Source organism: Canis lupus, chromosome 5, assembly GCF_048164855.1.
Source record: "Canis lupus baileyi chromosome 5, mCanLup2.hap1, whole genome shotgun sequence".
NCBI lineage: Eukaryota > Metazoa > Chordata > Mammalia > Carnivora > Canidae > Canis > Canis lupus.
The window spans coordinates 73,504,374-73,752,103 of NC_132842.1; the positions used below are offsets into that span (position 1 = coordinate 73,504,374).

The 247,730-nt window shown below is 46.1% G+C and overlaps 7 protein-coding genes and 1 long non-coding RNA gene across 22 annotated transcripts; 3 read left to right on the forward strand and 5 right to left on the reverse strand.

The window, feature by feature from the left end:
* The first annotated feature begins 1,749 nt into the window (after positions 1–1,749).
* Positions 1,750–74,623, forward strand: WASF2 (WASP family member 2). Of its 4 annotated transcripts, XM_072827591.1 has the most exons (10): positions 1,786–1,972; positions 30,146–30,293; positions 51,971–52,143; positions 59,392–59,526; positions 60,046–60,199; positions 62,328–62,445; positions 63,453–63,583; positions 65,888–66,043; positions 68,777–69,291; positions 70,577–74,623. In XM_072827591.1, the coding sequence occupies exons 3-10, from the start codon at positions 52,014–52,016 to the stop codon at positions 70,732–70,734; spliced, it is 1,497 nt and encodes a 498-aa protein (XP_072683692.1). In that variant the 5' UTR covers positions 1,786–1,972; positions 30,146–30,293; positions 51,971–52,013; the 3' UTR covers positions 70,735–74,623. The 4 variants fall into 4 exon arrangements, with proteins under 4 accessions (XP_072683694.1, XP_072683692.1, XP_072683691.1 ...); XM_072827593.1 differs by lacking the exon at positions 30,146–30,293 and having other exon boundaries at positions 1,750–1,831; XM_072827590.1 differs by lacking the exon at positions 30,146–30,293.
* An 8,253-nt stretch (positions 74,624–82,876) lies between these two features.
* On the reverse strand, positions 82,877–86,109 carry GPR3 (G protein-coupled receptor 3). Its single transcript, XM_072827594.1, has 2 exons — positions 85,998–86,109; positions 82,877–84,930 (listed from the first exon to the last, which is right to left on the reverse strand). Exon 2 carries the CDS (start codon positions 84,920–84,922, stop codon positions 83,933–83,935), a length of 990 nt encoding a protein of 329 aa, XP_072683695.1. The 5' UTR covers positions 84,923–84,930; positions 85,998–86,109; the 3' UTR covers positions 82,877–83,932.
* Positions 86,110–86,284: 175 nt separating this feature from the next.
* Positions 86,285–92,948, reverse strand: LOC140634101 (uncharacterized). Its single transcript, XR_012031644.1, has 3 exons — positions 92,846–92,948; positions 91,131–91,209; positions 86,285–87,715 (listed from the first exon to the last, which is right to left on the reverse strand). It is a non-coding gene; the product is annotated as an uncharacterized lncRNA (long non-coding RNA).
* Positions 91,962–97,076, forward strand: CD164L2 (CD164 molecule like 2). 7 transcript variants are annotated; one of them, XM_072827597.1, is made up of 7 exons: positions 91,962–91,993; positions 92,096–92,206; positions 93,687–93,854; positions 93,955–94,026; positions 94,577–94,621; positions 96,105–96,249; positions 96,529–96,750. In XM_072827597.1, the coding sequence occupies exons 3-7, from the start codon at positions 93,728–93,730 to the stop codon at positions 96,728–96,730; spliced, it is 591 nt and encodes a 196-aa protein (XP_072683698.1). In that variant the 5' UTR covers positions 91,962–91,993; positions 92,096–92,206; positions 93,687–93,727; the 3' UTR covers positions 96,731–96,750. The 7 variants fall into 7 exon arrangements, with proteins under 7 accessions (XP_072683698.1, XP_072683696.1, XP_072683697.1 ...); XM_072827595.1 differs by lacking the exons at positions 91,962–91,993; positions 92,096–92,206 and adding an exon at positions 93,050–93,233; XM_072827596.1 differs by lacking the exons at positions 91,962–91,993; positions 92,096–92,206 and adding an exon at positions 93,051–93,218.
* An 8,289-nt stretch (positions 97,077–105,365) lies between these two features.
* MAP3K6 (mitogen-activated protein kinase kinase kinase 6) lies at positions 105,366–117,034 on the forward strand. The gene is made up of 31 exons (XM_072828450.1): positions 105,366–105,427; positions 105,507–105,537; positions 105,936–106,341; positions 107,597–107,736; positions 107,815–107,838; positions 108,062–108,252; positions 108,368–108,536; positions 108,877–108,983; positions 109,403–109,573; positions 109,660–109,772; positions 110,390–110,549; positions 110,749–110,911; positions 110,992–111,099; positions 111,213–111,262; positions 111,356–111,451; positions 111,607–111,694; positions 111,768–111,901; positions 112,168–112,295; positions 112,548–112,684; positions 113,013–113,118; positions 113,612–113,769; positions 113,868–114,060; positions 114,157–114,295; positions 114,572–114,731; positions 114,841–115,017; positions 115,290–115,395; positions 115,607–115,778; positions 115,875–115,987; positions 116,083–116,156; positions 116,441–116,517; positions 116,721–117,034. The coding sequence occupies exons 1-31, from the start codon at positions 105,366–105,368 to the stop codon at positions 116,809–116,811; spliced, it is 4,044 nt and encodes a 1,347-aa protein (XP_072684551.1). The 3' UTR covers positions 116,812–117,034.
* Positions 117,035–117,199: 165 nt separating this feature from the next.
* Positions 117,200–126,098, reverse strand: SYTL1 (synaptotagmin like 1). The gene is made up of 15 exons (XM_072827603.1): positions 125,870–126,098; positions 123,541–123,769; positions 122,016–122,164; positions 121,745–121,823; positions 121,611–121,656; positions 121,102–121,174; positions 120,699–120,796; positions 120,454–120,567; positions 120,085–120,251; positions 119,745–119,841; positions 119,252–119,410; positions 118,920–118,998; positions 118,636–118,735; positions 117,635–117,840; positions 117,200–117,430 (listed from the first exon to the last, which is right to left on the reverse strand). The coding sequence occupies exons 2-15, from the start codon at positions 123,729–123,731 to the stop codon at positions 117,291–117,293; spliced, it is 1,698 nt and encodes a 565-aa protein (XP_072683704.1). The 5' UTR covers positions 123,732–123,769; positions 125,870–126,098; the 3' UTR covers positions 117,200–117,290.
* A 2,612-nt stretch (positions 126,099–128,710) lies between these two features.
* On the reverse strand, positions 128,711–140,456 carry TMEM222 (transmembrane protein 222). Of its 2 annotated transcripts, XM_072827609.1 has the most exons (7): positions 140,202–140,456; positions 134,884–134,985; positions 134,079–134,163; positions 132,828–132,859; positions 131,161–131,257; positions 130,946–131,076; positions 128,711–129,812 (listed from the first exon to the last, which is right to left on the reverse strand). In XM_072827609.1, exons 1-7 carry the CDS (start codon positions 140,393–140,395, stop codon positions 129,725–129,727), a joined length of 729 nt encoding a protein of 242 aa, XP_072683710.1. In that variant the 5' UTR covers positions 140,396–140,456; the 3' UTR covers positions 128,711–129,724. The 2 variants fall into 2 exon arrangements, with proteins under 2 accessions (XP_072683710.1, XP_072683711.1); XM_072827610.1 differs by lacking the exon at positions 134,884–134,985 and having other exon boundaries at positions 140,202–140,449.
* Positions 140,457–150,071: 9,615 nt separating this feature from the next.
* On the reverse strand, positions 150,072–213,029 carry WDTC1 (WD and tetratricopeptide repeats 1). 5 transcript variants are annotated; one of them, XM_072827608.1, is made up of 16 exons: positions 212,714–213,029; positions 195,448–195,595; positions 193,409–193,492; positions 171,033–171,079; positions 170,521–170,632; positions 167,654–167,841; positions 164,431–164,613; positions 163,591–163,685; positions 163,030–163,145; positions 161,433–161,508; positions 160,733–160,838; positions 159,631–159,804; positions 156,287–156,522; positions 154,598–154,778; positions 153,467–153,601; positions 150,072–152,070 (listed from the first exon to the last, which is right to left on the reverse strand). In XM_072827608.1, exons 2-16 carry the CDS (start codon positions 195,493–195,495, stop codon positions 152,001–152,003), a joined length of 1,851 nt encoding a protein of 616 aa, XP_072683709.1. In that variant the 5' UTR covers positions 195,496–195,595; positions 212,714–213,029; the 3' UTR covers positions 150,072–152,000. The 5 variants fall into 5 exon arrangements, with proteins under 5 accessions (XP_072683709.1, XP_072683706.1, XP_072683708.1 ...); XM_072827605.1 differs by having other exon boundaries at positions 153,467–153,659; XM_072827607.1 differs by having other exon boundaries at positions 160,733–160,841.
* Between the last annotated feature and the right edge of the window lie 34,701 nt (positions 213,030–247,730).

Sequence of the window (247,730 nt, forward strand, 5' to 3'; positions counted from 1 at the left end):
AGAGAGAGAGAGAAAGAGAGAACTCATGAGTGGGAGGAGGGGCAGAGGGAGAGGGAGAAGCAGACTCATCATGACTGAGCAGGGAGCCTAGCCTGTCTTGGGGCTCAATCCCAGGACCTGGAGATCATGACCTGAGCCGACTGGGCCACCCAGGTGCCCTGTTGTCCCCATTTTAGAGAATACATAGGTGAGGCTCAGAGAGCTAGAAAATGGTGGAGCTTGGATTCAATTTCAGGTCAGGCTGACCCAAAGCCACTGACTTCTGCACAGCACCTGCTGCCTCTCAGCACTCAATGGCCACAGTCACGATTTAAATAGTCATTGGTTGTCAGACCACATGTCCCAATTTGAGCCTGGAGGTCACTGACTCAGCCAGCACTGAGGCTCTTTCAGCACCACACACTTGGTGGTCTCTGCCCTTCTAAAGTCTTAGGCTGCTCCCCTCCCACTCCCATCTTGGCTTCCTTCCTTTCCAGAGAGGGAAAAGGAATAGGAATTACAGCCAAGGCAGCCCTTCTGGGAAAAACAATCCTGCAATGAAAAGAGCCCTGTTCTGAGAGCAGAGAGACCTGGATTTAAGTCTTGGCATGGAGGCTGCCCTGCTGAGGGCCCTCAATGTGTCACTGCCTCTCTGTGTCCTTGTTTGGGATTCTGTCTGGGTTGCTGACCCACCTGTCATCCCCTACTCACGTCCTGATTCTTAGGACCCTGGAAACAGCTGCGGCCTATGGTGACCAAAGAAATGGGGACTGGCCTGGCCCCTGAAATGCTAAAGGGTTGGTGTTGGAAAGTCTTTCTCAGGGGACACCAAGCCTGGGGGGTGGGGAGTGGGGAGAAATACAGAAATGGAAGACAAAAGATACAGGCTTGACTCCTAGGGTTGTTTCAAATTCCCTGGGTGACTTAGGTTAAGTCGTGGAGTTTTCAATTTTCTCTCCTGCAAAAGGAGGGAAGTCTCCGCCTTACAAAGTAGCTGTAGAGAACTAAATGAGAGATTATCGCTAACTTGTGAGTTTGTCACATTGATATCCAGCCGCAGCCTTTTAGAATTAAAAAAAAACAACAACAACAACAAAAAAACCCCAAAAACCGAACATGCACCCAACTCAGGCACGTGGCCTCAACAAATATGCCAGGACAGGAGGCAGACATGACTGCTCCTATTTTGCGGAAGGACAAACTGAGACCCAGGTAAGTCCAGGAAGTTGTTTGAGGTCGCAGAATGAGGTGGCGCCCGAACCAGGGTCCTGCTCACCTCACGCTGGCCTTTCAGAACCAGCTCCCGGTCCCAAACCCCAGACCTCGCCCCGGAAGAACCGTTTAGCGGCGGGCAGGAGCCTCTGACTCACGCTCCCCACCCTCCTTTCAGTCGGGCCTGAGACCGGGGGAGAAGGGACAAAACTACCTGCAACTTGAGGGGTGTCCACAGAAAGTTCAGAGGTTTAGCCCTCTTTTTTACACCAAAAATCCTGGTTCTTTGAACTCTTCCGAGAAGAACCCATCTTTCAATACACTTTGTACGAGTTTTCCCACTTTCTTCGGTGGGATTTTCCTATCCTGAATTTAGGAGTTGATCCCGCTTCATCTCCACCCCCACTTCACTTGGTTTGCCCCCCCGCTGTTTACTCCGATTGCGGAAGTAGCTCGGGTGGAGCTCCCCAGGCGCTGCCCGGGAGTACGTCTTTTGCGTAGCTATTTAACTGGCACTCGACTCAGGCCAATGGAATGCCCGAAAGCCCCAGGAGGGTGGGGCAGGGAGCCAATCAGGGCCTTTGGCGGGGTGTGGCTGCGTCCCAGGGCGGGGAATCGCGTAATGGCGGACGCGGGCCGGGTGAGCGCGGCTGGGGGCGTAGCGCGCTGAGGGGGGTCTGGCTGTGCGGCGTCCCGGGAGGCGGCCCGCGGGAACAGACCCCGTGCGGAGAAGGGCGGCTGGTCGGCCCCTCTATCTCTGAGGGCGGCCGCGCGCGACCAGGTGAGCAACAAGTCCCCGCGGGCGGGCCCCGCCGTGAGGCGCCGGGCCCGGCCGCGCCGCCACCGCCTACCCCCTGCCCGGAGCCTCGCGGGGTCCCCGGGGAGTCGGTGGCGCGCCTCCCGCCGCTGACGGGCAGTGGCCGGGCGAGCGGTCAGCGCGGGGTGGCCTCTTACTGTACACTCCCCTCCGCAGGGGTGAGGTGTCCTGGAGATCCCCTCGGAGACTTGGAGGGGGCCCGCAAATCTGCTAGGCTTGGAAAGTGCCCTCAACCTGACCTGGCGTTGCCACTAACTCGCTGTGTGACCTTGGGCAAGTCACTTCCCTCTCTGGGCCTCAGTTTCCCTATTTGTAGAACGAAGGCTTTGCAGGCAGTTGTACATGAGTTGGATCTCTGATGTTCTCCGAGATCTCGGGCAAGTTCTTCCCCAGTTTCCATCTCTGGGCCGTGAAGGAATTGAAGTGCTCTTTGAGACCTCTGGCCTGCTAGGTCAGGAGGAGTGGTGGAGAGGACTGTGTGTACGTGTGTGCGCGTATATATGTGTACTGGATGGTTCTGCAGGGTCAGGAGGAGAGTTGGCCAGAGGGGCTCTTCCGTGAAAGCTCTGGATGGACCCCAGACTGTGATGAGGTGGACTCCCGATTGTCTTGATCCTCTAGGATCCTAGACCCTCTGAGATGGCAAAGTTTTATACACTAGTGCATCAGAAGAGAGGATAGCATCCTTGGGGCTTCTTGGGACAATGATTGAAATTTAGGCCCAAAAGAATTCTTGGTGGGTTAGGAATAGGAGGGGGAGCGTTTATGCTGCTCCTACTATGTGCCAGTGCTTATTTGGGCTTATGTTCTTACTGAATTTTTACAGCGGCTGTTGAGAACTTACACATAAGGAAACTGAGTTTCAGGGGAGTTAAGTAACTTGTCCAGGGTCACATGGTGAGGTACAGAGCTTACCAACCATAAGGTGATTTCCTTTGAGAATCACCAGACAAGGGGGAAGTCATTGTCCACTTAAAAGAAGTTTGCTTTGTCACAACTGGGGGGAGGGGTCTGGTCCCAGACACTTGAGTTGACTTATGGCATGGAGACAGGCTGGACCTTGATCTCCGGATTGCTAATTATAAGTGCATTCCTTTTCTTCGGTTTGTAAGTTAGAAAGGACCATTTCTAAATTGTAGAAGTTACTGTGAAGTGTAAAAGGTCAAAACCTCAAAGAACTCATTTTGGATGCTGACCCAAGTGACCTGTAGAAGTTCACCAACTGTTGGTGTTTAGACTTGACTCTTGGTTCAGAGTGGTGCCAGCCCAGTCAGTAGCTTTTCCTCCTCCCTAAGAAAGCTAAATTTTCTTGTGATGAGAGAAATTTTCCATTTGTTCAAATTTCTTCCGATTCTTGGAACGAAAGTTTCAGTACCCTGCCTCTGATGAAGAATAATATTCCTTCCTTTCTTTGTGTTCCTTGTTATCTGACTTCTAGATGAGTGAAGATTTTGGACCTGGAGTCAAAGACTAGTAGCTGGATACTATAAATTGTAGCCCTTAATTTTTTCAAGCCTCAGCTTTTGGTTAATCAAAATGGTAGGACGGGCAGAGTGTATTGTTCTCATGTGTCAATGATAGGGGAAGAAAATTGGAAGAGGAAGTTGCTGAGAAAGAGGGCGTTTCTTAGCAGTGGAGCCAATATGTATTTCTTTGTTTGAAATTCTAAAACCAGAAAAGCAGCAACTGAAGGAGGAAGGAAGGAAAGAACTTTGAAACTCTTCTTGCAGTTCAAATATCTTAGGAGCAATCCCTGTTGCTGTCCGTGTCTGAGGCCCCGCTTTCACAGGAAAAGTCCATTGTAATTTGTTCAAAGTTGAGGAATTGTATTCTAGAATGCAAAAATTTTAGGTATGAAACCTGAGATAAATTTCTTAAAATCAGAACATTTTACTGAGTTTGTTGTTCACCAGTGGATGATTCTTCTTTTTTTTTTAAGATTATTTATTTATTCATGAGAGACACAGAGAAAGAGAGAGAGAGACTTAGAGACACAGGCAGAGAGAGAAGCAGGCTCCATGCAGGAAGCCCGAAGTGGGACTCGATCCCGCGACTCTGGGATCACGCCCTGAGCCAAAGGCCGACGCTCAGCCTCTGAGCTACCCAGGCGTCCCTTGATTCTTTTCCTCAGTAACCAATTGCAGTCTTTTGGTCTGTCTTAACTATGATTTAAATTAGTGAATTTCAACCTAAGAAGAATTGATTTAGATACTGGGTGATGTATATCACCGTCACTTGAAAAAACGTAATGGTGCTTGAGTTTTGACATTTGTTAAAAATCTTTTTGATGCTTCATTTTACAGGATTGTGTATGTGAATAGTTGTTAAGGCATTGAATTTATTGTATGTGAAGATCTATTTTCATTTGCTTTATTAGTTATAAGACTAATAAGACTTAGTATAAGCCTGTTTAAGACTTAATCTTAGCATACCATATCAAAATACCTTGGGGCCAAAAAAAACCCCAAAAAACGAAACAGTTCTTGGGACTAGATATTTTTTGCATATAGAATTTTTGGGATTTTATTTTTTTTAATTTTTAAAAAAATTTTTGGGATTTTAGAAAAGGGATATAGTACATGTACTTTATGTTATATAACATCCCAGAGAGGTCAGGGTCAGCACCTTGTAATCAAACACATTCCCATGTGTAGTAAAATGTCAGAATGTTCACACCAACTGGTATAAATAATTACTATCATATCATTTCTTGTCAGGTTTTGCTACCAAATAAATATTTAAAAACTTGTTTTTATAGCCTTTTAGATTTTGGAATTGAAGGGTTTGTGGATAAATGGATAAAACCTACATGGATAAATAAGTGGATAAAACTTATGTGATGACAAGGACAATTACAAGGGAAAATATTGTAAACCAAACTAATTTCAAAGGCATGAGTCCTAAAAACAGTAGTACATAGAAGACACTTTTTGTGTCTTCTTTCGTGTAATTATCATATTCTAATTAATATATACCAATGTACGTTTTTCCTTAAATACCAAAATTTCCTTTTAATATCCTCATTGTTCCCTGTTACAGATCTTTGAATGACATTCTACCCCTCTTTTAAATTTTGTTTTTATTTTTTCCTATACCTCTTTTTATTTTTTTATTTTTTATTTCAAAGATTTTTTTTTTTTTTGAGATTTATTTATTCATGAGAGACAGAGAGAGAGGCAGAGACATAGGCAGAGGGAGAAGCAGGCTCCATGCAGGGAGCCCGAGGGGACTCCAGGATTACACCCCGGAGCGGAAGGCAGGTGCTTAACCGCTGAGCCACCCAGCCGTCCCTATTTCCAATATTTTATTTATTTGAGACAGAGAAAGCCAAAGACAGAGGATGGGTGGAGAAGGAGGGACAGACAGGGAGGAGAAGCAGACTCCCTGCTGAGCAGGAGCCTGACTCAGTTTGGGTCCCAGTACCCTGGGATCTGGGATTATTATCTGAGCCAAAGGCAGATTTTTTTTAACTGACTGAGCCACCCAGGTGCCCCTGTTTTCTCCTTTGTTAAAACATTTATCAGATTGTCAAATCTGATATTAGATGAATTACAAAACTCTTCTCCCTGCTTGACCATGAGCTTCTTAAGAGCAGGACTGGGTTGTTCATTTTTGCTGTGACTGGTGCTCAACATTCAATAAAGGCTTATAGATGCTGATACTGCTTAAATCATGGCCTCTGTCTTCTTCATTCTTGTAGGTTTTGCTTTTCTTCTAATTCATGGTCTTTTCAGTTCAGATCAGCAAATATTTATTGTCTTCTGAGAGGTAGGTCTTTGTTAGGCCTTGGGGTAGGGTTTCTCAACCTTGACACTATTGACATTTTGGGTGGGATAATCTGTCATTGTGGAGGGCTGTCTTGTGTATTGTGGGATGTTTAGCAGCATCCCTGGTCTTTACTCACTACCCATTAGTACCCTCTTCTCACTAGTTCTGACAGCCAAAAATGTCTCTAGGTATTGTGAAATGTCTCCCAAGGGGCACAATTGTCCCCTGTATATAGAACTACTATATCAAGGGTAGAGGTGGTGGGATCATAGAGGGAAGTAAATATAGACATTCTTAGGTATACAGTCTCCTTTTATTCCTTCTTTCTAGTTATACAATCTCTTGTTTATGACTTTCAGATAAGAAAGAAAAACGAAAAAAAAAAAAAAAAAAAGAAAGAAAAACGAGGGAAACCAGGAGGTGACCAACCTTAAAATAGCCCCATTATTTTCTTTTTCTGTTCAAATTTTATTTTATTTGGTTTAAATATATTAGAGCAGTACAAATAGATAGCTGAATTATTTGTGCAGATCTATGTAAATTTAGTTTCTACCACTGATTAATGGTGTAAAGAACTACTAGACTACTACTACCTTGCATAAAAGATTTTCTTGGAAGAGCTCATAGATGAAAAGAACACCTAAAGAAAAGTCAGCATTGGTTTTGTAGAAAACTTGCCATGACTTGTCAGGATTCTTCTTTGATAATTTTTGAGTTTTATGGCTAAGTTACATCTTTTGATGTTCCTGCATAGATACTTTATAACTCTAAAAAAATTATGTTTAGCTAATGGGCATGTTTTTCTAAGCTCAGTATGTTTTATGATGGGTAGATTGGTCAAGGCAATGGTTCTTGGTCCCTTGGGGCATTCATAAAGTGATTACAAGTTAGTAGTAACATTTGGGGCCTTCATTCTCCTTTGACCAATCCTCCACAATATAACATTATAATCATTCATGTTTTAGTCACCACTAAAGTGATGTTGAATGAATTTTTTCCTGTTCCATTTGAAGTTATGAATGGTACTCTGGAGAATTCAAATGTATAGTTATGAATGGTATCTCAGAATAGTTACCATTTATGCAAATGAAACACACTTCTTAACTTAGAAACCAAACAGAATTGAATTAGAAAAGAGAAGAATAGAAACAAGAATTGTTGAATGCTTGCAGAGGAAATAATGTTCAGATATAGAAATATCAGAAAAATTTGCTCTTCATGATTTCTACACACTAATAAAGAAAAATAGTTTGAGATTGATGGGAGAGGCTATTAAACTTTGCCTATAATATTTTTCAAGCTGTTTTTCTTTTCTGGTAAAATATGGGAGTCTGAGGCATACTCTCTTAGTTGTAAGATTAATTCCAGTTGAACAGAAGTAAGTTTCTTATTTTTAGACTGTAGAAGCCCTTTTAAAAAGAAGCAGTGGTTCAGCTTAGTTCCAATTTCAATGACTATGTGTATATATGCACACATACATATATACATACACGTGGGGTCATATATATACACAAATACATGATGTGGCTTATGGTATATTTAAACTTTGTGATATTTAAACTTTGTAATTGACATAGTAATATAATAAAAACAATTCTTTTACTCTCAAGTATTCAAAAGTGAGCCTTTTTCCCCCTGATTATGCCATTGTTGTAGCAAGTACTAACAAGCAATCTAAAAAGCTTTCTCTTAAAAAAAAAAATAAAAAGCTTTCTCTTTTTAAAAAAGACTTTATTGGGCGGCCCAGGTGGCTCAGCGGTTTAGCGCCGCCTTTGACCCAGGGCGTAGTCCTGGAGACCCAGGGTTGAGTCCCACTTCGGGCTCCCTGCGTGGAGCCTGCTTCTCCCTCTGCCTGTGTCTCTGCCTCTCTCTCTCTCTCTCTCATGAATAAATAAATAAAATCTTAAAAAAAATAAGGACTTTATTTATTTATTCATGAGACACAGAGAGAGGCAGAGACATAGGCAGAGGGAGAAGCAGGCTCCATGCAGGGAGCCCCATGTGGGACTCAGTCCCGGAACTCCAGGATCACACCCTGAGCGGAAGGCAGACGCTCAACCACTGAGCCACCCAGGCGTCCCTGAAAGCTTTCTCTTAAATCATATCTTGTGAAATTGTTGTTTAACTGTGTAGAAGGAGGTCTTAGGTCATGCCCATTGATGTTCCTTTCCGTTCACAATTGAGAACTCTAATTTCCCTTTGTAGAATATTGATAGTCTTTAAAGAATAGTATTCCTGGGGATCCTTGGGTGGCTCAGCGGTTTAAAGCCTGCATTTGGCCCGGGGCGTGATCTTCTTTCGTCATAACAGGGCTATTGCAATACTGTTGACTATATTCCCAATGTTGTACCTTTCATCCCTGTGACTTATTCATTCCGTAACTACAAGCCTTTACCTCTCACTCCCCTTCAACCATTTTGCCCATCCTCCCAGCCTCTGACCTTTATTTTTTTTTTTTTAATTTTATTTATTTATTCATGAGAGACAGAGAGAGAGAGAGGCAGAGACACAGACAGAGGGAGAAGCAGGCTCCACGCAGGGAGCCCAATATGATCCTCATCTGTGATCCCCATCCACGAGTCAGGGATCACACCCTGAGCCGAAGACAGACGCTCAACCGCTGAGCTACCCAGGTGTTTTTTTTGTTTTGTTTTGTTTTAAGGATTTTATTTATTTATTCATGAGAGTCACAGAGAGAGAGAGGCAGAGACACAGGCCCAGGGAGAAGCAGGCTCCCTACAGGGAGCCCAACGTGGGACTCTATTCTGGGTCCCCAGGATCACGGCCTGGGCTGAAGGCAGCACTAAATTGCTGAGCTATCCAGGCGTCCCCTTATTTTTAATTTTTTAAAAAAGATTTTATTTGGGGCGCCTGGGAGCCTCAGTGGTTGAGTGTCTGCCTTCAGACTCAGGTCATGATCCTGAGGTCCTGGGATCTAGTCCCACATGGGGCTCCTTGTAGGGAGTCTGCTTCGCCCTCTGCCTGTGTTTCTTTCTTTCTGGGTCTCTCATGAATAAATAAATAAGATCTTTTTAAATTTTTTTTTTTAGATTTTATTTATTTTAGAGAGTGAGTATGGGGAGGAGCAGAGGGAGAGGGATAAGTGGACTCTGCACTGAGCATAGAACCCAAGGAGGAGCTTGATCACAGGATGCTGAGATCATGACCTGGGTTGGAGTCCAGTCAGACTGGCTGGGATTCCTGGGTGGCTCAGCCGTTTAGTGCCTGCCTTCAGCCCAGGGCATGATCTTGGAGACCCAGATCAAGTCCCACATCAGGCTCCCTGCATGGAGCCTGCTTCTCCTTCTGCCTATGTCTCTGACTCCCTCTCTGTCTCTCATGAATCAATCAGTCTTAAAAGAAAAAAAAAAAAAAAAAAAAGGATCCCTGGGTGGCGCAGCGGTTTAGCGCCTGTCTTTGGCCCAGGGTGCGATCCTAGAGACCCGGGATCGAATCCCATGTCGGGCTCCCGGTGCATGGAGCCTGCTTCTCCCTCTGCCTGTGTCTCTGCCTCTCTCTCTCTCTCTGTGACTATCATAAATAAATTAAAAAAAAAAAAAAAAAAAAAGAGAGAGAGGGACTGGTAACCGACTAAGCCACCCAGGGGTCCCTACCCTTTATTTATTTGTTTATTTGCTTATTTATTTATTTAAATATTTCATTTATTAGAGACACAGGCAGAGGGAGAAGCAGGCTTCATGCAGGGAGCCCTATGCCATACTGGATCCTGGGTCTCTAGAATCATGCCCTGGGCTGAAGGTGGCGCTAAACCGCTGAGCCACCCAGGCTGCCCTATTTTATTATTTTATTTTATTTTATTATTATTTTATTTTATTTTATTTTATTTTTAATTTAAAATTTAATTATTTTATTTTATTTATTTTATTATTTTATTTTCCTATTTATTATTTTACCTCCTTCATTTTTTTTAATGAGTTTTCTTTCTTTTTGTCTTTCTTCTTTCTTTGTTTGAATTTAATGAGATTTTTTCTATTTTTTTTAAAATTTTTATTTATTTATGATAGTCACACAGAGAGAGAGAGAGAGGCAGAGACATAGGCAGAGGGAGAAGCAGGCTCCATGCCCCGGGAGCCTGGCCTGGGATTCGATCCTGGGTCTCCAGGATCGTGCCCTGGGCCAAAGGCAGGCGCCAAACCGCTGTGCCACCCAGGGATCCCTTAATGAGATTTTTTAATGGCACAGTTTACATACTGTGAAATGGGCAGAAAGAAATATATAATTAGGTGAATTTTGACAAATGTAAACACACGTGTAGCCAGCACTCCAGTCAGGATATAGAACATTTTTATAACCTTCCAGTCTTCCCTCACACACCCTTCCACCCTTCCAATTAGTCCCTACTATCTTAGAGGCAACCACTGTTCTGATTTCTGTCCTTACAAATTAATTTTGCCTGTTCTTGACTCACACCATATATACTTTTTTGTGCCTGGATTCTCCTGTTCAATATAAAATTTTTGAGATTCATCCAAATTCATGGGATATCATTATGAACCCAGATCTTTTTTTTTTTTTCTTTTAAATATTTTATTTATTTATTCATGAGAGACACACAGAGAGAGGCAGAGACACAGGCAGAGGGAGAAGCAGGCTCCATGCAGGGAGCCCGACATGGGACTGGATCCTGGGTCTTGAGGATCACGCCCTGGGCTGAAGGCGGCGCTAAACTGTTGGGCTACCAGGGCTGCCCAGTTAGCATGTTTTAAAAAAAGATTTATTCATTTATTTTACAGAGAGAGACACAGTGTGCATGCACTTGCACAGCAGAGGGTGGGTAGGAGGGAAGGGAGAGAGAAACAGACTCTCTCTCCTACTGAGTGATCCCAAGAACCTGCTATCCTGACCTGAGCAGAAACCAAGAATTCAAGAGTCGGATGTTTAACTGACCGACCCACCCAGATGTCCCACTACCATTTAGCATTTTGACATATTTTCCTCTTTCTCTGCATTTTGCTTACCACAGCTGAGACTATAGTTTAGGGATTTTTATTAATTTTTTTATTTTTTATTTTTTTAAGATTTTATTTATTTATTCATGAGAGACACACAGAGAGGCAGAGACACAGGCAGAGGGAGAAATAGGCTCCTTGCAGGGAGCAGGATGTCAGACTGTATGTGGGACTCAATCCCTGGCCCGGGAGGATCCCTGGGGGGCTCAGCGGGTTTAGCGCCTGCCTTTGGCCCAGGGCGTGCCTCTGGATCCCCCACATGTACTCTTTGGTCATTCACTTCATTCTTGAATATCCAGCACCCAACATTTCTTGCATAGTGTGAGACAGTATAGTTCTGTGGTTATGAGTATAGATTTGGAGTCAATCCATCTGAATTCAAATGTAGGCTTCTTCAGTACTAGTTTTTTTTTTTTTTTTTTCTTTTTTAAAAGATTTTATTTATTTATTCATGAGAGACAGAGAGAGAGGCAGAGAGAGAGGCAGAGTCACCGGGTCTCCAGGACCACGCCCTGGGCTGAAGGCAGTAAACTATTGAGCCACCAGGGCTACCCTCACTACTAGTTTTGTATGTAATTTTGGGCAGTGATTCAGCCTCAGTTCTCTTATTTGTAAAACGGAGACCTATGTAATTTTTCTGTAAAATACAGAGCATATCTCCAAGGGTATTAGAAGAATTAAATGACATCATTATTTAATCCATTGCTCAGTAAATGTTGACAGTTGTTGTTAAACATTAGGAAATGACATATTTGGTTGGATACATTACCTGTCTAGTCCTGAATTCTGCTTTTGGGAAAGGGATTAAGATTTCAGTTTCAAAATTTAAGACTACATTGCCCATAGTTCATAATTTCTCTTTGGAATTTCTCATGGAAATGTAACCTATGCTTTTTACCTAGACTATGTAAATTATTTTTTCTTACATTTTGTACACCTCATCTGAGTAATGAGTTTTACTACTTTATATGCTGGATTGGGTAGTAAGCTATTACTTTTTATTGGTCCTAATAAAAGCAGTAGCTGCTGAGTAGTAAGTGTATACTATGTGCCAGGCAGTGTGCACATTCCTTCTCATAGCAGTCCTTCAAATTAGTTTTTTACAGATGGGAAAAGTGAGGCTGAAAGAAATTGAGTAACATGCCCTTGGTCACAGAGTTAATCATGCTGCTACTAGAATTCAAAGCCTTCCTCCCTCCCTTCCTTATTTCCTTTTCTCACTCCACCCCTTTTTCCCCCCACATAAAACTCCTATCTGAGGGGCTCCCTGGGTGGCTCAGCGGTTTAGTGCCTGCCTTTGGCCCAGGGTGTGATCCTGGAGTTCCAGGATCAAGTCCCACATGGGGCTCCCTACATGGAGCCTGCTTCTCCCTCCCTCTGCCTGTGTCTCTGCCTCTCTCTCTCTCTCTCTCTCTGTTTCTCATGAATAAAAAAAAAAAAAAAAAAAAACTATCTGATCCTAAAATCTGGGCTTAAAAAATAATTTAATATACTTTATTGTTTCTTTAGACTTCTAACTGCTTTATAATGTCTAAGATTTGTTGCAGAATGTTTACCATTTCACACCCTCTTTGTTTTATATTAAAGTCATATATATATGAGTGTGTGTATGTGTGTATATATATATATATATATGAGTGTGTGTGTGTGTGTATATATATATAATTTTTAAAAAAATCTGTAAACATATAGAAGTATAGAAGCTCCTCTGGTCTTTTTGGATACCTTTATAGGCCTGCTCTATTTTACCTTTTTGTGCAATGATGACCACAACTGCACATTCTCTTCTAGGTACAGATACACTTTGGTTTGTACAAGGGCAGGATAATGTGTTCTGTGTTTCCAGAGCTTTCATAATAACAGCCAGCATTTTGTTGCGTTTTGTAGCTGTATTTGGGGTAAGCCTAGGGACTCTGAAACCCTTTTCTTATAGTGTAACAGGTAGCTTTAGAGCTCATCATCTGATAATTATAGTTTAGACTATTTTTCCATTACTGCATTACCTTATTTTTGTCTACATGGAAGCTATTTTCCACATTTTTCAACACACAACTTTATATCCTCCTAGTTCTAGCTACTTCTGTAGAGTCATCTGCCAAAAGAGAAGATTTCACTAGATAGTTTTTTCTGGATGATTTCTAAAAATGTTACTTGGGTTAGGTTTCAACATCATTCCCTGGGGGGATCCCTTTGTTTATACATCTTTATCTAAGAGGGGACTATATCAGAACTCTCTCATTCCTGTTTCTAAATGAATTCTCGGGGTGGGGGGAGGAATTTGTTTTTGTCATTGTTGTTTTTAATTTCATTAGGTAATCTCTACGCAAAACCTGGGGCTTGAACACACAACCTTAAGATAAAGAATTGCATGCTCTACTGTCTGAGCCAGCTGCTAGAGCGTGGTACTCTTGTTTTGTTTTGTTTTTGTCTTGGATATTCTATTCTTGATCTTGGGGTCTTGAGTTTGAGCTTCATGTTTGGGAGTGGAGTTTACTTAAAAAAAAAAAAAAAAAAGGTAAGGGCACCTGGGTGGCTCAGTTGGTTAAGTGTCTGCCTTTGGATCAGATCATAATCTCAGGGTCTTGGGATCAAGCCCTCCATTTGGCTTCCTGCCCAGCAGGGAGTCTGCTTCTCCCTCTACTCCTCCCTCTTCACATGCGCAGTCTCTTTCTCTTTCTCTCTCTCTCTCTCTAATAAATAAATAAAATCTTAAAAAAAATTTTTTTAAAGATAAAAAATAAAATTATTGGAGCTCCTGGCTGGCTCAGTTGGTAGAGCATGTGACTCTTGATCCTGGGGCCATGAGTTCAAGCCTCAGGTTGGGCACAGAGATTACTTAAAAGTAAAATAAATCTTTAAAAAAATAATTATTGTCTGGCTTATAGAACCCTAGCAGTTTAAATACTTGAATTAATAGTGCTTTTATTTTTATAATACCTTTATTGAAATATTATTAAGGGGCACCTGGCTGGCTCAAGTCAGTAGAGCATGTGACTTAATCCGGGTGGTGAATTCAAGCTTCACATTGGGTGTGGAACCTACTTAAAAATTAAAAAAATATATATTGTTGACATAAAATAAACCACATCTATTTTTTTTTATTTTTTATTTTTTAAAAATATTTTATTTATTTATTTATGAGAGACACAGAGACAGAGAGAGAGAGAGAGAGAGAGGGGCAGAGACACAGGCAGAGGGAGAAGCAGGCTCCACGCAGGGAGCCTGATGTGGGACTCGATCCAGGGACTCCAGGATCACATCCTGGGCCAAAGGCAGGCACTAAACCGCTGCGCCACCCAGGGATCCCAGACCACATCTACTTAAAATGTAAAATTTAGTAGATTTTGACTTATGTATGTACCAGTGAAACCACCACCATAGTTAAGAAAATTTACATAGTGGGATGCCTGGGTGGCTTAGTCCCAGGACCCTGGAATCCAGCCCTGTGTCAGGCTCTTTGCTCAGCAGGGAGTCTGCTTCTCCCTCTCTCTCTCTGTCCCGCTCCCCCTACTGGTATTCTTAGTTACTTGCTCTGCTTTGTCTCTCTCTGTTTAATAAAGAAATGAATCTTAAGAAAAAGAAAACCATAATGAACATATCCATCACCCCTAAATGTTTCCTCTTGCACGTTTGTAGTCACTATCTCCTGCCCCACTGCCTTTCTCCCCCGCCCCCCCAACTGGATACTCACATGCAAAAGAATAAAGTTAGAACCCTACCTAACCCTAAGCCTACCTAAACCTACCTTTATGTTAATACATTAAAAAAAAAACTCAAAATGGATTAAAGGCCTAAATATAAGATCTAAATATATAAAAATCTTAGAAGAAAACATAGGTGTAAATCTTTATAATCTTAGATTAGGCAGTAGTTTCTTACATATGACATCTAAAAGCACAAACCAAGAAAAAATAGGTAAATTGTACTTCATCAAAATAAAAAACTCTTGTACTTTACGGGGCATGATGAGAGCACCTGGGTGGCTCAGTTGGTTAAATGTTCAACTCTTGATTTCAGCTCAGGTCGTGATCTCAGGGTCATGAATTCGAACCTAGCATTGGGCTACTTAAAAAAAAGGAGATTTTACTAACAGACTTACTTATTTTAGAGAGAGGAAGTAAGTGCAAGGTGGGGAGAGGGAGAGAGAATTATAAGCAGGTTCCATGATCAGAGTATAGCCTGATGCAAGGCTCCATCCCAGGACCCCAAGATTGTGACCTGAGCTGAAACCAAGAGTCATCCGCTCAACCAACTGAGCCACCTAGGCACCCCAGTATTTTATTCTTTTTGATGCTATTGTAAATGAAATTGTTTTCTTAATTTCCTTTTTGGATTGCTTATTGCTAATGCATAGAAATACAATTGAAAAAAAAAAAAGAAATACAGTTGATTTTGTAGATTGATCTCATATTCTGCTAACCTTGGTTCTAGAGGGTTTGGGGGGTTTGAGGATTCCATAGCATTTTTTATTTATTTTTATTTTTATTTTTTAAATTTTTATTTATTTATGATAGTCACAGAGAGAGAGAGAGAGAGAGAGGCAGAGACATAGGCAGAGGGAGAAGCAGGCTCCATGCACCGGGAGCCCGACGTGGGATTCGATCCTGGGTCTCCAGGATCACGCCCTGGGCCAAAGGCAGGCGCCAAGCTGCTGCGCCACCCAGGGATCCCTATTTTTTATTTTTATTTATTTATATTTTTTTAAGATTTTATTTATTTATTCATGATAGTCACAGAGAGAGAGAGAGAGAGAGAGAGAGGCAGAGACACAGGCAGAGGGAGAAGCAGGCTCCATGCAGGGAGCCCGACGTGGGATTCGATCCCGGGTCTCCAGGATCGCGCCCTGGGCCAAAGGCAGGCACTAAACCGCTGCACCACCCAGGGATCCCTCCATAGCATTTTTTATTTTTTATTTATTTTTTATTTTTTATTTTTTTAATTTTTATTTATTTATGATAGTCACACGGAGAGAGAGAGAGAGGCAGAGACACAGGCAGAGGGAGAAGCAGGCTCCATGCACCAGAAGCCCGACGTGGGATTCGATCCCGGGTCTCCAGGATCGCGCCCTGGGCCAAAGGCAGGCGCTAAACCTCTGCGCCACCCAGGGATCCCTCCATAGCATTTTTTAAAAAAGATTTTATGTTTTAATAATCTCTGCACCTAATGTGGGGCTTGAACTCAAAACCCTGAGATCAAGAGTCACATGCTCCCCTGACTGAGCTAGCCAGGTACCCCTCCTTAGCGTTTTCTATATACAAGATCATGTCATCTCAAATAGTGTTTTATATGCTTCTCTAAGAAAGGTATTTAGCACACCTGTGTAGCATTTTCGTTCAGGACCTTGACTTCTTTATAGGTTAAAATGAGAAGTCTAAGCTTTTCTTCTGCTCGTTCCTTTTTTTTTTTTTTTTTTTTAAGATTGTATTTATTTGTTCACAGATAGAGACACACAGAGAGAGGCAGAGATGTAAGTAGAAGGAGAAGCAGGCTCCCTACTGGGAGCCAGATGTGTGACTCGACCCCAGGATCACGGCCTGAGCCAAAGGTAGACGCTCAACCACTGAGCCATACAGGCGTCCCACATTTTCTTATTTTTTAAAAAAGATCTTATTTGTTACTAATGAGAGAACGAGGTAGAGGGAGCACCACAGGGAGAGGGACAAGCAGACTTCACACTGAGCACAGAGCCCAACACCTGGCTCAATTCCACAAGCCTGAGATCACCACTCAAGCTGAAACCAAGAGTTGGATGCTCAACCATCTGAGCCACCCAGGTGCCCTTCAGCACATTTTAGGGCGGGGTTATAGGTCTGCCAACAAGCCAAGCTTTGGCTCCCCTAATTTCCCAGTTCATCCAGATGTAAGGCTTTAGTTGCTACTGGCTTCCCTGAATTCCCTATCTCTTTTCATGACAAGGCTCTTAGGTCCCTTCATGTCTTTTTCTCCCACTAATCAAGTTCAGTGCCTTTGTTACCTTTGCCATGACTCTTGTCTCTAATTCTGCTCTCCCTTTCCAGCTCTATTCTCTTCTACTGTGTTTAAGTGTGAGATGTGTGACATCTTCCTAAATATTCTGTAATCTGTAACTCGAGTTGTGTGACTCTCATCACTTACTGACTAAAGTATAAATTCAACCTGTTTAAGATTCTGTGATCTGGCCCTACCTGTCTTTCCAGCCTTGCTTCCCACTACTTTTGCAATAATGTACTCATCTTCATTCCCCAGAGATGTCTCATTATTTTCTGCTTATGTGCTTCTCACATTGTTTGTCTGCCTCAGATATAATACTCCTTGTTTCTGTATATCCAAATCTTGCTTATTTTTAATGTCCAGTTATATTTCTCTGTGATGCTTCTGTGATTTATGTAACCAGAGGTAAACCATAACTTCATCAGTTTTTATTTTGTTTTATATTTGTAGACTTTTCTCATTTCTCCTATAAGACTGAACTCCTTAAATAGAAGCTATTTCTTGTATCTCTGAACATCTACAATGCTGGGGCCTTTGCACTTAGTAGTAACTCAATAAATATGTGTTAAGTGAGGTAACATTGAAGATAATGTTCCTAGAGGCAGAAACCTAAATTTAATGGCCTCTTGAGCTGCTAGCCAACCTTGTGATTTATTTTCATAGATTTCGTAGGTTGAAAACTTATTTTAAAATTTTTTTGAGTTTTTTTAAAGACTTACCTATTTATTTTTATTTTTTTAAATAACTTTTTAAAAATCTTTTTTAAGATTTATTTATTTATTTATTCATGATAGACAGAGAGAGAGAGAGAGAGAGGCAGAGACACAGGCAGAGGGAGAAGCAGGCTCCATGCTGGGAGCCCCATGTGGGACTCAATCCCAGGACTCCAGGATCAGGCCCTGGGCCGAAGGCAGGTGTTAAACTGTTGAGCCACCCAGGAATTCCCCAAGACTTATCTATTTATTTTAAGAGAGAGAATACTACAAGGGAGAGAGGAGGAGGGAGGGAAGTCCTCAAGAAGACTCCCTACTGAATATGGAGCCTGCTGCAAGGGCTTGATCCCAGGATCCTGAGATCATGACCAGAGCTGAAATCGAGAGTTGGGTGCTTAACCGACTGAGCCACCTAGGCACCCTTGTAGACTGAAAAACTTGTATATAAACTTTTCTCTCAGGGATGCTTGGGTGGCTCAGTGGTTGAGTGTCTGCCTTTGGTTCAGGTCATGATTCTGGGGTCTTGGGGTCAAGTCCTGCATCATGCTCCCCACAGGGAACTTGCTTCTCCCTCTGCCTATGTCTCTGCCTCTCTCATAAATAAATAAATACAGTCTTAAAAAAAAAAAACTTTTCTCTAGTAAATTTTTTGAAAAATTTCAAACATATATAAACAAAAATTTTGAAAAATTTCAAACATGGGGCAGCCCGGGTGGCTCAGGGATTTAGTGCCGCCTTCAGCCCAGGCCCTGATCCTGGAGACCTGGGATTGTGTCCCATGTCAGGCTCCCTGCATGGAGCCTGCTTCTCCCTCTGCCTCTGTCTCTGCCTCTTGCGCTCTCTCTCTCTGTGTCTTTCATGAGTAAATAAATAAAATCTTTAAAAAAGAAAGAAAGAAAGAAAAATTTCAAACATATATAAACATATATGTAAACAAATAAATTTCAAACATATATATCCTGTATGATGTAATGAACCTCTATATGTTTATTGCTCAGCTTCAACAGTGATCAACCCATGGTCAATCTTGTTTCATCTGTACCACTTCTACTGCTTATTCCCTCACCCTCATTGATTCTTTTTGTTTTATTTTATTTATTTATTTGAGAGAGAGAGAACTAATAGTGGGAGATGGGGCAGAGGGAGAGGGAAAAGCAGGCTCCCCACTGAGCAGGGAGCCCAGAGGAGAGGCTCGCCTGGGATCATGACCTGAGCTTCATGAAGGCAGATTCTTAACTAACTGAGGCACCCCTCATTGGATTCTTTAAAACAAATCCCAGACATTATGTCCATTCATTTCTCTATGTAGCTCTAAGACATAAAGGATAAGTATTCTTTAAAAAAAGGGGGGGGTAGATCATCAAATACTCTATTAATTTCAAATTTCTACAATTGCTTTCTCTTTCTTTGTTTCTCTCTTCTTCCCTGCCCCCCATTTCTCTTTAAACATTTGGTGTATTCAAAAGTCCGTTTCCAAAAAAGGTCCATATATTGATTTGGTTTAATGACTCTTAAATCTCTTTTATTCTATAGGTCCTCTTGCCTCCTTTTTTCCCCTGTATCTTTTTGTTGTGAAGAAAGCAAGTTCTGTAGTTTTTCCTACTCTGGATTTTGCTAATTGAATTTCTACAATTCATTTATGTTCTTTATCTCTTGTATTCCCTGTAAACTGGTTGTTAGATCTAGAGCATCATTATCTAATAGAGATATTCAGGCCTCAAATTTAAATGTTCTAATAGTCACATTAAAAAGGTAAGAAGAAGGGATCCCTGGGTGGCGCAGCGGTTTGGCGCCTGCCTTTGGCCCAGGGCGCGAGGGATCCTGGAGACCCGGGATCGAATCCCACGTCGGGCTCCCGGTGCATGGAGCCTGCTTCTCTCTCTGCCTCTCTCTCTCTCTCTGTGTGATTATCATAAATAAATAAAAAATATATATATATTAAAAAAAAAGGTAAGAAAAAAAAGGTAACAAGAAACAAGTGAAATTTGTTTATTTTTATTTTGTATTTTTTAAAGATTTATTTACTCATTTAAGAGAGAGAACGTGCTCATGAGCAGTGGGGAGGGGCAGAGGGAGAAGCAGACTCACCGCTGAGCATGAAACTCAATGTGGGTCTCAATCCCAGGACCCTGGGATCATGACCACCTGATGAGCAGAAGGCAGATCTTTACCGACTGAGCCACCCAGGTGCCCCAAGTGAAATTCATTTTAATAATATTTTTTATTAACACAGTAGTTGTAAATTATTATCATTTCAAGATGTGATTTTTTTTTTAAAGATTGTATTTATTCATGAGAGATACAGAAAGAGACAGGCAGAGACATAGGCAGAGAGAAGCAGGCTCCATGCAGGGAGCCTGTTGTGGGACTCGATCCCGGCACTCCAGGATCATGCCCTGGGCTGAAGGCAGGCGCTCAACCTCTGAGCCACCCAGGCGTCCCTCAACGTGTAATTAACATAAGGATTATTAATGAGAAATTTTACATTTTTAAATTTTATTTTATTATTTTTTAAAGATTTTATTTATTTATTCATGAGAGACACAGAGGGAGAGGCAGAGACACAGGCAGAGGGAGAAGCAGGCTCCATGCAAGAAGCCCACCATGGGACTTGATCCCAGGTCTCCAGGATCACACCCTGGGCCTGAAGGCGGCGCTAAACCGCTGATCCACCCAGGCTGCCCTTTACATTTCTTTAAATACTAAATCTTTGTGATTTGGTGTGTGTTTTATAGCTATGGCACATATTAGTTCAGATGAGCCACATTCAGGTACTCAATAACTACATGTGTGTAGTGGCTACCTGTCGGACAGCACAATTCTAGAGGCTTGGCCTGAATCCGGTTTCCTGTTTTGGCAGTAATGCTTCATGAGTGGTGTAGTAGTCTTCCAAAAGGAGGTTTTATAATGTTCAGATGTCTCTTTCTATGTTGTAAGTGGTCATGGATGACGATTACTTAGCTCTTTTATTTCATTAGATGTTTGCAAGGTGATGATATTTTATATTCTTTATTTATTAACTGGAATACTTCAAAAAAGAAAAACTTTCATTTATCAACTCTTTGGTTACCCTGAGGTTTGATTTGTACAGGAAAGGCAGGATAAATGCTTGATTCTTTCTCTACTTCTTTTTTTTTTTTTTCTTTCTCTACTTCTTTACAAGTTTTCAAAATAATGGGTTGGTTCCCTGACATACTCCAAAGGGGATCAGTGAGTTGTTTTTTTTAAAGGATTATTATGAATTTATGAGTTTTAACATATTTGATACGTTTTAATCCATTGTAGTTACTCTTATTGATGTTCAGTTTGTTCCATCTTGGATCTTTGGGGGCCTTTTCACATTGGCTTCTGATTTCTTTTTTTGGTAGAGAGTGCGAGAGAGCGAGCATGTGCTTGCTTGCATGGGCACATGCACACACCTGTGCAAGCTGGGGTGGGGGAAAGGTGTGGGGGGCGGAAGAGGGAGAGGGAATCTCAAGCAGGCTCCACACTCAGCACAGAGTCCAACCTCGATCCCACTACCCTGAGATCATGACTTGAGCCAAAATCAAGAGTTGGATGTTAAACCAACTGAGCCACCTAGGTACCCCAGCTCCTGCCACCCAGGTACCCCAGCTCCTGATTTCTTCTGACATAACTGCAGTAGTCTTTGATTAGTGTTTCTTGCTTTCTAGTATAAGATTTTATAGACTTTCTTGTACATTTCCTATTCTTTAGCCAAAGAGCTCTGGATCCTTTTAGTGCCCACATTATTGGCTCCTTCATTTGGTAAATGAGGAAACTGAAGGCTAGACAAGTACAGTGAACCAGGGTCACAGATTCAGCAGCATAATCTGGCCTAGTACACTAGCCTTCTGGCTCTTAACTCTATACCATGGCTATTTTGTTTTGTTTCCTCTACCTAGTTTTAGGACTGATGGTTTAACTGCATTTGAGTTTCTACTCTAGTTTGTCAGGGGAAGATAGGTTTTGTGGGTCATCATTGGAGGTACAATCAAACCTCATTAATTTGGGCTAATTGGGGTAAATCCTAGTGAGAGTGTTGTGTGTTGTTTTTCTTTAGGTGCAGCTGTTACTTTGAGTCATACGGTAGCTGAAACTAGGCTAATAGTGTTACCAGGTTATTTTGTTAGGTAGAGGTCCTTGTACCTGCTTTAATGAATAGCTGAGAGTGATGTGCAATTTAACTTTAATTGTATGTAAATTAGACTCCTAAAATGCTTAAAAACAGCTCATTAAACATTTCTCCCCGTAATCTTATTTATACTCTTTTCTTAGCCAGTCTTTTCTTTATTTCAGGTCTGAATTTATCTCAAGTTGCAAATGTGTGGAGCCTATACTAATATAGGGTTGCCATAAAGTTCAGAAATTTTTAGAAAGGATATTGAGAAAGTGCAGAGGAAGAACATCTGGCAGTTTCAGCCAACCAGAACGTAACTCCTTGCATATAAAAGTAAGCTAGAAGTGCTTTTGAGTGGCAGAGAGCTATCAGAAAGCTTTTTCATTTTACATCAAAAGTAGCATCATTTTAGGGCCTCACTCAGAGATAACTGTATGTTGAGGGACTGAGGATCCAGTTGTGTGAGGGTTGGCTGTGTTGCCTGTTGGCTTTGTGGCCCAAAGTAAGTCAGTTGACCTCTCTGAGCCTTAATTTATTCATTTATAATGAGGTAATTAAAATTGGGAGTGGTAATATATGTTCTTTTTGCATCACAGACTTCTTGTGAGATTCAAATCAGTTAATTAAATGACATAGTAGATATTCATTGAATTAATGAGAGATGATATGAAAGTGCTTTTTTAATCAGAAATTTTGTATGACCATAAGCATTATTAGAATAATACAGATTAGGGGCACCTGGGTGGCTCAGTCGGTTAAACGTTTGACTTGCTCTTGATTTCAGCTTAGGTCATGGTCTCAGGGTCATAGGATCAAGCCCGGAGTTGGGCTCCGTGCTGGGTATAGAGCCTGATTAAGATTCTTTCCTTCTCCCTCTGCCCTTCCCCCTGCTCTCTCTCTCTTAAAAAAAAATAGGAATAAATAAAATCTTAAAAAATAATATAGATTAGAGGCATTAATACATACTAGTGATCAGAAGCATGGCAGCAGAAGGAGGAGATTCAAGATGTCTGTCCAGAACTTTATGGTCATTTTACAACAGAAGCATATAGCCCACACACCTCAGGATCCTCTGACGGCATCATGGTTTCATAGCATAATACCATTGCTGATGTGAAGGCCCTGAGTTACTAAGAAAATGTTAAATTATGTTTAGTATATTCTGTTTAGGAAATAATGGATATGCACAGTATATTTTACAGAGATTTTCATTAAAATGGCTTCAGAAAGTATAAGTGTCTAAGGAGTTATTTCCATTATCTGACATAATTCTACCTTATGTAGAGTCTTTTTCATTTCCTGAAAGCAGCTAACACCTGTATTGAATGCCAACAACTGTTCTAAAGTTTTTGTATATATTTACCTCTTTATTTTTCCCAATACTCCCATGAGGTAGATAATGTTATCTACCACTTTGCAGATGGGAAAACTGACATACAAAGAGATTAAGAAACCTGCCCTCGATTCTGGGTAGAGGTCCTGGATTGAGGGAAAAGTTTCTATGAAGAGCTTATTGGGATGACATTATCTAAAATTTAGTTATGGGCGGGGGGGGGGGGGGGGGACCTGGCTGGCTTAGTCAGTAGAACATGTGATTCTTGATCTTGGGGTTGTGAGTTCAAGCCCCACATTGGGTGTAGAGATTACATAAAAATAGAAGAATGTTTAAAAAATTGAATTTAGATATGGACTTTGTGATAATAATATTGCATCATTGTTAAATTTCCTTCTCTCTTTTTTTTTTTAAAGATTGTATTATTTGAGAGAGATCACAGAGGGGGAAAGGCAGAGGGAGAGGCAGACTCCCCACTGAGCAGGGAGCCCAAAGCAAGACTCGATCCCAGGACCCTGGGATCATATACTGAGCCGAAGGTAGATGTTTAACTGACTGAGCCACCCAGGCACCCTCATCATTAAATTTCCTAATGTGATATTTGTACTATATTTTGTTCTCAGGAGATAACTCCCTGAAGTATTTAGACACGGGGGGCGGGGGGAACCATGTCTGCATCCTGTTGTCAGATGATTTTTTAAAAATTAGTAATATAGAAAAAGTGGGGGTAGGGAATAAATGTGGTAAAATGTTAATAATTGGTGAACTTAGATGGAGGATATAAGGGAGTCTTTCGTAATACTCTTGCAACTTTTCTCTAAGATTGAAATTATTTCAAAATAGGAGTAAAATGACAAAATTTCCTTAGGTCACACAGTTAAAGGGCCGAGATTTGAACTCCAGCCATTTGGTTCCAGTTCACTGTGTTTTTATTTTATTAAAAATTTTTTTTAATTAAAAAAAATTTTTTTAAAGACTTTATTTATTCATAGAGACAGAGAGAGAGTGAGGCAGAGACACAGGCAGAAGGAGAAGCAGGCACCATGCAGGGAGCCCGACTTGGGACTCCATCCAGGGTCTCCGGGATCACGCCCTGGGCTGCAGGCGGCGCTAAACCGCTGTGCCACCGGGGCTGCCCTTTTAAAAAAATGTTTAAATATTTTATTTATTCATGAGAAACACGGAGAGGCAGAGACATAGGCAGAGAGAGAAGCAGGCTCCATGCAGGGAGCCTGATGCGGGACTCCATCTGGGGTCCCCAGGATTATTCCCTGGGCTGAAGGCAGACACCAAACCACTGAGCCACCCAGGGGATCCCCAGTTCACTGTGTTTTTATTTTATTTTATTTTTTTAAAAGATTTTACTTATTTATTCATGGGAGACGGGGGCGGGCGGGCGGGCAGAGACACAGGCAGAGGGAGAAGCAGGCTCCATGCAGGGAGCCCAATGTGGGACTCGATCCTGGGTCTCCAGGATCACGCCCTGGGCTTGAAGGCGGCGCTAAACCCCTGAACCACCTGGGCTGCCCTCACTGTGTTTTTAATCATAATGCTAGTTGGCTATTCTGTTCATGGTGCTACCTATGAGAAGTAAATCTGTACTGAATTTTAGTTGGGACTATGATTGGACCCTGAACTTTAAGCTGTTTTAGCAGCCCTGCCTCCTGGTTCTTCAATGATAGAGTAATATAATTTATTGTATAAACCAGTTCACTTTTAAGAGTAAGAGAGAAAAAAAAAAGAGAAAAAAAAAGAGTAAGAGAGAATACTATTAATAATTACTGTGGGACAATTGATGCAAACCAAGAAGAATGGACACCCTAAAAGGATACTGCTGCTTGGAAGATTCCAGTTTTAACAAATGTGACAAGACATGATAATTGCTTCATTATAATTGCATCTTGTTTACCATGGATTCTAGTTTACACAATACAGACACTTTTTTTCTCCTGCCAACAAACCTCAGGTCTTCACCTGATACATTTTCATATTTTCTCCTCTCAATTTTGCTAATTCTTTTGCTTCCTTCCAGACCACTTGGGAAATAGTTTTTGTCAAACCCAGTTTCCTCTAAGACTGAAAAATACCAACAAGAATTTCTATAACACTTGTCCACTTTTTTAAAATACTGGCATTTAAAACCATAAATCTCCAAACATCTTTATTAATGTGATTTCTACAAGGAAAGGGGCTGGTAAAATGCATCTATATTACTAGATTGGCAGAGAAGTATTACTGTTGTCAACTTCTCATAGATATTTGGAAAAACCTTATTGTATGGTGCTGGAGGCTACGTTAATGTTAGTTAAAAAGGATTATACCAATGTAGAATCAAAGGCAGATGTGCTGTCTCATTGATCTGTTTCCCAGGTAATGTCCATTCCCATTTTTTTTTTTTAAAGATTTAATTTATTTATTCATGAAAGACAGAGAGAGAGAGGCAGAGACATAGGCAGCGAGAGAAGCAGGCTCCATGCAGGGAGCCCGATAGGGACTCGATCCCAGGACTCTAGGATCATGCCTTGGGCTGAAGGCAGGCACTCAAGTGCTGAGCCACCCAGGCATCCCCATTCCTATTTTTCTAATCATTTCCAATTTCATTGCCCTGGAGCTCTGTCCAATTAAAGATGTTGACCTTCACTAATAGAGGACTAGTATTTTTTGGTCAGTCTCTAAACCGGCTTTCAAAACTATTCTAGTACAATCTGCTCTGCATTTTTTTGTTTTTTTTTAAGATTTCATTTATTTATTCATGAGAGACACACACACAGAGAGAGAGAGAGAGAGAGAATGGCAGAGACACAGGCAGAGGGAGAAGTAGGCTCCATGCAGGGAGCCTGACGCGGGACTTGGTCCCGGGACTCCAGGATCACACCCTCGACTGAAGGCAGACGCCAAATTGCTGAGCCACCCAGGGATCCCTCTGCTCTGCTCTGCTCTGCTCTGCTCTGCTCTGCTCTGCTATTTATTTATTTATTTATTTATTTATTTATTTACTCACTCACTCACTCACTCTGCATTTTAAAGATCAGACTATCTCTTTGCTTCTTCTTCCTCAAATAGAATGTATTTAAACAAGTATACTTCCACTAGAGCAGGAAAGGATGAGACAGAGCAAGGACACTGAAATTTAACTCAGGTAGTTTTCCTTCTAGTTAGCTACTGCAGCATAAAGTTTAGGAAAGGAGTAGATTAAACAAATGACTAGCATGATTTTTTAAAGCCACTTAAATGACTTTTTTTCTTCTATAACGAAATGTGCTTTTATAGTAACAGTAGTCTTAATTACATTCTTTTTTTCTTAATTACATTCTTATTTTAAAAAATAATATGTATTGTATAGTTCAGAGCTATTAATTTTTTTTTAAGATTTTATTTATTTATTCATGAGAGACACAGTGAGAGGCAGAGACATAGGGAGAGGGAGGAGAGGCAGGCTCCATGCAAGAAGCCTGATGTGGGACTTAATCCCGAGACTCAGGATCACTCTCTGAGCTGAAGGTAGATGCTCAACCACTGAGCCCAGGTGCTCCAAGAGCTGTTAAATTTCTGATATTTTTTTCTTTAAATTCAGTGAATTGCTATATTTAAAGGGATAGTTTTTTTTTTTTTTTAAGATTTTATTTATTTATTTATGAGAGACACAGAGAGAGGCAGAGACACAGGCAGAGGGAGAAGCAGGCTCCATCCAGGGAGCCTGTTGCAGGACTCAATCCCAGGTCTCCAGGATCATGGCCTGGGTTGAAGGCAGATGCTTAACCTCTGTGCCACCCAGGCATCCCAAGGGATAGATTTTTTTTTTACATCTAATTTAATGAATGAATGGCCTATGAAACCAGTTTTTACTTTATTAAAAATAACCTTTGTTTTATTTTATTTATTCATTTTTAAAAAGATTTTATTTATTCATGAGAGACGCACAGAGAGGCAGAGACACAGGCAGAGGGAGAAGCAGGCTCCTCCGAAGGAGCTGGATGTGGGACTCAATCCTGGGATTGGGATCACGGCCTGAGCCAAAGGCAGATGCTCAACCGCTGAGCCACTCAGACGTCCCAAGATCATTTATTATAAAGACAACTGCAAGTGTCACGCTGGTTAACCATGCATTAATCAAAATCAGCTTATTAAAATAATATTGACTTGAATTATCAATTTTGTATTTTTCATTTGATATAGGAAATCAACAAATACTTTTGAGAATATATTGTATATGAAAGGGTGATGATTGGCATGATCCCGTGTCCAAAAAAGCCTATATTCTGGGAACACAGAGATACATGAACATGTTGCAAATTTGTGGAATCTCAAATCTTTATGTCTTGGATCCTTATCTCTGCCACTATTCCATTCTTAAAGCTATTTTACACTTCTAACAATAATTTTTGCCATTCGATTTAGGGAATAGTATGAATACTATCATGGTTTATTTTGAAATTTAGATAAAATGGACAAACTCCTAGCAAAAGATAACTTACAAGATGTCTCAAGTAAAAATTGAAAACCTTTAACTACTAAATAAATTGAAGTAGTTCTCTTCCAGAAAATACCATGCACAGATGAATTTCAAGATATAGCCCAAGATTTTATTTATTTTTCTCTTTTTTTTTCAAATTTTTATTTAAATTCCAGTTAGTGTACATACAGTATATTAGTTTCAGGTGTAGAATTTAGTGATTCATCACTTATTAAAACACCCAGTGCTAGGGGCACCTGGGTGGCTCAGTGGTTGAGCATCTGCCTTTGGATCGGGCGTGATCCCTGGGTTATGGGATCAAGTTCTGCATCAGGTTCCCCGCAGGGACCCTGCTTCTCCCTTTCCCTCTGCCTATGTCTCTGCCTCTCTCTCTGTGTCTCTCATGAATAAATAAATAAAATCTTAAAAAATAAAAACAACACCCAGTGCTCCTCACTACAAGTACCCTCCTTAACACATCATCCACTTAACCCACCTTCTCTTCCCTCCAGCAAGCCTCAGTGCATTCTCTATAGTTAAGAGTGTTTCCAGGGTCACCTGGGTGGTGGCTCAGTGGTAGAGCAACTGCCTTCGGCTCAGGTCATGATCCCAAGGTCCTAGGATTGAGTCCTGCATCAGGTTTCCCACAGGGAGCCTACTTCTCCCTCTGCCTATGTTTCTGCCTCTCTCCTTGTGTCTCTTGTGGATAAATTTATAAAATCTTAAAAAGAGTGTTTCCAGCCTAAGGTTTTAAAATTAGTTATAAATTCCATTTTTTCCATGCTTTTGGAACCCCCAATTAAGAAGGTGGCTGTGCATGATTTACATTTTCATTTCTCAGCCTTCCTGACATGGCTCTTTATTAAGGGGACCTCGTGGGACACCTAGGTGGCTCAGCGGTTGAGTGTCTGCCTTTGGTTCAGGGTGTGATCCTGGGATCTAGGATCGAGTCCCATATTGGGCTCCTTGCATGGAGCCTGCTTCTCCCTCTGTCTAGGTCTCTGCCTCCCTCACTCTCTTTTAAAAAAAGCAGGGGGAGGGACCTAGTTTTGTCCCAATTTGTTCTTTTTGTTGTTGTTGTTAAAGCTTCTATTTATTGGGCAGCCCCGGTGGCACAGCGGTTTAGCGCCGCCTGCAGCCCAGGGCGTGATCCTGGAGACCCTGGATCGAGCCCCACGTCGAGCCCCACGTCGGGCTCTCTGCATGGGGCCTGCTTCTCCCTCTGCCTGTGTCTCTGCCTCTCTCTCTCTGCCACTCTCTTTCTGTGTCTCTATGAATAAATAAATAAAAATCTTTAAAAAAAATTCTCTTTAAAAAAAAAAGATTTTATGTATTCATGAGACACGCAGAGAGAGATGCAGAGACATGGGCAGAGGGAGAAGAGGGAGAAGTCCATGTAGGAAGCCTGATGTGGGACTCGATCCCCGGACTCCAGGATCACGCCCTGAGCCAAAGGCAGATGCTCAACTGCTGAACCACCCATACATCCCCCAATTTGTTCTTCATTAGCTCCCACTCCTTTTCTCCTCTTACCTTTTCTCTTCTTTCTTTCTTTCTTTCTTTCTTTCTTTCTTTCTTTCTTTCTTTCTTTCTTTCTTTCTTTCTTTCTTTCTTTTTCTTTCTTTCTTTCTTTCTTTCTTTCTTTCTTTCCTCTCCTCTTCTCTTCTCTTCTCTTCTCTTCTCTTCTCTTCTCTTCTCTTCTCTTCTTTTCTTTTCTTTCTTCTTTCTTTCTTTCCCTTCTTTCAATATTTTATTTACTCATGAGAGACACAGGGAGAGATGTAGAGACATAAGCAGAGGGAGAAGCAGGCTCCCTGCAGGGGGCCGCATGGGGGACTCAATCCCAGGACCTCTGGGATCACGACCTGAGCCCAAGGCAGACGGTCAACCACTGAGCCACTCAGGCATCCTTCTCATTTCTTCTTTGTAGTCAGCAAGAGTCGGAGAGGATCTTTCCATTGTTTAGAGACTTTATTTTCTCAGCAGATTGTGCTCCTGTTTCTATCCAGTATTTTATGAGGGATTGATGGGTGACAGAAGTGCTGCTCAGCACCTTACCTTTTTACCACCTTAAAAGATGGTACCTTCCCTCAAAGAGCTCACAGTCTATCCCTGTTAAAACTGTAATGTGGGATGGATGCAGTAACAGAATAATAGAGTGCCATCAACACAGAGGAGGACTTGATTAATTCTTTCTAGGGAACAGGGTCACGATGGCTTTGTGGAAGCAGTTCATTTGAACTGGGCAGGGAAGGATTAATAAAATTTCAAGAAGCAGAAGGGAGGGGGGAAAACCCATAAAAGGTGGGTATTCCATGAAGCAGGAGATATCTTGAATGATCACAGAAGCAGGAGAGTACAGGACAACCTCTGATGAGCAGTGGCTGAGGTGTAAGTGCACTGGAAAGCTATGGCCAGAAAGGAGGCTAAAAAAAGTATGTTGATGTCAGTTACTGAGGGTTTTTTTTTTTTAAGATTTTATTTATTTATTCATGAGAGACACAGAGAGAGAGATGCAGAGACACAGGCAGAGGGAGAAGCAGGCTCCATGCAGGGAGCCCGATATGGGACTCGGTCCCCAGTCTCCAGGATCATGCCCTGGGGTGAAGGCGGCCCTAAACCGCTGAGCCACCCGGGCTGCCCACTGAGGGGTTGGTTTTAAATATCACGTAATTGCCCTGATCATTCCCACTCAGATTTTTCTCTGTCTCAGAGTCGTCGTCGTCGTCGTCCTCCTCCTCCTCCTCCTTCTCCTCCTCCTTCTTCTTCTTCTTTTTTTTTTTTTTAAAGATTTTATTTATTTATTTCAGAGAGAAAGTGGGAGAGAGCAGGGGCAGAGGGAGAAGAGGGAGAAGCAGACTCCTGGCTGAGCAGAGAACCCAATCGGATGCTCCATCCCAGGATCCTGGGCTCATGATCTGAGCTGAAGGCAGCCTCTTAACTACCTGAGCCATCCAGGTGCCCCATCAGTCTCAGTCCTTCTAAAATCCCTAACTCACCTTCAGTTCTCAGATGAAAAATTTCAGGTTTTCTGTGACAGGTGTCAGTCAATATGGCTGATTTTTGGTTATAGAGTTTTACCTTAGTGCTGAAGGAGACCAATCTTTATCTGGTTAATTGCTGGGAGGCAGGCATCCAGAATGACCTGAAAGCATTATAGGCTTTCAGAGAAGGTATTTGATCTTGGTGTTTTGGAGAAATGCAGCTCCTTCCTACCAAAAGGTCAGGAATGCTCAGCTTCATTAGCAGTTGTCAGGGAAATGCAAATTAAAACTACATGATACAATCTTTTATGTCCATGAGATTGGCAAAAATTAAAGTCCAACAAAAGATGTTGGCAAGGATATGAAGCAACCAGAACCCGGCAAGCAGAAGTGTAAACCATTTCAGAAAACAATTTGGCATTATGTCATAATTGAATATTTACATAGCCCATAACCCAGCAATTCCACTCCTAGGTATCTACCCTTACCTTATCCATGTACCAGGAGACATGGAAAAAAATGTCCATAGCCACACTGTCGGTGATAGCAAAATTTCCAAACTGGGAGAAATCCAGTGTCTATCATCTTTAGATTGGATAAATAAATCATGGTATAGTCATAAAATAGAAGACCATGTAACAGTGGAAATGATTAAACTGTGGCTATAGCAACATGAATGAATTTCAACAAATTGTAGAGTGAAAGGTTGTGGAAGAATGTACATTAGATTCATGTAAAGATCAGAAACATGGGAAACTAAACTATGTTAAGAGTTACAGATATGATAAAACTATAAAGAAAAATAAGGGAATGGTAAACACATTTCTGGATAGTAGAGAAGGAAACAGGTTTGGGGAGAGTCATGCAGGTGACTTTAAAGCTAATGGTGATATTCTTAAACTAAAACTAGGCTATATCACAATTTTTTTAAAAGTTTGTTTAAGTAATCTGTGTACTCAGTGTGGGGCTTGAACTCAGCGGCCCTGAGATCAAGTCACATGCTCTTCAGACTGAGCCAGTGAGGCATCCCTATCATGGTTCTTTATACCTTACATGTATATATATTTTTCAAGATTTTATTTATTTATTCATGAGAGACACAGAGAGAGGCAGAGACATAGGCAGGGGGATGAAGCAGGCTCCCTATGGGGAGCTTGATGTGGGACTTGATCCCAGAACCCTGGGATCACGACCTGAGCTAAAGGCAGACGCTCCACCACTGAGCCACCCAGGTACCCCTACCTTACATGTATTTTTTAAAATGCCTGTATATATAAATTTTAAAACATTAAGGTAAGTTTGATGATATTGGATCTAGTCTAGTGTTCTTCTAGTAATACTTTCACAAACAAATTTTTCAGAATGTAAAAATTGAGGCCCAGAGAGATTAAGTAATTTAATTGTTCAGGAGGAAAAGCTTATCAGTGACAGCCTGGCCTCAAACTGTACAGAGCACTTTCTATCATTTTATGTTGCATTATGTAGATTCTATCGATCAATTAGAAGTGCTTCCGCTTGGATTACTGCTTCAGTCTCTCACCCCTTCGTGTAGTACGTTCTCCACACTGCTGCCAGAGAGAGCTTTCTAAATGCAAATCCAATCATGTCACTCTCTGGCCTCAATCTTAAATAGTTCCCAGTAGCCTTCCGCACATTCCAAGTGCAAAAGTGCAGTACGAAAGTGCAGTATGCAAGGCTCTCTGTGCTTTGGCTACTGTCTGCCTTATTAGCTTCATCACTCATGCCTTCTTGTACTTCAGTCACACCAAGCTATTTGCTGTTCTTGGAACATTATTTGCCTCTGCACACACTGCTGCCTTCATCTGCAACTTCTTTTAACTAAATTTTTTGTCCTTTAGGACACCCATCTGTTTCTTTTTTTAATAAAGATATACCTCCCCTTTTTTATTTTTTTTATTTATTTTTATTTATTTTTTTAAAGAAATTATTTTTATTTTTATTTTTTATTCATGAGAGATACAGAAAGAGGCAGAGATACAGGCAGAGAGAGAGGCAGGGAGCCTGATGTGGGACTCGATTCTGGGACTCCAGGATCACACCCTGGGCCAAAGGCAGACGCTCAACCACTGAGCCACCTAGGCATCCCTACCTCCCCCTTTTTTAAAGATACTTTTTAATTTTTTTTAATTTTATTTTTATTAAAGATTTTATTTATTCATGAGAGACCCACAGAGAGAGAGAGGCAGAGACACAGGCAGAGGGAGAAGCAGGCTCCATGCAGGGAGCCGGACATGGGACTCGACCCTGAGTCTCTAGGATCACACCCTGGGCTGAAGGCGGTGCTAAACTGCTGAGCCACCTGGGCTGCCCTCAAGATACTTAAAAAAAAAAAAAAAAAGTTTATTTATTCAGAGAGCCAGAGAGAGAGAGAGAGGCAGAGACACAGGCAGAGGGAGAAGCAGGCTCCATGCAAGGAGCCCGACGTGGGACTCGATCCCAGGGCTCCAGGATCACGCCCTGGGCCGAAGGCAGGCACTCAACCGCTGAGCCACCTAGGCGTCCCAAGATACCCTTTCTTAATGACTCTCTGCTCCCAGTCTGAGCTGGATGCCTCCATTAAAACCTCGAACTTAATGTTTGTAGTCACACTTATCACAGAGTATTTTTGTCCCCTTCAGTAGTTTTCAAGCTTCATGAGGGCAAGGACATTATTGAATTTATCCCCAGAGTGTGGCATAGTATCTGGTATATAAGATTCAAGGAAGGAAGGAAGGAAGGAAGGAAGGGAGGGAGGGAGGGAGGGAGGGAGGGGTGGATATCACCTTATACAGATCTCACATATAGTTAGAATTGTCATTTGTTTGCCAGATTCTCACCAGCTCTATTTATATTTATAAAGGCAGGCAGGAAGGAAAGGAAAAAGTCAGGCAGGCTGGTGGGTGGGTAAGTTGGTGGGGACAGAGTATTGGGAGCAAGAAGCTGATTTAGTGGGGAAAGGGTGGGTTCAGAGGCTTATTAATGTTTTAGCCTGAGAACGATGCAGGCTGTATCCTGGGATTTTCAAGTCATGACCTGAGTCATGAGCTGAAGGTAGACACTCAACCAATTGAGCCACCCAAGTGCCCTGATTTTTAATTTTTAATGTCTCACTGTGTTCTGTACCAGATTAGACCCCTGGTCATTTCCTACAAGAGTATATGTAGATTCTGTTTTGTGATCTGGTGAGCTACCAGGAATCTTAATTCTAAAACAGAGGTTGAACTTGGGCTATTCAGACTGAGTTCTCTTCCCTCAGAAAGCAGTACTATAAGACTGGAGGTCCAGATACCTTCCCTATCCTTACCTTCATGAGTGCCAGAGCACAGGAGTTGCTAACTGTGGCTTCATTGATTTGGTTAATATTTATTGAGCATTCTCTTTGTGCTTAGCATGGTGGTGGGCACTAAAAATAGAGACAATTGATCACTGGCCTTAAAGAGTCCAGAGTCTAGTAGGAGAGCAAGTAAGAAAATCAGTCATTTTAATGTAGTGTGAAGGGATAGGCATGGACGAGGTGTTATTGAAGTTTAGAAAGTGCATGGGGAGGGGCATCAATCTTCTTTGGGGCAAGGCATGTCAAGAGACATTTCACTTGAGCTCAATCTTGGAAGACCTTAGAAGTTGTTGGGGGCATGGTGGGTGGTCAGACTTGAGCAAAAGTGTGGAGGCAAAGGAGAGAACATGATGTGATGGGGAACCATGGGAAGAGTCTTTGGGACTTCAGGGGAAGGGTATGTATATATGAAGATGTCATAAGAGAGGAGACTGGAACCATATAAAGGAACCATATTGTGAATCACCTTTTCTACTTTCCTAAATAAAAGGAATTATCAGTACAAGTGTTTTCATTCATCCAGTGTTAAATGTTTAGTGTTTCTCTTACTGTTGTCTCTTGAGCAACTGAGTTTTATTGTGTTTTATTTCTTTGATTTGTCCTTTTTATGATACCTGCATTTGGAGACCTCTTTCTTTTTATGCTTTAGATGAGTTCGCTTTGGGTATCATCTAGTCAAACCCCACACTCGGGCATTGTGGAATGGATGACGCATTCCTTTTAAGGCAGCTTGGAAGTAGGAGGATTTAAATGACCTTCAAAGACTAATGTCAGGCCCCCATGTCAATGTCACTGCAATTCATGCATGCATGGAGAGTGGGAAAGAGAACTTAATTATGGAGGAGGGGAATCGTAACCCTGCTTGAATGGGTAGTTGAAAGTCCTGGGCCCGCCCCTTAGCCTCAAAAAAGGACTTTCTTACATTTGCTGCCAAAGAGGTCATAGGGAGAGCCCAGATAAATACCATCCTCCCTCTGGGGTGTGTGAGCCAGTCTTATTCTTTTACTTCCACAGGTGCAGAATAGGTTCACCAAGTAGTATTCTGATCTCCATTGAACAGAATTTGGCATCTTATTGTCCTTCTTCAGAAAATCAATCCCTTTAAAGCATGGAACATGGCAATTTTAGGTCAGCAGGCATTTAAAGACACCTTTTTAACTTTCAAGTGCTGGCCTAATAAGATATATTTTGTACAAAAATACTAGTGTTATCAAGATGAAACTTGAATCATTTAAATCCTAAAAGGGGCTAAGTTTTAGCTGTTAGTACACCTTTTGCCTGTGAAATTACTTGTTGTCTTTTAATGGTGCTGTCCTGGAGGACTGTGATCATCATCAGATATCAGGCTCCATTCCTTCTGCTAACCTTTAGTAACTGTTCAGAGTCCATTATAGTGTTTGGAGATGAAGGAACCCACAGTGACCCATGTTACTGTCCTTTCAGACCATAAAATAACTTTCCTGGAATGTTAGCCTGGATGACAGCAGAAGCCAGCCTTATGTAGTCAGGAATTGCTCCAACGTGGCTACAGACCGAATGACCAAAGGAGTTAGTCATAGTCGCCCTCCTCCATTTCCTTTTTTTTTTTATTTTTTAAGATTTTATTTATTTATTCATGAGAGACACAGAGAGCGGGGAGAGGCAGAGACATAGGCAGAGGGAGAAGCAGGCTCCATGCAGGGAGCCCCATGCGGGACTCGATCGTTGGACCCCAGGATCAGGCCCTGGGCTGAAGGCAGGCGCTAAACCACTGAGCCACCCAGGGATCCCGCTTTTTAGTACTTTAAATAAAACTTTTTGGGGATCCCTGGGTGGCGCAGCGGTTTGGCGCCTGCCTTTGGCCCAGGGCACGATCCTGGAGACCCGGGATCGAATCCCACGTCGGGCTCCCGGTGCATGGAGCCTGCTTCTCCCTCTGCCTGTGTCTCTGCCTCTCTCTCTCTCTGTGACTATCATAAATAAATTAAAAAAAAAAAATTTAAAAAAAATAAAAAATAAAAAAATAAAAAAAAATAAAATAAAAAAACTTTTCTTTTGGAGGGAAAGTGCCATACAAACATGGTCCTGGTTGTTAACCTGTACAACATAAATTTTTTTTTTTAAAGATTTATTTATTCATTCAGAGAGAGTGAGAGAGAGGCAGAGGCACAGGCAGAGGGAGAAGCAGGCTCCTCCATGCAGGGAGCCCGATGCAGGACTTGATCCTGAGTCTCCAGGATCACACCCCAGGCTGCAGGTGGCACTAAACCGCTGCACCACCAGGGCTGCCCCATAAATTTTCATATAGTTCTTGCTGTTTTCTAAAGTTTAGACAGTTCTGTGTTAATCTAAATAAAGTTGTTTTTTTTTTTTTTTTAAGATTTTATTTATCCATTCATGAGAGACACAGAGAGGGAGAGACATAGGCAGAGGGAGAAGCAGGCTCCCTTTAGGGAGCCCAATGTAGAACTCAATCCGAGGACCCCGGGATCACGCCCAGAGCCAAATGCAGATGCTCAACTACTGAGCCACTCAGGCGTCCCAATTTAAATAAAGTTTTATTTTTATTTATTTGTTTGTTTTTTAAGAGAGCATGCTCGTGGGGTGGTGGGGGAGAGGGAGAGAGAATCCCAAGCAGGTTCCACGCCCAGCATGGAGCCCAACACGGGGCTGGATCTCATGACCCTGAGATCATGACCTGAGCTACAATCAAGAGTCGATTGCCTAACGACTGAGCCACTCAGGTGACCGTAAATATATATTCATATTTTATTTTATTTTATTTATTTATTTATTTTTATATTCATATTTTAAAACAACACTTACTGAGGGGCGCCTGGGTGGCTCAGTTGGTTAGGCCATCGATTTGATTGTAGCTCAGGTCATAGTCTCAGGTTTATGAGATTGAGCCAGTATTGGGTTCTGTGTTGGGCATGGAGCCTGCTTGGGATTCTCTCTCCCTCGCCCTTTTCCCCTATCACCCCACATGTACACTATTTCTTTAAAAAAAATTTTTTTCATTGACTTTGGTAGGATGTAGAAAAACAAAGTACAGTCTTCTTAATTCCTCATCTGTGTTGTAAGCCTTTTCCCTCCATTTTAATAGAAATTTTTAAGTGCACAGACCATGGCAGAGCCCATTTTCAAAGCAGTTCATAGAGATTTAGCTTTGCAATTTATTTACCTTTGGTCACCAAAAAAGAGTAAAAAACAAAGAACCACATGGCTGTTGAGGGAAAATGTAAGAGCAAACTTGAGGAGCTAAAGATCAAAGAGCAAGGAGAATGCTTGTGATGGTCTTAGGGAGTTAAGATGGTAGTAACAATGTAAATTAAATTAGGTAATGGAAAATTTAGGCTACTATACGCAAAGACATGCTTCTAACAAATTTTGGCTTGGAATTGTCTAAGTAAGGTTTCTGTGATTATTGGAATGCCACAGAATTCATCTCTTGGCTTTTTGTCCCAGAAGGCACTAGAAACACCCTTTAACATGATTTATGGCAGACAAGAAATACCAGTTCAGTTAGGGCAGGTGGTATTTAATTACCCCTCTCTGTGGGAATGGGGCTGTTCTCACTAAAATTGTTTGTAGGTGAAATCACAATAAAGATCAATAAAGTATGGCTTTATTATATATATACATTTTTAAAAAGAGACATCCATTTCTTGCATTTTTCTAATGTCAAAGGTTAATTTAAAATATTAATGCTGAAAAGATTAATTTAAGATATTAAATCTACTAGGCAAGAATACATGTACATATTGTAATTACTTCCTTTTTACAATTAAAGTAATTGGATTATATTTAATGAGCTATTTACATTTAATAATTAAAAAAGACTTATCTTCAGTATTCCCCATATGCAGAAAGAGGTGGGGGAAAACTCACTTCTGATATAATTATCTTTACTTGGGCTAAAAAGGGAAAACAACTGTGCTTTTTTGGAAAAAGAAGAATTTTATTTTAAAGCATACATACACAGTTTAGGAATTACCCATAGGAATGTGTTTTGGTTCATTGTAAAAGAAGATAAAGGATTAGGTGCTTAAAAAAAAAAAGTCCCTGATGACAAGATTTGATGAGCCAAACAGTGCACAGAGAATGAAACTTAAAGTGATTTTCAGGGACCCTGTAGATAAAAGTAACTCATCAGAAGTGATGGAACCCCAAATGCCTGGCTGTTTGAAAACAGGAGTTTGTTTGAAAAGCAGTAGCATCTGAGCATGTTATCTGAGGCTGGCACTTTAAATGAGCCAGTGTTTATGTTGTTTAAAGTGAAAGATGTGAAGCCCCTGAGCAGCTGGCTAAAATTGGGTGTAGAGAGGGAGAAAGCAGTGTGTTATCCTCATTAACACCATTTCAGTTCTAGGGTAAATATGTCAGGAAGGCTTTCTTGTGTTAGCACGCAGTCTTTTTTTCAAGGGAGAAGAAACTAGTCTGGGGTTTGGTGGCACTTGTGTATGAAAATGAGAAATATGAGCATATTTGTTCAACTTCTTGGTTTGAGTGTTTTGTGAAGAGTTAGTTTGGTGTCATGGTAAACGCATAAACTATTGACATGGGGCAGCCCAGGGGTTTGGCAGTTTGGCGCCTCCTTCAGCCCAGGGTGTGATTCTGGAGACCCTGAATGGAGTCCCACATCAGGCTCCCCACATGGAGCCTGCTTCTCCTTCTGCCTGTGTCTGTGCCTCTCTCTCTGTGTGTGTCTCTCATGAATAAATAAATAAAATATTTTTTAAAATAAATAAATAAAAAATAAACTATTGACACAGATGGACCTGGGTTTAAAAGCTGACTGTGTGACTTTAATAAAGAACTGCTCTCAGTTTTAGTTCTCATCTATAAAATCAGAATGCTAATACTTACCTTACAGAACTGTTCTGAGAATTAAAGATATATAAGAAAATGTGAAGGGGATCCCTGGGTGGCTCAGTAGTTTAGCGCCTGTCTTCAGCCCAGGACCTGATCCTGGAGTCCTGGGATCGAGTCCCATGTCAGGCTCCTTGCATGGGGCCTGCTTCTCCCTCTGCCTGTGCCTCTGGCTCTCTCTCTGTCTATCATGAGTAAATAAATAAAATCTTTAAAAAAAAAAAAAGAAAATGTGAAAAAATACTGGGCATGTTTTAGGAATTCAACAAACATTTAATGAGCAGACACTATATAACATACAAAGGAATTTTAAGAATCCCACATTAGCTGCTGTTACTACTTCTGTTTGGTTTAAAGATATTTTGTTTCTCCATTCCTGTACTCAGTTGTGCGCTTCAAAAATCTGTACTACAAAATAGAATGTAGTGACTGCCATGAAAGAGGTTCAACATAACTCTTTGGCGTTTTGGAAAGGGAAAGAAATGACTTCAGACTAGAAGAGTCAAGGAAGGCTTCTTAGAAGTGGTGACATTTGCCTTGGGCCTTTAAGATGAAAGGAATTTTTTAAAGAAATGCCACAATCCAGATAATAGTCCCTTTAAGACACTTTTTCTTTCGAAGTACGTAAAGTGAAAATACTAGATTGATTGTTGACTGTGATTTGGAAGACTGATACCCTTTATCTTAATCTTTAAAATCGGTATAATATAAGCAGAGGCCATCATTTCTTTCCCAGCATTTGTTTCCACACTCCTAGAGAGCCGTCTTAGAAGGTAAGAGACCCACCTACTACTTGGCCTTCCCTGACACTGAAGAAAAGGGGACCAATTAGGAGAGATCTTTGTGTAGTGTTCAATGCTGTTTAATTTGACCTGCTGTCCTTAAATTATTTCATTACCACTAGGAAGTGAGTCCAAACAAACTCAGCATTCCTTTGAATTAATGGTAGTAATGAGAGCTATCAGTTACTGAGTACTTACTGAGTGTTAGACATCACTCTAGAAGGCTCGCATACGTTATTTTATTTTATCCTTAGAACTGTTGTATGAAATAGGCTTTATTTTGCCCATTGTACAGATGAGGCTCAGAGGGATTAACCAGACGCAAAGTCATATAACTAGTGGCTCAGGAAATCCTTGAATCCCTTGCCTGAACATGCCTCTGGGTTCACCAAGCTATATTGATTTTTGAGGGTAGGTAGGTACTCATATTAATAATGAGTATTAGCTTTAAGAAAAGAACTTTCTGTCATTGTTCTTAATTCTGATTCAAAAAGTTAAATACTATCCAAATGTATTATATGCTTATAATGATAGTATCCTACTTATTTGCAATGCTTTCTTGTTTGTTTGATTTTAAGACACCTACTTTTTCCTGTTGTTCCAAAAGTACCCCATATTATACACTTGAAGATAAATCGAAACTAATCTGACTTTAAGAATTTTTTAATACCTCTTTATTATTGAGGGCCTTGCAAAAGTAGAGTGGAAATCAACCCTGACCTAAACAAGAAGCACAGGGCTGTGATCACTGTGAGAAGGAAAATAAAGGAGGCGAGCCCTGTGATTACTCCGGCTTTCTGCCTAGATATCTCTCTTAACCATGGAGCAGGGCACAGATTCCAAGCAGAGCACACTGGTCTTGCTGAACTGAAGAGATAGATTATAGTTCAAGGGAAGCTGAGGCAACTGAAAGCTGTGAGGGTGAGTTCTAGAAGAGGGAAGCTATGAAGAAGAACTGCCTAGAAATTTCCTCAGGGTTCCCTTGAATCTTTGCTGACTATATACATATGATTGGGAGGGGGGGTCCACACTGAGGGAGATTGGGGAAAGAGTGACCAGGAAGTTGTGAGCTAACTGGTTCCCGGAGCAGGGAGGTGTTTGAGTTCCTACCAGCCGGAGTAGAGAGCCCAGGGTGCTCACAGGGAGCTTCCAGCACTGATCACAGAGGGGCCACATCTTTGCTTGGGGCTAAAATATCCAAAGAGTATAGGTTCCTCTAGAGCTTCTAACAAAGCTTAAAAATAAGCCTCACAGGTATTAAACTGAGCCAAAAGTTAAGTGCCTACCAGAATAAAGTCCAACACTTTTTTTTTTTTTTAAGATTTTATTTATTCATGAGAGAGACGGGGGTGGGGGGGCAGAGATATAGGCAGAGGGAGAAGCAGGCTTCATGCAGGAAGCCCAATGTGGGACTCGATCCTGGGATTCCAGGATCACGCCCTGAGCCAAAGGCAGATGCCCAACTGCTGAGGGCAGCCATCCCAGAGTCCAACATTTTTGAAACCAAGGCAACAGCGCTAGATATTCAGCATTTTAAAATGATAATGTCTAACATCCAATCAGAAGATACCATATTTACCAGGAAATGTGGTCCATTACTAGGAGAAAAATCAGGCAGTAGAAACAGAAATGACAGAGATGATGGAATTAGCAAACAAAGATATTAAAACGACGATAATTATGTTCAAGTATATAACCTACTGATTAGGAGGTAAATATTGTGGCCTTGCAAATAGTGGAGTAGAGTTCCAGTCTCTCATTTTATCTTTGTTCTTCCTGTGGTATTGATGGTTTGGTGAAATTTGAATATTCTCTTATAAGTCTAAGTTCAAGAAATCATACATGGCATATAGGTCATCTTGTCTACTCTCATAGGAAAAAGTGTATTTCATTGTTTCTGAGAGGTATATTTTCCCCACATTTCTAACATGTCTTCAATCATAATACATCTCATAATCATTGGCATCTTAGATTTGACGAAATGTGGTAAAAAGCCCGTTACAATTGTGACCTTTCCATAAATTCTTAATGGTAGACTTAAGTTTGAGACTTCTGCTTATATTACTCCCACCTGGAAAACCTTCTGTCCTTTTTTTTTTTTTTTTTTTAAGATTTTATTTATTTATTCATGAGAGACACAGAGAGAGAGAGAGAGAGAGAGAGAGAGAGGCAGAGACACAGGCAGAGGGAGAAGCAGGCTCCATGCAGGGAGCCTGATGTGGGACTCGATCCCGTGTCTCCAGGATTACGCCCTGGGCCAAAGGCAGGCACTAAACCACTGAGCCACCCAGGGATCCCAAAACCTTCTGTCTTTATTACTATCTTTTCTAATGTTTTAGATATACTTTTTTGAAAAAGATTTTATTTATTTATTTGACAGAGTAGGAGAACACAAGCAAGGGGAGCACAAGCAGAGAGAGAGGGAGAAGCAGATGCCCACTGAGAAGGGAGCCCGGGGGACCTTGGGATCATGACCTGAGCCAAAGGCAGATAGATGCTCAACTGACTGAACCACCCAGGCATCCCTAGATGTATTGTTTTAAGATTTTATTTTTCAGTAATTTCTACCCCCAATGTGGGGCTTGAACTTACAACCCCAAGGTCAAGAGTCTCATGCTCTACCAACTGAGCCAGCCAGATGCCCCTAGATGTATTTTTTTTTAAGTGAAGTTTTAAATTTTAATTCTAGTAGAGTTAACATACAGTGTTGCATTAGTTTCAGGTGTACAATATACAGTTTAACAATTCTATACATTACTCAGCATTCATCATGATAAGTGTACCCCTCTTTGTTATATCCAGATCCTACCCAGATCTTTATTCCAGGAAGTCTGTTCAATCCCTTCAGTTCACAGTGATGGTTTTCATCCTTTCTATTGTCATCATTGACTATATTGTTCATTTGATAACCAAACTTCTATTTATTTGCTGTATTGTTACTTAACTGTGGTTTTATCTGTCTCTTCAATTAAATTATATAAACTCTTAGTCAAGGGACAGATTTTTACTTCTTTGTGTCTCTTAGTGTCTACTTGATAAATACTCATTGATTAATAAGGGTACTATAATTAACTTTTAATATGACCTGAAACTTACTAATAGTTTTAATGGTTGAGAGAACCACATATAAAATATTTAGAACAGTGCCTTGCACATACTTAAATGCTAGATATGTATAGAACTAGTACTTCCACCACCACCACCACCACCACCACTACTACTGTTACTACTACAATCACTACAGCTGTTTTTTGTTGTTGTTGTTGTTTGTTTGTTTTTAAAGTAAACTGTCCAGTATGGGGTATTTTCGAGTAAGCTATATGCCCAAGATCAAGAGCACATGCTCTACTGACTGAGTTAGCCAGGCACCCATCGCTACAACTATTATAATTATTTTGTGCCATGCTCTGTGTTAAGCATTTTATACATACATTATTTCATTTTTCTTCACAACAGCCTTACAGACTAGGAATCATTACACTATTTTAACAGATTAGAAAACAGATTTCACTGCTTGCCAAGGTCCCAAAGCTCAAATTTGGCAGTAGTGAGTTGAAACCCATATCTCTGTCTCTTACTGTCCATGTTCTTACTCTTCTACAGCACTGCTGATTAGATTTTGAGGGTTTTGGTAACTGCCTAGTAAACTGAGGGTAGAAAGAAAAGAATAGGTACTTACTTCCCCTCTGCTCAAGGACTTTTCCTTATAAATCCCATATTTTGATTGGTGAATAGACCTTGTGAGAGGAAGTAGATGTACAGCTGCCCTTTGCTGCTGACTCTTAGTCAGTTGCTGGCAGCTTGGCCGTTAGTGACAGATGAGTGTGTGACACTTTTTCAGGAATGAATTCTTGTTACAGCTGGCAGAATAGAACAGTTGATACAGAATTGCATGGCAGTTTGCTCCATAATTCCACTCCCTGGTGTTCAGATGCAGTTGTGATTGCTAGGTCTCTCTCCTTACTTACATTGGTATATTAACAGTCACATCCAGGACTGCTGCTCCTGCCTGCTCCATGACCACACGGTGTGTTTGTATGTTGCCCTGAGCTGTCAGCAAAACATTTTGCTGAATCTCCTTTTTTGTTGTTGCTCTGCAACCTTTTTTCCCCCGGCCTTTCGCAGTTGTGTAAAGTCAGTTTCTTTTTTGGCCTTTCTATCCCAGAGAGGGAGCAGTTACCCCAGAGAGAAGCTTGAAATATGAAGTGAGGCATCATAGAGATTAAAATGAATAGTTAGAGGTGCCTGGCTGACTCAGAAGAAGAGCTTGCAACTCTTGATCTTGGAGTTGTGATTTTGAGCCCCATATTGGGTGTGGAGGTTACTTAAAAATAAAATAAAATAAAAAAATAAAAATAGGGACGCCCAGGTGACTCAGCAGTTAAGTGCATCTGCCTTGAGCTCAGGGCCTGATCCTAGAGTACCAGGATCGAGTCCCGCATTGGGGTCCCTGCATGGAGCCTGCTTCTCCCTCTGTCTATGTCTCTGCCTCTCTCTCTCTTTCTTTCTGTGTCTCTCATGAATAAATAAATAAAATCTTAAAAAAATAAAAATGAATCAAATGAATGGTTAGACAGTTGGCAGGATGAGACTTAGTGCCTGATATGTGATTCAGCTCTGAATATCTCCTTCCCTTCTTTTCTGATGTGCCTCTGTATCTAATCCACCAGTGGTTGTTCCAGTGACTTGTCTGTAGGGATCTTAACCTAGTATAATACTCACTGCTACTTGTAAGAACCAGGAAAGAAAGGTTACACTTAGGTTACACCTCCTCTCTACCTTTGAGTAAGGTAATAAAATGGGATTAGATATTCTAACACAAAAACCAACAGTGTGTTCCCATATGTAGCACAAGCGCAGGTATATATATATTTTAGGAATAGTTTTTTAAGGTCTTATTTATTTGTTTTAGATCACGTGCACAGCAGGGAGAGAGGCAGAGAGGGAGAGAGAATCTCAAGTAGATGCTGCGCTGAGCCCTGTGTGGAACTCCATCTCATGACCCTGAGATCATGACCTGAGCTGAAATCAAGAGTTGGTCACTTCTTTTTAAAAAAAAAGATTTATTTATTTATTTATTTATTTATTTATTTATTTATTTATTTATTTATTTATGATAGAGAGAGAGAGAGAGAGAGGCAGAGACACAGGCAGAGGAAGAAGCTGGCTCCATGCAGGGAGCCCGACGTGGGACTCAATCCCAGGACTCCAGGATCGCGCCCTGGGCCCAAGGCAGGCGCCAAACTGCTGAGCCACCCAGGGATCCCAAGAGTTGGTCACTTAACTGACTGAGCCACCCAAGTGCCCCAAGAGGAATGCAATTTGTATCTATCCTCTTTCCTCAGATATATAGGCACCACTAACTGGAGATCACTCTTTCTGTCATTGGTAATAAATAAAAAAGGAAGGTCTTATAAATGAAAGATATTTATTGGGGCTTGTGTGAATTATTGGCATAGTTCTGTAATCTTAACTCTAAATGAATTGGTTTGTTGAGATTTGATACTTTGTTTTGTGCTTTGTGTTGGTATTTGTTTTTCAGAACAGCTTAGTTGTTTTTCATGTTAAACTCCTATGGGAATTTTTTTTCTTTTCAATTTTTTAATTTAAATGCTAGTTAGTTAAACTCCTGTGTGAATTTAATGCTGAATTAAGAACTATAGCTGAAAGAAATCTGGTATTTGAGTACCCACAAATAGCAGGGGTAAGATTTCTCCATTTCTGAGTAAAATCATTCAAAATTTATATGTATTCAATCAGTAAAAGTAAGCCCATTTAGATAGATAGAGTATTTCAAATGATTGCATTTTGATGAATTGGGTATTGCTAGAAATTGGCATTAGATTTGTAATGTGGAATGAACTTTGTAACTGAAAGTCATCAGTGATAACAATGTAGACCCTATGTATTATAACTCGATACATAACAGGAAACTTGGGCCTGGATAGAGATACAAGAAAGATTTTATGTGAATAAATCTTTTCTTTGGAGATCAGAATACTTTGCAAACAAAATCTCAGTTTAGTATACATCTTTTGAGCATTTTTTTAGTATAGCCCAAAGCTGAACTAGAAGGATGAATTGAAATTTTTCCACATTTGCCAGTCATCATTAGATTAAGAACTAGAATCCAGGTTTCTAGCTCTACTGTTTAAATATATTTTCTTTAGACAACCAACTGAAAACGCCTCATTTTGGCCACTTAAGAGACAGACAGTCTTCTATGGAATAGTTGATACTAGGGGGAAAAAAATCATTCATTCATTCATTCATTCATTCATTCATTTAGATTTATTTATTCACGAGAGACACACACAGGTAGGCAGAGACACAGGCCGAGAGAGAAATGCAGGACTCTCTGGCAGGACTTGATGCAGGACTCAATCCTGGACCAAGGATCACACCCTGAACCAAAGCCAGGCGCTCAACCACTGAGCCACCCAGGCATCCCAAGAAAAAAAACAATTTTAGAGGCAAAAGTGATCCCCCAGTTTTAACTTTAAGAGCAAAGCTATGATTAGGGTCTAAAGAGTAATAAAAGTAAAAATAAAAGGTATTGCCCCCAAAAGGTAATAGAAAGTTATGGAATTACCAGATGTGAATGGTTCTTGATAGATGTACAGTGTGCTCAAGGAGTAAGATACTGGAATGAATTAATGAATGAATTTATTTAAAGAGTTTATTTATTCATGAGGGACAGAGAGAGAGAGAGAGAGAGGCAGACACACAGACAGAGGGAGAAGCAGGCTCCACGCAGGGAGCTTGATGTGGGACTTGATCCCAGGACTCCGGAATCTCACCCTGAGCCGAAGGCAGACGCTCAACTGCTGAGCCACCCAGGTGTCCCCACATATAAGCTTTTTTTGGTTCTCCCAGTCAGATACTTTCTCTGTCCACTCTAGGAGTTCCATTTCTGTCTTACTGTCTCCTTTGGACATAACTCTAGTGACCTAAACTGATTTGTCAGTAATTCCTTGTGTTTGGAGGGAGTCTAGTTATATTTGTAGGTTCAGCCTCACCCTGCATTTCAACAGGAAGTGGGTAGGTGCTTAAGTCTATAATGAGGCATTCTTCTTTGTGGTTGTTGCATGGTAGTGAGGGCCGCTGTATGCAACAGTAAATTCATACCTTTTAAAACATTTTAGTAGACAGATTTAGATTACAGTAACCCTGTATGTTGTCTGTCATTTTGAAATAAAAGTTATTTGACTTTTCAATTGAAATTTTTGAACCCCTGTGGAATGCATATTTAACATGAAGAAATTTGTCTCTTGAAAGAGGAAATTGGTCTACAAAGTAAAGCTCTTCTCATATGTCCCCATCCAAAGTGCTGTTAACTATAGAACAGTGGGAAATGCTGAAGTGAAAGCAGAAGTCCTAATTGCCACACATATAACATCCCCACATGTTCTCATCCCCTGCTACTGCTGATCAGCATTTTAGGGGTGTGTTTCAAAGAGGAACTGCCTTGAGAAGCATTTCTGTTGTTATGGTTATTGCTATAGCTCAGATATACTTGCTTTTGGATGCAACCATAGAAATCTGCAGGTGTTATCAGTGCCCTTGACTCTAAATGAAGTATTGTATATTTATTTATAATAAACAGCTAGTAATAAATATTACTGCCAGAATGAGCAGTCATCTCTTCTTTCCTGGTAATGACAAGAATTCAGAGTGGGATATAGATGAATGTGTTCTCCCTCACATGTAGCCTTCCTTTATTATCTTCTACCCTCCCGGTCTTTCTCACCTCACCCCACTTTTGCCTCAGGATGTTGGCATCAGAGTTGTGAGAATGCAGGGCAGATCTCAAAGTCTCCTTTTGACTTTACACTGACCACGTATGATATATAAATATTTCGTGATAACTTCTAATTTACAGAACTTGTAGAATCTTACTGTTTGAAGGGACCTGAGAGAACACCTCATCCAATTTCCAGTTCATAGCATGAATCTTACCATGGTACTGAGAGTCTAGACTGGTCTGTGTATTGCCAGGCCATGACTAGGGAGGGATGCCTTAAAGCCTTTTACTTACTTGTTCTCAGACTCATTCTCAAGTCCCTTAGGCTGAAAATAGCCAGGAGTAAAGATGGGGTTGTTGCTGAGTCTGGCTGCATGTCTGGAACTGTTCCAAAGCCAGTTTTTCCTTTGGATTTAGTTGGGTAGCCAGCTCCCAGATCAGTCTGGGAGCCTCCTGGGGTGTAAATAACTTTCCCTCAGGACTCTGTCTGGAACATCCTTCGTACCATTCTGTGTCCTACAGGTCCTAGTAACTAGATGGACCTAGATCTGGAGAACATTTTGATCCATAGCCATAATCCATCCCTCTCTGTATTTCTTAGACCTGCCTCTGGCCTTGTGTTCAGAATGCAATGGATGTTAGATATTGGATGTTGGCCAGTGAGGAGGTTATGGCAACTGAGGTAGAAGCAAATCTAGAAGGATCCCTGGGTGGCGCAGCAGTTTAGCGCCTGCCTTTGGCCCAGGGCACGATCCTGGAGACCCGGGATCGAGTCCCACGTCGGTCTCCCGGTGCATGGAGCCTGCTTCCCCCTCTGCCTATGTCTCTGCCTCTCTCTCTCTCTCTCTCTCTCTCTCTGTGTGTGTGACTATCATAAATAAATAAAAATTAAAAAAAAAAAAGAAGCAAATCTAGGAATTTTGGAACTTCTTAAAATCATCTGGCTTAGTCCCTTTATTTTGCAGATGAGGAAACTGAAGCCCTGAGTGAGAATTATATCGTCTTTGATTTAGAAGGCATTATAGAAGTCACCCAGTCTGACTTCTCAACATCAGCATCTTAGAGTCTGATAATGTCTCCTCCAGCATTCCTGATAGCTGGTCATCCAGAGGATTGTACTGGGAGCCTCTAAAGAGGACCCATTCTAATATAGGACAGCTCTAATTAAAAGGAGCTAACTACATTGAAATCTATTTCCCCGTAACTTTTATCTTCTCAGTAGTCCTAATTCCTTTCCTGTGTAACATCTCCCAAGGTGTAAGACCTCAAATCCCCAAATCAGCAAATATCACTATAGCATCTAGTTTCCCTCCTCAAAGTAAAACATAACTGAAAAAGAACTTGATTGATTCTGTGAAGATAGGTCATTCACTCTTTATGGATCCAAAGCTGCTTTTTACAGCTAAGAACCACTGTTTTCTTAGATTTCTTCACTTTCTCTTCTTTTCTGTCACTGGCACTAGCATTTACCTCTTTATTACTGGTATTTACCTCTTTAATAAAGAAACATCTGTTTGATCACTTTGTATAACTGTACTCTGGAGTATCAGGAAGGAGTAGCAAATAGGACTGAAGGGTCAGACTCACCCTTAGAACCTGTCTGGCTTCTCCATTCATATTTGCTATCTGTAGTGGGCCTCTCCATTTCTATTGTCTTTTTCTTAGCCTGGGAGGAGTCCCAACTGTTTACCTCCAGCCTTCTCCTGCCCAAATATAACTTCTTTGCTTCTGCTAGAATGATTTGCCTAAAATGCAAATTTGACCATGTCACTTCCTTAATTCAGTGGTTTCTAAATACTCAGTACTCTACATATTTTCCACTAAATGACTACTGATGATAGAGGAGCCTTTCTCAACTGGATTTCCATGAGAGAATTAAACCCTGATGCCATTAGGCATCCATTGTATGTAATGTATTAACTTTTTCTCCAATGCATCTGGAATGGTGCTAGTTATGTACAGTCTTGAGAAGAATTGAGAAAATAGTCACTCTAATCATTTTCTTTGTTCAGTAGATCAGATGAGGAACTCAGTGTGAAAGAGTGGAGAGAACGTATGTTCTTTAGGAGGTCCAGAAGCCTGGCTAGGAGGAACCTCCAGAAAAAAAAGCCCCACTAAATGGCTTATCAGTCTAGGGTTGTGGACTAGTGCATTCTACCACATGATATGTCCATAGTTAAAAGTGTCTTAAAAATATTTATCAGTGAATAGAAATTGGTTTTTATTGGAAGATTTTTCCTGGGGTCCATGGAACTATACTTTTTTCTCTTAGCCCCTATAGACATTTTATATATGTTACATTATTTAATGTTTCTAGGAAAATTGCCCAAGATCACACAGCTAGTAAGGTGTCAGAGTCAGAGTACCAACCCAAGTATGTTTCAACTCCACAACTTGAAGCTGAGTTTATTTCTAAGTTTATCTTCACTGGAATGTAGGCTTTTTTTTTTTTTTTTTTTTCTGGTCAAGTTACTGTTGTGTTTCAGATCATTCATGCATATTTCTTTTGCTGAATATAACTTAACTGATTATCCAGAAGGAAAATGAATAGTGAATCAGGTAATTCCATAAAACAGGCAGTCTTATCAATCTTTGGTGGTTCTGAAACATACTAAATGGCTTTTTTTAGTGGCAGATTTACTTTTCTAATTGTTTTGTCTTGATACTGACATATTGTCATTTCTTGAATACTCTAGCTGGTTGTGGCAACTAGCTTTTTTGGTAAGAGGAAACCATCTTGCTATCGAAAACTTGATTCTCCCCATGGGACATAGAGTTGACTCCATTTGTACCTGCTTACTCAAGGCCCTTGGGAAAGTGTAAACGCTAAAATACAAAGGTGTTAGAAGTGCCCTCTCCCTGGCCCCCAGTTCTCCATGTACCTAGCCATCTGGAATTCCATTTCCGTTAGGTGTCCAAAGAGAATGTCTGCAATGTCTTTTCAGTAGCCACATTCAACACAGAATTTCAAGGGCATCTGGCTTCTTTAGCTTCTCTGAGGAGCTGGAACAAATACTGAAATGATTGTTAATAGAGGGAGCTACAGTGGCTGTTTTCAATCATCTCTGGCCGCACCATTGAATTTCTGGTTCTTCTAGAAAGGTTGACATTTGAGAGTCTAAGAGCATCCAGAGGATGGTGTACAGAGCCCTGTGAGGTTCTTTAATTTGTAACCTCCTGCCTCCTTTCTTGTTAGAAATTCTTCACCAGTGAGTTATTAACGAATTAACGATTGCATCTTAGTACCTGATAACCCTCTACATCATGTAAAAGAAGAGGAGTTAGGCTGAAAGGGAAAGTCCAGAATTTGGATTAGAAAACCTGTTGAGTCAAAGGGGAACTTAGCAGAGGAACGGCATGAAAATTATTTCCTTAGATAGTAGACAAATATTCAGGAAACACCTCTGCACCCCCAAAGATAGGCACAGCTGCCACACAGTGACTATTAAAGGGAGGTTCAAAGTTATGAGCAAACAGCTGATTCTCTTGGTTCTTGGGCTGTTGCTGTTGGTGACAGGAAATCTTGTTCCCCAAGCTGCTGGCTTCCTGTTTTATTTTTACTCTTAGTAGATCAGAATGTCCATAACAAGGAGCAGTCTGTTCCAAAGGGTTCTACTCCCCCTTTGAGCCTGAAGGGCTTTTTTTTTTTTCTTTTGGTCAGACAATATGTTGGTTTACATTTAAGATCTATAATACTTAGTTTGGTTTAAACATTTTGTATTCCCAGTCAACTTTTTTTGGTGATGAGCTGGTGTTTTAAGATTTGATGTAAGTAAACCTCTGCTTGCTTCTTTTATATATGTGTATATAAAAGAGGAGTTTGCAATATTGGGGATGTGGGTATGTTACCTTTATGCTTTACCTTTTTCATTTGAAGAGAATATGCTTTTTCCCTAGCATGAAAACCATTAGGCTGTTTTAAATTTCTTTGGTTTTCACGAGATAGGACCAGCTCAGTGTGCCTTTGGCTGTAGTCATACCCATTTTGTGGAGACTAAAAACCTCCTCCTATCCTTGTAAAGCTAGGAATTTGGTAATCTAATTCTGAAACAATAGCTCAGCGTGAACCTGAAGTGGTGGGGGATTTCCTAGGGAAAGGGGCTCAGCTGACAGGATAAGAAACGGTAACTGGAAGGTTTCCGGATCTGCTCCAGACACTTCCTGCTGTCTCAAGAGCCTTTTGGCCCAGGTGTGTTGAACCGGATGCAAGAGAGAAAGGGAGCTGTTGGGTAGAAGAGAAAGGACTAGGAAATCTTACAGCACGGTTTGCTTAGCATCGTGTTTGACATATTGAACATGTAAAATTTTCCTTCATATTCTTTAATTCTGTCAATTTACAGACGAAACTTTAGTAGTGTTAATAGACACTGGCAGCTAGTGTTTTGTTGTATATTAGGGAGGAACTAATCCATCAGGGAGGAACTGGAGAAGTTATGCCCTGATGTAGATCAGTGGAATCACTGTTGGCAACTTAATTTCATTGTGGAGATTATCAGGTGACAGTAGCTCTTTTTTGATCCTTATAATTGATCATTTAGAATCTGATCTTTCCTGATTATGGACATACCAAGGATAGGATCCATCTGTGTACCATCCCGAGCCTGCTGAATGGACTGTTTGCTGACCATGCTTCCTTGCCTCTGGAGACTCTTGTTGGTTGGAGCACGGTTGTTATTTTAAGGTTTTTAGGTTTTTATGCTGCCTGTGTAACTCAGCCAGCAGTCACCAGTTCAGAATTTCTAAACTTACCAGCAAGCTTTCTAATGGCAAACCTTAAAGATTGTGGGGAGGGAGGGGCTTAAAAGAGAAAAAATGATGGGGGAGAAATTTTTTAAAAGCTGTTTTAGATCAGAGCAAGACAAAAGGAAAAAAAAGACGCACAGCCCTAGTGTGCCTGGAATTTGTGGTTGAGTAATACTTTCCTGTTATTTCTTTTTTAGGTTGTTTTTCATCATTCAGAACATTGCCTGAAGCAGGTCCACCATGCCGTTAGTAACGAGGAACATCGAGCCAAGGCACCTGTGCCGTCAGACGTTGCCTAGCGTTAGAAGCGAGCTGGAATGCGTGACCAACATCACCCTGGCAAATGTCATCCGACAGCTGGGCAGCCTGAGTGAGTGCCGCAGAGAGCCTGTGCTTTGCCCTCAGGGGTCGTTGGTGCTCTTTATTTAGTTTCCTTCTCCTCCCGTGTTCCTATTTCTCCCCCATCTGCCTTCCCTAGGTAATGCGAAAATGTATTCCCTCCCCCCCTCCCGAGAGAGAGGTTCCTTTTTGGTACAGATTCTTCCCCTCAACCCTTTCTTCATCTACCACCACCCTCTAGGTTCCCTCCACCTCCCCCTCCACCTGCTTCAAAAGAAATCTGTGGGAAGGGTAGCAGGAAGGGCTGCAGCAGAAACTGCAGATGGAATGACAGAGCAGAATTCTCTGTGTGTAAAGTGGGAGGTTCACAGAGCAGTATCTTGGGTTGGGGAATGTGCCTGTAATTGCATGAGCTGTTCGATGTAGCTGACTTTGTTGAAGCCTCAAATGTGCCAATAGTCTTTATCTACCCGACACCCCCTCCCCCCAACTTTTCTTCCCAAAGAGGAGTAAAGCAAACATGCATTCAGAGAGATTCTAGCTGACTTGTCTACCCTGGTACACATTTAATTGTGCTGCAGGCCCCCAGGTCCAAGTTCAGGGTACAAATTACTTTTGCAGTCTCTAGGGTATTGGGAGTTTTGCAAGCTACGTTTACACACAATGACACAAAGTATAGCTGGAGCCATTCTTCTCTAGGAGGAAGATAGGGGTTAGCCTGGTCTGTTTTGGAGCTGAGGGAAAGCGTGCTCTACGTGTGTGTGTGTGTGTGTGTGTGTGTGTGTGTGTGTTTTAGTTGGCAAAAATGAATGAGACTGCCTTGGGTGGGGTACATGGATGGGTTTGGATTTCACTCTGAATCAAGCTCACTTTGTTTGAAGCTGAGGTATGGGAAGGGCAAATACTTGGATAAGCTTTGCATTTGTCTAGTACCACTCCAGCTCCCATAAGAATGTCCGTCAAATTGCCATTTTAGTGATATTCCTTAGCAAAGGCATCTTGGTGTGAATTATTTTGAGACACTTAACTGCTCCTATCACGTCACTGCCCTTAGTGAAGGCAGTGGGATATTCAGGAAAGCCTGCCTTCCCCCAGGTAGTAATAGGCCCTACCTTTAAAAACAGGGGTCTGAGGGGACCGAACTCTGTGACCATATGATATATGGGGTCTGAAATTCCTAAGCCTTTACCTAGCTCAGTTGATCTAGGGCTTAGGGAAACCTGGATAGGATGTCAGGAAGAAATGAAACCCTGCTAGTGCCTGTCTTACACAAAGGAACACTGACAGCAGTGCAACAGCAGTGCAGCTGACAAGGAGGCACATGAAGGCAGTAGAGAGCCTCACTGCTTCTTAAAAGCATCATTTCTGCTTCTGTCACCCTGAGAAGGCCAAATGGGTGAAAGTCAATCACACACTGGTTCCTTCTCCATAGGACAAAGGACATCTAGCTAATGATGCTTCTTACTCTCACTCAGCAGGAGTTATGCTCTCTCTCAGGTGTTTTTCCAGGGTAGTGTTGATGGATGTCATTGCTCACTCTCACTAGTGATCAGACCACTCCTGTCTTGAGGAAGCCAGTCTGAGAACCAGTGTTAGTTTGTGCCTATGGAAACAAGATTTCTTCACATTGTGAAGCTAACTGACCCTTTATTCGTCCAAAAACATGTATTGAACATATTTTATGTGCCAGATGCTGAAGAAATACAGCAATAATAAGAAATGGTCTCCACCTTCCAGGAGCTTATAATCTACCAGAGGAGACAGAGATAAATAATTCTTAAGGGGAGAGAATGAGAGGGGAACTCATATTTGTTGATTGTTTACTTTATGCCAGGTTTTAATAGGATCTTGACATAGATAATCTCTTTTAATCCCTTTGATGATCCTATGAGGGTAGGTAGTGGTATTCTCGTTTTTCAAGTGAAAAAATGAAGGCTTAGGAAAGTAAGGTAACTTTCTAGAGAGACGACAGCCAATAAGAAGTAAAGTCAGACTTCCAGAGAATTTCTCAGCTCTGTCCTCTATTCTCTGTCTCTACCAACACTGCCCTAGTTCAGACCTTCGTTGACCTTCACCTAAATGATTGCCTTATCCTCCCTCTGGCCTCCCTTTCTCTGGTCAACCCTCTTAAATCTATAAATCTGAAAATCTTAAAAATTTTAAATCTGTATCGTTGCCATAATGGTCTGCTCAAAACAAATCTCACTTTTTACTTTTATAATTCTGAATTGTTTGACTTTTTGAAAGTTAAATCTGTGTTTTGCAATCTAAAGTATTTTGAGGGACACCTGGGTGGCTCAGCAGTTGAGCAGCTGCCCTTGGCTCAAGAGTGTGATCCCGGAATCCTGCAGTCCCAGATGAGTCCCGGCATTGGGCTCCCTGCAGGAAGCCTACCTCTCCCTCTGCCTATGTCTCTGCCTCTCTCTGTGTGTCTTTTGTGAATAAATAAAATCTTTAATAAATAAGTAAGTAAGTAAGTAAGTAAATAAATAAATAAATAAATAAATAAATAAATAAATAAAATATTTAAAAGGTGTTTTGAGGGGCACCTAGGGGAGGCATCAGTTGGTTAGTTGGTTAGGCATCAGCCTTCAGCTCAGGTCATGATCTCTGGGTGCTGGGATCGAGCCCCATGTGGGGCTCATTAGGGAGTCTGGTTCTCCCTCTTCTCCCTGCTTGTGCTCTCTCTCGCTATCTCTGTCTCTCTCAAATAAATAAATAAAATCTTTAAAATAAAATAAAATGTGAGACGCCTGGGTGGTCAGCGGTTGAGCGTCTGCTTTCAGCCCAGGACGTGATCCTGGAGTCCCGGGATCGAGTTGCACATCGGGCTCCCTGCATGGAGCCTTCTTCTCTCTCTGTCTGTGGCTCTGCCTCTCTCACTCTGTGTGTCTGTCATGAATAAATAAATAAAATCTTAAAAAATAAAAATAAAAAATAAAATGTGTTTTGAAATAGGAGTACAAAGGTTAAAAATCTTCCCTGTTCTCACTGTGAGACTATTTAAATTTCTTGGCTTGGCATTCAAGACTTTTCAAACCTGCCTTCCTTTCCAGTCTCATTTTTTGCAATCCTTCTTTTCCCATTTTACACTCTTCTTAAAACATTTTTTTAATGAAAAAGGAAGAAAAGGGGGAAGAAAGAAATAATGAATTATCATCTACTTGTAGTACTTCTGAGATAGACCATACCCTCTCATACTTGAATGCAGTACCCTTGCTGTTCCTTCTGCCTAGAAAACCCTTACCATCCTTGTAGCTGATCTTCAAGGCCTAGCTCAAGGATTTCCTGCGCCAGGTTGCACTAAGTGCTCCTTGGAGCTCCAATTATGTGCCTGTGTTATTACCTACCACACTATATTGCAAATTATCTGTATTTCTTATACTAAATTAAAAGTTCTCAAAAAAAAAAAAAAGTTCTCTGAAGGCAGAAATCACGTGTTGTTTGGTCTTGAACCCCAGTGTTTATCTTGTGTAGTATCTGGCATCCAGTAGAAGCTCAGTAAATGTTTGTCAAATGATTCATACCTATATTCTCTCCACCATTCCATGATGTTCGTGCATAGAGAATACAGGGAAGGAAGTAATACTTTCTATGGGGAGTCAGTCCATGATGTGGGAGCATAAGGAGAGTTAGGGAATGCTTCATAGAAGAGGTTAGATTTGAACCAGGCCTTGAAAGATGACTAGTATTTCATCCAGCAGATAGCAAGATAGGAACAGTCTCATATGTGCTTCACATTCATGACCTTGGCCTCATGTACTCTAGCCAGAAGTGCTTGGTCTAGTAGGCAAAATCTGATTATGGAATGGATAAAACACAAAACTAAAAATTCCAGAGCTTTGGATTACTCCATGATAGCATATCCAGAATTTTTATTTTCCCTCAGTGCAGAGATTGGCATTTCACATATTTGGTTGCCGTATCTTAGGATATATAGGCACAGCCAGCCTGCACTTTTGAATCAGTATCCTGACCACCCGGTAGAATGGAACCCTCACTTGGGTAATTAGGAAATCATGCTATGATATAGGGTTTTCTGAGTGTAGTGGGGCCATACCACTGGGGGGCTCCAAGACTTTCATTTAGACTTGAAGCAAGAGCAGTGTCACATTTCTAAAAATCAGTTTTACCTGTTCACTTCCACATAAGATTTCATTTAACGGTTCTGTTAAGGAAAAGAAAAGTGAAGAGTGCTTTTGGAATCTCTTGCAAAATGTGGTTGATAACTATTACGAATGTCCTGGTGGGATCGTGGGTCTGTCTTGGTAATCTGAATGAATGAAATTTAACTCTGAACAAGGCACTCTGGTTTTCTCCTATATAAGTATAACACTTCTGTTTTCAGATTGGAGTAATACTTAGTACTTGGAGAATTGGGACTATCATATTACTGACTGGAATTATATCTTAAATTTCCTGTAAGTGGGGGCGCATGGGTGGTTCAGTCAGTTAAGTGTCTGCCTTCAGCTCAGGTCATTCCCAGAGTCCTGGGATCAAGCCCCATGTCAGGCTCCCTGCTCAGTGGGGAGTCTGCTTCTCTTTCTCCTTCTCCCTGCTCTCACTCTTTCTCAAATAAATCAATTAATTTAATTTAATTTAATAAATTCCTGTAAGTGTAAAACAGGATATGTAGATACAGTCTTGAAAGTCATCTAAATGTGGTTGACCATTCATTATAAGAAAGAATTTCATTGTAACAACCTAGCATTTTTTTTTAAGATTTTATTTATTTATTCATAGAGACAGAGAGAGAGAGAGAGGCAGAGACACAGGCAGAGGGAGAAGGAGGCATCATACAGAGAGCCTGACGTGGGACTCGATCCAGGGTCTCCAGGATCAAGCCCTGGGCCAAAGGCGGCGCTAAACCGCTGCACCACTGGGGCTGCCCAACAACCTAGCATTTTTAATTCATTTAATCCTATGACAATTTTGTGAGGTTGATATAGTTACCCCCATTTTACAGATGAGGAAACAGACATTGTGACTTGCTGCAGAGTATGCACGTATAAATAGAAAGAATTGAGATTAAATCCAGATCTTTTTTTTTTTTTTTTTTTTTAGATTTTATTTATTTATTCATGAGAGACCCAGAGAGAGAGAGGCAGAGTCACAGGCAGAGGGAGGAGCAGGCTCCATGCAGGGAGCCTGAAGCGGGACTCGATCCCCGGTCTCCAGGACTAGGCCCTGGACTGAAGATGGCGCTAAACTGCTGAGCCACCTGGGCTGCCCCGAAATCCAGATTTTTCTGATTGAAGTCCTCTGCTTCTTCTATGTATCATCTTGTAGTTATAAGTAGGCCCAGGGCCTGATGTGATGAAATGACAGTAGGAAAAACCTTCATACCACTTCACTTCCTCTTCAAATAGCATTCTCGGGACACCTGGGTGGCTCAGTGGTTGAGTGTCTGCCTTTGGCTCAGGGCAAGATCCTGGAGTCCCGGGATAGAGTCCCACATCAGGCTCCCTGTGAGGAGCCTGCTTTCTCTCTGCCTCTCTCTCTCTCTCTCTCTCTCTCTCTCTCTCATTAATAAATAAAATCTTAAAAAAAAAAAAATCTGTAACACCTCTCAAATACTATTCTCAGTGTTTGCCTGTTTGTGTTAGGGATAAGATTTTTATCTTGAAAATCACTGTGCCACATTTAGCCATACTACTCACACTACTACTACTCCCTTCACTGAGGAGCAGGACATCCTAGGTACTGTCTTGGTGACTTAAGGGTGGGTTGGTTTGGGGTTTTCTTTTCTTCCAGAATACTTGGTCCATTAACAGATTTTTTTTTTTTTTTTTTTTTTTTTTTTTTTTTTTTAAGTAATTGGCTACATTCAATGTGGGCTTGAACTCACAATCCCAAGATCAAAAGTCAGTGCCCTGGTTAACAGATATTTTTGAGCACATAATGTTGCATGTTTATCTGCTTTAGCTTTCCAGTTTTCCATTACCTGGAGGATCATTGATGCAGTATGGTTTTTATAGGAACTTGGCTGCAGTATGGACAGAGTTCAGATACAATTCTTACCCTGCAGAACAGAAATGCAGCTTCGTTAGCCAATTTGTGTTCTTTGAGCCCAGGAGCTTCCCATGGTTGTTTAAATCACAAAATCGTTCAGTATGCAAAGACTTGTTCCTTCCTGGATTAGAAACTCTTATTGACTAAATTTACCAGCAATTCAAAAATATGCTGTTGATTGGTCTTATCCTTACTCTCTAGGTTACGCTGGGAAGGTGAACTGGGGTTCACCGTGAAGGTGCAGTTTTGGCCTTTTGACTAATATTTTCCCCCTCAAGTGTGGACTAAGCATAAATATAGTTTAGAAGCTAAAAATCAGAGCCTACTTAAAATAGTTCTCAGTTTTTGTGGTTGGGCACAAAAACTGTGCCTACCTTTACCTTGCAAGTAAGAAACTCAGATGGTATATTTATTCATGTGTGCCGCTCTTCATTCCTAGCAAGAATGTGCTTTGTGGCTTGGAATGACAATATGGAGGTAGTGTCAAATTGCTGTTAGGTTTCTTTGGCTGCAAATTCTCCTTGCATTCCAGGGTTGAAAGTATGAAACTCTTTTCTTTTTCTAAAAAATAAGATATTGTAGAAAGAGACCACTGGTATGTTGGTTTTGAGGGAGGCCTTGAAAATATCAGCCTTTCCCTTGTTCCCTGAGATGTAGATTTGAAGGATTATAACCTAAAGCAAAGTTGTAGATTATGAAACATAAGATAACCTTTTCACCCCATAGAAGAAGTTATAGGTCTCTGCTGTGAGTTGTTGATAAGTTCAAGGCCTCTCGAAGATACCACAACTCATCATAGTTGTTGAATGTATTTTGGAGGTTCCGCTGAGGATGTAATTTCTTATTTTTCAGGTTAATTGTAGACACCTACAAAGTGCCCGTAACTCCCAATCTGTTTTCCAGAACCATTTGACAAGTTGCTTTTTACAGAGCAGCAAGGGGCTAAGGGCTATAGGCAAATGTGTAGACATATTGTTACTCTTCCAGGATTAATTTTGTGTATTGCACCTCTTGATATTATTCAGCCTGCATTGAGTTCGTGACTATTCCGAGTTTGCCAAGAAGACTATTAGAGAAAAAAATGCATACTGTTCAAGCTATGGAGGGCACGTCTCTATCTCCAAGAGCAAGCATCTGCATGTAACCCAAACCATCTTAGGGGGTGGGTGTGTGGGTTGGGGAAGTGGGGAATAAGATCTTTAGTAGCGTTTTTCTAACCGTTTATGTCATTTTTATGCACTAGTGACTTGGTTTCTTTGCTCTTCAGGTAAATATGCAGAGGACATTGTTGGAGAGCTCTTTACTCAGGCAAATACCTTTGCCTCTCGGGTAAGCTCCCTTGCTGAGAGGGTCGACCGCCTACAAGTTAAAGTCACTCAGCTGGATCCCAAGGAAGAAGAAGGTAAGGAAGCTGAGCTCAGCATTTGCAGGCTTTGCTGAGCAGTTTCTTAGAATTTTTTTCTCCTGATTTATAAAAAAATGAGGGGGAAAAAAATCACAGAGACCTATGGAGTTCTGCTTTGAAATGACACAAGCCTGGATGGTGTAAAGAAACCTTTTTAGCTCTACCACACCCCCACATGCTGCCTTTCTCCCATTCCCCCAATTCTTGCTCAAATTCCCCCTCCCCCCAATCGTATTTTGTTACCATAAAAGTACTTGGAAGATTCATTCCTCCTAAGGAGAGGCCTGCTAGATCTGGCCACATAGTAAACCTTTGTGTTGCCTCATTTTGTTCAGTCGTGAAATGGCTGGGCTGCTGACAGCCTTGTGGGGCTTCCCCAGAGGGGGAGAAAAAAAACCTGGCTGCAGACAGCCGCAGCCAAGAAACGCAGCAGCTGAGGCCTCTCAGACTGGTGTGACTCAGTGTTTGCTCAAATAGCCTGTCGTCCATTTTCTGCTGCCTTCCATCTTCTCTCAGTGTCACTGCAAGGAATCAACACCCGGAAGGCCTTCAGAAGCTCTACCATTCAAGACCAGAAGCTTTTTGACAGAAACTCTCTCCCAGTACCTGTCTTGGAAACCTATAACACCTGTGATACTCCTCCACCTCTCAACAATCTTACCCCTTACAGGTAACCTGGCTAGTTCCTCCCTTTGTCAACCTGTGGCTAACAGCACTAGATTGTCTTTTTATTTAAAGATGTTTACATCCGAGGATTGTATTCAAAAGCTTACTACTACCCCAGTGTTGTTTGTGGCGGCAGCAGCAGCAGCTAATGTTTACCATATAAACACTTCTCACTTATTATTGTTTGGTTTCTGAAATTCATAGTAAATATAATATGTATTGAAAGTTTGCTATAGCATTGCATGCTGCAGAGTTTAATTTGGTATAAGCCAGGTCCATCTTGGATTCCATCCAAGGAATTTAGTTATTATAGAACCAAAAGGACTTTGTTACAAGGCAGTCCTGGAGCATACATCCCAGGGGCAACATTCTAGCAAGGCTCCCACTTACTCGGAAACCACTAGATTACCAGATGTTTGGGTGTGTTAGTGGGGCTAGCTTTGTGAACTGGCTGCTCTGGGCCCTGAGGGTCCTTCCAAAGCTTAAGGAATAATTGGCATTCTTCCAGATGAGTGTCATTCACTTTGTTTAGAACATCCTTTCGACATTCCCCTCTGCTAGGACCTACACTGTTGCAGCTAAACTTGAGGAAAGAAGGTAGCCTTATAGACAACTTAAAGCCCCTCCCCCTCCGGTGGTCCGTAATGGGATCATCCTGCAAAATACCACTGAGCAGGGGCAGAAAGCGAATATTTATCTTGCTTGTATCCATAAATATTTTTGGAACAGGTAAAAAGTAATTACAGATAGCTGGAGGCAGATGTCTTCTGTGAGACATGGGGATACTGCAAAGTAGAATGTGTGTGTGTGAAACTCAAGGACACCTACCTGCTCCCGGGAGCCTGGAAATAGGAGCATGGTAGCTCTTCACACAGATAAAAGTACATAGCATCTATCCTATGTTATTACTGTGTAAAATTACGTTTGTACCTTGGCTTTCAAAGGGGCTAGCTAACAGCAGGACAGAGATTTGACTCTGTAGCTTCCATCATTTATTGAGTTGGATTTGGGCAGGGGGTTTCAGGGCAAGACGAGAGTGTGTACCCGATACTGAAGGGAGTGTGATGTACGGCCTAGGGCTTGTGTGGTAGAATAGGGTAAACAAATGATATTGAGACAAGTTTATTTTTCAGTTAATGGTATTTTCCTTTTTATCATTTTCCTCTCAATTATCTGGATTTGGCCTAACAGAAATGAGCAGTGGTGTAGCTAACTCGGAACAAGATTTAATATAGAAATCATTAGTGTTTGATTTGGAAATGCTTTCTGTGTGTCGTGACACGCCAGGGAGTAGAATTGCCTTTCTAATTCTTTCTAGTTTAGTGTTAAAATAAATGTCCACCCCAGCACATACTTTCTAGAAAGAGAGAGAGACTCAGTCATGCCAAAGTGCAGGATTCCAACCAGGATCAAGTCTGGCAGGTATCCCTTACTTGGACACTCAGTAGCTCCCTCTGTACTTATGTCACAGCCCCTAAAAGATGGTAATTAAATCTCATAAAACAGCTGGCCATCTTTCTCACTGGGGCCCCCTTGTGGTTGATGTGTGGGGTAGGGGGTGCTGAGCTAATCTAGAAGGGAGCAAGAAGGTGGATTGCCGTGGTTACCTGTTTTTACAGAGGAATAACAACTACACATATATATTCTTTCATGTGTATATATGGATACATAATGTACACATGTGAACCTGCATATATTTGTACAGGTTTCAGATGGGTGGGGAGCCACTAATGCTTCATAGAGAGTCCTGGGGAAGTGGTGGAGGATTGGGAACCAGTGACAGAAATCCCCTCTGATGTGCCAGGATATCAGGATATCCCCAGGGAAATGTCTGTAGTCATGCAGATCATTAGAAATAATCAGGATCCCTGCTGCTTTAACCTATTCTTGCCCTGACCATGCAAATTCCTCTACCAAGAATTAAAAGTAAGGCTAAGTTTCTTAAAAAGCCAGGTAAGTAAAGAGATACCATTCAAGGGGCATTGGAATGCTGATGTGGAAGAGGAAGTATGCAGTTGATTTGAATGACTTCTTGATTCCTCAGTGTAAAGACTGCTAACTGGTAGGTATTTGGAATACTGGATTTGGTTGGGAGCTCATCTGACAGCTACTTGTCTTCATTTCCATCCCAGGGACGATGGGAAAGAGGCACTCAAATTCTACACAGACCCTTCGTACTTCTTTGATCTTTGGAAGGAGAAGATGCTGCAGGACACCAAGGATATCATGAAAGAGAAGAGAAGGCATAGGGTGAGGGGAAAGGGGCCTCTGTTCTACACATCAGTAGGCACGATTGTGGAGGGGGGATAAAAAGGAAGCCAGTCTTATATGAAGTAATCATTCCGAGTGGCTGCTTGCTTGGATGCCAGGTGAAACTCTTTAAAAAATGTGTCCACTCCAAGCACAACCAAGATGAAAGTATAAATCACACCAAAAATGTGTTTGTTCCCCCTAGCGCTATTAACAATTGAGTATATTCAGGCTGAGTTTTAGAAATTGACTTTTCTATTCACCATTTATTTCTCTTGCAATTTGCACCTGACTCTGCTGGACACTCAAGCTAGGCTAGTCCCTTCCCCGCCAGTTTTGCAGCTCATTTCTCAGAGACCAGCACAGAGGGCTCTACAGTGTTTGATTTACAAACAGGAACGGTTTAACACCTTCACTACTGGTTGGATGGGGCGGGGTGAGGGTATAGGCCTGGTTTTGGGAGCTGCTCTTCTCCTCTTAGACCTCCAGTGATGTGTATAAGCATATGACCTACCAGTTGCAACCTCATAATCCCATTAGCATGGCTACCGGGAGGCCCAAGAGAGTGCCAGGGGCTAGTGTAGCTGCACAGGCTGAGGAACTCCTCATTGGTGGTTTGATTTTGTTTCGTTAACTATTTCTTTATATTTGTCCCAGATACACTGACTGACTTTAGTGTCAGAGCAAGTAACAAATAGCTTTTTACTAACTTCCTAACAATTAGAGCTGTTGAGAACATGAATGAGTTACCCAAAGAGGTAATGAGTTTCCCATCTGTGGAGGTGTCTAAGTCTTGGAGTGAGTGAATGTGTTTGACCTTGGGAGGTGATTTGGACTAGATGACCTCTAGGTCATTCCAAAACCAGTAAGTCTCTAAATTCTCTAGTTACTATATGTTGTCTAAGCAAATCATTTCTTGGGTGTGCATCCAGGAAGGTGGATGGAATTTTAATGAAGGACTTTGGAAAAATATCTTACAAAGGCTTTTCTGTTTCTTTCCATTATAGAGAGAAAAGAAAGATAATCCAAATCGAGGGAATGTAAATCCACGTAAAATCAAAACACGGAAGGAAGAGTGGGAGAAGATGAAGATGGGACAAGAGTTTGTGGAATCCAAAGAAAAGCTGGGGCCTTCTGGGTAGGTGATGCTTTCATATAATTGGTAACATTCTTTGAAGGGCCTGGGTTTTGGGGGGCAACAGCTTGACAGCTCTGGTGTGCCACATTTCACACTTCCCTGAAGTGTGTCTATGTGGCTAAGATCAATACCACTATTAATCAGCTACCTTCACGTGCATCCATCTGGTGATTAAAATTTGCAAATAAATCAAGAGACTCAGCAGTTTAAATGAGGTGACTGTAGTAGTCTGGAAAAGAAAGCCTATGGCTTCTAGTGCCCTTGCTCTGCCAGACACAGTATGTTTGTGGGCCTGAAAGGAAAGACTGGAAAGAGAAAAAGAGTGGTCTTGAGCCCTTTGCCTCCAGAGCATTGATCTGAAGGTCATGCCTAAGAGCTGGGCATTTCACAGGAGTGGAGAGGGCCTGGTAGAGAATCTGTGCACATCACCAAAACAACTTCTCAGTCAGCCTTTGTCTGTCTAGGGAGAGAAGCCGGCCAGGGGCCTGAAAACAGACCTCAGACACAGTGTGGGAAAGGTCGTTCGGCCAGTACTGAGGCTATATATCTCCGGGGGGAAACAGTAGATGTCAGTCTGACCCATTTCCCAATACCAAATCACACTGGAGGTTTTTAAAAGGGAAAAAAATGGTTTTAGAGTTTGGTTTGATGCTTATCCTGGTGTCTGACCTGTGTGACATTCAAAGCCAAGTCACCACGACTGCTTGGCATGAATGTTGCCCTGGTTTTTTCTCTAAATACTTTGCATCCTGGCTGTCAGAGAACCATGCCAGCCCATGCTGGGTGTCTAGGAATGATAAAAGGAAAGAGTTGAGTTGTTCTTGCTTTTAGGAATAACTCTACCATGAAAATCTTGACTTTAAAAAATCTTGACACTTCTGACACTTGTTCTTCTTGGATTAAGAGATTTGTTTTAAAGAGTGATGAAGATGGTAAGAGAAAAAAATGAACCTTTCTCTCTGTCAAGAAATCAGCCCTGAGGGTACCTTCATTACCTTTACCTCCCAGTAAAAGGGGCCATTTGGTTCCATGGTCCCATCCTGTTCAGACAGGCCTTGTCCTAGGTTCCGTGACTCTAAGGCCAGAACCTCGCGCATTCAGATTGCCAATTATTACGTGTTTGGTTTGTGTGTGTGTGGAATGGGGCCGGTGAAAACGAAGACTTTGCTTGCCATTTTTCTCTTGTCCAAGAAGTTTGGGATTGGGCTACATGGCTGGTCTACCTGGGTATGCTTGTTGGTAAACCTACAAAGAGATGTACCAAGCCTATTCCAGGCCTTGGGGATTTTCTGCATCAGAGCATCATTTGATTTTTAGTTCTCTCCAACTCTCTTCCCTCCAGGGTCTGTTTGAAAGGAGTTCTTTAGAACCCAGCAGTGGTGGAGAGAAGGGGGAGGTAGAACAGAAGCAACCATATTTGCTAGTTGCTATTTGTGTACATGTGTTATTTGGAAATTTGTTGTTCACCCAAGGCCCAGTGCTCTGAGGGACAGGCTTTTATGAGGCACAGGCCCTAAGCACCCTACTTAAATTGGCAGCTCGTAGTGTTGGATAAGAGACCTGGCAGGGAGACCGAGTCTAGCTACCACACAGCAACTTGCATTTGTCCTCAGCTTGGTTTTGCAATCAAATGCCTCCTTGGCCTTTGAGTACTCCAGAGGCTTGCTGACCTCCAAACCAGGCTGTGTGCCAGTCACGTGTTTGCAGCTCACTAGCCTTGGGGCTTGGCTTTGCCCTTTGCCTCAAGACTGACTTTGGGAGTTGGGAGCAGTTAGGCTGCTCTTAACATTTGGGAGGGAATTTAAAAGAACTGCTGGGTTTGACAAGGCCAACCTGCACTGGGAAAGGAACAGCATGGTTTTTGATTGGCTGGGTTGAATCCCATTTCTCTGAATCCAGCAGGAATATCTGGGAGATACTTAATACAACAGAATTCAGTCCTAAAATTTCTTTTTAAAGATTTTATTTATTCATGAGACAGAGAGAGGCAGAAACATAGGCAGAGGGAGAAGCAGGCTCCTCTCAGGGAGACAGATGTGGGACTCGATCCCAGGACCCAGGGATCATGCCCTGAGCTGAAGGCAGACGCTCAACTGCTGAGCCACCCAGGCATCCCTAGTCCTAAATTTTAATCCTGAATTTAATCCTAAAGTAAAATTTCCGAACAGCAGAAAACATGTGGGGAATATTTCTTTCTTCCTAAACGCTTTTGTACCAAATGCATTTTTGTAGGGTCTCTTAAAAAAACTTGAGAAGTGCCAGTCACACTTGAAATGACAGTTTTGACATTGGGTTCATTGTCAGGTACCCACCCACCTTGGTGTACCAGAATGGCAGTATTGGCTCTGTTGAAAATGTGGACAGAAGCAGCTACCCACCGCCACCGCTGTCAGACTCCACCTCTCCGCCTTCTCCTTCCTTCTCTGAGGACAGCTTGCCTCCCCCACCAGCAGAATTCAGGTAAATGGTGCAATCTCTCCTGTCTACTCTGGGTGGTTACACACTCAAAAACAAAATAAGTGTACCTCAGGGTCCCTGGCTGGTTCAGTCAGTGGAGGGTGAGACTCTTGTCTCAGGGTTATGAAAATCAAGCACTTGTGTTAGGTGTAGAGATTATTATTTATTTTTATTTTTATTATTATTGTTATTTTTAAGATTTTATTTATTTATTAATGAGAGACACACACAGAGAAAGAGAGGCAGAGACACAGGCAGAGGGAGAAGCAGGCTCCTTGCAGGGAACCTGACATGGGACTCAATCCCGGGTCTCCAGGATCATCCCTGGGCTGAAGGCGGCACTAAAGTGCTGAGCCACCTGGGGTGCCCTAGAGGTTACTTTAAAAAATAAAATCTTAAGGAAAAAAAAATAAGTGTTCCAAATCCAGGGCAGGACCAATAAAATAACTTGAGTCAAGTCTGTGTAGATAATAAAAATAATTAACATTTTATTAAGTGTCTGTGAGGTGCCAGGCATTATGCCAAACACTGTATATGATGCTTCATCTTCACAATAGTTCTCCTGAAGTAGGTACCCATTTTACAGATGAGTAAGTGGTGAGGCACACAGAGGTCAATGAACTTACCTAAGGTCACACAGCCAGTCATAAGCAGAGCCATGATTGGAAAGCAGGTCATTCAGTCTGCAGAGCCCATATTCTTTTTTTTTTTTAAGATTATTTATTTATTTATTTATTCATTCATTCATTCATTCATGAGAGACACACAGAGAGAGAGAGAGAGAGAGAGAGAGAGAGAGAGGCAGAGACACAGGTAGAGCGAGAAGCAGGCTCCATGCAGGGAGCCTGATGTGGGAATCGATCCTGGGACTCCAGAATCAGGCCCTGGGCCGAAGGCAGGCGCTCAACCACTGAGCCACCCAGGGATCCCAGAGCCCATATTTTTAACTGTTAGTTATACTGGAACAGATGGAGATCACCATCATATCTCTTGTTTTTACCTAGCTTTAACTGAGCATGGCATGATGAAGCGGTATAATCTGCCATCCTTACAGTATTTAGCAGACACTGTGCCCTGTTATCTAGGAACCTAGCAGTTACCTTCCTCCCCTGTTCTGGTTCATTTCACTGCTGGATAGATCTCCAGAAAGAATGAAACAAAGGGAAAAGGGAGATCAAATGTAGACTCTGTTGGTACTGGTGTTTGGCAGAGGTATACAGGGGAAGAGTTAGAAAGTAATGACTGGGGACGCCTGGGTGGCTCAGCGGTTTGGTGCCTGCCTTCAGCCTGGGGTGTGATCCTGGAGACCTGGGATTGAGTCCCACATCAGGCTCCCATGCATGGAGCCTGCTTCTCTCTCTGCCTATGTCTCTGCCTCTCTCTCTGTGTCTCTCATGAATAAATAAATAAAATCTTTCAAAAAAAAAAAAAGGAAAGAAAAAAAAAGAAAGTAACGACTGAATGGAGATCTGAAGAGTATTCAGATTTCAGTGTTTGCTCCGTTACTTTGCCCTTTCTGATGCCTGACAAATGAGAGCTTTGAAAGGTACAGTTTTCTCCTCGGACTCTGTTGAATCAGAGGTTGGATATGTTGAGGACCCCTCAGATGGACACCTAAAGCAGTGCTATAACCCCTTCCCCTCACGCGGATCCACTCTTCTTGGCTCTTGAAACCACTCATCCCAGATCTCTTCCCGCTGATTGCCCCATCACATGCAGCCAAGGCTGGAAGGTCTATGGAAAATCCCAAGATGGATGCTTTATTCTAAGAAGTAACTATTAGTGGAGGGCAGGTACCAAGGTGGAAAAAAATCCTTCAGCCTCACACATGGCCTGAGACCTTGCAGCCACAGCCAAGCACATGTGACCTGGGAAAGGTACAACTCAGTCGTCTCTCAACCCAGTTAAAGTCTGGTGGCACATTCATTTCCCATCTCTGCTGACCCTCAGATCGTCATCCCTTTTCAGGTTTTTCCACGTGAGCACTGAAGGTGCATTTACCTAAATCTGTACTCTGCTCAGCTTTGGTTAGCTTGGCTTGGGTTTCCTGCCCTCACAAGATTTGGTAAATGATAATAGCCTGAGTAATAGAGCCCAGTGGGTGGGTAATGTTTAGATTTTTATTCCAATTCTTCTTGCATGCCTTCTTGCTCCTGGTTTCAGGATAAAACTGACTATCCCTCTTAATGGAGGGTTCAGGAGGGTGCCTTCCTTTGGAGAGCTGGAAAGTTTGAGGGGGGACCTAGAAAATGACTTCAGCCAACCCTTACCTGATAGAGGAACCCAGTGTAAACTTCTTTCAAATAGCTTTTCTCGGGATCCCTGGGTGGCGCAGCGGTTTGGCGCCTGCCTTTGGCCCAGGGCGTGATCCTGGAGACCCGGGATCGAGTCCCACGTCGGGCTCCCGGTGCATGGAGCCTGCTTCTCCCTCTGCCTGTGTCTCTGCCTCGATCTCTCTCTCTGTGTGACTATCATAAATAAATAAAAATTAAAAAAAAAAAAAAAACAAATAGCTTTTCTCAGTTACTGGTTATATCCCTCTGCTGATGAGAAGCTTCATTGCATTACAAGGCTTCCTATTGCATTGTTGGTCTGTTCTGATCATTTTTTCTATTTGAGCTAAAATGAAATGATAGTAGACAACCAAAATAAACCTAGGCTCATAGATAAGCTTTATTAGAGGTGGATGTTTGCGTGCTGAGACTGATGGTGGGTTTTTTTTCTTTGTCCTTTTAGCTGCCCAACAGACAGCAACCAAAGAGGGCCTGGCTTAGCTGGACCCAAAAGATCCAGTGTGGTCAGCCCAAGCCATCCACCACCAGCTCCTCCTCTGGGCTCTCCACCAGGCTCCAAACCCGGGTTTGCTCCACCACCTGCCCCTCCACCTCCACCTCCAATGATGAGCGTTCCACCCCCTCCACCGCCTGGAGGATTTGGGCCTCCAGGGACCCCACCACCACCTTCACCCCCATCTTTCCCACCTCACCCCGATTTTGCTGCCCCTCCACCTCCTCCCCCACCGCCTGCAGCTGACTACCCGACTCTGCCACCACCTCCCTTGTCCCAACCAATAGGAAGTGCACCTCCGCCTCCCCCTCCTCCCCCTCCCCCGGGGCCCCCTCCTCTCCTTTTCAGTGGTCCCAATGTCCAGCCTGTCACACCACCACCACTTTCTGATGCCACCAAGCCTAAGTCCTCCTTGCCTCCTGTGAGTGATGCCCGCAGCGACTTACTTTCAGCCATACGTCAAGGTAATTCCCAGTGCTGGGTCCAGGACCACTTGTCAATTTCTACAGCCGAGATGACTGGTTAGAGGGTGGCCTAGGGGTTCCATGCCCTTCCCAGGGGATAGCTTTCATTGGGTGGGGAGAGATTGGGAGGGACCTCAGGCCTCAGATCAGCCTAAAGAAAGGCTTCACTCTGAAAATACAGAGATTTAGATTTCTTTCCATCTTAGTTTAAAGTAAAGGATTCTTGGGGCACCTGAGCCAAAGCATCTGCCCTCGGCTCAGGTCATGATCCCAGGGTCCTGGGATTGAGCCCCAAGTCAGGCTCCCTGCTCAGTGGAGAGTCTACTTCTCCCCCTCCCTCTGCCTGCTCTTCCCCCTGCTTGTGCTCTCTTTTTCAAATAAATATATAAAAGCTTTAAAAAATAAAAAAAACAAAATAGATAAAATAAGGATTCTTGGGGCCTTGGATGGCTCAGTCAGAAGAGCAGGTGACTCTTGATCTCAGGGTTGTGAGTTTAAGCCCCACCTTGGGTGTAGAGATTACCTTAAATAAGTAAAGTAAGAGATTCTTAACTTGGGGTCTTTGAACTCCTTGACAAGACATGGCTTTGCCTCTGTTTGCCTTCATTTTGTGCCCCAGAGAAAACCAAGTATCACTGCCCTAGAAGATACTTCTCTGGCCAGTCATGCCCTGTCCTCTTACCCTTCCTCCCTTCTCTCTTTCCCCTTTCTCACCCCGTCCTTCTCCCCCTTTTCTCCTATTCCCTCTTTGTCTCCTTCCCTCCCTTTTCCCCACCTTCCTGCCCTCCCTTATCATCTCACCCTTGTGGAGTATTTATTCTCTTTCTTTCAGAGGTCAGGTCTAATTCCAGTGGTTTAAAGTCGTTTCTTCGGTTTGCGAGACTCCTAGAACTAGGGGTTGTCTGAGGGAGACCAGTTGGGGCAGCTGGGCTCAGTGGTAATCAGTGAACCAGAGAGACTGAGTGCCTAGTGGGTACAGTTCGGTGGCTACTCCCCACTCAGAGCCTCCTGAGAAGTGCCATCCTCACCAGCCTGTGGAAATGGAAAGAATGGCAGGCTTCCTTTCCAACATGCCTATGGCACTGGGGCCTGGCTTGGATAAACCCTCATCTTTACTTCTTTTCTTGCTTTCTCTTTTCCCTTTTTACTTTTTCAGAGGATCCCCACACCTTCCCAGACTCTGCCCACCCCTGGCCACGCCCCCTTCCTCAGTCCTGTGTGGATCCCCAGACCTTTGGAGACCCACTCACCTTCTGAACCCTTCTCTCTGTCTCTATCTCATCAGGCTTTCAGCTGCGCAAGGTTGAGGAGCAGCAGGAACAAGAGAAACGAGATGTCGTGGGCAACGATGTAGCCACCATCTTGTCACGTCGAATTGCCGTGGAGTACAGCGACTCAGAAGATGACTCCTCTGAGTTTGATGAGGACGACTGGTCGGATTAACTCTTTCTGCCTGCTGCCCTCCTCCTTTTTCTTTCCTCCTGCTGCCTTCTTTGATGCATATCCCAACAGTCTGATGCGGGGGGGGAAAGAGGAAAAAAGAATTTCAAGGGGCCAAAGTCTTCCCTGAAGCAACCAAAGATATATCCAAGTGCTTCCTCCAAATCAACATACATTTTCCCATCTCCCCATGGACAGGCCCCATGGGGGCTCCTGAGATTCAGTAGCTGAGATGTTCCCTCTTCCCTTCAAGTGACTGTTGCATATTGAAGAGAAGGCAGAACTCCAAAGCAGATCCCTTTGATTGGGTTTAGATTGGAGTTGGTATCTTCCTCTGGGAGCCATTTTCATCTGTAGTCTCCTTCCAAAATCCTTACCCTTCAAATAGTGCCAGCCATCTTCTGGTCCTAAAGCCTGCATGGGCACGGCTGGCCCCTTTCCCATGCGCTGAGAGGGCAGAGCAGGCCACATGCCCTAGCAGCCAGACTGCCACACCTTTGTGCCGTGGTCAGCAGGGTGAGCTAGCTACCTTTTGCTAAGCCATCTCTGTCTCGGTGCGCTTTATTCTAGGAGCCATCAGGCCCTAAAGAGTGTCTCCCTCTCTACCCAGAAATGGTGCCTTTCTGAAGGCTGAAGTTGTTGCCTCCCCTCAGGCTCTCTGCAGAGTGTGGTGTTCAAGTGTCCTTTAAATACCCCTCCCTCACTACCAGGTGCTTTAGGCACCAGAGCCCAGTTCAAACCTCCAGTACCCATGACCAAACTAGCCTTGACAGGGATCTGGACCTCTGTTGGCCATCAGGGGCCAAGCTTAGAGACTCGGAACTGCAGAACTGGAAGAATGATGGAACTCCTTGGATCCTACCCTCTTAATGATGCTGGGAAATGATTTGCTTCAGGTCTTGAGGTCACACAGTTGGATGGTGACAGAACTCTAGAGCCCAGAATTCCTGGTTCCAAGTCACCTGTGCCTTCTGCGACCAAATAGTGGGCACTTGGAGGAGTCCAGGTAGAGCAGTCTTGGCTCTTTACTACTCCAGACCTCACCATAGGTGGGAGTCCCAGGAGGAGGACTCAGAGCCAGTGCCGGGCCTCTCAGTGCTGCTCAGACCCTTATAGCCTGTCTTACAATTCTTTGCTCCCCCTTTACTATCGCCATTGAACCACATGGCCTTGGGAGCTGCCCTTCTGGGGGACCAAAGGTAGTGAGAGAAGGAAGGGGGTACGCAGCTTTGACAGGTGCTGCTTTCAATTCCTCTGCAACTCGTCCCCCTTTTATTTCCCCAATTTAAGCATAGGTTCTGCCAACTATAGAAACTTCAGTCCCTCAGGCTGGTGGCTGCCGCAGGTAGCTGCCTAGGGGGGCCTGGCAGCTGTGAGGAGGGCTGAAAGGCTGAGGGGCTCTGGGTCTTGTTTCCAGCTCCCTCCTCACTGTGTGCCGTGATGTTCCCTCCCTCACTCCCCCTTTTCCCAGAGCTAATACACAGGTGCTATTATTCAGAAAAAAACTGGTCAGCTTTGGCCAACAGTGAGGTTTCTTCTCTTCTGCCCTAACTATTGTGTAGCCTCTTATGCTGAAACCGGCTTCTCCTGGCTTCTCCGGCTTTCAGAGCCCTGAAACAAAGAGAAACAGGATCTGTCTCTACCCAGCACAGCAAATGGTTGTAGTAATTGCCAAAGCCCTCATAAACCCCTCCGGCTTGAGGGGAGTGTGTAATCATGGGTACTACCGCTGTGCCCTGGCTGGATGCTCCCCCTCTGCCTTCTTTCCTTGAACTCTATCCTGGGGACTGAGCCTGTAGGGGCCAGCATGCCCTCCTGCTGGGGCTACTGCAGACTGGACCCCCGCCCTCCCCAGATCAGATGTCTGCCATGGGGCGGGCACCGTGCTCCGTGCTGGCCATACCAGACTGTGTGTGCCCCCCACCTTGCTTCCCACCTTGTACTTAGGAAGCTGAAGGTGCTTTCTTCAGAACCCTAAAATGGCTGTTGAAGGTGTCCCTGGCTGCAGCCCAGCAGTGGCTCGGAGAGGCAGGTGGAGGGCAGTGGTTCTCCCAAATAGGAGTCCTGGGGCCTGGCCAGGCCAGGGTTCGGGCCTAATGGCTTTGACTAAATTACCCCCATCCCCCTCCTTTCCGGAAAAGGGGGAGCCAGCGCCACTTGCTATCATTCTGCTCTGACCTTGAAGGGGGCGGTGTTGGCCTGGCTTCTGGAATGGACACAGTCTGCCCTGGAAAGGGCTGGGGGCAGAAGGGGGGGCACTGCCTGCGGAAGGTAGGATTAGATCATTAGCTCAGTGACCTCCTAGGGTTTCGATGTGCTGTGTTCTCATCCTACAGCTGGTTTGGTAATGATCTGCAAGTCCCGGAGAGCAACAGCACAGCTCTGCCTGACGCTCTCATTAAAATCTATGCAGCCAAGCTCTGTGCTTTGTAGCAGCCGGCCTTGCGAAGCCTCCTCAGCTCGGGGGGCTGGGGACCCAGTCAGCTGAGAGGCCCTCTGGGCTCTATTTATGCATATGTGCACCAAAACAAAATAAAACAAAAAACCCACAATGCTTCTTTAAACCCGGAGCCCTTTAAGATGATAAAGGACCCTATGCAGGTAATTGTGCGTCTTTGGAATCCTGTAATTGTAGAATGCAAAGTTTAGTGATTATTTAAACTGGGCTGAGGCTGGCAAGAGTGTGGAGCAGTAGTTCATAAGGACTCTAAAGCGCTGAAGCTAAGGAGCCACCTCCCTTCCCTAGTTTGCCCAGCCCAGGGGACCTGCCCCCATTCCTGTGGCCCAGGGACCCAGCTTCCAGTCGGCAGTGTCAGAAGTGACTTGTGGCTTTGCCACGGTTGTGAGATGACTACATTCCAAAGGAGCAGCCACAGGGAGGGGGCAGGCTCTGCGATCCCTTGGAGGCTCAGAGCAGCTGGCCCAAGCTCCAGCTCGCCTCCAACGGAAGCTCAAGCGCCCTCAGAAACGACCCTGGCCAATGTCACCGCAGAGCCGAGGCAGTGTTGTCAGGGCTAATGTGAAATCTCTTCCCGTGGCGCCGATCCTCCGGCTCTGCAGCGCCAGCTTGGACAGATTGAGGTCTCTGTGGCTTTGGTGACCCTGCTTAAGCATTCCCACCGTGTCCCAGCTTCGCTCTCAGCCTGCCTCCCTCCGCAGCCCCCCTCACCTGACCTCAGGGCCTGGGGAGGGGGCCAGTGCCCCAGGGCAAGGGGCTGTTGCTCAGGAGAGATGTCAGGCTTCCTGGCGTCATCAGGCTTTGAGCTCTACTGGGGTCCAGCAGACCTGGGACCAGGTGTCACTAGGAGATATGCCTCATGCTGTGCCTCCATGAGGGCTAGGGAACAATTCTGTTATTGTATTAACTTGACTCAGTTAACTCACTTGAGAAACTAACCAATTTTTACTTTCTGTCTAGAATGATGTACATGTAGGAGAGTGAGCTATAATGCTCCCAAAGTGCCTTGTTTTCTCTGATATAAATATATTTATAAGGACCTATTCCAGTGGATTCTTGGGTGTGTTTGCCACATCGATTTTAGGGAGTGGGCGTATATGTAGTAGGGATACAGTCTGGAAATGGGTCCCTTTCCCCTCAGGGTGGGAGAGGAGAGGTGGGGGTTAGAGACCTGTGAGGGTGGGGTTAAATCAAACCCCCGAGGTGACTCTTTCCTCTTCGCCCTACTCCTCTTAGGCTTAGAAGGACGTCCAGTTTTTTTAAAGCCCTGTGGCTCCAAGCCTGGTCTCATTTGTTTCCCTGGCTGGCTCACGTGTGGACCACGTTAGCACCCCATGGCCTGAGGATTCCACGTAACGATTTTATGTTATACGTGCAAATATGTAAATGCCAACATTTTAAATAATTTGATAAATCTTTGTAGCTGCTCAGCCACCTTTGGTGTCTGTGTGTGTCTGTGCGTCTGTGCCTGTCTCTGTCTCTAATGGGAAAGTGGTTGGAAGGGGCCGACACTGATAGCCACAGGTGGTGGCCGAGCCCTGGAGGGAGGTCTTGTGTGAGTGGCTTCGAGGAGCAGGAGGCCTGCGGGTCTGGATGGCGTAGGCTTTGTGGGAGGGGGAGGGGGAGGCCAGAAACCATTTTGATTTAGGAGACCCAAGCTGGGGGACCCGGAAGCCCGGATGTCCAGCCGTCCTCAGCTGGGGAGACGAGCAGTTGGCCGCTTGCATCAGGGGGAAGAGAGGCGCTGGCAGATGCCGATGTTGCCTCCCAGCATCTGGCCGGCATCTCGTCTGCCTCTCCCACCCTGGCAACGTACCTTAAATATAGAAGGACTTTCAGTGGAATCCGATAAAAAGTTGAGGCTGCTGTGTGTACCCCCTCCTGCCTGGGAAGGCGAAGGGGCTGGGTTTATATTCTGACCCCCAAAAATGACCTACCCAGGAAGCAACGGTTGTTGGCAGCACAGCTGCTGCGGGTGGCCGTCCCTGGGGGCACTTGATGGGCAGACACCCAGCTCCAGTTGCCCCGGGAGAGGGCGGGGAGCCAGGTTGGTGACCCCAGCGGCCACGCCTGCCGTTCAGGGAAGGAGAGTCCCCCACCGGCGTCCCAGGAGGGGGGGGCAGAAGTTTTGAATTGTCAGCAAGTGCCGCGCCAGCCGCTCTGAGCTCATCGCCGGGGGTGGGGGTGCAGGGGAGGGGGCGCGGGAGCCAGCTCGCCCCGCCGGAGCCCCTCGCCCCACCCTCCCGCTCAGGCCTGTGTTTAGTCAGCACTTGGCTTCCTCGGGCCGGTGACTGACAGGCAGCCAGACGCCCGCCCTGGGAGAAGACAAAATGGTGGTGTCGGGAGCCGCCCTTGCTGGGGAACTGGAGGGGAGGAGAGTGGTTCTGGGAAGCGGGCGGCGCCTCCCCTGGGGGCCGTGACCCCCGGCTTCCCCTCCTGGGCCAGTCCCGAGGGGGATGCGCGTCTGCTGAGCCTGCTACCTGCCCAAGCCCGCCTCGCGAGGGAAGGGTCAGGGGTCGGGTTGCCTAAGGTCCGGGCCGGCCCGGAGCAGCCACAGCTCACACGTGGTCTCCGCAGAGGTCGCGGCTGCCCGCCCTGCCGCCTAAACGCCTCGGGCCCTCTGCCGTCTAGAATCGCAGTCTTGTTCAGGTTTTCCCTCCGGCCTGCCCCTCCCTCTGGCGCCCTTTTACAGGTGATCCTTGTTCTTGCCCCGGCTCTGAAATCAGGCGGGCAGGCCCGAGGGCCGGACGCGCAGACCGTGAGAGTTGGAAGCCCTTGCACCCTGAGCCGCCGGGGGACAAAGTGGGCCCCTGGGTGTGGGCTGGGGCTTCCCACAGGCGCACCCTGCTCCGTACACGCGTGCACACCTGTGAAGATGCACACACTCAGACACGAAGACAGGTACGCACACGCAAGGCGACACCTACACACGTGAGTGGGCACACTTGAGAACCCAGGCCCAAGGACACGTGCACACACCGTACGCAGAGCCCTGCCCTTGTGCAAACAAGGACACAGATCGGCACACAGTTACAGGAACACATAATCGCAGGCAAACCTCACAGAGTCCTCAGGAGCCACCCCTCCCTTCGCGCTGCCTCCGCCAGTTCCTCACTGCCCCCTCCTGGCCGCCCGGTGGCCAGGGCAACCTGGCACCATTTCCTGTGAGTTCTGTTCTAGGGTGGTTGTCAGCTAGTTCCCTTCTGGATAATGAGGCTGGGAGCAGGTTCAGGAGCTCCTCATAGACAGTCCCTCAGCCCCAGGAGATGAGGGTGTCTAGAGGGAGGTCTGACGCTGGAGGACAGGAAAAAAAAAAAAAAAAAAAGCTTTCACACCCAAAGGAATTTCTCTCTCATGGTAGAATTTTCGGGTATGGTGGTGGCAGGAGTCCTGCATAGACCCCCTCCCACCTCAGCAGGCAGCCGGCCCGCCCTCACCTCGGGAACTGTACACACCTCCTCGCACTGTGTACATATTTAAAGAGAAGCCGACTTCCTGGCTGAGAAGTCAAAGGTCAGATCTAGCTCCCACGTTGCTGCCCCCTCACATTGACCATGATGCATGTGACCCCTCCCTCCACCCTGGAGTCTCACCATCTTGGGAAATCCACCTCTCCCAAATGTAATGTGCCTGAATAAAGCGCATCCATAAACATGACCCCATGGACTGACTTCAGGCCAGTCCTGGGAGGATTACCAACGCAAAGCTTTTTAGTGGTATTTTACAGTTGAGGAAACAGGCCCAGAGAGGCACAGCAACTTACCCAAAGTCACACAGCAAGTTGGCCCGCATGGAAATAGAAATCCTTTTCTTCTGGGCCCCAAGCTGCCTACAAGAAAGCAGAACTCTCCCCATGGGCTCAAGCCCAGAACCAAGGAGACAGGAACAACAGAGACTAAAGCCAGAAGCTCTGCCCCTCCTTTTTTTTTTTTTTTTTTTAAGGTTTTTTTGTTTTGTTTTGCAATCTCTATACCCAGCAGGAGGCTTGAACTCACCACCCTTGAGATCAAGAGTCACAGGCTCCACTGATTGAGCCAGCCAGGTGCTCCAAAAGCTCTGCCCTTCTGTCTGGAAACCGAAGGCTGAGGGGAACCCAGTGGAAGTCCCAGGTTTAGGTATTGAGATGGAGGCTGGGTAATAGCAACTTGCACCCTGGGTGGGTTCCACCGCTACCTCTCCCCACCCCCACCAGTGGACTGCACAAACCTGGAGCTTCCTCTGCAGAGCCAGAGGCAGGCTAGAGAGGGTTCTCCTTACTCAGTGGCCACCCGGTAACCTGTTCATCAAGGTATGTACACACACGTGAGTGACCTGTGAATGCATGCCTGGGCTCCATGGGTGTGCACTCACATGTAGATGTATGTCTACAAGTACACTTAGGAGTCCACTCATAGGTATGTGTAACATGTAAGTGTACATGTTTGCAAGCCTACATACATATGACTGAGCTTGTATGTTTTGGTGAGATGTGTTTGGATGCACATGTATATATGGTTTCTACATCTGGCAGGTAATTTTATGCACATGTAAGATGTTGCTTGTACATGTAGAGTTCATGAATGTACTTGGGTATCTGCAAATGTTCACGTGCATTTGTGTAAAAATATAGAGTGAATCATGTCCATGCACATGACTGGTGAGTGTGTGTAAATGTGTGTGCAGGGAAGGCTTCATGTGACTGTGTACACATGAATCATAGGGGTGCCCTCCCAAGAGAATATGATGGCAGTGTTTCCTGAAGCTCTGGTATCAGGAGTGCACTGCCTGGCTCCCGCCAGCCACTGGGCTCACAGCACCCGCACCCCACCCCCGCACTCTATTCCCCAGACCCATTCTGCTTGGCCAATTTGCAGCCTCTCGCTCCCAGCTCCTGAGAAGGCCTGCAGCAAAGTCAAGGGGCTGGTGGCCAATTAGCGAGGGGGTTAATCAGGGATCTGGGGACCCCCGGGGGGCGGGAAGCCGAAGGCAGGCATGGGGGTTGGCAGGAGCACTCGCTGCCTGTCACAGGGGTGGGGGAGGGGACAGACAAGGAGGGGAGGCTGAGCCAGCCCGGTGCCTGGAAACCAAGGGTCTGCCTGTGAATTCGTGACTGCTGAGCACTGACAGCAGGGAGCCCGTGTGGCTCTATGTGCAAAGGGGCATATACACATGCACTCAAGTCCTTGAATGTGGGCCTATGTGCAAATGTGTGTACCTGCCTGGATAGCGTCTGTAGATACATGTGCGGTGTTGTGTCTGTCTATAGGTGGGTGTGCAATGGTGTGTAAATGGATCTGTACTGCAAGCATGTCTGGCCCCGTGTGTTCATGTGTATACAGGGATAAGTATGTGTGTGTATATACTCCTGTGTGCGAGGCCACGTATGTACACTGATGAATGTGCTCCTGCATGCAAACGTGTGCATAAGTTGATGTGGTCTATTAATGTGTGTGCAATGATATATCCACATGTATGTGTATACCAGTGTGCAGGTACACCGGGGTATACGTGCATGCTGGATGTATGTGCGTGTGTGTGTGTGTGTTAGCTGAACGGCCAGGAGCCTGGAGCCCCGCAAAGGCGCCTGTGTGTGCTCATGTGTGTGTACGCATAGGTCTCCATGCATGCAAGTCTCAGCGTGTAAGGAGCTGGGGAATGTGGGGCTTTCGGGCTCCAGGCTCCAGGCTCCAGGAGAGAATCTGACAGACGACCAGCCTTGCCGCAGCCCCCAGCCCCGGGAGCCTGTTTTCCAGCCTGCGGAAGCTGTGAGCCCGTGAACTCATCTTATATTAATAGCTGCTGTCTCCTCACTTATTGCAGGGAGAGGCGGTCATGGCCCCAGCGGGGGCTCAGCACGCGGGGCTCCTCCCCTCCCCCACCCAGGACCTGGGAAGAAGGAGAGGAGAGATGGGCCCAAGGGCCTACCTAGGCAGGAAGGCAGGGAGGGCTCTAGGCCCCAGCCCTTGCCCCCACCCCCCCAATCCACTACCCAGCTCACCTCCCAAGCTTCTGTAGCTGGTGGGATGAGGCATGGGGTTGGAAAGCTGTCAGAGGGGCAGCCCGGGTGGCTCAGCAGTTTAGCGCCGCCTTCAGCCCAGGGCCCGATCCTGGGGACCCGGGATGGAGTCCCACATCGGGCTCCCTGCATGGAGGCTGCTTCTCCCTCTGCCTGTGTCTCTGCCTCTCTCTGTGTCTCTCATGAATAAATAAATAAAATCTTAAAAAATGAAAAAGGAAAGGTGTCAGGGGCCTGGACAACCCCACCCCCACCCCCACCCCTAAAAACACACATGCACACACATATGCACCAGGCATGCAAAGCTGAGTAGCTCCAGGCTAGTGCCAGATGAATCTGAGGCTGAAAGAGACACAGAAGACTTCAGTTTGAGAGCACAGGCATGTTCCTTCTCTCAGGGACCCTCAGTTGGAGGGGGACACACAGCCCTGCCTCCTGGGTCCCTATGCGGACGAAGAGGGCAAGACTTCTCTCTAATATTTACTCCAGAAGTATCGCAAGGCATGTTGTATAAACCACATCTTCATGGCCCCAGGAGGACTTAGCCAAGGAGGCTTCCTGGAGGAAGCACAGGGTAGGAGTACAGGGAAGGAAGACCCGAGCTGTATCTACAGAATCCCAGCAGGAAGGAAAAGCCAGCCAGCTCCACCACTCACAGGCTCCGACCCGAGGAGCTGAGGCAGGTGTCCCTCAGGGTGGGCCCAGAGCCCAAGGCAGAGAGACCCCAGATACAGGCTTCCAGAAATGCCTCAGATCCACCATACAACCACATCTGGACAACAGAGGAGAACCCACAGTGTGGGAGCCTACCACAGGCCCTCCCAGCCGAGAAGCATTAGGCTCTGCTGAGCTCTGGAGCCAGAAACTTGCCTTGAATAGTCCAGGCACCTGCACCCTTTCCTTCTGGTCTCCCCTGTGGGGTCTTCTTGGGAACACGGGTGAGGCAGCAAGGAGGCACTTCTTCACACCACCCCTCCCAAAGGTCTGTGGGTTAGCCTGGAGACCTCTAGCTTCTCCCCAACCTGGGGACAGGGCTCTCAACCCAGGTTTCCTTGCTTAGCCTCTTTCTGAGTTGCTCTTGAAATTCACTCCCTGGGGCACCCTGGTTAAGAGTCCTGAGATGGAGCCCCACATCAGGCTCCCAGCTCAGCAGGGAATCGGTTTCTCCCTTTGCCCTGCTCATGCTCTCTCTCTCTCAAATAAATAAGCAAAATCTTAAAAAGAAAAAAAAGGAAGGGCACCTGGGAGGCTCAGTGGTTGGGCATCTGTCTTTGGCTCAGGTCCTGGGATCCTGGGGTCCTGGGATCGAGTCCACATCAGGCTCCCTGCGAGAAGCCTGCTTCTCCCTTTGCCTGTGACTCTGCCTCTGCCTCTCTATATGTGTCTGTCATGAATAAATAAATAAAATCTTAAAAACAAAAGAAAGAAAGAGAAGAAAGAAAGAAAGAAAGAAAGAAAGAAAGAAAGAAGAAAGAAAGAAAGAAAGAAAGAAAGAAAGAAAGAAAGAAAGAAAGAAAGAAGAAAGAAAGAAAGAAAGAAGAAGAAAGGAAGGAAGGAAGGAAGGAAGGAAGGAAGGAAGGAAGGAAGGAAGGAAGGAAGGAAGGAAGAAAAAGTAAAGATGGACTCCCTTACTCAGGATAGGAACAGATTTGGAGTCAAATGGACCTAGGTTCAAATCCCAGTTCAAACCTTTACTATGTGACTTTAGGCAGGACAATTGTCACCTTCAGTGAGACCTTTCTTGGGAGCCCTCATTTAAAGATTATATGTACTGTGTCCCTTCCCTACTTTATTTCTCTCTGAGGACTCTGCAGTCTCTGACATTACCAAATCTTAAACTTGTCTCTTGATTACTGTCTCCTCTATGAAATGTAAGTTGTCTTCAAGGATGGCAGTGAACTGGGGCGGCCCCGGGTGGTTCAGCAGTTTAGCGCCGCCTTCAGCCCAGTGCCTGATCCTGGAGACCCAGGATCGAGTCCCACGTCAGGCTCCCTGCATGGAGCCTGCTTCTCCCTCTGCCTGTGTCTGTCTCTCTCTGTGTGTGTCTCTCACGAATAAATAAATAAAATTTAAAAAAATAAAATTAAAAAAAAAAGGATGGCAATGAACGAAAGAGGGCCTCTATTCTCAGAGCCTCCACATCTGTAAGATGAAGAGAACAATAATACCGTGCAAAGGGCCATGGCGATGTATGAAATATTTGGACCAAAACTTGGTGCGGGGGAGGTTGCTTGCTGAGTTGGGGGTCTTTTCCCAGGGACCTTCCAGGAAGGAAGTCCTAGAAGGTCACCATCTGACCTGGTGGGGCTCCCCTGCTTTGTATTTGGACTGGAATTGGGTGTAGCTTGGCCCAGTTTGCCCTCCACCACCTCTACCCCAGCCCCTGTTGGCATGTCCACTCCCCTTGGAATCCCGTGGCCTCTGCTGGGGAGGAGCCTTGACACTAGGAGGTTCACACCAGGTGAAAGAGCTCTGGCCATGGAAATGGAGGAAGACCTGAGTCCTAGCCTGGCACAGCTATGCGAGTTTGAGCAAGTGACTGTTCCTCAGGTCTCAGACCCCCCTCCATCTGTACAATGGAGGGGTGCTCTGAGGGTCCTATCTCCAGGCTTTGCCTACCCTGGGAGGCTGGGAGCCTTTGCTAGTCAAGAAAGAGCTTCCTCTTTAGCCACACTTCTAAACCTGCTCCTGCCCTTGCCTGGTCAACATACTCTCTGGTTCCAAAACACCCACACTCAGGGACCTACACACTTGTGTCCTCAAGTGTACACACTTACCATCATCATTCCAGCTCCAGAATGACCACACTGTATCCAGCCTCCTCCCAAATATGTCCTCTGACTCTGAGGATGGACCCCACCAGTCAAGATCCAGAACGTTCTAATGGGGAGGACGGAGATGAGAGGAGGAGGAGGGAGATGAGAGGCCTGGGAGGAGGGAGATGAGAGGCCATGGGCTAACAGAACACAGGTTGTGAAAATGGATATTCCCTGGGGCCAGTCACTAATCCTCATTCAGTCTCAGTTTTCTCATCTGTAAAATGGAGAAGATACCACCTGTGCCGTGAGCTGCTTGTTCAGCATAGGAGGTAACATACGTGTACACCAGGCGTAGTGCCTGGCACATGGTAAACACCCACAATTTGAAGGAACTATTATCAAGGAAATGGATATGCTTTGAGCATATACTTCATGCCAAAGCTCCAAACAAAAGCTAACGTGGGCATTCGCAGTCCGAGAAGGCTCTAGCACCCTGGTTTCTGTCCTCAGGATAAGGTGGGGTCATTGCCTGGCAGTGCCCTGGTCTGAGCAGAAGGGCCCATTAGGTCAACATCTAAAGGGATGGGGGGGATATTTGGATGGCTCAGCGGTTTGGCACCTGCCTTCAGCCCAGGGCATGATCCTAAAGACTTGGGATCAACTCCCACATGGGGTTTCCTGCAGGGAGCCTGCTTCTCCCTCTGCCTGTGTCTCTGCCTCTCTCTCTGTATCCCTCATGAATAAATAAATAAAATCTTAAAAAATAAAATAAAAGGGTGGAGGTGTCACCTGCCAGCCATCCTCCACCCTGGTTCTCTAGCTTCCCCAAATCCCTCAACAGGCTCCCAGGCCTGACCTAGTTCCCCGCCATTCCAGGCTCCCCCTACCCCAGGCCCACCCCACCCTCCTCCACACACAGAGACAGAAACATACTTATCACAAAATCATTTTTTATTGAGTGATGGGTCAGGGACAGGAATAGGGAAGCACTGGAGGCCATACCCCGGTTGGCAAAGGGGTCAGGTGTTGGCTCACACACCCTGCCTCTTCTAGGGCACCGCAGGGTGGGGCCTGGCCCCCAGGTCCTGGCTGTGGCGCTGGATGCCAGGCTGGAGTGGAGTTGGGGTTCTGCGTGGTCTGGTCCCGGCTGCCTGGCCGGGCTGCAGTTTCCCCCAAACGGCCACCAGAGGGCAGCCGGCCCCCAGCGCAGAGGAATTCTTGGTTGCTCAGGTGATGGCTTCTTAAAAAAATAAAAAACCAGAGGCTGGTGTGTTCCCCCAGCAAACCCGAGAGGGGCGGGCCTGGGGAGAAGGCTCTGGTTTCTATGATCTCTTCGATAAAAAATAAGCAAAAATAATAACAAAATACGTGGTTTCTCTTTCTCCCTTTTTCCCCCTCTAGGAACTGAGGTCAGCAATGGGGGTGTGGGAACTGGGGGTACCCTGGTATGGCCTGGATTTCAAGGTGTGGGTCTCTTTTTTCCCCTTATCACCCATAAATAAGTAAATAAATAAGTAAATAAATAAATTATAAATAGGTACTCTTTTTGTATGTGCACATATATATAGATACATTTTTCTCTCTTTCTCTTATCTAGGCAACTGAGTGACTAACCTCTCTGACTCTTTAGTTCAGAAACTCAAAAGTAAAGTGACATGATTAAGGTCAAGGGAGGGGAAGATCAGGGACTTGGAATGGCACTGTAAAACACCCACCAGCATTCTGGAATTCCAAGCCAGCTGGGCTGTGGGACATTTCTGAGTGGAACCCTGGCCACCAGAACGTTCTAGAACCATGGAGCCAGCTGGGCCCTGTAGGGATCTGGACAGAATCCTATGAAACACCCAATTTCCTAGAACTCCAGAACCAGCTGGGTCTTGGGGGTGTGGAGCTGGGAGAGTGGGGTGGGGGGGGTTGGAACAAAGCCCTGGAGAACCTAACATTCTGGAATTCTGTAGTGATCAGGGCTGAAGGGTCACCAGGATATGACTAGACATCACTGGGGGAACGAGACCGGAAGGGGATCTTGGAAGAGGAACAACAGCAGCAGATGGCCCACAGCACTTTCTGCACATCCTGGTTGCGGAAGGCGTAGATGATGGGGTTGATCATGGAGTTATAGGTCGCAGGGAGCAGAGTGAGATAGGTGTAGAGAGATGGAGAGTGGGCATCTCCCAGCAGGCAGTAGACAGTGAAGGGCAGCCAACAGGCGGCAAAGGCGCCAAGCACCACGGCCAGCGTGGCGATGCCCTTTCGGGTGGCCACATAGTGGGAGGCGGGCAGCAGATGCCGCTGGAGGGCAATCTGCTGGGCATGGCGGCAGACGATGCGGCAGATCTGGGCATAGAGCTGCAACATGATGCCAAACACCATGAAGAAGGCAATGGCCAGGACCACCAGATGGTTCTTGGAGAGTGGATACACCACGCCACATGTGGCCCTCGCATCCAGACAGTTCCAGGCCAGAACGGGCAGCAGCCCCAGGCCCAGTGCGCCACCCCACACGAGGGCCAGCATCACATAGGTCCGAGTCACCGTTGTCTCTGAATAGTAGGTGAGGGCATTGTACAAAGAAAGGTAGCGATCGACGGTGATGGCCAGTAGGCTGCCCACGCTGGCAGTAAAGGCCATCGCCAGCACGCCAACCAGCACCAGGCTCATCTCCGCCGAGCCAATGCAGAACACAGCAGCAAAGTGCAGAACCAGGCCCAGGCCGGCCAGCAGGTCGGCCACAGCCAGGCTGCCCACCAGCAGGAACATGGGGGCACGGAAGGTGGGAGTGCCCACAATGATGGCCACCACGAGCGCATTCTCACAGGACACCAGGGTGCCCGAGATGCACAGCACCACATCCCAGGCTCTGGGTGAGGGCAGCGGTGCGCCTGGGCCTGTGGGCCCCTCTGCTGAGCCCACGCTGCTCACATTCACGTTGCCTGAGCCAGCGGAGAGCCAAGCCAGGGGGCTGCCTGCACCCCACATGGTGGTACCTGTAGGAGAAAGGCCCTGTGAGAAGCTGGCAGGGCTCAGTGCTACAAAGGGGTCTGTAGGGGACAAGGTGCCACTCAGGATACATTGTGAGAGTGTCTCCTCCGGATACCCAGCTGAGTCCCAAGGCCTTGTACCCCCCAGCCACACCCCAGGGCTGCTTCTGGGACATACCTGTCTCCCCCTGCCCCCACCCCCAGCCCCCAGTCCAGCAGGGGCCTATTTTCCTATCACTGTCCTGGGTCTCTTCAGTCTCTCTCCAACTCCCTGGGTCCTCCAGGCCTCTTTCTCCCACGTGCCTGGCCAGCTGAGAACCAGATGAAGGACTCCCGTAAGTGGATGAGGGCCCACGGGATCCAGGAGACGCCAGGTAGGCCCGGGACTGGGGAAGGGAAACGCATCTCTAGACTGAGCTCTGTTCCCTCCCCATCAGGGAGGATGACGCTCAGTTTCTGAGGCTTTCCAGACCCCTCACGATTCTCCGTTCCGCCCGCGAGGCTCCGCCCCCAGGGAAGGCGCGTGAAGGTCCCGCCAGCCCCCACCCTGCACTCCCAGGGTAACACCACCTAGGAACTCGGCCCCACCCCCAACTCACACCGGCCCAGACTTCTGTCCCCGCCAGACCCCTCTTCCTGCCTCAACCTCTGGGTCTTTGGAACAGACACCCTCTGCTGGAGGCCCGGATCCCTGAGTCAGACCCCTCCTGCCCCGACACCTGGATCCTGGGCCTGACTCGGCCTCCTGCCCGTATGTCTGGATCCCTAAGTCAGACACCTGCTCGGACGCCTGGGTCCCTGACTCACATGCCTCCTGCCAGCCCAATCGCAGAGGACCATCATTCCCTCCAGGGCCTTGGGCCTTGGAGGAGTGCGCACCCCAAGAGGGGTCACCCAGCTGACGGCTCTCAGCACCCGGACACTGGGTCCCCGCCTGCTAGCCCAGATTCTGGGTTCCCAGCCTCGACCTCCGACCTCTGCCAGCCGCTGGGAGCCTGTCCGCTGGCCCAGCACCCCAGCATCCTACGTGCCCTTCCAGATGCCTGGTGGCTGCGGCGGGGCCCGCTACTCACCTCTCAGGACCTGGTGCGGCCGGGCCGCGGGGAGATTCTGCTCGGGTCCCGGCGGCGCAGGGTTTGCGCGGACCCGGAGAAGCCCCCGCGGCCGCGGGAGAAGCGGCGTGAGTCACCCCGCCCCGCCCCGCCCCCGGCCATCGGACCGGTGACGTCAGCGGCCCGGCCGGCCAATGGGTGCGTCGCGCCGGGGCGCAGCGCGCGTTGCGCGGCATAGTAATGAGGCCTCGCACCGCCCGCTCCCCCATTCATAAAAAGCGATCGTGGCCGCGGCCCCGCCCCTCCCCACTCGGCCCGCGCTGTCCTTGACGCGGCGCCCTCTGCGGGCCGGGATTTCGGGGGGCGCAGGTGGGAGAGCCTTGGAAAAGTCCCGGGGAGGTTGTAGGGAATATGCAAGGGGAAGCAGATAGGGGACCCCGAAAGGCTGTGGGGTGATGGGGCCCTCAGATGGCAGGGACGGACGGAATTCGGGTGACGGAGACCGAGTGATGAGGCTGAATGAGCGTCCTCAGTGAGGATGACGGGGGTTGCCAAGATGATGGGGCCCTGAGGTGGTGGTGACAGCAGCACGAGGGAGCAGGGAAGTGGGTGGCAGTGACAGTATGAGCATGGTGACAGGATCTTGGGGGATGGTGGCCAAGGGACGCTGCCATGCATAGAAAAGGAAGCCCCCAGGGCAACTATAGCAGTGTCAGGGTGACTGTGACATGATGGGGCTCAGGGATCCCATGGGGCAGAGACACTGCCGAGGGAAAGGGAAGGTGGAGTGTCCAGATGATAGGACCTCAGGTCACCCTGACCCTGTCACTGAGGTACTGAGGTGACAAAACAAAGTGTAAAGGATTGTAAGGTCCTAGAATGAAGATACTGGGTGACTGTTTTGAATGAGCCCCAGGGTGAGAGGGACAGGGTAGAGGGTCTGGACTGACAGTGGCCAGACAGGTGAGCTGCTGCCAGGGCAGGTCCTCGTGATGCTGGGGCTGGGGTAAGGAGCTGGGTGACGTCACTCATGTCCGCCCAATAGCGCCCTCTCAGCACGGGAGGGGTGGGCCTGGCAAGATTTCAAAACCTGAATTATTTATTCAAAGATCTGGAAAGCCAGCAGGATAGTGGTGGTGGTGGTGGTGGAGGGGGCACTTCCCCGAAGCAGCAGGGGAGGGGGAGCCGGGAAGAACTTGGAAGCAGAAAACCTGGCAGCGCAGTCCCCAGGGCAGGCCCCTCTCAACCTCCCATCTTAGGCATCTGACAGGGTGGGGCAAGGAGAAGGAGCTCCATCTTCCCCAGCCCTGCCTGTCCTATGTAGCAGGGACATACACCACCCCAGCTGACTTTTCCAGAGGTGACAGATATGCCCAGGGGGACAGGAACTGGCTGCTTCTCTTTCCTCTGTCTCTAGCTTTGATCCTCAAAGGAATCATCCAGGTCTCTGGGATGGGGGGTGGAGGGCAGGGACCAGGTTAGGGATTAAGGAAACCAGAGGGGCTCAGATCCCAGGCCGCACTGACTTCTCCCCCCAGCACAGCACCACTGTGGTCCCCTCAGTAGGTGTGGGGAGGGGGAAGGAGGTGACAGGCCAGTGGCAGGGTACAAGGGAGGAAGAGGAGAGGGTAGGGGCTGGGGAAAATGATGTGTTTCAGGATGGAGGTGATGAAACCCTCCATTTCCTCACTGTGTGACTTCGGGTGAATTTCTTCAGCTCTTTGTGCCTGTTTTCTCATCTGTAAGATAGGGATAATGTTAGTGTCTGCCTCAGGATTGTTGGTAGGGCCTGGCACGTTATCAGCACTGGCTGTGTCTATCTGGCAGGAGGATGACACCAGGGAGGCATAGGTGTGCAGGTAGTAATTGAGTTTCTAGGGGTAGATGATATTACTCGGGAGGGAGCAGAGCATGGGAAGAAAAGCCCCAGGGAACACTGTCATCGAAGGCAGGGACTGTGGGTGAGTGTGTCCTTGCAAAGGGTCCTGGGCTTCCCTCTGCCTGGAACCCATTTCCCTTCATTCAGGCCTTTGTCCTTTTTTTTTTTTTTTAATAATTTATCTTCTTTTTTATTTTATTTTTTTTATGATAGTCACACAGAGAGAGAGAGAGAGAGAGAGAGAGAGAGGCACAGACACAGGCAGAGGGAGAAGCAGGCTCCATGCACCGGGAGCCCGACATGGGACTCGATCCCGGGTCTCCAGGATCGCGCCCTGGGCCAAAGGCAAGCGCCAAACCGCTGCGCCACCCAGGGATCCCAAGGCCTTTGTCTTCATCACTTCCACAGTAGGCTACCCTTCCTCTATCCTAGTGACCCCGCCCCTCCATCCCTCTCTCCCCCCCTTTCCTCCATGTATTATTTTTCAGAGCGCTTAGCACTCCTCCAATTATATGTTTCTTCATGTATTTTCTTTTTTTACTATGGATCAGCCCCACCGGAATATAAGCTCTGAGAGGGTTGAGACTTTGTTCCATTCTGTGCTACTACAGCACCTGGCGTCGTACAAATACTCGTCAACTGGATGCCTAAAGTCAAAAGCAGCATCTAGAGAAAGAGAAGAATAGGGATATGCACAGTGTCAAGAAAGGTGGGGGTACCAAAGAGAGAGAATACAGGGGCATCAGGCCCCCCAGAACTCAGGTATCTGCTCTCTTCTCCATCAGAGTTGGATCCCAACAACCGCTCAGCGGGTCTCTGGGATGAGCAAAGGTGGCTGGGAGGTTGGCAGGAGAGAGTTGTATGAGAGACTGTCTTCTGCTATTCTGAGTGACAGTAATAGCTCTTTATCTTAAAAAAAATTAAAAGATTTTATTTATTTGACAGAGAGAGAGAGAGAGAGAGAGAGAGAGAGAGAACAAGCAGGAGGAGGGTTAAAGGGAGAAGGAGAAGCAGACTCCCCTACCAAGCAGGGAGCCTGACTCGTGGCTCCATCCCAGGACCTTGGGATCATGACCCAACCTACAGGCAGACGCTTAATCAACTGAGCCATCCAGGTGCCCCAGTTCCTTATTTTTTTTTTTTTTTGTATATGTTCATAGTTCATTAATCCTCTCATGCACAATCACCACAGATAAAGTCACTCCAGAATCTTTACTCATTTTGCCTGCACCAGCATTGGTCTGTGCAGTGCCCTGACTTTCTTCGTTCTGTTCTCATGTCCCATTTGCTGTTTTCTTGAGGTCTTTTTCTTCTCATGCAGACCATGTCTTGCAAGGCTGTCTTTGGGTTCATTTTTCTTTCATAATCCAAGGAATTATAAATCATGCCCAAGCCAGTTGTCATGCCACCACCACAACGGTTCTGACTCCAAATATAAAGATGACATCTGGTGTGGTCTTGTACATTTTGGCTGATTTTCCCCAAAGTTCTGTCTTAGGTACTGTTGCCTTCTCAGTGTGAAGAACATCAGTGACCATGTTTCCACTGAATTGGTTGGTTGGCTAAAACTTCCTGATCCAGAAAGTCACAGTGTCTTTCAAGATGGTAGTGGATCCTCAGGAAGCCCGGGAGGAAAGGAGTGCAGTGATATTTCTAGCCATGAGAAACCCCAGAGATGCAAGAGACTCAAGTGAAGCATGGATTTTCTTTCTTTCTTTCTTTCTTTCTTTCTTTCTTTCTTTCTTTCTTTCTTTCTTTCTTTCTTTCTTTCTTTCTTTCTTCTTTCTTTTTTAAAGATTTTATTCATTTATTCATGAGAGATACACAGAGAGAGGCAGAGACACAGGCAGAGGGAAAAGCAGGCTCCATGCAGGGAACTGGACATGGGACTCGATCCTGGAACTCCAGGATCACGCCCTGGGCCGCAGGCGGCGCCAAACCGCTGCGCCATCAGGGCTGCCCAAGCTATGGATTTTCACATGGGCACTCTCTCCATGCTGTTTAAAACTGCCCTATGCGAATGGGACAATGGAGGCCATCACTGCCAACTGGGTCTCTCTTCCCCAAAGATCTGCTACCTAGAGAAAGAGCTGCCCTTTCCTCTTCTCTCCCCCTCATGCCCTCTGCCGTACCTCCTTGCTTCCTCCCCACCACTAATACCCAGTCCAGTCCTTCCCACCTACCAGGTGCCAGACCCGATCCCAGGGCTTACAATAACCCTGCCTTCCCATTTCATAGGTGAAGCCTAGAGAAGCTGAAGGACTTGCCCAAATCACACAGCAAATGGCAGAGCTGGGATCTGAAGCTGGCAACCAAATCCAAGGAATGCCTTCCATTCTATCCTAAACATCACCATCTCCCCAAAAGAGGCTGGGAGGGAAGTTTGACAGGGGCTGACAATACTTGCAGTTCCCCAGGTGACCACCAGATGGCTGTGAGCACTCGCTTCCAGGTAGGACTTCCTCCCCATTCTCTCTTTAGTCTGGGGAATCCCATGGACCCAGGCTCTCTTGGGAGGGGTGTGTGTCTGAGGCACAGTTATCGTTTTTTAAATATTTTATTTATTTATTCATGAGAGACACACACAGAGAGAGGCAGAGACACAGGCAGAGGGAGAAGCAGGCTCCATGCAGGGAGCCTGATGTGGGACTTGATCCCTGGTCTCCAGGATCACACCCTGGGCTGAAGGCGGCGCTAAACCGCTGAGCCACCGTGAGGCACAGTCCCCAAAAATCTGAGCCCCAAAAATCTGAGCATCGCCAGCGCACACATTCTTAGCACAGACCCACTTGGTCATTCAGCCAGTATTCACGGACAATTCCTTGGGCTTTGAGTGGGTGCTGTGGATGGAAAGGTGATCTGGCCACATCCCTGCATTTTCTTTTCTTTTTCCTTTTAAAAAAAATCTTTCTTTTTAAAAGTAAACTCCATGCCACGTACGGAGCTCAAATTCATGACCCCAACATCAAGAGTCGCATGCCTTACAAACTGAGCCAGCGTGGCGCCCCCACATCCCTGCATTTTCAATGTTCAGTAGATATTTATTGAGCATGTGCTATCTTCCAGGCATGGTTCTAGGCACAGTGGAGAAAGCAATGAACGAAAATACTGGGTTTCTCCACAGAGCTTCCATTCTGATGGGGAAACAGGGACAATCTACAAATAAACATTTCATATGATATTAAGTAGGGGGCCCTGAGGGTCTCACAGACCAGAAGGACAAACATGTACACAGTCACAACATGATACAATATGGTTATTTAATAAATACTTACTTAGTTAGTCCTTAAGTGTAGAGGGAGTTAACTACAGAAAAAGATAAACATGGTTTCCTGCCTTCACAGAAATTACAGCCTAGGATACAAAAGAGTAATTAATTATACATTTGATACATGTTCTGAAGGAAAAAGGAAGTATCATGAGTGGGGAAGAGAGACGGGGACAGTTTTAGGAGCCTGAGAAACACTCAGGTGGAGGTGCCCAGGAAGCAGATGGGCCCACTGGATCCTGGGTTCACATCCTGGCCCCCCTCATTGTAACTATGTGCCCTCGAGCAAGTGATTTTACTTTTTTTTTTTAAGTTTGTTTATTTATTTTAGTAATCTCTACACCGAACATGGGGCTTGAGACCAACCCCAAGATCAAAAGCCATATGCTCTTCTGACTGAGTCTGCCAGGCACCCAATTTTAATTTGTTTTTTTACGATCTTATTTATTTGAGGGATGCCTGGGTGGCTCAGCGGTTGAGCATCTGCCTTTGGCTCAAGGTGTGATCCCAGAGTCCCGGAATCGAGTCCCACATCGGACTCCCTGTATAGAGCCTGCTTCTCCCTCTGTCTGTGTCTCTGCCTCTCTGTCTCTGTGTCTCTCATGAATAAATAAATACAATCCTTAAAAAAAAAAAAAGATCTTATTTATTTGAGAGACAGAGTATAAGCAGGGGAAGGGTCAAAGGAAGAGGGAGAAGTAGACTCCTCACTGAGCAGGGAGCCCAATACAAAGGGGTACTCAATCCCAGGACTCTGATGTCATAATCCAAGCCGAAGACAGCCACTTAACCAACTGAGCCATCCAGGTGCCCCCTGATTTTTACTTCTGAAGCCTACAAACTGGGAATAACAAAAGCCACGCCTAGAAGGTAGTTGTGGACATTAGATGAGAAGCTGCAAGTAAAAACTCTTAGTGGAATATATATTCTGCAGAGAGTAAGTGGTCAATAGTGTGAACCATATGTTATTAGTTACAGGTTGCGGCTGGGAAGGGAGCCACTGGGCTGGAGATGGAGATGAGACCTGATGGCTTTCAGATGGGAACCGATGGCAGCGGAATGGCCAGAAGGATTCCAGAAGAGGTAGATCTGAGGAAGGAATCAGGCCACCAGGGAAGAAGAGGGGAATGGAAGAAAAGGAGGGGCAACAGAGAAGAGAAAGGAGAATGGAGGTGAAAGAGGAGGGGGGAGAGAGAAAGAGGAGGTGCTCTCAGGAACCTGAGAAGAAGCGCCAGAAAAGAACCAGAGGAGGCCGTGCCAGGGTAGGACTTGAGACAGGAGGGAAGGCTGCGGAAAGCCCCAGTCGTCCTACTAATAATGAGACCAACCTGCTCAGCGGCTTAGCGCCGCCTTCAACCTAGGGTGTGATCCTGGAGACCCTGGATCGAGTCCCGTGTTGGGGTCCCTGCATGGAGCCTGCTTCTCCCTCTGCCTGGGTCTCTACCTCTCTGTGTCTCTCATAAATAAAATCTTTATTTTATTATTATTATTCTTTAATAAATAAAATCTTAAAAAAATAGTGAGAGTGTGGTGGGAGGCTGAGGGGCAGAGGAGGGTGGGGTGCAAGGGGTGAAGCGAAGTGGACAGGGTCTAGGGGCCAGCTGAACCCAGTCCCCCAGTCGCCGGGCCTGGTTGCGTTCACGCGACAAGGCTCAGCCTGCGGGAAAGTGACCTCGCTTCGAATCCAGGCTTTGCCACTGTGACCTCTGCCTACGCACTCACCTTTTCTGAGCCTTAGTTTCCTCACCTCTAGGGAAAACCAGCGGTTTCCGGGAGGCCGCAGGTGCGGGCTCCCAGGACCAGGTGAACCGCCAGCCCTTGATCCCGCCCCCTCTCGTCCGAGCCCCGCCCCGCCCCGGCCCCGCCCCAGGGCAGGCCCCGCCCACCGCGCCCCGCCCAGGCCCCGCCCAGGTTGCCCGGGGCTCGCTCCCCAGAGCCCGGCGGAGACGAGTCGGGGAGGGACGCCGCGCACCAGCTCTCCGCCGACTCCCGGCCCCCGCCCTGCCCATGGCCGCGCCGGGACCCCGCGCCTTACGGGTCGCGCTCTGTGGCGGCTGCTGCTGCCTCCTCCTGTGCGCCCAGCTCGTTGCGGCTGGTAACGCGGACCAGGGTCTGGTTGGAGGCCCACCCCGGGCAGGGGCAGGCGGAGCGTACCCTCACCCAGCCCGTCCGTGCTGGAGCCCTTGGGCTGGGGGTGGGAGGTGGGGGCAGGAGGGGACTGTCCAGAGAGTTCAGGGCTCCAGCGTTGGGTGAAGGGGGCTCTAGCCCTGTGTGGAGCCTCGGTATGTAATAGGCTCCAGATGTGGGGGATTAGAGGCTTCAGGTGTGTCTGGGGGTGACAGCGCCACACGTATCAGGGAACCCAGGTGTATGCAAAGGGAGGGGACTCTGGGTGAATGTGGGGGAGGTTGTGGGTGTGTGTAACTATGCGTTTATGGAAATTCCAGATGTGTAAGTGGGGCTTAGGGGCTCCAGGTGAGAGTATGTGTGCAAAGGGGTGAGAGCCACAGTAGTGGGGAAGGGGGGCTGCAGCTCAGTTTCAAGGAGTTGCTCCCACTCTCAGGCAAAGGAGCTCGAGGCTTTGGGCGGGGAGCCCTGCTCCGCATGAACATCTGGCCAGCTGTTCGAGGGGCCTGCAAACAGTTCAAGCTCTGTGAGCACTGTGTGGAGGGACACAAAGCACACAACCTCTCTGGCTGCGTGTGGGAGCAGTGCCGGCCAGAGGAGCCAGGTATGGAGCTGCGCCCTCCCCAAATTAAGTGCCCCCACTTCTGAACCCCAGGGCCTTGGGACCTCTCTCCAAACCTCTCCCCTATACCTTCTCCCACCAGGACATTGTGTGGCCCAAGCTGAGGCGGTCAAGGAAGGTTGCTCCATCTATAACCGCTCAGAGTTGTGTCCAGGTAAGGGGACTTCTGCTGGCCTAAGCCAAGTTGGAGAGGGGGAGTTAAGGTGTCCCCAGACAGAGCCTGCCCTCCAGGAAGGAATCAGCCTCTCTCAGGGAGCAGACTGTCCTCATGAACACCTGGGTCCAGTTTCAGGTCTGCTTTTAGCTCATTGAGAAGTCCCCTTCCCCTCTCTGGCCTGTTTTCCCCATTTAAAAATTGGCACAGCCAGAGAATCCAGGACAGATGTGCAGAGGGGATGGAGGAGTTAGCTTGCCTAATGTAAAACACAGTGAGGACTTCAGAATCAGAAGTCCAGAAGAGAATGTGGGGGAGGGCTTCCTGGAGGAGGTGTCATCAGAGATGACTCTGAAAGGTAGAGGTGGAGGGAGGGCACATCTGGTGGAAGGAACTGTGTGAACTAAGACTTAAAAGTATGTCAGCTGGACCTGGACCTGGAACAGGGGGCCTGATATGAGTCAGAAGACCAGCTGTTGGCTGGGGCTGGGGTCTTGATGGGAGTCAGGGAGTGGGAGGGCTGATTTAGTATGGATTCCCTGTCTTCCAGCTGCCCACCACCACCCCACCTATGAACCAAAGACAGTCACAACAGGTAAGTGCTACCTGGGAGAATGGTAGTGGTGGGAGAACTAGAGGTGCCAGCAAAGACAGCTGGGCTCAGGCACTGACATGCTGTATGACCTCAGCCCTGTGACTCTTCTGCTGAGCCTGTTCCCACATCTGTAAAATGGGTTGGGTAATACCTCACGGAGTTGCTGTGAGAATTTTATGAGCAGGTGTATAGCACCTAGCCCAGTGTCTGACGCATGGAAAGCAGTCAGCAAACGAGGATTCCCATCCCTTCTGCCCAGTACCAGCTCTGGGAGCTCAGGCTGACCCTCTCGGGACCTGCCCTTGGTGCTGAAGGGTGTCCGGCTCAGGTCGCCAATGAGGTGTAGCTCAGTCACTACCTACCGCAACCACCAGGTCCAGAGAGGGTCACAAAGCAGACTCCTGGCAGAGCAGGAGCAAGAGCTCTGCCCCTTGATTCCCACTGTCCCTCAGGGTCTGGAGGTCACTGGGCTTGGTAGGGATGGCTGCAGAGGCTTTGGTTAATTAAAGCCAGAAACTTGATCTTGGAGGCTGAATTATTGATGGCTCAGCTCCCTCTGGCTGAGCCCCAGCTCGGTCTTGGGCAGCTCATTTCTTCCCTCTCCTCCTTTTCCCCCAGTGTCCTTTTCTGGGGCCCCCTCAGTTGTAGCCGGGACCACCCTTTACCCTTCATATTCTCAGACACCCTGATACAAGCTACAGCCTCTGAGAGGTGGACCTAGCTCCCAGCTAGGCCCCTCTCCACTGCCCCAGAATGATCCACTGCCAGCAGCCCTGCCCTGGCACCTGGCCTAGGGCCTGAAATCAAATCCCTAGTGGGAGTGGATGGCTAACGTGGCACAGCTGGGAGCCACTCAGACAGCCTGACAACCATGGGCCCTAAGATGGCAGGTGGTGGGGGGGGAGGTTTCGAAACATCAGGGGACACTGTGTGACTTGCCCCTTAACCGTGAGGTGACTTTGGACAAGTCTGGTCCTCAGAAGCCAGCTTTGCCCTCTAAGATACATCACCTAGTCTCCATTTATCCACTTGGTAGGGTGTGGCCTCCACTTCTTCCTTCTTTAAGGGCTCTGACATTGGGTGACTCCAGGGTCTCAGGACTTAGGAGTCCTGAAAAAGGTCGATATCATCTGTAGCTAGGCTTTGAACCCTGAGACCCAAGGCCACCCTACTGGGCCAGTGTGGGTAGGGAGGCTAGAAGGGAGCCCATTGCTATCGGGACCATGCAATCCTGAGGCCCAAAGAGGATGTGAAAGACATCAAGCCATAGAGCAAACTGGGAGCAGAGCCAGGGCTGGAGCCCAGGCCCCACCCTCCCCTGCCAGGCACTTCCCAACTGCCCACTGGATCTGGGCTGAACTTCTGAGCCTGCTGCTCAAGGCTCCCATTGTGAGGACTGGGTCCCCCAGGTGACCTGTGCTGGTTACTGGGGTGGGGTTGGGATCCTGGGCCCCGGCGATCTGCTATGACCTGGACTCTGCAGGGAGCCCCCTAGTTCCTGAGCCCCACAGCTCTGGCTTTGATGGAGCCAGCTTCATTGGGGGTGTCGTGCTGGTGCTGAGCCTGCAGGCAGCGGCCTTCTTCATCTTACGCTTCCTCAAGGCCAAGGACAGCACCTACCAGACACTGTGAGTACCTGGCCCACCAGCACTTCCCCCACTCCCCACTGCACTCTCTTCTCAATGGGGCAGCCCTAAGGGCCTTGTCTTCCTCCTGACGTCACCCACGTGAGTCACACTTCTCCCTTCTCAACTTGTGGGGTTTTCTCTGCCCCTGTTGGCTGGGGCCAGGACTCAGCCTGGACCCGTGTCTGAGAGCCCAGCTGAGCCCACCTGTCTTTGTCCTTCATGCTGCCAGCAGGGAGGAGAACCAGTAGGTGGTAGCCCAGGCAAGCCTTCGTTTTGCAGCTCCGTGGCCGCAGGCAGGAGCATGGGACATGTGTGCGGTTTGGTTTTCCTCGAGGAAGGGGAGCTGCCCCGAGGCCCCCGTGTGCCGTGTGTGCGGTGGGGCGGGTTGCTGCAGCCTCCATTAAAGTGTGTTCTTCCAGCCACTGCCTGCTGTCTGGGGGTGGGGGCCCTCAGCCCAGCTGAGGCAGGGCCACTGCCCTGAGTGCCCTCTCTGTCTGGCCTCTGCAGAATCTGACCCCCTTCAGGCCTGGATTCCACAGGGGAAGGAGGACGAAGAGGCCCCTCTTGGCCCCCTTGTAGGCACTGGGGGTGGGAAAAACTTTGGCCACCAATTTCTGGCCCCTGTGGGCCATCAAGCAGACTCAGTGCCTGCTATGTGACATCCCCTCCTGGCCTGGGCCTGGTACCTGCGGCTGAGAGCATTCTTCAATCACCTCCTGTCTTATCCATCATGCCTGTGGGCCCCCTGCCTGACACGAGGTCTGTGCCTGCCTCTTCCCACCCCCCCGGCCTGGCACTGCCCCCAAATAAAACAACTCTTTCTGGCACTTTGCTTCATGTCCTGTGTCTTGGGCTGTGTGTGGATTTGTAGGGGTTGGGGTATAGCCATTGTCTCCCTAATGGGAATTCAGCCTTGGATTGCTACTACTGCCTTTTCTTTCTTTCTTTTTTTTTTTTTTTTAAGATTTTATTTATTTATTTGACAGAGAGCACGCAAGCAGGGAGAGTGACAGAGGGAGAGAGAAAAGTAGGTTCCCTGCTCAGCAGGGAGCCTGATGCGGGGTTCAATCCCAGGACCCCGGGATCATGACCTGAGCAGAAGGCAGACGCTTAACTGACTGAGCCAATCAGGCGCCCCATCACCTTTTAAAATATTTTCGTTTGTTATACATGTTCACCCTCTCCCTGTCTTACCCCCTGCCCCCAGCCCTTTTTAGATAAGTCCTTGGAGATTCAGAAAGGTAAGTATACTTGCTCAAGATCACACGGTGGGATGGGGCAGGACTGGGATTTGAATCCAGACTTTCCTTTCCTTTCCTTTTCTTTTTTTTTTTTTTTAAAGATTTTATTCATGTATTTGGGGGAGGGGTGTCGTGCACATGAGCAGGGGTGAGAGGGAGAAGCAGGCTCTCTGCTGATGTAGTGGCTCAATCCCAGGACCCTGGGACCATGACCTGAGCTGAAGGCAGACCTCTAACTGACTGAACCACTCAGGTGCCCCGAAGCAAGGTTTTTCTGACTCAGAATAAGCAGAAGTTCAGAATTTCCCTGCAGAGGCATCTCTAGGCTCTCTTGGCTCCTAAAGTTAGGTCTCCGCCCCAGTGCCATGGTGGAGATGCCCCTAGGACTCAACAGCCATTTCTGCACTTCCGGCCTTCCTCACTCAGGCCCTTCTGGAAAGCCTGTGCCCTCCCATGCCAGTTCTTCCCCCTTCCCCCCTCATCCCCACCCCCCCACCCCCGCCCAGAAGTCTTCCTTGACTGATAACATCTCCTGCTGCTGGGCATTTGCTGGAAACAGGACATGTGGCTAAGAGTCTGGCAGTGTTATCTGATTTCATCCCATGATTGTCCGAGGAAGCAGAGAGGCCATAGCAGGTAATGGTGGCAGTGGCGTGGCCGGCCTGTGGAGCCCGACCGCTCTGCTCTGTGAACTGGAGGAAGTTATTTCCCAGCTCTGGTCCTGCTTCCCCATCTGTGAAGGGGGGTAACAGCAGTGTCCATCTCAATGGGATGTGGGGCAGATTCAGAGCCGGTGCACGTGCCCCACCTACATTGCAGGGCACCCATCACCCTCCAGCTGTGCAGCCCGCACAGCCTTAGTGTTTCTGCCCCCCCCCAGGCCCAGCCTCCCTGCCCTCCAGCTGGACAGGCTCTGAGGGACACTTGGGCCCACGAGCAGTTCTGGTTACTGCTTGGCCTCATGGCTCACCTGCCCACACGTCATGCCACCATCCACATGCCATACAGTCCACCTCCTCACCCCTCCACTCTCTTCCATCAAAGCCCCCATCCCAGACATCAGCCTCCCCTGCAAGCACCCCTCTCTCCATACTTGAATCTCCCTCTTGTTACCCAGCCTGTCTTGCTTTCTCTCTTCTCCAAGCCTTTGTACATGCAGTTTCTCCTGCCTGGATCACCCTCCCCTGGCTTCTCCTCCCAGAACTTAAGTGCTGGCAGGGATAATACCCAGTCTTTCCAGGGAAAGAGGGAGAAAATACCCCCACCTCCCTCGATTTTCCACTCACTTATGGAAATTTCTTTATCGGATGTTTGTTTTTTTCCAAAGTAGTAAATGCCTGTAGGGAACAAAAGGACTATAAGGAAATGTATATGAAGAGTGAGAAACACTTTCCCCTGGTCCCACTCCCCAGAAATAATTGTGCTTAACAGTACATTTCAGGCCTTTTTTTGTAAATTTACAACATACGTACACACATTCAGCATTTTAAAAAAATGTTTAAAAGATTTTATTTAGTTGAGAGAAAGTGAGAGAGAGAGAGAGAGAGAGAGAGAGCACGAGAGGGGGAAGGGTCAGAGAAGCAGAGTCCCCGCTAAGCAGGGAGCCAAATGTGGGGCTTGATCCTGGGACTCCAGGATCATGACCTGAGCCGAAGGCAGACACTCAACCAACTGAGCCACCCAGGCACCCCCACATTCAGCATTTTAAAAATACAAAGTGGGGTCCTGCTATACATGTTGTTCTGAAACTTTGCCCCTTTCATTAGAGATCTGATTTGCCCTATGACTTGTCCAGATGGTGATATTTTATTTGCCTGTATCCTATCCGTGTTCAGTTGGCTCACTTCCATGTTGATTTTTTTTTTTTTAAAGATTTGATTAGCATGAGCAGGAGAAAGACAAGCAGACTCCTCACTGAGCAGGGATTTCCCCACATGGGGCTTGATCCCAGCACTCCAAAATCATGGCCTGAGCTGAAGTCAGACCCTTAACTGACTGAGCCACACAGGTGCCCCCATGTTGATTATAAACAGCACATGATAATTTTTTTTTTAATTTAAGTAATCTCTATGCCTAATGTGGGGCTTGAACTCATGAGGCCGAGATCAAGAGTAGCATGCTCTACCAACTGAGCCAGCCAGGTACCCATTTAAAAAAAAATTTTTTTTTAAGGGCATCTGACTCTCAGTTTCCACTCAGGTCATGATTTCAGGTTCCTGAGATTTAGTCCCATATTGTGCTCTGGGCTCAGCATGGAGTCTGCTTGAGATTCCCTCTCCCTCTCCCTCTGCCTCTCTTGCTCATGCTCTCTCTCTCAAATAAATAAATGAATCTTTTATTTATTTTTTAAAAGATTTTAAAAAATTTATCTATTCATGAGAGACACAGAGAGAGAGAGAGAGAGAGGCAGAGACACAGGCAGAGGGAGAAGCAGGCTCCATGCAGGAAGCCTGATGCAGGACTCGATCCCGGGACTGCAGGATCACTCCCTGGGCCAAAGGCAGGCCCTAAACCGCTGAGCCACCCAGGGATCCCCCAATAAATGAATCTTTGAAAAAAAAATTTCACATGATAACTGGGCTTGTCTGCAGATCTTGGCACACTTGTGGGAGAGTTTGGAGAGGAGAGATCCCTGAAATTAGAATTTCATGATCCCAGAGAGTCCTCATGGTTCCATCCCATGTGGTGAACTTGGCCTCCACCTTCCCTGACACCCCCTGGTACCTCAGCCCTCCCCGCCCCCACAAGCACTGGGCCTGGCATAGAGAAGACCTTCAAGGAAGGCTTGATGAATGAACGAATGAGTGAATGGATGAGTAAGCAAACAAGTGAATGAGCCATCCCTCTCCTCTCCTATCACCTGAGGTCCCTCCCCAGCTCAGACCTCAACCCCCACATCTGCACTGTGGCTATTGCCCACTCACTGGCCTCCTAGCCTCCCGGCCTGCCCTGCACGGTCTGCCCAACTCAATGGCCTGCCTGTATTAGCAACTATTTCCTAGGTGCTGCCGGGGGCTCCCCAGCAGACCTGCGAGTGGGCATGAGGTCACTTTGCCGAGAATGTCTCCTCCTGGTGGGAGGCTTGAACAGAATCTCTGTGGCCCTGGGCATGTACAGGCAGTGAACAAGCCATGCCCTGTCTCTGGGCCTCAGTTTCTCCTTGTTTATTCATTCATTTCACCAATATTTATTGAGTGCCTGCTTTGTGCCAGGCCTATAGCCCAGGGCCAATAATGACTAGGAGCCGGGTTGTGTCAGGACCAGAGCCAACACACAAGCATCCCCGGCAGGACCCGGGGAGTACAGTAGGTGTAGTGGTCACAACACTTGACAAGGACCAGGGAAGGACCCCTGGAGGAGATGGCCGTAGGGCCGGACCTTCAGACAGGTGGTGCTTCGCAGGTAGAGATGGAAAGGAGGGCATTCCAGATGGAAGGCCCAGAACAAGCAAAGGTGCAAAGGCAATTCACCCTGTGCAAATCCAAAGGTCTGGAGGCCAGGATCAGAAGTTGGACTCCGTTCTGGCCACAGGGGCTGAGGGAGGAAATGCCTCTACCCCCTGCTGGTTCTAGCCTGGGTGGGGTGCCCCTTCTGAGGGACAAGGGGCAGAAGTCTTGCTTCATGTCCCCCCACCAGCCTGGCCCCTTTATAGGCATCCTCCCTCAGGGGCACCAGTAAGATGGGCCTACTGTGGACCCTATTCTCCCTTTTGCTCCTCTTGCTGGGGAAGCCAGGCCGCCAAAGGACCCAGCTCCCCCAGCTGCCCAGGTAGCAGCCGAGGGTGCCCTCCGTACCAACCCTCACTCCTTCCCTGGTGTCTATCTCCCATCCAGGCACATTAGCCTCAAGGAGCAGGATAGGAAGGTGAGAATCTGGGCTCTGCGTTGTAAATTTATGCAAAAATAGATGCAAATGGTGCAAACCCTCTACCCTTGGCAGCTCTGGAGGCAAGAGTCCTGATAGCTGGACTCTGGAGATGGAAAGAGAACCGCAGAGGGGTCTGAAAGAGATATGCCCACTCCCCCAGGTCAGCCCTGTGGCCACTCAGCCCAAGGGTGAGTCTGGGAATGTGTGGGACTACAGGCCGCCTCTGCTTCCTTTGCTTCTGTCCCCAGGACTACAGAGGGGTGTCTCTGCTTGGCTGCTGTTGTGCAATCCACTATGATTGCCCTCCAGGGGGATGGAAGGCTGGGAGAAGCAGGAAGGATTAGGACAGGGGTCTGGGCACCCTCCCCTCTGGTTTGTGGGCTTTGGAAGTTCTCAGACCTCAGAGCCAACACTCTGTCTTTTCCTAGGGCAGGAGATCCAGAGACCCTGCTGTGTTCCAGGAGGCAGCCTTCACAGGAGCCAGGAACTTGGCATCACGGGGTGCTGGGGTGTCGGCCAGCTGCCAGACATGGCTCAGCCCTCCATAGAGCCCTCTTCAGGGGCCCGACCTAGCCGAGCCGAGAGGGCTCCTGGGATCCCACTGTTGGCCTGTTCCATTGCCTGCAGGGTGAGGGTTGGCGACGCCCTCTTGGCGACTCCCCTCAGCCCATCTCCCCTTCCCCAGGCCCAGAAGCTGCTAGGGGCTGCTGAGCCGGCATGGCACGTTGAGTGGCTGGTGCAATCTGTGCCTACTGGAGGGCAGAGCCCTCCTAGATTTTTTTGTGACACGGACACCAAAGCGGGTGAGTGTCAGAGAGGCTCAAAGGGCTCAGAGGCCAGGCCCAATGGGCACTTCTCCTCTTGGCCTCTAGGGGGAGCCAGAGCCCACTGGAGCAAGGCCTGCCTCCTAGTCCCCCACTGACCAGGGCTTCCTGAGCTCCCAGAGGGGCTGAAGAAGTCTCAGAAGGCCTCACAGGGGAGATGCCATTTGAAAGGGCCTTGAAGGCTGTGTAGAAGTTCTCCAGCTAGATGGGGAGCTGAGGACGTTCCAGGTAGAGGGATAGACAAACACACAGGGAGGCAGAGAGTACAAGAGGGTTTGAGGAAATCGTGTGAATGAGCTGAGGGCAGTAAGAGGTCAGGCATGTAGGTGATGTACTGGTGTAGGTCAAGCATGAAGCTTCTAGGGCTTCTAGAAAGGCCAGTTCATGGAGGGCTCTGAAGGGCTGACCAAGAAGCACAGGAGGCAATGGGGAGCCATGGAAGCATTGTAAGCAGAGAAGGGACCCAGTCAGATTTTTGTTTTAGGGAAAGCACTCAGGCTGCACCATGGAGGGCGCACTGCGGTGGGGGCGGAATGTCAGGGGAACGAGTTCATCACTGTTCACGAGCAAAGATCACTCGGACTCACACGTTATCAACAAGCCCCCAATCCAAAGAGGAGCCCCCTCACAGTGTGCTTACCCTCTGCCGCCACCACCCCCTGCTTCTCCTCATCTCTTGTCCAGCCGGGAGCAATGGCTGCTGTGCTGGCCTTCTCTGTCTCCCTAAGTGTTCCAAAAGCGACAGGGTGTTTCTGTGGATTTCTTCTGCTCTTGGTTCTCCTATAAAGTAGGTTTGGGGAGCCAAGAATCTGAATTCTGGCTGGGGCATGAGAATTTGCACCAGCTCACTCTTCAGGGTAAGTTGCCAGCAGGGCCCAGGGAGCCTGGGGGGCATTTCTTTGGCACTCTGAATCCCCACCCTGGGATCTGGGGACCCCTCCATCCCTGCCTCCTCCTTACCCCCAGGTACCTGGGAGCTGCAGGGGGAGCTGGAAGACTTTATTGGCGAACACACCTTTGCCCCCATGAGGCCTTCCACCTCCTTGGGGAGGCAGATGGCTACCAGCTGGTGTTGGACAAGTTCTCAGAGGGCAGTGCAGGCGAGTGAGCCTGAGGTGGGCCTGGAGTTGGAGAAGAAGGTGAGGGAGGCTGGATCCTTTCCCAGCGCTACCATGACCTTCGTAAATGATCCAGGGCAATCCCTTCCCCTCTGTGGGCCTCCGTCTGCTCATTTGAGAAATGGCAATCATGAGACAGAGTGGTGCAGGAGTGAAGATCTTGGGCTCTGGAGGCAAAGAGTCCTGAGTTCAAATCTAGATCTTTCATTTACTAATCATGTGACCTTGGGTAAGTCACCTCCGTGTCAGTTTCCTCCCCAGTAAAACGGGCAAGGAGGCAGGGAGGGAGGCTGCGGGAGCCATCTGAGGTCCTGCTGCATGCCTGTGTTATCTGCTTCAGAAGAGGAAGCAGGGAAGGGTTTTTGTTTTTTTATGTTTTTTGTTTTTTTCAGAGTAACAGTGACTGTTGTGAGACTTCCAAGAGGGAAGTGGTTATGAGGAGGTGCCCCAGGATCCTCGTTGCAGGCCCAGGCATTGGGAAAGCCCTTCCAGTCCCCCCTCCCCTCAGGCTGAGTTGTTCAGGCTGTTAGTGGGAACTGGGGATTCTGGGAGGGGGCAAGGCATGGGGAGGAGCTAGTAGCTTTAGAGCCACAGTACTGAGTTCAAGTCCCAGTACCCCTGTGACGGGCCCAGTGACCTTGGGAAAAGACTCTGGCTCCTTGGTGCTGCTGTTTTCTCCTGGGACCTGATGACGTCCGCCCCACAGTTGCTCTGAGGCTCCTGTAAGATTGTCTCTTCAAGGATTCCAGGCACGGTGTCCCGCCCCAGGGTGCCTCCATCGCCTCCCTGCCGGGGGACTCCCCGAGCTGCCACAACCAGAAGCCCTTTACCACCTACGATGCTGACCATGATGTAAGCATGTGCTGTGATCATCCACGGTGCCAGGTGGTACACATCACACTGCCAGTCCAATTTCAGTGGATGCTACCCAATGTCAGAGGCCACTGCTCACAAGTATGGCATCAATGGGCCTCAGGCCAGGGCATGGGCCACCCTTACTGCAAGGTTCACATGATGCTTACTAGGATACCCTGTCAGCCAGTCCCCTTATCTCTCCCGTGCAGCTTCCGGACCTTCAGCTACCCTCCCTGTGGCTAACTGCCTCTGCTCTCCTGCCCACATTTAAAAATTAAAACATGTTAACCCTTTCCTGACTTGTAGGACTCTTCCAGTTACTGGGAAAAACTCAAGAGGGCAGAGCAGAGACACAGAGTTCAGTTTCATTCAAGGAAGACTTTCCTTCCAGTCAGGAAGATGGAAGGGTTGGCCTCGTAAGGTAGTGAGGCTTCCATCTCTGGAGATGTGCAAGCCGAGGCCAGAGGAGCATGTAGTGGAGGACTTGGAAGGATTCAAGCATCCACAGATAGCACTCTGGTGCCCTCCAGGTCCTATAAGTGGATGCTTTTGTGGGCCGACCTGTGTAGCGTCTCACCCAGTTGGCACATACCTGTGCTTCTAGGCCATCTGTGCCCCCTTCCCCCTCACTGCCACCTCTCTTGTAAGCCAAGTTCTCATTCTCTACTATTTCTTGCCTGTCCCATTCTGGGCTAGTTTGAACTCAGAGTCAAGCCAGGGAAGGTATGTTTGTCTTCCACAGGGTAGCAGTTCTCAAGCACATTCTAGAAAGTGGCAGAGCAACACACAGTTGAGACTATGATAACTGCAGTCCGGCAGGGAGTCCTGGGCTTGCATGCTGCCCTGTCACCGAGCTGAGTTATCTTGCAGCTGAGTCTCCAGTTCCTGATTTCAGAACCCACCGAGGTTTACACCGAGGTTTACACCAGGCTGCTGCCTCCTTAGCTCACACTGAAGGCCAGGGGGTTTTGGAGCTGTGCAGGTGTGGTAGCTCAAGGGTTTCTGGTTTCTGGTTCTTCTTCAGGTGGCAGAGAAATGTGGGGACTCAGGTCCCCTAGTCATGTTTGGGTGGAGGTCAAAGGTCAGATGGGATTCTGGGGGAAAGCAGCCCCCTGGCAAAAGGGCAGAGGCCGGGGCTCAGATGCCAAGCACCAGGTTCCTGGCGGGCCCCACTCTAGTCCCTCCCTGCCTGCACAGCTGGAGGCGGGGGGATGTCGGCTCCTCGCTGTGTTCCGCACACCCTGCTGTCTCTGGAGATCCACTCATTCAACAGGTCCCTGCAGGGCAGGTCCCGCGGTTCACACGTCCCCCTAGCCCTGGCCTGTGCGGCCCACACCGGTTGCCCTGCACAGGGGCACAGGCGGTTCCGGAAGCCGCCAGGAGGTTCTGCCGGGAGAGAAGGGAGGGGAGAGGCCAAGCCAAGTCCCGGGCCGCTAGGGAGGGGCGCTGCCCCAGGGCCGAGGGTGGAGCTTTCCCAGTGGGCCGGGAAAGGGCTGGGCCCGGCCTACATGTGAGGGCAGGGGAGAGGCAGGCAGACTCTTTCCTGCGGTGTCCGGGTGCTGGACGCGGCTGGACCGATTCCCGGGATCCCCTACGTGACTCAGCCGCGGGTCACTGGATGCCCCAGATTCCCGGGACCCAGTCCCCGACTTGGGATCCTCAGGACCTTGCAAGTCGGACCTCGGATCTCGCCCTGGGTTCCAGATTCCCGGAACAGGACCTCTGGCCGAGTCTGGGTTTCCAGATCCCGTACCAGATTGCTGAGCTCCCTGGATCCGTAGCCGCTGGCTCCTGTCCCGGCCCGGGTGCCCGGAGCCGGCCGCCCGACGCCCGAGCGCCCTAGCACGGCAGGGCGGTGCGTGCGGTCCGGAGCCCTGGAGCGCGCCGGCAGCTGCTGGCAGGACCCGCTGGCCGAGGCGCTGAGCCGAGGCCGGCCCCCCGCCGCGTCCCCGGGCCGGGGCTGCGCGCGAAGCCGGCCGCTCCGCGTGGTCTACGTGCTGACCCGGGAGCCGCAGCCCGGCGTGGAGCCCGAGGCGGGAGCCGAGGCCGAGCCGCTGCCCCTGCGCTGCTTGCGCGAGGCCTGCGCGCAGCTCCCCGGGCCGCGAGCGCGACCCGAGCTCTGCAGCCTGCCCTTCGGGACGCTGGCGCTGGGCGACACCGCGGCGCTGGATTCTTTCTACAACGCGGGTGAGCGCGCGCCGGGGGCGGGGCCGGGCCGGGGCGGGGCTTGGGGGCCCGGAGAGGGCCGAGCGGGGCGGGGCTCGGCGATCCGGGGAGACCCCGGGATGGGTGTAGGGTCTGGGGGACACAAGGTGACTAGGCTGAGGGGTTCGAGGCAGAGTCACCATAAGAGTGGAATTTGGGATCTGGGGCGCAGCCGGGCGTGGGCTGGGACTTACTGGCTGCGGGCCCGGAGCCCCCGGGGTCCAGGGTTGGGGCTAAAGCCCTCTGGGGTTGGCCCGGTGCCTGGGGAGCGGGGTGGGGAGTTCGGCGAGGCTGGGAGCGGGGCGGAGCGTGGGACCTCAAGAGTGGGGCCGAAGGCGATCTGGCGTGGAGCTCGTGAGAGCGGATCCTGGGAGGGAACTTGGACTAGGGACAGGGGCCGTGCTTGGGGGCTGGAGTTCAGGGCCGGTAGCTGCTTCCGAGGATCGGGCTAGAGAGGGGGAAAGAGACACGAAGGGGCCCACAGGTGCGGGATTCTAGGCGGGGGCGCTTGGGTTCTGAGGTCCCAGAAGTGGCGAGGTAGTGGGCGGGGTCGCCAGGGGGCGGGGCTAGAAAGGTGGCCGTTCCCGCGCCCGTCACCCCTCCCTTCCGCCGCCCCGGACGCCTCGCCCTTGACACTTATTTGTTCCTCCAAGAGTCTGGCAACCGACCTTGCCTGATGGCCCTAAAATCGCAGCCTAAAAATGAAGGCTGACTTGACGTCGAGGACGCAAAGACACACACGGCCTTAGACTCGCAAATCGCACATGTGTTGACTCATACAGGCCCTCGCAGACACTGTCACACACAGAAATAGAAACAGCCCCCCACACAGGCGCAGCACTGTCTACACACTGCTGGTGCCGGCCCCTCTTTCAAGAGACTGCGCTGAGTTCGCAGGGTAGGGGACGTCTGTGTCTGGGCAACACCTGCCTCTCACATGGCCTAGAACAGGCTGGTGGCTGGTGCCCGCCTCCTCTTCTCGGTGCTGAGTGCCCACAGGTTCTGGAACAGTGGGATGAGGGTCCCAGCCCACTGAGCCCAATCCTCTCCCGCAACACCACAGATATCATCAGTTCTGTATGAGAGCCAGAGGGATCTAGAAAGGGGAAACAGACCAGAGCAAAACTGGACCCTGCTGGGGTCACGTGGGAAGGCCACCTGAGCCAGGAGGGGTCCCCAGACTCCTCCCCCACCCGCTAGGCTGCGGGGCTCAGGGCGTGCACCTGTGTGCCCGCAGACGTGGTAGTACTGGAGGTGAGCAGCTCCCTGGCGCAGCCCTCCCTCTTTTACCACCTTGGTGTGCGTGAGAGCTTCAGCATGACCAACAACGTGCTCCTCTGCTCCCAGGCTGACCTCCCTGACCTGCAGGCCCTTCGGGTAGGTGGCCAGGTGGCTGGTGGGGGGCAGGCTGGGTTGGGGCCTATCTACGATACCAATCTGACTGTCCCCCTGCAGGAAGACGTTTTCCAGAAGAATTCGGTGAGCAGAATCCACCCTTTACTCCAATTTACCCTTTGACCTCCACTCTCCACTACCATTCCTGGCCTCCTCAGTCACCTCTGACCTCTCTGATTCTCTTGACATCCGGGTGGCCTCTGTTCCCTATTGCCAGCCTTCGTGAAGTATGCCCCTTCTCAGCTGTTCTAATCCCTGCCTGGTGCTGACCTCTGACCCGCACTGACTCCTGCCTCCCTCTCACCAGGACTGTGTTGGCAGCTACACACTGATCCCCTATGTGGTGACAGCCAGTGGCCGGGTGCTGTGCGGTGATGCGGGCCTCCTGAGAGGCCTGGCTGATGGGCTAGTCCAGGCAGGGGTGGGCAGCGAGGCCCTGCTAACGCCCCTGGTGGGCCGGCTCGCCCGCCTGCTGGAGACCACACCCACGGACTCTTGGTAATGGGGTGCAGGGAGGGTGCACCGGGACAAGGCTGGTGAGGGCACAGCAGGCTGGGGCTGAGGGACAGGCCCCATCACGCTCTCCCCCTCCCTCCTCTGCTGGGGGCCTTAGTGGCTACTTCCGAGAGACCATTCGGCAGGACATCCGGCGGGCCCGGGAGCGGTTCTCCGGGCAGCAGCTGCGGCAGGAGCTGGCTCGCCTGCAGCGGAGGCTGGACAGCGTGGAGCTGCTGAGCCCCGACATCATCATGAACCTGCTGCTCTCCTACCGCGACGTGCAGGTGTGTGGTGCTCAGAGAGGCAGGCAGGGCAGCGGCATTCGGTGTCAGGAAAACCCGAGTCCATCTCCTGGCTGTCTGATGTGTCTGAGCCTCAGTTTCCTAATCCGTAGTAGAGAATGATCATGTCACTGTCTCCCCGGGCAGTAGGGAAGGTGGGGCACACAGCAGGTTCTGTGTAAGGTGTGGTGTCTACACTACCTCCTGGGCCTCAGGTATGGTGGGTGGGTAGATGGAGTGTCAGGGATGGGAGGGGATCTCAACTCAAGGTCTTCCTCTGGGTCCAGGGGCGATGGGACCCACTAGAGGCCACCGTGCCAGTGTGCGCCATTCCCTCCCGCAGGACTACTCAGCCATCATTGAGCTGGTGGAGACACTGCAGGCCTTGCCCACCTGTGACGTGGCCGAGCAGCACAACATCTGCTTCCACTACACGTTTGCCCTCAACCGGTGAGTGACAGAGCACGGTTCAGGTCATAGCCCCCTTGGGGACGTGGGTCTTGCTATGTGAGGTCATTGCAGTCTGAGATCAGGGCTGTTCAGGGAATTGACTGACCAGGGTCACACTGATGTCAGATGGTCCCTGTTGTTCTATTACTGCTGCCTGGGGTGTGGTGGGATGGTGCCGCTGTCCTTGGAGTGGTCACAGCTTCCACAGTCACTGTCCCTCAGAGTCAGAGCTGCTAGGAATCACCTCTATCTGGGATTATTACTTCTAGAAAGGTCAATGCTGACCAGAGTCACAGTTATTCTGGGCTCATTATGGTCAGGCCTTTGGAAGGGTCCCTGCTTTCAGGGTCTTGGGGTTCCTGGACAGAGTTGGGGCAGGGCCATCCGTAAGTTCCCATTCTATCTCCCCCTTTCCCTAGGAGGAACAGGCCTGGGGACCGGGAGAAGGCACTGGCTGTGCTGCTGCCACTGGTGCAGGGGGAGGGGTCTGTGGCCCCTGACCTATACTGCATGTGTGGCCGTGTCTACAAGGACATGTTCTTTAGCTCTGGCTTCCAGGATGCTGGGCATCGGGAGCAGGCGTATCACTGGTAAGCGGCAGCAGTGAGTGGGCAGTGGGCTGAAGGACGGGGTTGTGGGCATCAGTCTGGCCCTGAGTCTCTACCCCCTACCCCAGGTATCGCAAGGCTTTTGACGTAGAGCCCAGCCTCCACTCGGGGATCAACGCAGCTGTGCTGCTCATTGCTGCTGGGCAGCGCTTTGAAGACTCTGAGGAGCTCCGGCTAATAGGTGAGTCCCTGTCCTGCACCCCTTCTCCCACCAGCAGGCCTCAGAGGGGCCAGGACAGAGCCCAGGCAGAGAGGACACTGGGCTGGAGCTGGGACTGGCCTTGCCCCCCTTTGGACCTATTCTTCCTGAATCCCCATCTGGACCCTCATACCCATCCTGGGTCCTCATGAGCCCTTGAGGCCACAGTGTTCCCGAGCCCACACCTGCACTCCCTACACATTGAATTCAACATACACTTGTTCCCCAAACCTTCCTTGTGCCTGAGCTCCTACTCCCACCTGAGAGTCATACCTAAGTTTTCACCTATTCCTATCTTTTATTTTTTTAAAGATTTATTTATTTATTTTTGAGAGAGTGGGAGGGAGAGTAGGGAAAGGGGCAGAAGGAGAGAGAGAAAGAGAATCTCCAGCAGACTCCGCACGGAGCCTGAAGCCTGATGTGGGGCTTGATCTCACAACCCTGAGATCATGATCTGAGCTGGACACTTAGCTGACTGAGCCACCCAGGCACCCCTCACCTGTTTCTATGGTCCTGCCCACTTGGATGTTGTGGCCCACACTTATGCTTTGCTCAAACCTGCAACCACACTCCCTAGGGCCCATACTCCTCTCTCCCAGGCATGAAGCTGGGCTGCCTGCTGGCCCGAAAAGGCTGCGTGGAGAAGATGCAGTATTACTGGGACGTAGGCTTCTACCTGGGAGCTCAGATCCTCGCCAATGACCTCGCCCAGGTGGCTCTGGCTGCAGAGCAGCTGTACAAGCTCAATGCTCCCATATGGTAGGTGGGCCCCTCTCTAGTCTCGGCCGGGCCCAGGCTGCGTGTCCGCTGGCATTCTAGCCAATGACCTGGCCTCTTCCAGACCACTGCTTGGTGCACCCAGCGCCCATGTTCAGGCTACAGCCAAGCCAGTCTGCTCCCCCTGGCAGTGCTAACTGGGGCTGGGGCTGAGTTGAGCACAGGGTACCTGTGCCTGCAGGTACCTGGTGTCCATGATGGAAACCTTCCTGCTGTACCAGCACTTCAGACCGATGCTAGAGCTTCCGGAAGGACCCCCACACCGTGCCCACTTTTGGCTCCACTTCTTGCTGCAGTCCTGTCAGCCATTCAAGACGGCCTGTCCCCAGGGGGACCAGTGCTTGGTGAGGCTGCCCAGTGGGGGTGTGGGGCCTAGGAGAGGAGCGGGCCCCTTCTCACCTGCCCCCTTCCTCGTCATCTGCAGGTGCTGGTCCTGGAGATGAACAAGGTGCTGCTGCCTGGGAGGCTTGAGATTCAGGGTACTGATCCCGTTAGCGCGGTGACCCTGAGTCTGCTGGAGCCAGAAACCCAGGTGAAGTCGCTGAGGCCCCCCACTCACCGCTGTGCACCCCTTCTCTGGAACCTTTCTCCCATCCCCAAACCCAGTCCCCCGACTCTCCCCTCAGACCCAGCTTCTTCTCCTAGGACGTTCCCTCCAGCTGGACCTTCCCGGTGGCCTCCATCTGCGGGGTCAGGTGCGAGGGGAGACCTGGGGCGTTGGGGTGGAGTGCGGTGTGGGGGTGCTACGGGCCGGAGGACACTCACTGTGGCTCCTCATCCCTTCCCAGTTCCTCCAAGAGGGACGAGCGCTGCTGCTTCCTCTACGCGCTTCCCCCGGCTCAGGACGTCCAGCTGTGCTTCCCCAGCGCCGGGCACTGCCGGTGGTGCGCGGCTTCTCGGGGTGCCGGGGTGCGGGGTGGGGGGTGGTAGTGATGGTGAGGGGGGAAACCAAGGGCCGTGTTCCCTGGGTGCTCCTGGCCTGGGAGGGGAGAGATCCCACCCAAGGAGCCCCTCCCGCCGGCCTGACCTCCACCCACAGGTTCTGCGGCCTGATCCAAGCCTTGGTGACGAATCCGGATTCCACGGCGCCCTCGGAGGAGGCGGAGGGCGTGAGGGAGGTGCTGGAGGTGAGGAAGGGGCCTGGGAGCGCGAGGAGGGGCAAGGCCAACGGGCTGAACCCCGTCTCCGCCCCCCCTGCAGTTTGATTATGAGTACACGGAGACGGGCCAGCGGCTGGTGCTGGGCAAGGGCACGTACGGGGTGGTGTACGCGGGCCGCGAGCGGCACACTCGGGTGCGCATCGCCATTAAGGAGATCCCCGAGCGTGACAGCAGGTGTGGAGCGTGGGCGCGGGCGGGGCCACGAGGCCAGGGGGTCGGAGGCAGAGGGGCCCAGGCGGGGGTGGGGTGTGTGTGTGGGGGCAGAATGGCAGGGAACCCCCGCGGCCCCAGGGTCTGGAGGGGCGGTGGGCTGGGTGATCAGGTGGAGGTCAGAGAGGGCTTGGGGCTGGGCTGGGTCCTGGTGGGTGGCCTGCCTCTTGCTGGACTTGGGTGGGCGCCTCTGTCCCAAAGCGGCCTATTCCTCTCCCTTCCTGCCCCAGGTTCTCGCAGCCCCTGCACGAAGAGATTGCTCTGCACAAACGCCTTCGCCACAAGAACATCGTGCGCTACCTGGGCTCGACCAGCCAGGGCGGCTACCTCAAGATCTTCATGGAGGAAGTGCCCGGAGGTACGTGCCCTGTGTGGGATGGCAGTGGAACTGGAAGTGTGGGCCATAGGGATGGAGCCACGTAGGGGTGGAGAACCCTAGGGGACAATGAATCCTACCATGTGGGTGTGGTGTAGCCCATAATTAGCTGACACAGTGCAGCTGGGCGGTGATGGGGTCTGGGGGGTGGCATGGGTGTGCCTGGCCTTGAGCAGAGAGCTGAGGGCTGGAGTAAATGGGTGCCAGTGCTGATGTTGGACTGTGTCTGCCTAGGCAGCCTGTCCTCCTTGCTGCGCTCCGTGTGGGGACCCCTGCAGGACAACGAGAGCACCATCAGTTTCTACACCCGCCAGATCCTGCAGGGACTCAGCTACCTGCACGACAACCGCATAGTGCATCGAGACATCAAGGCAAGTCCTGTAGCTGCCCACCCTGGCTTGCTGGAGGAGGGGGAGAGGACATTTGGCTCTAGACAGAGGCCGGCAGTTTATATTAAGAATGCAGACCCCTTTGCAAAGGATGGGGAATCCAGCAAGGAGACTTCCTAGGGAAGGAGAGAACTTCAGACCTGAACCCAAACCAGGTGCCAGCTCCCAGGGGCTCATAAGTGGGATGGCAGAGGGAGGAGGTCGATAGAGGCAGAGTCAGGCTGTGATTGTAGGAGATGGGATCCCAGGAGAGGATCCAGTTCCGCCACCAGGAGCCCAGCCTGATGTCCACTGTGTCTGCTCTACTCAGGGGGACAATGTACTGATCAACACCTTCAGTGGGCTGCTCAAGATTTCTGACTTTGGCACCTCCAAGAGGCTGGCAGGCATCACACCCTGCACTGAGACCTTCACAGGTAGTGGGGTGTGGGGTGGTGAGTGGGGATGCTGCGCTGGGACAGAAGGACCCTTAGGGCCTTCCAGGGAATGGTGTTTCTCCTGGCCATGGAGTTAGAACCCTAATGGGGCACAGAACCGCCAGTGATTGAGGCGGGCTGAGGTGACAGGATCTAGAACTGGAGCTTGAGTAGCTGCTGTGGTGAATTTAGTAACTAAAACAGAGCCCAGAAGAGTCGATATGGGCAAAAGTGTGTGATGGGATTCAGAGTGGGTGATGCTGTCCAGGATGTGTGATGGAACCTACTGTGGGTGAAGGAGTTGGAATGTGATGGAACCTAAGATGAGGGAGGAAAACTCAGGATAGATGTCACCTACCAGCAGGGTAGGTGACAGGAATTGTTTGGATGACAGACTTCAGGGTTGGTGCAGGTGGCTAGAAGATGAGAGCGACCCCCCCCCCCACATCATTTAGAGCCTAGGTGAGCATTACTGCTACTGCTCCTGCCCTAGGGACCCTACAGTATATGGCACCAGAAATCATTGACCAGGGCCCACGAGGGTATGGGAAGGCAGCTGACATCTGGTCACTGGGCTGCACTGTCATCGAGATGGCCACAGGTCGCCCACCCTTCCATGAGCTAGGGAGCCCACAGGCTGCCATGTTTCAGGTGAGACTTCTCACAGCCTGGCTCATGAGGTGGGATGGGGACAGACGGAGCCCCAAACTCCTCTGACCTTGACCTTTGTCCTCCCTGACCCTTCCCAGGTGGGCATGTACAAGGTGCATCCGCCAATGCCCCCTTCTCTGTCAGCGGAGGCGCAAGCCTTTCTTCTCCGAACTTTTGAGCCAGACCCCCGTCTCCGAGCCAGTGCTCAAGCATTGCTGGGGGACCCCTTCCTGCAGCCCGGGAAGAGGAGCCGCAGCCCTGGCTCCCCCCGCCATGCACTGCGGCCCTCAGGTACTCTGCGGGTGGAGGGAGTGGGCCCACTGGGGCGAGGGGAGAGGGCTGACGGCGGGGGCGGGGGGCAGGCTGACAGCCTTGTCCCTCCCTCAGATGCCCCTTCAGCCAGCCCCACTCCTTCAGCTGACCTGACCACCCAGTCCCAGACATTCCCACGCCCTCAGGCACCCTTTCAGCACCCATCCAGTCCCCCGAAGCGCTGCCTCAGTTATGGAGACACCAGCCAGCTCCGGTGAGAGCACAGGGTCTTGGAGTGGCCTTGCCTCATCTGGGTTTGCCCTTATACTCCCTCCAAAAGAAGCCCCCTCCCCTTGGGGGCCTGGGCACCTCCCACCACATTCAAGGATGGCATTTGGTGCCTCCCTTCCAGATGCTCCAACCTGTATTTATGGTGCCCCTGTGAGGTTGGCATAAAAGTAAAAGGCAGAGCCAGGATTCGAACCCTGGGGTGGAGGTGGCTGGATGGTGTTGCTACCCGCCTTCCATCCGCAGCTCCCTGTTGCACTAGGGTGCCCGAGGAACCGGGAGCCGAGGAGCCCACGTCCCCTGAGGAGAGTTCTGGGCTGAGCCTGCTGCATCAAGAGAGCAAGCGCCGGGCCATGCTGGCGGCTGTACTGGAGCAGGAGCTGCCCACGCTGGCGGACAGTCTGTGCCTGAAGCAGGAACAGGTGGGCGTGCCCGCCCCAGCGCTCCGGGGGTGGCTCCCCCTCACCTCCACCCCCAGAGCACCTCTGCCGACTCAGGCGGACGCCCTCTGACGACCCTCTGCCTTCTCAGGGTCCCGGGGCCGGCAGGAATCACGTGGAACAGCTCCTGCGCTGCCTGGGGGCGCACATCCACACTCCCAACCGCCGCCAGCTGGCCCAGGAGCTTCGGGCGCTGCAGGCGCAGCTGCGGGCCCAAGGCCTCGGGCCTGCGCTTCTGCACGGACCGCTCTTCGCCTTCCCGGATGCGGTGAGGGTGCTTGCTCGCGGCTCAGGCTGCCCAATAAGAGGTAGTGAGCTCCCTGTGCCTGGGAATGTGCAAGGACTTGATGTTGCAAGGTTGCAGGTCTTCCCCGTGAAGATGGAGCCATCAGGAAAGGGACATCTGCCCAATCCTAGTTTCTCAGCACCTCTCTCTGCCCCCAGCCCGCCTACACGACTTGCCTCTGGCGCAAGACTTTCTAGGCCTTTCTAGCGAATGCCCCACTTCTGAGACTCGCCGCGCCCTTTCTCGCTCTGCAGGTGAAGCAGATCCTCCGCAGGCGCCACATCCGCCCACACTGGATGTTCGTGCTGGACTCGCTGCTCAGCCGAGCCGTCCGGGTAGCCCTGGCTGTGTTGGGCCCAGGTAAACCTGGCGAGGAGCTATCCCGCCCGAGGGGGGGCGTGACGGGCACGGATGGGGCCGGTAGGGGGCGTGGCCAGCGGGGGTTAGGCTCCGGCCGGCTGGAAGGAACCCCGGGGTAGCCAGAGCCTTGCGCCCTCCGCCGGCCGTTTGGGGGTCCCAAATGGGCGTTTCTCTCCCTGCCCGAGCTCACCCCAGTCCCTTGGATTGGCAGAAGTGGAGACGGAGGCCATCCCACCGAGGTCAGAGGAGTCGAGTAAAGAAGAGGAACCCCAGCCCAAGCGGCAGGAGACCTTGGTCCAGCTCAGCCAGCTCCCCGAGGAAGCAGAGAAGGCACCCCCGCCCCGGATGGTGCAGCTGGACCTCTTGCGAGCCGAGACTGACAGGTGAAGCCCCTGGGACTTGCCCATGGCCTCTGGGCCATCTTCCCTCTCACTCGCTACTCCATTCTTTCTACTCACGCGGCCTGTGCACTCCCCCAGGCTTCGGGATGTCCTGGCTGAGAAAGAACGGGAGTGCCAGGCCCTGGTGCAACAAGCTCTACAGCGGGTGAATGGGGAGGCCCGGATCTGCGCCCTGGCCTCCGAGCCCCCAGGTGAGCGGCACCTGGCTGGAGAACATAATAGCAAGTGTGAGGCTGCCTCTGCCAGGAAGTACCCCTGGATTTACCACCTGACTTCTCCTCGACAGCTGTTCCCACCTGGGACCAGGGCCTGGTAGAGTGGCTACAGGAACTGAACGTGGATCCAGGCACCATCCAGATGGTGAGGGGGAGAGGGCTGGCCACCCTTGACCCCCACTGACCAAAGACTCCATCTCTGTCCATCTTTCAGCTCTTCTCACTCTTTTCCTCATGTAGAGAATCTCAGTACTGGAAGAGCACTTAGTATACTCCCCATTGTACAGATGAGAAGGGGGGCTCAGGAAGGGGTGTTATCTGCCCTGGCATATTGGTAGCAGAACAGAGCTAGTGCCTGGGTCTCTGGACACATCTTCCTCTGATTTTCTTTTCCACTGTTTCTACATCCGGGTCTTTGACCACAACCAGCTGCTGAACCACAGCTTCACCCTCCGTACCCTACTGACCTGTGCCACTCGAGATGACCTCATCTACACCCGCATCAGGTATGTCCTCAGCCCTTCAGGGATGACTCATGTATATGGCTTCGTGCTGGCCAGATCCTGACCCTCAGCTGCATGCCTGCCTAGGTTCCTCCCTGGAAACCAGTGTCCTCCGGGGACAGAGGGGGCATCAGGCAGAGAGTGGGGTAACAGAGAGAGCCCAGGGCCTTATTCTGGCTGAACCACATGGAGCCTGCTGTCCCCAGGGGAGGGATGGTATGCCGCATCTGGAGAGCCATCCTGGCACAGCGAGCAGGATCCACACCAGTTACCCCTGGCCGACAGGAGGCCGAATGAGAGCCGAGACAAGAGGCTAGACCCAAGGACAGATGAATGAAGACACAAGCAGCTTCTGATACACCTACCCCAGGACTCAGGGGCCAACTGGAGGAGGCCAGGTTGAGGGTAGCGGGCAGGGTAGGGCCCAGGCCTAGCCCCATGGGGGGAGTCAACCATAGAGATGCCCCAAGCATATCAAGTACCACCAGGCAAAGACTATTAAACAGAACACCTTTGTACACTTGGGCCTTGGCAACTTCTGAGGTGGGGGGGGGGGGGGGAGTCCTGGCACCAGCTCCCTGAGGTCTGTGTCTGAGTTTAAAGTTCCTTCACCTGTTCCCCTTCACTAACCTTACCCTTTCCTGCCATCAGTCTTGCTGCCCAAAAACAGACATCAGCCCCTCGCTGCCCTTTGAATAGACTTTATTGGTTTTAGCCAAGGGCAGGCCCTGAGATGGGGGGGTCTGGAGAGGAGTCTGGTGGGGCTTGCAGGGCAGCTATGTCCTGGGGACCAGGTTGGTTCTGAGGGGCAGAAGGCCATCCACCCACTCACACGGTCGTTCCAGGAGCGTCTGCCACAGCTGCCTCTCCTCTGATGTGGAGTCCATCCAGGGCACCTGGAGGCCATAGCTGCTGCCTGGATATGTGCCGACAGGGGTAAAGGGCATGGTTGCGTTGGACATTCTAGGTCCCAAGGAACACCTGCCTGGTCCCAGATTCTGAACTGCAGGCAGTTCTCAGTGGACACCAGTGCTCGGCAAAGGGCAGAGAAATGCCCAGGGCCACACACTGAGCCCCTGTCTCTTGGTGTCAGATCTTCCCAGGGCCCAGCCCTACTCACCGGTGCCCAGGCTGAGGCGTGTGCCCCCCAGCTGGCGGCTGGCCAGGGCCCCCTGGTCCCAGAGGGACAACTCGGCACAGGCCTGGCGCAGGTCAGCAGGCCCGAAGCCATCGTAAACCATGGTGTGGTTGAACACAGGGCTGAGGCTGCGCCGTACCACCCTTGTCCTTTGGCGGCTGGCCCGGCTGTCATCAGGCAGCACTGAACTGTGCGGGAGGGAGCAGTCAGGTGGCTATCCCCTCCCACTCCCCAGGACCAGCCAGTCACCAGATCTTCCCCATTCTCCCTCACAATGTCTGTGTCCTCTGGCTCCTGCCTGGGACCCAGCCTCAGACCTTCACTACTTGTGGACCTTTGGGCAGCCCCCTCTCAGGCCTCTTGTCTTTAAAAGTGACAGCTGTTATTCACAGGACCCCACAGAATACAGAAATACAGTTCTGCTACTTCCCTGTACAATTCCCTTCATTGGCTTCCTGTTGCCCCCAGTAGTTTTCAAACTTTTTAAAGCCTCCCAACCCTTTCTGCAAGACAAAATATTGCTCAGAAGTAAAAGCACAACGTCTGTGGTGGAATCAGGGCTAGGAACTTAGAACCTGATCCACCTAACTCAGCATTTCACTCTCTAAGTGTGGGGTAGCACCTGGAGGCACCCCTAGAGGTCCCCCAGAGCTTACTTTGAAAACTATTGAACTTTAAGTTCAGGGCCAAACCCCAAGGCCTGGCCTTCCAAGTCTTTTCATGGAAGAGTCCCTGTGACCTCCCAGATCCCAGCCTCAGTTCTCCGAGTCCTATGGGTGTCAGTCACTCTGAAATGCAACTCCTCAAGGATGTGTTTGACTTTCCTGATTCCAGGCTTTTGCTCAAGTTGTCCCGTTCACTGTGGTGGGGGAGCAGGGTATCACCGGTGGTTGATTAGGAGGGGTTTGTCAGAGGTGGGGAGCTCCAGAGCACATGGGGGGCCGGTGGAGGAAGGGAAGTGGGGAGGTCTCCATGCCCCTCACCACTGTACGTAGGTATCCAGGGTTCCTGAGCGCAGAGGCACGAGGTCCTGAGCTTCCTTCACCCAGAAATGCAGCTCCCCACTGGGGGGCAGTCCCGGGCCTGCGGAGAGGCTCAGCTCAGGCCAGGCTGCCCCACGCTGCCCCCGCCCCCGCCACCGGAGAGGCTCAGCTCAGGCCCCGCTGCCCCACGCTGCCCCCGCCCCCGCCACCGCCACCGTAGCAGGACCGGAGGCCCCCTCCTCCCAGGGTCCGTCCGTGTGGCCCCTCTCGGGGCGGTCACTCACCCTCGGAGCTGGCGGGGACGTACTTGAGGGACAGGGAGAGCAGCCCGCGGCTGGGGAGGTCGTCGGGAGAGGGCGGGCCCTGCGAGAGGTTTTCGGGTCAGGGCGGGAGCCCGCCCCAGGGAAAGGGGCTGTGAAGGGGCGGGGTCTCCGGACACCGAGGGGGGGTAGTCAGGCGGGGGGGGGGGCGGAGGGGACCGAACAGGCCGTCCTGGGGGAGGTGAGGCCGAGGGGGAGGTGAAGGGTCAGGCGGTGTCTGAGGGGGCTGGAGGAAGCGCGGCGGGGTGCAGGAGACCTAGGCGGCAGGGCCACCCTCCGCGGCCTGGCTGCCTCACCCGGGACTGCAGGGGGAGCCAGGTGGGCTCAGAGTCCCAGTCCCACGTGTCGAGAGGCACTTCGACTTCGCCCAGAAAGATGTTGCGACCCAGGCTTTCGCGGTGCCACACGGACAGGCTCAGCACGCGGCCCCGGAGCTCGGCCTGCGGGATGGAGTACTGGGGACAGGGGGTGCGCTGTAAGGGACCGTCGCGCCTGGCCCCCGCCTCAGCGCTCCGTGTGGACGGGGGCTTGTCCTACAGCGCTCCCTGCACGAGGGAATCCAGGGGAGCCGCGAGGGGCCTTAGTGGGGGTCTAGACTAGCGCCATGCCCACCCCGAGACGGGCCCACTGGAGAACGCGTGGACGGAGGGCCTCCCTGCCGTTCCTCCCGCAGAACGGAGGATCGGAGCGACGGGGAACGACCATACTACGGCTGCCCCTGCCACCCGGCCCCCGGGGAAAGGGGCGTCCGGTTCATTAATGGGGGGCCGCCCGGTCTCGCAGCCTCACCCGCAGGATCTCGTTGAAGACCGGGTTCAGATTCCGTTTCTTCACTGTGGTCTTGCGCTTGCTCTGCTTATCCGGGAGGAGGTAGCTTTTGACGTAGCTGGGGCGGGGCAGGGGTGAGGAGGACCCGGGCTTAGTGGGGGGCCCCCCCAGCTCCTACCCCCACCCGGGGGGCCTCCCCGGCCCCAGCCCGGAGCACAGCTTCCCGAGCAGGGCTGTCCAGGAGTTCGCTCACTCAACCCCCACGCCTCCCAAGGACGTTGATAGTCCCATTTTGAAGACAAGGAAACTGAGGCCAAGGAGAGCGGTGGGGCGGGGCGGTGAGAGCGGGTCCGGCACTCACGGGTCCGAGCGGCGGCGGCGCGCGGCCGCCAGGCCCTGGCACTGGATCACGTGCACGCGCAGCTCGGCGGGGCCCGGCTCGTAGCGCAGCGCGAAGTGCACGGAGCCGCGCACCTGCACCGCGCCCGCCTCGGCCTCCCCGGACAGGCTCAGCTGGCTGCCGCTCAGCTGCGGGAGGGGGTGGAAGTCAGGGCTGGGGGGCCGGGAGGGCGTGGGCGTGGCGGTCGGGGCGCTCCGGTCGGGGGCGAGGGAGAGTTCAGGCCGGGGCGACGCGCGGGATCTGCAGGGAAGGCGTCGCCCACCCGTCTCCTCTGCCCCCCGGCCCTAGCCCTCACCCCTCACCCCTCACCCCTCACCCCTCACCCCTCACCGTGGAGGAGTTGAGGCTGGACACGGAGGAGCTGCTGCTGAGCATGCGGTCGACTGAGGAGCCGGGCCCCGGAGCCTCTTCCCCGTTCTCCAGGATCTCGGGCGCCGCCTGGGTCTGGGGGTGGGGAGTGACTGGGCGCCCTCTCTCTCCCAGCCCCTCCCCCGACGGCTCTCAGCCTGGGGCGGGGCACTCCCCGCCCAGAATCCGCTCCGGGTCTTGGGAGCAGCCGCGGGCCCCCCGCCTACCTGGGCTGGGGGTGGCGGCGGCTCCTCTCCGCGCGACCGCGGCTCCGGCTCCGGGTCCGCCTCCTCCGCCGAGACCTGCGGGTCCCCGGGGCCCGGGGCTGGGGTGGGGCATAAGCTCCTGAGCCTGGCCCTCTCCTGCCCGCCCTAAGCAGATTGGGAGGGACTGGTTTGCAATCCCTGTGACCTGCAGATTCAGGTCCGGTGCTGCGGGAAACCCCTGGAGACCACACACCCACACCCACACCCACGCACGCACACACACGCGCGCGCACACACACGCATGGGCAGGAACCAAGGAGAGAATTGGAAGGTGAAGGAAGGGGAACACAGTTTGGGGTCACTTAGAGCCGCCTCCGATCCCTGAAACCTCTCTGTACTCCCCAACACTCACCCTCCTACTCACCTTCCTGGGCTTGGGGCTCTTCCTCCTGATCTGAAGCCTTTAGGGGGACATATGGTGAGGGAAAATCAGGTTCCTGAAAGAAGCAAAGGGTGTGTGTGTGGGGAAACTAGTGATGAAGCGGTCAAAGGTCACAATGGGGTCAGCCGCCAGAGGCTCCAGCTGGTTACCCCAGATTTATTGGGCACAGTGCTCAGGGCAGGGCTGGCAACCAGCTGCAGGACCAGTTGGGCCTGTCCTTCACACCTCCTCATGCTCAGGCGCTGCTCCGCCTGACTCCCAGGGTCCCATGGGTGGCAGACAGTACCTGAGACCTGAAACTCACCCAGCACAGTCCCCCACCACCCCTAATAGCCAGCTTCTGAGATTCCCTTAGAGGCCAGGTCCATAACCCCATTTGACAGAGGACGATGACAGTGCCCAGACGAGGGTTTCCTGAGTCTCACATCCCACTTCCACCTGAGCAGCATTGGAGGCCCACTGCTTAGCTCATTCTGTTACTCATTACTCACCTTAGCCTTGCTGAGCATCTCTTGGGGTGCCTTGTCCATGGGGAGCCTAGGAGAAGGGAGAAGTGGTTGTCAGGGGAGAGGCCCCAGGGGACTAGTAGACACCCTTCTCTCCTCTCCCTGCCAGGCTGCCTCACCTGGACTCCACCTCCTCTTCAGCATCTTTCTCAGCAGCTTCAGCCTCCCCATCGCTGCCTGGAGCCTGATCTCCTGTGCCTGGGTGAGAAGTTCTGTGAACCCTTGGTCTCAGGGAGTCTGGCCTTTGGAACTGTTCACTCACTGCCCGGAGCTCATTGAGGGGTGGTGCCCACCCAGAGACACATTACCAGGGGCCCTCTCTTCCTGTCCGTGTACACCCAGTGCCCTGGCCTGTATGACGCCAGCCCCATCCCGGGGATCTCCTCTCACCCATGGAGCTCTTCTTTCTGCGGATAGAGGCTCGGACAAGATCAGAGCCAAAGTGGGCATGGTGGTGCCGTTGTGAGCGTGCTTCCTGGAACCAGTCTCCTGTCAGGATCTTCAGCTGCCCAGGGTCTGCCACCGAGGCCCGGAGCTTGCTAGAGGATGAGGGAGGGCATGACTGTCACCCAACCAACATTTCTGCCACCCACTCTGTGCCAGGCCCTGTACCTGGGGCCAGGGACACAACAGCAAATCAGACTCAATGCTTACTCTGGATCAAGGAGCTCAGGTTGATGGGGAGACTGGTTCCAGAATAGACAAGTACACTATAATGAGGTGGGTGCCATGATGGATATGACAAAGGCCAGCTTTGCCTGTGGGAATCCAAGAGGGCTTCCCAGAGGAGGTGACGTTTGAATTGCTTCTTGAAGGACAAATTGGAGTTCTCCAGGCAGAGAAGGAGAGTAATTATTCATTAAACGACTACTGTGGGGGCACCTGGGTGGCTCAGTCAGTTAAGTGTCTGCCTTCAGGTCATGATCCCAGGGTCCTGGGATTGAGCCCCGCATCGGGCTCCCTGCTGTATGGGGAGCCTGACACTCCCCCTGCTTGTGTTCACACACACACACACACTCTGTCAAAATAAATAAATGACTACTGTGCATAATCTCTCCTTCTAATTCTATGAGATAGTGCTCCTTAGTCCCATTTTACAGATGAGGAGAGTGGTGCTGGGGAGGTCAGCTGAGTTGCCCAAGGTTACATAGCCAAGAGGTGTCTGTCTGTCTCCAAATACTCCTGGTAAGCCCCATGTTCCTCTGCCACTGTGTTCTTCCAGGAAGAAGGAACAGTATAGAAGTGAATGTGTTCAGGGACTCTGAAGCACCTGAGTGGCTCTAGTGGATACTCTGTGTATGTCTGTCAGGGGTGGGGGTTACTGGTGGAGGATGAGATGGGGGAGGCTGGCAGGGAACTCATCAGGGAGGCTTTGTGGAACACGCTTAGGAACTTGCCCCTGAAGCAAGGTGCTGAGGAACCATGGGCGGTTTCAACAGGGGATTATTTTTTTTAATATTTTTATTTATCCATCCATGAGAGACACAGAGAGAGAGGGAGAGAGAGAGGGAGAGGCACAGGCAGAGGGATAAGCAGGCTCCCTGTGGGGAGCCCTCTGTGGGACTTGATCCGGGGACTCGGGGATCATGCCCTGAGCCAAAGGCAGGCACTCAATGTCTGAGCCACCCAGGCGTCCCTCAGCAGGGCATATTACGGACATATCTGGGAGCTCGGGCTGCAGTATGACCAGTGGTCAGAGAGGACAAGCCTGCGGGCAGGAAGGCTGGTAAGGGAGCTGGTGCAGCCACCTTGGGAGAGGTAGAGAGCTGCATGGGTTAAGGGCGGAGGTGACCAGTGGGCAAAAACAGGAACCACCCAGATATCTGACAGGCCACATACTGGGAGAGGGCAGGGGTGCACTTGAGCTCCCAGTGCCCGAGGCCCTGTCCTCCCCAGCTCCTCTGCCCTGCCTCACCTGACCCGGCCCTCCTCCAACTGGCGAAGGTGGGCATCTCGCTTCAGGACATCGGCAATGGCCTCCTGCTCCTCCTCCGTCAGGAAGCTGAGGTCCAACAGGCCATCAGCCTCAGGCTCTGGCTCATGCGCCATGGGGAGGCTGGGCAGGGCCCACAGCCCCTCTTGAGATGGGTGGCCCCTCTGGGGCATCAGCTGGGGCAGTGCCCCAGCAGGGCACGCGTGGTTCCCTGGGAGCAGATCAAGGGGCAAGTCAAATACAGGGCACATCCTGGAGCTGACTGCTCTTTTCTGCCCAAATACATGCCCAGGTGGTGGGCATGGTACAACTCCAGGAAGGCTGAGATCAAGGTGCCATCAGATACACCCATGGACCTGTGCATACGCTGGCTCATGAACACACGGACACACTTGAAGATGGTTAAGGGAGCTGGTGTGTGCAGAGTCATAGATGCACACACGCTGGTACATGTAGACACATCCACCCACAGCGAGATGCACACTCGGTCACATGCGCACACGGATAGCCGCATAGACAGGCACGTGCATGCCCATTCCCCCGCTCAGGACCCAATGCAGTCTTAGTGCTAGGCCCATGCCCACACCAAGAGATGTACACTCTTAAACCTGCATACAAGGCTCCACAGAATATAGAACTTGGGGACAAAAACACAACCCGAGATACGCACGGGTCACACAGACTTCTGCATACATATCGCCCCTCCACCAACTGGATCATGAGCTCCTTGAAGACAGGGACAGGGCCTCACCTCAGAAGCCCATACGTTGCACACAATAGACGGTTGGTAAAAGTTTGATTAACCGAATGCAGAAATACACTTATGTGCATGCACATACACACACACACACAGGTGCACACACATATCTGCTCCCCCCTCCATAGCCCCCCACCCTGGGAAGCTCCCAATATGGGTTCCCTCCTTCCACCCTTCACCTCCACCCTGCCCTGTCCCATTTGGCCTTCCTGTCTGAGGCAACCTCCTCCCCAGCCTACACCTCCACTTCCTCCCCCCTGAGGTAACCACTGTACCCACTCCCACTGAGGCCTCCAGCCAGGGATGTCCCCATTGCCAGCCCTACCCTCTTGCCTGGATCCTGGGGCCCCTCTGCTCTGGCCACATTGGTTCTCCCCCTTCCCCCAACCCAGGACCTGGCTGGGGTCCCAGGGGTGGAGGCCAAGTGCTGCAAAGCAGCTCAGGCTGCCCAGGTACCATGGTGACTCCGGAAGGAAAACATTCGCCCAGCTCTGAGGGGCATGTGGACGTGGCAAGGGGCCCATGACTGAGCCACTGGCGGAATGGAGGCATGGCCCGAGCCCACCGGGCAGTCTCCTCCCCTGCTGCCCCTCCCACCCCCTCCCATGCCAGGTCCAGGGACAGGCAGGACTGAGATGGAAGAGGGATCTCTACAGGCAAGTCCTGGCTTGTGCCCGCTGCTGCCTGAGCTGTGCCCTCCCAGCTGAGTCAGTGTCTGAGCCCGAGAGAGCGCTCTCCCTCTGCTGCCTCACCCTCACCAGGGAGCTTAGGGTTCCTGTCTAGGGGTAGAACTGTGTCTAACCCTGTGTGAATGCCTGGCTGCCCCATATTAACAACACTTCCTGAACATCTGCGTGCTCAAAGTGCTGGGTGCTGCAAATGCGCGGCTGGGGGCTCTTCTGTGGCGTGGTGCACAAGCCTGTGCTGAGGTCTCTGTGTTATGTTGTGCCCTTGTGAGAGTCTGAGTATGGCACACGTGTCTGCATACCGTGGGGTCTTTGAGGCTGTTTGTTCTGTGGATGTGAATATTGTGTCACCGCATGTGTGTCAATGCATCATGTCACAATGCAATGCCGCGTGGGTGACTGTTGTCTGCGTTCAGTAACTTTCTGGGTGACAGCACTGTGTGGTTCGTGCATTGTAGATTTCTCCCTATGCTGGCTGTGTGACGGGCTGTGTGGTGGTGTGTGCTCTGGTGCCCCAGGGACCACCGGCGGGCGGAGTGTGTGTTTGCAGGTGGAGGTGGGGGACGTCCTGCAGACCGGACCCTGCCCTTGCTCAGCAGGCCTGCCTGGGCTCAGCTGTGGGCATCTGAGCCGAGGGTCCCCAGCAGTAAGCCCTCCCTGAAGTTCCTTCTCCTAGAGGCGGAATTCAGTGTCCCGTCCTCCCACTCTATTTCAACACTATAGGACATTCCCATTGGTCAATATGTTCCAGTCCCAGACCTGCTCCCACCTCCCTGGACCCCCAAGGCCCCAAAAGGTACCCAGGATACCAGGTGGGAGCATCTGCCCCTTGGGACGCTGGCAGGGAACTGGCCTTGAGGTGTGTTACCTGTAGGGGTCCAGTATGGATCAGACACCTCCGCAGGGTGACCCACGCTCTCCTGCACTCCTGGCAGCCGAGTTTCAGGGCAGAACTTCTGGAGAAGAGCAGAGAGGGACTAAGGCTGACTCAACCAGCCACCAGTGAGCAGCTGCCCGGGGAGGAGGAGGAGGAGGAGGAAACACCTTCTTAGCAGGGCCTGATGCAAAACCGGGCCTGGACTCCTGGCACCCTTGGGGTGTACGCCAGCCTTGGCTTTCAGAGAACCCAGAGCTGATCTGGTGGGTGAGAGACACCTGAGGCTTGGCCCCAGCCCTGCTGCAGACTGATTCTGTAACTCCTGGGAGCAGGGCAGGCACCAACCCCTCAGAGCCTTGGTTGCCTCATCTGTGGAATGGGTGGCCGCCCCACCCTGACTGCTGAGTTGCTGATAGGAACTTGCTTTGAAAGCAAGGTTAGAAACCTTTCTAAGAAGCAGAGTCAAGGAACGATTGCTGACTGCAGGCAGACAACCCTGAGTAGATTTCGACCCTGAGTAGATTTCCTTCTCTGCCACTGTGTGACCTTAAGTAGGTGTCTCAACCACGCTGAGCTGCGATTTCCTCCTATGCAAACTATGGGCAGTGGTGTGAAGAGCCTATTCCAGGGGGCAAGAAATTGCCCAGCCAGCGCATAGGAGGTGCCAGGTGTCCCCTCTCAGACACGGTACATTTTGGCAATCGCTGTCCCTCCCTATATCCATATGCAACTCCCAGGAAGTGCTGGCCACAGCCCAGCCGCGCTGCCCCCTAACTCTGTATCCTCCACCCCCAACCAAATTTTATTTCCAAGTTCCCATTGCTCTGAACAGCCCCCGGCCTCCTGCTGCTTGCTGCCAGTGCCCAGACTGCCTGCCCCCTGCCCCCCATCCCCATCTGTCCCCCATCACTTTTGCTCTCCTACTGCCCAAGTGTCAGTCAGTACCGGCCCAGCCTCTTCTGGAGTCCTCCTCTTCCCTATCTCCTGGCCTCCATTCAGCCCCTCTGGTCCTGCCTGCACAAGGCTGTTGGAGGCCCTTTCTGAGCCCTACTTTTATCTGTGATTCCTCAGCTTTGGAAGGTGCTGACAGACAAGCAGGGTGACCCTCTGGTTCCAAAGTCCTCCCAAAAAGCCTGGCCTCCCTGAGGCCCTTTGACTAACTCTTTGGCTGCCCCACTCCTAGGCCTGACTCTCATAGCTGCAAGGTAAGGGTAGCTCTGGTGTCCTTGCCACCCACATCCTTAGGGGCCTACCCAAAGGCTCCACTTCCCTTGATGCTCCCTTGTCCCTCCCCACTTGCCACTGCCCCTCCCACCCCACCCCTCCCTGGGCTCCCCTGCCTCCACACTATGCAAGGAGCTTAGGTGAGGGGGGAGGGGGCCTGGAGGCCAACAGGTCTGGCTTAAACTTCTGGCTCTGCCATGTGGTCCCCAGTGGACTTGGATCAGTGACAATCTGTAGGCCTCACTGTCTGCCTTTATAAAACCAGGGCAGTGACAACAGACATCTCCTGGGACTGCTCTAAGGAGTGTCCCTTGGCTTGCCTCCAGCATCCATTCTCCCTTCTCTTAGGTCATAGCACCCAGTCCTTTGGAGAAGAGCCCCTCCCCACCTTACCCCCTGTGCTTTGCCCACATGGTGGTTCTGAGTGGGGCCTCTGGAACTAGGCTACTGGGCTTGAACATGGTTCCAGTCTTCCTGCTTCTGTGTCCTTGAGCAAAGCACTTTACCTCTCTGCGCTCACTTCATCTGTAAAATGGGGACAATAGCCCCAAACTCATGGGGCTGTGGTGAGGGTAAAGGACTTTCTGATGAGGCCTAGCACACACTGAGCACTCAGTAACCTGGTGATTTTTATGGCACCTCTCTGTATCCTGTTTCCCCCAGGCTAATTTTAAAGTTCTGCTGGGCGGGGGCAGGCCTTATTGCTTTCTCTATCCATTTTGCTGTGGTTGTCCTCTATCCTGGAACTCTTCCTCCCCACAACCAACTCTCAGCTGGACCCCAATATACATGCAGAACAGATTTTTGAAAATGGAATCGTTATGGAGAAGGGAGGGGGCACATCTCTCTTGCTCTGGAGAAACCCCAGCACTGCAGGGTCTGGGATAAGCTGATAGACCCTTCCAGAGCAGCTAGGGCTGTCCTCAAGGCCACCCTCAGGAGGAACACAAAAGGCCCTCAGGATTCAGAGACCAAATTCTTTGCTAGTTCAACTAAAATGACACATGACACATGGCAAGGTTAGGAGAGACGTCACCAAGGAAGTGGCTTTTACACCAAGCCTTGGAAAGGAGGGCCACAATTTCAACAGGTGGGAGGCAAAGGACCAGAAATGAGCAGTCTCTGCTGTCTTGTTGGAGGGCAGGGCAGTGACCTGATCACTGGGGGTGGGCATGAGGAACTTGGCAATATGACCGATGGACATGGAGAGGCCAGAGGCCGGGGTGATCACCTTGGCTTATCCCCAGCTGTGCACCCGACAGGTCCAGGGCGCTGGTCTGCACAGCCCCACCTCCCAATGCTACTGCCAGTTCTTCCCAACAGGAAATACAGGAGGGTTTCAATACTCACCTGCCTGGAGGAGAAAGCTCTGGAATGGTGCATGTGGAAAGGTGGGGGCTCCCACAGCCTGGACCCAGGGCAGGAGGGACCTGAGGGAGGCGGACCTCTCTGTAAGCTCTGCCTGACGTAGGCACTGGATGAGGACTCAACCATGGCCCTGGCAACCAGAGCCCTCGCCAGGGGGCAGAGGTACTCAAGGACATCAAGAAGAAACGAGCTCGAGGGGCCAGGGGCCACTGGAGGGAGAAACAAGGACAAGACACAGTCTGGAGTCAAACTCTTTATTGCCCTGCCCAGGGAGCCCCGCAAGGAATCCACAGAGCAGAAGTGAGGGGCAGCACACGCCCTTTCCACAACTTGAAGACAGGGGGCGCCAGTGGCAGGTGGGAGGAAACAGCTCCCCTCCAGCTACCTGGGCACTGGCTGCTCTGATGCCCCCCACCACATCCTGGACCTATGGGGCACCATCACCAGTGCCCCCAGGTGAGGCCTGTACCTGGGGTGGGACCCAAGCTTTGTTTCCACTGCTCTGGTCTATGGGTGGTCACCCTGGACTTGTCAGCCATCACTCATCTCTCCAGGCTGGCTGGGGGAGCCCAGGCCCCCAACTGCAGGGGAAGATGGGCTCAAGTGCTGGGAAGCCCAGGGTGAGTGGGAAGCAGGGGCTACATGGGCTGGAGGGTGCCAGGAGATGGGGCACACTGCCCCTAGTGCAGCTTCTGGCAGACATCTGATCGGGGGCCCATCCAGCCCTACTAGATCATTCTAGAGTCTAGTGGTGAAAGTCCTAGGGCAGATTAGCTTGTGGAGACTTCTTAGTATACTCCACCTGCCCTGGGACCAGAGCCCTGGCAGGCAGATGTTCTCCAATTCCAGCTCTGGCCCCCTGTGCTGCCTTGTCCGGTGGTCCAAATGTGCTCCCTTTCCCCATCAGGCACTGGGCTGAGGCAGAGGAAGCCCAGCAGGCAGTGGCAGGAGCAGCTCTACAGAGGGAAGCTAAGGCCTTTCCAACAGATGAACAAAGAGGGTGCCTCAAGGGCAGGGCTCACAAGCCTGGGGAGGAGGGGACAGGGAGCTTCTTAGTGACCAGTGAGAAGCGCTAAGCAAACACCCCCACCCCCCTTGTCTTCAGTCCCTATTCAATCCCGTCTAGCCCAGACCCCTGGGTCTAACCAGCAAACCCATCCCTGCCTTTTGGGGCAAGAAGAAAGAATCTGGAACCAAAAGGGGTGGCAACTGTCTGTTCAGGAATCTGGTGGGCTCAGGGCCATGACGCAGCCATCACCGAAGGTTGAAGACGAGACTGACAGTTAGGATGATGCCCAGGAGGAGGACGAAGGGCAGCCAGGTCTTCACGAAAGCCCCGACACTGACAGAGAAGAGAGAGAGGAGTCTGAATAGGAAGACCCGATGAGTGGGGTATGTTTCACAGAGTCCTGTTTGCCCACTGACCCAGATGGGGCTGCTGCTCCTGAGGAAGCTCCTGGAACCACTCCTCCACCCCCACATTTGGTCAGTCAAGGGAATGGGCCCAGCCTGGCTCAGCTGTAGGGCTGTAGGGCTGCCAATTACAGTCCCGGGCAAGGGCTGTTCCAGGTTCCTGGTAGCATCTGACATCTCACTGAGCAAGTACAAGAGATGTGTCCACCCTCTCTGGGCTTCACTGCTCTATCCACAATCACCCCTCTCTGGGGAACTCTTCACTCTTGGTGTGGAAGCCAAGGGCTGCCCTCTCAAGAGGTCCACTGGGAGGGGAGGGATCAGCAAGTTAGCGCATGATGGTGTGGCCAGAGCTGAGGGGCTGGGAGTCAGGGCTCTGCCTCAGTCTGTGTGTGACCATGGTTACGGTCTTCTCTGGGGACTTCTAAAAGACTTTGGGACTTAAAAAAAAAAAGACCCCTAAGAGTCTCCGTTTCAGAAGCTCTTAATGATGCATACAGCTAGCGAGAAGCTTAGAGAGGCTTCGAGGTGAGACCAGGCATGTGCTGGCTCCCAGGTGGGTGAATCACTCAACCTCTCTGAGCTCCCTCAACCTAAGAATTGAGGTCAAAATGCCTTTGATCTTACAGGTTGAGCCTGTGGCTTCAAAGGTCCTCCCAGGCCACCACTAAGGCCCACCTGCCCAGAACCCTGCCTCTGATGAGGAAGGGTGGGAAGGGATCCTGTAGGGCAGTTACCACCCCCTCCTTGAAGGGTCTCCATGTTCACCTGACCTGAGCACAGGGCTCTGTGGGCTCTCAGCCCCTCCAAGGAGCCAGAATCATTACCTCCATTTGACCAGGGGCAGTTGCAGCTTAGAGAGGCCAAGGCAGGTGGCTGAGATTGCACAGACTTCAGCATGGTCACCTTCCTTTCCACCAGGATCTCAGCTAGTTACTCTAGAACCCTCATGGTTCCAAACAGCAATTGCTTTGTCCCTGTTCGCTGCAGGACTCCACAAATGGCCCTGATGGGATCCTTGGGAGAGCAGCCCCAGAAGTGAGTTACGGGTGGATAGCTCACCTGACGTACTTCCCATACAGCAGGCAGAAGAAGCAGAGCGTCACCATGTTCCAGTTGGTGCTGTTGTTATAGCGCATCAAGTTCAAGGCCAACGCCACATGTGAGTGACAGTTGTCACAGCAGAGACTGTGCTAGAGATGCAGGAAGGGTTGCTTTAGGCTGGGCTGTGGGGGAACTCCCACCCCAGTTCCTGTGATCAGGAACAGCCCACCTACCATGCGGTGCTTGTACTCCTCAGAGGCGTCGTGCACAGCTGTGTCCCACGCATTGGGCCCGCTAGCGTACACCTGAGCAGGGTCCAACTTCCAGTACCTGGGAGGAGAGAGGGGGTTCTGAGCATTGGCTCACCTCTCTTACAGATAGCCTCACAAATGTTCTGGACACCTGCTCTGTGCAGGGCCCTGAGTGTGTGCTGAGGCTGCAGGGGTGAGGCAAGTCCAGGAAAAGAGCCACAAAGTGGACAACATGGTGTGACGTGCCTGATGCCATGTGAATCCTGGAGATGATATGGGGGAGTATGAGAGGCTTCGGGGGTGACATCTGAATCTAGTTTGAAGGAAGAGGGGTTGGCCATGTACAGAAGAGGGAATGGGCATTCTAGGCAGAGGGCACAGTGTGAATGGAGGGAGAGGCACAAAATTGTGCAGCATGTACCAGGAGTTAAGTGACTGGGCACGGCTGGAGGGGTCAGAGATAGGAACAGAGTGACAGAACACTGGAAGGGGAATCAGGAGATGCAGGTGAGGCCACATGGTGGGGGACCTGAATGTCACTTTGAGTTTATTCACAGGCAGCATGCTCTCTGCCCCTCCCTTCCCCACACAAGACTAGGGTGAATGGGAGAAGAGCCCGTGGAGCTAGAAGCTCACAGACCTCGAGTTGGGTGAGAGTGCCTATGCCAAGGGGCAGAGGGCCCAGAGGGTCTCCAGATGGGAAGTGCTGGGAGGGCAGGGCGCCCTCTGGCTGCTGTGTGGGGAACAGCTTGGTGGAGGAGCCTAGAGGCTGTGCCTGTCCTGTGGCTGGCTGCGCAGGGGCTCCTGTCTGGAAACAGGTGCCTTTAAAAAAACAGCCTGGCAGCAGATATCCAGCCCAGAGGTCCCTGGCCAACATTTCCACCTGCCTGTAGAAGTCAGCAAGTGTTGGGGAACCAGTTCCAGACTGCCTCTGCTGTGCGGGATACCAACTCCTCCCTGGGGCCTGACTCACCAGGGGCAGCCCCAGACCACAGGGGCTGTTCTAAGCATACTGATGACAGAGACATTGTCACCAGGCCCACAGCTGAGTGGGCCCCCAAGACAGAAAAAAATTAAGGGGTGACGAGTTGGCTCAGTTGGTGAAGCATGTAACTCTTGATCTTGGGGGTTTTGAGTTTAAACCTCATGCTGGGTGTAGAGATCACTTAAAAAAAAAAAAAAAAAAAGAGAAAAAAACGAAGACCAATAATTCCAAACACCCAGACATACCAATAGCTCCCAGAGGGCCTGACTACTTTTATTCTAACCAGAAATTTCCAGCTGAGTTCCAAGCAGTGCCTCCTTTATACCTTAAATGGCTTGTTTATTTCTGAGGAGAAGAATCTAGATTTTGGAATGAGATACCTGGGTATGAGTCTCAGCTCTGCCACTTCCCGTATGATTGTGACCCTTTTCTTTCCTCATCCTTCCAACGGACCTGAATACAACCTTGTAGAACTGAGGCAAACTCTAGATGGTCTGTGGGTGAAGACCCAGCCAGGGACTGGTGCACGAGATGCTTGGCACACGCTGTTTGCTCTAGGAGAGCCTGGCTATCCTTCCCCTCATCCCATTCTCGGGGTGCTGACTCTCACTGTGTCCCAGAAGGCCTGGCCCTAAGGCTAGTCACATGGGTGCTCATCACTTACTTGGCGGGCTTCCCAAAGGCCATGTTGTCTTCCTGTTGAGGGACAAGAGCAGAAGTCAGTGGAGGACCTGCATCTAGCCTGGCAGACAGGACTGGCCAGCAGTGGAAGTGCAGTGATTAAGAAGGGGGTATGTCAGGAGGGCAGAAGTGGCATCTGGGCCCTGCTCTGGGGCTGGCACAGCATTTAAAGTGCCAGCAGCAGCTTTTCTGTGAGAAGGCAGCATTTCAGCAGGACTGCACAGAGCTCTGCACTCGGGAACCAAACACTTGGAGGGCCAGTCACGACTGCCCTTCTGTGTGGCTCCCAGGTATAATTCTCTCACTCTCTCTAGCCCTCATTTGCTCCAAGTTCTCTGATCAATCTCACATTGCTCACGGGGAGGCAGTTTCCTCTGTGGTATAAATGACAACACTCTCTGACCTGACCCGACAACAGTGGCCCACAGAGGCTCTTCTCTGTCTGGTAACCTGACTGAATCATTCAGAGCAAGTCTAGGGGTTGGGGAATACTTCCTATGAGGGATGTTTCATCCAAGCTCCAGACCTGCCATACAAGGGCTGGGGCAGATTTTGGGTTCAGAATCAAGAAGACCCAGCTGACAGAGCTGGTCAAAGATGAATTATGATAAGAATATATAAGAGCAAAACACCTTTGTCATGTTAAGATGGTCATGACAACTATTAATACAAACAGACTGGTACCATCACATCCCTTCATTCCAGCCTCTGATGGAGATAAAGCTATGCCCTGGCAACAGGCAGGATGCTGCTGCTCATCTGGAACAGGCCCACTGTACCCATCTTGAGCACATCCCCTAAGAACACAGCTGCTCCATTCTATAAGCCCCACCCCCTCTTCTCCATGGTCACACCCAGAGAACCACATCAGCCTCCCGTGTCCCCACCTTGTGACTCCCACCTTCTGAAGGTCCAGAGATGTGGTTCCTGGATGGTCTGACTCTCCACTCTTGCCTCTAACCCCCCCATGTCTTGGTACCCCAGGGATGGGCAAAGGACTGGGTCAGTTACTTAAGAATCCTTCTGGCCACACTGCCCTCCTGGCCTGTCCTGGAGGCAAGAGAAGGGGGAGAGGGGTCAAACACTGGTGAAGAGCAGAGGGCCAGTGCCAGGACTGTCTGGTACCTACATTCTCCTGGGCCTTGGGCAGACTGGAAAGCCGCCTCAGGTAGGACAGGCCAGTCTTCCACGTAAGCCTTGGAACTCACTGGAGGGAGGCCAGACGGGAACTCACCGAGACAAAGTAGGGGCCAGCAAAATCCCGAATGACTCCTGTGGATGTGCAGATGCCCATGTGGCCGATGATGGGGAAAAACCACCTGCGAAAAAAGACAGGGAAGGGACAGAGCTTAGGGTGTCTTTCAGCTGGTCAGAAAGACACTGGGGACACTCCATCCAGTGTGAGAGTATGTGAATATTGTGCAATGAGTGCCAGTTAGCGAGGCTGGGAGGCTGGGGAAGGACAGAAGAGGGGTGAGTGCAAACGAACACCACAGTGGAATACCACTGCACCCTAAGAATGGCTAAACCATAGGGATGGTAACATGGAGTATGGGGAGGCTGGGGGGCAACTGGAAATGTTTCTACTGCCTTCAAAAACCAGCAGTTACTCTATGCCTCAGCAATCCCATTTAAGAGTGGACACTCAGGTGAAACAAATGTCCACCGATGCCAGGTACAAGAATACTCATAGCATCTTCATTCAGCATAGCTCAAAATAACATTGTCAGAACTCACTGAACTGCACATTTAAAATGTATGTACTTTATTGTATATAAATTATATCCCAATAAAGTTGATGTCTTCCCCCCAAGTTTTTATTTAAATTCCAGCTAGTTAATGTACAGTGCAATATTAGTTTCAAGTGTAGGATTTAGTGATTCATCACTTACATACAACAGCTGGTGCTCATTGAAACAGGTGCCCAGCTTAATACCTGTCACTTGTTTAACCCATCCTCCTCTCCACCTCTCCCAATAAAGTTGCTTTTAAAAATAACTAGAAGGGATCCCTGGGTGGCTCAGCGGTTTGGTGCCTGCCTTTGGCCCAGGGCACGATCCTGGAGTCCTGGGATCGAGTCCCGCGTCGGGCTCCCGGCATGGAGCCTGCTTCTCCCTCTGCCTGTGTCTCTGCCTCTCTCTCTATCATGAATAAATAAAAAAAATAAATAAAATCTTTTAAAAAAATAACTAGAAATAATCCATATGTTCAACAATAGCAAAATGAGTAAGTAAATTAGGGTATAGTCATGAAATTAAATGTATGTAACAATAAAAAAAGAGGGGCAGCCCCGGTGGCACAGCGGTTTAGCGCCGCCTGCAGCCCGGGGCATGATCCTGGAGACCCTGGATCGAGTCCCACGTCAGGCTCTCTGTATGGTGCCTGCTTCTCCCTCTGCCTGTGTCTCTGCCTCTCTCTCTCTCCCTCTCTGTCTCTATGAATAAATAAATAAAATATTAAAAAAAAAGAATATACTTCTGCTACACACAACACATCTTCTCACAGGCATTAGGCAGTGAAAGAAACCTTTCACGAAAGTCCATGAATAATACTCTGCTTATATGGGGACGCCTGGGTGGCTCAGTGGTTGGGCATCAGCCTTTGGCTCCGGGCATGATCCTGGAGTTCCAAGGTCGAGCTCCCTGCAGGGAGCCTACTTCTCCCTCTGCCTATGTCTTTGCCTTGCTCTTTCTGTGTCTCTCATGAATAAATAAAATCTTAAAAAAAATACTCTGCTTATATAAACTATAAGAGGCAAAACTAACCTATGGTGCTAGAGGGGAAAAGAGGGGTGATTTCTGTGACAGAATTAACTGGCACAAGGGAGTCCTTTGGTACTGGAAATGCTCTCTATCTTCACCTGGGTGACATGAGTATATACATATACAATAATTCACTGAACCACATACTTAAGATTTGTCCACTTTACAGTGTTTGTTATTTTTTTAAGATTTATTTATTTATTCATGATAGACATAGAGAGAGAGAAAGGCAGAAGACACAGGCAGAGGGAGAAGCAGGCCCCATGCCGGGAGCCCGACGTGGGACTCGATCCCGGGACTCCAGGATCGCGCCCTGGGCCAAAGGCAGGCGCCAAACCGCTGCGCCACCCAGGGATCCCCTTTTTGTAACTTTTTTATTGAGACATAACAAACACTGTAGGGATCCCTGGGTGGCTCAGCTGCTTGGCGCCTGCCTTTGGCCCAGGGCGCGATCCTGGAGTCCCGGGATCGAGTCCCACGTCGGGCTCCCGGCATGGGGCCTGCTTCTCCCTCTGCCTGTGTCTTCTGCCTTTCTCTCTCTCTATGTCTATCATGAATAAATAAATAAATCTTAAAAAAAAAAGTTACAAAAAGTGTGAGAGGGAGACACTGAAACCAATCTGTTGGTGGGGGAAGGGTTTCAGGGATGGCTGCTCTTAAGAGATGATGAAGTAACAATAGGTGGAAGGATAATGAAGACAAAAGCACGGTGTATTCCAGGAACTTAAAGCCCAAATTTTTAAAAAACCAAATCTCAGTTGGACCCCAATATGCAAAACATATAGGAACCCCTGATCTGTCTAGGGCATGAGAACCATGGTACTACAAGGGTGTAGGTGCTGAACAGACTGATCCAGTTTGAGGACTCGTGGGGAGGGGGTGGGGAGAGAACTCATTACAAGGCCAGTGGCCGAGTGCTGGTTTGAAAGCTGCATCCTGCTAGGGAGAGGTAAAACCTCTCAAGGTTTGGCTCAAGGAAGCAATCATTAGGGGATGGAGCAGTCAGCAAAAGCTTTGCAGAGGAGGTGACTTTCAACCCTGACCCGTGAAAGGACAGGATGTCTGTCATCAGGCAGAAAGCAAAACTCCAAAGCATCAAAGTGCTGCATGTGTCTGGAGGACGTGAGGGGACCAAGAGTGGAGGGAAGAAAGGCAGCCAGTTCAGAGACTGTTTTGGAATACTGGCAAGAGATGATGGTGATCCTGACTAGAGTATTGGTGGGTGGTAAGGTGGCTGAGACGCAGATGGATTCAAAAGATCCTTAAAAAGAACGCTGGGCAGTTTTATGACCAATGGGACAAAGGCCTTCCTAGGTCTGCTTCCCGGGCATCTGAAAGGATGATGTGGCCAGAGCCGTGTCTTGGGAACATAATCCAGGTTCCACTGTTCCCTTGCTTAACACTCATTAATGGCTTCCTGTTATACTTAAAATATACTTAAAATTCCTTCCAACAGTTTGGGTTTGCTTATTCCTTGATATCACCTCACCCCTCTTTCTAGCTACATTGCCTGCTTCAGGTTCCTCAAACACACCAAATCTTCCCACTTCAATGCTTTTTGCATTTGCCTCTGTCTGAAACACTCTTCCTCCAGAGCTTCACACAGCTGGCTGCTTCTCATTATTTAGGCCTCAGCTTGACTGTTCAATTGGGAGGTTTTCCCTGACCATGGTTTTTAGAGCAGCCACATACCACCCCAGGAATCCCAGATCTCATCACTCTGCTTTAATTTCTTCATAGTATCTACTACTATCTGAAATTAATCTTGTTTACTCACAGGGATACTGTCTTTCCCCACTAGTAGATAAACTCCAAGAAAGCAGGGATTTCCTTATTTGTTACAGTCCCCAGAACAGTGCCTGGCATGCAGCTGGAGCTAAGAATTCATTGACTGATAAATGATGAATGACGGAATGTCCTGAATTTTTTAGTGAAGTCAGGCTCTGAATTCAGAGCTGGGTTGAATCTTGACTTTGTTTTGGGCAAGTTACTCATTCCCAACTTTGTCAGTGAGAGGTGGATAGTAATAAATACCTCAATGTGGGGCTACTCTGAGGATTAACAGGCTATGTTTGCGAAGTGCTTAACACACTTCCTTGCATTTGTAGTTGCTCAATGTCGTTACCATGAAGTGCTCGATAAGTACTTGCTATCTAATTGGCTGGACTGGCATAGAATAAGTTGCTAAAGAGCTATGGTGGCTATAGGCTAGACACTCAGAATTATGGGAAAGTAACTCCTCTGGCTTTTCTCAGACCCTGATTTCAGAAACCACCCTCCACCCCCATCTCAGTTCCTTTCATCTGGATGGGGAGAAGGTCTGGGTTTGACCAGTAACCCACATACCACAGCTGTGCCGGAAATCAGAGTAAAGGCTGGAGACAACAGCAGAGCCCTCAGCCTAGGGAAGCCTCAGAGAAGAAACTCTCTAAGTATTTGTCAGTCTGGAAGCACCATGAAGGCAAACTCCAAAGCTGCTTTGTGGACTACTGTCTACTCAGACCCAGTACATAATAGATCCTCAATAATTACTCATTGAAGGAAGGGAGGAAGGAAGGAAAGAAGTTAGGAAGTTCCTAACCTTGGAGAGCTCCACCTGGTAGACTATCTCAGTGGAAAGAGCCTCACGCTGGCTTCTAAGCCTTTATTTCCTCATCTACAAAATGGGGATGACAGTATCTATTTTCATTAGGTTGACATAAGGACTGAGATAATGAATATAAAATGCTTAGAATAGAGTCCAGAACAGAGCATGTATTCAATCTTAGCTGCTTTTATTAGTAGCAGTAGCTATTATCTGGCTTTTCATGCAGAATTATCAACATCTTTGAGGGGTGGACAGATCCTTGGATTCATTTGCCTCCTCTTTGATCCCCTTTCCAAAGACAGATGACAGACAGTTCCTTGTGCCACATCTATTCCTAGTTCTGCACTCTAGGTCAGCTATCATCACGATGCACTGCGATGGTTAGTTCCTCTCTGTCTCCCCCTTCTGCTGGAGGTTTGACGGGGGAACTCTGGCTTATTTATTTTATGAACACATGCACATAGGTGAGAACAGAAATGGGGTGTGAGCTGTTCCTGCCCAGCTGACTGGGGATCATGATGCCTCCACCTGATGTTGTTACCAGGTCTCTGGAAAAGAGGGATTCTATGAATGTGTTTCTGAGAACAGGGAAAAACCAAAGAGGTCTTAAGAAAAAAAAGACAGGTTTTCAATAAAACCGATATATTCCTTGAATACCCCTTCCAGTTATTCTCATGTTAACATTTTATTTTCTTCATAGCACTAGTCACTATCAGAAGCACTTTATTAGCTTACTTGTTTACTATCTCCTTTCACCATGATTTAAACTCTGTGACAGCAAGGATCCTATCTGCTTCATTTGTCACTTTATGTTTTTATCACTTTGAACTACTCTAGGCACAAAGGAGTCAACTTAGCAAATGTATTACAAGAACACTGAATGAATGAATGAATGAATGAACACACTTTCTTAACATTTTTATTTTTAAAGGATTCAGACTTGAAAACTTTTAAACCAAATGCATAAACATTTGAAAACACAAGCAAGTGAAGTATTTTAACATAATACAAAAAGTCATTTTTGGATCATCAACATATAAGGCCAGAAAAATGATCCCTTCTCCACACCACTTGGCTGTTTATGATACAGGGAACAAATTTATCTCATCAGGTGAGGGGAGGCAATCAAAAGAGAGCATGTTATGGAGTCAGAAAGTCGACTGAGTTTGGGATGCCCTTGCTCACTGGCATGTGAACCTGACCAAGACCTTTAATGGTAAAGCGGAAGCTCAGTGTCATCATCTGTGAAATTACTACCTTAGAAAATGACCGTGACATTCAGAGGAAATAGGTGTGAAAGAACTTGAGCAATGGTCCAGCACTGTGAGGTGTGGTTTTTAGCAGTTGACAAGGCTGAGGGAGGAGAGCAAACCAGCTCCCCCAACCCAGGAGCACCTGCTCTCTCTCCTGACAAAGAAGGAGGTCAAGGAAGGCGCGCTGCCTTGGGAGGCAGACATCCTGGGACCTAACCTCGCTTTGCAACTGAAATTGCGTGTGATCTCCAGCCTCATCACCTGGGAGACAAAGCGCTGGACTCCCAGATCTCTGGGGGCCCTCGTCACTGTTGACATCTCAGGAGGCAGTGTGGTCCCAGCCACACTCCCGGCTCTCGCCTCTGGACTGTCTTGCGTATAAAGAAGTGATCAGCAAGCATTTGCTCAATGAACGAATAAAGCAGTGAATGAGTGAAGGTGTCTCCTCAGCCCCGGTGAGGGGCCCCTCTTCCGTACGCCCACAGGTCCTGCGCTTCCCAGACACACAGGACCTTTTCCGCCGCTCTACAACCGTCCTTCTCCCTGACTACACCAGGTGTCATGAGGGCGAGGAGCGAGTCCCATCTGTCATCAGAAACTGGCACGGCGCAGGTGACGGGGTTCTGTGACTGGGCGAGGGGTGCGGGCCGGACCCGAGGGAAGGACTTGCAGCACGTCGGAGCCGCAGGCTTGGCCCGGCCCTCCCCGCCCCCCCGACTCTCCCCGTCCCTCGGCGGACGCCGGGCGAGACTCACGTGAGCACCGGGATGGGCGTCCACACCACGCAGTAGGGGAAGCGGCTCCGGTCCACGTCCATGGCGCTGCTGCCCGAGCCGCTGAATTGCTTCTTGTCCGTCTCGGCCGCCGTCGGTGCCTCCACTTCCGCCATCCCGGGTGGGGGCGGCGGCGGCGGCAACAGGAGCGGCGAACTCCCTTCCGCTTCCGCCATGCTGCGCGCCCCCCGCTCCGGCGGGCCCCGGGCTCCGGCGCCGCTCGCCCCGTGGCGTCACTTCCTGGAGGTGGGGTCCGCCGGCTTTGCCTTCCCCCTGGGAATCGGGGCCGCAAGCCTCTGGGCCGGGCCTGCGGGGCCCCGTGCCTCGGCGCCGGCCAGCCTCGCGGGTTTGCGGCCGCACGACCGCGCGGAGGGAGAGATGCCCTCAGGCAGCGCGCAGTCTGGCGCGGGAGCCAGACCGAGAGCTCCGTGCTTCAGAACGTGAGGCCTCCCAGGAGGCGCGATGCCGTCGCTATTTATTGAGCGCTTCCTGAGGGGCCAAGCACTGGACATACATTGCTTTTAACCCCCATAAACTGGTTTGACAAGCGAGTTTAGGTGTTTCCCCCAGGTTGCAAGTGAGAAACTGAGGCTCAAGAGGTGCGGTGAGTGGCCACGCTCGAACCCGAGTCTGTGTCCCTTGCCCTTTTCATTCTGTGGTCTCTCACGAGGTGGTGGCGCAGAGGAAGGCCAGACTAAGATGCCGTGTGGTGTGCTAGGAGCAGGGGAGACTTGCCGGGAGCTGTCTGGGCCGTCTTGGTGTTGGCCAGGTGGCACAGAGGTTGGGGGTGCGGGGATGCGTGCAGCCGTGCAAAGAAAGAAAAGGCTTTGCAGAGCGCAGGGTACAGGACTGTGAATATCACCTTGGTTGCAATCACAAACCTTAGATGTGATCCGAACCCTTCGTGGCGCAAATGGAAAAACTGAGGCTCAAGAAGTTCATTAATTGAGATCACACACAACCAGTATAAGGCAGGCAGGCTTAAATCTTGGGTTTTGGGGGCTTTCTAAAGGATGCCAAGATAGCCAAAGAAAATGGAATCCGCTGGGATGGGAAGGGGAAATGTGGGATGAGAAGGAAGACAGCAGCTAAAAATCAGGCTAGGAGGAGGTAGGGACAAAATCAGAAAAACGGGAGCTATGCCTTCTTGGGAACGTCTTTTTCTTCCACTGAATTACCCTCTCAATGCTGACCTATAGAAAGCCTGCTGTCCTGTTACATATCTGTTATGGAACTCTAAACTCCTCGATTTCAGTACTTAGCCTAGCTCCTAGTACAGAGCAGATGCCCACTAGATGTGTTTTAATGACTGAATGGATGTTTTATAAAGGCCTTACAGATATCACAGCTGAAAATGATTCTAATGTTCTCAAAAATTTTTGAGTAGGTTTGTGCCCCTCCTGTGACCCATGTGTAGTGTGGAATCCTTGAAGACCAACAACCAGCATCTAGCACAGAGTTTGGAATTTATTAGGTGTGCAGTATATGTTTGTTGATGAATAAATTACATTACTTCTTGATTCAATCAAGATAGGTAATCTCTTCTGGATCACAGGCTCTGAGGAAGGTCTTTGCCTTAGATATTCTTCCGTCATCACAGTCAATCCATAATTCTGGCTGGTGGGCGCCCGTTAGTCACATATTGTGTATATGGGTGAATAAATAACCAAAGTAAGTTTTTCTTAGGGTCTGCCACAAATGTGGTAGTACTAACACAAGTACCACCTTTACTCTTGACAGCCTTTAGTGGCTTCTCATTGTACTTAGGACAAAACACAAATATCTTACCATGGCTTGCAAGGCCCTGCATCATCAGACCTTTTTTTTGTTGTTGTTCACTACACTATAGCCACCCTGGCTTCTTTTTCAGTTCCTCTCGTGTACCACACTCTTTCATGCCCCCAGGGACTTGGCACACACTCCTCTGCTGAATGTTCCCACCCCCCTCTTAAGCTGGCTAACTTTTTTTTTTTTAAGATTTTATTTATTTATTCATGAGAGACCCACACATACAGAGGCAGAGATACAAGGCAGAGGGAGAAGCAGGCTCCCTGCAGGGAGCCTGACGTGGGACTAGATCCCTGGTCTCCAGAATCCCGCCCTGGGCCGAAGGCGGTGGTAAACCTGGTAAACCACTAAGCCACCGGGGCTGCCCACGCTGGCTAACTTCTATTTATCCTTCAAGTCTTAGATTAAATGTGGCTTTCTCAGAGAGTCCTTCCCAAGATAAATCAGAAGGCCCCTGTTAATCTCCCTTGGGACATCCTGTTCTTTTCCTTCAAAGCACATTTTTAACTGTATTTTTGGAATCCCACACTAGGCTGGAAACTCCTTGAGGGCAGATAATACATTTGTTTACTTCTGTAAACCTAGTGCCTAGTAGTCTCTAGCAGAATAGCATCTGCATCTGCTTAATAAATATTTGCAAAAATGAATGAAATGGCACACACTTATAAACTTGGTATCATATGCTGGCTACAGACTGTCCTAGGACAGGGGCCTGTCTTTATCATCTGCTACCTCTTGGTGTCCTAAGCTTTTTTAAGGGGCCCATGGAGGTTGCTGGGCACAGTGCTTGGGAGTAGCGTCTAGTCAAAGATCCTTAGCTCCTTGGCCTAGGCAGCTGCAGAAGCGTAGGCATAAAGATGGCCAGGTACCTGGAGAAAGAAACCAGCTCCTCTGACTTCTCTGGGGCTCTCTCCCAGGCTTCTCCCCTCGCCACCTCTCAGTCTCTCCACAGGCCCCATCTCACATGCACACATCACCTGGGTTTCCCACCCAACGTAAAAGCCTCCCTAGCCTGTGCCTTGCCTCCTCTGCTGCTGCCACCTCTATCACCCACAGACAGATGGGAAATCTCCATCAGACTAACACTTCCTTCCAGGCTCAGAGGATCACAGCAGGGTCCTGGAAGAAGCTCCACTAACAGGCAGCTCAGGAAAGGATTGATAGGATTCATAGCTACCCCTCCCCTCAACACACACACCGACCTAAAATAGGAATGACCATCTGGATCCACTTATAGGGCTGGCTGGGGGAGGGAAGGATAGTAGAGCCGGAACTGTCAAGCTGGGAAATCTTCGAGGGCAAGATGCTGCTTGTTTGATGGGTGAACTCAGGGCACGTTCTCTCGTTCTCTCGGTGGGAGTCAGGGCACCCCCTCACTTGGCTCCATTTATGAGTCCCCGGGGCTCACACGCCACCTGCCTTCCACTATCTAACTCCTCATCCTGGCATTCAAGGCCCCCATGGTCTGGCTTTGAACCTCAACCTACTTTTCAAGCCTCATCTCTCACTATTGCCCTCGGGACTTGCTTGGAGTTAACCTCACTGAGCTGTTTGCCCTTCAGAGAATGAGACCTGCACTTCATACCTCATGTCTTTGCTTACACTATTCCTTCAGTGGAATGCCCTTCCCCTACTCTCTCATACTACTTTCAAGGTTTCTGGCAAATGTTCCCTCTTTGCTCCCAGAGCACGAAGGCTGTGTTTCTACCTATTGAATATTCATGTGTACTTGCATTAGCATTAGCTGTTTACGTGTATGTCTCTGCTGAGGGACTGTGAACTCCTTGAGAAGGGGTCTGACTGGATCTATTGGTCCCTGTAGCCAAGCACAGCACCTGCAGATAGGAAGTGCTCAGGGAATGCCACCATTGCTATTTATTGATCATAGGTGGTCTCCTTCAGGCTCTGGGGAAGAATTACCTCGATCAATAACCCCAGGGAAGCAGGGCCAAGCCAGTGGGCGGTCAGGGGCAGGCTGGAGTTGCTGCTGGGCATCATGCAGTGTGTCTGGCCTATGGGAGGGTGGAGTCCTCTCTTCTTCAGCCTTTCTGTTCCTGCCTCATTCATTATCTCCTCTGGCTCCTGGACATTGGGATTCTCCCCCATTAAACCCTGAACTGTCTTCCAGGATGGCTCCAAACCTCTCCATGGTGGGGAGAATAGACAATCTGACTCTTCGGACATTAGAATTTACAAAACGACTTCCTTCTCTGTTCTGTTTTATAGATGGCAAACTTGCCTGAGATTATTGAAAGCACAGCTAGGACCAGATTCTACATCTCCTACACCCTGGTGGACAGTAAAGTATGACGGTTAAACATGTGAACTCTGGAGTCAGCCAGCAAGCCCAGTGTTTCAACCTAAGCTTTGTCAGTGGTTGTCATATCTTAGGAAAGTAACTGAGACTCTTGGCATCGGTTTCCTCACATCTAATATGGGAAACGGTAATTCACATATAGAGTTCTTATAAGGTTTATTTGACAGGCTATACCTGAACAGCTCCTGGCCCCAAATAAACTCAATTTTAGCTATTATAGCAGTGAAAGCCACACATCACAATTGTAGAACTCTTACTTAAAAAGTACTTTGATGCATATAATCTATGATTAGGGACCTTCTTACAATGTAGTGAAGTAACTGGAGCAGGTATTAATATACCCATTTTACTGATGAGAAAAATGAGCCCAGAGAGGTTCAAGAACTTTTCTGAAATCTAAGCACATATTAGATAAGAGTTGGGGTTTTTGAGCCTCAACCCTGGCTGTCTCTGCTGGTGACCCCTCTTAGGTCTACTGAAGAGTCATGAGGCTGAGACCAGCTTGAGATTCCGTAAATCACCACAAAATAGGTGCAAAGTATAGCTCATTAGGACCAGGCTATTTTATATATATAAAAAAGAAACCAGTCAAGAGCAGGAGGCAGAACAAGACTGAACAATAGAGTACCCCATGCCTGCCATCATGTCCATCAGAATGCTTTCCTCCTTTACCACCCATACCAGACACAGAGCCTGGCAAACCAGTGGGGAGAATGTACTGGGGAGGACTCCTGATTCCCACTGAAATCCAATGTTCAGGGACGATGCACAGTCTGCATTTCTATTCCACATCTTCCAAATAATGTGGAGGTACCAGGAGGGCAGGGATTAGTCTGTTGTATGCACTTTCATTAAGCCAGTGCTGGGCACAGAGGAGGAGTTAAAAAAGTTTCATGATATTTAAATGATTTTTAAAGACTTGGACTAGGTGGGATCCCTGGGTGGCTCAGCAGTTGAGCCTTGGTTCAGGGTGTGATCCTGGAGTCCTGGAATCGAGTCCCACGTCAGGCTCCCTGCATGGATCCTGCTTCTTCTCTCTCTGCTTGTGTCTCTGCCTCTCTCTGTATGTCTCTCATGAATAAATAAAATCTTAAAAAAAAAAAAAGACTTGGACTAGGAATAAGAGTTTAGGGATCTAGTCCTGGTTTTGGTGCCTTTTTTTTTTTTTTTTTTAAGATTTATTCATGAGAGAGAGAGAGAGAGGCAGAGGCAGGCAGAGGAAGAAGCAGGCTTCCTGTGGGGAGCTTGATGCAGGACTCGATCCCAGGACCCCGGAATCACCCTGAGCCAAAGGCAGACACTCAACGACTGAGACACTTAGGTGCCCCCTGCCTTATAAAATTAAATATGCACCCTCCCCACCCCACCCTGGTTTTGCTTGTAACTCACTGGAGTCCTTGGACAGCTCATACCTTTTTCCTGCCCCTCTTTGGAACTCTGTCTCTTCAGAAAATGTAGACTTTAGGGTTAGATCAGTGATCCTCAGCTCTAGCCATACTTAGAATGAATCTGGGATGCTTAAAACTAATGGATGGATTCCTGAGTCCCACCTCGGATCAATTAAAACAATCTCTGGGGTGGGACATTGTTTAAAGTATCCTGGGTGAGGGGCCCCTGGGTGGCTCAGTCTGACTCTTGATTTTGGGTCAGGTCATGATCTCCGGGCCATGAGATCAAGCTCCAGGTCAGGCTCCATGTTGAGGGCAGATGGAGGCTGCTTAAGATTCTTCTTGCCTCTGACCATCCCCCCAAAAAATATTCTGGGTGATTCTGATGGTATAGCCAGAGTGGAGAACCTCTGAGCTAGATGATCTCTCATTGCTCTTTACATTTTGCAGCCACATTTCAGCATGTGCTGAAGCATGGAGATGGGGAGCAGACCTCTAAGGGCTACAACTGCTCACCACAAACAGGGGACCCAATTTTATTTTTTAAGTAGGCTCCATTGGTGTGAAACCCAATGTGGTGGCAGGGACTTGAATTCATGACCCTGAAATCAGGACCTGAGCTGCGATAGAAACTTGGACGCTCAATAACTGAACCACCCAGGTGCCCCACAGGGGGCCCAATTCTAATGTCTGTTTTGCTTGCCAGGGCACCTGGTTGGTTCAGTTGGTGGCACATGTGACTCTTAATCCCGAGGTTGTGAGCCTCACATTGGGTGTAGAGATTACTTAAAAATAAAACAAAAATTTTAAAAAGGATTGTTTGGCTGTGCATTCACTGAGAGGGCTTATCCGACCCCCGCCTCTCTTACCAGTACGGCTGGTAAGAGCTTTGGGTGAGTCATATATGCGGAAGCACATTAAAAATGGAGCACAAGGGAACTTTTTTCTCTCTAGTTTTGTCTTTTCTAGAATGTCATATAGTTGGAATCATACAGTGTGGCCTTCAGACTGGCTTTTTTCATTAAACAATATGCATTTACGCTTCCTCCATGTTTTTGTGGCTTGATAGCTCATTTCTTTCTATCACTGAATAATACATTATGTGGCTATATCACAATTTACTGATTCACCTTTTACAGGACTTCCTGGTTGCTTCCAACTTGGACATAAGTTTCAACTAATTTGGGTAAATACTAAGGAGAGCGATTGCTGGATCTTATGGAAAGACTATATATTTAGCTTTGTAAGAAACTGCCAAACTATCTTCTCAAGAGGCCGTACTATTTTGCATTCACACCAGTAATGAGAATTCCTGGTCCTCCACATCCTTGTCAGGATTTGGTATTGTCAGTTTTTGGATTCTAGGCATCCTAATGGGTGATGATATTTCATTGTTGACTTAATTTGCAATTCCCTAATGACACAATGCTGAGCATTTTTTTTTTTTTTTTGTATGCTCATTAGTCCCCTGTAATCCTCTTTGGTGAGGTGTCTATTCAGATCTTTTGCCCATTTTTAAAATAGGTTGTTTTCATATTGTTGAATTTTAAGAGTTCTTTGTAGATCTTTGTATATTTGGGGGTACAATGCCTTTATCTGACATGTTTTGCAAACATTTTCTCTCAGTCCTGGCTTGTCTTTTTCATTTTGGTAACAATGACTTCGTAGAGCAGAAGTTTTTAATGAAACCCAATTTAGGGATCCCTGGGTGGCGCAGCGGTTTGGCGCCTGCCTTTGGCCCAGGGCGTGATCCTGGAGACCCCGGTTCGAATCCCACGTCAGGCTCCCGGTGCATGGAGCCTGCTTCTCCCTCCGCCTGTGTCTCTGCCTCTCTCTCTCTCTGTGACTATCATAAATAAATAAAAAATTAAAAAAAAAAAAAAAGAAACCCAATTTATTTATTCTTTCATGGATTGTGCTTTTGATGTTGTTTCTAAAAACTCATCACCAAACCCAAGGTCACCCAGGTTTTCTCCTGTTTATCTTCTAGAAATTTTATTGTTTTGTGTTTTACATTTGGATCCATGATCCGTTTTGAGTTAACATTTGTGAATGGTGTATAGTGTTTAAATCCAGCACTATCTATTGAAAAGACTATCCTTTCTCCATTGAATTGACTTTGCTCCTTTGGCAAAGATCAGCTGACTATATTTATGTGGATCTACTTCAGGGTTCTCTACTCATTCCAATGATCTATTTGTCTAGTCCTTTGCCAATACCACACTGTCTTATTATTGTAACTTTATGATAAATCTTGAAGTTGAGTAGTGCCAATCTTCCTTTGTTCTTTGACTTTACTATCTGCTCAGTTGCATGTAGGCCTGGGGCACCTGGGTGGCTCAGTCAGTTAAGTGTCTGCCTTCAGGGGGATCCCTGGGTAGCTCAGCGGTTTAGCGCCTGCCTTCTGCCCAGGGCATGATCCTGGAGTCCTGGGATCGGGTCCCACATCAGGCTCCCTTCATGGAGCCTGCTTCTCCTTCTGCCTGTGTCTCTGCCCCTCTCTCTTTCTCTGTCTCTCATGAATAAATAAATAAAATCTTTAAGAAGAAAAAAAAAAGTGTCTGCCTTCAGCTCAGCTCAGGTCATGACACCAGGACCCATCGGGCTCTCTGCTCAGGGGAGAGTCTGCTTCTCTGTCTGCCCTCCCAACCTCCCCCCACCCCCCCGGCTCATGGGCGCGTGTGTGCACACATGCAAAAATAAATAAAAATGAATAAGTCTAAAACTGCTCTAAAAAAACAAAGTATTTTAAAGAGGGGGGGAGGGTGAATACCAACTCCAAATGAAAGGGAACGCCTGGTGAATGAAGTCTTCTAGTGGCTCCTCCTTGCTGACAGGCCTATAGCCTCTTACCAAGCACAGAGTCCTCTATAACTGGACTGCCCCTTCAGCCCATGAGCCACCCCAACATCTACAGTGCAGCTGAACTGAATCACTCAGGCTCCAGGAGGCAATCTGGGACTTTACAATACTCTCTTGATCTGTAACACTGTCCCTCCCTTGCCTGGTCTGCAAATGTCTTGAAGTTTCTGCAGACTTCAACTTGGGCACGAAGAAGTGATACTAGTCCAAAGCACCTGCTTCATAACACCACAATAGGTGTTTCTGTCTGGAGCACCTGTTTCTGTCAGGATCTCCTTCCAGTCTCCTGCACTAAACTGAGCATACCCTAACATACCCTGCTGCCTCCTCATCACCCCCTGTTCTTTCCAAATGTACAAACAGAAGAATCACGTTTCAGGAATGAAGCTATTATTCCCACAATATTGAACTACAGTCCTGAAACTATGCATCAACAACCTTGAGGTGCCATAACAAATTTTAGGCGGTATGGTAGGATTTTAAATTTGGGAGATACTCGACATCTATTGGCTACAAAGAGATCTACTAGTTCAACGTAGTTAGTTCATAGTTTCATCATTAGGTTGTGATACATTCTTATGGTTATGTCATCTTTGAGGAGCTGGGTTTTTAGTGGTTGCTGTGATAAAAAGCAACTGAAAGTTGATGCAGAACAGGAAATAAAGGCAGTAGTGTCTAATCTGATTAGAAAATGTGACAAGTTTTATAGTGCCCAACAAGCACACTGATCCCATTACTTACTGTATTTAAGAATGAAATAAAAGTATTGTTTCCCTTTAGTTCATATGTACTATTTTTTTTTTAAATGACTTAGTAGGACATAATTCTCGTTATGTGATTTGAGCATAAATACTTGATAAATAGAACTGTTAGGCATTTCTTATGGTTTAAAGGCTCCATGAGAAAATGACTGAGCCACTAGTGCTGAGGTGAGTGCTGTGAGCTGAGAAAGTTTGGGAACCTCTGGTCTAATAAATCCTCTAATTCAGGGCACATTAAAAAACTGTAGGTTTGTGAAGTCCATTTAGTGGGTTGTGGCCAGCATTTTTTTTCTCCTTAATAAAATAGATTGGTAAATAGAACACATTGCATGTAGCAAAGGTAAATATTATTGCATGAAACTTATGTTCATTATGTATACATACAAATAAGTATGGGTATCTTGGGTCACAATGTAAAATGTGTATTTCTTGTTTGGGATGATTTTAGAAGCTGAAAAGCTACTAAGACTTCAACCTCCTTATTTTAGAGATGAGAAAACAGCCAGGAGAGTGAAAGCTGATTACTGCAATTCATAGCCACCAGTGGCAGGCTCTGTTGCACTCAGCCTTACTATGCTGGGTGGCCACTGCTCACAGGGATCCTCCAAGACAGGCCTCATTCTACCCTGTAGAGGTATGGTCACTCAAAGTCACATAGCTACAGAAGTGAAGGATCAGTTACCCTCATTTTGGTTCCAAGACCCATTTACACCCCACAAATGCCAGCAGCCACACCTAGAACAAAATGGTTTTAATCAATTGCGTCACCCTCACTCTCCTGGGAGCGAAGCAACAAAAAGGCTCGGCTCCTGCCCCCAGAGGACAGTAAGGCTTATGTGTCTCTCCACACTGCAGGGCCCAGGCTGGGCAGGCAGGGGGCAGAAGGCAGGGAGGGAGGGAGGGTGGGAGGGAGGCAGGGAGAGAGGAAATGGCAGGTGTCTCGAACACAGGAAAGCAAAGGGGCCCCTGCTGGTCCTTGGGCCCCAGGGCCCAGCCCCAGTACTCCTGCTTTCCCCTCCCTGGCTCGAGAAAGGTCATGGAGAAGAGACAGGGGAGCAAGTCCCAGCAGCAGGAAAAGCAGCAGCAGCTGTTTCCTTCACCAATAAATATACTTCATTACCAAGCTAGAAGAGAGGGGTGGGAGAGGGACTGGGTGGGGAGGAAGGGGGGAGAAGCTGCCACCTGTGTTGCTGGGATTAAAGCAATGACGAGATGGTGCCAGACCCCCCACCACTAACCTCACCGCCCCCCAACCTTCTTCTTAAAACTGTGAAAAAGCTTTTAACATGGCCCTCCTGTCTCCAGGGCTGCTCTAAAGCCTGACTGAGAGGAGGCACCTGGCAGAGACCAGGCAGAGGGAGGGAAGGAGGGAGGCTGCTGCTCCCCAGAGGCTGCAGCTGGAGGGCTGGAGCCAAGTAAGCACTAAGGGGAGAGGGAGAGAGAAGGAGAGGGAGGGAGAGGGGAGGAAGGCTGAGCCACTCTCAGGAGCAGCTCCCAGCTGAGACCAGGGGGCAGAGAGAGGCTTGGTGGGTGGTGGGTGACCGCTGTCCAGTGTTAAGCTTGGGGCTGCTGAGGAGGGAGGGGGCCGAGTTAGGGATTTTCCCATCTGAGTGGCTCCGGAGACCCCCCCTCCCCCCAGAGCAGCAGGGGACAGAGAAAAGCCATCACTTCTTTGGTCTTTGTGGCGGCTCAGCAAGTGGGGTGGAAGGGAGGGCAGAATGGGCCCTTAGCGGGGAGCGCCACCTCAGCAGAGTAGGACTGGCTGGGAGCTCTGGCAGAAAGGTCACAGTGAGGCCAAGGAGCCCCCAGAAAGAGGAGTGGGAGTAGTCGTAGTGCAGTGCAGAAAGGTACGGGCATGGTGCCCTACCCTCTGCCAGGGCCCTTGGGAAAGGCTAAGCCCCCAGGGGTGGCCAACGAGAGCAGGCGCAGGGTCCAGAGCCAGCACTGGGAGAAGGGCGAGGTCGCTCTACTGCCCAGGCAGGGGGCTGGTCTTGCCTACTGCAGAACTCCCACTTTCCTTCTGCTTCCACCCCGACATGGTAGCTCTGGAGGGAGGGTGGGACCCCATCCTTTTTCAGAACCTTCCCTGAAGCCACAGAGGAGCTAGCCTTGCCCATAGGAGCAAGAGTGGCAACAGGACAAGGCTAGCCCTTACGGACTGGAATTCCACTCCCCTTCCTGCCGCCAACTGAAGTATAGGGCAGTCCTTGAAGACAGCTTCAGCCCTTGCCTCCCAACCTGAGGCAGGCCAGAGCCCTCCAGGGACATGGAAGCGGGAGGTGGGGGGGCATTAAGAGGGGCTTCCCCTCCTGCTCTTCTGCTCAGGGCTGGGACCAGTCAAGGGGCAATCTGCCCAAAAGTCTGAAAGCCAGCAAGTTGTAGCAACCCCCCACCCCCAATGCCAAACTAACAAACAAAACAGGAAAATGAAAAAATGGGGAGGGGGGGAAGACAAACCAAAACAGAACCCCCTGACCTCCTGCCCATGGCGGAGGGTCCAGCCAGTAGCAGAGGCTGGGGACCAGAGCTAGGAGGGTCTAGCTGGGCCGGCACTGAACCTGGCCCTCGGAGCTGTCCTCGTCGTCAGAAGCCCCAGCACCCCCACTGCTCAGGCCTGTGATCCGGTAGCCCATGTTGAGCAGCATCACCTCCAGTGGGTCGGCATTCATGCGCCGCTGGTTGGCCTGGGAAGCACCCTCCATGTCCTCCACAACTCGGCCTGTGAGGTCTTCACTCTGTGGGGGAAGGCACACACACCACTGGGATATATGTGTATGCAGGGGCAAACACACACACAGGGAGCAATAAATTTGGAGGGGACATCCATACCAGGAGATGTACATGAGGTTTGTACATAAACTCATGTGTGTATATTGGGTGCAGGGGAATACACATACTGGGACATGTACGGGGACATGCTCACCAGGATACTTCTGTGAGGACATGACATACCACATGGGGGGCCCATTTGGTAATATACATTGGGAGAGAACAACACAATACACTGAGATATATATATATATATATATACACACACACACACACACACACACACACACACACACACCTATCAGGATACATGTCGGTGGGGCCCCATACCAGAAATGATGGGGACATACCACATGGGGGGCCTGTACGTGGACACATACAAAAGAGGACTCACACAGGGTCTGTTGGGCACACCTGCTAGATACCCAGGATGGGGAGCACAGACAACACCCCCATCCTATTCCCTTCTGTCATCACTCCCAACAATGCTTCCTTTATCCTTCTCTTCTCCCCTCATGGGAGAGGCCTGTAGGGTTCTCTTTAAAATTCACAGTAAATTGCCTCTGTAATTAGATACACCACTTGATTTCTGCTTTGCTGGCTAGAAAGGGGAGGGAAGTGGGTCAGAGGGCAGGGGAGGCCTCAGGCCAGCCTGCCTGGCTACGCACTCTGGGAGTAGAAGGGACCATAACACCCTAAGTGTCGCTATGGACTGGACACTTCATAGGAATCACTTCTTTAAAACAGCCTTCTGAGGTGGTATTGTCATTTCCATTCCAATGTACGGATGATAAAAACCTGGGCCAAAGATGGTTAAATCCCTCAGGCAGTGAGTGAAGGGACTAGGATTCAAACATAGGTTCACCAGACTCCAAAGCCTGCATACTTCCCATGTAACCAAGGGATTGGTTTTTGTCCAGCTTCTGGGGGATACAACACAGTGGTCTATGAGGGGCAGGGTACTTAGGTACCTAGGGGGCGTCTGAGGTACTGGTCTCACGAGGTGGTGCTGGAGTTGCTTTGGTTCCCTCCCTCCCTGTCTCCTGCACCCCTGTCCTTGGTTACTATTTCCTGTATATGAGTCTCATCTCCACTTGCTCAGGGATATGCCCCTAGAAGGCAGGTGCCAACTCTTGCCCCGGAACTGCCCACTCACTACATTTGGCACTTCCAGAATTTGATGGCTCCCACCTTGACACAGTGTTGGGCCCTTGGGTAAGAGCTCATTCATCCTAGCAGCTTTTAGCCTTTGGGTGACTCATTTCCCCTCCCAACCCTTCCTGAGTCAGCCAGAGGCCTTGCACAGTGTCCAGCCCAACCTTCCTCCCTGTCTAGTTTTGCCCATCTTCTCTATACCCTTACCTCTGGCCGTGGGTTCCAGAGCCGCACAACAGGGTCGATGCCGCTGGTGGCCAGGAAGCAGTAGCTGGGGTGTGGCTGCAGGCAGTTGACGATGGACTCATCCCCTTGGAGCACGCGGACCAGGTTGGTGGTCTCCTTTTCCCAGATGAAGAAGGAGCCATCGTCAGAGCCACTGACGATGTACTGAGCGTTGCTGGCAGAGGGGCAAAGGGCAGGGAGGTCAGGTGGGGTACTGCCCTACAGCCTCAAGTAGAGGCTGTGTGGCTTAGGGCGAGGGGGAACACGGACATCTGGAGCTGCTCAGCCCCCCGAACTCTGGGATCTTCACTTGACTCAGAACTCCCACACGTGGTAATCCTCTCTCCAAACTGCTGAGCCCTAGTCACTGTCCAGCTATTATTAAGCTCAGGATTAGGGACTGTTTCGGTCCCTTTAAGATACTCTCCCTCAAAGCATATTATAAGCTCCCTGGGTGCTGGATCAGATCTTGCATCTCTTGGGTCTCTGGGAACACTCTTGTCTAAGCCTTCCCTCAGCAGCTCTAGCCTTCCCGGGTCCAGACCCTACAGTACATCTGCCCCTCACACATGACTTACACTTAGAGGGGATCTTGATGGAGAGATTCTCGAATTCAAGTGTTTCACCTACCCAAAGAAAGTTACACCATCTACAAAGGAGGGTTAGGGGTGATGGAATCTGAGACATGGGCTATGTCCCTCAGTAACTGGGCACAGTTCTGAGCACATGATGTGCCAAGACCGCCAGCTTCTGAGGGCTCTTGCCTCATACCTCCAGCAGAGGAAAGCTCCAAGTATCAATATCAAAAAACCAAGCTCTGGCACATGGAGACTGAGGGAGAGGAGGTAGGGGATAAAGGCAGAGTCCAGGCCCTGTGCTAGATGCTTTATGGTTGTCCTCATTAATCCTCATTATGGACGACCTGTGAGTGGGGATGGCTGGTCTCATTTTATAGATGAAGAGACTGAGGCCCACAGAGGTGAAGCCATTTGGTCAAGGATACAGAGGCAGAGTTGGGATTTGAGACTTCTCTAAAAGCATTATGCCCCCACCCCCACCCCGACCTCCTGCTGCCAACTAGCCTGTGCCCTCCTCCTCTTCAGGACCTCGGACCTGCCAAAGAAATTGGCCTCCTTGATATCCGTAGTGGTGTTGCAGTGGCCACAGTAGCGGAATTGGTAGTCGTAGCTTCGCTCCCGCAGCACCATCTCATCCTCCGAGATGGAGTCCTTGCGGCTTGTGCTGCGGAGGCGGACAGGGCCGCCACCGCCACCACCAGCTCCCTTCTTCTCCTCTGGGGGCAGAGAGCATGGAAAGGTGAGGCCTGTCCCTCTTCCCCTGCCCTCCCCTGTCTCCACCCCTTGCCCTGTTTTCAGCCCTACCCCTACCCTGGAAAGCTGAGAATGACTGTGAGGAAGAAGCATCTTTGGACAGAGCCCTTGAGGATGTTCAAGAGGGGACCTCAGATGCTAGGAGGGCCTTGGCTCAGGTCCCTGAAAAATGTCTGAAAGCCCCAAGGATGCAGAGGCCCGCAGTCTGTTTCTGTGGAGGTGAGAGGCAGGGAGGAGAAGGTGAAGCACTACCGAGAGCCTTGAAGGGGAGATTTTTCTAAATAGATCCATGGCTCTGAAGGCAGTAAGGTCCAAGCCCTTCCTCGTTGGAAGACAAGTTACAGATCCTAACTGAGGCACTGACTGGTTAAGAGCCTTGGGTAAAATCACAACAGTTTTCTCAGTGCCTTAAAAGTGCCTTGGTTCTGCCTGCCTCCAGGCCTTTGCATGTGCTGGTCCCGAGACCAGGAAGTCTTCACCTCCCACAGCTACTTTTAATCTAGTTACCTCTTCTCCCTCATCCTCGAGATCTCAGGTTAAATGTCTCCTCCTCTAGAACCCCAGCCTGATACCAAGCCCTGCCCCATGCACCCATACCATATCGGGTCCCCATGGCACTCATCACACTCTGTTTCTCCTCCATCGCTTGGTTCCTTCACTAGAGCTGTAAACTCCATGAATACAGAAATCTCATCTGACTTGTTCACAGCTGTACTCCCAGGACCCAGCACAGTGCCTAGCACATGGTAGATGCTTGATAACTACTCAAACAAATGAATCAATCGCACGGTTAGTAAACTGCATAGGAGAGATGAGGATCCATGTCTGCCTCCAGTGAGTTCACATTTCACCACAAATACCCAGCTCACTCTCCAATGCTACTGAGGTGAGCTAGACAGGGCTTTTGAATGCTCTCTGTGCAGGTAAGGCAGTGGGTTCAGGGAGGCTGCGCTTCACCCAAGATCACATAATTACCACACGGCAGAGCCGAAGTTGGAACCCAAGGTTTTACACCACATGCATGAGGTATTTCTACTGCGCTATGCTGCTGCCTCTGTTGCAAGTGTGCAAACTGGAATGAGTGCAACCCCCAGCTGCTGCCTCTTACTCAGATGTCCAATGGAACGGCCAAGGCCCTATCTGTGAGCAGGTTGAGCAGGCCCAGCTGGAGCTACATAGATGGCCTGAGCTGAGCTTTTCCCTGTCCTGAGTTCCAGGCATTATACCAGGTGCTTTAAGCACGCTATTGCTAATCCTCCACAGAAACTCTGAATGGGAGGTACTATCACTCCCCCTTTACAGATGAGGAAACTGAGTCTCAGAGAGACCAAGTGACTGTTCCAAAGCCACATGATTTCTGAATCAACACCTGAATCCAGGCGTTACTGATCTCAGAACTATGTCCTCTCTAGCATGTCACATAGGACCTCAAATAGAAAGTGACAGTAACCCCTCCTCAGTGCCCACTCACCACCATCATTTTTGGAGAAGAGGGCTGCCGTGATGTCTCGGCCCAATGCGTCACAAGCGCTGCTGTGGGCCTGTTCCGGGAACTTCCCTTTGAAGTCATCCAGGCACTCCAGGGCCTCAGCCACATACTTGAGCTCAAAGAGGCAGCGGGCCAGGCGAAAGTGTGCCTTCAGGTGGCATGGGTTTAGGGAGATGGCCTTGAGGCAGTCCCTCAGGGCATCGTAGTGGTCACCATCCCTGGGAAGGCAGGGGAGTGTGGCTTGGAGGTGGGGCCACATAGCAAGCAAGGAATCCACTCAGTTTCTTCTGCTTCCTGTGGCCACCTCCACCCACCTCTGATGGATCTCAGGGAGAAGGTAGTTGGGGATGGAAAGAACTCTAGCTCAGCCCAGGCCTTGATCCCCAGGAGACAGAGTATGTTAAGGAGATAAGTCAGGAACCCTGAAGTCATGGTGGGGATGGCGGATGGGGGTAGGGGTGGGGTGGGTGGTGGGTGGTGGTGGTGGTTTGTGTGTACTCTTGGGGGGGAAAGCAGTGTCAGGCTGCCCTCTGCTGGGCACAGAGTGCAACTGTGCACTGGCTCATCCCAGGCACCCGCAGCTCTCTGCAGCAGAAGGCCTGGCATCTTGCCCATCTCAGGCTCCCCAAGCCCTCCTTTTCTTTTCCTCCAACTACCTCCTCAAATCCCCCCGGCTGGTCTTCAAAGCCATGGCCAAGGCAGGGGGCCCTCAAGGACAGTTCTGTGGTCTGGGGAAGCCAGAAGTGCCAGGCTGGGGACTCAGGGTCTGATCAGCAGGCAGCAAGCCCTCAGCCAGACCCCCCTCTGTCCTGGCTGACTGATCCACAGCAGCTGTGGCCTCTACCTCCCGGGGCTGAAGGATGGGGACTGACAGACTGGCAGAGTCAGCTCTCTGAAAGCTGATGGCAAAGGGGGGTGGGCACGCCAGGAGCTCCAAATCATCCCCACTCACTTCTTCAACCTCCCATAGCATGGTCGAAGGGAAGTGGGGATGGTTTTGTGGGGAGAGTGAGTGGGGAGGGGCCAAAGGAAAGTCTCTTGCTCTCCCACCCTATGCCAGAATATAGAATACACTCCCCAGCACCTCTCATCTGTTCCCACCTGTCATTTGGAGAGCCAGAGAGGTCATAAGAACCACTTCTCCTTCGGTAACTGTTTTGGTTTTTTTTTTTCCTTTCCCTGCTGAGCTGAGATGGGCCTAGGACCCAACTGTGCCAAGCAGCACTCTCCAGGGTTGATGTTCCTTCCACCAACATAGAGCTCACAACCCTCCTGCATAGGGCCAAAGCAGGCCCGACAGGGAAAATGCCCTCCTGACCCTCCTCTCCTACAGCACTCAGAGGGAGCATTCAGCCCTTGCAGCAGCCATGCCCACTTAGACAACAAGCAGCTCACCAGTGTGGGAGCAGGCAGGGGACAGAGTGCTTTGAAGGCATGGCCTGCGTCAGAACGACTGGCTGTGATGAAGGAGCAGGCACTGTTTAGAAACCCAATTACCACCTGCAAAGTGCCCCTCAGAGCTCCTGGAGAGAGCCAGACAGAGACCAACCAGGAGCCAGGGGGTGACAGCTCCCACTGCATCCAGGAGCAGATGGCAGCCCTGGAGAGACAGGCCTGGGACAGAATGTGACATTCTAGGGGTCACTGGCAGGCATGTGGGGATGGGGAGAACAGGCTGGCCCCAGGGCTCACCCATCCAGACTCACTGCCAGATCAATCTCCCTGAAAGGACAGCCCTCAGCACATCCCTCTCCTGCTCAAAACTCCTCAGTAGCTGCCCATCATCCCACTGAATCCAGGCCAAAACGCCACCGCTCTGCATTCCAAGTCCTTCCCAGGCCGGCCCCAGGCTACCTCACAGACTCATCTCCTGCCAGTCCCTTCCAGAACCCTCTGCTCCAGCCAAATGGATTTGTTGTTCTGCAAACAAGCTCTTCAGTCAGTCCCCCACCCCCACGCCTTTGTTCACACCATTCATCTTCCTGGGAATGTCCTTCCCTGTAATCCCCTCCTCCTTTTCATTTCCTTGCCTAAGCCTGCCCACACTTAAAGCCCAGACACCTCATCTTCCTGACATTTCCCTGACCCCAGCTAAAGTGACCTAACTTTTCTTGATGCCCACAGCGCTTCACCTGATCACTCAAAGACATTGCTTCCTGCCTCTTTGATGACGAACCATGATGTCTTTGTCCTCCGTCCAAAGGCTGGGCACTCTGGAACACAGGAACTCAAAGTGAAGAACTTTGTGTCCCTGGTCTCTAGTGCATAGTAGGAATTCAGAGAACATGTCAAGGGCACCCATGGATTGGGAAATCATTAGCCACTCTTAGCAAGAATGTAGGAGTGAAACAGCTCTCAGTCTAAAGCCTGGATGAGGACACTGTATTCTACCCAACTCCTGGGACAGAGAGGCAAAACACATCAGGATGGCCCCCAAACCATCACCTCCTGGGTTGGGTTGCCATCTGAGCCTTTGGCAAACTCTTGATGCCTAAGCTAAGGCCTATGGGGGTAGCATCTTCCCAAACCCCCATCTACCATCCTGCTGACTTGGGTGGGTTTCTTAAGCTTCCCTCTCTGGCCTGCCTTGTTGCAGCCAGACGATGGCACACCAGCTGGCCTGTCTGTCTGGGCAGAGCCGACGGATGCCAGACGGAGCAGAAATGGCTGTGGGCCCAGCTCTATCCATCTCCAGTCCTGGCCTCGGCTGGGGGATGGGGTCTGCCCGCCTGCTTGCCTGCTGGTGCTGCAGGCAGAAGGGCTGAGAGACCTGATGGTCTCCAAAGATAGCGGGTTCTTCAGGATATGGACCCACCCTTTTACCACCAGCCATTATGACCCAGCATGACCCACAGCCAGCTTTAGATCCCTGGTATCTTGTTTGTGCTTGGTCCAGTGGTCTAAGAGCATAGGGAAGCAGGCCCCAAGGTCAAGGAGCTGCAGAATCAGATAGATACCACCTCAATTCACCAAATGCCTCTTTTCTATCTAACAAGAATTCCACTGCTCCTTCATAGTCCAATTCAAGGCACAATTATGCAGCAATTGGGATTAATCATTCTCTTCAAATCCTACTTGCCCAGTGACCACATCATTTTATAACAAAATACTGTGTTGAAGCTACTTTTGAACATGTCCTACTTCATTATGAGCTTCCTTGGTGCTTGAGACTTCCTGACTTCCAGTCTGGAGGTGGGGAGGAGAAGCCTGAGGCTAAGGAGCCCTAAGAGGCAGTGGCATGCCACTGCCACCTTCCCTGGAGGCCTCGGCAACTTGGCTCCACCAGGCCCCGTCTTCATCCCTCATCCTGGCCAGAGTCCACTCACCACTTGCGCTTCATGTAGGCAGCAGCTCGGTTCCCATAGAGCATGGCATTATGAGGGGCCCTCTGCACGGCCTTGCTGTAAAGCTGAATGGCCTGGGTCCACTGCTGGCAGGCAAAGGCCTCGTTGGCTTGCTGTTTCACACGCTCCAAGTATGGGGGCAGCTCTACCTGGGGGCTATGGGGAAGGAGAGCCAAGTCAGGCCAGCCAAAGAAGGTCAGAGAAGTCTGCAGCCTTGCCTGAAGGGCACCCATATTTTCTTGGTCTGTGAGATCTCCATCATCATTTAGAAGAGGGGACCACTCCTATCCTTGGCCTGGATTACTGTAATAGGTAGTGGGCACAGTCCAGATACACTGAACCAGTGAAAAAAAATCAGAGAAACAGAAATGAAGCTATCACAGACAGGTTAAAGGCAATTTTGTGTAAACTCTACAATTGTAAACTCTACAACCAACATGGGGCTCAAACTCATGACCCCAAGATCAAGCGCTGCATGCTCCACTAACTGAGCTATCCAGGTACCCCAAGAGCGATTCTACTCTATTTCCCAAAGGCAATTCTTAATCAAATTCCTGGGCATGACAGTAGCTAGCCACCTGCCTCCACACTGAGATGAACCTTATGACCACCCAAGTTCCTCCCATGGATCTATAGAGACATCTGTTTCTCTCAAAGCTCAGAGGATTTGAGCACCTCTGTATCTACAGTCCAGCATTGGGCCTGGCAGTGAACAGAAACCAAAAGATGGTATGGGACAAAGAAAAATATAATAGGGGAGGTCCATCTGTGTGGAACACCTTTAAGAGAGAGCTCAGTACTAAGAGGCAGCTGGCCCCCGGTTCCTGACCTAGCTACTGATACCAAGGGACTGAAGCTTCAGTTTGAGCATGACTGGAATCCTACCAGGGAGGAACAGTATTGGAAACACTAGCCATATCCAGAAATACTCCATTACTCCATTATAACCCTTGCCCCAGCCCCTCAAACTCTGAGGTGTGTGCCTGGATGCTTTACAGGACATGCTCTTTTCTCCAATTCTATGGTAAGGTACCATAAGGTGTAATTGGGACTGAGAGGGCTGGACAAGTCAGTCTGGCCTCACCTGACATGTCCCCTATTCTCTGGCAGCCGGAAGCCGTTGCTGTGAAGGTGCAGGCCATTGGACACACCGTTGGATACACCATTGGTGGACATCTTGCCATTCTGAACTTCTGGCAGGGGTGGGGAGAAAGGAACAGCAACAACTTAAGAGAAAGTCCTCATTTCTCCTCAGCAGCGTTCCAGCTTCCATCACAGGACCTGATGGTTCCACTGTGGGCCATTCTCCCGGGGTTAGATCCATTCCCAGAAAGCAAGTTCTGACACGCAGGCAAATGCATAAAGAAAAGCCTGTGCGCCCTCTGCTGGTTGGAGAGGGACACAGCTTCAACATGACATTACACTTAGCTGGGGGTTGGGGAGGGAGAAGTAGAGGTGCCTAAATCAACAGTAAGGCTCAGAGAGGAGTCAGTGAGGAGACTGATCCAGGATGAGAAAGGAAGGGCAACTACTTCAGGTCCTCAAGAGACAAATAAACTGCTTTTTGAGAAGGAAGTGAAAAGGACCATGATGCCAACCTCTTTGATGGATCTCTCTGGCCTACTGTTATCTTCCTTCTTACTGTACAGAAGAATGTTCTTTCAGGGAATCTACTCCTTTTGGTGGATCACAGCCACAGTACAAGAGAAGAGGCAGCTTTCTCAGCAGAGGTGACACACATTCAAGCTCCCAGCAGAGATACCCTATCCCAAGAAATAACTTACCCCCTGAGGAGTGGCATTTTCGAGGCAGGAGGAAGGTATATGGCCGCTGCTTATAAGTCAGGTCAAACAAATAGACCTAGAGAGGAAGGGTCAAGAAAAGAGACAGAGACCATGAGGTAAGAATGTGGCTAGCTATGAGCAAGGCCTTGGTGGCTTGATGGCTCTCAGGAACACAGTGGGTGTTGAGGAGGGAGCCATCAAGCAAGGCCAGGAGAGGTTCCTATGGAGCAAACCTCAGATAGGAAAATATTCCCAGTTCCTGGCCCTTAGGGTAGACTGCTTAAAACACTGCCATTAATTAGAATCACATGTTTAAGTTGGAAAGGTCCTCAGAGGTCACAAAGCCAAATGTCTCACTTTACAGATGGGAAAACTGAAGCCTCAGAGAAGGGAAGCAATTTGCCCAAATTAACACTGCTACTTACTTATCTCAGCAAACATTATCTATTATATTATTATCTGTTATACTATTAGTATAATATATCTATTATAGCATCTATAGTATCTATTATAGTATATCTATTATACTAATAATAATATATCTATTATACTATTATCTATTATAACATTTATTGAATTCTTACTTTGCTTTAGAAACTTTGCAAACTGTTTTATATGATTTATCTCATTTCATCCTAGAAACCACCCCATAGAGAGGTACTACTATTTTTTTATTTTATTGTTTTTAATAATCTCTACACCCAACATGGGATCCAAACTCACAACCCCAGGGACCAAGAATTGCATGCTCTTCTGACTGAGACAACCAGGTGCCCTAAGAATTGCTATTATTATCACCTCCTTTATAGAGGAAGAAATACAGGCTCAGACTTTACTTACCCAGGGCCATAAAAACAACATGTAGCACAGCGAGGACCCAAAACCAAGTCTGTCTGGCTCCAAACCACTCTGCTAGACTGCCTCTCTACTCATCCTTAGGTTACCTTTAGGCCAGGTGATGGCTCAGCAATCTGAAGTCAGAACTATATTCTGAACTCAGGTGCTCGCCTGTTCTCTATCCCAGTTCTTTGGTACATAACCCATCTTGCCTTGTAATGTCATCAACTGGTTCGCTTGTCATGTTTCCCCTGTCAACCTGGGCTGGATCATAGTTCACATTTGTTTCCTTCATGTTTATAATAATGCTAGTCCCACAGTAAGTACTCAGTGAATGTATGCAGAATAAATGGATTTGAGCAAGGCTTACTAAATATCCTGAGAATATGCAAACAGTAACCTGCCATAATCAAGGAACACTCCTACAGCTGGCCCTAACCCACAGCCTGGCTCTGAGCCCCAGGATTTTCTCCTAGGAAAAAAGATGAGGAAATTGAGGCTCAGAAGAATGAAGACACTTGTTCAAATTCACAGTACAGAGAAGATAGATCCTGTCAGTTCTAAAGCTTAAGAAAAAGCCAAGGCCAGGGCACTTCTCTAGGAATTCCAATGATGCCTTATTGCTCCTACATTTCACCATAAAGTCATTTACAATAAGGCTGTTGCTTCTTGTCTGCCTCATGGTAGTGGAAGTGAGAAATAAGACCTGGCTACTGAATATGGGTGGTGGAGCAAAGCCACCCTGGGCAGCCATACATACCTGCTCCCCTCCCATGTTGACCAGCAGCTCTGTGCCATTGGGGCTGAAGGTCACATAGGTGGCAACCAGCACTCGCAGACGGTTGTTGTAATCAGGCAGCTTCACTGGCAGGTGACCTGTGGGGAACAGCTTAGTTATCCTAATTGAGCTTCTCCATCTCCCCCCAGAGGGGCAGGGGATTGTATGAAGCCAACCATATCAATAATGGTAGCAATTATATTCATCATAAAAGCAGCTTCAAGTGTTGAACACTTACTAGATGCACTAGGCTAATTGCTTTTTATTTTTATTTTTTTATTTTTTTGCTAATTGCTTTTTAAATACTCTATCTCATTTAATCATTATGATGCCATTTTATGGAAAAGAAATTAAGATTTATAAAGGGTAATGGTTTGCCAAAGGTCACAGTATGGCTGGTCAATGACAGTCAGGATTAAAGCCCACATCTGCCTTACTCTAAAACCCTTGCTCTTGACCACCATGCCATGCGTCTCCTGTACCACCCCAGAGAGAGTCAGCACCCAGCCAAGAATTTGGGGCCAGAGCTGTACTCAGTCCTACCTGCCACGTAATACTGGGCTGCACCATCCGGAAGGGGCTTCTGCCGGTCACAGAAGGTGTGGACACCTGCTGAAGGGCTCTGCTTCATGCTCTTCCTGGTGGGAAGGCAAAGCATATAGATTATAACCCCTAGCACTACCCCTGGCTGGATCAGACCACAATCCCTAAAAGAAAACCTAAATGAGTATCTCTGAAAGGAGGTAACTTTCTTCCTTACCTCAGCAACCCCAAAGGTTCACCAACTAGATAGCCATGGCCACATACATTACAGTGCTTTACAAGTAGGTCCTGTCCATTGTCTTGGTCTTCATGACCACCCTATCATCCCCATTTTACAGATGATGAAGGTAGGGGTCAAGGTCCACTCCAGGTCATCTAGTGTGTGAGGAGCAGCAGTGGTTGCCCAAACCCACAAATGAAAGTAAAGCAGGCCAGACATCCCTGTGTCTGTCCCAGGAGTCAAGTGAAAACCCAAGCTAGCAGAGCAGGTCTGGGACTTATGTGGAGGTTCTGAGTATATTCTACGTTTGTTTTAAAAAAAAAAAAAAAGAATAAAAAAATTAAATTTTCTAAAAAAGAATTACAAGATTATAACTCTGTACAAATAGAGTAAAAGAACAAGCAGAAAATATTATACACAGTGATTTCTTTCAGGTGGTGGACTACGGGTAGTTTCTTTATTATACTTCCCATATTTTCCAAAACAAGTATGGATTACATTTTTTTTTTTTAAATCACAAAATTTAAAAAACCTACCTCAAAAAGAAGAGGGCATGGCAACGAGGGAAAGGGGCAGCAGGTTCCCAGGGACTTGCCCAGGGGAGGCCGAACTATTCATACCTGTGGTTATGGATCATGCGAATGTCATAGAGCCTCACAAAGGGCCCACTGGCCCCTACTGCCAGGCAGTTGTTGTCCTGGGGGTTGACAGTGAGGCACTTGGCCTCCACCAGCTGGCCACAGTACTCTGTCAGGTCAATCAGCACTTCTGAGTGTTTGCTGTTCTCCCGAAGGTCATACTGGCTGTGAGAGAGGACAGTGTTAGGGGGTGGGGGTTGGGTCCTCCTGTGAGGCAAGGTAGAAGCTAATGCCTTGTTATATAAAGCAACTGAGAGTGGCTTTGACCTGTTCCTTAATAATAAGAATGGCAAAAACCATTCCTATTTCTTTTTCTTTTTAAAATATTTTATTTTTAAGTAATATCTACACCCAGTGTGGGGCTTGAACGCATTACCCTGATACCAAAGTTGCAAACTCCTCCAACTGAGCCAGCCAGATGCCCTGAAAAACCACTCCCACTTCTTGAGTGCTCACTGTAGGCCAGGCACCTGAAATAGGCTTCTCACACAATCTGTCTTATTCTTCATATAACTACTGAAGGTAAATATTACTGTACTGTTTTTTTTAACAGGTATCAGTGATATCGCTATTAAATACTATTACTCTTGATTAATAAGAGTGAGAAATTGCTTTGTGTCCAGTACTGTCCCTAAGTGTTGTGCATGGCTTATCTAATTAAATCCTTCCACCATCCCCAGGTACCATTAGAACACTGAGGCTGAAGGCAGGTAAAGAGCCTATCTGGGATGACACTGCCAATAAGTGTGAAGCTGTGATAGTGCAGAGCTGGCGAGACAGCCTTTAACCACTTGGCTCTTCTCCTTAACTCTACTTTTAATCTAATTTCTTACAAGAAACAGAAGAAGTATAGAGGTGACAGAAAAAAGAATCTAGAGGTCACCTAAGAGTTATCTAGAAACAGTGCGCCAAGACAACTCTGAATCCCACTCAGGCGGTAAAGGTCATGCCAGACATCCCGGGCAGTAACACGCCCCTCAGTGCAGTTTGGGGGACTGTTGTGCTGTCAACAATGGCACAGAGAAAGAGGGGGGATGTCCCCTGTATGCTCACTCACCTCCTGCCTAGACATTGGCAATAATCTCTACCCTGTCCACCTTACCTTTCTAAGCTAATCTCACTAGATTACTTTTCCTAAAATACTGGTTTTGTTATATCACTCTCCTGCTCAAAAAACTGCAGATTCCCCAATACTTCTAGGATGAGTTTATTGTTAGTTTATTTTTACCAAACTCCTCAGTCTGTTTTCCAAGACCTGATTTCATACCAGTCTTATTCCTCAGTTTTCTGTGTCAATTACAACTATCCCCTATGTGGCCTATCTACCCCTGCCTTTATAAACTCTGCTTAAGTTGGGGAGGCCACTCTGCTTTTCCTTGCCCATGCAAATCCTGTCTATTCTGGAAGGCCCAGTGTATGCTCACATTCTACTAGGACACCTTCCCTGATTGTGCCTTTGCTTAAGTGCTTAGGCTCCAACTCAAATGCTTAGCTTCTACCTGCATCCCTGGCACACAGTAATTAGTCAAGGTCAACAAGAGTAACATGGAGTTGCATCTGTCATCACCAAGCGCTTTCTTTCTTCCAAGTACTATCCTAAGGTTTTCACAGGCATTATCTCTATTTTATTCTATTTTATTTTATTAATAAATTTATTTTTTATTGGTGTTCAATTTACCAACATACAGAATAACACCCAGTGCTCATCTGTCAAGTGCCCCCCCCAGTGCCCGTCACCCATTCACCCCCACCTCCTGCCTTCCTCCCCTTCCATCACCCCTAGTTCGCTTCCCAGAGTTAGGAGTCTTTATGTTCTGTCTCCCTTTCTGATATTTCCCACACATTTCTTCTCCCTTCCCTTATATTCCCTTTCGTTATTATTTATATTCCCCAAATGAATGAGAACATATAATGTTTGTCCTTCTCTGATTGACTTACTTCACTCAGCCATTATCTCAATTTTAATACTCAGGCCAGCAAGGGGGAGAATATAATTCCCATTATACATGAATAAACTAAGATTCAGGGGGTAAAGTGACTTGCCCCAAACACTGAGTGACAGAGGTAGGACTTGATCCCAGGTCTGTCTGACATCAGTGCCCTGCTTCTAACTGCTGTTTATGAATGATTTACATATCTCTCCACCATTGTAACAGGGAAGAGGGCATAAAGTCCTATAAGATCTAAAGGGAAGGGATCCCTGAGTGGCGCAGCGGTTTGGCGCCTGCCTTTGGCCCAGGGCGTGATCCTGGAGACCCGGGATCGAATCCCACATCAGGCTCCCGGTGCATGGAGCCTGCTTTTCCCTCTGCCTGTGTCTCTGCCTCTCTCTCTCTCTGTGACTATCATAAATAAATAAAAATTAAAAAAATTAAAAAAAAGATCTAAAGGGAAGCGTTAAAGCAGGTTGGGGAGATAAAAGTTCTAAGGTCACCTCTGAAGAAAGGAGTTAAAGGGCATTGAGACCATTTTAGGATGAAGGGAAGTAGAGGCAAAGGTGTGACAATCCAGGCCACTGCAAAGGGAGAAAGCCCACTTTACCATTTCTGGCTGGCTATCTCTCCCTTCTCACACATACGCTCACTGATCAACTATTCGAGAGAAGTGTCAAGCATCTTTATGTGGCAGGCACTGTGCTGGGTTCTAAGGACACAACCAGGGACAAGAGACAGGTGGAGTGCTCTGACAGTTCACTGTTTGGTGAGTGATACAGACAAGAAGAAAACCAACAAGTAAATAAAATAAGAGAACTACGGATGGTAATTAGAGTGATAGAGGATATAATTAGGGTGCTGAGACAGAATAATGGAAGGGGGTCCTACTTCAGACAGGATAGTCAGAGAAGGTGCTTCTGAGGTGGTGATTCTTAAGGTGATCTCAGGGTGAGAAAATCAAACACTGAAAAAACTGAGGACAGAGGAAACCACATGGAGGGAAAGCAAGTGTGAAAGCCCGGAGGAAGCAGACTCTGTGCTGGTGAGAGCAGGCCGGCAGGCCTGGATATAGTGTAGGAGAGGGGAAGATGAGAGCAGGACAAGCAAATGTTCACAGACAAGTGCCCTGGGCAGACAAGTGAGGCTGGAACTCTGCTGAAGGGAAGGAACGAGGCCTGTAGAAGGAAGCAGCAGGGACAGATGGGATAGGGGAGCCAACATGCAGTGGAACCAGGAAGGCACAGGCCCCGCTTCATCCCTCAGGCCCTTACCGGATAAGCCCATCCTCAGCAGCACTCCAGAATGTGTTGGGCCACATGGGCGCTGTGGCAATGCGTTTCACCCGGTTTGTGTGGTCTCCAAACATGTGGATTGTTTCCTTTACTGTCAGGTCGTGGACATGCACTTTGGAGTCGGCTGCCCCCGTGATCAAGATTCGGTCCCCAGCATGAGGCAGGAACTGCTCCAGAAAGATTGAAGAAGAGATTGGCAGGTAGTGGGGGTAGGGCTGGCCAGGAAAGAAGACTAGCCTGGATGTTAGCACTCTCTTTTCTTCATATCAGGTAAGAAAATGAGCCCATCTAAGACAGTCCACTAAGAAAACTGGATCTCAAGAATCAGCCCATAGGCCTACAGGTCAAAATTGGGGCATACACCTTTACTTTGCTGGAGTAGTCCTGATATGCTAAACTGACTACCTAAGGAATCCCTTTCCTTTGATTCTTCCCCAGGTAAGAGCTGAGTGGATGCTAATCATGGCTGTTACCATTTACTAAGCATTTACCATGTGCTAGACACCTGGGCAGGTACCATATCTTATTCATATTTAAAATAACCCCTTAAAATTGAGGTTCAGCACTAACACTGGGTTAACTCAAGTCTGTCTGATTCCCATATGCACACTACCTTATGAGGACTTTTTGATAAACTGAGGATTCTGTAATAAATTATCTTTAAAATGAAAAGGACTTCCAGTGTTTTAAGAAGGAAGTAGTATTTTAAGTTGGCTTCAAATATTTCTGGAGAATAATCTGGCAATAGGTAATAAAATAAAAACTGTTTCTATTTTTCGACCCCAAAGTTCCACTCCCAAGAAATAATTCTATTAGAAAAAAGGGACCTGTGCAGAAATGCTCAGTGGCCCTCCTCATAATAACAAATACTGGAAATGGCTCAAATGTTGGACTCTAGGGAAAGATTGAGCATCAGGAGACAACATCTCCATGTAGCTATTATAAAGAATGAGAACCCCGCCATTCAGATGAAGTTGAGAACAAAATATTCCAGATGACATGTGATAAGAACAAAACAGCCATAAGCATAGCTTTGAACAGTAATTTTACAAAAGTGTGCAGTTCTGTCACCTAGCTTTGAGAAGAAAAAATTTAGGTGTGGTGTTAGTTAACTTTTTCCTCTTTTTCTTGAGTTCAAAAAATTTAATTATCTTCTTTCTTAATTGAAAAGTTTCTTCCTACCCAAAATAAGGCTGAATGGGTGCTGGGGGTAGGGCATTATTCTGCACTTAAGGAGCTCAAGTCCTACTTAACTGTTCACAAAAGAACAACAATACACTCTTTCCACATACCATTCTCTAATGGATCACCAGGGCAAGGGATAGATGAAATAGATGGAATTTAATCATTTTCAGGGGCAACTAGTAGTCTTTAATCCTGTCTGGAGACAGCATATACCTCATGCACAACAGAAATGAACAGGTGAGCTCTTGAGGGCTAGAGCCACACTCATCACACACTGTAGTTGCCACCAGGGGGAGCTTGTGGGTTAAATAAAATTGTGTGTAGTGCTACTTACTATCTAGAGAGAAGAATCCTTTTCTACACTTGAATGGAAGAGGAGGCTGAGGGTCTGTGAATATAAGTGCCTTGCCCTAACTATTAGCGAGTATCAAGACCACTGTCAAATTCTGGTTTCCGAACTCAACATTTTGTGCTGTATGATGCCAAACTGATGGCACAGGTCCCTTTCCCAGATCCCACCCCCTGGATTCAAATTGAATCTAACACTTTTCAGGAGGCAGAAAACAGTCCCTGCTTGCCATGCAAGAGGTGAGTCAGCATTGTTCTGTCTCTAAAATTGCAGAAAATCATCTAGGATTGGTCCCTGGAACAGGAGGTGAAAATCAGAGCTTAGGAAGGAGGCAGGGTTTAGGGAGATACGTAGGTTCTCCGCTCTCAAATCTACCTTCTTCATGTATCTTGTAATTCTTCTTGATATTAATTAGGAAAATATTTCTTAGATTAGTGAGGCTTTCCAAAAGACAGCCTCATTCTCACATACATCCATTATAGAATTTCAGAGCTGGAAAGGTCCTTAAAGGTCGTTTCCTCCAACCTTATACCTGGCAGATAAAGTTCCCAGTGTGGAGAGTACCTCAGTGCTTGGACATTTCCTGCATTCTCAAAGGGTCCATTCTACCTTTTCCAAATTGCTCTAGCATTAGACAGTTCTCTCCTTCATCTGGTCCACATTTGCTCCTGTGGACTTGAGTCACTAATCTCACATCTGTTCTCTGGGACCAAAAGGCAGAAGTTTCATGTCACTTCCACTTACAAGGCTTCAGAGGTCTGAAGACACTTCTAAGTCCTATTCCCAATTCTCCTTCGCTCAACTTCCACCAACGAGTCAGTAGCCCAAATGTAGAATAGCTAAAAGCACCTGTGCCAGGTGCCTTTTTACAATCATCTCCTTGAACTATAATATTAAGCCTATGGATTGCTGCTTCCCTTTTAAAATTAAATGATTTATTTACTCATTTATTCATGAATCTTGGGGTTTTTCCTAAGTTAACTTCCTATTTACAGATGAGTAAAGGGGCTTGCCTAGGTCACACAGCTTCTAAGAGGCAGAGAAGTCTTTCTGCTATCTAAGTTCATGCTTGGAACCATACCACATACCATCACCACTCAAATAAATGTAAATTCACCTAGAGCTGGCCTTGTGGCTCTATGTAAGGAAGCAGAACATGTAAAAGAGATGGGGTTCCAGGAATCATAGTCAGATGCTCAGATCACAAAGGTGTCTGTGACCCCAGGGGGAACATGGGACACCAATGGGCAAATACAACCATGTGCACAGCCTAGTCACACCTTGTACTTGCTCTGTGCCTTATCCTGCTCACCTTGACAGAGAAGATATTTGCTGTGTGTCCCGTGTGCATGGAGAGCAGCTTCTTGTGGTGCAGAGGGTCCCACACAATCGTGTGCTGGTCATCGGAACCAGAGGCAAGCAAACTGCAAGCATAATGAGGGGTTCTGACCTCTCAAGTTCCAAGGCTCCATTCCTTTACCCCACATTCCCTATTCATAGGGAATGAAGCCACATAGAGCACGACAAACAGGAGATATCACAGAATTCAAGGTTATCTTGTAAACATTACTTGAGTTTCTTCTATTTTGTCCTAAGGGTTTCTCATTATTCCTTAAGTGCCCTAGGTTATCAGAAAAGCAGGGTTTGGGCAGTTATCCAATTCATCATTCAACTCTGTGTTGATAATGATGGACTAAACTGAAGTATACAGAAAAGTGCATCAGTCTCTCTTCCTTAGTTCTACTGAGGAGGAGGAAAGTTTCCCCTCTCAGCCTCCTCACTCCCATCTCCAGAACCTTCTGAGGTGCACTAGTTCATACTCACTCTCCTTTTTCATTCCATTCCAGACAGTTGACACATCCTGAGTGACCCTGGGGGAATAAACGGAAAGGAACAAGAAGAGAGCCAGTTAGAGGTTCTTCTGGGGGAACACAACACCGAAAAGAACTAAACAGGCAAGCTGGCCTTTCCATCATCCATGTTTTCCTGGTGCATGTGAGTGACTAGATTTGAATTAAATTGCCTGGAATCTTACAATATATAACCTACTTTCATAATCACAATCTCACTTAATACTGAACCCCTGATGGGCAGCCCTGGTGGCTCAGCGGTTTAGCGCTACCTATAGCCTAGGAGTCCCACGTCAGGCTCCCTGTGTAGAGCCTGCTTCTCCCTCTGCCTGGGTCTCTGACTCTCTATCTCTCTGTGTCTCTCATGAATAAATAAATAAAATCTTAAAAAAAATACTGAACCCCTGAGCCTTTTATTTAATATTTAAATTTATTTTTTATTTTTTTTTAGATTTTATTTAAATATTTCTTTATTTTTTTAAAAATTTATTTATTTATTTATGATAGACATAGAGAGAGGCAGAGACACAGGAGGAGGGAGAAGCAGGCTCCATGCCGGGAGCCCGATGCGGAACTCGATCCCGGGACTCCAGGATCGCGCCCTGGGCCAAAGGCAGGCGCCAAACCACTGAGCCACCCAGGGATCCCCGGATTTTATTTAAATTTTAAAAAAGATTTTACTTGTGGGCAGCCCCAGTGGCTCAGCGGTTTAGCGCCACCTTTGGCCCGGGGTGTGATCCTGGAGACCTGGGACCGAGTCCCACATCAGGCTATCTGCATGGAGCCTGTTTCTCCCTCTGCCTGTGTCTCTGCCCCGCCCCCCTCTCTCTGAGTCTGTCATGAATAAATAAAATCTTTAAAAAAAAAAGATTTTACTTGTTTATTTGAGAGAGAAAGAGAGAGAGCTAGAGAGAGAGCACAAAGCAGGGGAGTGGCAGAGGAAGAAGGAGAAGCAGCCTCCCCACTGAGCAGGGAGCCCTTTTCAAGGCTCCATTCCAGGACCCTGAGATCATGACCTGAGCCGAAGGCTGACGCTTAGCCTACTGAGCCACCCAGGTGCCTTTTATTATTATTATTATTTTTATTTTTCCAGGTGCCTTTTAAAGGACAGGTTTTATCGATCCTATTTTGCAGAAATGTAAACTGAAGTTCAGATTAAAGTAAGCAGTGGGAATGAGATCCAAACAAATTTTGGCTCTACCACTAAAAGTGACATGTCCCCTTCCAGGGACATCCCCTCAGCCACAGAAAATTTGCCCAGAGGAGTATGTGACCCAAAGGCAGTCAATTAACTAGGAGGCTGATTGATCTTTCATCCATTTGCCATATGTTTAATTTGTCAAGCACCCACTGCATATCAGGTACTGTTTAGACACTGGGGATACAGCACTATACAAAACAAAGTCCCTGATCTTCTGGAGCTTACTACAAGTAGGTGAAACCTGATATAGAAAGATTAATTGGGACAGTCTTGAGATTAGAGGTCTGAATTGAGAAACATGGAGAGAGTGAGGCAGTTACCAATACACTGAAGGTGAGAGCATGCATGGAGAGAAATCATGGCAAAGCTAGAGCAATGAGGAAACAGAACCCATGAAAAGCAGAAGGTATAAATTGGCAGAAATGAGTCTTACATGGGAGAAGGAAGGAGCAAGTCACTAGGCATTCCTACATACTATTTTCTGTTCTCTCACTCTCCTTTACTCTTAAATGGTACCTAGATGTTCATTTATTTATCTCCCTGTTTCAAATTAGACCATGGGTTTTAGCAAGTGTAAATCCACTCTCCTTGTCATACTGATAGGTTTAGGAACTTAGGTCTTAGTCAAATTGGACATGGCATTCACTTGGGCACAGGGATTGGCTCAGAAGTAACCCTGTGACCCCAATCAGATGCCAGGGCCACAGCGGCTGGGATGCTTCTGGAAAAGGAATTTCCTCATTCTTAGAAGACAGTCTATGAAAGAGATGCCTTTCTTCTTTTGAATGCTGAGTGTATTGATGTGACATCTGGAATTGCCACCACAAGGGAAGCCAGCCTGAGAGTGAAGTCAACACACAGAGGATAATCCAGCCAAAGGGAATCATACAAATATGGAGCAAGAGTGACCAGAGTAACCAATACTGATGCCTACTCTACTTCTGGACTTCTAGTTAAGTGAGGCAGTCAATTCATTATTGTTTGAGGTCATTTGATTCAGGCTGCGACTTGTGGCCCAAAGTGTGCTGATAGCTCCAACTCACTCTTCAGGTCTCAGTTTATGGGTACTTCCTTTAAGATGCCTTTCCTGTCCCGTAAATTTGGGAGGGAGGAACACCCTTCCTTGTGGACTCCTATTGTCACACTGTATTATGGCTCTGTGTTGACATGGTTGTTTGCTTCACCAGACTGAGCCCAGAGAAAGCAAACTTTGTGTCTTATATTCATTGCATCCCCAAGGCCAGATACAGAGCCTGGCACATATCCATTGCCTGAATGAACAAACAAGACCAATGGGATTAGTGGGAAGGATTGAGCAATATGAACAAATCTAATTCCCCAACTATCTGGTTAGAAATGCTTTTCTTCTGCCTTCTCCTTCCCTTTTACCCTTTGTTCTATAAAGATTCTCATTGGGGTTGAACCACATTTCTTTCCAGGTTCTGCACTTATGTGCATTCACTCTGTTCAGACTTATCAGATCACTTGGTGACCTGAGCCTCTCTCACATTCTCATCATACTTGGTTGAAACCTCCATGCATGGCTCTGGTCACTCTTTTTAGGTCAGAATCATTTCTGTCCTCAGCCATTTCATTTTCCCACTAGGATGTAAATGATGTGCCGGGGGTGGGGGGCGGGGTGTCACATCTATAGCTTGCAATGTTCTGGAGTACTAAAAGCCTTGAGTGATTGCCATCCACTTAGGGTTTCCACAGGGCTAAGTACTTGTGGTAGGCAGAAAAATGGCCCCCAGGTGTCTATGTTCTGATTCTCTGGAACCTATGAATATGTTATGTTTGGTGGCAAAGGGGACTTTGCAGATGTGATTAAGGTTAAGGTCTCTGAAATGGGGAGAGCATTCTAGATTATTCAGGTGGTCCCAATATGATCATGAGTCCTTAAAATCAGAGAACGCTTCCTAGCTGCAGAGAACTAGAGATATGTAGTTATAAAAAAGGACTTGTCCTGTTATTCTAGCTTTGAAGATAGAAGAAGGGGCTTATGGGCCAAAAAATGCAACAGCTTCTAGAAGTTGGGAATTGCAAAGGAACAGATTCTACCCTATAGCCTCCAGGAGGAACACAGCCCTGTCAAGACCTTGCTCTTAGCCTTGTGAGACCTGGAGCAGACTTCTGATCTATAGAACTGTGAGATAATAAATTTGTATTGTTTCAAGCCACTAAGTTTGTGGTAACTTGTTATGACAGCAACAGGACACTAATATAGCACTCTACATCTATTATCCTATTTAAGAAACAGGTTATCACTACTCATTTCACAGGTAAGAAAAACTGCTCAGAGAGGATAGCTAACCTACTGTGATACTGTAATTTATAATAAGAAATACATATTTGGTCTTGTTCCCCATTTCTGAATCCCTAAAGCCCTTAAAATTTCCTTAAGTGTTAACAGTGAAAAAGATGTCTTGATATTCATAACAAGTCCCTCCCAAATACATCTAAGTTGTGTTAATGAAGTGATTTTTGGAAAGTACCTAAGGATGGGGTCTGGCTGCCAGAGGAACCAGTTAGAATTTGCCAGAGGCGAGTTAGAATTTTCAGGCCCACTCTGCAGAGAGGCAACTGGAGGCTGAACAGATCACCAACGGTCAATGATTTAATCAATCATGCCCACGTAATGAAGCCTTCACAAAAACTCAAAAGAACAGGGTTCAGGGGATTCCTGGATGGCTCAGCGGTTTAGCGCCTGCCTTCGGCCCAGGGCATGATCCTAGAGTCCCGGGATCAAGTCCCATGTTGGGCTCTCTGCATGGAGCCTGCTTCTCCCTCTGCCTGTGTCTCTGCTTCTCTCTGTCTCTGTCTCAAATAAATAAATAAATAAATAAATAAATAAATAAATAAATAAATATCTTAAAAAAAAAAAACAGGGTTCAGAGAGTTTATGGGTTAATAAACATGTGGAGGTTTGGGGGAGAGTGGCACATTCCAAGAGGGCATGGAAGCTCTGCGCCCCTTCCTACATATCTTCTCCCAGGCATCTCTTCTATCTGGCTGTTTCTGAGTTGTATCTGTTTAGAATAAATGGGTAATATAGAAGTAAAATGTTTCTGAGTTCTGTGAGCCACTCTAGCAAATTAATCAAATTCAAGGAGGAGGTTATTGGAACCTCCAGTCTATAGACAGTTTGTCAGAAGCACATGTGATAACCTGAACTTGGATTGGCATCTGAGGGGGGGTGGTGCAGGGGGCAGCAGGGCAGTCTTATTGGACTAAGCCCTTAACCAGTGCAATCTCACTTACCTTCCAAATTATGATCTCTTAGTTCCTGTTTAACTTTGTTAAATATTGATTGTAATTACTATTTATTATAAGTTTCTATAATTTGCTAGGTAGTGTGGTCTATGGGAGGAGGATGAGGCAAGAAGTGTTTTATCCTGACACTGCTCAGAATTTTAGGTACATAATGATGATTAAAAAGCAAAAGGTTTAGTGGGTTTTCTTACTGCTTTCAAATTCTTTACACACTATGTACCCCTTTAGCCTGCACTACAGCCCCCACCTTGGTATGCCACTAATAGAAAGAATGCTAGATATTAATATACATGATTTAATTATCACTCCCTTTTTTTTTTTTTTTTTTTTTTTTTTATGATAGTCACAGAGAGAGAGAGAGGCAGAGACACAGGCAGAGGGAGAAGCAGGCTCCATGCACTGGGAGCCCGACGTGGGATTCAATCCCGGGTCTCCAGGATCACGCCCTGGGCCAAAGGCAGGCGCCAAACCGCTGCGCCACCCAGGCATCCCTATCACTCCCTTTTCACAGGTAAGACCAAGTCTTAGAGATATGAAATAATTTACCCAGGGTCGCACAAATTATTACTACTACACAAATTATTATTATTACTCTTGCACAAATTCTTTCCAGGTTACCCTATAGGCTACCCTATAGCCTCCAGGAGGAACACAGCCCTGTCAAGACCTTGCTCTTAGCCTTGTGAGACCTGGAGCAGACTTCTTTTTTTTTTTTTTTTTTTTTATTTATTTATGATAGGCACACAGTGAGAGAGAGAGAGGCAGAGACACAGGCAGAGGGAGAAGCAGGCTCCATGCACCGGGAGCCCGATGTGGGATTTGATCCCGGGTCTCCAGGATCGCGCCCTGGGCCAAAGGCAGGCGCCAAACCGCTGTGCCACCCAGGGATCCCTTTTTTTTTTTTTTTTTAATTTTTTGGAGCAGACTTCTGATCTATAGAACTGTGAGATAATAAATTCGTATTGTTTGATATCAGAGCCCAGATGGGAACTCAGGTCAGAATAACACCAAAGTATTTCTCTGATTATGCTGGACTATCTCAGCTGCCATGCTTATTACTGTCTGTATTAAAAAGAGATCTCATTGCTACCATCACCTTAAAGACTGTTTGGTAGTGTCAAGTAAAGTTAAACTTATATCTACCCTATGACCCAGAAATTCTATTCCTAGGTAATTACTTGAAAGAAATTAAAACATTTTCCCACACAAAGATAGACATCTATGGAATATCTGTAGATGCTTTATTTCTGAAAGCTCCAGTAGCACCTGGCTGGCTCAGCTGGAGGAGCATGTGATTCTTGATCTCGGAGTTGTGAGGTAGAGCCCCATGCTGGGTATAGAGATTATTTAAAATCTTTAAAAAATGAAAAATAAATAAAAGCTCCAAACTGGAAAGAAACCAAATAGTAATCAACAGGAAAAAGAATAAATAAAATATAGTCTATCCACATGGTAGAATACTACTCAGCAATGAAAAGGAGGAACAGACTATAGATATATGCAACAACATGGATGAAACTCAAAAAACACTATGCTAAGCAAGAGAAGCCACGCACACACAAAAATGTACCATTTAATTCTATTTACATTAGATAAAGAACAGGCAAAACTACTCTTTAGAGACAAAAGCTAGAAAGTGGCTGCTCTGAGGTAGGAGGGTTGACTGGAAAGGGCACCATGAGAACTTTCTATGGTGATGGAAGTACTTTCTAATTTATTGCAGATGGCAGTTATACAAGTGTCAAAACTCATCTAACTCAATACTTGAGACCTATGCACTTTATTTTGTGTAAATTATACCTCAATAAAGAGAGAAAAAGGTAATAATAGCAATAGTGATAACATATCAGCTGAAATATACTATTTCACCATGTACCAGGGACAGTACTATGCCCTTCAAATATACTTTTATTTTTATTTTTTAAAGATTTTATTTATTTGAGAGGGAGAGTGCAAGAGGGAGTACAAGCAGAAGGGGAGGGGCAAAGAGAGAGGGAGAGGGATGAGCAGGCTCTCCGCTGAGCAAGGAGCCTGACATGGGGATCCATCCCAGGACCCTGATATCATGACCTGAGCCAAAGGCAGAAGTTTAACCAACTGAGCCACCTTGGTGCCCCACATATAAGCTTTTAGTTAATCTTTATAACTGTCTTATGATGGAAACAGTACTATTTTCATTTTTCAGGTGAGGAAAAAGTTAATACCATATATTAAATTTTTAAATTCTGAGCTGTCTCTCCTAAAAACTTAAATGTTTGCTATGCGCCCACCAGTATTGGATGGGCTCAGAGAGACATGACTGAGTCAGACACATCTTCTATCCTCATAGAGCTGATGAGGTTTTCTCTTCCTCTTCTCCAAACATGTAACATTAGCCTTTGCCCATGTTGTTATAATCTCCTCAAAAGCATCACTTCAAATGGCTACAGAATATTCCTCCAGGGCAGCCCTGATGGCCCAGCGGTTTGGCGCTGCCTTCAGCCCGGGGTATGATCCTGGAGACCCAGGATCGAGTCCCAGGTCAGTCTTCCTGCATGGAGGCTGCTTCTCCTTCTGCCTGTGACTCTGCCTCTCTCTCTCTCTCTGTCTGACATGAATAAATAAAATCTTTAAAAAAAAAGAATATTCCTCCAAAGGTTAAACCATATCCACCTCTACCTTAGTGTTATACACATAAGTTAGTTGCAAATTTGGCGAGATGATTTATTTTAAAATTCTAGTGGGAAAAGAACATTTACAGGTGACTGGCCAGTTCTGACTAAGTATAATGTCATGTTTTGGGGGGCTTTTTGCTCTTTTTATTTTATGGCACTTGACCAGAAACATATAAAATCTGTGTTTTTTAAAAAAGATTTATTTATTGAGAGAGGCGGGGAAGGGGGAGGGGCAGAGGGAAAGGAAAAGAGAGAGAACCTCTGGAAGACTCCCTGATGAGCACGGAGCCAGACACAGGGCTCAATATCACAACCCTGAGATCCTGACCTGAGCCGAAACCAAGAGTCAGATGTTCAACTGATTAAGCCACCCAGGGACCCCTAGAAATCTGTGTTGCAATGCTAGATATCACCTGTGCTATTTAGGAGCATGATGAGCAGTCATGGTGTGGAAAACTGTATTAAAATGGGAAACATTGTTAATAAATACAAGTTAGTGAGGGTGCCTAACCTGATTTCAGCTCAGGTCATGATTTCAAGATCATGATATCAAGCCCCACATGGGGCTCCACATTCAGTGTGCAGTCTGCTTCTCCCTTTCCCTCTGCTCCTCCCCCCACTTATATGTATGCATTCTCTCTCTTCTCTCAAATAAATAAATAAGCAAAATCTTTGAAAATAAATAAGTACAAGTTAGTAGACAGCAATCTATCAAAATGTGGGAATCCAAAGGGAGAAAAGAAAAGTCACTCTAGTCATTCACTTCTAGAGGAAAAAAAAAATGGGACCCATTGTATAAGGGAATAATAATAATAAAAAAAAGAGAAGCAAAGAGCTAATAAGTCTACAAATCAGTGTGTATCCTGGTATAACCAAAAGGATTAGAGAGCCTTTTGTCCAGACTTATTTTGTTTATTTATTTTTAAAAAGATTTTATTTATTTATTTATGAGAGACACAGAAAGAGACAGGCAGAGACATAGGGAGAGGGAGAAGCAGGATCCATGCAGGGAGCCCAATGCGGGACTCGATCCCGGGACTCTAGGATCATGCCCTGAACCCAAAGGCAGATGCTCAATCGCTGAGCCACCTAGGCGTCCCAAGTTTATTTATTTATTTTTTAAATAAGCTGAGGCTAGTTAGTGAGAATCAGAATTGTAAAGTGAAAGTCGTCTGGGTTCAACTTTGGCTTGGCCTCTTCCAAGCTGTATGGGTGGTCACTTAAGATTCCCAGAATCTCAGATTTTTCATTTAGAAATGGGGGTGATGATAATGTAAACCTGACAAGATCACCGTGAAGAGCAGATGATGTAATATATGCAAGCACATTTTGGTAAACACTGGTCCCCACCCCTGGAACTAGTCCTCAGGTATAATCTCTCATATACTTGGTATAGTCACATAGCTAGGATACTCACAAAAGATACAGATCTTGAACAACTGGATTCCTTATTTACTTACTTTTCCAAAAGAGTTATTTTCTACAGCTATTAAATTGCTATCCTAAGCTACGATCAAACAGAAAATTCATTTATTCAGTACCCATTATGTATAAAGTACTGGGAGAAAAGGGAATAAATACTGGATAAACAAAAAACAGGCCCATGTCCATGGCAACATGAGAAAAGCTCTACCATAATAAAGGAGAGAGATACCCAAAAAACCTAGAAAAAGATAGGAACATTTGGCTTTAGGAACAAGCTTAAAGGATCTTTGAGGACACTGGCTTGCATATTCACATGCAAAAGAATGATGTTGGGCCCCTATATCACATCATATACAAAATTAACTCAAAGTGGATCAAGGACCTACACATAAGATCTGAAAAAGTATTGAAACCTCGTGCCTTGGGTGGCTCAGTTGGTTAAGCAGCTACCTTCAGTTCAGGTCCTGATCCCTGGCTCTAGGATCAAGCCCAATGGGAGGGGCTCCCTGCTCAGCAGTGGGTCTGCTTCTCACTCTCCCTCTGCTTCTGCCTCTCCCCTTACCGGTGCTCTCTGTCAAATAAATAAATAAAATCTTTTTTTAAAGATTTTATTTATTTATTCATGACACAGAGAGAGAGAGAGAGAGAGAGAGGCAGAGACACAGGCAGAGAGAGAAGCAGGCTCCCTGCGGGGAGCCCAATGTGAGACTCGATCCCAGGACTCCAGGATCACACCCTAAGCCGAAGGCAGATGCTCAGCCACTGAGCCACCCAGGCATCCCTAATAAATAAAATCTTAAAAAAAAAAAAAAGTATGAAACTCTCAGAAGGAAACATGGATATAAATCTTTGTGACCTTGGATTAGGTAATGGTTTCTTTTTTCCCCCTTTTTTGGTGGTAGGGCTATAATTGATGACTAGTGATTTCTTAAACATGATACCAAAAACACAAGTGATAAAAGTAAAAAAACAATTTGGGCTTCATTAAAATTAAAAACTTTTGTGTGTCAAAGGTGATATCAAAAAAGTGAAAAGACAACCCCAAAAATGGCAGAAAACCATTTAAAATCACATATACAATGAGGGTCTAGTACCCAGGATATATAAAGAATTTTTACAGCTCAACAATAAAAAGACAAAAAACTCAATTAAAAAATGGGCAAAAGGGGCAGCCCCGGTGGCGCAGCGGTTTAGCGCCACCTGCAGCCCAGGGCGTGATCCTGGAGACCTGGAATCGAGTCCCACGTTGGGCTCCCTGCATGGAGCCTGCTTCTACCTCTGCCTGTGTCTCTGCCTCCCTCTCTCGCTCTGTATCTCTCATGGGTAAATAAAATATAATCTTTAAAAAAAATAAAATAAAATAAAAAATGGGCAAAGGAAGAGTGCCTGGGTGGCTCAGTTGGTTAAGTGTCTGCCTCTTGGTTCAGCTCAGGTCTTGATCTCAGGGTTGAGTTCAGGCCCTGTGTTGGCTCCATGCTGATGTAATGCCTACTTAAAAAATAATGGGGCAAAGGATTTAACTAGACATTTCTCCATATAAAATATACAAATGGCCAATAAGCACAAAAATCATTAATCAGGGAAATGCAAACCAAAACAATAATAAAATACCACATTACAACCACTAGGATGGTTATTATAAAAAAGACAAGCAATACACTTTGGTGAGGATATGGAGAAATCAGAACTCTCATTTCTCCTGGGAATGTAAAATGGTGCTGTCACCTGGAAAAACAGTTTGGCAGTTCCTCAAAAAATTAAACATAAAAACAAACAAAAACCATATGATTCAGCAATTTCACTCTTAGGTATAAACCTGAAGGAATGAAAATGTACAATCGACACAAAAGCTTGTCACAAATGTTCATAGCAGTATTCATAATGGCTGAAAAGTGGAAACAACCAAAATGTCTACCAACTATGAATGGATAAACAAAATGCAGTATATCCAAAATGGAACATTATTTGGCTGTAAAAAAGAATGAAGTACTGACTTATGCTACAACATGGATGAATCGTAAAAACATCATGCTAAGTAAAATAAGCCAGAGACAGAAAAGCCATGTATTGTATGAGTCCATTTTTATGAGAGGTCCAGAATAGGAAAATCCAGAGATAGCCAGTAGACTAGGGGCTGGCAGGGAGAGGGAATAACTAATATGGGTAAAGGGTTTCTTTGGGGGTGATAAATATGTCTAGAATTAGATACTGGTGATAGTTATGCAACTTTGTGAATACACTAAAAAACACACTGAATCGTACACTTCAATAAAATAAAAAAGGAACTAAAAACAAGCCAACAAATTGGTGGCAGACTGGATTTGGCCCTGATATGCTGACCCCTGATCTAAAGGACATTCCTTGAAATTTCTCACAAAGTCAGGTCTCACTTCCATCTTTTTCTTTGTGGGTGACTATTTAATAAACTTGGTATATAATTTACTTCTCTATAAGGATATCATAAAAAGAATTCTGACAAGTCTTTGTTAGAATAAGGAAGAATAAAACTTCCCTGGTCTACTACTATGTTCAAAAAGAAAACCAATCTAGTTTGATACGACTTGTTTCTAGTGAATTTATGCTCAAATTATATAAGAAACAAAAAAACCCAAAAAAGTAAATCAAGCCATATTGTGAAGTGAGATATGTAATGTTTGCAACTTATTTAAGAAAAATATTAAGAAAACTAATAAGGCAGGTGGCTCAGTCGGTTATGCAGCTGCCTTTGGCTCAGGGTCCTGGGATCAAGCCTCAAGTTGTACTTCCTGCTCAGTGGAGAGTATGCTTCTCCCTCTGCCCCTCCCCCTGCTTGTATGCTCTCTGTCTCTCAAATTAATTAAATAAAATCTTTAAAAAAAAAAACTAATAAGGCAAGAGAATAAATCCGCTAAGCCAAGAACTATTTGTTAAACCAACTGATTAATTAATTAATTAATTAATTAATTAATTAATTAATTAATTAAAGTAAGCTCTACACCCAATGTGGGGCTTGACCTCATGACCCAGAGATCAAGAATTGCCTGTCCTACAGATTTAGCCAGCCAGATACTGCTCAACCCTTTCTAAAAAAGTAGACACATGGTTGAGGTAGGAAGGATTATGAACTGTGTGGCCAGACAAGCCTGATACAATGTTATTAATCATGTTTCTACCACTTATGTGACCTTGGAAATGCTAGATTTTACTTTTCTTATTTGTAAAGGAAGATCCTTTCCTCTCCCTCTCTCTACAGGTGTGGAACATTGTGCCAAGAAATCCCACAAGTGAAAGAAATAGAATGGATCAAAGTATGGTCAAAACTTTAAAGTGGAACTTGGGAGATCCTGATGATGCACCAAAAATGAAAGTGTCCTGCAAAAAAATTTCAGGACCCTGTAGATTTCAGGATCCCTGCCCTGCAGGCTATAAACTGGAATCCCAGGATATTTGGCTCCTGTCCAGTTATGACATTAAAACTCACCAAGACAAGATGAGCTAGCACATGTAACTAAAGTGGGACGTGGAATGCTCAGCAAAGATGTCCAAGGAAAATACATACTAGAACATCTTAGAATTAATACTAATTAATACTAAACTTAAATCCTCTAATCTCAACTTCTTTTCTGGCTCTTACTCAGTTGCTGCCAACATACCAGTTCTTTTTATTTTCTCTTTTTAAAGATTTTATTTATTTTAGAGAGAGGCAGACAGCACAAGATCAGGGGCAGAGAGTGAGAGAATCTCATGCAGACTACACACTGAATGCAGAGCCCAACGTGGGATTCAATCCCAGGACCCTGAGATCATGACCTGGGCTGAAGCCAAGAGTTGGATGCTTAACTGACTACACCACCCCTTGTATTTTCTTAATGAACATTTTAAACTTTTAAAAGTTTTATTTATTTCTTTTTATTTATTTATTTTTTGTCTTTTTATTTTATTTTTATTTTTAATATTTTTAAATTTAAAATAAATTTAGTTGACACATAGTGTATTATTAGTTTCAGAGGAAGAATTTAGTGATTCATCAGTTGCATATAACACCTAGTGCTCATTACATCCTGTGCCCTTGTTACCCTAACCCCCACTCCCCTTCCCTCCAGCAACCCTCAGTTTGTTTCCCTATAGCTAAGAGTCTCATAGTTCACTTCCTTCTCTGTTTTTATTTTTCCTTCCCTTCCCCTATGTTTTGTTTAATTTCCACATGAGTGAAATCATATGGTATTTGTTTTTCCCTGACTTACTGCACTTAGAGTATATAACACCCTCTAGTTCCATCCACATCACTGCAACTGGCAAGATTCATTCTTTTTGATGACTAAGTAATATTTCATTGTGTGTATACATATGTGTGTGTGTATCTCACATCTTCTTTTATTCATTAAACTGTTAATGGACATCTGAGCTCTTTCCACATTTTGGCCATTGTGGACGTTGCTGCTATAAACATTAGGATGTATGTACTCCCTGTGAATCACTGTTTTTATATCCTTTGGATAAATACCTAGAAGTGCAATTGCTGGGTTGTAGGGTAGTTCTATTTTTAACTTTTTTGAGGAACCTCCATACTGTTTGAGTGGCTGCACCAGTTTCTTTTTAAGTAATCTCTATACCCAATGTGGGGCTTAAACTCACAACCCCTATATCAAAGTCATATACTCTTCTAACTGAACCAGCCAGGCACCCCGTAACTTTCTATTTTGAAACAATTTCAAACATATAAAAAAGGTACAAGAATAATACAAAAGCACCCATATATACCTTTCCCCTAATTCATTAATTGTTAACACTGCCACATTTGCTTACTCCCTCTCCCTTTCTCTACACACATATCCATTTTTTTCCTGAACCATTTGAGAATAAGTTGTAGATTTCAGGACCCCTTACACAGGCAACTACTTCAGCATATATTTCTAAGAATAAGATCATTCATTTTTTTTCTTTGTTTTGAGAGAGAGAGTGTGTGTGTATGAGAGCTGGGAAAGGGGCAGAGGGAGAGTGAAAGAGAGAATCCCAAGCAGGCTCCACACATAGCACGGAGTCCAACATAATGCTCTATCTCACAATCCTGAGGTCATGACCTGAGCCAAAATCAAGAGCCGGAGGCTTCACCAACTGAGCCACCCAGGCATCCCACGATCATTCTTTTATTTAACCAGAGCACAATTATCAAAATTGAGAAATATGACACTGATATCATTGCATCACTATCATTTAATATGTAGTCCATATTATTATTTATTTTTATTTTTATTTATTTATGATAGTCACACAGAGAGAGAGAGAGAGGCAGAGACATAGGCAGAGGGAGAAGCAGGCTCCATGCACCGGGAGCCCGACGTGGGATTCGATCCCGGGTCTCCAGGATCTCGCCCTGGGCCAAAGGCAGGCGCTAAACCGCTGTGCCACCCAAGGATCCCCTGTAGTCCATATTAAAATTTCACCAACTGTCCAATAATGCTCTTTTGATTTTTCCTGATCTAGGATCCAATCTAGGATCCCAAACTGGGATGACAATGAGGTCAGCTTCTCTTTAGTCTCCCTTAACCTGGAACAACAGTTCCTCAGCCCATCTTGTTTTCTATGGCATTGACATTTCTGAAGAATATAGAGCTATCCTGGAGAAATGTTTCTTAATTTGGATTTGTCTGATTATTTTCTCATGATTAGATTTAAGTAATGAATTTTGACAGAAATACTCCCTAAGCAATTTTGTGTCTTTGTCAGTGTACATAATTTGGTGGTGTATGTGTACTATTTGTCTTGCATAAGGTGGTATCTCTCAAGTTTCTCCCCTATAATTTTACTATTTTCCTTTTGTTATCTGTGAGGAAATACTTTTTTTTTGTGAGGAAATACTTTTATGTTGTGCAAATAAAGGTCCTAATGTCTATAACACTTCCACTCAAAGGTTTCACTATTTGATTATTCTTGTCTGAATCAATTACTAGGATAATGTGGTATGATGTTTATAAAATGGTGATTTTTCAAACTCTATCATTTCTTCATTCAGGAGTTGGCAATCAACTGGAATAAAGGGCTTTTCTCTGTCTTTCTTCCCCTCCCATTCTTCTCTCCCTCCCTCTCTCTTACCAGTGTAACTCAGATATTTTTTATTTTTTATTTAATTCATTACTGTCACTATTCATCCTGATGTTCAAATAGTTGGGGATCCCTGGGTGGCTCAGCAGTTTAGCGCCTGCCTTTGGCCCAGGGTGTGATCCTGGAGTCCTGGGATCGAGTCCCGCATCAGGCTCCCTGCATAGAGCCTGCTTCTTCCTTTGCCTGTGTCTCTGCCTCTCTATGTGTTTCTCATGAATGAATAAATAAATAAATAATTAATTAATTAATTTAAAAAAAGATTGTCAAAGATTTGGCCAGTAGCATGCCTTTTGAGCTAGCCCCTGTGTCCTTTTTTTTTTTTTTAGCCCCTGTGTCCTAATGATATCTCTCTTCTTTCATTTTTCATCTATTTCTTTGTTTTTTATCTTCTGCTAGAATATGTTGTACACTCCTTGTCTGAGACCTAGAATCTGTTATTTTTCTAAGACCTCTGTTTCTTTTTAGTGGGGAATACTATTTATACAGCTTATAGTTATTGAGGTATTATTACTTCTGGACTCTATCAAAACATAGAGCTGGAAGTAATATGCAAGTATATATTAATATATACATATTTGTTAAACTATGAGTGCATATTTTTAAAAAGATTTTATTAATCTATTTGAGAGAGAGAGAGAGAAAGACAGCAAGAGACGGTGGGCACATATGAGCAAGGGGAAGGACAGAGGAAGAAGGAGAAGCAGACTCCCTTCCCCCCTGAGCAGGGAGCCCGAAGAGGGGCTTGATCCCAGGACTCTGCAGACTGAGCCACCCAGGTGCTCCAAACTATGAGTTCATATTGATACTAACTCCAATCCATTACCTCAGAGTTATTCTTTTCCTTTCCTTATTCCATATCTAAATTTCCTTTCTCCCATAGTGAGAACAACATTGATATATTATATATGAAGAAATGTGTGGGAAATATCAGAAAGGGAGACAGAACATAAAGACTCCTAACTCTGGGAAACGAACTAGGTGTGGTGGAAGGGGAGGAGGGCGGGAGGTGGGGGTGAATGGGTGATGGGCACTGAGGGGGGCACTTGACGGGATGAGCACTGGGTGTTACTCTGTATGTTGGTAAATTGAACACCAATAAAAAATGAATTTATTTAAAAAAATAAAAAATAAAAGTAAAAACTCTACCAAAATGTCCAGAAAAAAGTTACCTCCCTTTTCTCAACCTCTCTACCCTTTATCTTCCATCCACTAGGGGTGACCAATTTCACTAGTTTCTGCTTATCTATTCTATGCTTGTGTTGGCAAAAATATGTAGGTACCTCTATAAATTCTTATTCCCCTTCTTTTGTTACACTAAAATTGGCAAAAATTATATTAAAATAGTCCTTAAACATATGGAAAAGATATCCAATTTGACTCATAAGAGAAATATAACTTAAAAATATACTGAGATACCATTTTTCATCTGTTAGAATGGTAAAAAAAAAATTCCAAAGCCTAACATCCCAGTCTGTTGCTGAGTTGTGGAGAAGCAGACACTCTCATACATTACTACAGGGAAGGCAAAATGGTGCAACTCTCATGGAGGAAAATTTGGTAATGTCTAACAAAACCATATATGTGTTTACCCTCTGGCTAGCACTATTACTTCTAGGTTTTTACCCTAAAGATACATCTCCAGCCAAACTAAAATACATATACACAAGGTTATTCATGATGGTATTGTTGTAATTATAAACTATTAGAAACAACTCTCAGTCCACACATGGGAAATTCACTGAATAAATCTTGGCTCTGGGACACCTGGGAGGCTCAGCAGTTGAGCGCCTGCCTTTGGCCCAGGGCATGATCCTGGAGTCCCAGGATGGAGTCCCACATCAGGTATCAGGCTCCCTGCATGGAGCCTGCTTCTCCCTCTGCCTGTGTCTCTGTCTCTCTCTCTCTCTCTCTGTCTCTCTCTCTCTGTGTCTCTCACGAATAAATAAATAAAATATTTAAAAAATAATAAATCTTGGCTCATCTACATAATATAGTACTATCCAGTTATGAGAAAGAACTCTACGAACTGATACAAGTGATTTCCAAGATACACTGGTAAATGAAAAGTGTGTGTGTGTGTGTATACATATATATAATCTCAAGTCATGCCTCACTGATTCTTCATCTTCAAAAAGTCCTCAAAGTCAGTCAACCTTCAACCCCTCTATTCTCTCTTTACATACTGCCTTATGTCCTTACTTCCCTTCCTATTTCCCTAAGAATCCATGATTCATTACTAAAATCATTCTCTTCCAACATTTATCAGACAGAGCCCCAACCCTGGATGATATTCTAGCTCTCCTGTATCTTCTTCTTCTCCTTTTTTTTTTTTTTAAGATTTTATTTATTTATTCATGAGAGAGAGAGGCAGAGACACAGGCAGAGGGAGAAGCAGGCTCCACACAGGGAGCCCGATGGAGGACTTGATCTCGGGACCCCAGGATCATGCCCTGAACTGATGGCAGACGCTCAACCACTGGGCCACCCAGGCGTCCCTCTCCTGTATCTTCAACTTCCCTTTCTATACTGATTCTTTCCCTGTGTAATTAAATAAGCCCAAGTTCCTCTAATCTGGAAAAGTACTTCCTTTTTTAACAAAAAAATTTTATTTATTTATTTATTTATTTATTTATTTATTTATTTATTTGAGAGAGAGAGAGAGAGAGAGACACAGAGACACAGGCAGAGGGAGAAGCAGGCTCCATGCAGGAGGCCTGACATGGGACTGGACTGGATCCCGGGTCTCCAGGATCACGCCCTGGGCTGAAGGCGGCACTAAACCGCTGAGCCACCCAGGCTGCCCAGAAAAGTACTTCCTTTATGCCAAATTTACATCTAGTTATGGCCTTCCATTTCTCTTCCCCTTCATAGCTAGACTGAAAGAGTAGCTATACTCAATATTTTCACTGTCTTACTTCCCAGTAATTCCTCAACCCATTTCTATCATCTACACCATACATACAAAAATGGCTCTTGCCAAGGTTACTATTCAGCTTCCTTGCCCTTAATCAATGGACACTTCTTAATCCTTATCTTACTTGGCCCCTGGTAGTATTTGATAGTGCTGACCACTTCCTCAATGAAACTTTCTTCTGGGTTCTGTAGCATCACCATCTCTGTTTTCTTTCCTACTCCTCTAGTTACTCTTTCTTGGTACCCTTTGCATATTCTTCCTTGTTCACTGGCCCTTACGTTGGTCTTCTTTAGGTCTCTACCTTAGGCTTTCTTCCCACTACACATTCCCCAAAGGGAATCAAAACTCTTTCACTGATCCAATCACTATGCTGCTTACTGCTCCCAAATCAACATTTCCAGTATATACCTCTATCTTAAGCTCAGACCCAAGTATTCCAACTACTTATCCAGAAAGCACCAAATAACACACAGCATACAGCTCCAGAACATCCATACTGAGCTTGTTATCTTTCCCCTCAAACCTATTCCTTTTCCAGTGATCTCTAACTTAGTGAATGATACTACATGTCAGGCAAGCCAGAAACTTGATCTTCACTCTTGACTCCCCCTTTCCTAACTTTTCATATCAAGTCACCAAGAATTCTGTTTATTCTATCTCTTAAATGACTTTTTTAAAGATTTATTTATTTATTCATGAGAGAGACTGAGAGAGAGAGGCAGAGACACAGGCAGAGGGAGAAGCAGGCTCCATGCAGGGAGCCCAACGTGGGACTCGATCCCGGGTCTCCAGGATCAGACCCTGGGATCAGTTTAGAAGGCGGCGCTAAACTGCTGAGCCACCTGGGCTGCCCCAAGTTAATACATTTTAAATGAAAAGTATATATATTTTCTAAGACAAAAGAATTTAATGAAAAGAGAGGCATTGCTTTACATAACGTCTAGCTTAATGGAAGGTAACTGGGTTCTCATATCTATTTTTGTATTGTCTGCTGCAATATGTTATTTTGGTTGATTGGAGTATATAATGAAAATACAGCATCACAAAGATAAGTAGTTGCAATAGGGAGGAGTATTTTAATACCTTTTTCAGATAATTCTAGATATCCTTCTTTGATACTGCACCAAAACTCCACAAGTAATGGTTTCTTAAGTTAGAGTGTAGAATCTGAAACCATATAAATGAACTATTGGTACCCTGCTATGTTAAAATGCCTTGGTCTAGTACATATTATGCATAGGTCTTTTTTTTATGCATAGGTCTTTTAAACATGTATGAGTCTGTTACACCATACATTTGTCATTTTGGAAACAGTGACTCACTGAATTTAAAGATCTTCAATGTTAACATTCATTATACATTATTACCACAGATCCTGTCAAAAAACCCTTTTAAGTATCGAGAAGTTATCAAGCTCATTGCAGCAGATACAAGTTTTCTTATATTTTATTTTTTGTTTTTTGTTTTTTTCCCTAGATGTTCAAGTTTTATCCTTAGCAACAAATACTGTCAGTTGTTTTTCTTGAATTAACTGCTCAGTTCACTTATTTTTAAGAAAAGTACACCAAATACTCATATTTGAATAACCAGTTTTTGTCTGGTTCTTTCAGATAGTAGTACTTCATGAAAAAAGTGGTTGGTTGGGCTTGCAACTCAAACAATTGCACCAGTGCTCTTTCCTCAAGACAACCATCATAGTGCAGTGTGCAGCAGTAGTACTTTATGGGTACTTCCCAGCCCCAATACAGACTACTAAAGAGATGTGTACGTAAGGGTTGAGATTTTTTTTCATAAGGTGTTTTTAAAAAATTTTTATTTATTTATTCATGAGAATAACAGAGAGACAGAGAGATAGATAGAGAGGCAGAGACATAGGGAGAGGGAGAAGCAGGCTCCACGCAGGGAGCCCGATGTGGGACTTGATCCCGGGACTTCAGGATTATGCCATGGGCCAAAGGCAGGGGCCAAACCACTGAGCCACCCAGGGATCTCCAAGGATTGAGATTTAATAAAACTAGTAATTTTTACTGCTTCACATCAAGGACATTTTAAGTAAAACCTGTTTTGTTTTGTTACTGCAAATGCATGGCTTTAATTAGTCAATGACAATTTGGTGCTCTTTGCTTTAATTCATGCTAAGATAAATAAATGTATTAAAAATGATGTTTTCAGGGTGCCAGGTAGCTCAGTTGGTTAAGCATCTGCCTTCAGCTCATATCATGATCTCAGGGTCCTGGGTTTGAGCTGTGCATCAGGCTCTCTGCTCAGTGGGAAGTCTGCTTCTCCCTCTCCCTCTGTGCTCTCTCAATTAAGTAAATAAATAAAATCTTTTTAAAAAATTATGTTTTCAAATAATTTTTTAGAAATATGGGAAAGCAATCATGATAGAAAAGTATAAAAGAGTTTACCAAATTGTTTAAATGGTACAAGTCCCATTTTGTGGGCAAAAAAAATTTATATAAGCATGGGAAAAAAATGAAAGACTTAATCATAATTGTTATCACTGAACTAGCTCTCTATGATCCAGGCACTGTGTTAGTGCTTCACACAAATCTCATTTAATCAACACAACAATTCTCAGTTACTGCTCTATTTCACAGATCTATTTCACAGATCAGGAAGCTAGGGATAACCTGTACAAGGCCATACAGCTCAAGGAAACAGGTTTTTAAAAATTAATTAATTTATTTATTAAAGGTTTTATTTATTCATGAGAAAGACACACACACACGAGAGAGAGAGAGAGAGAGAGAGAGGGAGGGAGAGAGGCAGAGACACAGGCAGAGGGAGAAGCAGGCTCCATGCAGGGAGCATGACGTGGGACTTGATCCCAGGTCTCCAGGATCAGGCCCTAGGCTGAAGGCGGCCCTAAACCGCTGAGCCACCCAGCTGCCTGGAAACAAGTTTTATTTATTTATTTATTTATTTATTTATTTATTTATTTATTTATTTATTTATTTTTATTTACTTATGATAGTCACAGAGAGAGAGAGAGGCAGAGACACAGGCAGAGGGAGAAGCTGGCTCCATGCACCGGGAGCCCGACGTGGGATTCGATCCTGGGTCTCCAGGATCGCGCCCTGGGCCAAAGGCAGGCGCTAAACCGCTGCGCCACCCAGGGATCCCTGGAAACAAGTTTTAAAACTAAATTTATCCAGCTGTAATACCCATTTCTTAACTAGTATTCTGCTTTATAATGCCCAAAGGCAGCCTACCAAATGTTAATTATATTTATCTCTAAATGATAGAATTTAAAGTAATTTTATTTTCTTCTCTATATTTTTCTATTCCATATTTTCTACTTTGATAATATTTATTACTTCTATAATCAGAAAAATTATAAGTGAAAGTTGTGAAGAATACTTGGTAACATGGAGAAAAGGATTATTATATGTTAAGATCCAAAATTCAATGTAGAGTAGGATTACAATCACGTGAAAATATGCAGGAGATTAAAGGAAGTACACAAAATGCTAATAGTAATTCTATTAGGGACTAAGAAGTAATTTTTATTAATTTTTATCTTTTCAAGATTATTATTAATGTAGTTATTTTTTTTAAAGATTTTATTTATTTATTCATGAGATACACACAGAGAGAGAGAGAGAGAGAGAGAGAGGAAGAGACACAGGCAGAGGGAGAAGCAGGCTCCATGCAGGGAGCCTGATGTGGGACTCGATTCCAGGTCTCCAGGATCATGTCCTAGGCCAAAGGTGGTGCTAAACCGCTGAGCCACCTGGGCTGCCCTATTAATGTAGTTATATTTTAAAATGGATTAAAAGTATATAATTAAAAGAAAATAGTAACAATCATCTGTAAGTCGCACTACCTCGAGATAACACTTGTGAACATTCAAAAAATTTCTGTCTAGTCTTCTTCTAAGATCAACATGATCATTTATAAACACTAACTTGAAGGAAGCAAAGAGAATTCTAACTCAACCTGCAGATAACACTAAGTTGGACAGGACAGCTAAAAGTTGGATTAAAAACATGATTTATGGGGCCTCTGGGTGGCTCAGTCAGTTAAATGTTTGCCTTCAGCTCAAGTCATGATCCCGGGATCCCGGGATCAAGCCCGTTGTCAGGCTCCCTGCTCAGTGAGGAGCCTGCTTCTCCCTCTCCCCGCTGCTGGTGTTCTCTCTTGCTCTCTGTGTGGCTATCTCTGTGCTATCTATGCCTGTCTCTCTCAAATAAATTAAAATCTTAAAAAACAAACAAACAAACAAACATGATCTGGAGGAAGGAAAGGGACTGGAACTAACATTATGGAGTGTCTCTGTGTTAGACATAATGAAAAAAACTGAACTTCTGGACAGAAGACCTGGCTCTCCATGGACTGGACAACATTGGAAAAGGTGTTGGACCTTTCTAAACTTTGTTTTTAAAGACCCATTCCCTATATACCTCCTCACAACATTACTTTGAAGCTAGAATGAGAAAGCGTGTGTGTGTGTGTGTGTGTATGTAAAAACACTATGTAAACTCTAACTTCCTCTGCAAAGGTAAGATTATTGTCCATGCCAATAGTAAAAACAGTGGTATGCCTTTCAACAATCTTTTTTTTCCAAGCACAAAGCAAATAATATGATCAAAAAACAATTTCTGTGTGACCATGCCAATCACTAACTTTGATTCACCTGCCTATATTTACCTGCCTAATAAAACTGCTGGAAAGGAGAGGTAACCATCAGATATGACCTGCAGAGAAAATCTTGTTTATGCCTTGATTAATGCAGAAGATTACAGACAGAGAATGGAGAGCCGGCTATCTGCACCTAGGATGCAAACTGGATTTCTTACCTGTAGCTCTGCTTCCAGGCCCAGCCGTCTGATAAAGGGGTCAGTGACATGGTAGCGCCGCTCAAAGCTCAGGGCACCTCGCTCCTGGGGAACAAAAACAAACTCACAGTTTCATTAATTCAATCCAACATGACTTATGATGTGCCTGTTATGTATCCAGCACTGTGCTGGGCACCACAGGAGTTATGAAATGTAACAAGAAGTTGGCCTGTAGGAGCCTGCACTATACTTGAGCAGGGATTATAGAGAATAATAAAAGACTGTAAAATTAAGCACTAAATTGTGCTTGTTGGGTTACAAAAAAAAGGGAAGAAGAAGAAGAAGAAGAAGGAGAAGGAGGAGGAGGAGGAGGAAGAGAAGGAGAAGGAGAAGGAGAAGGAGAAGGAGAAGGAGAAGGAGAAGGAGAAGGAGAAGAAGAAGAAGAAGAAGGAAGAGGAGGAGGAGGAGGAGGAGGAGGAGGAGGAGGAGGAGAAAGAAGAAGAAAGAAGAAAGAAGAATAAAATTGAAAACAACAAACAGGGACACCTGGGTGGCTCAGTGGTTGAGCACCTGTGTTTGGCTCAAGTCATGATCCAGGTGTCCTGGGATCAAGTCCTGCATCAGGCTTCCTGCAGAAAGCCTGCTTCTGCCTCTGTCTCTGCCTCTCTCTCTGTATCTCTCATGAATAAATAAATAAAATCTTAAAAAAAAAAAAGAAAACAACAAATAGAGTTTCCATTTTTAGGTTAGAGAGGGTGGGCATCATTTTTAGGACACATATTGTGGGGGATATTCAAAGAAAATAAATAACTTGCATGGTTCCTCCAACTCTATGATTCTATGCCTCTAGGAAATGATCCTAGCCCTTGAGGGTCATCCATGCTAATGAAATTACAAAAAAAACCCACAAATGGACAAAGCTCCCAAAGAATTCAGGGATGCAGGGAAAAACACATGAAACATAGATTGTTGTGTACCAAGTACATGGCTCATGTAGAGGCATACACTCAATCCTTTTTGATGATGATCACAGCTTATGCTGCATGCCACTTAATTTTTAAAAGATTTTTTAAAAAGATTTTTATTTATTTATTCATAAGAGACACAGTGAGAGAGAGAGAGAGAGAGGCAGAGATATAGGCTGAGGGAGAAGCAGGCTCCCTGCAAGGAGTCCGATGTGGGACTTGATCCCGGGATCATGCCCTGGGCCAAAGGCAGACACTCAACCACTGAGCCACCCAGGCGTCCCTAAAAGATTTTTAATTAAAAAAAAATTTTAGCACTTAAAACCTTTTCAAAGAACTTCCTCATGTTCTTTCAGATTTCACTCTCTATGATCAGCCTAAAGACAGACATTATTATCATTTAACAACAGAAAACACAGGGAGGTAATTGACTCAAGTCTTATAGGTAATTAGGTCAGTGGTGAGATTAAGCTCCTGACCCCAGCTTGGATCTCTTACTACAGCAGCATATCATGTCTTGCTGGAAACTCTTCCATTAAATCCCTGCGCTCCTTTACTGTGGGTTTCTCTGACAAAGCCTGGGCAACCTTGCTAAATAAACTTGACTGCCTGTCATCCATTCATCTCACAGAATGTACAAACTGCACAAGTCAGGTGCAGGAGACCCTTAAAGAAATGGAAGAGTCTATGTGAACTGGGACTAAGACTCTTCCAGGCTCTGTTACATGCACAACTTAGCAGGTGGAGCAACACGAAGATGCCATATTTTCTCCTGCTGCACCCCCACACACACCTATATATGCACACATGGCTGTGTATACACATGCACAACACACTGATGGCTCCCTTCTCTCACCAGCCTCCATTAATTTCAGCAGGTACACAGCATGGGGACAGAGGAGTCTCCATGATTTCCCTGTTCTTGGGGAAAAGATGGGAGTCAAGAGACCTTCATTCTAGTCCTGGGTCTGCCACTAACTAGTTGTGTGACTTCAAGCAAGTCACCAACTCCAAACCTCAGTTTCTTCAGCTGTAAAATGAATCTGTTAGGAAGAAAGGACCTCATGCTCTGGTTCAAAGGTCTAAGCTGCTTACCTTGATCTGCCTACGGATGAGGTCTCTAGTTATGTTGACTTTTGCCATCTTCTCTTAATGGATTCAACAGCAGGAAGCTATAGAAGGATCTTCAGGACCCTTGAGCATTCCAGCCAAGCCCAGGTCCACAAGACACACATTTAATTACCTGGGGAAAAAAATCATCAAACCCTGAGGAATGGAATAAGGTGGCTTCAGAGTTCTGGTTCCATCCCTAAAACAGCCCACCAGCCTACCTAGTGAACTGGCTACTGCCTGTGATTTAGGACACAGTGGGCTGGCCCTGCTGCCTAGCGTTGAAGAACCTCTGGAAGGTGAAAGGGTGGTGTGTGTGTGTGTGTGTGTGTGTGTGTGTGTGTGTGGTGGGGGAGACAATGACTCAGAGCCACAGGAAGTATGGAACAAACACTGACGGAGTCATGTATGCTTCACCAGAAAATGGAGGGCTGGGTAGCAGTAAGAAGGATGGTGGGAGCATATCCTGAAAATAAGAACAAGGCATGCAGCAAGAAAGATTCAAATTTCACTTGTTCACTATGCATCTGTGGCAACCAGTCTTCTCATTATATTTTGAATCCCTGACCCTCATCTTGGTTCTTTCTAAAACCAAATCAGTATCAATAGAGAGTACTCAACCCTCTAACAGATTCAGAGAATCAAAGAGTGGACAGAAAATGTAAAGGTAGTTATGGCTAAGATCCAATCTAATAAAGAAATCCCTCTTCAACATCCTGGTAGGTAGGCTTTCAGTCTCACTCACCTCTTGAACCAACTTATTTCTTTGTAATAAACTATGATGGTTAGAAAGATCTACTAATCTCATTTATGATAACTTACCATTAGAAAATGCAAAAATACAAGAAATACAAAAGTTCTATACCCAAGCATATTCATTACAGATTTTGTTTTATTTTATTTTTATTTTTAAGTAGGCTCCATGCCCAACACAGGGCTCAAACTCAGGACCCTGAGATCAAGAGTCTCATGTTCTACCAACCAAGTACCCCTATCATAGACTTTATTAAAAAAAAAAATTTAAAGTGCCCAAATTTCCAATTATAGAGGAATGGCTCAGCAATGTATAGCCATATGATATTAAGCAGCATTAGAAATGCTGCTTATGAAGGAAAAATGCTTATATCACACCAAATGTTTATATGATAACATGATTTTAAATACTATTATTAAAGCTATGTTGAAAAAAGGAAATATAAAATAATAATAGCCATCTTTGAAGAGTAGTGCGATTTTTTTCCTTCTGTTTTTGATATTTTCAACTTTTTCCTACAAAAGCACATTAATATTGCAATCGAGGGAAAACGCTAGAGGAAAAAAAAAACACTAGGCTTTAAAGGAAAGTTCTGCCTCCTGTTATTTCCAACTTTTGGTCTTGGTTGTACCAATGAAGCCACATAGAAGGTCTGGTCTTTCTTCCCCATTATAGCCCTCTGTGCTGTGATGATGGCTTTCAGGACCCACCAAGCTTCTCTGCCAACCCTCCCAAGCCAGCAGGATTCTCAAGACTGCTTCTGGATCTCCTGGCCCTGGTTTTCCATCAGCTGCCCTCCTACAGATTCCTAGCACACCCTCCTGAAATCACTCTCCACCTGACCTGTAAGCAGACTCCTTTTCCTTTGGCATTTAATCACAAAAGAAACTATATAAACACTGTATCATTGCAAATTTTCTTCTTTAGCATTAGGCACACAGTAGGGCAATAAAAATCTTACTGATTAGATGTTCCCACTCAGACCAAGTTCTTTGGGACTTATGTCTCCATGATCTATTTTGGGATCATAAACTCTTAAAAGGGCAAGAGCCTTCCCTCACAATGTGGGAGCCACTCAGTATTGCATCTTAGTGAGGATTACCAGGGAGATATGGAAGTCACTGGCATTGTTTAGAATCATAAAACCTGTGAACATGAAGAACACCTAGGGATGCCAACTGAAAACTATGGTTTCATGATAACTTTTCCAGGGGTACCTGGCCAACAAATTAAAAATGTGAATTTGGATAGATTAGCATAAACTAATGCTGGCCTGCAATTATGTTTATGGCTATGGTTTGTGATACAATGGTCAACCTCCCCATCTTCCAAACAACAACAACAACAACAACAACAACAGTAATTTCCCCCACAATAACCAAGAATATACGGTGAGATCTATCAGAATGGAAAGAACACCAAAATCAGTGAGTATATCTGGTATTAAGTAAGCTATGCAGCCTTGGTCAAGTCTGTCTCTCCACATAGGCTCTTATTCCTGTGTCTCACAGGCACAGGAAGAACTAGGACAAACACCGAAAGGGCCACACGTGCTTCAGCCTCAACGCTTTTTTTCTTGGAAGATTACTAAAAAGGCCAAATGATATAATGTAGGTACAAGTTTTTTCTTTAATTTTATTCTTAGAATAATATACTATTATCTGCTAAGAAATAGCAAGTTGCCAAATATACCCTTACTATGTACCAGGAATTGTGCTAAGGGCTTAATATACACAGACACATCAACCTCAGACCTTAAGTAGGATCTGGTATCAAAGAATCAGAGGACCATGGAGAGTCCATGCTGGCAGCAAAGTGTGGCTATAGTGGCCGTTAAAGTCCAATCAGCTGGTCATAGTGGTGTAAGCCCTATAAGCGGCAGCAGTGACCTCATGGATTGGTTCTGTGAATGATTTTGGCTGAGAGTCCTGGCTACTACCCAACTTCCCTTGTTCTAGCCCATTCTTCAAGCCTGGCTTTGTGGCCTTCCCTGATATTTTGTTAGTTTCCCTAATAACCTTTCAGTATCAGCCAAAGTTGGTTTCTGTTGCTTACAGCTACAAATCCTGCCTGAAAGAGAAGAACCCTCTCAAAAGATGACACTCAGGTGAAACATGAATGGGAAGAAGTCACAAAGAACTTGGGGAGGGTGCTTTTGAGGAGAAAGAACAACCACTGTTAAAAGAGTACAGGAGAAGACTGGTTCAAAAAGCTTGTATGGTGGATGCTGTTACTATCATGATCTTACAGAACAGGAAACAGAGTCATGGACACGAAACAATTTTCACAATGTCACACAGGTAATAAGTGAAGCTAGAGCAGAGACTCAAACCCAGAGCTATATGTACACTATCACTTTGTATGTATGAATAAATCATGTAATTTCCTAGAGTAATGTTCACTATGATAATATACCATAGGAGTCAACTAAATTGTTACTACTCATTCGTTAATTTTCTTAAAACATTAACTGGGTTTGTACCAAGTATCAGGCACTGCGCTAGACATGGGGGAATACTGACTGGGATGAAAGACACAGCACCCAAGAAAGCAGAAAATCAAAGGCAAGGGACTTTAGCTAAGATTGGTGTGTGTTTACAAAAATGAAAAGGTGGGACGCCTGGGTGGCTCAGTGGTTGAGCGTCTGCCTTTGGCTCAGGGTGTGATCTGGGTCCGGGAATCAAGTCCTACATCGGGCTCCCTGTGAGGAGCCTGATTCTCCCTCTGTCTATCTCTGCTTCTCTCTGTGTCTCTCAGGCATAAATAAATAAAATTAAAAAAAAAAAAACTGAAAGGACGAACAGAAGAGAAAAAACAGAAAACGTAGACACACACACACACAAAAGCCATTACAATTCAGATAAATGGTAAAATGAAAACTGGGATTTAAAACAATATCAGACAGGTAGGCAGAGGTTTAAAAATCAAAAGGTCTAATTTAATAAAACTACTGCTCCATTAGTATTTTGGTAAACACTTCTGATCCCCTCCTAAGAAGAAATGATAGCATATCAGCAGACAGCTCATTCTAGAGCACAGCCCATCTTCACTCCCCTTTCAGGAAACATGGATTCAGTACCTTCTACAAACTTTTTTAGGCAGGCAATCATTAACTGGAAACACTTCTAAGCAGAGATTATTTAAAAGGTTCACAGTAGGAGGGAAATACCCCCATATCTATAAGGGGCATAATTAGTTTCATACTTTGATTCAAAAGTCCCCCAAATACAAATAATAAAATCAATAAAGGAATAGTCATTTGAATATGAAGAAAATTAATCACAGTCAAAATTTAAAAGCATTATTTTAAGGAGTGTCCTAGAATAGTAAATTCCATAAAACAAAGAGAACTCACAGATATAGAATGACATGATGGAGATTTTAGAATTGAAGAAAGGAAGTTATATATTTATGATTAAACACCAGAAAAGACTACATCAAGGGGATTTCTATCTCTGGTGCAGTATGCAAATAATGTGTTCAGTTCTGCCGAGATGCAAAAATACTGAAATAAGTGACTTCAAGAATCCATAAGATAACATTTTCAATGCCTAGTATTCCAGCACCACACGAGACTTTGAAAATACAGCAAAGAACAAGCTAAACACAGACCATTCTCTTCAAGAGCACACAATATAGTTGTCATGAATTGAGTATCAATGGCACCAAGGCTATTGTGACCAGAACACCTTAAAGGGACTGAAAAAGGCCAATTTAACCAAATGACCAAAATGAACAGCTAGGACAGTAAATTCAGAAGGAACAACAAGAATAATAAATTAAATCTTATTTATGCTCATTTACTCATACATCTTAGAAGAAAGCACAAAAATGACAGTGGGGAAAAACAAACTAAACATGGCAGGAGAGCAAGAAAGGGCACTTGGAAATCACAAGCAAAAAACTAGGACTGGGGATCCCTGGGTGGCGCAGCGGTTTGGCGCCTGCCTTTGGCCCAGGGCGCGATCCTGGAGATCCGGGATCGAATCCCACGTCAGGCTCCCGGTACATGGAGCCTGCTTCTCCCTCTGCCTGTGTCTCTGCCTCTCTCTCTCTCTCTGTGACTATCATAAATAAATAAAAATGTAAAAAAAAAAAAAAAAAAAAACTAGGACTGTAACAAACCACAACCAACTTTTAATGTGTATTCTTCATTCTAAGGATAGCACAGTGAACTTATGTTCATCTTAAAGCTCTAATGACATTGAGGACTAATTAGCAGAACAAGAAAGCTCAATAAAAAAAATTTCTCTAGGTAAAGTACAAAGGTTTAGGAACGGCATCTGCTGTCATTGAGGATACTGCAAGCCAACTATAGTTGACAATAACAGAAGGAAGAAGGAAGCCAGCTTCTGGGAGTTGGGAATATGAAAAATATAAAAAATGCCTAAGGCACAGAGGAAAACATATGACATAATGTTAGAGTAAATATGAGCTCCCATGCATATGATATACCTCCCGAAAGGTATATTCTACTCCTAGAGTCTAAAATGCCTAGCATGTCGCCACTTAACCCTATCCCTTCCACAAATTTTTAACTCAGGCTATTGGGAAACTTTCTACCATGGGCAGATCTCTGCTATTACAAAGGAAGTTAATAAGAAATTTCAGTTAACAGCTCAATTTGGAGGAATTAATCTACTTCCTAATGCAAAAGGTACTAGTAATATAATAGCCTGAGGTTAACAGGCCTTAGAACAAAGTACACCTGGCAAAGATAACTCATTTGGAACCAAAGATTGAATGGTAATATCCAAATAAACATGAGGAGCCACCCATATCAGGTGTGCCATAGTCCTTGTTTGGACTCTGGTAGCAGAAAGGGAAGCAAACTTAAAATATTTAGGTACTTGGGCCTCAAATCCAGCCCTCTCTTACCGATTAGTACCTACTTAGGCAAGTTACTCAACCCTTCTGAGTTTCAATTTCCTTATGTGTAAAATGGGGATGCTCATCTACTTAAATTGGTTGTTGGAGGAATAAATGATAAAATATATATGAAGGTACAGGTACAAATAGTACCTGGATTACAGTAGGTGCTCAACAGATGTTATTAGCCAAATCTGAATTCTAGTAAGACTTGATAGCTTCTGATCTATGCTCAGAAGTGGTGTGGTTACATTTCTCCCTTACTTTCTTTTCTACCAGAGAGACAAAGCTGATATTGAGGACTCCATTGTAGGCTGATGGGGCACAGGGAGTGTGATGTCTTTCTCACCTCTGCTAGTTTAGAATTGCAAGATCAGGAGGAAAAAGGTGACTTTGTTAAAAACAAAGTAACTCCATACAACAGTGTGTACAAGAAGGGTTATAGTAGGATTATTCATAATAGCTAAAAGGCAGACACCCAAATGCCCATCAAATGATGAATGGATAAACAAAATGTCGTATATCTATACAATGCAATGTTATCTGGCCATAAGAAGCAATGAAGAACTGATACATGTTACAACATGGATGAAACTTAAAGACCTTATGCTAAGTGAACGAAGGCCACATGTTGTATATAGCTTTCTCCTGCTATCCAAAAGTAAATCGTTCCTATGAAACCTATCCTAAGGTGCAGTGACATAACGTGAAAAGGCAGTTACCATTAGTTTATATGGAAAATTTTTTGAGCATTCCCAAACCAAAAAATAACCTCTCTTAGGCTTTTTCTGGTATCACCTTGCTAATGGATGAACAAAATAAATGAAGATAAAGCACAGAGGCTCAAAGACACAGTTCAAAGCAATGGTGTCTTGATGCCGAATGTAGTTCCCAGGGGAGAAGCTGGAAAGTGCCACCCTCGCTGCTCAGGGTGTGCACTGCCTCTATAATGGGCTCACAGCAAAACAAATGCTGAACACTATATCCAATTTTCATCCTTTTCATAAAAGCAAAAATCCTCTTTAGATTTCCTTTGGTTAGCAAAAACAGGTGCTAATGTAGGTCTTTCACAAAGTGAAGTGGCATAATGTGAACTTTCAAGAATTGAGGATGCCTGTAATTCCATTTACATGCAATGCCTAGAATAGGCAAATCCATAGAAATAGAAAGTAGATTTGTGGTTTCTTGGGGCTAGAGGGATGGAGGATAGAGTAGTGATAGCTAAAGGATAGGTGTTTTTTTTAATTGAAGTGAAATTAATATAATATAAAATTAACCATTTTAAAGTGTACAACTCAGTGATATTTAGTACACTCACAATTTTATGCAACCATCACCTCTAGGTAGTTCCAAAACATTTCCATTGCACCAAATGAAAATCTCATAATTATTAAGAAGTCAGTCCTTCTTCCTTCCTCACTGCCCCCACCCGCCATCTGGCAACCACCAATTAACTTTCTACATCTATGAATTTACCTATTCTAGAATTTTTATATAAATAAACTCCTACAATATGTGGCCTTTTGAGACTGGCTTCTTTCACTTAGCATAATATTTTAAGGTCCATCCATCTTGTAACATGTATCATCAGTACTTCATTCCTTTTTATGGTGGAATACTGTTCCATTGCACTGCTATATCACATACTGTTTATCCACTTGGGGCATTGCAAATAGTTGCTGTTATGAACATTCATATACAAGTATCTGACTACCTGTTTTCAATTCTTTAGTGTATGTACCTTGGAGCGCAATTGCTGAGTCATATGGTAATACTATATTTAACTTTTTGAGGAATGGACAAATTGTTTTCCATAGCAGCTGCACCATTTTGCAATTTCACCAGCAATGTACAAGATTCCAATTTCTCCACATTCTTATCAATGCTTGCTTTAAAAAAATTATTTATAGCTACCCTAGTGGGTATGAAGTGATATTTCATTGTGACTTGATGTTTCTTTGTGAGGTAATGAATATAATAAATATGTCCTAAAATTAACTGGTGATTGTTGCGCACATCTGTGAGAACACTAAAAACCACCTAATTGTACACTTTAAACAGGTGAATTGTATGGTATATAAATTATATCCCATTGAAGTTATTATATTTTTAAAAAGGAACTACTGATACAGGTAACAATATGGATGAATCTCATGGATTCTGAGCAAAAGAAGCCAGATATAAAAAAAGTACATACTGGGGGCGCCTGGGTGGCTCAGCTGGTTGAATATCTGATTCTTGATTTCAGCTCAGGTCGTGATCTCAGGGTCATGGGATCAAGCCCCATGTAGGGCTCTGTACTCAGCGCAAGAGTCTGTTTATCCCTTTCCCTCTGCTCCTCCCTCACTCGCACTCTCTAATAAATAAATAAAATCTTTTTAAAAAGCACATACTGGGATCCCTGGGTGGCGCAGCGGTTTAGCGCCTGCCTTTGGCCCAGGGCGCGATCCTGGCGACCCGGGATCGAATCCCATGTCGGGCTCCCAGTGCATGGAGCCTGCTTCTCCCTCTGCCTGTGTCTCTGCCTCTCTCTCTCTCACTGTGTGCCTATCATAAATTAAAAAAAAAAAAAAGCACATACTGTACAATCCCCTTTACAGTTGACTCTTGAACAACACAATATGAAAATGTGAAATTTTGGGTCCACTTATATGTGGATTCTTTTCAATAAATACTGTATAGTACTATAAATGTATTTTTCTTCCTTATGATTTTCTTAACAAATTTTCTCTCTAGTTTACTTTATTATAAGAATATAGTACATAATACATGTAACATACAAAATATGTTGTCAACTGTTATTGGTAAGGCTTCTGGTGAACAGCAGGCTATTAGTAGCTAAATTTTGGGGGAGTCAAAAGTTATATGTGAATTTTTGACCGCATGGAGGGGTGTCAGGGTTGATGCCCCTAACTCCCACATCGTTCAAGAGTCAACTGCATATGAAGTTCTAGAATTGACAAAAATTCAGTGGAAAAAAACAAAAAGGTGCTGCTTGGGTGGAGATTGACAAGGTAAGGACACCTGAAACTTTCTAGAGTGACGGGCTCTCTCTATATATTGATAGGAACATGGTTACATGGGTATTTGGGGTATGGGTTACATGAGTATAACCATTTGTCAAAATAGCACAATCAAGATTAGTGAATTTTAATGTTTGGAAATCTTACTTAAAAATAGAATGGAGGTGGAAAGCAGAGGAGATATAGATAAAACAAGAATGACAGAATACTGACAGTTATTGAAATAGGAGGACAGATATATGGGGGTTCAATATTGTTTACTTCATAAAATTTGAAATTCTAATAAAGTCCTTTTTTAAAGAAAGTATTTATTTATTTTAGAGAAAGAGAGAGTACATGAGCAAGAGGGGCAGAGGGGGAGAATCTAAAGCAGACTCCTCACTGAGTAGGGAGCCCAATGTGGGGCTCAATCTCACAACCCTGAGATCATGACTTGAGCCAAAACCAAGAGTCAGATGCTTAACCGACTGTGCCACTTAGGTGCCCCTCTCATAAGTCCTTTTAAAATTCTTTTTTCCTATTACAGAATCATTCAAAACATGGAAGACTGATTAATAAAATAGAAAACCATTCATATATAGTTTTAAAAAATCAGGTTTAGGACATATCTATGGCCATCTTAGCCTTGGAGAAAAAGAAAAGACACACCAAAAGTGTACATCTCTCCAGTGTTACAACAAAAAGAATATGCATCAAAAATGTGCCAGTGGTCTTCTCTCTGGTAAGACAACAGGTGATATATATATATATTTGTGTGTGTGTTCCTCTGTACTTACCAAGTATTCTATCGTGAACATTTATTGTTTTTATAATAATATAGAAATAGCTATTAGGAAAAAGCTTCGAACTGAAAGAAACTGGAGTCTGAACCGGGGTCTACTATACACTAGGTTGTGTGATTTTGGGTAAAACTATTTACCTTTTAAGCTCCTGGGTTGTTTGTTTGTTTTTACATGTAGATATATGTAATAATATCTACTTCATAGGGTTATTGGGAACATTAATGAGATAATGCATTATAAAACACTTAGCATAATGCCTGGCAAGTGCTCAAGAAATACTGGATATTTTTCACCTGTTACATGAAGATATATTATATAATAGCACCTACCTCAGTTGTGAGGATTATATGGGATAACTGGCACATTGTAAATACTGTAAATACTTATTAAGTATGAATGATAGTATTACTTGCAATAAGAAAAAAACTGTTTAAGAGAAGCCTCCTCTTGGGGTGCCTGGATGGCTCAGTCAGTTAAGCATCTCACTTGATTTCAGCTCAGGTCATGATCTCAGGGTTGTAAGACTGAGCCTCATGTTGGGCTACACATGGCTTGGAGCCTGCTTAAGATTCTCTCTACCTCTCCCTCTCTCCGCCCCTCTCTCTCTCTCTTAAAGGGGGGGGGGGGAAGAAGACAGGCCTCTTCTCAAAAAGTTAAACATAGAGTCACCATATGACCCAGAAATTCCACTCCTAGGTATAACCCAAGAAAAACGAAAACATATGTCTACACAAAAACTCACAAATGAATGTTCATAGCCCCAAAGTAGAAACAACCCAAATGTCCACCAGTGGATAAATGTCCACAAATGGCTAAGTAAAAGGTGATATATCCACATAATGGAATATTAATCAGCTATAAAAAGGAATGAAGCACTGATTCATGCTACAATGGAATGAAATTTGAAAACACTGTTATTTGAAAGAAGTCACAAAAGGCCACTAATATTATATGAATCCATTTATATGAAACGTCAAGAATAGCAAAAGCTGCAGAGACTGAGAGTAGATTAGTGGTTGCTTGGAACTGAGGAAGAAGATGGGAGTGATTGGGGTGGTGATGATATAGCTAAAGGGTATGGGTTTCTTCGGGGCATGATGAAAATGTTCTGGAATTTTTTTTGTTGTTGTTGTTCTGGAATTAGATAGTGGTGATGGTTATACAACTTTGTGGATATATTAACAAGTGCAGAATTGAACACATTAAAAGGGTAGATTTTATGGCATGTGAATTATATCTCAATTACAAAGTCCCCAAAACCATTTCTTCTTTTCTCTGCCTCAAAATCAGAACTTATGAAAATTTAGTTCTCACCCTTTCCTTCTATCTCCTGCCTTGAACTATAATTATTTTTGTAGCTTCTTGAAGAGACTAAAAGCATCCTGAGGGTCAGCTCTTCATCTGATTCATCTACTGACCTTCCTAGGTCTCCAAGGAGTGATGTGGGCTTAGCAGGTGCCAATAAGTACTTGCTGAATGAATGACTGCATGACTATCTTGCAATACATACAGTGCTTTATACCCATCAGAGTGCTTTTGTTCCTTCTTTTAACTTGAACTTCACAACAATCCTGTAAGGAAGTTAGAAAGCTATCATCACCCCTTTTAACAAAGGAGAACTGAGGCAGAGTGCTGTGTGGTACTGAGGAATAAGCACTGGACCAGGATCTAGGGTCTTGTGCTCCAGGCTAGGCTCTGCCTCTAACTGGCTGAAGGACCCCATGTGAGGCATTTCATTGTCTCAGCCTATTTCCCTATCTGCAAAATGAGAGGCACTCTGTGATGAGCTATAAAACCTCTTCCCATGATTCTAAAGATACACTGCTAGTAGCAGTAGAGTGGAGATGGAACCTCAGTTATCTGTATTCTTTTTCCTCTGGACATGCTGCCTCCCACTGCAGAAAAATGCCCCAGCCTGAGTGACCACTGCCCCCCTTTAAACATTCTGAATTATGCGAGAGACATATGCAAGTCCTTTCACTCTATTTGCAGTGGTTTACCTACTGGAGCAACCCTATAGATGACAAAAAAAAAAAAAAAATGCACTTCCAAAGTATAAAGGTCATCGGAAGTAGCACAATAAAATGAAGAGCTGGGCGCTGAGTTCGACAGATTTTGCCACCTATTTTCTGTGTGACTGCATTTCTAAACCTCCGCTTCCTAATCTGCAAAACAAGGATGATAATGCCTACCTTCAGAGTGAAGATCCACACATGTAAGATGCCTGATACCAAGCCTGGTAAAAATATTCAGTGAACATTCAAAGCATTTCATAAGTGTTATCTGACAGATTCCTCATAAACCTATGAGGTAGGCACTATTGTTATCCTCACTTTACAGATGCAGGATCTGAGGCACAGAGAAGTTAATTTGCCCAAAGTTACAGTTATTAAATGGAGAGTCAAACTAGATAGTTTAATTCTAAAACCCAAGTCACTGGCCACTAAATAATAGTTACTATCTTTAATCAGATCTTTTAAAAGATCTAAAAGAAGCTCTTAGCATTCCTTGGTTAAGCTAAGGAATTAAAATCATCTTGACTCTGCCAGTCTCAAACATAAATTTCAAGAATGTGTTTCGGAGTCATGGTTGGCACAAGGGACAGTATCTGGGAAAGTTTTGGTTGATGGGCTAGGCTCATCAGCAAAGCATCTTTGGAAAAGTTTTTTGCCATCTTTGAGGCTCCTGACTCAAATGATTCCATAAAGGGTTGACTAAAGCTTTCTCTATGGAAGTCTATCCTAAGAAATGCTTCACTTTGTGGGAAACTGGATAAAAACTCACTTCGATGGCTTCTCTGCATGAATGGGTTCTGTATTGCCATTTGTGTTTTGTGAAAAATTTTTCTTGATGTTTTCAGAACTTTGCTTTTCAGTGATTACAGCTAATTTATCTGCTTTCTCCTAAAGCCACAATTACCTTAAGGTAATGGAAGGGAACAGAAAGAGAAAACAAAACAGAGCATACTTTGATAATGCTGTCCTCTCTCACTGTATGTATGAGCATCTGCAGTCTTGGATTTTGCCTTTAACCTGCATCTTTCCAAATTCTGCCACTATACAAAGTATGTCTCATAATAAAGCCCCTGAAGTTTCACCCTCTAACTTTCCTCCTAGCAGTAAGGTTAAGGAAAACTAAGCCAATCAATGTGGAAATGCTTCCTTTTCAATTCAATTGCTTACATCCAGATGTCTGACTCAAAAAGGAACCAGGTAAAGCTACTGGACCCAAATACTTAGGGCTCAACTGATGAAGCTCCAAGACCAGAAATGCCTGACTCCCATTCTGAGAAAGTCTCCCTAAAAGGTATATAGTTAAGCAGTTTTGTACTTTCTGAAAACAAAATCTGGGGGCTGTGAACAAGGATAAAATTTTGCCACCATCCTGATCCTAACACTGCCTCAGGGGAGCCCCTGGATAGCTACCTGGGTAAGGTCTGATCCTGCTCTGCCCCACTCCCCAAGAAAATGGGGTTAATACCTCCCCAGATGCTACAGGGAGGATTAAGGGCTATTATTCTTGACATCCAGCTCTATCAGAGCTCTAGCAATTGTGACCTTGTTCATTCTAAAATCAGACATTAAATATAAAAATGTAAACAGTGATCCCTGAATCTGACTCTCTAGTAGGGTAAGGACTTTCTTCCCACAAGGCCTCTGACACTGCCTCCTAGTCTCCAACCTATTGGCTGAACCCTCCTCTTTCTCAGCCTCAAGTTTTTAAGGTATTAGTCACTAATGCCACAAAGCCCTTCAAAGAGTCAGCAACTATTACAAATAGTACAAAGAATGAACCCCAGAATTCTCAGGGTTTGTCAGGCCTGTATTCACCCTAAAGAAACAAAGTGGTACTCTTTTACCCCAAACCAGGCTCTAAAGGGCAATCAGTGAGGTCTAGTGAAAAGTATTATACCATTTAGTACTCATAAACCCACTGTAAGAAGGTACTGTCACAAATTTCATTTCACATAGGAATAAACTATAGCTCAGAGAAAACAAATGATTTACCCTATGTTACAGAGCTAAGAAGGTACAGACAAAGGTTCGCATATCAGTCCTACTACTACTAGCTGTGTAACCTGTACGTTAGTCTGTTTTTTTTTTTTTTTTAATTTTCTGGAGCCTCAGTTTCCTCATTTGTAAAGTAGGAATAATGATAATTTTTACCTCATAGGGGATCTGAGGGTAAATATTGTAGGGAAAGCATCTAACAAATGGCTGGCACACAGTAAGTATGCAATAAAGGTTAGTTTTTTACAGATCAAAACGACAGGAGTTTGACATCATTTCCATATAAAAACAGGGTGTAGGGATACCTGAGTGGCTCAGCAGTTGAGCTTCTGCCTTCTGCTCTGGGCATGATCCTGAGGTCCCGGGGATCATGTCCTGCAGGGAGCCTGCTTCTCCCTCTGCCTGTCTCTACCTCTCTCTCTCTCTGTCTCTCATGAATAAATAAATAAAATCTTTAAAAAAACAAAACAGGGTTTAAAATACCGAAAGACGGGAGCCTGGGCAGCTCAGTGATTGAACTTCTCCCTTTGGCTCAGGTAGTGATCCTGGGGTCTTGGGATCAAGCAACGCATCAGGCTCCCTGTGGGACTCTCCCTGTGGGACTCTCCCTCTGCAACTCTGATGAATAAATTTTAAAAAAATCTTAAAAAATTAAAATACTGAAAGACTACTTATAGTCCAATTACTTACATAAGTATGAACTCCTCTACCAAATCACTGTAAGAAGTGGCAATGCCTCTGCTTGAATGCCTATGATGATGGATAACTCCTTCCTTCACAAGGTGGCCCATTTTACTTTTATAGAGCCAAATTCTCTCCTATCAAGCCAACCCCTCTTGGAATTTCCATCCCTTGATCCTTGTGCTACCTTCCAGAATCACACAAAGAAAGTCCAGTTCTCTTTCTACAGGACAGTTAAATACTTGAAGGCACATATTGTGTTCTCCCAGGATCTCAGTTTTGGTCCTTCCAGCTCTTCATGTGTCATAGCCCAAAAGGAGACACATGAAGTCTAATGGGCTGCTTGATCCCAGGACCTGAGGATCACTGTCTGAGCCAAAGGGAGAAGTTCAATCACTGAGCTGCCCAGGCTCCCGTCTTTCAGTATTTTAAATCCTGTTTTGTTTTTTTAAAGATTTTATTTATTTATTCATGAGAGAGAGAGAGAGAGAGAGAGAGAGGTAGAGACAGGCAGAGGGAGAAGCAGGCTCCCTGCAGGAGCCTGATGCAGGACATGATCCCCGGACCCCAGGATCATGCCCAGAGCAGAAGGCAGAAGCTCAATTGCTGAGCCACTCAGGTGTCCTTACACCCTGTTTTTATATGGAAATGATGTCAAATTCCCGTCATTTTGATCTGTAAAAAACTAACCTTTATTGCATACTTACTGTGTGCCAGCCATTTGTTAGATGCTTTCCCTTATTTGCTATGTGGCCTTAAGCAAGTTATTTAACCTCTCTGTACTTGTATCTTCATATGTATAACAGGGAAGATGATTTTTGCCTCATATAGGACAGTAATGAGGGCTAAGCTAGATAAAGTAAAACACCACTTAGCACACAGCCCAACATATACCAAGCTCTCAATAAATGCCAGAGTCACTTTTAAGAATGTATTCTAATTAGTAAATATCTCTCAAAGTAAGTAGCCATAATTAAATATTAACACCAAGGGATTGTTTTCTGATGGAAACTGTCAGGGCTTGTGTTTTTAAAGCCTAAGAAGTTATGTGAGTCCCTCTGCAATGGCAGCCCAAAGATGCAGTGGAAAGGAATCAGTGACCCAAAAGAAAGGTAAGTATCACCATACTACATGTTGTCTATGATTCCCTCTTTGAGACCCAGGACTGCACATGTGGACAACATTCCCTAATACAAAAAGGAGAGAAGAAAATAATTAGAGAAAATTTTAAAAATTATTAAAGTCACAGTTCTGGGTCTTTGCAGCATTTGGTCCCTCAAAATCCAAAGACGTTTAACAGAGGGCTTTAAGATCTTCAGTTGTATCCTTTCAGGTCCTAAAGCCTAGGTGTGTGAAAAAAGAACCTAATATGATGTCCCATGAGTCACTACTGAGTTTCTTCTAGCTAGAAAATTTGTCAGTGCATGACAATTCTAAAACCCACAGGTGGCAAATCGCCAATGTTAATATCATCACCATAATCATCACACATACTCTCTTTCTTTTAGTAAGTCCAAGGGAAGGAGTCTCAGGCAGAACTATGGATTGTTGTCCAATTATTCTTCAGAGTTGACCCAAAGCACTACAAATTGAGATGTGGGTTGATCATAAGTGCCCCCAAATAGATAAAAATATCCCAGTATTAAAGCAGCAGGATCATAAACTATGGCAGAAAAGGCTGCTTCCCACCTGCCACTGAAATACAACAACCTGCAATGAAGCTTCATTGTTAAGTCTCAGAGTCAGCCCAAATGAGCCTTTCTAGTTACTCCCTAGTCTGTGCTAGAGGATCCAATTATCATACTCAACAGACAAGATTCAATTCAATCTCTTTAAAAATATAAGAATTACAAGGAAGAATAAGCCAGAACTCAAACCAGAAATAGCCTTAAGTAGTTCCCTCACTTAGTGAAGACACTAGCCACTCAGGAGGGACTGTAAGGTACAGAAAAAGCTTGGTTCAGACCACTGGACAGAACTGTGCCCTAGGCAGAGACTTCCTAATATCTTTGAGTCAGTTGGTGTCCTCTGAATCGTCTTCTTCTCAAAACCGTTTCAGACTTTGTTAAAAGGGAACACTTAACTGCCACTTTACACTGATCATCTACCGCATCCTTGGGAAGAATGGGGAAGTTACAGACACCCTATCAGGTTTCTAAACTCATAAACTTAAGAGGAAAACTTTAAAGTTGCTCTACCACTACCTCAGGAAGTTAAAAAAATAGTCACAGAAGAAAAGGACTTTGAGGAAAATAGTCAAATTAGGCAGTTAGACTTTAGTCATAAGTCTTGATACCTCTTTTCTTAGAGACCCTGGTGGTACACCTGCAGAGGAGAGTCAGAGGTCACTAAGCAAATTCAACCTGGCTGGCAAGGGGGCGTCCCACTGCAGCTTTCAGTGACAAGAATTGGATCCCGCTGGTCGGTTCACAGTCTCTCTTCTATTCCACACTTCCTATTTCCCTTTGAAGTGGGTACTGAATAGCTGGTACCCAAGTAAAGGCCCTCTGTAAGGGCGTTACAGTCGCCCGGAGGGAACACCTTGGCAGAGTTCAGCTTGGTGCCAGGATGGGCCACTGAAGGCATCTGCGGCTGCAAAAAGCCTGACCACGGACGGACACACGGACACACACACTCTCTCAGAGAGAGCGAGCGGGAGGGCAAGAGAGAGAGCGCGAGAGCGAGAGCGAGCGAGACAGAGCGAGAGCAGGAGAGCAGGAAACTAAGAGAGCAGGTCAGGTCAACGTAGCCCTCCCGGCATTTCCACCTGCCCCCTTCTTCCTGAGACCGGCGCCAGATCAGATGTCAAACAAAAACTCCGCAAAAAAAGTCCCGTGATGGGACGACTTCCACCTCTCCGCTGGCAGAGTCTCCCTGGATTCCCAGAGCCTCCCCCCCCACCCACGTCCCGGCCAACCCTCCATCCCACTCCGCCCCCGGCCCACTCTGCCCTTCGCCCCAGCGAGGCCTGCCCCCTCTCGGGACACCCCTGAGCCCCGAGGCTGGCGGCCTCAGGCCCCGGGGCCGGCAGGGCTGCGGGCGGCCCAGAGCGGGCGGCCCGTGTGCTGGGACTGCGGGAGCCGGTTTTCGCTCCGGCGCCCGGCGAGGGCAGGGGGCGGTGGCTACCGGTACCTGTCAGGCCTCTTCCCAGGACCGGCGGCGGCGCAACTTCAGGAGCCCATGTCCGTCCGGGGGGCCCGGCCCCTCTCCCGGGAGGGGGGGGGCGCGGATCCCGGGGAGGGGGCTGGGGGCCCGGGCAGCTCTAGCCCCTTCCCATGCTCCCCGCCCGGCGCCTGGCCGGGGCCGGACAGCGCCTCCGCCCGCCCCTGCGCACCGCCTCACACCCGCGCTCACACACACTCACACTCCCTCGCGCGCTCTCACACACGCACTCCCCTCCCTCCTCCTCCTCTGTTTATCTCCTCCAGCTGTCTGGGGACCCAGGAGAAGCCCGGCACCGCGCCTGCGCCACGCAGTCTCCGCCCCCGCCCCGCGCCTCACAGCCGGCGGCTACGCTACGGAGACGGCGTCCGGCGGCTTCCAGAATGGCTAGCCGGGCCCCTCCCCCGCCCCGCGCGCCCGGTCAACGTCTGCTGCCGGCGGTGCCTACTAACCTGCTAGTGGGGGAGCCCCGCACCGCCGCCACCAATCCGCTCCTGCGCTAACCGGACCGGCAGCCAGTGGGCAGGCGGGAAAGCCGGACTAAGCCCCAAGGCATCCTGGGAGTCGTAGTTTTTCTCCGTGGAAGAGCTCCTGCCGCGTGGGCTCACCCCGCCCAGTTGCCATTAGTTACCCTGACGCACCTCCCACCCCACATCCAAGGAAAATGCTCCCTCATGTGGTTTCTGGGACACCCATCACACTCACCCATTGCCCCTCAGAGCCCGACGGAGTCTCCTAAGAGCTCCACAGAGACTTTTCAGACTGGGGCCCCAGTGCCTCCCTCCCATCCCCCAGAGCCGAGCTTCATCTTACTTCTTCCTGCCCTGGGGGGCTGCTGAAATGGCACATTCCTCACTCTTGCTCCTGGGCCTGAAGGAGGCGGATAAAAGGTAATCAGTCCTACAACCAAGTGGCTTGGACGGGAGCCAGCCACACACACTCTGGAAACTCTCAGCCTGACCGAGAGAGAGAGACGGGGTCCATCTGGGACTAACGGTGGAAGCACTGCTGTTTCCCGCCTCGAAGGAAGAGGCAGTTCCAGCCTAGCGGAGTGCCAAGTCTGATGGAGGAGACACCGTCCTCTCTAAGGAAGTTCCCAAGGTGACAAGGGAGGAGGCATCTTGCCCAACTTCTGAAGGCAGAGACCAGGCCCCACCCATGAGGCGCCTCAAGTCAGAAAAAGAAGATACTGTCATCATCTACTGAGAATGGAAACTTGTCACTCACCCATAGGGTGGGTGCCACTTGTCAGATAACGATAATTAGCTTTTATTTAGCATTTACTGTGTCACCGCTATATGAAGTACAGTTTGTTAGATACTCTTACTGGGTTTTGCAGAAGAGAAAGCTAAGGCACAAAAAGATTAAAAGCAACTTGCCCAGGGTCACATAGCTGACAAGGAACCAAACTGGGATTCAAACCTAGATCTGCATTACTTCAGAGTCTGAGCTTTTTGAAGACTCCCTGTCCCTCCAGTGAGAACCAGGCAGCACCCACTCTCAGGAAGGACTAGACATATTTAGCATCCATAGCGCTTGTTCCGTGTTTATCACTCCACGAGTTGCTTGTTTTTTCTGCTTCTGCTCACATCAAGTGTATAAATTAGTCTGTGAGCTCCCAAAGGGTGATTTCTTCCCATTTGGAGGAGTTAGAACCTACTTGAATTCAGCTTTGTGAAATGTTTTTCTCTTGTAACTGTGGGTCATCTTCCTGATCTCTCCCCCCATAGATGTTCCACTGCATATAAAATATCATAAACTTTGGGACTAGAAGGAAGCTTTGAGATTCTCTCTCCATAGCTCTCCAGGCTCAGGCTGAAACCTGGCTAAGGTCACTGGCTCAATTAAACTGAATAATAACTAACATGTATGGAACACTTACCATGAGGGGTAAGTTCTGTCCTCACAAGTTGCATAGCTAGGAAGAGATACAGTTGGGATTCAAATCCAGATTCTTTGAATCCAGAATTCCCATTTTAAACTCTTGCTCTCTGCTGGCAATATCACAGAGGCTCTTAAAAATACCAACAGAGAAGTGTGGGTGATTTGTCTGTGGCTCCTAGCAGTCTTTGACACATAGTAGATGGTAAATATTTGTTGGCAGAATGAACTTTTGTTGGTGAGGAATGGATGATAGGATAAAGAATATTAATAAGAGCTGGGGGATGCCTAGGTGGCTCAGTCGGGTCTGACTTTGGTTCAGGTTGTGATCTCAGGGTGCTGGCATCGAGCCCCACATTGGGCTCTGCTTGTCCCTCTCCCTCTCACCCCCCCCCCCGCCATCGCTCATTCTCTCTCTCAAATAAATAAAATTTTAAAAAGAAAATAGCTGCAGCTATAGTTAATTGATTATTTTCTACCAGGAGCTCACTTGCCCTCTCATGTACTCTCTTTCTGTTTTCTACATATATGAATATATGCATATATATTATATGTGTATACTGCATATATATACGTGTACATACATATGTATGTATATGTGCATACATTTATCTATGTATACACATACATTCACATACACACTAACTCATTTGATTCCTATAGCTACCTTATGAATTAGGTATTATTCTTACTCCCATTTTCACATAGGAAAGACAGGCTCACAGGAGAATTAAGCTCAGAATCAGGCACCCCTCCCAGCCATAGGTGTTTTTGGATAATTTCAGAGAAAACTTTCTAACCTATGGAGCTGAGCTACTTTGGGAGGTTGTAAACCCTCTGTCTTTGGTAGTATTCAAGGATAGGATGTATAATCATCTGTCCAGGATACTATAGGAACAGTTGGTCTATTGGGTAGATATTTAAGTGACTAATTCCAATATTTCCTTGTTTGGCTTTTGGAAGAAGACAAGGATTATTCAAATAAGGCTTGTGACAACGAATGTAGCTCCTTTTTCTCTCCTAAGTGCACTGGATAATGCCTCAATTGATCAGCTCTGCAGAGGTAGTCACTGATACAAACTTTTTCATCTGCTGATTGGATACTTGGGCAAAAGGAGGCATATTTGACCTAAAATTGAAGATGCTCTTGTTCTACAACCCAGAAATTTTACTTCTAAACTTTAGAGGAACTGTTGCATGTGTGTGCAAGGAGACATGGGCAAGCAACCCTACTTCCAGCCTTGTTAAAATAGCAAAAGAAAGTCAAAACAACCTAACTGTCCTTCTGTAGGGGAATGTATGGATAAATTATGTTTTTTTTCATAAAATGAAGTACTAGACAACTAGCTAAATTATTTACATGCTGTCAAGATAGTTATAATAATGAATGGAAAAAGGAAGTTGAAAGATGATACATTCAGTGTGATATTTATGTAAAATTTAACACAAAAAATACCATATATTACAGATACTTATATAGGCAGTAAAAATACACAAACTGAAATGGGAAAGACACACAGCAATTTTGGGAGAATGGTTGCCCCTGGGAAAAATGAAAGAAGAGGCGAGGGATGAGGTTTTAACTATGTTTGTAACATTTTATATCTTAAAAGATTAGAAGTAAATATAGAAAAATATTAAACTTTTATCTTGGTGATTATATTAATATCTGTACTTTTTTAAAAGTTTGAAATAGTTTATAATTATTTTTTTTTAATTTAAAGATTAAATAAGGGGCAAAAAAAAAAATCCTATCTGGACACAGGTATCAGCCTTGTCTAAAAGTTAAAGGTCAATATATTAAAAAGAAAAAAGTTAAAGGTCGATATCCATACTGTGGTAATTATTATTATACAAGAATCTCACTGATTAAAAAAAAACAACAGGCACTACCTCCTTGTATTTTCTTTAGGACTTGTAGTTGCCTGGGTCACTGTAAGAAAAGGTTGAGGGGATCCCTGGGTGGCGCAGCGGTTTGGTGCCTGCCTTTGGCCCAGGGCGCGATCCTGGAGACCCGGGATCGAATCCCACGTTGGGCTCCCGGTGCATGGAGCCTGCTTCTCCCTCTGCCTATGTCTCTGCCTCTCTCTCTCTCTCTCTCTCTCTCTCTCTCTCTCTCTCTTTCTCTCTGTGACTATTATAAATAAATAAAAATTAAAAAAATAAAATCTTAAAAAAAAAAGAAAGAAAGAAAAGGTTGAGACTTGCTGATTTCAGTTGGTCCCTTCATATTACCAAGGAAAATCCATGGTCTACAATAGTTCAGTGATTAGTCTAAAGTCACAAATTGCCGAGGGCCCTAACTGTCCACTCCAGTCCAACTGGTCCATCCAGAGTATCCAAACTCATCTTAAAGACACTGCACCTTTGTTTAAGCTGCTCCTTTCACTTGGAATCATGCTCCTGCTCCCATTTATCTTACTGATCTGTTCTTTCTTTAAAACCCTACTCCACTAGGCTAGGAAAGAATTAGCTAATCTCACTCCCCAAACTGAGGTTTGAATTTTGAAGTTGAGCAGTTCCTAAAGGGTTTCCTGCTAGGCATCCTCAGTTCTCTGATCAGCCCTTCCCAGGAAGGCAAAGTTCTCTGTCTCATGGAGCAACACATTTCTGTGTTTGAACTACTCTGATTGGTAGGCAACCCTTAATAATAAAAATCCTTCTTTGTCTCGACTCTATTCTGTAACAACCTCAATTTTGTATACTAAATGAGGTGGTATTTGGGTAAACTAGGCCAATTTGGTGAGGGGTAGAAAGAATGGCAGTCATCATTATCCCCTTTCCTCTTAAAAAAGCTTCAGATAATGAATACAGCTCTCATGTCCCTAGCGAGTCTTTTCTTTCCTAAATAAAATGTATCTACTTCCTTTGATACAGCCACAAAAGGGGGAGGCAAAGATTGATGCTACTGAAGACATTCAGAGAATATGTCAAGGAATCCTATGGCATTTCCAAAAGAAGCATTCCAAAAATGTCTATGCAAGGATAGACCTACTAGAAGAGTTAGATTTATTTAGACTGTTTTCAGTTACGAGTAATGTATAACTTGACCAGCAGTGGCTTTAACATATGAGAGTGAAATTTCTCACATTAACAAGAGGTTTTGAGATACATTATTCCTGTAATTAGCTGTTTAACATAATTCATTTCTATTTTTTCTGCCCCAGGATCCTTAGTTTTGGTTTTTCACTATTAATAAAATGGCTGCTGCAGCATCAAGCATCGTATCTATGATAAAGACAAGAAGAATTGGGAGGTGGAGGAAGCATCACTAGATGCCTTTTATTAAGAAAGCAAAAGCTTTTTTAGGAACCCCCAACGGAGGAGTGTATCTTACTTGCCAAAACTGTCTTATAACTACCTGCAAGGTAGGATTGGGAAAGTCTGGAAGCAATTATTTAGCATTTCCAGCTGCTATATTGCAGGAGGAAGCCAAGCAAAAGAGATTAATGAATTATTATTGGCAAGCCACACTAGGAATACCTACTACAGAATCTTTTAAGATGATAGTTTCGCGCATAACTCAGTCCAGTGGCCACACCCAGTTGTATATGGTTAGACTCTCAGCAGTGCCAGGGTTCCTAGTACCAATCAAATCAGGGAGACACCTTCCGATAATCAAACTCCGAGAAAACAGATCAAATAGTATTCCAGTGTTTTAATCTACATGGGGAATAATTAACCTTGCAGACAATAGACCAAGGTTCCTTTCCCAGGGACCAGGTTAGTGCACGAAGGCACTAAAAAGCTGAGACTCTGTTACCTGTTGGATGAGCAGATTATTTAGCCTCTTTATGCCTCTGTGAATAGAGTATACCATATGCCACTATCTACTTGACAGAAGCTATAAATAGAAATTAGCAGTATGTATGTAGAACGCATTGAAATTGTGACATTCAAATTTTAAAATACTGATGAATTGGAGGACTGACACTTCCTAACTTCAAGACATATTACAAAGCTGTAATAAAAAAAAAAAAAAAGCTGTAATAATCAAGACAGTGTGGTATTGGCAGAAGCATAGACAAATATATTAATGGAACAAAATAGAGAACCCTGACAAAGACTCACACATATATAGTCAACTGATTGTTGACAATGAAGCAAAGATTATTTAATAGAGAAAAAGTCTTTTTCTCAAGAAACGATGCTGGAGTAACTGGACATCCATGTACAAAAAAAAAAAAACAAAAACCCAAAAAACTGAATGTTGCCCTTATATCTTTCACAAAAATTAACTCATAATGGATCATAGACTTAAATGTAAAAAATAAACTATAAAACTTATTGAAGATAACAAAGGAGAAAATTTAGGTAACTCTGAGTGGGGTGATGAGTTTTTAGATCCATGAAAGAAAAACATGAAAGTCTGAACATCATTAAAATTAAAAACCTGCTCTACAAAAGACACCATTAAGAGGATGAAAAGACAAGCCCCAGACTGGGGGAAAATTTGCAAAACATCTATCAGCTAATGGACTTGTATTCAAATTATATAAAGATCTCTTAAAACTTGACGAGAAAGCAAACAACCCAATTTAAAAATGGACAAAGATCTGAAACATCTCACCAAAGAAGATAAATACAGCTGGCAAAGAAGCATATGAAAAGATGCTTTCAAGGTGCTCGACATCAGATGTCATTAGAGTTGCAACTTAAAACAAGATATCACTACAAACCAAAAAAAAAAAAAAAAAAAAAAAAAGATATCACTACAAACCTAGAATGGCTAAAATCCAAAAAACTAACAATACCAAATGCTGGCAAGGATGTCGAGCAATAGTAACTTTCATTCATTGCTGGTAGGAATGTAAAATGGCACAGCCACTGTGGAAGAAGCCTGGCAGTTTATTACAAAGCTAAACATAGTCTTTTCATATGATCCTGTGATTGCATTCCTAGGTATTTACCCAAATGAGTTAAAAACTTATGTCTACACAAAAACTTGCACACAGATATTTACATCAGCTTTATTTATTACTGCCCAAAACTGGAAGCAACGAAAATGGCCTTCAAATAGTGAGTGTATAAATAAGCCATGGTACATCCATATAATGGAATATTAATTGATGATAAAAAGGAATGAGCTATTACAAAATATGGAAGCAACCAAGTCCATCTATAAATGAATAGATAAGATGTGGGGGATATATATATAGATAGACGTCTATCTATCTATCATGAAATATTATTCAGTCATAAAAAAGAATGAAATCCTGCCATTTGTAAAAACATGGGTAGATCTAGAGGGTATAATGCTAAGTGAAAGAAATCAAAGACAAATATCATATGATTTCACTCATGTGTGGAATTTAAGAACAAAATAAATGATCAAAGATAAAAAGAGACAAACAAAAAATCAGATTTTTTTTCAGACTTCTAAATATAGAGAGCAAACTTGTGGTTACCAGAGGGAGGGTGCATGGGAGGATGGGTGAAATAGGTGAAGGAGATTAAGAGTACACTTATTATGATGAGCACTGAGTAATGTGTAGAATTGTTGAATGACTATATTATACACCTGAAATTAATATAACACTGTATGTTAACTGTACCAGAATTTTAAAAAAATACAAAAATTAAAAATATGTGATAAAAAAAGAGATGAGCTATCAAGCCATAGAAGACATGGTGGAAACTTAAATGCATATCACTTAGTGAAAGTACCCAATCTGAAAAAAAAAGAAAGTATCCAATCTCAAAAGGCTACATATTATATGATTTCAACTATATGGTATTCAGGAAAAGGCAAAATTATAGAGATAATAAAAAGGATCAGTGTTTTCCAGGGGCTTGCGGAGGAATTAGAAAGGGAGGGATGGAAATAGGCTTTTGAGGGCAGTGAAACTGTTCTATATGATACTGTAATGGTGGATATTACATTATGTATTTATCAAAACCCATATTGCTGGGGCACCTGGGTGGCTCAGTGGTTGAGCATCTGCCTTTGGCTCAGGTCATGATCCCGGGGTCCTGGGATCCAGTCCCGTGTCCGGCTCCCCTCAGGGAGCCTGCTTCTCCCTCTGTCTATGTCTCCGCCTCTCTCTCTGTGTCTCTCATGCATAAATAAATAAAATCTTTAAAAAAAACCACCCATATTGCTATATACAACATAGAGAACTCTAATGTAAACTATGGACTTTAGTTAATATATCAATACTGGTTCAACTGTAATAAATGTAGTATACTAATGCAAAATATTAATCATAGAGAAATGTTTGGGGAGGGAAGAAAGCGGATAAATAGTCCTCTCTCTACTATCTACCCAGTTTTTTTTTTTAAGATTTTATTTATTTATTCATGAGAGACAGAGAAACAGACACTGGCAGAGGGAGAAGCAGGCTCCATGCAGGGAGCCTGACGTGGGACTCGATCCTGTGTCTCCAGGATCACACCCTGGGCTGAAGGTGGCGCTAAACTGCTGAGCCACCCGGGCTGCCCTATCTACCCAGTTTTATATAAAGTTTAAACTGTTCTAAAAAAGTTAAGTCTGTTAATTAAAATAGAGATAGATGCTTTTCGACATGCTTCTTTTTTTAAATTGCATTTTGATGCCGACAAAGATGGAGAAGAATGGGCAACCTCACATGCTGCTAAAATAAAACAGAGAGAAAGGGGAGAAGATAGTTGCAACATATATATAAATCAAAAAGAGCTGATGTTTGAAATATATAAAGAATTACTACAAGTCACACACACACAAAGAATTACTACAAATCAATTAGGATAGTTGACCTTTAAAATAAAGGGCAAGATAGGAGTTTCTGACTGGCTCAGTTGGAGGAGCATAAGACTCTTGGTCTTGGGGTCATGAGTTTGAGCCCCACATTGGATGTAGAGATTAGTCAAAAATAAATAAATAAACTCCATAAGATAAAGGGCAAGATAAAAATGGGTAAGATGCTTAAGTAGGCACATACAGAAAGAGGAAGTTCATTTGGTTATTAAACATATGAAAAGTTGCTTAACCCCAGTCGTGACATTACAAATTAAAACTACATGAGAGGGTAGCCCTGGTGGCACAGCGGTTCAGCGCCGCCTGCAGCCCGGGGTGTGATGCTGGAGACCTGGGATTGAGTCTCGCATTGGGCTTCCCGCGTGGAGCCTGCTTCTCCCTCTGCCTGTGTCTCTGCCTCTCTCTCGCTCTCTCTGAATGAATAAATAAATAAATTTTTAAAAAAATTATAAAAAATAAAACTACATGAGATCTTACTACTTACCCACAAAAATGGTTAAAATTCAAGATCGTCATTATCAAGTTTTAGAGGTGTGAAGCAACTGGAACCCTAATTTACTACTGTAGGAATGTAAAATGGTACAAGCACTTGGGAAATCCTTTGGACAGTGTCAAGTAAATCTGAACATACATGCATATCTTCCACTACAGGTAGATTTTGAGCATATACGTTCATATGTATAACAAGATATGCACAAGAATATTCTTTACAGCCAATAAAATCATAACAACCAAAAACTGAAAACAACCCAATGGTATTCAATAGTAAAATAGATAAGTAAATAGATAAACTGTGATGTATTCATACAGTGGAATACTATATAGCAAGGAGGAGAAGGAAACTATTGCTACAAGCAACAACCTAGATGAATCTCATAAACATAACACCATAGAAAGAAGCCATGTACACATGCTGTATTATTCCACTTGAAATTAAGTCAGATTGACCTATCTAGATCTAGCTCATCTAACAGCTATATAACACACCACTGAGTAAAGATGCCATAAAGATGCAGTATAGATATTGTTTAACTATCCATATGTGGATAAGCAATTAGGATACCTTCAGTGTCTTTTGCTATTTTAAACAATGTTGCAGTGGGATTGATTTCATGTAACTTTCCAAATCAAACATTTTCTTGTGAGACTTATAAAGCATTTACATGTTAGATAAAAATTGATAAATTTATTGTTCCTAGGGACTAGCACATGAGATGATGTAATATTTGATTTCAGAATTTTAGCTGATGATCAACAGTACAAGCAACAGCCCGGCAGTAGAACAGAGTTTGGCAGTCAGTCTCTAAAGAGGAGACTATTTTGGCTACAGCTAGATTTCCCAGAGGACCAGTTTGGATGGGAAAGTTGAGGTTTTGTTTCTGTTTTTATTTTTCAAGGATTTATTTATTTATTTCAGAGAGAGAGAGAGAGAGAGCATGGGGTGGGGTGGGGCAGAGGAGAGAGAATCCCAAGCAGACTCCCCACTGAGCATGGAGTGTGACTCAGGGTTTGATCCCAGGACCCTGAGATCATGACCTGAGCTGAAATCAAGAGCTGGATGCTTAAACGCTTGTACCAGCCAGGTGCCTCTATGGAAGTTGAGGTTAAATGGAGAGGATTGGAAACCCCTTTGAGAATTTTATTTATTTATTTTTAAATTTTTATTTATTTATGATAGTCACACACAGAGAGAGAGAGGGAGAGAGAGAGAGAGGCAGAGACACAGGCAGAGGGAGACGCAGGCTCCATGCACCGGGAGCCCGACGTGGGATTCGATCCCGGGTCTCCAGGATCACGCTCTGGGCCAAAGGCAGGCGCTAAACCGCTGCCACCCAGGGATCCCCCTTTGAGAAGTTTAGACTGATATCCCCACGGGCTCCGGGGAGCCATTGAAAATTCTTGATCAGGGGAAATACATCTAGTCATCAGAAATTCACCAAACACTCATGTTGTGTTAGGCACTGAACTAGGTAGACATTGGACTTACAAAGAAAAAAGACATTGTTCTATTTGCTCATAATATAGTGAGAAAAATAAATGCATCTATGTTCAAAGCAGTATATTTGCTAAGTTTTGTAGAAGTTTATGTAGAGTTTGTCAACAGGAAGAAGAAAAAAATCCTGTTTTGTTGGGGAGAGCCAGGAAGGGGTTCCAGGTGAGTCTGGAGTTTGGCAGGCAGAAGAGTTAAGGGATGACATGAAATCAGAAACTCTGAGAGATCATGCTCAAGAAGTGGCTACTCTGTAGGTGAGGAACAGGGGGCCTCTGGGACAGGGAAGGGAAGGAGGTTGACTTTTTGTTCTACACCTTTTAGTACTTTTGATTTTTGCGCATTCATTAGTAAATTGCCCAAAGTCTGACCAAGGTCTGTATAGCTGCCACCTATGTTCTTAGTCATTACACTAGGCTGCCTCCCAATAATGATTCCGAGCCTTGTCCACTTGGAAGAGAGAAGAGAAGTAGAGGAGAGCTGGTGGCATTGACTCTGATGGGTAAAAGAAACAGCTCTTAAACAGAATCCTTAGTTTGAATCTTGGGTCACTAAAGGAGAGTAGTGCCAATGACCAGAATAAGGCATCCTGGGAAGGCTTATTGATTTAGAGAGGAAGACGAAGAGTTTGTTTTGGAAAGGGTGAATTGGAAACTTGGCAGAAACATTTAAATAGAGATATCCTATAGATCAATCCCTAAGACCATTTCAGGGAGTCTTCACATTCAAACCAATATCCATAACAGTGCTAAAAAGTTATTTTCTTTTTCCACTGTCATAGTGTACAGTGTACATAATGTACAGAGACTAAAACATGTGATAATGAGATCAATCTGATGGCTAGTGGTATATATGCTTGTGTAGGCCCATGATTTAAAATTTTTCTGTTCAATTTCTCATGTGGTAAATATCAATGGCTTAACCCCCACAAAAGCAAAGTTTTTGAGATTCTCAATAATTTTTAAGATGTAAAGTGATCCTGAAACCAAAAAGTTTGAGATCCTCTACCAATTAATGACTTATAAACTTTTTAACAAGGTCCCACAGAGGGAATCCATTTTATATCATGACCCAAGATCCACCTATATACACAGAAGTATAGTTGCAAGAGTTTCACAAATCAATATTCTGGCTCCCTATTTGGGATATATGTGGTGTTTTCTCTCTCATTTTAAATGTTAAAATGTTGATAACAGCTCACTAAATTGATTTCATGACCTACTAATGAGTAATGACCTACAACTTGAAAAACATTGGTCTGGAGTCTAGATGATTGGCAATCTGGAAGGGAGCTGGAGCATTCAGAGAGGCCATGATCAATAGAACGTGGTGTATATTTAATATTTGTTGAGGAAGTGAATGGAGGGAATGACTTACTCTTCAAATTTCCAGTTCTCCAACTATGTAACATTTGCATAAAGCAAATAAATAGGTTGTTGTGAAGATTAAGTAAGAAAAAATGTAGATGAATCTCTTTGTATACTGCAAAATACTACAGAGGTAGGAGGGTTTGCCATTACAAAAAGCTGATGGAAATGTATAAAGATTACTGGCCTTAGAAAGTTTAGGTTTAAATCTCATCCCTATCATGACTAACTCTGTTACTACTACTAATAACTAATATTTATTGAGCCTACTGTGTGACTGATATGGTGCTAAGTTTTAGTAAATGTTTATCTTACTTGATCCTTACCTTGACTTTGTTCTTTAGAAACTGTTTTAGGTTGTGCTCATTTACATACAGAGAAAATGAGATTTGGAGAGATTAGATCATTTACAAGTTACTTAGTGTAGAAGACTTTTTCTCTGTGTTTGCTTGTTTGCCTACCTAGTTTCTAATCTCTTTTCTTCTTTGAAGAATGCCTGGATTTTCCTTAAGGAACCACCCCATCTACCCACTTAGTCTATGTGGCTCAGGTAAACTGGCTCTATGCCTCTTGTATTCAGGGCCACTTGTATGATGAGGTTGGCCAAGTGGCATAATCCTCCAATGTACCAAAGCAATTGGTTGAGGTATGGTCATTTGACTCAGGTAGGACCAATCAGAGTTAATTCAGGGGCTTTTCCTACAATATCAGCAAGGAGGCATCTCCTTCTTCTGGACTGATGGCTGTGTTCCTCTAACCCTGGAGTTGTAGTAACCAACTCTGAGTGAGAGGTCGGTCTCCTGAGGATGGATCGACATGAAACAGAGTAGAACTGAAATGTGGGGAGAGAAAGGGAGGAAGAGAAAGAGAGAGAGAATTAATGATGCACTTTGAGCTGCTGGATCCAGCTTAAAGACAAACACAGATACCCATGAAGAGTTCAGTTGCAAGAGCCAAAACATTCCTTCTGGTTCTAAAGTCAGTTAATTTAAATTAGTTCCTTAACAGGCACTTATCTTGCACTTACTAAGTGCCAGCAACTATTCTGAGCACTTTACAAATATTAACTAGTTTACTCTTCATGACAACCCCATGAAGGGAGGGAATAGAGTCATTTTCATTTTAAAAATGAGAAAACCAAAGCATGGGATAGCTAAACAACATGTCTGGCTCTCTCTTGGATGTTTGCCTTTAACACCTGGCCAAGATTTGATCTGAGTCCAGACAGATCCCACACACCTACTCCTTTGCCAGTGTTTTGCAAACTCTCCTCACTTATTTTCCATCTTTGTCACTATTACCATCGTCACAGACCTTCTATACTATTATTCATTGAACAGTTTCCCTTAAGTCCACTTTACATAAAGTCACTTCTTTGATCTGTCCCAACCATAATTATCAGTGACATCATAAGCTTGATGCTTTCTAGGAAAAGAAACACGTTAACTATTAACATGTAAAATATTTATCCATGTGTCAACTAAAATCACTGAGTCACCTTATGCCTCCTGCACTGCTCTTCATTTCCCTCACTGATGCATTGTGTCTCTTTGTAAATAGGGCTCATGCTACGGTATTGTTATTTAAAATAAATGAGGAAATAATGCAGGCATTTCTTTGTTGGTTGTAAATTATGAAACACAGGGCAGGTAACATAGCTCTTAAGAAGACAAACTTCTCAAGGGCAAGGATGAAGATTTGGGGGTTTTTACCTCATTTTATACCAGTCTCTTTCTCTTGCTACATGCCAGTCTTGCTAGGTTGTGTTTATGCCCTCAGATGGGCTCTGCTCAAGCATTCTCTACATGGTTACACTTCTCCCACTGGGGCAGAATGTGTTTTCAACACTGGCCACAGCGACATTTCTTGTCCTGCAGTTATTCTACATCAGTAAGGTTTGGGAATTTAATATGCATCCGTAGTAAGTTAGATATCTCCTCTGTTTGCCTGGATAATTCTTATTTCTTCTTCAGTTTTCAAATGAAATGCTTCTTCTTCTAAAAGGTCTTCCCTGAGCAAAATTCAAGTAGGTCCCTGGTCATAATCTCCCAGAACATCTTCTACTTCTTCTTTTGTGACACTTACTCCATCTGCCATGATTTTTTTCACCGTCAGCTTTTGGTATACTGTGAGCCCTCTGAATGCTGGGACCATCTGCCTGCAGGATCTCCAGCAGCTAGCCTGATGGATAGCAGCATGCAGGATGCTCTCACTACTTTTTGAGGGAATTAATGGATAAAGAACTGGAGGAGACCAATGATATGTTGCAGCAGCTTCCTGAAAGAGGCTGAGATAAAGTTTTTTTTTTATATATTTATGTATTTATGTATTTATGTGTTTATTTATTTATTTAGAGAGAGCATGAACAGAAGAGGCATTGGGAGACAGAGAATCTCAAGCAGACTCTAAAGCCTGATGTGGGGCTTGATCTCAAGACTCTGAGATCATGATCTGAGTAAAAAACAAGAGGCAGGCATTTAACCTACTGTGCCACCCGGGTACCTCTGAGACAAAGATCTTAAAGGAAAGGCAATGTAGCATGAACGGTACCAGGCTGCGGAAGTATGAGGAATGACAGGCCTTGGAGAGCCTTTCTAACCTAGTTTTGAGAATCAGGAAGAATAGATTACCCTGGGGTGAGATTTGAACCCAGGCTTCCCAGGAAGATCCACAATATAAACACAATATTTTAGATGAATCACACATGTTTATTTTGTCTGGCCACAAAATTCTCCGAATCCTTGCTACTTAAAATGTGCTCTGGGATCAGTAACAATGACATCACCAAGGAGCTTGTTAGAAATGCAAGTTCATAGGCTCCACCCCAGACCTATTGAATTAGAAACTGTATTTTAACTAGGCAAATTAGACACCTTATAGTTTAAGACAGTGTACCTTCATTGCAGGAGCTGTGGCTTTTGGACTCAGTACCTTGGAAACATTAGAATTGTCAGCTCCACGAAGGGAGGATTTTTTTCCCTTCGTACTGTCTTCTGTATGTCCCAGTGCTTGTGTGTGGTTAAAAACTCAGGCTAGGAGCTGGGAAACCTTATTCATTTAGTCTTACACTCTTCAATGTTCTTGCAGAAGATGCATCAGATACTGGGAGGACCTCAGCTACCAGCCAATGCTGTCTGTTAGAACTATCCCCAACGATGGAGATGTTCTATATCTGTGCTGTCAAATATGATAGCCCCTATCCACAACTGTCTATTGAGAACTTGAAATGTTGGCTAGTGTAACTGAGGATGGAGTTTAAAATTGTAATTAATTTTTTAGGGCAGTTTCTTTCAAAGATTTATTTATTCATGAGAGACATAGAGACAGAGGTAGAGACATAGGCAGAAGGAGAAGCAGGCTCCCTGTGAAAAGCCTGATGTGGGACTTGATCCCAGAAGCCCAGGATCACGACCTGAGCAGAAGGCAGACACTTAACCACTGAGCCACCCAGGCATCCCTAGGCCAGTTTTTTTTTTTTTTTTTTTTTTTAAGATTTTTAAATGTATTTATGAGAGAGAGAGAGAGAGAGAGAGAGGCAGAGACACAGGTAGAGGGAAAAGCAGGCTCCATGCAGGGAGCCTGACATGGGACTCGATCCTGGGTCTCCAGGATCATGCCCTGGGCCAAAGGCAGGCACTAAACCGCTGAGCCACCGGGGCTGCCCCCTAGGCCAGTTTTTTTTTTTTTTAATTTTTATTTATTTATGATAGTCACAGAGAGAGAGAGAGGCAGAGACATAGGCAGAGGGAGAAGCAGGCTCCATGCACCGGGAGCCCTAGGCCAGTTTTTAAAAAAGATTTATTTATTTGTTTTAGAAAGAGAGAGTGAGTGGGGGAGGGGGAGGGAGAGAAGGAGAGAGAATCTTAAGCAGACTCCCTACTTAGTTAGCATGGATCTGGACGTGGGCTCAATTTCATGACCCTGAGATCATGACCTGAGCCAAAATTAGAAGTTGGATATTCAACAGACTGAGCCACCAGGCTATCCAAAATTGTGTTAATTTTAATTAATTTAAATTTGAATGGCCACACGGGGCTTGTAGCTACCACATTGACATCACAGGCCTAGACAAATCCTTTATTCAGTGGACAGGAAGACTGAGGCTAAAAAAGTTGTCAGTGACTTGAATAATTTCACACCATGAGTAGACTGGCACCTAGAGACGATTTGATGAGCATTGAGGGTGAAGTGTACAGAGCATAGAAAGAGATAGATGTAGGTCTCTGGTAGTGGTTTCAGGCCCAAGAAACTGGACAACTCAGATAACTTCTCTGGGCCTCACATCCCTTCTATAAAACAAGGCTTTTACTTTATGTTTGCTTGCTCTAAAAATTCCTTCTAATTATCCATGTTGAAAGGTTCTAAGGGTGTGTGGGTGGCTCAGTCAGTTAAGCATCTGATTTAGGCTCAGGTCATAATCTAAGGGGTCCTAGGATGGAGCTGCACATTGGGTTCCCTGCCTAGCAGGGAGTCTGCTTCTCTCCATCTGCTCCTCCTCCTGCTCCTGCTCTTTCTCTCTTTCTCAAATAATAAAATCTAAAAAAAGAAAGAAAGAAAGAAAGAAAGAAAGAAAGAAAGAAAGAAAGAAAGAAAGAAAGAAAGAAAGAAAGAAAGAAAGAAAAAAGAAAGAAAGAAAGAAAAAAGAAAGAAAGAAAAAGAAAGAAAGGTCCTAATTGGATAATTTTTGTGCCTTCCTTGTACAGTGCCATCTAGTGGTGCACTGTAGACCCTGCATCTCCTCCTCTTGGCCAAGGAAGATGGAAACTCCAGCAAGTTGACCACTCCCTTACTGTGCCTAATTTGGCCATGAGATCCCACTCCGGTCTACTCTCCTTGGGCAAGCAGTGCAGTGCTGACACTGCTAGATGTCCCAGGGCATTTCGTGACCACCACCCATTCCCTCCATCCACAGGAACAAACTTTGTGACTCTGCTCTTGGTGGAGCAATACTTAACTCACATGTCAAAAGCCCATCCCTATGTCTGGTCCACGGTGTGGCAATCACCTCCTCTGCCAAGCCCCCAGTTTGATTTTTTTTTCTTCCTCTAGACACAGCCCAATTGATGACCAAGTGAAGAGCCAGTAGGTGGAAATCCATGAGCCTCTTAACATCAATCAGGCAAAGTGCTAGAAAGATTCTCATGGTTCTAACCCACAAGATCATAACAGTTCTGTGAATTTGAAGAAGTTATTTAATTTTTCTGAGTCTCGGTCTGCACAGTGGAGAGAAAAAAATATCTATCTCTTGGGTAGTTTTGAGAATTGGAAATAATGCAGAAAGTACTAAGTCATAATAGATGATCAATAAATAGTAGGTGGTTATAATCACAGTAATAACATACACCTTCTATTTGCTTGGGACTGCTATCTGAACTCTAGGGGATACAGAAGGGTTGTAGAAGATGTGATCCCAGCAGGCTGCCACTGTGGTTGTGAGCAGCAGGCTACCACACAGAAACAAGAACAGATCATTGGAGACAGGGTATAATTAAGTGCAAAATGGTGGGTCATGGCCTGAGAGTGCTGTGGGGGCATAGAGCCAGGGAAGATAATAATCATCCTCATGTCTATGTAACACTTCAGTGTTTACACTGTCCTTTAACATCTATAATTTTACTTATAACAACTGTGAGGTGGATATTAATGTTGTCATCTCCATTTTACAGAGGGAACTGAGGCTCTTGGAGGCAATGGAACATACCCAAGGTCACACTGGGAAGTAGCAAAGGTGGGACTTGAGCTAGGGGCAGCCTGACTCAAATACATCCATTTTTCACTCCCCAGAAAGTTTTCTAGATAATTCTGGACTTAAAATGGGTCTTGAAAGGTGAGAAACATTGGAGAAGCAATGGAGGTTCCTCAAGGAGGGACACCCATTAAAGATGCAGGGGAAGAGGGTATGAAATTGGGTCAGATAACCACTGGGATCCCTCCGGGTGGGAAGAAAGCCCCAATTCTATACACTAATGATTCCTAAACCAGCCTGATGGTGCAGAAGAGGTTGGGGAGGGCTTCCTGGAGAAAGTGGCATCTACGCTGAGACCTAAAGATGAGCAGGAGTTGGCCAGAGCTTCCAGGCTAAAGAAATATGAGCACATTTAGGAAACTGGAAGTAGTTCAACCAGGCAAGAGCAGAGAGTGTTAGATGTGAGGCTGTGGCCATATGAGACAGGCCCTCGTAAGCCACATTGAGATCTTAGACTTTATTTGAGGCCACTGAGAAATCAATGAGGTGTTTACCCAGGCGATTTGAGCTTTAGACCAATCACTCTGATTGCAATGTGGAGACTCAATGGCAGGGGCCAAACTGGAGGCAAAGTCTGGTGAGGAGGCTAATGTAGCACTTAGGCAAAAAGGGAGAGCTGCCTGGTGGAGGGAGCATTGCAGGTGATTGGTGATTGATTGGAAACTGGGAGTTGGGGGGAATCAGGCAGAAAAAAAGGATTTGAGAATGACTTCTGGTTTCTGGTTGGAACAGCTGTGTGGGTGGCTCCGTCTATCTCTGGGTTGGAGAAGAGGGAAAAGTTGTCCCTGAAGGGAGACCAGAGGGGAGGGGCTTCCAAGGGCAAGAGGATATAGCAGCTGATGGGGGAATAGAGTCAAGTACTCTTAGTGGAAGGAAGCAGAATTTCCTCTTTTTATTTATCAAATGCTTTAGGGACCTATTATGTGTCAGACACTAGGAATCCAGCAGTAAACCAAACAGACCAGGTACTTGTCCTCATGGAGTGGGTAGAGACAGACAAGAAGCAGAGAAATAAGTATATTAAGGTGCTATGAATGACATAGAGTAAGGGGATGTGGGTGATGGAGGCTGCCATTTGGATGGGGTTGATAAAGTCTTCTCTGACTTTTAGGCAGACATGAATGATGAAGAGAGGGAAAGATATGGGGAGCAGAGGGAAAACCCTTCTGGGAAGAAAGAGTGGCAAGGCTTAGAGGTGAGAGGTTCTTTTTTTTTTTTTTAATTTTTATTTATTTATGATAGTCACACAGAGAGAAGGAGAGAGAGGCAGAGACACAGGCAGAGGGAGAAGCAGGCTCCATGCACCAGGAGCCCGATGTGGGATTCGATCCTGGGTCTCCAGGATCGCGCCCTGGGCCAAAGGCAGGCGCCAAACCGCTGCACCACCCAGGGATCCCCGGTGAGAGGTTCTTTGTATGCTGCAGCCACTCTAGCCATGGCAGGGGGTGGGGAAGGTCAGAAACTGGTTTTGCTTTCTCCCAGCTCTGCCACTTCCCACCTACATGACCTTGAATGTGTTACTTACCCTCTCTGAGCCTCAGCTTTCTCACCTCTGAAATGGGTATACTAATATAGAGGACTAAATGAAATGATGCACAGTGCCTGGCACAGAACGGATTCCTCACTAACTTCAACCTTTTGTTTTCGTTTTCCATGGCGGGACTAAAATATATGGGAGGGTGAAAACTGGTTTAACCGAGGTGAGAATCTGATAAATTCTAAGATTGAACTTTCATGGCTACTACTGCTGGCGGAAAAGTGTACACCAATATATGTGTCCCTTCATCTCGTTTTTCTCTTCTCTCTATTCCTCCCCCAGCTTCTGACCTGGACTTATTTGTGTTTCTAAGCAAGCCTGTTGAAGACTGATAATGGACCACTCTCCTGATGGCATGGTGTCCTAGGTTCAGTCTTAAAGTCTCTCTTCTGGCTCCGAGTCCCCTGTCCTTACCCACGGACTGGTTTCATTTCACTGTGGGAGGAAGGAGTGAGCAGAGGAGGTGTGGTGGAAAAAATGACTCAACCTTGGGTTTGGTGATTTGTACCATAAAGCTCCACCCTGCTGGGGGGTCCCTGTGCTGGGTGGGAGGCTCCAGCCCTTATCAGGTGTGGCATGTTGAGATTCTAAATGCCCAGCCTCTAAGGACCACTGAACCAGCCCAGTGTGGGCTATGGAGGTGATCGCCTCTGTGCTAATAACTTAGATTCTTGTCAGAACTTGTCCTCTGCAGGCAAAGAAGGAAGAGCACGTGGAAGGAAGGGGCATCAGGAGGGGAGGGTTGTAGGAGGCCTCAGGAAACTGAACTGCATGAACTTGGCTGAGTCATTATGTAATTAGCCACACCCTTGCTCAATAACCTTCAGTGTTTCCCCACTGCCACAGGATAAAGTCCCAAAGAACCCAGCCTACCCCCTCCCATGCTTCCTACTGTGATCTCTGCTTGGGATAAGCAAGACCTCCTTTTTTTTTTTCCTGAAGCCTTTCTCCCATTTCATATATACGCATATATGCATATAGACACACATACACAGACATCAAATATAGGATATATAAAAACAAACTTTTCCTTTAGAATAATTTTAAATTTAAAGAAAAGGTAGAGATAGTCAAGACAGTTTTCGTATGCCCCTCACACAGCTTCCCCTACTATTAACACCTTACATTATTACCCAGGTGTGTTTGTCAAAACTAAAAACTCAGCATAGATATATTTCATTAGCTGAACTCCAGATGTATTCAGATTTCACTAGTTTTCCCACAAATGTCTTTTTTCTGGTCTAAGATCCCATCTAGGACACCACATTGCATTTAGTACTCATGTCCCCTTCGTCTCCTCAGGTCTGGGACAGATCCCTATGACCTGCATAGTCTTCAGGAACACTGATCAGATCTTTTGCAGAATGTCCTTAACTTGGGTTTATCTGATGTTTTCCTCATGGCTAGACAGCATTAGGGGTTTATGGGAAGAATAGCACGGAGGTGAAATGGTCTTCTCTCACACTGTAGCAGGGGCACGTGTTACCCACGTCACTTATTACTGGTGACGTTAATGTGGATCACTCTGTGATACTCCCCAGGTTTCTTTACTGTGAAGATACTTCCACCCACTCCCACACCCTACTCTCTCTCCCCCTCTGCTATTTCCATACTCTATTCTTAAGCAAGTCACCAAGTCCAGCCCATACTTAAGAGGTAATGAGTGGATTTGTCTCTTCTCCCTTATTCTTTTATTGAATTATTTATTTATATCAATATGGACTCAACTCATATATATTTATTTTATACTTTGGGTTATAATCCAATACTATGTTATTTATTTTGTTACTCCAATTGTCCCAGCTTTGGCCACTGGGCAATCTTTCAGGTTAACTCCTTTGCCATGCCCCCATCCTTTTGAATATTTTCTTACTTTTTGGCAGTATAAGATGCTCTGGGCTCATCTTGCCTATTCTCTGCCCCAGGCTTTCAATGGTCCCCCACTGCCACAGAATCAGTTTCTCCAAATATCCCTGGTTCTTTTTATTGGAGAATTTTTTTAGAACCCCAAATCTGGACATTGGATCCTTGTTTGTTGCTACTGGGGAGTAGGCCTTTTTTTTTTTTTTAATGAAAGTATTACAACAATGTTTTGAAATTGTGAATATACATACACAGAAGTGTAATCAAGCAGATAAGTACAGTTTAAAGAATAATTATAAATTGAAGATAATAAAATCTGTTTTTTTTACTATTAATAATGTTCATTCCTTTGTATCTTCCTCCTGAAACCATCTCCTGGCAAGGCCAGGATTGGATGCCCCTCATATGAGCACTCGTAGCACCTGGCATTTATTCCTGTCCTGATTCTGTATTAATGCATTTCCATGATAAACAAGTTGGAAGATCCAGATCTTTAAGGGTGAGATCAAGCCAGCATTTCTACCATCCAGGGGAAAACTTCCTAACTTGCCTACTTGCCTGAGTCATCTGAGGATATAATGGTTCCCTTTAGATCTGTGCTTCATTTGCTAGCCACATGGGGCCAATGAGTACATGAACTGTGGCTGGGTTTGAGATGGGATGATTTAATACAAAAAAAGAATGTAAAGTATCTCATTAACAGCTTTTTATATTGATTACTTGTTAAAAGAATAATACTTTGAATATGTTAAATTAGCTAAAACATTATTAAAATTAATTTCGCCTGTTACTTTTGACTTTTTTTTTTTTGTATTTAACAGAAAATTTTAAATTATGTACATGGCCTGCATTGTATTTCTATCAGACAGGGGTGTCCCCATAACTGGTTGTATTTGAGTACTGATTAAATTTTGGTAGAGTGGTGATGCCATCAGTAGAAGTTTGATTATGTGAAATTTATTTATTTATTTATTTATTTATTTATTTATTTATTTTTAAGTTTTTAATTTTTATTCATTCATGATAGTCACACACACAGAGAGAGAGGCAGAGACACAGGCAGAGGGAGAAGCAGGCTACATGCAGGGAGCCCAACGTGGGATTCGATCCAGGGTCTCCAGGATCGCGCCCTGGGCCAAAGGCAGGCGCCAAACCGCTGCGCCACCCAGGGATCCCTGTGAAATTTATTTATTGAAGTATAATAACATATAATGTTGTATTAGTTGCAGGTGTAAAATAAAATAATTCAACAATTCTATAAATTATTCATGCCTTTGATCCCCTTTACCTATTTTTCCCTTCTCTTTACCCACCTACCTCTGGCAACCATCAATTTGTTCTCTGTAATTAAGAGTCTGGGTTTTTTTGTTTGTTTATATCTTTTTATTCTTTGTTTTTTGTGTTTATTTTGGTTCATAAATTCCACATATGAGTGAAATTACATAGTATTTGTCTTTCTCTTTTCCCACATCTTCTTTATCCATTCATCTGTGGATGGACACTTGGGTTGTTACCATGTCTTGGCTATTGCAAACACTGCTGCAATGAACATAGACATGGATCTCTTCTTAAATTTGCGTTTTTGTATTCTTCAGGTAAATACCCACTAGAGGAATTATTGGATTATATGGTGATTCTGCTTTTAATTTTTTGAGGAACTTCTTTTCCGTAGTATTTTCCAGAGTGACTGCACCAACTTACATCCCCACCAACAGCACACAAGAGTTCCTTTTTCTCCACATCCTTGTCAAAACTTGTTATTTCTTGTCTTTTTAATTATAGTCATTCCAACAAGTGAAAGGTGTTATGTCATTGTGATTTACATTTCCCTGATGATGAGTGATGTTGAGCATCTTTTCATGTGTCTGTTGACCATCTGTATGTCTTCTTTGGAGAAATGTCTATTCAGTCCTCTGCCCATTTTTAATGGGATTATTTGTGGGGGTTTTTTGGTGTTGGGTTGTATAAGTTCTTTATATATTTTGGATATTAGCCCCTTGTCAGATATATTATTTGCAAATATCTTCTCCCATTCAGTAGGCTGCCTTTTTGTTTTGTTGATGGTTTTCTTCACTCTGCAAAAGCTTTTTATTTTGGTGTAGTCCCAATAGTTTAATTTTGCTTTTATTTCCCTTGCCTAAGGAGACATATGTATCTAGAAAAATGTGTCTATAGCTGATGGCAAAGAAATTACTGTCTATGTTTTCTTCTAGGAGTTTCATGGTTTCAGGTCTTATATTTAGGTCCTTAATCCATTTTAAGTTTCTTTTTGTGTATAGCATAAGAAAGTGGTTCAGTTTCATTCTTGTGCATGTAACTGTCCAATTTTCCCAGAACCATTTGTTGAAGAAACTGTCTTTTCCGCATTGTATACTCTTGCCTCCTTTGTCATAGACTGACCATATAAGCGTAGGTTTATTTCTGGACTCAATACCCTGTGTGTCTATTTTTGTGCCAGTTACCATACTGTTTTGATTACTACAGCTTTATAGTACATGTTGGGATTGTGACCCCTCCAGCTTTGTTCTTTCTTGAGGTTGCTTTGTTATTATTCAGGGTCTTTTGTGGTTCCATACAATTTTTAGTATTATTTGTTCTAGTTCTGTGAAAAATGTTGATATTTTAATAAGGATTGCATTAAATCTGTAGATTACTTTGGGCAGTATGAATATCTTAACAATATTCGTTCTTCCAATTCATGAGCATGGAATACCTTTCCATTTGTTTGTGTCATCTTCAATTTATTTCATCAGGATTAGATGATTTTTTTTAAGTTTTACATGTTTATTTTTTTTTAATTTTTAAAAAAATTTTCTTATTTATTTATTTATGATAGTCACACAGAGAGAGAGAGAGAGAGAGAGAGAGAGGCAGAGACACAGGCAGAGGGAGAAGCAGGCTCCATGCAGGGAGCCTGACGTGGGACTCAATCCCGGGTCTCCAGGATCGCGCCCTGGGCCAAAGGCAGGCGCCAAACCGCTGCGCCACCCAGGGATCCCTACATGTTTATTTTTATGTAATCTCCACACCCAATGTGGAGCTCAGACTCACAATCCCAAGATCAAGAGCCGCATGCTTTTCTGGCTGAGCCAGCCATATTCCCCAGGATCATGTGATCTTTCTAACATAGATTTTATCCTTGAGAGTTTATGATTCTATACCTTTAGACTTTCTCCTACTCTTTGCCTCTACACTCTTCTATGAAATTGTTCTTACTCCCCAAACATTCCCTTTGGTTGTTTGTTTCTAAGCCTCTATTTGTCCAGTATGTTCCATCTAGAATGCCTTCTCTCCTATCTCTTTTGTCAGAATCTTACCAAACCTGGAAAGCAGTTCACGTGCCACCTTATCCATGAAGACTTTCCTGGCCCCTTACAGCCAGAATAAACTTTGAACACTTCCAGAACTACTATTCACCAACCCCGCCATACATTCTGTACTTTGGCAGTTTGCTAGCTTCCCTCCCCTACTAGATTGGGAGTGCCTGGAGGGCAGGGGGAAATGGCACAGATATTTCCAAGAACCAATGTCCAGATCCTCAAACTTCGCTTGTGCTCTTTCTGAAGATCCATTTTCTGGAGAACACATGCTTGAGTCCAGGGCTATCTTCTTTCCCATCTTCTCTGCTCACACTTTACAAAAGCCACTCAACTTAGGGTTTTACCCACAGCACTGTGGAGATGGGGGGTCTTGCACTTTCAGGGCACCAACCAAAGGTGAAGGATTCTAATGACAGTAATAAGGCAAATCGGGCAGTTGCTAGTTACTTTCTTTCAATATAGTTGAAGGAGTTTCTAATTTTGTTGTCATTAAAAATAACTCTTCATGATAGATCACTATGTGATTTTTGGCTTGTAACTCAGAAGGAATTCATTTTTTTAAAATAGATTTCTTTTTTTTTTAAGATTTTATTTATTTACTTGACAGAGAGAGAGCACACAAGCAGGAGGAGCAGCAGAGGGAGGGGGAGGAGGAGGGACAGGTCCCCCACCAAGCAGGGAGCTCAATGTGGGGTTCGATCCCAAGACCCCAGGATCATGATCCACGTTGAAGGCAGATGCTCTAACCAACTGAGCCACTCAGGCACCCCACTCAGAAGGAATTCAAATAATTGGGTGAAATTATTGTAACAAAGCTCCTTCCATTCTCATCTTACCTATGGGTAACATGGTTTCTTAGTGATTCTATCTATAGAAATAAAAAAGAGGTATAAAATTGTGGCTGAATCCAGCCTTATTCTAATAATAAGCAATATTTATCCAGAAATATATGAACTCATTGCAAAAAAACTTATTTTAATAAGAGCTGCATTTCCAATATTATTTTACTCCTGGCTTAATAATTATTTATGTTAAAAAACAAGATTCAACTGAGTAAATTTGACAAACATGAATCAGGTAACATCCCATCTAACAAGTAGAGGTGTGCTTGAGGGAGTTGTACAAAAATGTAAGGTTTTTATGGGAAGGAGGATGAGGCAGGAAAGTTACAAACAAAAGAAAAGAAAGGCAAGATCATCTTCCCTTAGGGGGAAAGGCAGGGGTTCTTACTGCAGACTACCTCATCTTCCTTTGGGAGAGGAGAAGGCTTATGCTTGGATTACCTCATTGGTGCTTACCAGAAAATTCTTGATTGACTGATTAGGGTTTACGTTTCTCAGAGAGATTGAAGAACGATTGGATTAGGAATTAAATCCTGGTTTAGTAACTTGGCCTGGCCCACCCAACTAATGCCGTTTGGGGCCTGTGGTTTCCTTTTTCTTGTCTTTCTCTTTTTCTTTTTTTTTTCTTTCTTTCTTTCTTTCTTTCTTTCTTTCTTTCTTTCTTTCTTTCTTTCTTTTCTTTTTTTCTTTCTTTCTTGTCCTTCCTTCCTTTCTTCCTCTCTATTTTATTTTTTTAAATTTTATTTTGTGGTTTTCTTTTTTACATTTACCTAAAGATACATGTTATGGGGGCACATGGCTGGCTCAGTCAGTAGAGCATGCAACTCTTGATCTTGGGTTATGGGTTCAAGCCTCATGTTGGGTGTAGAGATTACTTAAAAATAAAGTCATAGGGGCACCTGGGTGGCTTAGTCGGTTGAGCTGTCTGCCTTCAGTTCAGGCCATGGTCCCAGAGTCCTGAGATTGAGTCCTGTCTCAAGCTCCCTGCTCAGTGGGGAGTCTGCTTTTTCCTCTGCCTCAACCCCAGCTTATGCTCTCTCTCTCTCTCTCAAATAAAATCTTAAAAAAAATAAGAGGGTATCCAGGGTGGCTCAGCGTTTAGCGCCACCTTCAGCCCAGGGCCTGATCCTGGAGACCCGGGATCGAGTCCCACGTCGGGCTCCCTGTAGGGAGCCTGCTTCTGCCTCTGCCTGTGTCTCTGCCTCTCTTTCTCTGTGTGTCTCTCATGAATAAATAAATAAAATCTTTAAAAATAAATAAATAAATAAATAATAAAAAATAAGATCTTTCAAAAAAGATATGTTGCTTTGATCAATTATGTAACAATACATATAATAACAATACTGGTGATATTTAAATTATTTAAATTTCAAAATTTTTTATTTTCAAAATTTTTAAATTGTAATTTTATATGTAAATTTCTGTTGAAGTATACATTAGGTAATCAATAACAGACTTTCAAGCATAAAATACATCACCTTAGGATAACATTATGTGAAAGGAAGCAAAATGTAACTATACATTCAAGAACAAAAAAAGAATGATGTAGCATTTCTGTCTGTGAAAGTAGAGCTTGTTTCAGTATTTTCTTGAAATGAATGATAGTATGTTGATGACGGAACAGTTTTATTTAAAATATTGATATTTAAAATATGCTAGGAAATGCATCCTTTGCAACAATTTATACTTATGATGAACATTTTGGTTGTCATTCAAAAAATATGCCACATATTCTGCCTGTGGACCTGCAGATCCATTCTTCACCCTCCTCCTCCCTTCCTTTCCCCTGGTTGGCTCACATGTAATGAAGGATAGTTGGAAGAAAGGCAGGTAGGGACAAGGGGGCCCCCCCATGCTAAGAGAAAACCATCCTTAGAAGGAATATACACCACCCAGAAAGGAGCCTTCCACCTTTTCCCACGTGATAGATAGATGGCAAAAACCTGATTGGATGACAGGTGCATGGAAGGTTAATCAGATTAGAACAGCTCGCCAACAAGTCCATAAAAACTCCTAGACTTAGAAACTTGGGTGGCTACCCTCTTGGGTCCCTTCCCTCATTGGGGGCTTTGTAGTCTATCATTCTATCATTACTATTGCTCAATAAACTTTGCTATGTTGCCCACCACTCTTCGTCTGGACTACCACTTCATTCTTTGAAGCGGCGTGACCAAGAATAGCGGTTGCTAAAGGGGAAGAAATCCTGCTAACACCTGGAAGGAGGACATCAACCACCCTGTGATTTCTGGCCTTGGCTTTGGTTTGGCCAATGGGGAGTCTTAGCAGGAGACAGAGGGGGATAAAGAAAGTGAGGTCAGGATCTCTATTGCCCTCGTTCTTACCTCTGCAGGTCTAGTCAGTCTGGCCTTGTCCCTGGACAGAAAGGTAGTAGTCCTCTCAAACAGAGAAGCTGCCCCTCTAGCTTTCAGATGGTAACTGCCTGGCTGCTGCCCATCTCAGCTTCCTGCATGATCCCTTCTGATTTTCTCTACCTTGATCACACCTTCTAAATTACCCCTTTATATATAGTATAACCATCTTGAATGGTCCTAATTTGAGTGTGCCACTGTTTCCTGTTGGAATCCTCACAAATACAGAAGGGATGCATAGTTTTTCAAAATCCCTTAAGGATTTTATTTTTTTTAATTATTTTTTTAACCTTAATTTATTATTATTATTTTTTATAAATTTTTTATTGGTGTTCAATTTGCCAACATATAGAATAACACCCAGTGCTCATCCCGTCAAGTGCCCACCTCAGTGCCAGGCACCCAGTCACCCCCACCCTCCACCCACCTCCCCTTCCACTACCCCTAGTTTGTTTCCCAAAGTTAGGAGTCTTTCATGTTCTGCTCCTTTTCTGACATTTCCCACTCATTTTTTCTCCTTTCCCCTTTATTCCCTTTCACTATTTTTAATATTCCCCAAATGAATGAGACTATATAATGTTTGTCCTTCTCCGATTGACTTCTTTCACTCAGCATAATACCCTCCAGTTCCATCCACGTCGAAGCAAATGGTGGGTCCCTTAAGGATTTTAAAAGCAAAAAAGTCTGAAGACTGCTGATCCAGATGACAGCTTCATCCATTCGTTCCATAAACATGTACTGCATCATGCCTAGTGCTCCACTACAGAGATGAATTACATGAGGTCCCTTTCCTCAAGTAATAATAGAGTGGAACAGAAGATGCACAAATAATTAAGCAAAGAGCAACAGAATGGAGTATGATACGTGTTTTAATAAAGATATGGACAATAAGTTGTGGGAGCACAGTGGAGAGAGCAACCAAGTAATTTTACTTGGGATAACTGGGGATAACTTCACAGAGGAGGTTTCATTCGTTTTATGGCAGCAAAGATAAGTAGGAGCTTGCTTGAGAGGGAAAGGGAGAAAGGGCATTTAAGGTAAAGGGGCAACGTGAATAGAGAACCAATGGTTATCAGAGGATCGCTGAGTCATGGCTGGGTTTCCAAAGGTGGTTCAAAAAGCACAAAGAATAAAGGAAATAATATGTAAATATGATTAGGCTAAAATAAAGAAATTAGACACCGCAAAAAGCATTGTAAACAAAGTTAAAATACTAAATGGCTCCCTGGAAGAAGGTAATTGCAATTCATATATAAAGAACACCTAGAAATCAGTAAGAACTAAAGATTAGCAAGCAAGTTGAAACATAGGCAAAGGACAGGAACAGGCAATTCTGCAAGAGGAAGTCTCTAAGGGAGAGAAATGCAGATTAACACCATGAGATAGATACTGCTTCCAAGTAACAAAGTGGAAAGGGGAAAAATAATAACTCCACAGTGGAGAAACCTGGAAATGCCACATTAACCACGTGCCTAAGGGTAATAACATCACCAGTAATAAGTCATGTGGGTAGCACATGCCCAACCCCCCACAAGGACGTGAGAAGAGCACTTCACCTCTGTGCTATTCTTCTCGTAAACCTATTACCTTGTCGAGTCATGAGGAAAACATCAGATAACCAAAATTAAGGACATTCTGCAAAAGATCTGATCAGTGCTCCTGAAGATTATCCAGGTCATAGGGACAGGAAAGATAGAAGCTGTCATGGATCCAAGGAGACTAAGGAGACATGAGGACTAAATGCAATGTAATGTCCTAGATGGGATCTTAGATCAGAAAAAGGACATTAATGAAATCTGAAATCATCTAAATTTAATTAATAATAATAAGCTGGGGCACCTGGCTGGCTCAGTTGATAGAAAATGTGACTCTAGATCTCAGGGTTGTGAGTTTGAGCCCCACATTGGGTTATAAAGATTGCTTTAAAAAAATAAAAAAATAGGGATGCCTGGGTGGCTCAGTGGTTAAGCGTCTGCCTTTGGCTGAGGTCGTGATCCCAGGGTCCTGGGGTTGAGTCCCACATCTGGCTTTCTGCAGGGAGCCTGCTTCTCCCTCTTCCTATGTCTCTGCCTTTCTCTCTGTGTCTCTCATGAATAAATAAATAAAATCTTTTTTTAAAAATTAAAAATTAAAAAATAAATACAAAAAAAATAAGCCAATTACTGCTTCTTAATTGGCTTCCTCATTTTGAAAAATCTGTCAAGGTAACATAAAATGTTAATGAAATTGAGTGAGAAGTATATGGGAACTCTCTTGACTATGTTTGCAACTTTTCTGTTGACCTAAGACAGTCCAATAATAAATACTCCAAATAAAAAGTTTATTTTTAAGAATGTTGAGGGGCTCCTGGGTGGCACATTTGGTTAGGACTCTCACTCTTGGTTTCAGCTCAGGTCCTGGTGTCAGGGTTGAGAGATAGAGCCCAGCATCCGGTTCTGTGCTTGGTACAGTCTGCTTGAAATTCCCCCTCCCTCTTCCTCTGCCCCTCCTCTTCATCTGCTCTCTCTCTCTCTCTCTCTCAAATTAATAAATAAATCTTAAAAAAATGTAGAGACACTATTTTCTACCCATCAAATTAACAAAAATAAGAAGTCTGACTCAAACAGGTATTAAGAAGATATGGGAAAAGTAGCTCTCTCATATTTACAGGTAGGAGGGCAAAAGATACCTTAGGAAGGGGCACCTGACTGGCTCAGTTGGTAGAGCATGTGACTCTTGATCTCAGGATCGTGAGTTTGAGATTAAAAGAAAAAAAGATACTTTAGGAAAACACTTTAGTCTATTAAAGCAGAGAATGTATAAACTTTAGAATCTGGAAATCATTTTTGAGTATACAGGGAGAAGAATTCTTTTTTTTTTTTTAAGATTTTATTTATTTATTCATTAGAGACACAGAGAGAGAGGGAGAGGGAGAAGCAGGCTCCATGCAGGAAGCCCGATGCAAGACTCGATCCCAGGACTGTGGGATCATGCCCTGAGCCAAAGACAGATGCTCAACCACTGAGCCACTGAGGTGTCCCCAGGGAGAAGAATTCTTAAGCATGTGCATCAAGAGATATGTACAAGGGCAGTTGATATGATATTCTTCACAATAACAAAGAATATCAACTTGCACAATAACAAGTTGCACAAAATTAGAGCAACTTGAATGTCCATTAATAGGGAAACACATTTATTTATTTTAAAAAATATTTTATTTATTTATCTGAGAGAGAGTGAGATAGAGTGAGGGGAGTGGGGAGGTGGGGCCAAGGGGGAGGGAGAAGCAAGCTCACTGGTGAGCAGGTGGCTCAACATGGGTCTGTTCCTAAGACTCTAGGATCATGACTTGAGCTGAAGGCAGATGCTTAACCGACTGAGCCACCTAAACCCCCCAAGAGAGAGACACATTTAAAAATTGACATATGTTGGCATGCTAGGTGGTGCAGTTGGTTCAGTGTCTGACTCAGGTTGTGATATCAAGCCCCACATTAGGCTCTGCATGCTCTCAGCATGGAGTATGCTTGAGATTCTCACTCCTTCTCTTTCTTCCCCTCTCACTTGTTCTTGTTCTTTCTCTTTCTAAGATAAAGAAATAAATCTTTATAAAAAATTGAGGTGCATTAATATGATGAAATATTTACTACAGAGCAGTTCAAAAGAAAGAACAAGATCAATATATATCAACATGGCTAGATGTTAAAAATATAATATCAAGTGAAAAGGTAAAGATGAAGAAGGATAAATATGATGCCCTCAATATGAATTTAAAAGACTCACAAAAATACCATATATTGTTTATGTTTACATGTATCCTAATTTGTTCACCTAATAGATCTTTCATGAGTGCCTTATTATGTGCCAAGTGCAATTTTCAGTTCTGAGGATACAGCAGTGAAGAATAATAGCTAACAATTATATAGGACTTGCTGTGAGCCAAGGGCTCTGTGATAATAATAATAATTAATAATAATAATAGCAAACACTTGTGTAGCATTTACTACATAACAGGTATAATTCTAAGTACTTTACATACATTAGCTCATTGAATCCTCATAGTAACCTTATGACATAGGTTCTATTATTACTTCCATCTTAGAGTGCAGTACAGTGAGGTGAGCTTGCCTAGGGTCACATGACTAGACTGCGGTAGTGAGAGCATTTGAATCCAGGCAGCTTGGCTCCAAGTCTCTCCAACCAACCATTATGCTCTCTGCCTTGAATCTGTGCTGTCATGGAGCTTGCGTTCTAGGGACGACAAAAAAGGCCATACAAATGTGTAGTATGTGTAGTGTGAAGACAGTGAAAGAGCTGCACGAGAAAAATAACAAGGGGGAAGGAAGAGGGTGAAGGGGATGTGGGAGTCAGGGAAGACCTCATTGAGAGATAACATCTGAGCAAGGAAGTGAAGGAGGAAACCATGCAGATATCTGGGGGTGACTGCATTCCTGGCAGAGGGAATAGCAAAGGTCAAAGACTCTGCGGAAGTAGTAAACCTGGAGTATTTGAAAATAAATAGCCTGGAAGCCAGGGTAGTAAAGCAGAGGGAAGAAGAGGAAAAGATGAGGCTAGAGAGATGAGGGTAGAGAGATGAGGCTAGAGATGATGAGGCTAGAGAGATGTGAGGGCTACATTGCATGGGGCCTTAGAAGTCTTAATGAGGATGGTGGAGGGGGTGTAAGCAGAGGGTGGCAGCATCTGACTTGGACTTTCCAGGGTTCCATCTGGCTGCTTTGTTGAGATGAGACTGCTCAGACGCTTTTGTCATACCTGGGCAAGAAATGACAGTGGAGGTGCAAAGAAGTAGTTGGGTGCTGGACATATTTTGCAGATCCATTTGGCAGTATTTTCTGAGGATTGGCCTGAAAGAGAGAAAGGAGTCTAGGACGACTCAGGTTTTTGGCATAAATAAGTGGGAAAATGGGGGGAGTGTTTCCTGGATGGTGCAAAAAAGCAGGTCTGAGGATTGGGGGATGGTCTGGAGTTCCCTTTTGGATGTTCTGCGTCTGAGGTTTCTGTTGAACAACCAGGTGGACATGTGCAATGTTCAGATGGACGCTGTAGTCTGGGGTTTATAGCAGAGGAGATAAAAAAATCTGTGTAGGGTCTGCAAAGAGATGTTATTTGAAACCATAAGAAAGGGTGAGATCACCAGAGACATGAGTGTAGATGGAAAGTGCTGCAAAGGTGAAGACCAAACCCTGAGGCCTCAACAAGCAGAGGCTGTGCAAGAAGCTGAGGAAAAGGGAGCTGAGACGGGGAGGATTTGGCAACAGGAGTGGAGGAAGACCAGGGGGAAAAAGGAGAGAGTAGGGTTTCACCAGCTAATTGAAGAAATGGGTTCAAGAAGGAGCAAGTGATCAAATGTGTTGAAGGCTCTGATAGGTAAACAAAGATGAGGACTGAGGAATGACTGATTGAGCTACATGGAAGTGTAGGGGGGCAGAGGACAACACTCCAAAATATGCTACTTTGGTGTAAGGGTTATTTTGAGCTGAAGGCAACTGAGGAGGAGCAGATACAAGGAAGATTCTCTGTCCTCCCCCTCTTTGGATGAAGGGAGGACACAAATTTACAAGGGTGTCCCTGCTCCTTCTCCACCAGGAAGAACAAGAGTTAATCCCCAAGCTAGCTTTAGAACGTTAGCCTGGAGATAGCACCCGAGGAGTCCATATAACAAATTTCACTAATGAGCCTCTCTTTATCATTAGTTTCCCATATATTTGCCTTCCCAACAATTTGCTGCCCCTGGAGACAGGTTCTTTTTCTTTGTCTTGTCACTTCCCTAAAAATGTATTGTTCCTTGGCTAAGATGATATATAAGCCCAAGTTCTCACTCAACTTTTGGGTCACTCATCTGTGGGCATGCGATCATGAACTTCTACTTGCTCTTCCCTTGTTAATCCATCTTTGGCCAATCTCATTTATGGGGCCCCAGCTGGAGAACCTAAGATGGGTAGAGGAAGAGACTTTTCCTCTCCAACAGAGGACATTAGTGACATTGACAAGAGGGTTTAGTTATGGGGGTAAAAACCTAACTGGATCAGATTTCAGACGATGGGAGGAGAGATGATGCAGACAGTATAGACAGTTCTCTCAGTTTTTGGCAGTAGCTGGAGGGAGTGCTGAGTGAAGCGATGTGTGTTAAAATGTCAAAATAATACATTACACTCATGATAGAAGCTGCCTGTCATTGATAGAAGTTGATGTACATCACATCCATGACAGAGGTTGATGTCAATGATGGTTCAAAGATACTCTTTAAGATTTGATAGAACAGTACATATATCTGCTAAAAAAACCCATCAAAGACAAATAATAATTATATGTTGAAAGCAAATATAAGGAACTGTAATTGTTGACAATTTAGAAGTGAAAATTCTGGTGTTTGTTATGTTATCTTTGTACTTTCAAATTGTCTTATAAATAATTAAGGGGGAAAATAAATAAATAAATAAATAAATAAATAAATAAATAAATAAATATGGGGGAAAGTTGTGGGCCTAAATGCATGAAGTACCTTGTGTGCTATGTGGAGAATGGGGTGTACAGCTGTCTAACCAGAGGATGATCACGGCTTAGAAGGTTCTCTCTGAAAGCTTTGTGTGTGCCCCACTTGTGCACAGCCAACTAGAGGTGGAAGTAATAAAAAGTTTACTTTTTTTCTTTCTTTCTTTCTTTCTTTCTTTCTTTCTTTCTTTCTTTCTTTCTTTCTTTCTTTCTTCTTTTCTTTCTTCCTTCCTTCCTTCCTTCCTTCCTTCCTTCCTTCCTTCCTTCCTTCCTTCCTTTCTTTCTTTCTTTCTTTCTTTCTTTCTTTCTTTCTTTCTTTCTTTCTTTCTTTTTTTTAAGAGAGGGCCAGGGGAGGGGTAGAGGGAGAGGAAAAGAGGGAATCCCAAGCAGTCTCCACTCCCAGTGAGGAGCCTGACTCAGGACTTGATCTCAGATCCCTGAGATCATGATCTGAGCCAAAATCAAGAGCCAGATGCCTAATCTACTGAGCCATCCAGTAACCCCAAAGTTTACTTTAATAAATCAGGCCAGTTTTCCTTTAAAAAAAAAAGATTTATTTATTTATTCATGATAGACATAGAGAGAGAGAGAGAGAGGCAGAGACACAGGAGGAGGGAGAAGCGGGTTCCATGCCGGGAGCCCGACGCAGGACTCCATCCAGGCACTCCAGGATCGCGCCCTGGGCCAAAGGCAGGCGCTAAACCGCTGAGCCACCCAGGGATCCCCAGGCCAGAGTTTTCCTAAGTGAGAACAGGGCCATCTGCTTCAAAACCTCCCAAAGACAATAAAAATCCCAGCCCTGGGCCCTTCCTTTCCAGCCTGCTAAATTTTAACTTCTCCAGCAGGG

Excerpts from the sequence above, each read along its gene's own strand:
- WASF2 (XM_072827593.1), top strand. The coding sequence starts at position 52,014 with ATGCCGTTAGTAACGAGGAACATCGAGCCAAGGCACCTGTGCCGTCAG. Across the intron at positions 52,144-59,391 it reads CCGACAGCTGGGCAGCCTGA|GTAAATATGCAGAGGACATT; the intron begins GTGAGTGCCGCA and ends TTTGCTCTTCAG. Across the intron at positions 69,292-70,576 it reads ACTTTCAGCCATACGTCAAG|GCTTTCAGCTGCGCAAGGTT; the intron begins GTAATTCCCAGT and ends CTATCTCATCAG.
- GPR3 (XM_072827594.1), bottom strand. The coding sequence starts at position 84,922 with ATGTGGGGTGCAGGCAGCCCCCTGGCTTGGCTCTCCGCTGGCTCAGGC.
- CD164L2 (XM_072827595.1), top strand. The coding sequence starts at position 93,131 with ATGGCCGCGCCGGGACCCCGCGCCTTACGGGTCGCGCTCTGTGGCGGC. Across the intron at positions 93,855-93,954 it reads GTGCCGGCCAGAGGAGCCAG|GACATTGTGTGGCCCAAGCT; the intron begins GTATGGAGCTGC and ends TTCTCCCACCAG. Across the intron at positions 94,622-96,104 it reads ACCAAAGACAGTCACAACAG|GGAGCCCCCTAGTTCCTGAG; the intron begins GTAAGTGCTACC and ends TGGACTCTGCAG.
- MAP3K6 (XM_072828450.1), top strand. The coding sequence starts at position 105,366 with ATGTCGGCTCCTCGCTGTGTTCCGCACACCCTGCTGTCTCTGGAGATC. Across the intron at positions 107,737-107,814 it reads CTGACCTGCAGGCCCTTCGG|GAAGACGTTTTCCAGAAGAA; the intron begins GTAGGTGGCCAG and ends GTCCCCCTGCAG. Across the intron at positions 115,779-115,874 it reads TTGCGAGCCGAGACTGACAG|GCTTCGGGATGTCCTGGCTG; the intron begins GTGAAGCCCCTG and ends GCACTCCCCCAG.
- SYTL1 (XM_072827603.1), bottom strand. The coding sequence starts at position 123,731 with ATGCCCCAGAGGGGCCACCCATCTCAAGAGGGGCTGTGGGCCCTGCCC. Across the intron at positions 119,411-119,744 it reads TCTTCAACGAGATCCTGCGG|TACTCCATCCCGCAGGCCGA; the intron begins GTGAGGCTGCGA and ends CCCTGTCCCCAG. Across the intron at positions 118,999-119,251 it reads GGCTCCCCCTGCAGTCCCGG|GGCCCGCCCTCTCCCGACGA; the intron begins GTGAGGCAGCCA and ends AACCTCTCGCAG.
- TMEM222 (XM_072827609.1), bottom strand. The coding sequence starts at position 140,395 with ATGGCGGAAGCGGAAGGGAGTTCGCCGCTCCTGTTGCCGCCGCCGCCG. Across the intron at positions 132,860-134,078 it reads CTGGCCCCTACTTTGTCTCG|GAAGACAACATGGCCTTTGG; the intron begins GTGAGTTCCCGT and ends GTCCCTCAACAG. Across the intron at positions 129,813-130,945 it reads CTGTATGGGAAGTACGTCAG|TGTCGGGGCTTTCGTGAAGA; the intron begins GTGAGCTATCCA and ends CTTCTCTGTCAG.
- WDTC1 (XM_072827604.1), bottom strand. The coding sequence starts at position 195,495 with ATGGCAAAAGTCAACATAACTAGAGACCTCATCCGTAGGCAGATCAAG. Across the intron at positions 156,523-159,630 it reads GCCTACATGAAGCGCAAGTG|GGATGGTGACCACTACGATG; the intron begins GTGAGTGGACTC and ends CTGCCTTCCCAG. Across the intron at positions 153,660-154,597 it reads GAGGCCAATTTCTTTGGCAG|CAACGCTCAGTACATCGTCA; the intron begins GTCCGAGGTCCT and ends CCCCTCTGCCAG.